The 288,358-nt window shown below is 32.2% G+C and overlaps 22 protein-coding genes and 2 long non-coding RNA genes across 63 annotated transcripts; 12 read left to right on the top strand and 12 right to left on the bottom strand.

Moving 5' to 3' along the window:
• Positions 1-27,052: 27,052 nt before the first annotated feature.
• On the top strand, positions 27,053-41,348 carry Msx (homeobox protein H17). Its single transcript, XM_072895194.1, has 3 exons — positions 27,053-29,516; positions 37,179-37,375; positions 39,730-41,348. The coding sequence occupies exons 1-3, from the start codon at positions 28,487-28,489 to the stop codon at positions 39,973-39,975; spliced, it is 1,473 nt and encodes a 490-aa protein (XP_072751295.1). The 5' UTR covers positions 27,053-28,486; the 3' UTR covers positions 39,976-41,348.
• On the bottom strand, positions 38,788-78,231 carry LOC140667357 (uncharacterized). Of its 2 annotated transcripts, XR_012046988.1 has the most exons (4): positions 77,951-78,231; positions 69,934-70,133; positions 39,717-39,970; positions 38,788-39,613 (listed from the first exon to the last, which is right to left on the bottom strand). It is a non-coding gene; the product is annotated as an uncharacterized lncRNA (long non-coding RNA). The 2 variants fall into 2 exon arrangements; XR_012046987.1 differs by lacking the exons at positions 38,788-39,613; positions 39,717-39,970 and adding an exon at positions 49,466-50,644.
• On the top strand, positions 71,807-100,023 carry Unc-115a (actin binding LIM protein Uncoordinated 115a). 17 transcript variants are annotated; one of them, XM_072895180.1, is made up of 16 exons: positions 76,524-76,685; positions 77,222-77,540; positions 85,202-85,362; positions 85,500-85,665; positions 86,560-86,791; positions 87,107-87,425; positions 88,933-89,004; positions 89,586-89,769; positions 90,083-90,342; positions 90,434-90,704; positions 90,887-90,970; positions 93,837-93,934; positions 94,111-94,180; positions 95,305-95,345; positions 97,198-97,401; positions 97,559-100,023. In XM_072895180.1, exons 2-16 carry the CDS (start codon positions 77,441-77,443, stop codon positions 97,670-97,672), a joined length of 2,376 nt encoding a protein of 791 aa, XP_072751281.1. In that variant the 5' UTR covers positions 76,524-76,685; positions 77,222-77,440; the 3' UTR covers positions 97,673-100,023. The 17 variants fall into 17 exon arrangements, 16 of the variants coding, with proteins under 16 accessions (XP_072751283.1, XP_072751289.1, XP_072751285.1 ...); XM_072895178.1 differs by having other exon boundaries at positions 95,305-95,387; XM_072895179.1 differs by lacking the exon at positions 93,837-93,934 and adding an exon at positions 92,572-92,672 and having other exon boundaries at positions 76,530-76,685.
• Positions 100,024-100,106: 83 nt separating this feature from the next.
• LOC140667228 (26S proteasome non-ATPase regulatory subunit 2) lies at positions 100,107-106,248 on the bottom strand. Its single transcript, XM_072894970.1, has 15 exons — positions 106,213-106,248; positions 106,046-106,102; positions 105,518-105,876; positions 105,126-105,302; positions 104,596-104,782; positions 103,778-104,074; positions 103,373-103,455; positions 102,943-103,178; positions 102,503-102,641; positions 102,266-102,386; positions 101,968-102,176; positions 101,639-101,729; positions 101,038-101,325; positions 100,655-100,849; positions 100,107-100,545 (listed from the first exon to the last, which is right to left on the bottom strand). The coding sequence occupies exons 1-15, from the start codon at positions 106,246-106,248 to the stop codon at positions 100,345-100,347; spliced, it is 2,676 nt and encodes an 891-aa protein (XP_072751071.1). The 3' UTR covers positions 100,107-100,344.
• Positions 106,249-106,784: 536 nt separating this feature from the next.
• On the bottom strand, positions 106,785-124,079 carry LOC140667340 (facilitated trehalose transporter Tret1). The gene is made up of 7 exons (XM_072895192.1): positions 123,994-124,079; positions 121,128-121,588; positions 112,525-112,708; positions 112,171-112,342; positions 111,629-111,901; positions 110,585-110,893; positions 106,785-108,971 (listed from the first exon to the last, which is right to left on the bottom strand). The coding sequence occupies exons 2-7, from the start codon at positions 121,375-121,377 to the stop codon at positions 108,543-108,545; spliced, it is 1,617 nt and encodes a 538-aa protein (XP_072751293.1). The 5' UTR covers positions 121,378-121,588; positions 123,994-124,079; the 3' UTR covers positions 106,785-108,542.
• Positions 124,080-131,748: 7,669 nt separating this feature from the next.
• Positions 131,749-138,547, bottom strand: LOC140667346 (facilitated trehalose transporter Tret1). The gene is made up of 5 exons (XM_072895204.1): positions 138,239-138,547; positions 134,111-134,640; positions 133,611-133,916; positions 133,006-133,208; positions 131,749-132,790 (listed from the first exon to the last, which is right to left on the bottom strand). Exons 1-5 carry the CDS (start codon positions 138,318-138,320, stop codon positions 132,496-132,498), a joined length of 1,416 nt encoding a protein of 471 aa, XP_072751305.1. The 5' UTR covers positions 138,321-138,547; the 3' UTR covers positions 131,749-132,495.
• A 3,686-nt stretch (positions 138,548-142,233) lies between these two features.
• On the bottom strand, positions 142,234-159,023 carry LOC140667350 (protein Star). 4 transcript variants are annotated; one of them, XM_072895211.1, is made up of 6 exons: positions 158,806-159,023; positions 149,650-149,841; positions 148,888-149,101; positions 147,647-147,811; positions 147,366-147,560; positions 142,234-146,972 (listed from the first exon to the last, which is right to left on the bottom strand). In XM_072895211.1, the coding sequence occupies exons 1-6, from the start codon at positions 158,820-158,822 to the stop codon at positions 146,781-146,783; spliced, it is 975 nt and encodes a 324-aa protein (XP_072751312.1). In that variant the 5' UTR covers positions 158,823-159,023; the 3' UTR covers positions 142,234-146,780. The 4 variants fall into 4 exon arrangements, with proteins under 4 accessions (XP_072751312.1, XP_072751313.1, XP_072751311.1 ...); XM_072895212.1 differs by lacking the exon at positions 158,806-159,023 and adding an exon at positions 155,230-155,700; XM_072895210.1 differs by lacking the exon at positions 158,806-159,023 and adding an exon at positions 155,102-155,136.
• On the bottom strand, positions 156,995-187,639 carry Lost (methenyltetrahydrofolate synthase domain-containing protein lost). Of its 3 annotated transcripts, none has more exons than XM_072895198.1 (6): positions 187,226-187,639; positions 186,599-186,984; positions 186,097-186,443; positions 185,786-186,026; positions 185,247-185,538; positions 156,995-157,187 (listed from the first exon to the last, which is right to left on the bottom strand). In XM_072895198.1, the coding sequence occupies exons 1-6, from the start codon at positions 187,239-187,241 to the stop codon at positions 157,030-157,032; spliced, it is 1,440 nt and encodes a 479-aa protein (XP_072751299.1). In that variant the 5' UTR covers positions 187,242-187,639; the 3' UTR covers positions 156,995-157,029. The 3 variants fall into 3 exon arrangements, with proteins under 3 accessions (XP_072751299.1, XP_072751301.1, XP_072751300.1); XM_072895200.1 differs by lacking the exon at positions 156,995-157,187 and adding an exon at positions 171,469-171,592 and having other exon boundaries at positions 187,226-187,637; XM_072895199.1 differs by lacking the exon at positions 156,995-157,187 and having other exon boundaries at positions 183,341-185,538; positions 187,226-187,637.
• On the top strand, positions 159,800-180,390 carry LOC140667345 (serine/threonine-protein kinase 32A). Of its 3 annotated transcripts, none has more exons than XM_072895202.1 (10): positions 159,800-160,146; positions 165,953-166,491; positions 168,208-168,263; positions 169,397-169,565; positions 171,321-171,518; positions 177,140-177,229; positions 177,752-177,918; positions 178,403-178,683; positions 178,922-179,125; positions 179,443-180,390. In XM_072895202.1, the coding sequence occupies exons 2-10, from the start codon at positions 166,443-166,445 to the stop codon at positions 179,612-179,614; spliced, it is 1,386 nt and encodes a 461-aa protein (XP_072751303.1). In that variant the 5' UTR covers positions 159,800-160,146; positions 165,953-166,442; the 3' UTR covers positions 179,615-180,390. The 3 variants fall into 3 exon arrangements, with proteins under 3 accessions (XP_072751303.1, XP_072751302.1, XP_072751304.1); XM_072895201.1 differs by having other exon boundaries at positions 165,953-166,542; XM_072895203.1 differs by lacking the exon at positions 165,953-166,491.
• Positions 187,640-188,147: 508 nt separating the features above from the next.
• Positions 188,148-191,051, top strand: Idh3b (isocitrate dehydrogenase [NAD] subunit beta, mitochondrial). The gene is made up of 6 exons (XM_072894657.1): positions 188,148-188,275; positions 189,059-189,118; positions 189,181-189,390; positions 189,549-189,940; positions 190,053-190,242; positions 190,385-191,051. The coding sequence occupies exons 1-6, from the start codon at positions 188,234-188,236 to the stop codon at positions 190,613-190,615; spliced, it is 1,125 nt and encodes a 374-aa protein (XP_072750758.1). The 5' UTR covers positions 188,148-188,233; the 3' UTR covers positions 190,616-191,051.
• A 630-nt stretch (positions 191,052-191,681) lies between these two features.
• On the top strand, positions 191,682-193,304 carry Sec20 (vesicle transport protein Sec20). Its single transcript, XM_072894788.1, has 3 exons — positions 191,682-191,999; positions 192,188-192,602; positions 192,689-193,304. Exons 1-3 carry the CDS (start codon positions 191,919-191,921, stop codon positions 192,874-192,876), a joined length of 684 nt encoding a protein of 227 aa, XP_072750889.1. The 5' UTR covers positions 191,682-191,918; the 3' UTR covers positions 192,877-193,304.
• On the bottom strand, positions 192,190-195,221 carry LOC140667100 (uncharacterized). The gene is made up of 3 exons (XR_012046938.1): positions 194,873-195,221; positions 193,722-193,815; positions 192,190-192,307 (listed from the first exon to the last, which is right to left on the bottom strand). It is a non-coding gene; the product is annotated as an uncharacterized lncRNA (long non-coding RNA).
• Positions 195,222-195,687: 466 nt separating this feature from the next.
• LOC140666798 (uncharacterized) lies at positions 195,688-201,745 on the bottom strand. 4 transcript variants are annotated; one of them, XR_012046865.1, is made up of 5 exons: positions 201,348-201,687; positions 200,235-200,630; positions 199,970-200,053; positions 196,718-199,293; positions 195,688-196,631 (listed from the first exon to the last, which is right to left on the bottom strand). XR_012046865.1 is itself a non-coding variant. In XM_072894340.1 (5 exons), exons 2-5 carry the CDS (start codon positions 201,363-201,365, stop codon positions 197,269-197,271), a joined length of 2,523 nt encoding a protein of 840 aa, XP_072750441.1. In that variant the 5' UTR covers positions 201,366-201,575; positions 201,651-201,745; the 3' UTR covers positions 195,688-197,268. The 4 variants fall into 4 exon arrangements, 2 of the variants coding, with proteins under 2 accessions (XP_072750441.1, XP_072750440.1); XR_012046867.1 differs by having other exon boundaries at positions 195,688-196,858; positions 197,112-199,293; XM_072894340.1 differs by having other exon boundaries at positions 195,688-199,293; positions 201,348-201,575; positions 201,651-201,745.
• A 2,126-nt stretch (positions 201,746-203,871) lies between these two features.
• Positions 203,872-211,915, bottom strand: LOC140666640 (maternal B9.15 protein). 3 transcript variants are annotated; one of them, XM_072894023.1, is made up of 3 exons: positions 211,794-211,915; positions 210,200-210,898; positions 203,872-209,820 (listed from the first exon to the last, which is right to left on the bottom strand). In XM_072894023.1, exons 2-3 carry the CDS (start codon positions 210,650-210,652, stop codon positions 209,467-209,469), a joined length of 807 nt encoding a protein of 268 aa, XP_072750124.1. In that variant the 5' UTR covers positions 210,653-210,898; positions 211,794-211,915; the 3' UTR covers positions 203,872-209,466. The 3 variants fall into 3 exon arrangements, with proteins under 3 accessions (XP_072750124.1, XP_072750125.1, XP_072750126.1); XM_072894024.1 differs by having other exon boundaries at positions 211,877-211,907; XM_072894025.1 differs by lacking the exon at positions 211,794-211,915 and adding an exon at positions 211,197-211,597.
• A 145-nt stretch (positions 211,916-212,060) lies between these two features.
• On the top strand, positions 212,061-213,192 carry Ak6 (adenylate kinase isoenzyme 6). Its single transcript, XM_072893588.1, has 3 exons — positions 212,061-212,481; positions 212,550-212,701; positions 212,851-213,192. The coding sequence occupies exons 1-3, from the start codon at positions 212,439-212,441 to the stop codon at positions 213,190-213,192; spliced, it is 537 nt and encodes a 178-aa protein (XP_072749689.1). The 5' UTR covers positions 212,061-212,438.
• Positions 213,193-213,331: 139 nt separating this feature from the next.
• Hsc20 (iron-sulfur cluster co-chaperone protein HscB-like protein, mitochondrial) lies at positions 213,332-214,377 on the bottom strand. The gene is made up of 3 exons (XM_072893590.1): positions 214,021-214,377; positions 213,654-213,910; positions 213,332-213,564 (listed from the first exon to the last, which is right to left on the bottom strand). Exons 1-3 carry the CDS (start codon positions 214,375-214,377, stop codon positions 213,435-213,437), a joined length of 744 nt encoding a protein of 247 aa, XP_072749691.1. The 3' UTR covers positions 213,332-213,434.
• Positions 214,378-214,778: 401 nt separating this feature from the next.
• Positions 214,779-218,283, top strand: Hook (hook microtubule tethering protein). 2 transcript variants are annotated; one of them, XR_012046752.1, is made up of 2 exons: positions 214,779-216,966; positions 217,206-218,283. XR_012046752.1 is itself a non-coding variant. In XM_072893583.1 (1 exon), the coding sequence occupies exon 1, from the start codon at positions 214,779-214,781 to the stop codon at positions 216,897-216,899; it is 2,121 nt and encodes a 706-aa protein (XP_072749684.1). In that variant the 3' UTR covers positions 216,900-218,283. The 2 variants fall into 2 exon arrangements, 1 of the variants encoding a protein (XP_072749684.1); XM_072893583.1 differs by having other exon boundaries at positions 214,779-218,283.
• On the bottom strand, positions 218,043-220,633 carry Dhdds (Dehydrodolichyl diphosphate synthase subunit). Of its 3 annotated transcripts, none has more exons than XM_072893585.1 (6): positions 220,347-220,633; positions 220,048-220,263; positions 219,790-219,951; positions 219,565-219,713; positions 219,227-219,411; positions 218,043-219,134 (listed from the first exon to the last, which is right to left on the bottom strand). In XM_072893585.1, exons 2-6 carry the CDS (start codon positions 220,206-220,208, stop codon positions 218,898-218,900), a joined length of 894 nt encoding a protein of 297 aa, XP_072749686.1. In that variant the 5' UTR covers positions 220,209-220,263; positions 220,347-220,633; the 3' UTR covers positions 218,043-218,897. The 3 variants fall into 3 exon arrangements, with proteins under 3 accessions (XP_072749686.1, XP_072749687.1, XP_072749688.1); XM_072893586.1 differs by having other exon boundaries at positions 220,419-220,633; XM_072893587.1 differs by having other exon boundaries at positions 220,559-220,618.
• A 1,005-nt stretch (positions 220,634-221,638) lies between these two features.
• Positions 221,639-234,265, top strand: Brwd3 (bromodomain and WD repeat-containing protein). 2 transcript variants are annotated; one of them, XM_072893582.1, is made up of 22 exons: positions 221,639-221,831; positions 221,937-221,995; positions 222,072-222,101; positions 222,354-222,413; positions 223,142-223,292; positions 223,407-223,505; positions 223,640-223,977; positions 224,077-224,231; positions 224,351-224,668; positions 224,760-225,177; positions 225,253-225,478; positions 225,686-226,016; positions 226,249-226,444; positions 226,581-226,829; positions 226,901-227,122; positions 227,246-227,624; positions 227,761-228,160; positions 228,277-228,498; positions 228,607-228,787; positions 228,868-229,024; positions 229,319-229,453; positions 229,831-234,265. In XM_072893582.1, the coding sequence occupies exons 1-22, from the start codon at positions 221,789-221,791 to the stop codon at positions 230,841-230,843; spliced, it is 5,382 nt and encodes a 1,793-aa protein (XP_072749683.1). In that variant the 5' UTR covers positions 221,639-221,788; the 3' UTR covers positions 230,844-234,265. The 2 variants fall into 2 exon arrangements, with proteins under 2 accessions (XP_072749683.1, XP_072749681.1); XM_072893580.1 differs by having other exon boundaries at positions 228,868-229,030.
• Epsiloncop (coatomer subunit epsilon) lies at positions 233,722-236,204 on the bottom strand. The gene is made up of 3 exons (XM_072893584.1): positions 236,020-236,204; positions 234,931-235,419; positions 233,722-234,809 (listed from the first exon to the last, which is right to left on the bottom strand). Exons 1-3 carry the CDS (start codon positions 236,119-236,121, stop codon positions 234,501-234,503), a joined length of 900 nt encoding a protein of 299 aa, XP_072749685.1. The 5' UTR covers positions 236,122-236,204; the 3' UTR covers positions 233,722-234,500.
• A 143-nt stretch (positions 236,205-236,347) lies between these two features.
• On the top strand, positions 236,348-239,330 carry LOC140667349 (uncharacterized). Of its 2 annotated transcripts, XM_072895206.1 has the most exons (10): positions 236,348-236,603; positions 236,739-236,767; positions 236,945-237,103; positions 237,186-237,366; positions 237,437-237,543; positions 237,665-237,808; positions 238,090-238,170; positions 238,267-238,497; positions 238,745-238,817; positions 239,190-239,330. In XM_072895206.1, exons 1-10 carry the CDS (start codon positions 236,534-236,536, stop codon positions 239,255-239,257), a joined length of 1,143 nt encoding a protein of 380 aa, XP_072751307.1. In that variant the 5' UTR covers positions 236,348-236,533; the 3' UTR covers positions 239,258-239,330. The 2 variants fall into 2 exon arrangements, with proteins under 2 accessions (XP_072751307.1, XP_072751308.1); XM_072895207.1 differs by lacking the exon at positions 238,745-238,817 and having other exon boundaries at positions 239,190-239,277.
• Vps15 (vacuolar protein sorting 15) lies at positions 239,284-247,376 on the top strand. The gene is made up of 17 exons (XM_072895162.1): positions 239,284-239,424; positions 239,836-240,016; positions 240,082-240,225; positions 240,398-240,552; positions 240,638-240,828; positions 241,084-241,814; positions 242,001-242,309; positions 242,452-242,835; positions 243,323-243,649; positions 243,891-244,217; positions 244,290-244,452; positions 244,558-244,668; positions 244,775-244,967; positions 245,098-245,263; positions 245,347-245,617; positions 245,709-246,039; positions 246,135-247,376. Exons 1-17 carry the CDS (start codon positions 239,333-239,335, stop codon positions 246,349-246,351), a joined length of 4,293 nt encoding a protein of 1,430 aa, XP_072751263.1. The 5' UTR covers positions 239,284-239,332; the 3' UTR covers positions 246,352-247,376.
• A 500-nt stretch (positions 247,377-247,876) lies between these two features.
• Positions 247,877-253,821, top strand: LOC140667352 (hippocalcin-like protein 4). Its single transcript, XM_072895214.1, has 7 exons — positions 247,877-248,016; positions 248,952-249,127; positions 250,829-251,032; positions 251,910-252,260; positions 252,528-252,858; positions 253,110-253,296; positions 253,669-253,821. The coding sequence occupies exons 4-7, from the start codon at positions 252,140-252,142 to the stop codon at positions 253,714-253,716; spliced, it is 687 nt and encodes a 228-aa protein (XP_072751315.1). The 5' UTR covers positions 247,877-248,016; positions 248,952-249,127; positions 250,829-251,032; positions 251,910-252,139; the 3' UTR covers positions 253,717-253,821.
• A 261-nt stretch (positions 253,822-254,082) lies between these two features.
• Positions 254,083-285,311, top strand: Stum (mechanosensory transduction mediator stumble). Of its 6 annotated transcripts, XM_072895168.1 has the most exons (11): positions 254,083-254,369; positions 254,753-254,827; positions 255,826-255,920; positions 267,358-267,419; positions 267,829-268,223; positions 268,585-270,295; positions 282,415-282,666; positions 283,204-283,420; positions 283,776-283,902; positions 284,069-284,263; positions 284,589-285,311. In XM_072895168.1, exons 5-11 carry the CDS (start codon positions 267,845-267,847, stop codon positions 284,714-284,716), a joined length of 3,009 nt encoding a protein of 1,002 aa, XP_072751269.1. In that variant the 5' UTR covers positions 254,083-254,369; positions 254,753-254,827; positions 255,826-255,920; positions 267,358-267,419; positions 267,829-267,844; the 3' UTR covers positions 284,717-285,311. The 6 variants fall into 6 exon arrangements, with proteins under 6 accessions (XP_072751269.1, XP_072751273.1, XP_072751267.1 ...); XM_072895172.1 differs by lacking the exon at positions 267,358-267,419; XM_072895166.1 differs by lacking the exons at positions 254,083-254,369; positions 254,753-254,827; positions 255,826-255,920 and adding an exon at positions 259,939-260,128.
• The last annotated feature ends 3,047 nt before the right edge of the window (positions 285,312-288,358 follow it).

The following is a 288,358-nucleotide window of genomic DNA, read 5'->3' as shown; positions in this document are numbered from 1 at the left end:
TTTCGTTCTCGGACTTCCGGTCTTAAAAACGCCACACTGACAATTTCCTCTCTGCTGTTCTTCGAACACGATTTCGTTACAAAGCGAGATCCATAATGCAAAAGCATCTTTTTATGATCATTGAATAATATAACTACGTTAAGAAATGATACCACAAATGGAATAATAATAATTTTCTAATTTGAGATTAATACATTTATTATAATATTATAATATTATATTTTTGTAGAAAGTATCTTAAAACTCCTAGTGATGTTATATTAATGCGGAATTTCATTCTATTTTTATTCACTTTAATTACGTTTTCTTATCTTTTTTTACCTTAATTATCTAATTTTAATTTATTAAAATCTAATTTAAAAAATCTAAAATTAATGAAGAAAAATATTAATTTACCGTTTTATATTTTAAAAAGACATCTCTAAAAAAAATTAATACTAGAACAGAAAATACCGACACCAGTTGGTAGCGGCACGTGTTCGGTTACATTCGCGGCGCTTCACAAGGCGTGCCGAACAGAAGTTCTCTTGCTCGTCAAGGATAAGTAGCCAGTCTTCATAAGTAGCCGTTCGCACTTGTCGATAATAGCCCTTTTAAGAAGTGCCTCTCGAACGTCACGCCTGTGCGAGATCGCTCCTAGGAGTCATAACGACGGATTATAGGCTCATCAAAGTTTTCACACGAGTCGAGAGCTTTGGGAAATCATTAATATCTCTTGTAAAGTGAGTGCATCCCGCATGCATCCGCTTTAATGGAATCGCGCGAGCGCGTTTTTGCTTCATCGTGCTACCACTTAGCAGTCGCTTCCGCCCGACGTAAAAAGATTACTTTTCGGCGCTTTTCAGGCCAATGTGTCGAAGATTTATCGTGTGTTTAGATTGAATCGCGCCATGCAGGATTAAAATATTCAACAATATAACTGTTGCGATAAAATGCCGAGGAAATTATGCTACTGTCGGGATTGTTTTAATGTTCCAGAAAGTTATATTTATAATTTTCTTTTTCTTAAGTATTATTAGCAAGACGAATAATTTTGGAAGACGTCTTGTATATTCAAGTGATTATCTGTATCCATGCATATATTACTTTTTTTATTAATAGGTTAACTTATTGACCGATTGATAAATAAATGGAAAATTATTTAAATTTTGTTTTTCTAAACGCATTACTGATGAAAAAGTCTAAAGAACTTAGCAAAATGTGATAATTAAAAAAAAATAATGATAAAAATATTAATCACACAAATAATAATAATAGCTGTGTAATAATAAATTGATAATAAGAAAAATAACATATCAAAAATAGTAATTACAATAATATCACTAATTAACACTTGTCAATAAAGAACAGTGCAATTTTTAAGTTTTAATGTAATATACTTCATGTTGCGCATTGACTATAAGTATCAACTTTTATGATAAAAAAAAAAACACAGTAAATACATATATATATCCTAATTTTTTATGTTTTTAAACTTGTATTTGTAGCATACAAGTATGAATACTTTTTTATATATTTGGTTCACTTTTACTTTTTTGAAGAAAGTCTTATACATATATGTATGTATATACGATACAAGAGATACGAAAATTTCACTGGAGAAAGCAGAAAAATTTAAATGAACAAAAGAATTGACGATAAGAGAGATACGTGGAGACAAATTCGATTCGTGATATATATTAATCGTTCGAGCAATTATCCAACATTAATGACCGAGTCGATAAACGTGTTTGCGCAAACGTAATCAAGCTATCGGGTTTCTTGGATTTCATGGCCCGTCATCTCGTAAATTGTGACAACGAGTCGTCGCAATTAGCGCGTAAAAAGGCTCAGTGCGTTACGAAAAGAGACTTGATGAACCACTTTCTCAATTTTGCAGTGACTGCATTCGATATTCAACGCTCGTTCATACGTGTGCGTGAGATCGGTCATGCGTTTCTAGGACTTTGAAAAATGTCTTTTACTTTTTTATTGGTACACAATATTCTCGCGTAGATTGTAAAACGCATCCCCTAGACTCTTCCTGACGACTATGTTTAGCCGGTTTAAACGTTTTCGAGATGAATGTCCGCTGCATATTTCGCGTTCGTATTTTCATTTTTTCATCCGTACTCGCGAGTTATTCTGCATCGAAATTCCTCTTGCCGTTGCACTCCTGATGCAATAAACAAAATTGCACTAATTAGAAATAAGATATGTATGTACATCTTCGCTTTAATTCATAGCAATATAATTGTAAGTAATATAATTGTAGTAAAAACAGATGTCATATATATATATTTATATGATTATGAATATAAATTTTAATAACTGTAAAATAATGTTAACAAGCTGACAAATATCAAGATTTCAAATATAAGAAAATTTTGCGCAAGCTATAAATTGATTTTTATTAGAGCAAAATTATTTTTCCTGAGGGCTGGATAAATTTTTTAATGATAATAAAAATTTTTTTACACATATTTTTCTCATTTTCACACAGTCCAACCAAGACTCGGTTAAAGTAAATGTTAATTTAAAATCGCCACGCCTTCTGCTAATTTTCTCTCGTCACAGACACAAACGGGAAGGTGGAGAAAGGAATGGAAGCAAAAGGGATCCGCATAAACGTGAGTAGTTACGCCGTCATTTAACGACAGGAAGTGTTGCTCGAGAAAAACATGTGTTTCGCGTGCATTCGTAATGATTACACTCGCGTTCGACAAGTTCCTCGTTATTTCCTTCTTAATTATAGACCGGCCGAACTCGAACGTGCTCGCGTGAAACGGTTTTCCTTCGTTCCTTCATCTTCTCTTTTTTTAATTCCACGTCTACATCTTTGTTTCTTTTCAAGAAAGATTCCAATCTTTACATTTACCTATACCTATGCAATAATTTAAAAGAAATGTAGTTTTGTGAAATTTTGCAAACAGATTATGATTGATAATTCTTACGATAATATAATCTATGCAATTATATTTATCTTCTCTTTAAAAGAGGATAGAAAATATTTCTTTCGTAATCGCGTTAGAGTTGTGATTCATTTCATATAAATCAACAATGATGGTTATTGCAATTATAACGTAATATCACAAATCAAAATGAGTTATTAAACCTCGAAATTTAGTCGCATGTACAAAAATGTTTATAGAATAAATAAACGAGACGTGAACACGTCGCAAATTTGGTAATCTCGCGAGGTACTAAATAACTGACTGCGAGCGACACGAATTGATTATGTGTATAAATGGAAACGCACGGGCGGTTAGCCGTGCGTCAGTGCGAATCAACTGTTATCAACCGTTTATCTCGCCCCGCGGCAATAAGTTTCGATATTTTACTGCGTTACGACTTTGTCAGGCAGCGCCACAGCGAAAATTAACTCTGATACCGTAGATATAAACCGTTGCGCGAATAAGGCCCAAAACGATAGTAACATAATCGTCGATATCTTAATGAGCGTGCGATGGCAAAAAATTATGCAGCCGGAGACGCGCGAATGTACAAGGTGAAGGTGGTGCGCGAATAAGCGAACGAGTCGTGAAAAAAAAAAACAATAAAAAAAGAGACACTAGGAAAGGAAAAGGAAAGAGAGGGAGAAAGAGAGCGGAGCTTTCGAAAGGAGGCTTCTGGTTTTCTCGCGAGTCGACCGACGCTCGTTTCGCAATTTAAATTCTGCCAGACACCCTTAACCGTGGACCGAGAACGAAATAAAAAAAAAGCAGGGCGCGGGAATGAAACGAAGAGAGAGAGAGAGAGAGCGACAAATGTGGCGAAAAGAGAGCAATCAGGGCGCAGCCAGCAGCAGCAACAGCAGCGGCGGCGCTGCGACAGGAGCGTTTGTTTTTTGAAGTCTGTATTGCTTACAAATGTCCCGTTGTAAAAAGCGAGCAGCACGGTCCTAATGAGTCTGGTTGTTAAAAGACCTCTCCCCCCCTTTTTTTTACGCCTCGCGCGCTCCTTCCTTCTCTTGTCCCTCGTCGTCCGCCGTCCGTCGTTCTCGCGGAAGATCCATTAAAGTGACGGACACATTGTAGATCGCGGTCTGTCTCACGCAGACTTCGTACGACTTTAAACAGCTTCTAATAATGCGCGAAAAATAATTGTAGGTACATGGAAACTGATTTGTGCATCCTTCATATTTAACACGACGCTATTGAGTAATATTAGCTTATATCCATATTAAGTTTCCGCGTTTACATAGTATTTAAATAATTATTTACGTGAACTATTATATATATTCATATTGATTATAATGTATATATATTTATATTAACATAATTATATATATTCATATATTATTACAAAATAATAGGTACATAATTATGTTAATTAATGAAAACGCGTCGTCACAGAATTTTCTGATACTAGATTACGAACATGAACACTTTATGGTGGAATTTCCGTGAAACCAGCAAACATTGTTGACTCGGTCGGATTTCGGTCGATCTCGAATACATCTCAAGTCGTAATATTCGATAGCGTCTGCGCTTGTAAATGGGCTCCTAGGACACACTTAAACGCCCATTTCCTCAGAAATCCGCCCAAATCGCTTAGACGCAGCAAAGCGTTCCAATTAAGAGGTATGCATCTCGCTTCTGGCATCTCAGCAACGAGAGGATATATTTTTTTTTCCCCTCATCGACCTTTCCTTTTCTTCCCTGCATCTTCCTGCGTTACTGTACTCGCGTCACACTTGTGCGTCAACCGCGTGCTAGCCAGGAGAAGTTAACTGATGAGAATCTTTCGGTCTATTAGCGGCACTGCCACCGACGTGGCGTGCAAGCAAAATTGATATCTTGTTGCGTGTATGCTGCATTGCATCCTGTTGGTTTATTCATTGTGTCCTTTTTATTTTTATAAAAATCATCTCGGTCAAAGTTGCTAATAAAACATTAATTATTTTCGATCAATTTTTATATATAATATTTGTGAAAAGTTAAAGATAGGCATGTTTAGAATGTTGAACATAATTTGTATACATTTGAAAAATATTTATTCTCTATTTTAATTTCAATAATTATATAGATATTTATATATTTTTTTTTTTTCTTGAATTTTATTTTGATTTTTAGTTTACAAACTGTCTTGTATTGTTTTATATAAAGTGAATGGAAATTAACGCAATAATGTTAATTTCATATTTTTTATGTCCAAAGGAGAGGAAAGACTGTTATTTCGATATTTATTATATATATAACTGCTATTTCTTTGTCCGTCTTCTTGGACGATTTTTACTTTACGGTTAAAATTGCGGGGCACCGGCTATACAACAATCCGAAAGAATCGTAAACTTAAGATATAAACGTGCCGCGAAACACTTCCAGGAATCATTGTACGAAACATGTGTTTAAGATTAGAACGACGTTCCACTACGTACCATTCTACCGAATCCATTTAGCGAAATAAAATTCTATAAGTAAAGTCAAAGTCTAGCCAAAGCTAACCGATATTATTGAAGTAATTGAAATTTACATGTCATATACATATATATTAAAAATATACAAATAATACTCAAATTAAAAAAATAGTCAGTTTAACAATCTCTAAAAAATTCATGATTTACATATAAAAATAAATTAAATTTATATTATTACTCATCAAGAAAAAACTTGTATTAAAAAAATTTTGTAATTATTAATATTTTGACACTGAAACAACGTCGTTTCTCTTAATTAATAGTACTTTAGATTGAAAGGCTAAGTCTAGAATACTCTGAATATTAATGAAGATAAAGACGACTAAGTGCTGATCCCAGAAAAAGCGTTAAAGAGACGAAAGAGAGACAAGGAGGAAAAGAAGCAGAGAGAAACACGCGAGAAGACGCGCAGCCAGTACACACATTCCGTGAGCGCGTGCCGCGGTGTCAGTTCGGCGAGAGCGAATGATACGTAATTTATAACGGCATGGGACTAAATACCCGGCATATGAGAGGAGGATACGCGCGAGTTAGGAGCGAGCGAGATCGTCGTCGGAAGCCACGTTGTCGGTCGCGAACAGAGACGACCGGTGTCTAAATATTGAGCGCATGTCGAGAGTGCCGTCGGCTTCTAAACGACAACGAAAATAGAAGCCGCAACGTGGTCCGCTATACGTCATCTTGCTCGAGCCGCGAAGATCCGTGCGTGGGCTATTCGACTGGCCGGCGACATGGTGTTTGGCGTTAGGTGGTATTCCCTCTAAGCGTCTAGTTCATCTTTCTCTCGTCTCGTCTCCCCTTCGCGTGTTTTCCAATTCGTTCTCGTATCGCGACAGGAGGAAACGAGAAAAAAGAACGCCGCTGTCTGTCGTCTTAATTGACTAGGTGGGCTTTTGAGCGTGTGATGACTCTCGATGTAGTCGCTCGAGTCGTTTCGTAGGAACGACCGTGTGTGGAACATGCGACAATAAATGTGGCGCTCGTGCTTGGTCTTGATTCGGTTTCTCGTAGTACGCGATTGTCTACTGGACGTGATGATGATTGCAGGGTATCTACTCCCTGGAAAAAACACGGAAAACTTATCCTTCTTTTTCTCAAAAATGAATCAAAATTTATTCTTAAAATGTTGGTCAAGTAAAACGCATCCGATTCTGGATGAAGATGAAGCGCGAAATAAGAGAAATCAATCTTACTATAAATATATTAAAAATATTCTGCGTCTCTTTATATTTGAATAACTTTTAGAATAAATTTCTATTCGCAAATTATTTTGTTACTTTTATATTACTTTAAAATATATATATTTTATTTTGGAAAAAGATGCAAAAGTTGAAGTTTTATTATGGAATAAATATATAATTAATTTTAGATGTAACTATCACAATTGAAAATTACTGTAGTGATTACGGGTTATTTGTAAATTTATGGAAATAATTAACTGTTCAATTAAAATCCAAGTAAGATGACTGTTATTTGTTACATCTTGTGAACTGTTCGGTTTCAGGGCGGTCAATGTTTCGCTGGAAAATTTTTCGCGTGACTTTTACTGCCGTACAACAGTAGAGTCCAAATTGTTCGATTGTCCGTTTCGAGTGGCTGCACCATTGTCGGGCGGTCGCAGCTGTCCCGTGCCTCTTAAATCGCAATTATGCGAATGCCTAGCTGCGAAAAAGGGGACCACTTTTCTGGCGTTTCGCTCAAAAACTGATCCTGCGAGCGGTCTACAATGGACGCGAAACGAATCGTTTGGGTTACTTTTATTCATCTCTCTTTCTCTCTTGCTCTCTGCCTGCATCTTCTCATTTCGAGATTGCCGTATTGTCGAGGGCGTGAGGTCCTTCCGAAGGCGATTTTCATCCGTAAAGCCATTCAAATACCGAAGAATGCTCAGTCGAGAAATGCACGTCTGGCTTTGTGTATCTATACGCGTGGGAGATACGTGCGCGAATCAAGCTGAAGGCATAAAAGCTTATATGTGCTTTATGGATCATACATACTGATCCAGTAACATCGAGACGGCGAATACGAGAGACGTGTTTCCGATTATCTCTTTCCGGTTCATACTCATTTATTCAAAAGTTCAAACTGTTTCCAATTCAAATAATGTTCAGAATATTATTCTTAAAACAGTTGAGTACATTCAACATATAAAATTAGAATTTTTATTATTTTTAAATATTATAATTATAATATATATATAATTTCTAGAGAAAATATCTTTTTTTAATGTTTTAATTCTTCTGAGATAATCTTGATATTATAAGTTTTTTAGACTTATGCAATCTGTATCTAAATTTAAAATCTCAATGCTCTAGGTTATTAAAGTTTGCGGTTGTAATAGTATGGATGTCTTTGCCCGAGCAAATCGGGAAAATAGATCAGTAGATATACCGATCGCTGGGAAATCGCATTGTACTAGAAGATCCATTTATAAAAAGATGTGACGCGCTATTATGCTCCATATACAACCGTAGAAGCACTCGAAGTTGTTTAAATCGTTGTAAAGGTAGGAGAGGACGCGGCTGAAGTATCGCTTTTCGTTCTCGAGTGGGTTCGATTGTCGACTTTTTGAAAAGAATGAAATTGAGTCCGACACTCCAAACCCACAACCCAGGCAGGTGTCGAAACTCCTCTCGCTTTTCCACTCTTTTTCCAAAAAGGTATCGTAAGATCGTAAAGACCGCAATGGATCACGAACGACGTTAAATGATGCTTCCCGCGTCGCTCACTGTTCGCGAAAAGGATCTCGCGCCCCGCGTCAAATTAATAAGAAACGACTAACTATATAACTAATGACGTTCGTAATAAATCTCGCTTCATGCTACATTTTTTTACGATTGTAAAAGAGATAGATCGCGAAAGAGTGACCGAAGGTATCGAGATCTTGAAGAGCCGCCGTCCATGCTCAACCCAACATCTCCGAAGTGTTCCCCGCGCCTCGATCGTGGATCAGAGATCTCACGATCGTGTATAAACTAATTTATCTCGATAAAAGTGGTCTTAATGAGTCAAATTAAGCCGGCGTATAATATATGTATGTGTATACGTGTATGTATCGCTTGTGCGCGGCGCCGACTCGACTGGTATCGCGCACACTGAAGAGTGATATACAGTTTGGTAATGGTGCAGGAGAATCCGACACCTGGTCCCGTGGCCCCTTTGTCAGCGAGTCTCAAAGACCGAGCGCCCCGCGCTACGAGAAGAGGACCACATAAACTCCCGCGGCATTCAACTAAATGGTTCTAAAGTGCTTTCAAAATACGACGCTGCGCCGAAAACCTCGGCGGATCGGAGCGAGGCACGAAACTCGAGGGGGATACGATATGGGTGGTTTCGGGAATAAAAATGCAGATTAGGATTAATACGCCGCACGGACGATTCCGTGCTTCTGTTGATTTATGCCTTAACCGTTTATTGCCACCGGTGGCTCGCGTCGATATCTATTGCCGACACTAATTTCATGATTTAAAATGACAAAGCCATTCTAAATATGCTACAATATTTTCAATGTTTTATTGAAACACACAAAATCGAGAAAAATTCGATTATTTTAGACATATATTGTCTATAATTTGGATTTAAATTATGACCTTTAGTGGATAATTATAAGTATCCTTAAAGTACATTTTTTTCATTGCGTCTCTTATAAATAAAGTTTACATTGAATGTGTGAAATTAAATTATTTTTAATTGGAAAATTTGGAGGAAACATTTAGTATCTTTTAAGATTTAAATTAAATTTTTGTTATAAAACGTAAAACACATTTTATGTGTTTTACGTATACATTGAAATTAAAACGAATAATCTCTAATTTTTTATCATTTAATTGCACAGCAACAGACTTATTTTTATTTTTAATTTATTGTTATCTTTTATTATCTCTTGAAAATATAAGATTTTTATTTGCAAATAAGACGGAGAGAGACGAGTTCTTCGCGAGAAATATTTTTGATTGCGAAATCAACGACGACAATTCGAACGCGTGCGTGGGTAGAAATATGTGTATCGCATTCACGGCGGTCCATTGATCTCTAGGACCAAAAACGCGTCAGGTACAGCTGCTTTGAAAAATGTACGTCGCCGATGATCGATATGTTCGAGGCATTTAATGCGTGTGATCTTCGTGGATTACTCGACCGTGAACATTCATACAGTATCCGCTCTCATCCCTGTGTCCTACCATCGAAAAATATGATTTCAATCACGCGCATTATATTGTGACAATATAATTCTGACAATAAAGCACCTATTCTCGCATAGAAATAAATTGAGGTAGAAATTATTCGGAATATTATTTATTATCATGAGTTTTTATTAATTACAATTCAATTATAGTACTCAGTATGTGCATGTATTTCAAAACCATAGAGACGAGATACCGAACGAACGATAGTTTCCGTCGTGGCTGTACCGTTTCTTTGCAAGAAGGTGCGACTATGTCTGAATACACTGTTGATTGGGCCATAAATGTGTCTGTTGGGGTACAAACATTTTTTTCCTCCTATTTCGCTTTATCATATTCTCCTTCGGAGAGCCACGAGCCATGCGGCACCACACGCAGGATCGCCGATGACTTTCTGAGTTGTTCGATCGATGCCTCTCAGACTAACTCGCCGTAACTCGATTGAATTCCACTTTGAAACGATTGACGCAAAGAGAGACTTAATTTTGAACGGCTTCGACTCTTTACCTAATTCAACAAGTCGGCAGAAGTTGAAGAGTATTTTATTTAAAATTGAAAGAATGTAGTTTAAATATTTTGATGCAAGTAATTATATAATATAAATTTAAAAATATAAAAAATTGAAACTTTTATAATAATAAGCTATCGAAATGTCTCAATTTCCTGCTTTTAAAAATTATACACGATAAGACAAAAATTTGTATTTTTAGAATAAAAATGTTTTTTTCAGTATATACTCATCGTTAGTATTATATCGATTATTAATTAAAATTTGTTCTCTTTTGATCAATAAAAAAAATCATCTTTTTAGAGAGATTTAAATTTTTGTATAAATATATAATTTTCCGCTTTGCATTTATAATAATACACGACTGATAGAACTGATTCTTCAAATTTAAAGAGAAGGAAGCGAGTAGACAGAAAGATAATGTGGAATCCGGCTGAATAATTGCATCTGGATGCAGTTTGACGTGCCGGCACAAGCGAGAGTCATCCCGCTCGTGCTCGACGTCGGTCATCGAGAGTCTTGCAGCACCGCGTGAATGCTCGTCGAATTCTCGGAACCACCAACAATTCATGGCCAATGGGTGGTCTCTGCAATACGTGAGGTCTAATATGTACCATTTCGCGGTGCACTTTGATATGTACTTTGGTACCGTTACATTTTCGAAGAAAGCTAGCTGAAACATGAAAATTAAAATCTGAATATCCTGAACATTCAAATATAATTGCATCCAATATCTACAAAGATTAACAATTATATCATTTTTATTGTTCTATTATAAATGCATAGAGTTATTTTTATATGCTATGGCATTAAAATTTCACCTGACAATGAGATTACATTAAGGTTCTCTAAAGAGTTTTAGATACTCTTTGGAAATTTAAATCATGGATTTTTTATTATATTGTCGTATACAATTACTGTACATTACATTTATAAAGTTCTTTATACATCTGATGGTCGCTTTGAAATGCTCGTCGCGAAATACGTCAGACATCTCTGCTCCGAGGAACGATCTCGCTCGATAATCGAAGACAGTCAGTGCATTATTTATTTTCCGAGCGCGCGGGCGCGTCTTCGATTCGACGGGCCCAATTAAGCGATATATCCGCGAGCCAAGGTCATTAGCTCATTAGCCATTGATAGGTACATTCGGTGCCCAATCAAAAAGCATTCTTCGGTCCGCGCGTATTCGTGCTGATGTCATCCGACTCGTGGAAAATCGACGTCCACCGGACGGGCGTCTAATGTGAATCGTGTGGAAGGAAGACAAACGCGCGGCTGAGGCGGTCAACGAGCAGGGAGAAGCAGGAGGAACAAAAAAAAAAAAAAAGAAAGAAGAGAGAGGAGATAAAGGTGCGAGAGGAAGGATGAAAAGAGGGAGACGGGCAAAAAGGCGAGAAAGACGGGAGAAGGAATGGTGAACGAGAGAGAAGAGGCTCGTCTCGTCGTCCACGAGACTAGTTAGCACCTTCTCTTAGGCTCGCGAGCTCTCGAATCAAGGCGCGCATTCTGCCTGAGCCGGGCTGGCCTGCCAGCCACAATGCGGCATTGTACTTAAATCAGATTCAATTTGGGCCCCATTGAAAATTACGCTTAATAAATTATTTGGGCAATTCATAAATCCGCCTGGCGCGCGGGTCTCTCGGCTGCCTCCAGTCCGACGAGAAAAGTCTCGCTCGCTCAGTTTCGAAAGGGCGCGCAGTTTTGCCTTCAACGGAGGACCGTCTCTACTAATGGACCCGCCGGAGATACCAGCGACTAAGACAAGTCAGGGACGTACAACTAATCATCTAGATACAGACAAAATTATGCTGGAAACATTTTTTAAAGTAAAGTTTAGAAAGAATAATTAATGCAGATAAAAAACTTTTCACTACAAGATTTCCCTTATCGAAAACGGCGAAAAAAATTTGTTATAATTTATATAAACATATATATATTTCTCTGAAACATGTTTTCTGATATATGTTATGTATCGCGCATTCTAATATAAAATCGCAGAGAACATTTAACAGAAATGGAAATTTTAGATTTTTTAGTAACTTTTATTCTAGCATATATATAAGTTAGAAAAGATATTATAAAAATTAGAAAGGAAAATCTTATAATATAATATCTTCTCGAGAGAAATTGAAAAGTCAGGCGACGTCGGTATATTAGACGATTAAATCCGACCCTGATGATGACTATGATTGGCTACGAGCATCGTCAGGTAAATACGCACGCACTCACATATGCGAGAGGATTCATTCTCTACCTGCGCGTGTACGGCGTTTATGGTACAAATTAGTAGGCAGTTATAAATGACACAGTATCCTTATTTTCGTTTTGACCTTATTTCATTGCCGTGTACGAACCACATTTGAACCATTATTCGGAGAACAAAGGAAAAGAACGTGAAAAATACAGAGATAAAATAATACTTACAGGATCTAATTATATGAATATTATCTATCAAGCGATTCGCAATATTTATAAAAGATAGAATGGTCGAGAAACACGAACGGGAGAATCTATTTTATTTTATTAAAAATCGGCATATTTATCATAAATTTCAAATAACTTGATCGAGATGTGTGATATTCGCTAAAGTGTGTAAAGCACAGGGAACGAGAGAAAATCTAAAAAAGAACGCGGCACGTTTAGAAAGCCGCAAACAAGGGGCTGACACGTTCAAACAATCGTGGACCAGCCGACGAAACCTATAATTAGCGTAGGATCTTTTTGGGAATCCCTTTCGCCATTCGTTTTCTGGAGCGAGACCGAACAGTTAGGACGTGCCGATCCTGTTTCCATTCGGCAGATCGTCATCTCCAAATGTTAGACACGCAGTGTAAAGAACTCCCGATCGTCTTAGAAGTTACCGCGCAAAATTGATCCGGATCTTAAAAAGGATCTTTTGGAATCTTTGTCTTTGATCCTGACTCTAAAATTCAAATATTCGACCACAGAGTTTGATAAATTTTATTAAGTTGCCTAATTCTCTTGTGAATTCAATTTTTTTACATTGCAAATTACTTAAATATCAATCTTCAATCCAATAATAATATATTTATTTTAAAATTAATTTGAATAATTATGAATTGAATATTTTAGAATTATAAGTCGATGAAAAAATTTTTAATGCATATATATATATATATATATATATATATATATATTTAAAATTTTTTTGTCAATTATAATTCTAAAATATTCAATTTATAATTTATTTTTTACATATATATAAATTATTATAAATTAACATTTTTATGATATTTATATAAAAAAAACAAATATACACACATACACATATATAGTAATTAAAGAAATAAAATCGTTTCCAATGAAATATCCAAAGAAATCCATTCTTTAAAAGTTGAAATTCTAATAAGTTCAAGATGTGTAGATATAAATGTAAACGAATTGTTAGCCCTAATTGAATGCGATTATCGATGGACGTGTTTATGAACAGTTATTTCACAATCGAAACATAACGCCTGTGGTCTAATCTTCTAAATCACGCGATCGTGAATTAATGAAAGTATACACGGAACCACTCGAATAAAGTCATCTCTCATTTGTCTGATTTTCTAAATAGCCTTTAATAATACCACTTTCAATATCCGTAAGTGCTTCTGATCTATTTCAAAACTTATCGATTGGGCGAATAAGGCACGGAAATTATAAAATGAACTTCAATCGAGGTTTATCAAAAGTGAATCATCAGTTGTTCAATTTGTCCTATTTAGAAAACTAGCTTAATCTATATTTTTTATATACAATTATGTTATCATTTGCAACAAACATTTAAAAATTTAATGTTTAATAATTTAATAGTTATCATTTAATTAAAAATGGACTTTATTCTTGGGATAAAAAATTTAAAAAAAATTTTCAATTTGCAATAAATTTAATAGATGATTAAAATATTTATACAAATTGTAAATTAATGATTTGTTGATAAAAATCAATTTTTGTTTTATTTTTTTTTTTTCCTGTTTAAATGCTCGTATCTATTTAAAGATTCTAATGTTATATATTTCGTATATTATTGGTTCTACCTATATTTTATGTACATATTTTCATATTTAAGATAAGAAGAATAATCGGATATATATAGGAGAGAGATATCGATAGAATTCAGATAACTATAACATGCGGCGTGTCCTCGCAATCTAATTAACGACAGTTATCGAAGATGTATAGGGGATGCTCTGGTAATTTCTAAGCGTTACACTTTTAATCAACGCTTCACGCAAGATTGACCAAGCGTAGCATCTCGTACAATAGACGGCATGCCGTCGAGAAGGGTATAAAAGTATTGTGCCTTGATTTAAGGTCGCAACGCTGCCGTCTGCGATTCAGATAAAAGTGACGTCGATTTAGGCTCCACTGACGGCGGATTATTCATCAAATATTGTTTAAGCATTCTGCTAATGATATTAAAATCTGCAAATTGATAGGCGAGTAAATGTTGTTTTGCAGTCGATGGTGATTGGAGAAAAAACACACGTGTGAAGTACTATATAATATCACTTGATAGTTTTTATCCTTTATGTGTCTTCGATTGTAGAAAATAGATCAATCTCAAGTCAAATAAATCACAACTATAATATTAAAAGCGTATACACAAATTACAGATTAAAATAAGATATTTTCAAGCATTTTTTAATAACAAATTGATTATCAAATTGATAATAATTTGAAAATATAAATACGAAAAATGAAAGCAGGATAAATAATTCGGTTAATGTGTGCAGCGCGAATGAGTGATCGACAAAAATTCAACGACAGCTCAAGAAAGTATAATTTTAGAAGCGTAAATGCAATAAATCTGTATGATATCAAAGCGCTGTAATTAAGAAAGAATCTCGAACTTTGACCGATGGCTAGCACACATCTTAAAGTTATGCATGAGCGAGAAAGATATAGCCGTAATCGCGACGATTCACCAACACTTTAGATTCGATACAATGAATGCATTCAGATATATATATATATATATATATATAGTTTATCAGGCCGACAACACACATACAGCACACGCCTTCTTAAGACAAATTTATTATGTTAGAGGGCAGGAGACATAATTGGGCAATCTCGTATATAAATACTATGGAGCAAATTAATTCATCATTTTATCACGATCGCGTTATATTACGAATTTATCATTGAGCGGTCAAGCGGGTTATTCGTCTCGTCTTTGTTGATGCTTAAATAAATAATTTTTGTACAAATAATTTTAAAACAAAAGTGCATAAATATATATGTGATAACACATATATAACAATATATATAATCTGCAATAATTTATAATTATAATAAATTTACAATAATATATATAATTAAAATAATAATATAATTTAATTAAAAAAATACAACAATGTAATTTAATTAAAAAAAAAAAATAGGTCTCTAACGTTAAAGCGGGAAAAGTAATAATATATGTTCTAGTGTGGCGGAAAGCGCGTAAGGCACCCACTCTCATTAGTTCTTGATGAGGAATCACCTTTTTCTCGGTTCTGCCACCAATTATCGGGCACCCGTTACCCGACCGAGATGAAACGAGATGCGTTTTGTCCAACGAAACTACAAGTCCGTCGCCAGGGCGTGGCGCCGAAACGGCCTGATGAGGATGGTCGGCGCAAATTTCTTTTTCGTTTTCCAATTCTCCGACGCGGCTGCGTCTGCCCTCTTTCCTTCCGCTAAATTTTCGGAGTCTGGACACCCTTCTTTCCGCAGCGGCTCGATTTTTCATCGTTTTTGTCCCATTTTCTATCTCTCTGTTTGGCTAATTCGATGAGACTTTGAACAGTTGTTCTTGCGAGAATAAGTTCTAATTAATCATCGTGTATCATTGTATCGCAATCTTTCATAAAGTTTCTAATTTTCTGATAAAAAAAATTGATCAATTTATTATTTAAATATAAGAAAAATATGTATATTATTTACAAAAATATTTACGCGAGACGTAAAAACATTAAACAAATAACTTGTTTTTTCACATAATTACAAGTATAGATAAAAGTGTATAGATAAGTTAGAAGTATAGATAAATTAATTTACTGAAAAGTTAAATTTTTTTAGCGCTTTATTTTGTAAAAACTATTAATATTATTTAACAATATATCAAGGCAGTAGATGTTAACGCTGATTTTCAAAGCATCATTATAAATATGTATTTATAAATTTTTCAAAGAATTAAGAGACATATTGGACAGATATATCTAAATTACGTATCGTGTACGTAACTGCTCTTAATGGCAACGCAGAGAGCGAGGATATAACGCTTAGCAAAAGCGACCGAGTGATAACTCGCAGATAACGCCTCGTAATTAGTCACTGCCAATTAACAGCTGCTTAAATGGAAAACAACCGACTGCATTAATGATATTTGAACCGCAGTTTCGCCGGAAACGAGTGCTTACGTCATTCTATATTTCTCTCTTTCTCTCTCTTCCTTTCTCTTGCGACTCAACATCTTTTATAATCTCGTAGAATATATTAATCACGCTAAAAGAAAACTATTCTTTATTATTTAATTGTGAAAAGATCTAGTTATAAGATATTTGCGTTGTATAATTTATTAAGACATTCGGACAATTTTATTTGGAATTTTTTTCTATAAAAATTTAATAGATTCAGTGTATATTAAAACTAATTTGAAAACAAATAAAATGAGAATTGGTTGACTATTGGCACAATATATAATTTTTTTTGTTTTAACTTTTTGTAAAATTTTGTTTTTAAAGAAATAAGCATTTTATTTCTAAGAAAATCACACATTTTTCATGAAAAGAAAATTAAATGCCACCAAATGAGAATGCAAGTTGCAATACAAATAGAAAATCGGTATGATGATGGACGTTTTTTCTCATTTCCCTTCATTTATATATACTTCGCAGTTCGAGATCAGTATAATTAGCAGATAATGTCCGCACCGTCGCAACAAGATAAGTTTTTGCAAATCATTAACGTATAATTTTAATTGAGAGCATCAACGAGACCTGAAATTAATTATCCTGATTGTGAATGAGAAAGAGGGGAGGTGCTGTCGTTCTTATTGCGTTACACACTTTATTCGCACATAAGTAGACCTCATTTTCCCTCGAACGTTTCTGTTGTCGCTTATCTTGTTGCCAATTAATTGCCTGTGGCATAGTTTAGATGAAGATATCTAGAACCGTTTCTTTCTCTGCAATTCTTATTCTGATGCCTGTTTGTTCGGATTGTTTTGAATTGCAATCATAATTTGCAGTATTGTGAATACTTTTTTTAGAACAGCGGGAAAGGAAAATGACAAGATTCAAAAATGTTTTTCTTTAGCTGAAGACATTGCTTTCAATTAATTATTAATTAAAAATTTGACAGATTATAATTATAGTAAAAAAAAATCTTGAAATAAGTCCTTGTGTCAAATATTTTTATTTATAAAATTATATATATATATATATATATATATATATATATATATATATGTATGTATATATATATGTATATATATTGAATTAAATTAAAATTGTTAGTATTAAAATATATCTATAAAAATTTTACAAATTATTAATAAAATATTAGACAGTATATAAATACAAAGAAACATAAATTTTAAAATAATATTATTACTTACACACAAAGAAAATAGATATTCCAAACACGTTTATCTTATTTGTAATATACTATATTTATGGTTTGTTTCTTATCGTGATCCTATGCTATCTACTATATTAATTCTAATATATGTACTGTTGTAAAACAGTTTCTAATATGTTCGATTATTATACATAGAGAGAATAAAAACATATTAATCTTTTTTATTGAAGATTATTATTACAGTCCTTATTATTCAAAAAATTATTAATTACAATATTAAAATTTAAAATTAAAATATTCGAGATTTGTATAATACATACTAATATTATACAAATTACAATTTCGATTTTATTATAATGCGCATAGTGTAAAAACATGCTTATTACACTGCCGCTCTAGTTATGGTCACTCGTGATTATCAGTCAGCGTTTTATTGCACACTTTCACGCGAGTTACTGTTGTGCTGAGCAATTATGTTTCTTTTGCGGGGCACATTATTACTTCCTTTCATCACATACGATAAGAAGTAATCGTAGTCTGCACGAATGCCATTATATACATGTGAATATAGATCTAAAAGTTTTCCAATTTTGTTTTTGTTTGACGAATATAAATTTTTCATAAAATTTTTCTTCGGTTTTATCGATTATTCTTATCAAATTAACATAATTGTTTGCATACAAATTTTAATATTTAATAACGATAGAAAATAACATTACTTCTATACGTTCTAAATTATTTTAATTCTTTATATATATATATATATAAAACATTGTATTTAAATACACATAATAATAAAATAAAATTAATTTATTTTTTTAACATTATATCTAACGGCATAATAAAAATATTTCCTAAAAAATGTGGACCACACATTGATAATCTTGCAATCTGTCATTTCTCGTTCTATGACAAATTTTGACAGTTGGTTTATCCGACTAGATTCACAGAAGATTCATAGAAAGATATAACCTGCTTGTCGCTTTGCTGTTGTCAATAGACTTATAGAAAACTTTCAGTCGGACAAGTTTTCCTATATTTTCTCACGTTGTTTACTTAATCCCTTTTCATTTCTCAATAAAATACAGGTAAAAAAGATTGGATTAGCCTGGATTTTTACTTAAATCCAATTTAAATGTTTCACATTTGAATGTATCGTTTCGTTCTAATCTAATTTGCAAAATCTTTTAACAAGCATTTTTCCTGCAAATGTAAAGAATACGAGAGCATTCAAAAATATTTCCACACAATTCAGCGAATTATTAAAAAAGACAAGGATATATCAAAGAAACGAAAAAATTAGATTACATTTATAGTTTACGTTTGTATTTTATTGTTATTTTAGTTCTTAACATAAGTTAAGAATATAACTGTATTTCTGAAATTTTTTTAAGATATATTATTCACAGACACTAAAAAAATAAATAAATATATACGTAAATTTTCATTAAGATAAAATTCATCAAATAAATACAGTCTTTTTATTAATTGTAAGCATGTATTTCGTTAATTGTTCCGTATCTTAACGCTCAATGTTATATTATAATGTATCAGATAAGCTGTAAATTAACTTGACTTAGCATGAAATTAACTTAAAGAGTCAATCCTTACCCTTTGTAAGTAAATATACCGTCGTACAATCGTCGCTGCTTTCAAATAGTCTCGATAGCGACGCGACAAGACGATAGCTCCGCGAGCGAACGGCACGTAAACCCGCAGAGGCCATCGCATCCTTATTATATCAGGCACTTATCCGGAGCGGCATTCATGTCATGCTTGCGTGTGCGTGCGCGTTTATACGCGAAGGCAACCGAGATGGGGTTGCGGGACGGAGAAGTGAGGGATAGTTACCACGATACGCCATACAGTGATGCGGGAAGAGGGAGAGGCCGCGCCGTACCACCCTCATATCTCTCACGCTTCGCGGGTATTTCTATGGGAGGGAGACGCCCGTCTAATTTCCTGTCCTGAATTTCGAACGAGCGAGAATTTGCACCCTTGAGTTCACATCAACGCGGTGGCAGGAGGGACGGTCGGGGGGAGGAAGGGGGAAGAGGAGGGTGATAGCTTTTGAGAGGTGGAAAATGGGGAGAGAGGTTGAAGGAAGGGGTGAGGGAGGGCACCGGTCGGGAGAGCGACGGCCATAGGTGGAGGGAAAACGCGCAAAATCGTCAGCCACCCTTCTATCACCCCGCGCTTCCACCTCGCCAGAGTTGCGCCATTTTTCGATAGCATTCTCTCTCTCTCTCTCTCTCTCTCTCTCTCTCTCTCTCTCTCTCCCCCCCCCCTCCCTCCCTCATTTTCGCACTGCGAATGAACATGTTTTTTTCCGTGTTCCTCTCTTCCGATTTTTTTTCTCGTTTGCAACGTCAAGCGCGCTTCCGTTCGTGCGAACGCGAACGCACGCCGGCGCCGACGCGACGACGAGCCGTTCTTTCGGATTCTAAAAAGTGCATGGAACTTTTGAGAGTATTTTCCGATATCAAATAATTCCACGTTCTCGTTTTGTTCAGATTGGAATATCTATCATATATACATATGAGATATTGATGTATTTGAAAGATGAATAAAGATCAAATTGAGATAAAAATTGTCGAGTAAACACATAATAAATTTGTTTCTATGGAATAAAGTTGATTTCTAAACAAGAAAATATAACAAATAATAAAAAGAAATCATATTTCTCTTATTACTAGCTAGAATCGTATAACTAAAAATTTTAATTTAAAAATATTTTATATATAATATTTATACATAACATTTATACATAACATTTCTTAAATAATATTAAAAAATTCTTATAATACCTGGCATGTTTTGATAAAAATGTATTATGTATAAAAAAATAAAATCCTTTGAGTTTGTTCGCTGTGACGACAGATAGAGCTTTCGTTCGTTTCATATATACTTTCAAGAAGCCCTAGAGAAACTACTCCAGAAAAAACGTTTACTATATGAGAGACAGCCGAGCGTGACGATATATGCTTACCATAGAGCGGGCCCCTTTTACGCGGGGTTCTATTATGTGATTGTTATGAATTTCCTATTAATAATAAATAAACAAACATAATGGAGAGGCCGTCGCGGTGCGTTAGCCACGACGATGCATCTGGTTCCTTCCTTCGGTCACAAGGGTAATTCAATGCGAACACCCTGTGTATCCTATGGATAACTATCGAGAATCCCGCTCTCTCTCTCTTTCCTTCTCTTTTCTTCTCTCTCTTTTTCGCACTTCTCTGTCGACTGTATCATCATTGGCGTACTTCTGGACGATGAAGCGCGCTATTGGATGCTCCGGGAACAACGACCGGTAACAAATCATCCCCTCATAGTCGATACTCAAGTCCGCGTGACAATCTTTTTTTTCGTGCCTCCTATCCTGACTCTATGAAGGGTAAATTTAATACATTAAATACGCTTTAAATTCGCGGTCTTGTCTACTGCTTTACGATTTCATGTTTAGATATGTGCTGGTATGAATGGAAATTTAGCACGAGGCAAATTGAAATTTATTAGCGATTTTTCCAACTCGTCTCTTCAAGATTGCGATAACTCGTTTTTTTCTCTCACACATGTTTCAGATTTTATCCAAAGACGAGATACTGCTGAACAATATTATTTTCCGAGATAGTTTGGCGCAATATTGTCATCAAAAATATATACTGTATTTTTCTCTTTTTCTAAATTTAAGTATTTTTCTCTTTTAATTTAAATATTACTTATATAACTTACAAAACAACTTATACTACTTATACAACTTTAATATTATCTATATAAAAAGTTATATTTATAAAATTTAGATAAATATTTTGTTATTGTAAATTTGTCGCTGGGAACAATATTGGGATTAAGAATATGTATATATTTTTTTGTTTGTGAAGGAAGAAAGAAGTGATTATTATCATGACAATCTAAAATTCTTGTAAAAGTAAAAGGGCAGCACAGAGCTACGGGTGGTGTTACGATACCTTTGGAATGTTGATACCTATTGCGACCTACTGCGGAGTTTACAGGTGTCTCAAAGAACTATAGAATGAGTCCGAAACGACGATTCGAAATTTGCTCTACACTTAGTAAAGAAAATAATGCGTTCTTTAAAAAGAAGAAAATAAAGCTATTATAAGAGAAATAAAAGTCCTCCAAAACTTTAAAAAACTTATTGTTAGATAAATAGTACCAAAATTATTTGTTTTGCGAGCGCAAATAATGCAATAATTGGATAAAAAGGATAGATAAAGTTCTCGAATAATATCTTTATGTAGATCTAGAAAAATCCTTAAATCATCAAACAAGTTAACAATCGTAGTTTATTATATATCCACAGGTTTAAGACGAGATAAACTATTAATAACCACTGATAGCACAACATATGTCCAATTACTTGAATTTGTAAATTTTATTTTTTTTAAATGTTTGAACTCTTAAATTTCTGATATATCTGACCTACATATTTATACATATTTGAAACAAAAGATTATTTTATTTCATTTTGGGATTTGTTTATTTCGATATTATAAAATCTTATTTTTCTCCGAAAATACTAGACATATAAAATACTCGATTTCATAAAGGCGATGTGAAATATTGGATAAAAATGTACTCGTGGAAGATATCAATAAAACTAACTATGATATTATATAATTATATATATTATATATAATATATATTATATGTAATATTAATGTTAGATGACGATTTCTTGAAAAAAAATTAATGAACCGATTATAATGCAGTTTCACGGGAAAATCAAATTCTTTGACGGCTCTTCGGCACTTTCGCTTTGTAAATTTATTTCCACATCGATTCGTAGATTCACTTCCACATCGTAAAGCAAATATTTTCTTTCAAGACGATTCGGCATTAATGCGAGTATTAAAGGTCGCGAGAGCGAGAAAGCGGCAGAGAGCATTAGTGCCGGCTTATTAGGCCCGCGAAAAATGGTCGAACGTCTTTCCCTCGGCAGGTGATGGCATAATACGGCCGCGGGATCGCCACCTTCGTGGCAGCTAATTCCATATTAACTGCACTCTCTAAATCTCTGTCAACGCGCCGTCTCTAGGGCGGCTTCGACAAAAGCCGAGATTCGACTTTTGCCGGTAGTACACATACGCATACTCACACATATATTCTCTGCGCGCACACGCATTCGGGTCCCTCGGAGTCGATTTCAAAATGACTACTTACTGCTCTCTCAGGAGCACCGAAACGACACGGACCGCAGCGTCAGTAGACGGCGACAGGGGAGTTATTCGACCATGAAACGCCAAACTAAACGGCGCTTTGGGCGCCCAGATACGAAGCTCGAAACCCTACCCTTGAATGAGTTCTGCGTATGTATGCGTTGCATCCGTACGAACGTACACACCGCGCACACGAAACGCGATCGTACCGCCCCTTATTGTTAGAAGCGGAGTAAAATTTAAATGAGATTATAAAAAGTGTACATAATGAGAGATGCTAAGGGATACTTGGAAAGCAGAGAACGTAAAATAATCAGAAGCAGTAATTAATTTTTAATGAAGCAGACTTAATTTTGCAATGATAATATTGCATATTACTGTAAAATTTTGTCTGAAATGTTTGTGCGGGGAAATTATTTAAAAATATTTAAAAAATATGCTAATTCTAAGGAGAGGAAATTATATAATCGCCGTATAATCATAAAGAAATTTAGCATTGAAAATGGATTATTTTATAAATTTAATTTCGTTTAATAACTTATGTTTATATACATGTATTTATATGTATATGTATATAAATTTTATATTAAATTTTCTATATATGTACCTTTAACTTTCTATTTAATTTAAAAAAATACCCAAATTACCTTATTTAATTTTCTGTTATTTATGTCATACTTGCTGTAATTTCAGGTACTGGTACGTATAAGTGCACAGATATGGCGTATTTATACCGGCGTACGTGGAACATCACAAAAAGGACATAATGGAGCCTGTAGTCAGATAGATGTACATAACGAGGCCACAGGAGGGGTAGGGTAAGGCACGAGGAGACAGGGTGGCGCGCGGAGGTTGTCGAGATATAAATGGCGGGGAGGAGAGATCAGAGAGGGTTGTTCCCCCTCATCCAGAACGCATCTGCCCCATTATGCTGCCCCGGGGCACTCTCGAGACCATTAATCCTCACTAAACGACAGCCATTTTGTACCTAAACTGGATTGCCGACTCACTAACTGGTTTTGAGGACGCTTAATAGACTACTCGGTGCTCCTATTATGGCGATCGCGCGCGTCCACGCTGTATTTCGGTGTCGTTTATTCCCCGTTAATGTGCAAATCGCGGGGAACGCTCAGGACAGACACATCCCCTCTTGCGCGCGCAAACGCTCGTGCATTTACTCGTCACGGTACTGATAATTTACAAAAGACGGACATATATATATATATATATATATATATATATATATATTTCATTTTCTCTTATATATATATAAGAGAAAATTAATTTTCCATTTTTAGAATGACTTATTTCTATTTATCATGTAAAGTTTTGTATAAAAATTTAAGCAATTTTGTTTAACATTTACTTATAAATTATTTCACATTAATTTCAATGTTAGCACACATTCACACAGCATATATTTCGAAGAAATATAAGATTTGAAAAATATATTAATTATTTTGTATTATAATATCTTTGATGGTATTATATTTATAATATTGAGAAAACACACATATTTCACTTTTCCAAATAACACACATATTTAACTTTCCGTATAATAATTTTTGGGTTCTAGTAATTTTAATAAAGACACACACACACTTACAACTTTGAATAATTTGAATTTAATATTGTACACTAAATTAAAAATAATTCAAATTATATATAACTTAAGGTATGTATACTCGTCATGTTTATTTATTAATTAAAATTAAAAAATATATTCCCATTTATGTGTTTAGTAGCACGCATTCAAACTTCATACATTAGCTTTGTAATGGTTTACCAAGCTAAATCGCTCGCCGTTTAAACGATCTCGACCGCTCTATCGTCTAATTATCGTCAACGCTTCGGTGCAGCGGTCAACGATGTGTCTTAATTGACTCCGCGATTCTATTTCACATCGTGTTTAAACACTCTCGCGTATGTAACACGCGTAATAAAATTCATCTAGAGTGAGAAGAATCACTGAGAATTATAAAAGTTCGGTGTCATCCGTCATTGTTACTTTCGCTGGCAAAAAGCACCTCGAGAGAGGCAAAGTCGGCGAGTTGCAACGAGATTTTATTTCTAAGAAGATTATAAAGGAATAATTTCTTCTGCCAGTCAATTGTCAGGGACACATCTCTTGGGACACTCCGCTGTCATTTGTGATTATCGTTGTTGCGACTTATCGGATTAGCGTTATCCGATAATAAAGTATCACTGATCCATACTAATCTAGCAGCCACATTGTCGCGATTGTATAGATTGATCGTATTGTACTAGAGTAGTAGTACTAGCTGAGAGTTTGGACAGACGAGGTTTACTATGATTAATCCTGTAGCATCACAGAATTTACTAAGACTAACATATACAATATTCGTGAGAACTCGAGCAATGAAAAATAAAATTTACAAATTTACTTGTTTGAAATTTCCCACCGTTTTCAATTTCACGTCAAGTAATAAGTAACACTAATTATGATGCTATTTTTTTTAAGCTACAGTTGAATATACTACGGTTGAATTCTATCTTTTCGATTATACGTATATGAATATTAATAATTATAATCTCTCTTTTCCAACCATCAGGCACATATTTTTTATTTAGAAATCTCTGTATCACTTTTTTAATACAATTACAGGAAGTTTTGTTTTAATTTTTCTTACGTCAATCTTTAACAAAAAATATGTAAGTAAAATATGTTACACGCCCTAATGTGGACTCGAATAAAAGCATCATAAAGAATATTATAAGAGACAACGAAGACGCGCACGTATACGAGTTGCCCAAGGCCTTCTTAGCCCTATTCTCAACTGACAAACAGCAAAAACCCCTATGCTTGACGGCTCAATTCTCTCTTTCTGCTTTCTCTCCCGCCTTCTGATACACCTCTTTCCTCGCGAAAACCACGCGCGTGTGTTGCAGGCGCTTCCCCACCCTCGCTGTGCTCCCTTCTTTTGAACGGAAGGTTCAATATGCCGGCTCTGTTAACAGAGCGTTAGTAAGGGGTGGATTGTTCGAATACACTTTTTCTATCAATGGAGCATTTTGCAAATATTCCCTTGAAAAAATGCAAATATTTATTTATTTTTTTGTTATTATTTATATAATAATATATGCACAGAATAAAATATAACAAAGACTAAATTAACGCAATAAGATTAGTGGAGGAAAATTATTGCACATTGTAAAATTATTAAAATTATTTTCAAGAAACATGTATTTAACTAAATTTGTATTTAGCTATTCAGAATGTCTAAAAATCTACATATTCTAAATTAAGATCTAAAAAATTAAATATATAATTAAAAATTACATAAGCTATTTATTTTGAAAATAGTTAATTTAGCTGTATATTTTCACAGAATTTGCTTATATCACTTTGAAAATAAATTATTATAAAAAATGTTTATCTTGAGTAGAGGATACATTTTTGGAATAAATTCTTGCTTCTATTGACTAGCTCATTGCATTATAATGACACAAATGGTCAACCGAAGACCAGACTGTCAAAATTAAATTCTGTTGTCACGTGTTTCGGCACGCACGTTAATCCAGCTGATAATTAAATATAATCGACGTCATGCATATCACCGACGTTATCATAAATCCTAGATTAGCCTTCGCTCGTGTTCTCACGAAAGCGAAACGAGAGATATCGCGCGAGAGGAACCGTGTGCGATCCCCGTCGAATAAACGCGAGAGGATTGCCGTTCTCCCAGCATGCGCCCAGCATGCACATAGCCACGTGCACCCGTATTGCCAATCAATTCGCGCATTGCGCGCCCGGGAATTAGACAATTAGGAGTCGTCACGTTCCGCTCGGTCCCGCGCACCGCGTCCCACCAGCACGTTCCACATCGACCGTTCTCGGTTCCCCACCACTTGGAGACTTCCTCGAAGAGAGAGCTCGGGGTAATGTGCAACCAGCTCCATCTGGCGACTGTGGCGAACCGGAAGAAGAAGGGGCACCCCCTCGGCTTCCGATTCATCTCGTTGCCAGCTATTGGTCCGCGTTCAACCAAGAAGAACGCCCACTCGCAAAACACCCGAGATGTGCGTCAGCTCGCACGTATTGGTCGAGACCAGACCACAGTACCGGTTCTGTGAACATTGCGGGGGCGGCGCGCACCCGGTGGCGGCACCGCGACACCTAGAACGAGAAAAGAAAGGGAGAGGGAGAGAGAGAGAGAGAGAGAGAGAGAGAGGGGGGAGAGAGAGAGAGCGAGAGAGAGAGAGAGAGAGAAAGAGGGAGAATGGGTCCCGGCAGGGCTCTCCGCCGCGAGTGCAGCCGAGCTGGTAATCAGTGCCGTTTCCGCGGCAGTGGCGGTCACCACGCGGCAGATTACACAGATTACACCCGATTACATTTGTACTGCACCGCACTGACGGTTACCGGTTCTTTTCCGGGAAGATCACCGGTACTCTCCCGCCTTATCCCCTCCGTCGCGTAACATAAGCTGGAGTACGCACTTGACCGTCCCGATGAACCGTCGCGAGGACCGTGTCGACGTCGTCGGTACATGAAGAGTCCGAGTATTTTTCGACAGAAAGCCAGGAGTGTTGAAGGAGAGATCGCGTACATATCGACGTCAATGTTCAATACTCTGGAACGCGCGGAAGAATACGTTAATGGGAACGACGGCCGATGGATTCTCTATCTGTTAACGTTGAAAATCAACATTTGATTCTTCTTGAGTTACGCTTTGAAAGTTCGTCGATGATTAATAATGACATTATTCGCAAAGAATGACATAATCTAATGGTGGTATAGATAAAGCATCAAGGTGTGTCGTATGTACATATCAGATCATGAAGAAGAATCTCCTGAATTTAGAACAAAAAAAATACAATGTTATAAAATACCTTTTAGAATATTAGGGAGAAATATACACATGAAGGATTAGAATAATCATTGACATTTATACAGTAGAAATATAATATGATAAAAATTATCAAATTATAAAATTAATTTACGCAACGTCATTTTTCATAAAAACTAGTATTGCACAGCGCAGATTTTATCCTATATATTTTATTTAAGTAGTGTGGTTCAAATGTTTTTATACAGCCTTATTAAGCGCTGTCCGAGAAAAGACCATAAAGTATCGTGAAGAAAGTTGCTGTATAAGAATATCGGTTAAAGATCGGTCGGGATGCGAAAGATATAAAAATTAAGAGACAAGAAGAGTTGGGTCATCATGTTGATATCTTAAAAACACTCTTCTGACTTTAATGGGGGAATCCGCTCGTGTCGGCTGGGTCATTCCGCGGCGATGCGGCGGATTCCAAGAATAACGGAGCACAGGACTTGTTGAAGCGACGGACTGTATCTAGAAAGCATCTTCGACTTTACCGAAGAGATTCGTCCAGGAATCGCGATGTAACTGATCGTCGTTTGAAAGTGCCGCGTGACTCGATCGCGTCAATCGTCAGCTGGCACCTTGAGTTGCGACGCTATTTGTTCGGAATTACGTTAGAAGTTTTGGTGGAATGGACTTTACAGCATGGAACTTAGACAGCAATTAAACGATCTTTTCAATTGGATCTTCGAATGACTTCGGAGTGTAGATGCAATAAAATCGCGGATATTCCGCGGTTCGATTTCAAGACTTGCGAGACGTAAAATCTCGAGAAATTGGTGTACGTTAGAATCAGCATGAGCAACAGCGAAGGCGTGGTGACAGGCCCAGGTTCTGGCAACGATCGCTTGTGCGAGGACGTCGATATGGCTACTCCGACGTCAGCGTCCTCAAATCTGAAGCCGCGAAGCGGCAAGATCAGCTTCAGTGTCGACGCTCTGCTGAGCGGCACGAAGAAGAGTGCCATCGGCGGCGGAGCCTTCGCGGCCAGGCGAGACAACGATGACAGAATGGACGCGGAGAAAAATCTCGAGATGGAGACTAGATATCGAGAGCTGTTAATGGAACAGCAGAGGCTTCAGAGCAGAGAATTGCTCGCAAGGCTGAGTCCTCACGGACTCACCGGCTTCGGCAATCATCATCACCATCATCATCATCCAAGCAGACTCGATCAAGATCACCCGCCCGCTCGCCATGAGATACTCACGGTGAAAGATTTCTCCAGGACGAGCCACGATAAGTCATCCTCGCCCATCAGGATAGATCAAGAAATTTCAAAGGATCGCGACGATCATCGACTGACAACCAACTCGCCGAACGCGATTGCTGAGACAATGCTTCAACGAGAACAGGAGCGCATTCAGGAGGATGACGATAGGATCGACAGGATCACGAATCCGAGATCCGTATCACCCGCAAGTAGACGGGAGATCCTAGATGATCGTAGCGACTCCGAGGCGAATCGTTCGCTAGAAGGAGATCGAACGACGGATCATCTGGATCTCGAGGATCATGAAATAAGAAGCGTCGGTCAGTCCGAGGATCTGAACGTGATGGACTCGGATTGCGAGCTGGAGAGGGATCTGGAGGCCAGCCAAGAGAAGGAGGAGAAGTCCAGTCCGGTAGTGCCTCAGCCGATTCATCCCGGAGTGCAAAGGCCTTCGCAGGGGCCACCATATCTCGCCGGAGCACCCGGCGCTCCCGGCTGGAACCCTGCGGGATTTCCACATTCTCTGGCGGGATTCGCGTGGTTACCCCCACCTCCGCATCCTCACAATCCTCATGGACATCTTTACACACCGCATGGCGGGCCCACCAGTCCAAATGGTAAGTCTAATACATCAAAAATCTTATCTTATTTAATATTTAATAATATTAATAATTTAATATCCGCTAATTATCATAATCAAAATGTGTGAATTTTTATGTTACGTTAAAACGAAAAATTTACATTTTAGTATTATATATAATTGACAACGCTCGATAAATTTAATTTAAACAAATCTCTCGCAGAAAATATGTTGAATCGCAATTGCCACGTTAACTTAAATCACCTCTTATTATATTTTAATATCTTAATAATCATCTGCACAAAGAGAAATATTCTTCTAAATAGAAACATAAACTCGTATCTAAAAACTTGGAAAAGTTCAAGAATGCATGCAGTAGTTTTGTTGTTACATTTCTTTTCTTCTGCTTGAGATTGTACGATTACAGTGTTGGTGATTAAATGGAGAACATAAACTCTTATGAGAATACAGACTCATAATGCTTTGTATTAATGTCATGGGTCACGCGAGTAGACGGATATTATCGACCTTATGTACTAAAAAATTCGTATTCTTTTACTTTATCGCACACGCGATTAAAATTTAAATCTGAAAGAAATTTCAGATTTTAAAACTAGCGTTGTTCACAATTGGCATCATATTTTTAAGGATATATTTTATTCATTTATATTATTTGTCATATATATCATATTCTTATCAATATTAATTCAATTTAAAGTTTAATTAAATTACTAATTAAAGTAATTTATTTGTATGTGTTGTTTAACATATAATTTTATATTATATAATCTTCAATTTCGCCTTAACCTTTAATCGATGATTTTTTTTTCAAGCAAAAAGATTTAATAGATTTATGTAAGACTAATAATGATAGATTATTAGAATTCTGACGCGCGTGCGCGCGTAACAATCCAGTATATATTTAATTGAACAACACATTATATTTGAATTTATTATTATTATCATATTTCTAAAGATATATTTTATTATCTTATATTATTTGTCATTATATTATATATCATATTCTTATCAATATTAATTCCATTTAAAGTTTAATTAAATTGCTGATTAAAATAATTTATTTGTATGTGTTGCTTCACATATAATTTTATATTGTATAATCTTTAATCTCTCACATAATAATTATATACCTTTATATAATTTTATATTCTACATCTTTAATTTCTCACATAACAATTATATAATTTTAAAATGGAATTTTTATGCAGAATGCACATTATTAATCCGTGTTATTAATTACAATAAATAATCTATTATAAAACAACGATAATTTTTTAAAACTCTATTGTGCTTTTTTTTAGAAATTTACACATTTTAATAAATTTGGAATTACATTTATTTGTGATTGTTGAATACATAATGCGTATTATAATTTGAAAAATTATTAATTTTAAATTAATGTTACTTAAACGTTTATAATTATTTATTAACTTTTGTAATTATTAATTATTAATAATTACTAATTTAGTAAGTAATAATAATTAATTGTAGTTAATTAATTACAATTATTACGTCGTCCAATTTTTCGTTAGTCAAAATTATTTCATTTTATCTGATATTTTTCTTTCTACTTTCTACAGTCAAGTAAAAATATTGTCAAATACTTTTTAGCATCACTTAACAATGTCTTTGAACATAAAATTGTGGATATGTATTGCCATTGATTCCAAGAACTCTATTAGAGTTTTAACATCATTCACTTATCGAGTATACTTACTCACGCGTGCAGCCATCGAAGTCGCGATTTTCCTTCTACTCCTCGAAGTCAATAGGGTTGCAACTCGGTCATTAAGACTTTACTGACTTTCCTGAGTCTATTCCACAAATGTCACGCGGAACTTGAGTCCCTGCTACGGCTTGCAACCGGCTTCCTGAAACGCGTATGATCAGTGCGGAAAGTTCGATTGCACCGGACTCGATCGTCGTATATCTAGGCTATGAGGACACACGATCTGCGCTCACAAAGTGACAACAAGAAGTGTTTTTCGTCGCCTTTAGTGCGATGCAGAAATGACTGTATAACGACGCAAACGAAAAGTTGACCGCGCAGATAAAACTCGATGTAATTGCCTAATGAGGGAGGAGAAACCGTGAAAGCAACTGCAACGCGATCCTTGAGACAGGTACAAAAGTGATCAGACGTACAGATACAGATCTTGTTTCATGACCGGTGGTGGATATATGGGATTGTAATTGGCTAATAAATCGAAAGAAGGAAAGTCGTAGCCGCGTAGGTTCCAAGTCGTGATAATTAGACGCGTTGTGTTACCTGTAGAAGCACGCTTCATTGATAAATAATTTATGATAATTTCAATGAGAGAATTAGTTGCGATTTATTAATTACCGATTGCGAGATTGCTCACTCTTTCTTATCAATTAGCGATTGCTCGGAGAAGATGATATTGCTATAAGAGCAAAATATATATGAGAAATATATGCACTTATTGTTAGTTCGATTATATTTGTTTAATACGAAATATGACGAGATATATTATTTCATTTGTTTAAAATCTCGAGATGTTTATACATAAAACGTGATATCAAAATTGTAATAACAATTCTTGAATCATAGATTATCACATTCATTTTATTTTATTTCTTAATCGCAATAATTCTCTCAACCATAGTTATTATCGTTTGTCTAAACAAATAGAAGATTCCTTTAATGGAGAAAGACTTTGAAGTGCAAAGACTCGTGTCCTCGTGTAAGTAAAGGACTCATGAACATTACTACATGACAAAATTCATTCCTAATGGACAATTAAAGTAATACCTCATTAAGCTGTAACCGACACCTTCTGAGCAACGAATTGCATCGTGGCTCTCTTCAAGGTACTTCGCCTCGAATACTCGAGTACTCGCGAGACTGCAAAAGGACAAGAGTACTTCTCGTGCCTCGTAGTAGCTTCACTACTCGCGCGTCAACTCTTATGCTTGCCGAGAGAGCTCGTAATGGTTTTAGAGATTTCTTTCTCGGAAACAGCGTAAATTCCTCATTACGCGTGGATATAATCTCACTTGCGGAAACTTCGAGATTCGCAGCGTTATTTACAACTAACGAGGGATATTTAACGAGGATCGTCTTCGAAGAATAAGCCACCGCTCTATTGCAAAAACTGCACAATCTTGGGTAGATATTTTTGAAAAGTGTCTTTTCCTGATGCGATCTTCTGTCGTAAATAAATATCTGCGAAGCTTTCTTCATATTAGAATAATAGAATCAACCGTGTAACAAAAAAAGAAATTATTAAAGAAATTTAGAGAAACTTATGCAAACGGCGTGATATGACGCATTTTTCAGAATAACATAATAATGAATGCACCGAACTTAATATAAGGCAATATAACATCGGTAGCGAAATCGAAAAAGAGAAATCATTAGGATAATATAATGCATATAATTAATATGAACATATAAGAGCAACTATCTGCTGCGTGTATTGCTTTATTTTTTCAAATGACATAATTGAAAGTAACACTCGATATGCCACACGGATGGTAATTAGAGAAGGAAAAAAATAGAAAAATAATTGGGAAAATACGTAATTTTCTTACGTAATTAATAAAAGTATTTAAAATATCTTCATGCTAAATGACTTTCTTATCTTTGGAACGGAATAATTGAATAAATTATTTTCGCATTCTCATCATTTATTGATCGTAACAAAATCCGATTTTTAAATTTGTTTAATGAGAAGATTTTTAAAAAAATTCTTACAAAAATACATAATTGTGAAATTCTGTTTTTTAAAATTGTTTTATAAAAACATGTAAAAGGCATTGCACGCTACTTTTGCACAGAAAGAAAAAAAGAAAAAGAGTAAGAGAGAGAGAGAGAGAGAGAGAGAGAGAGAGAAAGAGAGTGTGTGTCTTATTCTCCAGATGTTAGGTACTGACAGAAAATGGAAAGTTGACGAAGGTGGATCGGCCCGCGCGTCAACCGAGATCGCGAACAGTTCGACATGATAGAGTCATACATAACTCACGACATCCATAATGCATTCAAGAGGCACCGGATAAAAACTGCTCTTGTTAAGGAGCCCTGTTAGGTTTAGTGCAACGCAGTCAGTTTCCTATGCTATGTTGCTCGACGAAGTTTTTTGCGAACGATAACGACAAACCATCCGCTTTTCGGTCTCTTGATCTCGCCTCTATGCGTCCCTCTTACGATTTGTCTTTCTCGTCTTTTTTCTGCGACACCAATTACTGGCACTCAGAACGGAAACCGTAGCAGCCTGATACGCGCCATTATTGTACCACTCGCGATTATTGCAGTTGTGACATTGTTGCTTTTGCTCCGAGATGATTGTTCACTTATAGGGAACTCGGGTAATTATGGCGTCTTTTGTTGGTCTTCGATATATTCAACAAAAAATTTTAAGCAACGCGAATTAGCTTTTAATCGCTGAAATTGATCGTATCAAAGAATGATTGTATAAATATTTCACACAAAATTTAAAACTTTGCAATAATTTTTTGTTATTAATGACGTCTTTGCATGTATCTTTTTTCAAATTATATCTTCAGAGTTGCGCATTTTTCTCGCTCAGGTTTGAAAAATTAAACAGAGTTTATTAGCCAGTTTTTAGTTCTCCACAGCTGACAATGATCAGAGGTGTTATGATACGCGGAGTTCTTGTAGGGTTGATAATACCAGAGCTTGGACGACGGCATTCGAAAATTATATTATAAATACGAACATCATTTATAACGCTCGAATGGCGCTTCTCGCATGCATTTATCCGGATTGCACACGCAAGAATGAATTAACGACGCCCATCCCGCGTCCAATGATGTTCTACAAAGTATTTTGGACGATTCATCATTCCGTGGACGTAATTACGCGCCTCAGTCATTCCAACGATGTTCCTGGCTATGCGGTCTCTAAAAACCCAGTATCCGTTGATGAAAATAATGCATGATGATGTAATTATCATTTGAAATTTTGTATAAATATTTGCGTAAATTGCTCAAACAATGATCCACGAAAATCCGGTATTTTTTATTAATCTTGAAATAAATGTCAAGTTTTAAATTATAGCGTAACATAAACACTATATTATTTTACATTTTATTATATTTTAGCTGAACGTAAAATTTGTAATTCTAATATAGCAATGATTTAGCGCTGAAGGCAGTATACATTTTGATATCTCACACAATTTGAAGCAATCTTTATCGTTATCATTTAGTTATCCAAAAAATTTGCAACAGAGACCAATTTATACAGAGTCGAAAGAGGATGAATCGTATATCCATTAACGCCAATGGTCGTTATGACGATGTACTTATTCGTGTGCATGTTTCAGCGATCGGGTAATTAACAGAAATTAATTAGCAGTCAAGAAGAACATATTGATCGTTTACGTGCGCGGCATGGCTAACTTTGGCGAGCGACATGAAATCGCTATGTTACCGCGTGAATGGAAAGGACATAACGACAGATTGTCTCGCTGTGCGCGGATTTGTAGTATTTTCTTACGTACTTTTTTTTTTTAAGTTAAACATACATTAAGGATACTTTACGAAAATGCTTGGACGTAAATCAGACGGGTTACCATATTAGTAAATTTTAAATATTTTTAAAGTATTTTCGTGTTTTTATAAAAGAACAAATTTATATATATTTAAAGATTTTTATATGTCACAGTGTTTTCTATAAAATATTATTTACTGAAATACTGAAATACAATATAAATTATACATTAATTTATAATGCATTTTATATACATATTATATGTATTTCTACTATTTCGATTATTATTCCATATATATTTGATGTTAACAAAAAAAAAAATCTCTTTCTCATAAAGCGGATAAACTATTATATAATTAGACTATTAATTATACTATTGCATTAATAATTAGTTCTTAAAGCTGCAATTTCTGACATCGTTACATTAAAATGAAAATGATGTGTCACTATAAAAGGTAATAAAATGCCACTAGTAAAATGTTTAGTAAAAGACAGTAACGTGTGTGATGTTATCACGATGTCCTTAAAGGAAGTAAACGGTGTGAGAGCAGATCCTGCTACCTTTGATCCGTCTGAATAAGTATTTAATTAGCAGAAATTAATTAGCCTCCAGGGAGAACATATTGATCGGTTACGTGCGTAAACTCGCCTGCCTCCCCCGAGGTAACACACGTGAAACGAGCGGTGCAAACGAGAATGGAAGACGTAATACCGGTGTCGACTGATCCGGTCGACAATGCCGGCGGCCCGTGCCTTTTTTGTACACGACCGATCGTTAATTAGCGCACGGAATCCACGCGTGTCCTCCTCGCCGTCGCGAAATCGTCATCATTCCGCCGAGCTGGATGTCGAAAAGACTTTTTCACGGTGCCAACATGCAGTCGTACAAAATCAAGCGATGTAACCGCGCATCTGACTGACATAGGTTTCTGCTTCTACGAGATATCAATTACTCTTATAATATGAGTTGCTTATTTTGAATGCGTCGCAGAATAGAATTATGGGGAAATAATAATTCTATACGTGCGCGTTAGAAAGGTTTACCGGCAACTGTATTCTTAACATACGTCAATACTTCGTTTAGTCAATTGTGCGGTTTTTAAAATGTATATGTGTCATATTGGATATTAATCATTGTAGTCTCACATAAAATAAATATTGATAGCGCAACAATATATTGTAAGCCTTTGTTATATTCACTTTATATATATATGATAATAATACATTATATTTTTTTCACGATACTTTATTAAATAAATCTCAGATGATGGACATGGCTTAAAATAAATTTATAAATGTAACGAAAGAAAATGCAAACTACTGTCGATATATAACAATTACATTAAAAAAGTGACAAGATTTCATGCAGTATCAGCTAATTACACACGTGTCATAAACAACAACGGTCGATGATAATCATGCATGCCGGATACACGAGACCGAGATGATAGGTCGATGATAATTAGGCGCCGTTCACTCTAAACATTCGCAATCGATTTCTTATAATTTAATTTTTACCCTCGTCGTGACTGCGAGACCGTAATCGCTTTATCACGTAAAACCTATGAAAATGCATTTTGCCTAGTCGTCGTACACTCGTAAATTAAAAACTAACGTTGCACATTCAACGTTCATTATCACTCGATGAGCGCACGAAGATGGTGGACTGACGTTTTAATAGCAAATGAATATCTGCGGATGTCGTTATTACTATCTTTCTCTCTCTCTCTCTCTCTCTCTCTCTCTCTCTCTCTCTCTTTCTCCCTAATGATAGCAGAAATAAAGAAATAATGCAGAGTAATGTTTTAATTTATCTCTTTTTACATGTTTTCACACCGGTTCAAATCAACTCAAAACGGACGAGATTCGAATCATGATATTGAGTGATTTTCTCATAAAAATTTTACATTTTGCATCGGAGTTATATCACGATTAAATAAACGTAATAATATCCACTTTAATATATTGCATTTTTATAAAATAGATTAAAGTTTACTCTCGTTTAATTGAGAAATATTTTATTTTACACTCTTAAACATAGATTTACTTTATCGTAAGATAAATTTTTATTAAACTTTTATATTTGAATGTCTAATATTTTCTACGCATCTTTTTCTATTTAATGACATCATAAGTAAATTACCTGTATAAAGATAGTAAACCTATTCCTATTTAAACACATCTCTTTTTTTTTGTTTTCAGGGGACTTAAGATTACCGGGACCTGGACCAGGCCCAGTCAGATGCACTCTCAGAAAGCACAAGCCAAACCGAAAGCCCAGAACGCCGTTCACGACGCAGCAGCTGTTATCGCTCGAGAAAAAGTTTCGCGAGAAACAGTACCTGACGATAGCTGAAAGAGCAGAATTCTCGTCGTCTCTCCACCTTACGGAAACACAGGTGAGACATGAAAGCAATTAATTTTTTTAGACTTGAAAAAATTTTATTTTATTACGCATAATTATAGAATAATTCAGAGAAGTATGTTTAGGTTGTGTGCTAAGAAAAAGATTAGCAATTTTGACTTTTATGGGAGTTTATTTAAAATTAAACGTGCCGCGAGTAAATTAGCTTAGCATAGTTAATTACATATAACATAAAACATACGAAAAAATATGAATATAAACATTACAAATATATTTACTTATGCATCCGATATATATTATAATATAAATCGAGTAAAAAAACAAATATATATATATATATATATATATATATATTGACACATTTTAAATTGATGTTAATTCGAATGCGGAATTCTTTGATCAATGAGCGCACAATTAATAAAAAATCGTTGCAATTTATTACATATGATTTTATTATATATTATACAGTTTAATGATGTTGGTTTTCCTTTCAAAGTAAAGAAATGCTTTTTTTTCTTTGACAATTAATATTTATATATTTTTATACATTCGAGAAGAAATAATTACAGATTATTTTAGTGATAGCTCGTCTATATTTTTATAGAAATTGTTTTACCTATTATTTCCTGTATTTTATAAACTATCGTCCTTCTTTGTTATATGCGTAATAGACTGTGTTATTTTCGCGCTGTTAGCGTGCTAAGATACACTTTGCGCATTCATTACAATGCATCAGTCGAAATGAAGCTACATCGCATTCATTTGCTTAGATAAGCTACGATTACCTCGCCATCTCCTCGTGTCGTTTAAGTCGCTAAACCGTTCCTTCGACCGTGCTCTCTCTATTCTCATTATTCACCTCAGACAAAGAGGTATGTCTACAATTCAAATCGTGATATTCGCGGCGACATTTATCTCCATGGTCTTATGAAATAATTTATCACTTCGTGCGTGGTTGTGTGATTTTTATGAACAGAGCGATTTTTATGAAGAAAGAAGCATGGACGGTTGATACATTTCTTATAGCATTTATGGTAGACTTAGCTTTTAAATCAAATTATTTTAAATCAAGTTATTATTTTGAATGAATATAATTTTTCTTAATACTAACTATTTTTGATTCCTAAGCTTAATTTGTACGAAATATTTAATCTCCGATAGATCACAACTTACAAAATCTTGATAATACAAAATTGATTTAATTGAGCATGCATTGTGCTGCAATAAGCAATTTAAAAGCATCTTAAAAATTTTTTCTAAAAACGTATTAGCAATATTTTTTTAAAATTTCTAATTGTATTAATTATAATATTAATTAATTATAATATATTCTGAATGTATTAATTATATATCAGACCATTTATACATATTATCGAAAATGTACACTTGTTAACAGTTTCATCAACGCAAAATAATTTTATAATTCGAATACTGAAACATCTCGTCTATATCTATATTTTTATAGCAAAGGTCTGTAAATTAGCCATCGATTCAAAGTGGCAGTTGCGCAAACGTCAGAATTCGCAAACAGCTGTACAAATAACAATTAAACGCAATTTAACGTTAATTCGATTCGGTTATGCGAACTCTAATGTTATAACGCGTGTCTTACGACATCGAGGATTTCTCGATACTTCGATAATTTTTTACTAGAGATTAATTTTTTCTGCTGACTATTTTGTATCTAATGAAACGCTAAATGTTAACATATTTTTTGCGCAGGAATTTTTATTTGTCGACTATCGTGTTAATATTCTCGTTACTCAGCAAAGCGTTAATTATTAGATTATTTATTTTATTAATTGCGTTCACGTATAGGTAGCTAGCTCTGTTTGCCGATATTAAATCTCGTTAGTGTTAAATGTTGACTAATGTAAGCAGCACTTATATAACGTTCGCAAAGTATGTCGGTACAACGGAGCACATAATAAGATCTATGAATTCTCATATTATTGAATATTTTTCGAGGTGATATTTTCTCAGTGACTTAAATGACACAGAAGAAGTTATTCAGAAATGGCTTTAATTTTCGAGTAACTTTCCACGTAAAAAATAATTTTTACATAATTATTTATACATATATGTATATGAAATGTTTGAAAGTTGTGATAACTGTCGTAATAAATTACAAAATTAAAAAAATTTGTTATTAAGCAGAAAATTTAATTTGTTATTAAAGCGGATAAATTAACTTTTATTCAATTTTAAAATATTATCTGTGTGGCATACATGATGCTCTAAAAGTATTTTATATTTTTTCTTGGTATCATTGCTAAAAATAAAATTTATGTTATCACAGTTAAACTGAAAAAGCGATAAATTGTTCATATTATAGTATTGACTTTATTCGTTATCATCACTCTAATTATAAATACCGTTATGTTTCAGGTGAAGATCTGGTTTCAAAATCGAAGAGCCAAAGCGAAGAGACTTCAGGAGGCGGAAATAGAGAAACTAAGACTATCCGCGAGACCCCTTCTGCATCCCAGTTTCGGATCAGGACTTATGTTCTCTGGGGTGGGCCCGCCTGGTACCCCTGGAGTGCCGCCCTTCATTGCAGCTGCCATGGCTAGGCATACTCATGCCGCGGCGGCGGCGGCCATGTTCATGGGACCGCCTGGGCATCGACCTTAATAATAATACGTCAATATTATACACGTGCGATTCAAAATCATTTTTGAATGGTGATCGCCTAAAAATTTGACAACTTATTTATAAAAAGAATCTGATGGTGTAAAATCTACGAAAGAATACAAGAAGCTCCAAAGATTAAGGATTTACAAGAGACAAAAATGTTTACTAATTCATGAACGTGAAATCCAAAATCTAGTAACTTAAAAATCTGCAAAACTAACCACAGCTTTGCGAATTAAGAAATGGGGGGTAAACAAGGAAGTAAAGTTAGTAATCGAAGAACTTAATTAAAATCTAAAGTATGAAGAAGTTACAAATATGGAAATTAAAGATTGACAAAAAAACATGATTTAATAATTTAAAAATTAAAGATTACACAAGAACTCCAAAGATTCCAATCACTTAGCGTTGAAAGTCGAAATTGCAATAGCGTCAATTCAAATGTCTTGTCTCTCCAGAAATATATATTTAATTTCAAGAACATTCAACCAAAATATTTGAAAATTTCTACTTAAAAAGACTTTATAAAAACATCATACTTTAAAAAACTTCATATTTTTTTCCTGAACGACGGAATATATTAGCACCTCGAAAGGTGTTTTTCAAGCTTTGATCTCAAAAAAAAATATGAGTGTATATAGTGTAAATAGATACGCGTTCGTACGGTAATTATATGGGTGTACGTATGTATATACACACGTGTACAGAACGCTTCGATTAACTTCTAAAAGGAAGAATCGCGAGGAGCGAGCATTCGAGAGTTAGTTTAACGATTTGGACCGCGCTGGATTTAGCAAATATTCGTTTCAGGATTTGTTTTAAATGTGGACCGACCGAAAGTGCAGTGACGTGAACATACGAGGTATGTTATAATTACGAGTCTGAGAGCATTAATAAAAGAAGCTACCTATTAAAACCAAAACTTTTTCCCTAAAAGTAATTTCATATTTTTGCAAATTTCTCTGAACATTAAAAACATTCCTTTAAAACATTAAGTTGCAATGTTTCAAACATATTTTTATAAGTTATAATTAGGGATATCAGCGCGATGTAGTTTTTTTGTAGTTATTATTATAAAGGACCAAGCATTGATTTTTCATCAGCAAATACATCTTGTAATCCTGATGTCTTTCAGACTTGTTAAATTTTTTCAATGTGAGAAAATGATACAAACATACGTAAATTACGTATCAGCTTACACTGGTTGTGTGAATCGAAGAAGAGATGGAATCGTTCGTAGACAGTAAATACTGAAGTTACGAATGTGACACGGTTCTAGACGTACCTATATGCGCCTTGTATAAATGTAAGATGATAATTTATCCATGGAGGTATATTATAGCGAAATAAAAATGATTTCAGTATTTACGTTCCGCCGATTTTTCAACCCTCGATGCAACATACACAAACTAAACTAAAATATACAAACTGTAATTTTTTTATTATATAGATATCCAATTTATTTATTTAAATTACATTTTATATATTAAAAAAAAGAATAGATAAAAAGTAATTTTTTTGAAAATTTGAGTCGAAAGAATCAACGTACCATAGTTACTCAGCAATTTATCGATATCGCAATTAACCAATTTGCAAATAATATAATGACCTAATTGACGGAGCGCAACTTCCGCTCGAATAAGGCGTCCGTCATATTGAGGCAAAGCAAAGAGAAAAAAAAAAGAAACGTGCTGGATATGCCGTGATCGAATATATCGCACAGTCATCGCCAAGTCGGCTTCATATATGGCAAGTAGTCGATCCAATGGTATAAGACGGCCGAAAGTGTCCGCCAGATAATTAGAAATATGTTAATCCACCGTGGTTGCTAATTGGTTTTTGACTAAATTTTTAATTAAGTCTTAAGCCTGGGCGGCGTGCTGATTTATCGAAGAGAGGACCCGCGGCTAATTATAAAATATATATAGAGAAGGGGCACCAACACACATACGCACATGCACACATACACACGCATATCTACGGCGGCCCCTCATTTGTCGTTATCATATTTGTGCGTGTCTTGGCTGTGTGCACCTGTCTCGCTTTATAGTGTGTGGCCATATATATATATAGGCGCCTGCAGCTTGGTTTTTTTTTGTCGGCGACGTGCAACTTTCCAAGAAAGAAGCTGCACCATCCCAATAATTGCCGTGTCATTTTCGCATTTTATGCGAACTCGCAACATTTGAAGGCGTCATCGACTCGCGATGCAGAGTTTACCAAATTACGAGATATTTAAGTGATTTACATAAGCTTTTACAAGCTTAGCTTGAAATTATTTTTGCTGGCTTCTTTGGCATTGGAAATGAGAAAATTTAATAAGAACATGAATAAATGGGTCTAATTATTTTAAATTTTATCGCAATTTATAATCATTGACAATAATTTTTTAGCATATTGAGTAGATGAATAAAATTAGAACACAAATCTCGAGATGACTAAAAATATGAGTAATGAATATTTGTATCGGTAAATCTTTACATCTTTTAATCTCCAAATTTTGAGATCATTAAATTATTATTTAATTATCTAACTGAATCTTTCTTAATTTTTCTATCATTAAATCGAAGATTGAATATGCAAACACATCAAGAATCAATTATGTCACGGGACAAGTGGTAAAGCGCAAAGAGATCCTTTAAGAGCGACGATTCACCGTTAAAGGCTTTACAAACAGGCGCCAGATATTCACTACCCATGTAAATCGGAAGCTGTTTGGGGATCCTTCGTTCTCTCCTCCTTCCTTGTGTTCTCCAAAGCCAACCAACCGCCTCCGCTTCTCGGCACGACCTCAGAAAGTCGGCGCTCCCATATAGATGAAATTTATGTACCGAGCCGGCCAATTCTACGCATACGGCCACATTGAGCGCTGACAATTAATTAAAGAATAATTTCTTGTCTTCGCGATACGCGGAGGAGCGTCGCCGGCTGGCGTCCAATTATGCCTTCGGACCGGAGCGGAATACCAAGCAGGTCCGTCGACGACACCGGACTTCTCCGGGAGCTATATCCTTGTAACCCTTCTAGTTACGCCGGTGACCAGTACGATTCATAAAACGCGTAAGAATAATAACGTCTGCGTCTTAATTACAGGAAACGACAGATTAATCTTTTTTTTTTTACTTCTACTTTAAAGCATCGATTTCAAATCAATATTAAAGCTCTTTAATACAAGACAAAATAAAATTGTCATACTGTTTGATTTTTTAATATTTTACAGAATTATAACACGTGTTAATTGCACCAAACTCTTAATTTTAATTTTTGTATGACATATGTTTCGACAATTAAAAATAGCACAGATACATATGAATGTTAAAAATTGTGAATATGTAAAAGAGGAGCAGAAAAAATAGTGCGTTGAAGAATTTAATTTCGACATTCAATTTCTGATACATACACATACACATACGTGATCTGTCTTTGTTTACATTTGATGATGATAATTTCTTAATCTTCGCTGGCACTAAAGAGTTGATCAGATATACCTGTCAAATAGATTAAAACAGAACAGGAACGTATGTAATAAACCAAAAGGGACGGGAGCGAGAAAAAGAGAAAGGAATATTCACGGTTAACGCGTGCATCGAAAGCAGAGTTCTCTCTGCGCTCATTCAGTTTATCCAAATTAATTGGTCGTAAATTAAACAGCTCTGACGAGTGAGGGAGCGATCACGATGAAGAAACGGGATGGTGCCGAGTGAAGAGGCGCAAGAGGAAAGATCAAATATGCGCATAGTGGAAGAGAGATAAATGAGGGAAGAAAGTCAGACGAAGAAGAATAGATGCCGAGAAATGAGAGAGAGAGAGAGAGAGAGAGACAGAGAGACAGAGAGAATAAGAGGATACTGGTGCGGATAAAAAGAGCAAAGATTTAAAAAGGATAGGTTAAAGGAGGCACTGTCCGGAGACAGTAGCATCGACACGCAATTATGTGGCGTCTGGGACTAATTTATACAACAGAAAGACGAAGACATTACTGAAAATCAAGTCGCGCGGCCGAAACAGAAAAGGTCTTGGTGGCATTATATTTAAGGGAAGGAGCCTTATCCTAATTGGAAGCCCGCCACTGTTTCAACGGGTATATCGGTGCTCGGATTCGTGTCTTACAGATAATCAGAGAAACGAAGATTACCCTGAGAATTAAACTAGATTATTTTTATAATTTTGATCTGAGATTTGAAGGTAGTATAGGGGTGGGGGAGGAATTTCTCATCGAAAGACTACAGCAGTGCAATTATTATCTAAATTTTATTCTTATTTCTTTCTATTCATATTTTTAGTCTTCTCTTTCCGGTAATGAATTTAACTTTATTGAAGATTCATATAATTTTCCTGCATTAATTTTAAAGATTATTTATATTTTTGTTATATTAAAATATCGCATACATACGTACGCAACTTGCACGCTTTTCAGGGGATGAGCTTCGGAAACATGTTTCGATAAAACGTCGTATAGAAATAAAATGATCGCGTCGAAACACCATAAATCGGACGCATTGGTAAGCGAGAGCGCAGATCATGTGTTGTTGCCGGTAATTGCCGGCAAGATGAATCGAGACGAAATCTCGTTTCCGACTTCGTAGGAAATTTACGAAGCGGCATCGAAGCATTTACGGCGAGAAAGTTATCCGTTACGGTCGCAAGAAAGTCGCGGCCGATGCAAACGCGTCTTGGCGGACGCTTCAAAAGTACCGAGGAACCGAGTTCCTAATTAGGAACAAGCTTGATAGCCGTTCTTACACGTATTAAGCGATAAAACGAACAGGAAAGGCGAAGCAGGGTAATAAGTAAAATTCATAAGTAATATCATTTGCTTCATCGTACTCGATCCAACATTTTTTTGTTCGTGAAATTATTTATCTTAACATTCATATATAAAATATAAATTTTCGAATTTTTACAAGCGTAAATTCCTGTTCCAAATTGACAATTTAGTAATTTGTAATATTCTTCATCAAAGAAAATTGAAAAAAAAAAAATTGCATTAAGTAGAAAAATCATATAAAATATCCAACAATAATTTGAATAACTTTTAATTAATATATATATAGAGAAAGAATCTCTGCATGTGTCATTATCCAATGATCCCATCGCGCGCCAGGACGAGTCTGCTCGCGAGATAAAAAGTGGCATCGTGATATAAAAAGAGATAATAACTATATAATTTAATCACCGGCACTTTTCCGGGCGCGAAAGCACGAGGCGTTTTACGCGCGAGACGATTGTCGTGTGGAATGCTAGTTTAAGTAGATGTTCCACCGCGACTCTCGGTGGATTCCAGGAGCAATTAGCGCGGCGACGCGACGCGAGGAAAAAGGCGCGGTGCGGGGGCGGGTGGACGGAAATCGCTTTAATATCTTCTACCTCGACAGTCGTTGGCGCGACGACCGGTTTGTAAATAGGATGAAATGATGCCGCATTATGAATTGTTGACGTTCACGCTCGTTTTTTCTTTCAAACGAGGCGATTACGCGGACGAACGCAGACGCAGGCGCGATGAAAAAAAGAAGAGATTATTTCAAGTAATTATTTCAAGAGATTCTCAGCTCCGCCGCATCGCGTAGAGTGCTGTTACTATTAATTGCCGAACGGGATTCGTTTCCTGATGAATATAGATGAAGACAGAGAGAGGAAATATTTTTTTCGATTTCTCGTTGATCACTCGGAGGAATCTAGTTATGTTAAAATTTATATCGTCCTAATCTTCAAATTTAAATTCGTTGAAAGGCAATTTGTCATCGAATATTGATTTAACTTATTTATTCAACACGTTTATTTAATAAATCTATACATTTATACATATTTATGTTATAAAAAAGTATGTTAAGATTTTTATATTTTGTTGATGATTTTAAATTCTTTAAATCTCCCAAATTTATAAAAAATCGATTAACTAAATTTTTGAAAAATTTATATTTAATGTTTTTCAGTATTTTAAAAGCATATTCTCCATATTTGTCATCACTGTTTAATTTATTATCGGTAATTGAACTTTTGTTTTGATAAATTTAAAAACTTTTATTTTATTGATCTCTATTAGGAGTAATACATCTATCATTATATACATTTGATACATAAAAATTATTCAGCATCTTTACGTGGAAGAATATACATTGTTTCATAAAAAAAAAAAAAAAAAAAACGCGACAATATCTCGATCGAAAATTTCGGAAATGTTCAAGTGGCAGATCACGTCCGCGGTCGAGCTGACAAAAACGATGGCAGAATCCTGGTGCAATTAGTCGATATTTTAATACGCAAAAAGTCGACCCCTCGTTAGATCCTCTCGCAGCGAAGGACCGAACACTCGCCACTTTCCAAAGAGCCATCGAGAAAAACGGACTCGAACGCTGGACCGATGCGGCACCTTGTTAGCGCAAGGATTCTCGGGTTGACAGCTTCGAGCAAAAATAACGTGGACGTTAACCCGTTTCCACGGTTAAGGGATATCGACGCACGAATCGACCAGTCGTTTCGATCCTTGCCGAGACACTCCAGTTTATCGTGAATTTGTCAGTAAAATAAGGTTCCATAAACATGCAATTTTAATATGCGCTTTTAATATATTTGAATTCATAATTTATTTAATTAATTAATCGAACGAAGAAATATATGTATACTGAAATATTAATTATTTTGTTTTTACATCGTATTCTTAACTTAAAGAAATCGTTAAGTAATAAATTTGCTAAATAATATAAATTAACGTTTTTATTAAATTAATTTGCACACTAATTATTGAAAAGAATATATCGTATTTTCTTTATTACAACAATATAATTTGCTTAATTATATATTATTGCGATTTCATTTAAGTTGCTTGTGAAAAATTGCTTATAATAAATTACCTTAGTTTGTGTCTAATTTTGAAACAATCCGTACTTAGCTATTTAGATACATCAATGGGAAAAGGTTTGGGGAAGGGTGAGCACGTATGTGGGAAGCCTGTGCGCTTATCGGATTCCAATTAAGTATGCGATCCTCCCGGTAGCGGTAGTTACGCCTATAGTTCGACCTATACTTGGACGCGCGGAAATGATCGCGCGGAGAGCAAGAAATAATTAGAGCTTTCGAGCGAGAGAGCAAAGGGGGGGCACCCAGTCCCAGAGTACTTCCTTAATTGACCTCTGTTTACGTGTTACACCCGCGTGTGCTCGCTTATATACCCGTTGTTTATCCGATTAAGCACGAATCGCGAACTGAGAGTGCGAAATTCGCGTCACGCCAAACACCGACGCTCGTGTTTCCGAAACGATATAAGTGTCATCATAAAATTTGATTACCTCCCCACAAATTTATTCACGAAATCCTCAAGATGCAAAAGCCCGTCATTCGACGGTACTCTTTCGATTTTGGTTTCCATGCGCTGTCAATTTATTTTTATCATCAATATTTCTTTTTGAGCTTTTTTGAGGAGGGTGATGTATTATACTATTTTCTATAAATATTTTATATTTGATGTTCGAAAAAAGAAAAGAGAAAACTATAAAAAGGAATAGCAGCATTTACGATATACGAGGAATAGGAATTCAGATTTATACTACAATCGCCTCTTGTTGTCTTATCCGGCTCAGTTCTCCGGACGCGGCTGCCCTTCGTTCCCAATTCCGATCCAATTTGATGCACGGTAGCTTCGAGATACCGCGTAAGGGGCTACGGGAGTAAATGGTAAATAACTGAGCCGTCCCTATACACGATCCGGCCACGGGCGGAGAGAGAGCCTAATTAAACGATGTACAATTTATAACACCAGCCAGAAGGTCTAATGGCTCGCGTTCCTGGAAACCCGTTGGTTCCACCGTAGGACCACACCTAGCCGGTCCTGCGGAGAGATTGTCATCGGCTCTAAGGAATGATGCCGCCGTCTCGTTCACGATTCATGTATAGCGCGCCATGGCTTCTGATATGGTGTGGAAGCCTTCGCGTGACACTCGCACGCATCGTCGAAATTAATTATTTGTCTTAATTGTTATCAAACCTTTTCTCGTAGGCTACACGGCTTATGTGTTACGCGTTGAAAATTTAATCGAAATTCTCGATCGGTGATCTTGAATCTGATTATACAAGAAAGACACATAAAGATCGGATCAATAAAAACTCGGAGTAACCATTTATTTCCCTCTATGTCTTTGTAAATTAAAATTTTTTTATACAAATTAAACATTTTAATCATTTATTCTCTCTCTCTACTTCTTGTATATAGATATTGTATCGTTTTCTGAAATTAAATAAAATCACAAACGTTAACTCAAGCTACCAAAAGAGCGATGTCAATTGGCATCGCAAAGCTCGCTCGTTTAAGTTTGTCGCGGACGAAAGATACGCGTTAATGTATCGATTTATTCTTAATCGAGAATACTATTCGTATAAAACTGTGTAAGTAATATCCAAACAGGCTTCTCCTTTCACGGACCCTTCATTGCGACAAACCGATCTCTCTCTCTCTTGTATCAAGACGTACCGTCACTTTATTATTATCGCGCTGTGGAATGGAATCCGGCGAGATGATATCCTTTAATTTTACATTATTGACGAGCGTGTCGATTAAACGGGACCGCTTATTGGTCATTCGTAAGCGCATCTAACGATTCGCGTCGGAATGCCGGACGAGTCTTAAGGACGAAAATTAAGAACTCGGCGATGCAAGGCGGCTTATATTGATAAAAATGCCGGCCTTATCTCGATCGGTGAAACCGAAATTAGTAGCTGGCGAGCGCCCGCACTCCATGAAGACGCAGATAAGTAAACTAAATAAAACGCGAAACTTATACGCACAATTAGAGAGATATCTCTCTTTCCTCTATCCGACACTCTCCTCGGCCCTTCCTTCCCTCCCCCCCCCCCCCGCCCGTTCATCCCTGATCCTCGATGAGCACGTTCATGTGGCAGACAGTAAAATAATCAGATTTAATACGCGCAATTATTTTCGTTACGCAAATGCATAAATTAGCCCGCATCGCTTTTGTAACATCTCTGCAGGTTGTTAAAATAGAACTCGAGATAATTGCGCTCGTAAACCGTGCAAAATCGAAGGAAATCGCCTTCGCACTGAACCCTACATGATTATTATGGGGAAGATAAGTTTTACGGAGAAATATTTTTTTTATTTGCATTTCTGTATATTTTTATTGACTCATGCTGTACATTATCATTTATTTTCAGCTACGAGTTTCATAGAATGACTACACGGTGTCTGCGCGGTGATGTAATAATAATTCTAAAAGACGCTTGTATTGAATGTTAATGACATTTAAATGATCATGATATTCAACTTTGCTTATCATTTCCTTACATATTTTTAATTCTAAAATTCTCAAATTCACGTTATATTACGAATAAAATATGTAGATGAATTATAGAATGTGTTTATAAAAGTGATTTTATATTTTATGTTAAAAAAATTGTATAAATCTTTTCTAATATTGCAAAGAAAAAAAAATTATTAATTTACATTTATGTATGAATATTTTGAGTATAATCAGCACATTATTATGAACTGTCATTATTGTGACAACATTGACGCAGAAAAAAAGCGCTTCGCTTTTGATGAATTATTTAGTGGAATTTATCGCGATCGCGCGATAGCCTATAGTGTCGGAATTATCGCGTCACACGGTGAGATAAATTGAGAACTTCGCGGACCGTGAGTTAGCACCGGCTTTGCTGATCCTCGGCAAAAATTCCAACCTTATCTTCTGATGAAGTCGAAATTAGTAGCCGGCTACTGTACAAGTCCCATATGAGGTTAATGATAATGGTGGCGGAAACGAAGAGACGACGTTCACCGTATTAGTGACTAGTGACCAGTGTCGCAATCATTTCTCTTATAGATAGACACAAACATATTTATATTGTCAAAAATCTCATTACAAGGAAAAAGTTCTAGTACATTACTAGAAATTACCTGATTTATTAGATCTATTATCTATTATCTTATTTATTAACTATTAAAATTCAACGGCAATTCTTGAGGAAAGTACAATTAGTAATAGATTATCGAACAGAATACTCTGATCATAAATAATAAAACAGCAACCGCTCGTAGTATTTTTGATTAAAATAATTAAGAGATAATTAATTTACAAATTTTATCAAATTTAATACTATTAAATTTCTTCTCACAAGCATTTATAGCCTTGTAATTAACATAACTCTATCTAAGTGCGATTAACTTAATTAGCATAATGAGAATTTAATTTTAAAACAATATAATGGTATTGGAGAACAGTAGCGTACATTTCCGTTAATATTATAATAGCAATAGGAGTGATGATAATACTGGTCGCGATTAGCGACAGCGATTGACCGTGGTAGCGATCGTAATGGCGGTAACGATATATTGGTGAATACATACACATATACTAACTTACGCAGGCACATACACACGCATAAGCTTAACGAGGTAACACAGGCCGCCTTGCGGGCCCCAGCGCGAGCTCCGTTGGACATCCGTAAGTGTTGGATTCTCGGCCGTTGTTAAGTAAATTGGGTCCCAACCGGTTTCTTATTTCGTGGCCACTGTCTTACTCTCCGCGGTCGTACTCGGGACACTCACGGAGCAAGAACCGCTCTTCGCGGCGTCTCTGGTCGATCGGTTCCCTTCTTCGGGCTCGTTGCTTGAAAGTTCCAGGGCCGTACACGATTGCGAATCGTGAAACTCGTTGGTCTACAATTAATATATATATATATATATATATATATATATATATATATATATATATATATATTACGTGTTTGCAACTTGCAAGATAAGTGACGAAGAATGATTAATTAATTCCGTAATTAATAATCCGCGGTGATAAGCTCGAATCGCAAAAATATAGCCGTCTTGTTGCCTACATTACAAGTTGAATCTTGAAATTGCGAAAATGCATCACAAAAGCTGAGATTATATAAATTTAATTTAATATTTTCTTTATGAATTATGGATCTATTCAGTTGTAGAGTAGGTACTGTAATTTATTAATTACATTCGAGGCCTGTTAAGTATAAACGAAGCTGTACAAATAAAGCTTTGTTTATGTTTCATATTAGCTTCGTTCATTACACTTTTATAATTAACAAATTGTAAAGAATCTAATTTAAAAAATTAATCTAATTTATTTAATTTTTTCTGAAGAGGTTCAATCACATCATTACCATTATCATATGTAAAAAAAATAGTAAAACACCCTCTCTCTCTCTCTCTCTCTCTCTCTCTCTCTCTCTCTCTCTCTATAAATATGGAAATGATAATCGACACTGGTTAAATAACATTTCAATAAGATTATAAAAGAAACCAGACTTATATTTAAAATATAAGTATGGAATTTAGATATTTTGTTAACTCGTTACGCATGTAAACCGGCATAATATACACTTGCGTGTGTACACGTGTCTATCAAGAAGTGCGCAACGCGAAAAGAATTTCTTCTGCTTTAGTTTGGGCAACGCGAAGAAAGGACTTCCACAGAATGGGTTAGCACGAGAAAGATCTCGGCAGCCGATACAGCCGCTTTTTGTCAATTTATAAGGATTTATACCAGCAGCACGCAGATGCGCTTGTTCTTCCCTGCATCCCGCGTTCGCCTCTGTAACTTTTGCGAAGGGGTGGTCCTTGTGGACTCGGCCGAGGTAACAAGACTTTTTCGAGACACGATTGTCAGATCAAATCTTGATAAATAATGGTTAACTTGTTAACGAAACACGGTGTCGGCATCTAATCGAATTATTTGTAATATAGAAAGTACAAAATTCATTACGAAAAAATAAATCGGTATTATTAGTTAAAACAATTATACACTCTATATATATATATATACATACGATTTATTTTTTTGTAATGATTTATATTTATACATATTATGAATTGCATTCAATTAGATTAAATATATAGATATGCATCCGAGGCTCATTATGCGCAGCATGAAATTATTCGGGGAAAATCGTTCGTGTATGATTAAATAATTAAATAATTATCTTCAACATGATTCCTTTTCACTATGCACTCACTCTTGTTGTCGTGGTCGCCCTCTCCCGCTTTTCTTCCACCCCTTCTCACCGATGGTGATTAACGCCATAAAATGGTCGAAGAAGATGAGCCCCGAGGGCGAAAGTGAGAGAGGGGGCGGGAAGCCAAAAAGAAACGATCGAGGCTCATCCGACAAGATGAGAGGGGCAAGTCCTATCTTAATGATATTGTAGCCGGCGTGCACGCGCGCAGGCTTGCTCTAATTGCACCACTGGGGCGGCCATGTTATCCGTACTTGCGAGTGGGACAAGGAAAGCAGACTCTTCCATCTCGGCGATTTCGGACGTGTGTCCGTGAACACGTGAACGTGCGAGTCTCTCTCCTTCTCTTTCTTATTTCGTTTGTATCTAGAAACAGGAGACATGTACACAAAGAGGCGCATATCGGTGAGACGTCTGTGGTGTCTGCAAGAGGACTGCGTAAAGGACGAAGAAATCCTCAGACTGGAGGAGGACCGCAATAAAGGCAACGAGGGGAACATTCGTGGTGTACTTGTAAATACGTGCCTGCGAGAGAGTCTGTGTGCTCGTCCCGACGAGGAAAAGCAGACGAGGACGGGCAATCGTGAGCGAAGCTTTGTCGGGTCTAAAAAGGTCAGACAAAGATAGAGGGTGAGTGGGAGGGAGGGTAGGCTGGGAGGGTAGGCAGAGAGAAGAAAGAGAGAGAGAGAGAGAAAGAGAGAGAGAGAGAGAGAGAGAGAGAGAGGTTCAGAGAAGGGAGAGTGAGAAAGGCATGGAAGACTGGAAGAGTCGAGAGGGGGAGACGACTGGTAAAAGAGGGGGGACTCGTCGAGGTAAAAACCTGGAAATGCAGCATGGCGGTCGGGAATCGGTAGCAATTATTACGAAAGGACGACAGTTGAATGCGAATACTCCCGGCCGAGGAAGAGGGCGACTCGTAGATCTCGTGGCACCTCGTAGACCACGGGTGGCGAATCGATACGACGATTAAGGGAGAAATTTCGATGAGAATTTATTGACTTTTTATTAGTGCCCAAGCGCCTTGTATAACAGTTTCGGCAATCGCGAATTATCATGATTTGATAACAGCTGTGAGAATAAAAGTTGTGCTTTCTAAATGACGAAATATAAATATTGAAAAAAGATAAATTAATTTTCATGCATTGAAATATCTCCGCATTGTCACCGAATTTAATATCAAATTTTTGCACTTATAATTAACATTAAATGCTGAACAGAAGTGAGAGAATATAGGTTTCATCGATAATCCTTAGCAAATTAAATATACTTATATTATTTTCCTTTTCTGTATTTTTTCTCAAACTTTATTTGAACTATAATATATGCAGAAAAAATTAATTAATTGATTAATGCAAAATAAATATTTCATGTCCAATCGGCTCGTGGTAATTGTTAATAGAGACAAACATGTCACTTCGACGATGCACATCTCCGCTTGCAGTGCAGTTATCAACGTTAGCTCGTATTGCTGAACTTTCTCGAGATCCGGTATGACTTGGTCGAGCTTGCAACTCGCCGAGATAACCGAATTGTTTAAACGTAATGCCACGTCGACATACTGACACATTGTCGCATAATTGCGACGTCGAAGACATTATCATTTATGACTCACTGAAATCGACAAACTTACGGCTCAATTAGCTGCAAATTTTAATTGAATCTTGTTTACCCATTTAAATCTTTCGTAGTTCAAACTGTGAAAATCTTACATGATAGGTAAAAAAAAAAAAAAAAATTAAAATTCCTATATATAAAAGTATCTCACTTAATAAACAAATTTAAATAGAAATACATGGAAGGACAAACGATAATATATAATATTACAGCAAATAAATTAAAATTTTTTCACAACTGTGATAAGAAATGCTAAATAATAAGCTACATGACAGAAGAGTCTCAAAAATATAGAAGCGTCTTATAGAAGTTGAACAAGATTTAATTTGACGGAAGCGGGAATAGAGAGGTGTTATGTAGCGTAAGCCAGCGTACGCTCATATCTGAAACCGCATTGCAATATCTATTTTTCTTTTTTTTTTTTTTCATTAAATGCAATACGTGCCGCACAATTATTACATTAGCTGCTCATAAAGCCGGGAGCGGAGGGCTTAGCAACGACTACAACATTGGCGCGGCGGAGGTTGCGGCGGGTGTGAGTTAAAATGGGAGGGTTGTTCAGGGCAAACAGCCACTTTGGCGCAGGCGTAACCGCTGCTAGTCAATATTAACCAACGAGTCGGATTCGAGACATCGATGTCACCGGCGTGTAAAGAGCCGCATGGCGAGCGAAAACTCCTTGCAGCAAAACAGAAGTCGAATCTTCGACTGTCTCGAACACGACCTAAGTTTTAGTATTGAAATTGTTCTGCAACAAAATTACATTTATTTATATAGTTTAAAAGGTCTCAAAATTCCAGTATTATTTTATATAATCGAAATACTTTAAATCGAATTAAATTTTTATATACTCTCATGATTGATCGCAAGTTGCTATATCTAACGTAAAGCAATGAACTTTTATATATATTATTAATTTCTCAAGAATATACATTTAGAGATCTGACAATATTTCCTCTATTTTGTCGATCAATTTGTAAGATATATTTTATGATTTATAGATTTTATTACACAAATTCTTTATCTCTTATAACTTTTTTAATTTTAAAATTTGTATTGTTTTTTTAATAAATACTATTTAAAAAAAGAAAATAATGACAAGAGTACGATCATCTATTGCAAATATCTAACGATGAAATAATATAACTATATATATATGTTTTTATTAGTTGTTAGATTAGCAGAAGCAGGCTTATAAAACTCTTCCCAAGTTAATTCAAAGGGATAATCTGTTCTGTAGTATTATTTCTCCGAGAAGGAGAGAGAGATCGATTTCTTCCCATTGCCATTACTGGCGCGTCGCCGTAAATATATCGCTGCTTTCTAATTTCCGAAAACCGGCAGGCTGGATGCACAAAACATTTCCCGACCATTATCGGCGGCGTGTAACCGCGTTCAACGCCATCCCTCCCTTCTCTCTCCTTCTCTCTCTCTCTCTCTCTCTCTCCTCAACCCACGCATTAGCCTCGCGCCGCTGACAACTTCTCATTGTCCGCGATTCAGCCTGACGTCGCGGCGACGTGCTCATTGTTAATTAAACTACGCGTCGCCGCGCCATTGCCGCATTCACAGAAGTCCACCGCTTTTGCCGATAAGTGACGGTGTTGGTTAGACGATGATGGTAGTGGTGGTACCTTAGACGGCACGGTTACACGTACATTTTCCGCAACGCGGCCTTTTCCGACACGGCCAAAGCCAGCTCCACGCCAATACGCGAGAAAATCCGCGGATTGTGTTGCAGTCCGAGCACGTTTCATCGAGCTGCCGGCAATAACGCGGCAGTTTAATTACCACGGCGAATTAATGCGGCGGCAGCCAGTAGAACAGGAGAGCCGATGTTTGCGCGCCTTTAACCGAGAAAACTGAGAAGGGACGACGCGACGAGAGAGAGAAAAAAATAGCTGTCCGACTAAAAAAAAAATAATAGCGACTCTGGTTTTTAAATTTTTAATTTCATCTATTTTTTTTTTTTTTTAATTTATATACGCGAAAGAAAATACGAAAAGGTACGGATCTCTTCTAGTTGAATATTTTAAGTGTCAATCATGCTTGTTATTATTAATGACGTAAATGATTATGCTGGATCAACTTGATAAACCGTTCATCAATGTTCTACATATTGGCGTGAAGGGCTAAATGCGCGATCGATATCCGTGTCGTTCCTTTGTGTATTATTACGGCGAGAGGTAGAAATTGCGGTTGCCGTCCTAATTCTCACAAATTCGATATAGCACGTCGGGTTGTGCGCGAATGCTCCTTAAGCAGCCCATAAAACGCAGGAAATTACCGAGTAGGAGCATCACGACGCTCCTCTCGATAACGGCCTTATCGTATATAAGTGCTACCGCCAAGAAGTCGTCAGATTCTGCCGTAGCTACCCGTAGAAACGGCAAAGCACGAGATACACTATCGCGCGATTTCGCCTGGCGTCTCGCGCGAATACTTTTTGCATTTTCGTATCTAGCACACATTTCAACCCTAGAATGTGCATTTATATAGTATCATTTTTTATTAGGTTATTTATAGCGCAATATGTGTAGCATAGTTGCTTTTTTCACGATACCCATGATTATGGAAAGAAATATTTGAATATTTATATTAATAAAACTCTATGCTTACGTATAATCCAAGGAGAAAGATTACGTTTGACATTTTACTTTTTATAGTGAGAATTTTTGTACAATGCTTGTATAATAATTTTATATAAAAAAATAAAACAATTAAAAAAGATATTCCGGTGTGAAAAACGCGCACGATATAATTTAACATGCGATATAAAATTAATAACTTATCGATTTATCATGATTTTACAATAACTCGATTTTATCATTTTCGATAATCGTTACATTTTCCAGTTTAGGTCCAACAGCTTGAACGAATCCATTCGAGCTTAACACGTTAGATACAGATATATAATATTGTATCTTTTAAGTCCACCTCGGTACGTCTCTTCGAAACGATAACCCGAAATTCGCGGCCGAAGAATTCCAGTAGAAAGAGAGTAATACAAGCGCGAGAAGAGTACGTATTGCAGCACGTTGCATAGTAGTGGATGGTCTCCACCATCCTCCCTTCTCGTATCCGCATTCGCGGACGATAGGAGTGGTAGGTAGGTAGGTATAGTAGCAGCTCTCGGGAGCTCCCAACAATACCCAGGAAATTACATAACTGTTGGAAATATCAACCAATACCAGTGCTCTGGCATTCGCGAGCCGGCGGCAGCGGCGGCGGTGGCGGTGGCGGTGGCGGTGCCAACCCCTCCGTGCCATTATTATAACTGGGTAGGTGGCGTATTATACGCGGCCGTCGGGGGAACTCAGGCGGGCGAACGAGATAGGACCGTGCCTGGAGAATGAAACGAGAAATTGAGTTGTGCTGAAACGGAGGGTAAGGGGGTGCCGAACCACCGTTCACTGGCGGCGTGATGGCTGCGAACGAGCAAACGGTACGAATCAGGGTTTCAGTCGAGAAAATATATAAGTTTAATTTAATTTTTATTCGTCCCACTCGTAAATGCATCTTCTTTATATACATTTTCAAATAAATATATTAAAACGAAATATATATGCATTATAAAACAGTAATAATAAAAATGAACTAATATTAGATGAATCAGTAAAAATAAAGAATCGACATACAAATAAATACTAATCATATATGAGCTTTTAGGGATGACTGTGGATTTGTTTTTTTATAGATAAAATTATAGAGAATAATAATAATATATATAAAATTATAAAGAATAAAAAAAAATGTTCAATAAATAAATAAATATGTTTGTGTTAGTAATTGTTTTAATAGGTTTAAAAATCTAGAGCTTCGGAATTATAATGATTAATTGTAATAATTCAATCATCTGGATATCATCTCAGTGCACAGATAAATCAATTTTTTAGGTAGTTTGAAAACAGAAAATGATTAATTACCAACGATATTCTTTTCGCCTCTGTTATTCGCCATCGATCGTTTCTGATTAACATCATAATCATTAATAATCGATAATGCTTCGTATCGTAACTGTATTCCAATGTTTTATCACGCACTATAAGCTATTAATATTTTTGTCTGTAATTAAATTACTTTCATAATCATTATTCAATAATAATGAATTTTGAACACATCAAATTTTGCAATATTAACTTTTGAAGGAAGTTAACTATTTCACTATTTCAATTCTAGCTCTACTTGAACAATATAAATTAACTTTAAAGCCATTACTAGTTGCGAGAGACAAGGAAAGATATTGCTCCAGTTGCACGTATACCGGTGGCAGCACGTCGACTGCCGAGTAATTCGCAAAAATTAATTACTAACTTGTTCTACGGTGAGAAAGGATCTCTCATACCGACGGCGAAGCGGAGACAAAGGAAAAAGGATCTGTTTCAGAAATCGTCGCACAATAGAACGAGAACGCGAGACATCTCCGAGAAAACAACTGCCGCGACTACGTCATGTCGGTGTCGCCGTGATCAGTATTGGCTTTTCAATATGTGTTTCTCTTATATAAGTATATAGAAGTTCAAATTTTGCACAGAAATTAAAAAGAAATTAATACCATGCTCATAATAAATTTCTTCTATACATATGTCTATGATATAAATAACATTAGCATACAAATCTTTTCAAGAATCATTTCGTTTGTAATTAACGATGATTTATCCTTTAAAATGTAATTAAAAATATAATTTAACATATTTCTAAATTATTTATAATCGCATTCTCGTTCTAGAAACAAATTATAGAAAATTTCTAAATATTAAAAAAATTGAAAAATCAACAAAGTTTAATTACATATTGTTTGTCTTTTATTCATCCAGTAGAAAAATTTGCTATCGAATCAAGCATTATTCAATTAAATGTTTCCTCATACAGGATAATGATCCTGAAATATTTCAGCCCGAGATATTTTGCGCACGTATCATGGAGGAGGCGAAAACTATCCGGCAATATAAATAAGCGTTTAATGTCGCGCACTCCTAAATTGAATCTCGCCCAGCCGAAGATCCGCGGACAAGATCCTTAGAGAGGGCACCCTCTGGCGAAAATATTGTCCGATCTTGGTCGGTTATTTTTACGACATTGCACGGGCCACCCTCGGACGAATCTTTTCCGACGATTTATGCACCCTCCTGACGCTGTATTACGTACCGAAAGTCAAGCGCCACGATGACGGACCCCATACGCTCTCTGTTTGTCTATTATGTATGGTTTACCGTGGTTTACCAGGGGAAATCTCTGGTAGCATGAGAGGGCGCGGCGCTTCTGAGCTTCCTCTCCCCTTCTCTTTTTTCCCCGAGGACTTATGACCGGTGATTAAGTATGACGTATCGGTGGTGGGATCCGCTGCGAGAAAGAGGGTGCCACGCAGACTTACATTCGCGTTGCAGATATCGCGCTTTTCGTGGAAAAATCGTGCCGCTCCATTGTACTCGTTCCCACTATGAGATGAATTGCCACCAAGCGATATTCCTCATAGCTATCTGAGACGATATTATCGTTTACTTAGACGATACGGATCGACGGTGCTTATGGGGTGCATTGAGATAAGTTGAATCGTAAAGTGAAATTTTTTTTTAAATATCGATACTTTCGAAATAAATCATAGTTGTGTGACACATCTTTATTGGGAAAATAAATATTTTTATAAATAATACTTTTCTAATCAGTATTTCAATAATCTGTAACGTCTTTCTGTATTAAAATGTGAAGCGATAAAATAATAAATTCCATAGGACTCGTAGGAGAGTAGCATTAATATCGGATTCTCTGTCAAGGTATAAAATGACAGAATAATAAAATTCATAAACTTCACGGAAACATCAGCCAGACGCTGCGTCGTTACCGACGACGAGAAAAGCACAGGAATCGATTGTGAAGTGTTAGAAGCGACGGGCACGTTTCGCTTACGAGGCTTTTGAAAATGAGAATCGATTTCACGACGAAGCGGAACAAAGTGATATCGTTTATTGGACAAAGAGCCCCGGCTACACGTGGCCGATCACACGCACGAGCGACTCGCCACGCGTATTTTTATAGCGACGGTCGCGCTGAAAAATAAAAAATAGAAGAGTAAAAAAAAAAAAAGAAAAATGTACATACATACGTCGCGACATTTAAATGATCGCGAGTTAATGAGAAAAATTCGCGACGACTGGCGGAAATGAGGTACACGCTCGGATCGTATTTTTCGATCGGTTTTATTCAACCGGGAACAGTCATACACTCAGTAAAACTCGACAGCTTTCGCTGTAAAAAAAAAACACGGCTAAAAAAGGAGAAGGAAAACAAATAGTGATTGAAAAAAAATTTATTCGCGAGCAACAAAGAGTCCGCCATCGACGGCTTTACCGGAAATCGGGCGGCCAACTTCGTCGACGGTTTTATTGGCGACGGCGCCGCGACCATCATAAAGAGAGAAAGAGACAGACAGAGAGAGAGAGAGAGAGAGAGAGAGAGAGAGAGGAAAGTAACGTCGGTCGGTGATAAAGTGACCGAATGGGAAAGACGGCGCATAATGCGCCATAGAAAGCCGAATATTGTGTCGCGTTGGCAAAGGGGTAATTCCGCAGTAGGAAGTCTTATTGGAAAAGGGTAGATAAGGGCGGGCGCGCGCCTATATAGGGTGACGCGCGTAACTGAGAATCGGTGTGTTCGCGTTATACGTCGTGCGCGAGCGTGTGGCGTCGTCGCTGTGAGAGCGGAAATTAAATATGCCTGACTCGATAAGTCAGAGCACCGCGACTGTGCTCCGTATCAACGGGCGGGAGATGAGCTATTGTGCTATTTTCGTGCGGGATCTGTACGCGAGGCCATCCCCCCGTACTCCGTGTTCTACGTCTCTCCTCCGCAAAACGCGTTTCGTTTATTCCCTCGCTCGCGGAGGCGGATATCGCCGTGACGCGTCCGGCGAACGCTCCTGCGGGCGTGTCCTGCCTACCCTTCGTCCTCGGGTATTTCGTTTTTTTTTTCTCTTTTTTTTTTTGCATTCCATAACGGAGATTGCATCGGGATTGCATTTTTTCGTCCAATGCTAATGGATTTTTTTCGCCCGATGGAATTAATAAACATACGCGAGACATTATGGCGAGATCTCGTTAATTCCTTAAGAATTTTTCTTGCAAATAAATTGTCGAAGGATGTGATTTGTCGTAATGTAAGGAAATTGTATCTATTCTGTAGTATTCTACTGTTAAATAATAAAAAGAAGATGAATGATATTTTATTTCAAGTAAGTAATTTTCATTATCGTCTCATATATTACTTTTACATATATGTATATCTCAATAATAAAAATATTTTACGTTTAAAAACGATGCAAAATTTATTTTATAATAATATTATTATTATTATTATTATTATTTCTTTCGATAGTATAAATTATTGATTTTAATAATTTATATGGTAAATTTTTTTCTATATATGTAAACCAATAATTAGATTGATGACAATATTAACATAATCAATATAGTCAAAATTTTTCTTTTATCTTAACCTACAGAGAGAGAGACAGAGAGAGAGAGAGAATAAAAAATTCTAATACTGTGTAATATCAGAGAAAGAATTAGCCTGATCTGATAATAAAACGCGACGCGAGCGAAATAATTATATTAGATTTATCGAACCGGACGCCAAGCGAACTCCTTAGATAATAAGCTTTTTACGACTCCGTTGCACGAACCGAGCCGCTTGAAAGTTACGATCCTATAACTGTAAAGACCTTTATACGAGACTATTATCAAGGCTGTTACTCATATTTTTACCCCAAACTATTCGAGAGACACTTTGACAACAGTACAATAGATAGACGAGTGCGATAACTTCATTAGATAATTTCTGCATTTTCTGCAAATCAATATACTTATCACCCGACACAACGCGTGCATCAAATGATTGTAAATGTCCTGCAATGACGTCAATTCGTTAACTGATATTAAAATTCGTTAACTGATTAAAATAATTGTATGTATGTATGACCCAAGTTGCGCTTCGTGATTTATAAAATTAATGACTATTTGACGATGTTAATGGCATTCATACTCATTACGTATGATGTCAGTGTGCAAATGAGATCATTATCTCATGTATATTACTTATACATATATATTGTGCAGTTATTTAATATAATTATTTAAATGGATAAAAAGGGAAGATCACAATGAAAATGTAATGCCATGGAATAATAATATTTGACAGATAAGAGAGAAAGAAAAATAATTAGCCAGTAAAATTAACATTATTGAAAAATTATTGAACAATGAAAAAATAGCAATAGAATAAAAGATACAATGAATCATTATTATTAATAAAATTTACTGTGAAACCTTAATGTAAAATTTAGGAGAAATAATTTTTTAATTATGGCCTCATTTATTTAAAATTTTATTATTATACAATAATAAATCACATTTTTGTTACCGGATGGAGGGAATAAAATTGGTTTTAAATTCATCATAGAATTGATAACTGGAGGATAATTTGATAAACCTAGAACAAAATCTCTCCATTTTTTATAATCGCGGTCAAATATCTCGATAGCAATCGCAAATTCAGTCCAGCGAGCAACGGTATCCAGAAGAAGAAGACGGAGACGAGAAACGGAGGGGGTTGTGCTCACGCAGACTTTTCTACCGAATAAAACACCTGAGGAGGAGGATTCGTGATATTGCCGAAACGTCGACAAAGAAACCGCGCCGTAAGTCATAGGCGCAGACGGCTGCCGCTTCATTTGTCATCGGGCCCGGGATACAATTGTTCGCCGACACTGGCCGCCATCTTGCCAGCCACCCCCGCCGATACCTAATAGACCACCCCGCGCATTCAGCGACCTCGGTGATAAATTGCGAAATAATCTCGTTCGGGGCGCATTATGTCGGAGGTTTATAGACGGCCGAGCGTGCGCGCGCGGCCACCACGTCCTGCTCACTCAGCTGTAACTTATTCGAGTTTTGTTGAGAATTCGAAACCTGTGCGTCTTACACCCTCACACTGCCGACGTGTCTCAGTCCCTGAAATTCCCCATAGAAGAGCCGAAGTTGGTTGGTCACATTTTTTATTTATTATTATATTTACTATTAATGTCATTTTTTAAATCAATTAAATCATACGTTTAAATAATTTACATAGAATACAATTTTACGTCAGAATTATACAATTATACAATTATATTCAATCTCTTCAATATCTTATATACTGACGTACTTGAAGTTTGAAATTAGGAAATTGTCATATCAGAATGAAAAATCTATACTTTATATCTTCATATTTAATATAAGATATAATAATACTTTAAAATCATTTTTGAGAATTAAATTTTTAAGTATGTATGTTACTTGAAATAATATCGTACCATCATAGAATTAATATGATATTATGAAAAAAGATTTCTAGTACATTCACAATTTTTTCATGGCATCGTTTCGAATTTTATATATCTGTGTGTGATTATATGATGTTTTATCCTAAAATCCTTGGAAAATCCTGACAAATTACTGTAGACTTACAAATGCGATTATTGCCAAATAGTATTATTATACACGAAATCATTGATGCAAAAATCCATTTTGCCGACCATTACACGAGCCTCAAAGAATCTGATCTTCGAGTGGCGAAGTACTCTTTCGTGAAAAGTCTAAATCCGCTGCGTCATGCGAAAATACGTACTCCTGGTTTCAAGGATTGAATGAATTTCATCGGAGTCACTTTCGATAAAGAGTTCATTAATGTAAGCCACGACAATGAAGTAGCTCGAGAACCGCCATTGTAAGTGGGAGACGAGTGCAACGCGATCGCGTGAAAGGTTCTGGAAAATCATTCCAGGATGAAGATGTCGGTATCGCTTTGTCCAGGATTTCATGGGACTCCGGGATAGTTCATTCAATATTTCGCCGTCGCTTTGCCCTCGATTTGAAGAGGATCGATTTTGCTTTTCATATGGAGGATGTGGTGTAGAAAATTTATGTCGAGTCTTTCAGACGTGAAACTCTGTCACCAATTTCAGCCAGATTTCATGAATTTTTTTTTTATAGAGTACTCAACAAAAAGTAAATAAAAAAAATCACTTATTATAAAAGTATTCTTTCAGAACTTGCTATTGATTTGATTGCTTATTGATTTTTTTTATATGTTGTATGTATATCCTTTCTCAATTACATTTTTCTACATACATGATATCTAATGACAGAATTAACTTTGAAAGTTAAGAGTTTTAGGAAATTATGCTACGATTATATATATGATGGATATATCAAAATGTTTATCAAAATTCAAGAAATTTTGTCTGTGTGAAATCTGTATCATATTTCATAATTAGAGTTTAATGTTGCCAAAATATTTAATTATTAAGATGCCGTATATGATTCTGATACAATCTATATTACTTCTTATATCACCTTCATGTAACGCAATCATATTCCCCAAGTAATCTTTTATATCCTGCCGAGTTCAAGTACGTGGAATGGTATTAATGATGACTCTAAGCGATCAATAATTTTTCTAGATTAGTTCTAGATTAGCCAGTTAGTTAATACCGATTCGATATGTGATGGTTTCTTTTAGGCTGATCATGATATGCCATGCAATGCGAACAATCGAACGTATTTCCGGCGATTGTCGCATGATTACTGAATCAATTAGATTCTAGACATAATGAAAATAATTGGAATACAATCATTTAACCGTGGGCCGAAGGTCAATGCTTGAACTTCGGGGCAGGCATTGATATTTATGCTTATGCGCGCTAATCGTGGGAAGGATGACGTTGAAGTATTATAATAATTTATATACAATTCGGAACGGAGACAATTTCACTTATTTATTCATTTCAGCTTCATGGTCATATGCGGATTGAAAAATAAACAGCTTATGATTGGTTTCAATTAGCAAAAAATATTCGATATTGCTTCTACGACAAACAAAATATTCTCGTCAAATAACTTGTACATTTATTATATTTAATGAATTTGATTTCTAATTCTAGAGTATTCTAATTTATTTATTTATTATACATTTCTTTGAAAGAAATTATAGAGATTATTAAAATCTGTAGATTATAATAAATAATCGCGCTAATTTTGATTTTTTAAAAACATTATTTTAGAAATTCTATTAATTTTTTCATTTTATTAAAGAATATCGTTTATTCTTCAATTGCTTTCAAATCTGTTATTTAAAACGGATAAATATCCAAAAAGGGAACTAGAATTATTATAATTCGTTGTATGAGAATTTCCATGCAAATTTTTTCGCTCGCGGATCGAAGAACAGCAATGCGATTGTCAAGCTAGATGGATGATCGACACGCAGTATCTCAACCATTCTTTTCCTTCCTTGAAGGGGGTAGGTATCGAGCGAGTAGAAAGGGGGAGGTCTGGACAAGATAGAGCTGAAGAAAGGGAGTGAAAGAGAGGGGGAGACGGTATCGTTTCGAATTCGCTCGAAGCGTCGCGAGTAGCTGCCAACGACTCGAGAAACAGAGACCAGGTGCAAAGTGACTCTGGTAGAGTTCCTTGAAGAGGAAGAGGGAGAACCGGAGCGCGACCGGAGTAGTAAGACAGCGGAAGAAAGACGGTAAGATCCGAAGAAGGAGGACAAACAGAGTTCTCGCTCTCGCTATGTCGGACAGAAGTTTCTTGGAACACAATCGCGCATAATACATATGCAGTAGTCCTGGTTGAGTCCGGTACCAGGTTTAGTCCTGGCGAATGAGTGTCCTCGGCCGAGAACAGGCATCGAAGGTGGACATGGGGGATTGTGCAACATGGCCGATATCAACAAGGCACCGTTTGGCAGCTTTTTTTTTCCTACCTTGTCGAAAATTTTTTCGAATGATTTGCAAAACTGATAATGCAAAGAGATAATTTAGATGGATATTATCATTGGATAATACTTACTTATATAAATGTAATTATGATATCTAATTTTTTAGCTTAAATGTGGATAAGGTCGATAAAGAAGTGTTGGTAACATTTTCTTTTCGCAATATTATAATATCTTTTCGTGCCTTTATTATTTATTCTTTTTTATCTATTGTTTTTGACTTAAAATTTACGTGTGACCAACGCACATAAATCAGAGTTGATTTTCTCGATTTACTCAGCGCAAACTGCAAGTACAAGGATAACGCCCACGCGCGAAATAGCGCCGGAAAGCAAGGGGACATTTTAACGAACACCCCTCGCTCATCGATCAAATCGCGATAATAATGCCGATCTTGTCGCGCACACGGCCGGAGAAGAATCGAACGTCGAGCTGGCGTCGAGGGACATCACGACGCTCACAGCCTGCGCGATTATCTCCCGACTTATCGGATACAATAACGGCGCGGGAAAATGTCCCCGGCGCACGATCATGGCCTGTTAAAGGAGCTTTCTACACCCGCACCCTCTCTATGTCGCCCTATCTACATTTTGCAAGATAACACCAAATTAAATTAAACGATGCAACGAATCAGAGTGCAAAGGATATTCCCTTGTCGAGTCTCCTACTATGATGAATACGCGAGACGCCAGATCTAAAAATGTTTCACCTCTACGTAAGTTTATCACGATATATGTATATTCTGTCATTATTTCGTTAACGTTTCTATTCGAGGTATACATAAAATCATAGCGATCCACGAAACATGAAAGTGCAGGTCTACGACTTTTGATTACAAAGTCAAGGAAGTAAGAACGAAATGTTGTAGTATAAAATTTTGATTGATTATCGAAGTTATTTTATTATGACTTAATAGAGAAATTTCTTTCTCGAGACTTTTGTACGAAATTTTTAGACGATTAGGAACGCAATGTGTGCATCGACGAAGGAATAAACAGACGCAGACGTTACAAAGATAAGTTAGCTCGTTCTAGAAATACAAATTTAACTGCCGGCGGCGTTTTATGACCAAGACATAGTGTACGAGTTGCACATCTGCGACGTTTAAGTTCTCATCATTCGCGTGTCCTATGCGGTGCCACTGGAGCGCAATGTATGTACGCATTTACGGCGTGCAAATTATAGTTGAGTCAAGAGAGACGGGCTAGTGCGTGTAACGCGCACGTGTAAAATTCGCTCAGAAATATCCGAAGTCCGCGACGGGGGGTCTTGTCTTCAAGTCAATCGAGCGAATAAGGAAAGATATCGAGTAAGGAATGTCTTGAACTTTTAACCACAGAAACGCCACATAGCTGCGTACATGATAAACAAAAAGTTGCAAACTAATATTATATGAGTGATATAATATTTTTTTAATAAATCTTTATTTCAGGATTACTTATCTATTCGTATACGATTTATAAATAATAATCCGAATTTTCTTAGCTCTCTTTTAATTTCGTCCAAGCTCGCCGTAGTTGTATCCGCTGATCCTAGTGGAGACCAGTTACAGCACATTAATCGGCGTTAATATAACCGTTCCCTGAAATTTGCGGAGGCAGGAAGATCCCGGGATCCGCGGACCCAAGGGTCCAATTAGCCGAGGCCCGGCTCGGCGTGCTCGCATCGACATCTAATTACCGGCCCGGGTATTGTGCGCGTTAATCAACGTTTTCGGAGGGGGAGGGCGGAAAAAGCGTGAGTGACGTAACGGCGAACTAATAACGCACAAATACGGGCCGGATATATCCGCGAAAGGTGAAGTAAACCTGGGCGCACCGGTGGCGGTGGCTGCGCGGCGGTTAATAGGACCACCCGTAGTCGCTACTCTAATACCGGTGCGATTAAATGCAGACAGGATATTAAACCGCGCGCTCCATACAGGCGCGACTGTAATACATTTTGACAATGCATCGCCGAGGCAATAAAGTAAAATCGTAAACCTCTCTTGCCACGCGCTTATCCGCGCTAGCTCGCACCGCGAGAAACCCGGCGCGGCGGGGAAACAATTTAGAAAACACTTGGCTCTATCGTTGGCGCGTTACGTGGCAGTGAACCGCGATACTTTGTCACCCGTTAAACTATGTAGTCGATTCAATATAAAATTCCAGGGTTCAGCGAGTAAATAATGTTTAACGCGACTCTTTATTTCAGAAGGAATGCGATCAATATTACTTCAAAGATGCTTATGATATTGATAATTTATATATATAATATTTCAATTAACACGTTGTTCATGTTTAAGAATAAAGATGGGCGAATATTTCGATTTCAAATATTTGATATAGTAAACATTTTTATACAGCGATCAAAAATATGACGCTTGATAAAATCTCTATACTCGATAGAAAAATAATAATTTTGCAATGTTGATGTTATGTAATGTGTATGAATATAATTCTATGTCTGGAATAATCTAATAGTAATGAGATATTTTTCCATCTCGACACAGTCAAAGATCGTTTTGTAATTATTTTAATTTCACATTAACCTGAGAACACATTATGTTTCGTATATAATACACAATCGGTGCTGTGTTAATTACGTTTAATTTGTCGCTCCGTCCGCGTGCTTTTCGACAATGAGCGTAAAGTTTGGGGACCTCTCACGGACGGAACAGTGTGGACCCGCTAAAACGTTCGGTTTGCGGCATAACTGAAATTCGAGCCGGCAGATCTAATGGTGCCAGAGGCAAATCATCACGTACGGGCCCCTTTTCGGGCCCTGCCGTCACGAAGAATAAAATCGAAGTCACTAGCACGTGAAAAAACCGTCGTATCGTGTTTCGAGCATTAGTTAACGCGCGTATCATCGCAACGGCAACACTTGAATTTGCGATCGGCTCTTGTGCTGTCTCGGCGGCTTACAATGTTAATTCTTTGCATTCAAATATTTCATTAACTGTTTAATTAATGGGGATCGTAAAAAAAGACTCCTCGAATGTTCAGCAAGTGCGTTGCATTCTAATAAAAAAAAAAAATTATTAATTTGATATTCATAAATATTCATATTATTGTGAACAATTGATCAACTGCTTTCTTTCTTTCTATTTTCAATCAGCTTATTAAATAAGATATATGCAATTAGATAACGTATTTTATGATTAATTTTCAAAGTATGCGCTAAATTTAATTAAGAAATACTAATCTCTTTCGAATATATAATATATATAGTATTTTGATAAAATATGATAAAATACAAATATGTCTACATCTCTAATATTTTATATTTTAATTTATAGCAATGTTTCTCCTAACATGCGCAAGACATCAGCAAATCAAGGAACATTTTTTCGCAAAGTGACAGTACTGTAATTTTGCAAATTTTATATCACTCGACGGCATTTTTGAAAGTTTTAGGTATCGTTTCTTTTTTTCTCGCCTCTGCGATCTTCGCATCAAAGACGCAACGTATTGGGACCACTTACTGAAACTGTGGATGCCTTTTAATTTTATTTCCTCGAGCGACGAGGATTTTTCTGAGAACGCTTAAGCAGAGAGCCGTCTATTTTAGCCTCGGGTAAAGATGTTAAAGCGTTAAACGGTGCGCGCTGACGAACGCCACGTAGAGATACCTTAAGATACGAACGACAGCCTGTGTATGTGTGTGTGATGCGGATGCCCGTGCATCATTAACCGTGAACCGCAAATCGAAGCGGGTTTGCCCTAATGAAGCCGTCGCGAAGCAAGATTCCAAAAGAAAAAAAAAATGACACTCGTCGTCGCGCGTGTCAAATAAACGCCGCCGTTCCCACATTTGCAACCATTGTAACGGTAAATTCAGCCTCTCTCATCTTTAAACGTCAATGCTATTAAAACTCGAAGACTATCATGCTAAATGACTTATGCATATTTCAATCGATACAAGACACAATTAACTTATAATTGGAGATATAAATATTGGAAATATATAATTTGGAACATATAATAGCGTCAAATAATTATGGATCAATAAAAGTTAACGAGACAAGAAAATTAATTTTGAGATTAGTTTTTAATTAAAAAATATAACATTTTTATGCAAGCAAGAGTTTATTCTTTTGAAAACTGTTGACTTTTCACAAATTTATTAATTGTGGAAAAAAGAAAAACACTGAAAAAGATTATTTAGAAAAATTAATAAACATGTATAAAATCATTCCGCGGCGATAATCTCAACAAAATTTAAAAAATTATAAAAATGTAAATTTTTGGGCCAATTTATTTTGTGCAAACGACTAAACAGATAAGAATTTTATTTTTTTTTTCATGTGGATAACGATTGCGCTTTTTTTAACTTCATCACCACGATCATTTTTTTTATCGTTCATAAAGTTTGCTTAATTGTACATTTCAATGAAAAACGCACAGTTGCGTCCCTGACGCTCTCATCTCCCCGGCGCGGCGTCTTAACCCGTGCGCCGGTCTTCGTCGGGATATCGTCTGTAAGATGAGACGCACCAGAGAAGCGCACCCGATACGGTGGACTAATTGGCCGATAAATCAACCGCCGGCTTACCTTCCTTCTCCGGCTCCGCGCTCCTGACCTTCTAGATTCATAGGTAGACCATCCGGACGTGCGGTACACGTAGGCCTGATTTCGAATGCGAATTCATCGAACAAACTGTATCGACCTCGGTGCTGACGTGCTGGATCTCGATTAAATCGTTCGAGCGAATTTTATCCGACGAGCGCTTGCATCGCTTCGATTATTCGTTCCTGGAATATGCAAAATTGTACATAATTGTAAATACCTTTCATATGGAATACATTTATAGTATATCGATAGTCGATATCAAACTAATTTGTATATTGCATTAATATTACTCTGCTCAATTTTCATAATCTTAACAAGGGCTTAGATTATCAATTCATAATCTAACGAGAATATTTTATAATCGTCGAACCCCTTATATAATTTAATAAATTTTTAGCTACATTATAATTATAGATATGCTAATTCATTTTAAATAGATAGTATAATAAAGTCATGATTGTTAATAAAAAAACAGCTACATTTAATTATTGACAGCAGTTGTTTCGTAGCACAGGTAAAATACTTGATAATTAAGATAATTAGATCGCGTCGATAAATCGCTTCGAAGACAAGAAAATTAATGACAGTACGTAAATTGACGTAAATGTATCGAGTACAGCGGGTCCAATTACAACAGCATCAACAAATCGCGCGTCGTATTATTCACCGTTCGTGTCCCGCGTACACGTGCGTCTCCGAGAAAGAACGAAGATCGCCGCGGGCACGTAGCTCCGGTAGCTCCGGTAGCTCCGGTAATTTGTGTCCGCAAGCGACGAGGCGAGGCGAGGCGAGGCGAGGCGAGGCGAGGCGAGGCGAGGCGCGACGCGACGCGACGCGTCCTCGCCGAAGAGAAGCACGTCGCGCCGATGCGATATCTTTCGTGCGAAAGCAGCGAGAATGTGAGAAAGCAGAGTGTCGGAACAGGTTCTCTCCTCGGTTTCCGGGGGCAGATCGGCGGCGGTGCCGGGCAGAGCAGGGGGCGATGGTCAGGCTACATAAACCACCACCACTACGTACGCGCGCTAATCGCATCGGACGAACTTGTCGGAATTAATTGGTCTCACCAATTAACGCGCGCTCTCTCGGGCTGCTGCTGCTGCTGTGTTGAGGAACGAACGGGGACCATCGTCTGGTGTCGATCGAGACGGAACGGCACTCCTACCGCCATCTCTGTCCCGTACGTGTTATTAATATCTGTCAGTTGGTGAAAATACTGAATTATCGAAGGTGAAGGTGGTGTGCTTTTATCAGATGATAAATATTCATCGTACGTATTTGTCCGAATTTGTGGCGCTAGATGGACATACTTGTTACGATCTATGTGTTCCGGTTTTATAGGCATCGTCATGTATTTATTGCCACTTCGGTATTGAAAGTCGATTATCACCAATTATTTGATAGGAGGCTCCTAAGATAAATTGTGAAATACAGCAACGAAATTTATGTTTTAAGAAATTTATCTAACAATAAGGTAAACGAAAACTGTTATATACATATGTGTATATATATATATATATATATATATATATATATATATATACATATATCTATCACAGCACACTTCCATCCTAATTCTCCATCGAATTTAAATCAATTTTTCCATAATGTCACGCTATTTCTTGATGAGAAAACTTTGTTGTTTATAACTCGAGCCTTTTTCAATTAACAAGATATACGGGCTAGAACGTACCTTTTTCTTTTTCAGTGGATTCGAGGGTCCGTGAAAACAAACCGCGAGAATGAAGCAGCGAATTCGACAGCGATCTTTCGGCGATTCGAATCTCGCGTCAGCGCTGCGACGTGCGGCGCGCATGCGCGGGTCGCGCGCTGCGTACGGCTCCGCACGACACCGCAATGTCGGCCGTCGCGCATACCGTGTCAGGAACGTCGCTCGCGTTTTCCGCGATTTTCTAAGTGAAAACGTACATCGCGCGCGCCCGCCACCGCCGTCCAGTGCTGTGCTATGACCGTGTGATCTGCAGGTGACGAGGATCCGCCGCCGTTTCGCCGCAGCTCGTGCCACTCCCGAAGATGGGTGAGTACAAAATCAGCGAACGCCGGCTAACGCTCTCGCCTCGTCTCTTTCACTCTATCTTTCCTCTTTCTTTTCCTTCGTTTCTTTCTCGCTCTCTCTCTCTCTTTTTCTGTCTTTTGTGTCATGTCGACGGACTTCGTAACTTAGGGCTAGGAGACGCAAGAGGAGAACGAGAAAGTAGGAAGGAATGCGGCGTCCGTCTGTCTGTCCGTCCGTCCGTCCGTCCGTCCATCCATCCGTCCGTATATTCGTCCGTCCGTTCGCGTTCCAACTCGCGTGCATAGGAAGGGGGGTACGCCCCTGTGTCGTGTCGTGCAGTTTCCGTCTGATTTTCACGAGCTCGCACTCATCTGAGAGCGGCTAATGTTTTCCGAAAGGCTCGTACCGCGAACTCACTCGGTGGTCTATAAATAGGTGAATCCGTCGGTTTGACGTTTTCTAGGGCGAACGCCTATCCTCCCTCCCTCCATCCCTTTCCTCCCTCGCGTATACGTAAGATGCGTGAGCGAGAATCCCCCTTGCCTCTTTCCTTTCCCCCCTCCTCCCCTCTTCCTGTGGCTCTTTCTCTCTGCCTCCGTTTTCCTTTTCTTGTTTTGCATATCGCATTTTATGCGACGCGTTTGTTCGAAGAATTTCGCATCGTTCGATCCTATGACTGCTTTCCTACTCTTTTCTCTCTCTTTTTTTTTTTTTTTTTTTTTTTTTTTTTTTATTTAGGGACGAGTCCCTCGCTCGTCCCCTTCTGATCTTCTTATGCGCGAGAAAAACGAGCCTTTTCTTCTTCCTTTTTCTATTGGTTTATTTTTGCATTGCATTCTCGATGTGATCAGGTTTTCATGAAAAATCTGGCTTTATTAACTGTCGATTATTAACTGTCTTGTTAGACGTTTTACATAGGTTGTTTCCTTTAATTATATCTATTTTTATTTCTCTATGCTGGAGAATCATATTTAATTTTAGATTGCTATTTAGAGCAATGTAGATCAGAAATGTAACGCAAATCACTTTTAATAAGAAATGTTTACTAAAACGATATATGTATATTGAGTCGAGGATGAGACAGATAAATGGAATAATTAAATAAAATATATATAATTAAAAAATATAATAAGCATTTATATTAATATTATAATCACACGATGGTAATAATATATATATATATATATATATTATTATTCATAAATAGCTATCTTAATATTGTTTTTTTAATAAATGCCAGATAATACTAATTTTTATAAATATCTCTTACCTTATATATATATATATATATATATATAAGGTAAGAGATATTTATAAAAATCAAATCAAAAAACAATATTAAGATAGCTATTTATGAATAATAATAATAAGATAATATTATTGCATAAATAAATTATAAATTATATAACATTATAGCCTAGTTCTTTGTTTTTCTGCAATTCAAGATCTGTATCGTTTCACGTCTAATCGTTCAATTTTGTGCTATAAATAACGTATATGACACATATTCTGCAAGTCGCGATAGTGCAACTTGCGGGCGCGCTTTTGACGTTTCGTCGTGAATGCCGGCACGAGCAAGTACTTGTGAATAGAATTGCTGATGATATTAGATGCTTTCGCGCTCGAGAACTGCAATTTATTACCGCTTTAATATTTCGAGAGTATCGATTATTTTTCTTACCATGAAAATGAAAAACATTGCAACATCGGTATTATCGAGGTACATACACTGTACAAGTACACATTCTCTTTTTTTTTTTTTTTTTTTTTAACCAACCATAAATTATTAAGAAAAGTGAGACAAAGAGGATTTTTTCATAAAAGAAAACAGTATCTTAAACATTCTACTTTATTGTTTAATTGTAATTTTGATAGTTTTTCGACTTTTAATATTCGTGTAACGCGTCGCGAAGCGTATGTACTCTGTCACATGAACGAATCGCGAATCCGCCGATTACTTGCAATCATGTGAATTATTTGCCATCCTAATTACGAGGTTGATTATCTACGTGCCACGTCGGAGGAGCCGGCGATTCCGCCAACGAGACGCCAGTGGTCCCATAATTCGCTCGTTGCAATTTCATCTCCTACTCGTGTGACTGATGCACGCGCGTGCCGGATCCATATTCAGCCGAGGCGTACTCTTCACACAACGAAATGTCACTCTATTGTTAATTATCTTACATGACCCATATAATATAGAATAATTCCATAGTTTCTACATAAATATATGATCAGAGAGATAATTAGTTTGTAGAGAAAACTTTTATACGGAAAGTTATCTTTATGATAATTGCATTACATGACTACAGAGCATTAGATAAACCTAAAATTATTATTGCGTGATAGCCAATTCTCCGGTCAATAAAAAAAAATTTCTAGCATCTTTCTTTCGTTAAAAAAATTAAAAAAAAAAAGTTTTGACAATTTTATTGAAATATACTGGAATTTTATCATTCTCTCTTCGATTAAAAAAAAAGACATATAAATTAAAAATTAAATGCGAGAGAAAAGCTGTTTCTATGTGGTTTCACGTTGTTATATATTAATAGTATTATTTATTAATTAATTCAATTATTTGCGCGTATTTAAAAGTTAAAAACTAGACAGTAATTTCCAAGTAATTTTGGATAAATTTATTTTTCGAATAATTAACAATTTCCCTCGGAATACATGTTACATTTGAGTAGTTACTTACATTGCAGCGCGTGGATTTGGTCATTACATATTTGTCTTCGACATTTGTTTATCGATCATGTTACGACACTGTCGTAACCTCGATCTGCGGTATTACGTGGCTGTCGGTCTTACAATGCACACATACCGTACGTAAACGCGAAGACCTTATACGCAAGGCGGTATAACACGCGGCCATTTCACGCACGACGAGAAACGTTTACATAATAGATCAGTTAACGACAAAGCGCGTTAATTCGGAGCAACGATTGACGTATCGCGGTATTGATCCATTTCTCGGTTTCCCTTGGACGTTGACACATTTACGAGCGCGGGGGCGTACCCCCCTTCTTCTTCAGCTTCTATCCTGGAAAATGCTATTAACGCGTTTCGCTGAAACTGCAAACCCACTGCTGATCGATATCTATTCCCTGTACACGGTGGACGCTGCATTTCTTGAGGGGGAATCCCCTGCTGCGGTGAAGGTCCCTAATTGGTGTCGACGAAAGGTCGAGCACGAAAATGGTTTGCTTTCGGAAATAGCATGAAACTCGTATAATTCTTGTACCAAATTTCTCAAATTTCTGCGAATTATATATAATTATTTTTTAGAGAATTATAATGAGAATTTTTTTGTACAACTATTTCATGATAATTTCGAAATTAATAATTCTCCTTTGGAAAGTTATTAAATGCTTGAAATATTTTTAAGAAAAAAAAGAAATGGCATTATTTTAAAATATTAATCATTTGTAAAAATAGTAATACAAGCATAAGTTTTGAATATTTAATTATAAATTCTTGAAGGAAATATTACATCATCAAGCTGAGAAGGCTCTGTAAGCAAAAGTTGTCTATATCCTAGATCAATATTCCAGGCGCTTATTGGTGCATACGATGCGCAGCGTGCATTGACTGCGCCGGAGGGTCTTTTGACTTATTGTTAGTCTCGAGAACGTAATGCAATTTTAAAATTGTACAATGCAGTAATGTTTATTGACTTTTTAATTATACTTATCTTGTCCTTTTTCGACATAAAAAAATTCATAAAATAATTTAATAGTAACACTAGCATAACATTATTAGTAATTACTAATTTTATTTCTATATTAAGATCTACTTGAGAATAAGAATAATTTGTTTTACTTCGATATTTTTCAAAATAGAATTAAATTATTAAGAAATTTATCATGAGAATGTTTATTATAAAGACAAACTTTTTTTATAAATTAAAAGAGTAATGCAATAACATTTCTTATTCGGTATTAATCATATAATCTTGTTGTGCAAAACCAGTTTAAACTGACGGAATTAGGACACCGCATACATGATGATAAAATTATGACAGACGCCGGATATCTTCTCGGTTCATAACTGGATTATAAAGCCTTATATATATATATATATATATATATATATATATATATATATATATGTAACAACTTTCTATTTATGAATTGCATTTAAATATAGCACTTAAATAATTGCACTTCATATTCCAATCCTATTTGATAAATATCATTAATATTACTGTAAATTACCATCTTAAGAATATAATTTATGCCTACGTAAAAAATATCTTCAAAGAAATCTGTAGAGCCTTGCAAAGTTTGAAACTACTTATCATTGATATCTTAAAATTTAAATTGTCAAAAATTTATTACGCGTCTGCATTTTTACTGCGCGAATTCATAAATAATTCTATCAATTAAAACTTTAATTTTTTTCTATTAATTATAAAACTTTCCAACTTTAGACGACCTCTTTTGCTAATACATGTATTGGACATTCAAATAGATTACTAAAAGTTGAGGAAAAAGGATGAGAAGAAACGATTGCGGCAAAATACAAAGCGTAAAGTCACTTCTGCCGATCTGAGATTAGGCTTTCACAGGGCGTAGTCAACCGTGAAAAGTAAACGTTATCTGCGCCGACTGTACGAGTGACAATCTCGCGGGACTCGGGACTCGACGCACGATTCTCCTCCGCAGGCAGTCGTCGATCGGCAGTCGCAGCGATCATATCGCTCGTGATATCGCAGATGGTTCGCGTTAATTTTTCATATTATTCATAATTGTTTCGAAATTCAGGTTAACTCATCAAAAAAAGTGAATGATCGCGATTAATCGGCTAAAGAAAATTTCTACGTATAAAATTTCGTGTACACTAAACGTATATATATATATATATATATATATATATACTAAACGTATACATATATTTATTTATAGTCGAGTGAAAATGTATACTAGATAAAATCAAGGTTCCTACATTCCGTAAAAATTAGTCACGCTATTATCGATGCACTTCACTCTTGGCAAACAACTTAATTGCCTTCAGCAAAATTGATATCTCTAGCTAATCTTTACCGGTGACGTTATTACTTATTGTTTTACAACAGCATGTACAGGGTGTTGCGAATAAAATAAATTTGGTTAAAAAACGCGAAATATGTGATGTAATCTCGATTTATTAGATTCGTTGCAACTAAATCGATTTTTCTTCTATATTTTTTTGAATAAAATTTTTTAAGCTGATTTATCAAGCTATGTCATTGATTCTCTCGCTGACAAATTTCAGTTGAATATCACACGATTCTATGACAAATCGCTCGGACTTTGAGAATCCGGAATCAAATTTTTGATCGGTGCAAATCGCGCCCATCAGTTCTTCGCTTGACGCTATCTTATCGGTATCTCTTGGCACATCATCGCGCGGGGAAAGTAAAAAGGAAGAAGAGTTGTGCGGGCCGGGCGGCTTGTGACCCTGAAGTTACGCAACACGCAATCAGCAAGCACAATGAAATCGAAGACTAGCGAGAGTCTCATAGCTAGTGAAAGCAAAGCGGGAATCAAGAGAGACGGTGCCGACGAGCACAAGCAAAAACAGTTGAAAAAAGGTAAGGAAACGGAAGCCGCAAAAAACCGACGAATCGTTTCCTCGAAGCAGTTTTTGTTCTACGGCCGCCGTAATGATCCTTTGCTTTACCTCTTCGGCTTGCATCCGTCTGTAATTATATGGTTGATAATGCGACGAGATTGCGATTAGAGCTGCAATAGATTTTCGATGATAAAATTGCTATTATTTTATACAGATTTTATAATGATATTTAAATGAATCATCAGCTATTCAAAACGTTAACTTTTCCTACAGTATCGCTATCTTTCAATTTCGTGTTCGTTCCCCATCACTTCCATCTCATTGTGCTTGTTTGCATAATGGTGATAATAAATAAATGATGATATTATTATAGATAAGAAAAATTTGCGGGTAAAACCAGCATGGCCGATAATGCCGAATAAAGCTTACCTCGAAATATATTTGTTCATCGTATCAATATTCATTAATCGTTAGAATTATCGATTTGCTGAATACATTAATTTTCATTGAAAAAGAAATTAATAACATAAAAAAATAACTTATAAATCTCACTCCTCTTATATTTTTCAATTGACAGAATTGAATCCGTATCTCGTATTAAAATAAAATCTATCTCGATAAAAGGTAGACTTGTAATTAAAATTTACAAGATAATGTTAAATCTATCGCGATAGTATTTTACAGCATGTCGTTCATCCGCGTTTATCAACTCTTGGTTCACAACTGGTTTAAAGTTCCGGCGATGTATCACGGCGACACACGACTCGACACTTAAATTACATGATGCGAAAGTATCTTGTATAATACCATGCGAGTCGCGGTATTCAGAAAAACGGGATATTTGCATATTATACGATACTCATTCCTCTCAGTCATGAATATCTTCGTCACGATTTTCGTTGTTCGTGACAAGGCAAATCCGAGGAACGTGACGTGGCGCACGCCAAAGGCATTTTTACCCATCCCGATATATTGTTCTTCAAAGGAAAAAATATATATTCCGCGGTAAATTAGATAACGATTGTGGTATTTCGTTCGTAACAGCTGAGACAAAAACGCCAAATATATATATATATATATATATTTTTGTTTGCACTATAATATGTTTTCAAATTAATGTATCAAATGCAACGTCGAGTTAAATCTAAATTTAATACGTTTCGAAAGAAAACTAACAACGATTATTTGACAGTGTCAAATATTATTCTAATAAGATATTTAAAAGTGCAAAGTGCTTTTTCTTGTTGAAACAACTTTGGGCAGTAGCTCAGTTAGCAAACAAATGATAATACATTATTCTGCGTGCGAGGAATTCTTTCACATCATGGAATGTATTATTGCGATTACGCTTCGTCCACGCTATCGATGATGAAAGTCGTACGCATACATTGTGTGAAAGTATATATATTTTTTGTAATTTAATTACCCTCTTATTCTTCGTGGGATACTAATTATGCGGCCCATGCATTATTAATAGTTGCCGGGCAATTGTCATACAATAAACACGTGTTGAAAAAATGCGTTTCTGTATGTTACATCATATACATATTAGATTAGATTCTGTAAAATATAACGTAATGATAATTGTACGAACGGTATGCATATAGCCTTGCACCACATTGAATGACTATATGCATTATAGAGCATTTATAATAAGAAATTTTTATTTCTATATGTGTACATTACTGCTTAATGTATAAAGTATCAGTGAATTGGTCGGTGCACATATTATACGAAACAAAAATAACATCAAGGAAACCTGTTATCATGTGCATGGCGATAAAAGTAACCACAAAAACCGCAATTATCATGCAGTTACTGTTACCGTGGGTCAGAATCTTTGGCCGATATATATATATATATATATATATTTTGATTAAGTCGTTCCCGGAAAACGATACATATATTAATAAACAAATATTAATTAATAAAGATTAATAATTATCAAATATAAGATTTTTAGAGATGATAATGAATTATTAATTTCTAATTGCAATCTTTATACCTTACGTCAGTTCGTTATCGCAAGACAATTAAAGTGCAACAGTTTGACGCTTTTTCATTAATTAGAATGAATTTAAGTATGCACGATAATTAAACTTGTTATTTCCTTGGCGAATAATTCTCCGATCATAATTCATACGATGAACACTCTCTTTTGCAAACATTGTTGTTAAAATAAAATAATTATATTAGGAAATTAGTTTAACGTTGTTTTTAAAATACTACTATTTAACTATTATTACTACTTAAAAATTTTCTACTTTTTTAATAATTTTTTTTTTAGAAATATAGCAGTCCAAAAATTGAAACAAAGGACAAAAAATAAAATAAAAATTAAAATAATAAATAGAATAAAAGTCTAAAAAATGTATTTTTGTACATAAGTAAAAAAATAAAATAGAAGCGATATTTATAAATTATCATTACTTCGTGTAATTAATCTTTTATGAAAATTAATATGTCTAGCAAATCGATACTTGTAATGAATATATCAGTTAATATATCCTTTAAATAATTTTAATAGAGAAATAAGTTTTAAAATTTGTTTTTCACTTAGGACAGCAATTCTGCAGATGTTCTTCTGTTGAACGCGTATTTATGCAAGTTTCAGCGAAATTTAAGCAGACACACGTGTTCTTCTGTTATATCACTTTACGCAAGCATTTATTTCGTTATATTCGAATTGCACAAAATATAATGTAATATAAGGTTATGTGTAGCTATATATATATATATATATATATATATATATATATATATATATATATAATAAAAACAGATTATAAGCAGAATTAAGCAAGACTGCATTTGGCTGTTCTTTCGAATTATCGCGGATAATGTTTTTTCGATAAATATTCGTTAGATTTTGTAGAGCTTAATCGTCATTCCTTAACTATATCTATCGATAAAACAATGTCGAATTATTTTTTATTATTTTATTACTTTACATTTTAACCTAATAGTTTTTGCAATAGTATGCATGTGTATAAATTATTTTAGATATGATTTAAAAACATCACCCAAATTACATAGTCTTTTCCTGAAAATGCATATTTTCAGAAACCCAGATTTTATTTCCCATCTTGCAACGAAGTGTACATTATTTTTCTATGTCATTTCTCCATCAATTGTCTCATTAATTATCTCCAGGATATATATGTAATTAAGTTATTTATACAAGTTTGTTAAGATTTAGTGATGCTAATGATTAGTGAAACAACAATGTTAAATAGTTTAATAATAATTATATGATTTTTAATCATACTTATTTATTAATTTTTTTTCTATAAAAGTTTTAAATTTTCTCTTTTATTAACTCTTTAGCATTTTATAATTATCTTTTAATAAATGCATAATTAAAGCATACAATTTATAAAAAGAAAACTAGCAATAAGTTAGTGAAGTGTTTTCTTGATTTATATAGGCTATATATAATAGGAACTGTACATGTATATAGAATAATCGCTTAATGGCAGGAAAATGCAAGGCATAATTACCAGGTATTTATTGCATGATCGATTACTATCGATTTTATAACCCAGAGTGCAAGACGAGAGGGATCAGGGCAATCCAGGGTCGCTACGTTTAACCCCTATTTGCCACATCCTATTTAGACCACTTACGAATCATATTAACATACCGCATTGTCGTATGGCGGTACCTATGTAGAACAGTCATGACAGTCATATTGTTCAATTAATTTCGCGTATTTTGTGTCTTCACACAAATAGAACTCAAGGCTTGATTTCTAAACTATTTAATATTGCAAATATATTTATAATATTTATAAAAAAATTGTTATAAAAAAAATTAACTCATCATAAACTTTGTGTTCAAGATAATAGATTTTTCATCTATCAATTACAGTCATTAACACTTCGTAAATGTGACAAAAGCACTAGTCTTTTATACATCTGAATGACGTAGCCTCATTTTAACGTAACGACAGAATAATATCAATATTGAATTAGTAATTAATAAGATAATTGAAACATTTTCTACATAAAAGATTATTGGTTATTTTATATACAAATCATTGGTTATTTTGTACAAATTGATTTATTTTTTAATTAAATTAAAATTAAAAATTTGATTAATTTAAAATAAAAATATAAATTTATATTAACTCAATTTTTTTTCTTTCTTTTTCTCGTTTGTTATGAGATTTCTCTGTGGAAGGACTCGGGTTAGACGATGCAATTTTATTTTATTTTTTTTTTTTTTAACTGTGCTACACATGCCATCAACGTACTGTTATCACGTCGATGACGACGGCTGACACTTCGCGCGCGAATCGCGAGAACGATAAATTTCGTTATCTGTTCGCCTGTTGGACCTATCGATCAATATTTTTTCTGGCCACAGATTTTTCGTTGCGGTTGAAGCGTGCCGTAAATTAAACGAGATGTAACGCACAGACGAGGGTGTGTCACTTTATGGACGAGTGCCCCCGTTCGATTAAATGCGAGCTCGCATCGTAACGGTGCTGAAGTCGTGACTTTGTATTTTGTTCGCATTCTTCCTGTTGGCTAGATAGAGAAAGCGTCAGCATTATTTTAAACCGGAAATATTAACCGTGCGTATAACCCGTACACGTACACACACGTACAATGTACTTAATTTCAGCTAAAGCATTAAAATTGTGTCGTTACTTTTACTTTCTATTTATTACAATCATTATTTTTTTATATACGGAATATTCGATTACAGATTTAATGAGTGTATTTAAAGTCCATTTTTTTGCTTTTTTTTTTTCTTCCCCAGAAAACTTGACGGTGTCTTTTGTTCCATTTATACATATATATGTGTAATATTATCATAAATATTCGAATTAAAATTTTTATGGATTTAAAACTGAAAATCCAATTATTCTTGAAATAAATTTCTCACTATTCAGATATGTCATTATTCAGAAAGAAAGCGGATGCGTTTAATATTGTCTGCCTACATGCGGAGAAGATTTTTTTCACATTCGTCGACTTTAACTCATATGACGACTCGATGACGTCAGATATACGAGGAGGCTATGATGTCAACGTATATTTTTAAAAATATGCGATATCCGGTCTCCCGCTTTGAAAGTTTATGCAAGTTTTCTTTTTTCAAGTTATTTATAAATATCACTGACATTTGCTTTTCTTTTATTGAGATTTTTGGTAGCATGGAATTCCTGCGAAGTAAAGTCGTTTGTTTGAAGTATATTCTGTGTGTGATTTATACAGGATGTTTTTAAAACTCTTTGCATTTGCTAAATATATCAAGAGAGTTTAAAAAAACTTTCATGTGGCAAAAATGTCAAGAGTTTTGAGAACTTGGAATAAAGTTTTATATATATATATATATATATATATATATATATCGTATTTATTAAATTGTTAGTCTTAATTATTACTAATCAATGCATATTTAATGTTTACTTGGATTTCTATAATTTTTTAAACATCTACTCGATATGTATTAATTTAAAAACAATATTTTATATATACTTTCTGGAATTAAAATCTTTTTATGTTAATTATCCCCGGAAATAATTGTCCATCAAACTCTCAACAGATGAAAAGATCGATTTCATTAAATAAGGTATTCGCGTTTAACAGGTGGTTAGTTCGTTACAGAAAGTCACTCTATATTTACATAATAAAAAGTTCTGTTTTGCATTAACCCGATCGAATCGTAATATAACGCTGTTTCCCGTATATCTTTTTTTCTATGCACACATCGTTAACTCAAAACAAGCACGGTCTTTAGGCGGAACAGTTGGATTCAGTGCAACGAGCAAATGGAGGAAGATTATTAGTTCTGCCTCTTTAAATATTGACCGTATTGTGCGAGGAAACTTAACTCTTCTGACATTCACAATCCAGTTGCGGTATAGATATACTATAATTTTATCGTGGATTGTGACGTTCAAAACAACCGATAATTTAATAAAGGCGCCACATTCATCGCGTCTTGTTGTAGAAAATGGTTGAGTCATCGATTTGAATAACTAAACAGATTGTAAACCCTTTTTTTGATGAGTTTTTTTAATCATTTCTTGCAATTATAATCTGCATTAAGAATCATATTTTTCTTAATTTACTCTCGCGACATAATTTTTAAATATAAATTTAGATATACAAGATGACTCTGGATAACACATTTAACTCGAAATTATATAAGAATTCATATCGAAGAGTATTGCAAAGAAATTATGCTAGTCATGTCGGATTGAGATATTCTTTATTCATTATGTAATTAGAATGTAATGAAGGAGACGTGCTAAGTGCAGATATATGATTGCAAAGTACCGATTTCTATTCGAAATTGAACGGTCCATGAATAATGTATCTGCATTATTCATACTCGTAGTACATGCGTATCTCTATCGTGTCAAAATATTTATAGTATGCTCATGTTTATAGTTATCTCTCGAGCTAACATTCGTTTGATGGTGCGATGTAATTTTAAATTCGCGACACGTATATATCAGATACAATGTGTTACGAATGTAATCCAGACAGTGACACAAACAAGTGATATGTCAGAATCCTTTTAGCTGATTATTATATAAAAAAAAAAGACGAAAAACCACTCTGTATTTAACAATTTAACAGGTGTATTTAACAAGTTTTTAAAAAGATATTGGGAAATTGATTAAAGTTCCTATTCGATTTTCAGAAATTCATATATTTACACAAAGGATGTATAAAGAGAGCAAAAAGAGATTAAAAAAGGGCTATCTTTAACCTGCCATTAAATATTTATGTTTTAAATTTGCAAGCTATATATTTGAAAATGCAAATATATCAGTTCGTGAAAATGGAATGTGATTATTTTGGAACTTATCCAGATCGAATCGATCTGGAAAAGAGTTGTTAGACTCGCGAGACACAGTCTAGTTTTCTTCCTGAAGGCGAGCATTGTAATGCACCCTTTTAGCTGACGACAGGTGCATTATATAACAAGTTGGAAGTTACGTGCTCTTAAACGAGCGCCGATGACCACGCGAGTGCAACGAGCAAGTGGAAGATGCGAGTCGCCATTGTTGCGTAAACATACTCGTAGAAATCTCGAATGATCAGCACGCACGAGCGAGCAGGTGCATGACTCATACAATGTCTCTTTTTGCTCTTATTTGTATTTTCCACATCATGCGCTCTTGCAGGAAAAAAAGTTCATGCTGTTAATAAACACTTATTTCATCAATTCTTAATTTCCTGGTTTTCCTTATTACAAAGTTAAATTAGATAGATCTTAAAATATACAAGGATAAAAGATACAAAGTTAAAAGAATCACAATAGATTAAAAAAAGCTATTTATTTAATTTTGTTAGTTTTTGAAAATGTGCACGACAAATTAGGTCGTTTCAAAAATTTACGATTTTATTATCTTAATTGATAAAAAACAAGATGAAAAAAATACATTATAATTATCATGAATAAAAATTTGTAAATTTTCATTTAAATGTCTGAACGTAAATAAATGTTTACTATAAATTTGTTATTTCAGCTTATACCGCAATATGGAATTTGTTATGCACGAAAGCGCTCGTGAATTAATTACAGTACTCACTAAATCCATTTCAATTTATTATCAGATTTATTATCGGATATTAGATTATATGTGAAATTTGGAAAATTAATGATCTGTGAAGGAGATTCATCTCTCAAATGGCAATTGCTTTGTCGTTTTAGGTAAAACGTTTTGCCAGTCCTGTAAGAAGAAGTGCAGCGGGGAGGTGCTGCGTGTGCAAGACAAATACTTTCACATAGGATGCTTCAAGTGCGCTCAATGCAATGCCAGTTTGGCACTGGGTGGATTTTTCACTCGCGAGGGTTCCTATTACTGCACCAAGGTAAGTTGAATACTTTGTTCGACATAATCTATCTGAAACATCATTTTTTGATGAATTTTTTGTTACGGAAAAAATAAGAGAAAAAATTTTTGATATTATTTAAAATAAAATGTTTGTCTGTTATTTTTTGTTTATAGGATTATCGGGAACGCTGGGGTACACGATGTGCTGGTTGCGGGGAATATGTAGAGGGTGACGTGGTGACAGCCGGCGAGAAGCACGCTTTTCATCCGAATTGTTTCCATTGTCAGAGATGTCGGCAACCGCTACTTGGACAAGGAACAAAAGTATCTCTTGTTCAAGGTACATGTTTAAAAACAATCGATTTTTATCTTATTTAAGGCTAAGTTAATATTTTACCAAGTAGAGTGCATTCGATTTTTATTTAGCGCATATCTTTTTTTAATATAATGTAGTCATTGCACGCAAAATGAGCATGCGCGAAATGGCGTGTAGAAAAGTCGCTAATTTAAATAGTCGGCAGTTTCTATCAATTGTAGATAGCGATGCGTACTGAAATTACGCAGTCAGTGTCACTTTAGTGCACTTTTTACAATTAGCGTGGCAGTCAATCTGTTAAAGTAAATTGCCACTTTGGCATATCGTTGCTCTACTCGTTACAAGGCCACATGTCTGTACTATGTCCTTGTAACGATTACGCGGTCAAAAATAAAAACCTGGTGACGTGCATTAGCTTATAGCGTATATGATCCAACGTATCACAGATTCTCAAGAAAAATTGAGGTCATTATAAATAAATTATGTTGAATCTTGCATTTAATATCTTATATATTGTCAAGAAAATAAAAATAGAAAATAATTCTGTCTTTTCTCACTTAATTCATGAAAGATTCGTTAAGAGGGGGAATATCACTTTTTGCCAATTGTTCTGTGAAAATATATTTCATATTATTTTGAAGCATTGCATAGCACTTGATGTTTGATTGTTGCTATTAATTAAGCAATCATTAATTTAATGTTTTATATACAGCTAATGTAACAGATTTGATTTTGTGTAATATGGATTAACTGCATTCGAATGAAAGAATAAAATTATAGGAACAAATGTAAAATTGGATGATATGTTTCGTTGTAAAAGAGGTGCAAAGGTTGGCATGCAGCGCGAAGGTTAATAATGACGTCTCGAGATCCGTTGCCGGATCTCATTAATCTCCACGAATTGTGTATTATTCGTAGGTCAAGCTTTGTGTCATCGATGTGTTGGTATCCCAGTTCGCGAGGCCTCCACACCGCTTGGTAATAGCACCAGTACTAAAAGTGGCGGACACGCCGACCCTGGGGCCTGCGCTGGTTGCGGAAACCAATTGAGGGAAGGTCAGGCATTGGTCGCGCTCGATCGTCAATGGCACGTTTGGTGTTTCAAGTGTCATAGCTGCGACACTGTACTCCATGGAGAATACATGGGAAAGTGAGTCTTATGCGATTCACAAATCATTTCGCATTTTAATCATCCAGAGACGTATTAATAATGTTGTTTCCAAAATTCTATTTCTCGTAGCAATCGTAACATTAGAATTAGAATTTAAAAATAAAGTTTTTGAGAAAATAGATACATTTTTAAGAAATAGACAGTTAATATCTTGATTAACATAATGAAATTTTTCTATTTGTTTCAACTTCAAATTTTCTCAGTTCTTTCCAAACTGGATGTAAAAATGGATGAAGATGCAAAATAATTAGAAAACTGTAATTTATTAAATTTATTAAATTTTTTCTTCGACAGAGATGGGGTGCCTTACTGCGAGAAAGATTATCAGAAGCAGTTTGGGGTAAAGTGCGCCTACTGCAACCGTTATATCAGTGGCAAGGTTTTACAGGCTGGCGACAACCATCATTTCCATCCGACTTGCGCGCGCTGTACAAAATGTGGCGATCCGTTCGGTGACGGGGAGGAAATGTACCTGCAGGGTGCCGCTATATGGCACCCACGCTGTGGTCCAGGACCTACCACCGGACCTAATGGTATCGTGAATGGACATGATGCTCATACTCCGCAACATCGGGAATCAGAACGGATCTCCAGCAGCGCTTCGGAGATGCAGGTAAGGCCGGTTGCAACGCACAATCGGTAAGATTCGTCATTTAGGTATATTTATTCTGTATATTTGTGTATAATTGATTTAGATTGTTAGAGAAAAAAAGGCTTATTTATTTTTTCATAATTTAACTATACAAGAATTGACGAAGCAATATTGTAGCATTTATATCTAATTGTTTGGATATGTTGTATATAATGGTTGATTGTTAAATTAACATTTTTTTTATATATTGCATTTTGTTTTATTCGTGTGTGCTGTTATTAGAGCTTATTGCGAGTAAAAATAACTACACATATTATATTCTTATATTCAGTATAATGTTCTTATGATTCGTATAAAATATAACAAAACAAAAGCGAGCTTTCGATTTTATAGATTAACGCATGGTATATTCGATGCAATATTATTTGCGTTTAACAGTCATTTAATATGTATATATACACATGCCTATATATAGGCTACTTTTAAGAAATTGTATTTTCTTTTAAACGATAAATGTTCCATAAATAACTAAGAACCATTTTCGAAAAAATATCAAATAGCGAATTAGTTTCAATGAAAATAATATTAACCATTCATGATATACTCTTTAGTACACTCATTCTCAGTGATGTAGATATATTATCGAAGCAGCAACGTACCTCAAACGGTGAATGGAAATATATGGTATCACATTGCATAATCGAACGTGTAACTTTAATTTTCTTTTCATTCAAAGAACGAATTTATGTTTTTTATATAATTTTGATTACTTATTTAGCATCTATTGTTATGAAAACATTTGCTCGATTAGAGTTTTTCATTGTATATTAAAAATTTATAAGATAAAATTCTTTTAAAATCGAGAGTTTAGCTCCATATTAAATACTTTATAAAATTATCATTTTATTTTTGTCGATATTGATAAAGATTATATATGTATTATATGTCAGAAAATAAAGAAATGTGTGTGCATGCTACTATTTATATTTAGCACTTGCATTACTCGACTTAGCCGCATTGTACTATATTGTATTCGTCTGCATAAACGAATTTATTATAATTACGATAACAAAGAAAGCCAAATGTTTCGTTATATTAAAAGACAAAAATTTCCTGCAATTTTTGAAAAATTTATTTAAAAAATAATAAGATAATTTGATGGAATAGTCTCTAAATGAAAAATATTATTTTACGTTCTTTATTGCAAATTTTTCTACGAAACGCTTTGGCACTCTTTGCATCTGTATGTTAATTATATTAATATAACATTCTGTATAGTAGCAATATGTAGAGCAAAACATTTTGTAGATCTAAAAAAAATATTCACTATTTTGTCAGCTTTGTGTATAGCTTGATCTTTGCCTCGAGATCGGCTTTCTCATCGTTTTATGCACATCTCGATATAGGAAACAAGTGAAACACACATATCAGAGAGATTATATTATTATTTTTTAATTTTTTGATTAAGTTTTTTTATTATTGCTTTTTTAATTGTTGTTTACTTTTTCCGCACGGTCATTGTGTATAGTTTTCATTGCGGTCACGCACGCCAAGCCTGAACGGATCGCTGTGCAGCCCTTACAGCAGCCTCAGTCGCAAGGTATGCCATGTGTCACTTAGCACAGCACTCTCTCGACAAGTATTTCTGGTATCACTTCTCGCGCGTTACCTTTTCTTAGCATCGCGTGTTTTCGCTCTGTTAAACACTCGGGATCCGATTTCAATTATATCGATCCGTCGAACGAAAGACGACGATACACGCGACGTAAAATTTAGCAGCGAATTTCTGTAAAATTGAATTGTATTGTCGATAGATTTTCATTAATTTTAGTTATGAATTGCATTATTTTTCAGATAATAAATAATATAAATATAATATAATATAAATCGGGAAAAAAAAAAGAGGATTGATCTTTTGATGACAGAGCGTTACTCGCCTTGTACGATATTTTTCTTCTAAATACAAGGTGCGTCAAAAATCCAAATATAATTAGAATATAATGTTAATTTTTTTTATAAAGAAATAAAAAAAAATAAATAAAAGGAAGTTTTAAAATAGACGAAGAGTTTATTTTCGTTTATTCGATTTTTTATGCATCTTATAAAACTGATATAATGTTTAGATACGTTAAAAGCAAACTATCTTATACATGCGTGATATAAATTCATTAATTGCCTCAGTATTATCCTGCGCGAACTGGAAGTCCCGGTCTGATCTTGAGGGAATACGGACGACCGGTAGAAGATGTATCTAGGATTTACACTTACTCGTATTTAACTGAAACGCCCAGTCAAGGATATCTGAGACGCCCGATACAGCCATACGATAAACCCCCAACTAGCCCGCATTTTCATAGACCTAGCTGTAAGTATTTTTTATTCATATTTAGTTTTAGAATTTGACCATCAAGAAATTATAGCCTACTAAGAATATTAAATTTACTCTATATTAAATTTATAAAATATTTATTTTTATGAATATTGTAAAAAATTAACTTATTAATTTTTGTATTAAAGTATTCGAAAGAACATTGTTTTATTCTAATATTATATTTAGAGTATTATATTTAGAAATTTATGAAGACATCGCACGCATTTAGACTATTAATTTATTTATATTCTCTATATATGTAATTTACTTATAGCTTTATTTGTACTATGATTCATTGTTTCCGTAGCATCTCGTTCGATAAGAAGTAGCGGTGGGCGCAGCAGCAGATCAGGAATGAGAGCCTTGGTCGACGCATTGAGCGACACTAGACCTAAGTCGCCAGCAAGTCAGGTGGATAACGAGGAGCCGATAGAATTAGCTCATTACCCGGATGCTATGAAGCCACCTCCAGGTGCTCAACCGCCAATCGAAAGAGACGATTTTCCTGCTCCGCCGTATCCTTATACTGATCCTGAGAGACGTAGACGATGGTCCGATACATATAAGGTATTATCTCATGATTCCTTTTCCCATTTACTCCTTCAATGATACTGTGTGTTAATGATTAACTAACATTCGACGTTTATTTCTAATTCAGGGAGTACCTGCCTCTGATGATGAGGATGACGTCGTGGATAATAAAACAACAACGTATATCAAAGAGGCGGAGCAAAAACTGAAAAAGGAGCAGGATGAGCTGAGCAAGATCGATACGGGAATAGCTAAAGTATTCTTGCAAGATCGCGAAAAAGATCGAGAAAATTTGAGACACAGAGCTGCGAACGTTGATCCTAGAAATGCCTCAAGGACACCATCTGCCGCCAGAGAACCATCCTATCGATTGCGTTACGAGAGTCCTGTGGGTGCATGTAAGTTAATTAATTTTGTATTTTTAATATAAAGACTTCCGCGATTTAATTTGATCAAATTTATTTAACGTTTTTAGAAAGACACATGATTTTGTTACTAGTCAGACACCCAATATGGACAATATATATATATATAATGCATAAACATTTGTATAGAAAATAATTTCAACATTTTGTTACAGCACCTTCGCGAAATATCGACCATGCACGGCCTTGGGAGGATGACGATGGCTTCAGTTATAGATCCAGTGGTCCTAGCTACAACGGTGAGTTTCCATTTGCCGTTTGTAACGCGCCACTTGTAATGTCTCATTAACATAAGTAACGATCATCTCATACATGTCCACACGTTCGCACATGACACTAACATACCACTCTACCGTTTGAAGTAACATCGATTAGAGAACTGTGAGTCTCGATAAAACGGGGTTTCCCAGGGCGGGAGGTCGTAAATGGTCCAGTTTTACCACTGAAAAAAACGTTTGCTAGTGGAGCAAGACAGAATCGGCGAATACAAACCGTCACGTGTGGGAGGGTTTCTTACTCTAATTAACAAACAATGATAACAGTACGTAACAAGAGCAGGATTTTATTTTAAGTGGGATGTAGCACCAAAAACTACACATTGGACGCCCAATTAATCTAACAGGTGATGTATGCTGCCTATGCATGTTGCATCGTCCCTTAATTCGGTGTGTTTGCCTTATTATTTTTCCGTTCGTCGAGCTGTGTCAGGCAGCGCGTCAACGATATCCTCAAAATAATGGACAGTTAAATTACCATTGCAATCTTTAGCCCTGGAAATCGTTTCCCGAGGTAATTGATTCTGTCCTATATTTTGCATGGCACTTGGGACCACAAAATTCATTATACACGAAAATACACATTGTTCCCAATGCACATCACTCTCATTTTCGTGGCACGTACCTTTAGATAAAACTCGAACTAGATTTTGACAAACATTAACTATTAATTTTCTCTTCTGCTTTAGTAGGATTTGAATAATTATCACAATAATTATTCAGCTTAAGTTTAATTAAAATTAACAATTGATATCAAGATTGATAACAAATTGAAATGAATAAATTATAGAGATATATAATTCCTTACTACTAATTTTATCTCATAAATAATAATAAATATATATAAAGGTAAAAATTCATCTTTTAATAAACCTTTAATTTTGAGAAACGATAAATTGAATTGCTAAAAAATTGTAATATTATTAATGCTTTCTTAGAGACTGTTAATTTTAAATATTTTCCAGTTACACAAGTATCACTTACAATGTTGGAAGATAATTTGGCATAATGAACGTTTTGTTATATTGCTGCCAGCGCATGATGGTTATTTATTTTTTGCACAACTTGCTTTTTCACAGATATATAAATTTTCGCTTTATAATATCTTCCAATATTGGATCGTCAGCTGATTTTAGAACGCTAATATGAAATATTTACCAATATTTACAATCAGTTTAATTTTATTCAATACTAAAAGATAATATAGTTGCAAGAATCAAAGCGGAATAATATTGAAAGAGGCAATCAGATTGCTATCATAAACTGTTATGTACTGTTGGTTGATAATAAATTAGTACTGCCTAATTATCGCAATTTCAGTAACTGTGTTACTGATGTGCTTGCGACGCATTAGAAATTTTTTATTTAACCCTTTCTTCGTCTTCAACAATTAAGGATATCTAATATAAAAAATTAATATAACAAAGTCGCTAATTTCTCAAATTAGCGTTCTAGATTTAATAGAATACGACAATCTATGTTAGTCACGACGCTATTACCTGTCTACTATCATCGTGTCTCTATTTTGTGTTTTTGTGTTTGTGTTGTGTTTGCGTGGGCGGCAGTTGGGAGGTCATCGGCGCGCTCCCCGGCTCCCAGAAACTATCCACCCCTTGGTACTCAGCGCGCCTTCACTCTTCCAAACGCCGCTAGGCACTATCACTCGGTGAGTCCGAAAACTTTCCAATTCACCCGCCGTTGGTCCCAAGTCAAATCACAAATCCGCTTTTGAATATTTAATTAGTTTTTTATTTATCGGTGTTCAGTTTGTTTTCTATTTTTGTGTATCTCTATTTTTTTTAAATTTAATATGTAATATGTATTATATTATCTGATTATTTATTATTTTATACAATTAAGAATTGTAAATAGCACGTGCAATGGTATGTAAAGTATATTTAGCGAAGAATAGATTTATTATTGTTGACATTCACATGACAATCGTTTGAAAGATTTCTGATAATTTTTAAAAGTAGTTTTTTTAATAATTTCTAGATGCATCTCATATTTTGAGACTATAAAATACATACAGCATAATATATAAATATATCACAATTTTTTTTTTAAAGCCATTTATATTTATTTTAATGTTTTTAATAAAAAAAGAAAAATTTTTGACTTGTCATCACACGGCGGGTGCGCTTACAAGAATAATCTATTGTATTTACACAGAGGTGCTGGCTTGTCTTTCTTTTTTTCTTTTTTTTTCTTTTTAGTCGTACATACACTCTATTATATACGAGAGTCACTGCTTTATGCACTCGAAACTGTCGGTTTCCTTCAAGCGCCGTTTGTCGATGGGGATGTGATAATATATGTATATTGGCTACTTTGCAGATATCCTTGCTTACATGTAATGGAATCTAAATTAAGTTCTACAGGATGTGTTCAACAATACGACTTATTCGTACGTTTTACCGCACAATCACTTTTATTAAAAATTATTTTTATTTTCATAATTAGATGTGTGACATAATTACATGTAAAAGATACAAAAACAAAAAAATGAAAAATTAATAATATCGTATGTATGTGTCAATGGATATCTGTCTTTATAAAAATCGATTCTTAGCAAAGAAATATTGGAAAAAATAGAAAATGTCAAATGTATCATATTATTGGGGCGCAAAGAGATAGAGGGAAATCCCTGACAGTGGTTGACTTTAGTGACACAAGGGAGCGACATGGCTCCGGATAAAGTTTAACGGTATCGAAAAAAAAAAAAAATCTGGCAAGCGAACGTTGGGCATTCGTATGGGATTGAGCGAATTGAAATCACCGTTGAGACTAATCAGTAATATCTATGTCGATTGACTGATTTGCAAACTAGTTGTGAGCTCCCTTCGGCACATCCCGAAGCCGGGGTACGGTCTGGCACCGCGAAGTCACACCTTCTCCTCGACCGGCGGTTCCGTGTCTGCTCTCCCTGTAAGTCTCGCACCGCAAGTCACAGTCGACGATGCGACGTGCACCGCCGCGCTAGTGCAAATTATACATACATATATATATATATATATATAGAAAAAAAGAGTATATAGATAAAATCGATCTGTGGCGGCCGAGCGTATCACGCTTTTCTAAGATAACGCTTTTCTGTCGTCTAGGGCGACTATTCGTTCAGCGGGATGGGCGACAAGACTCACAGCACTGATTTCTCATCTGGCAAGTCGGACAGTGAGTAAAACGAGAGGGATCGACTGATGGCGGTCCCCGCTGCATACACGCAATCCTCTCACTTGTTTACAATACGCTTTTCAAATTAGACGCGCTTGCGAATTTTATGGATGCATTAGACAGATGCAGTACCTATGCAGTATTATTGCAAATTGAGAGAAAATTTTTGACGCGCTAATTTTTTTCATTTTTGCCTGAGATATCTTGAAGAGTTTTGTAAAATAAAATTTTACGATCTCAATTTGAAATTTTTATTAATAAAAATTTTATTTGTTGAATCTTTATTTCTAGGATTGAATATCTTAATTATTTAATATAAATCAAATAAAATTTGCCTATAGTCACTTAAATCTTAATTTATCTATTTAAAAAATTACTGTTCTTGATCGTCTTTTCAACAAACGATATTTTACTAATGTTTCAGAGAAAATGCTACTTAATTCGTGATCTATTAAATACATCCATGAAATATAAATATAATCATTGAATATATTCATGTAACATACGAATTATCTTAATTTGTGATAGAACTGCTGGTGATTTTTGCAAGCGCGTCTCTGCTATGATTTTCTTTACATATTTCGTTTCGCCTTGTTCCTGCATGCTTTACTAATATCTCTGCGAGCTATCGCATTATGAAACGTTGTACATCGTTCATTGGCTTATTGTACGTCGTTTCATAACTGTCTACTTAAACATCTGTGAAAATGATATTTATTTGTTTGATTATTCATTACAAGACTATTATTTACGGTGTATCTTTCATCACAGTTCACTTTTTTCAAGCAAATCATCATGCTAAGTTTAAGAAAAGACGCAGTCTCATTGAAATTTTTAGTTTTCTATAATTCTTAAAGAACTTAAACAATTTATTTGTAGAAATTTAATAGCAAATATATCATTAAATTATTATGAAACAATCATGTTCCCACGTTACTTTGTCTACTTTTATTTAAATAATTGTTTGTGCTATTCTGCGCATCTTTTCAGGCATAAGTTGTGAAGTCGACAGGCAGGTAATGAAAGGGAACATTATTGATTAAAAACAGATCGTAGTTAACATAGGAAATGGTTTGTGCAATATGGTTTGATATGGTTTTCTTTCACATTTTCCCCAATTTTAGTATCAACAGGCAGCATCACGGATGTGGATCGACGGGCATTGGTATGTACCACAGCCCCATACTACTCCCGGCGAATTAGCATGGTTTGTAGTTTGTTCTTGCACCTGTATGGAAACATAATTCCGTTTATTAGAACAATTTAATTTATCATATTGCAATTTAATTATGTTCCTTTTTACATTAATTTCAAAATTCTTTTGATGTCGCTTATAAGAAATTTTATATAAATGTAAAATTCTTTAGAAAATTATTTATATTATTAACTTCTTATTATTAAATGAATATATTATGAAATGTGAGGTCAGTAGAGGAAAATTAAATAATTTCTTGCTGGAGCATTAAAAGTAAAAATGGTTTATCGAATATTTTATTGATATTCAAGTTGATTATTCTAATAAATGGAGTTTATAAAAATGTAATTTTATTCAAAGCATTCTAAGCACGTTTCTACATAATTGCAGATGTGTTGCGTTGAAATGCACACATTTATCTAAGAAACAAAGGCAATATAGTTTGTACATTCGAAATTTATTTGATGAATAAAAATATGCCCATTATTTACATATATATATCTGTGTGTAATTATATATAATTTACTACTTGTTCATATTATATGTTCATATTTTACTACTTGTTTATATTACATTGTAATATATTGTACATATAATTCTATGTATAATGAATGCATGCATGCTGTATATTTTGCTATGATTTTCAGTTTCGCATTTTCGATTGTTGTTACTTACTCTCAATTTGCTCAATGTTGCATATTTGATTTATCAGAAGCCTCTTTTATTTTCTAATTAAGTTAAGTTAATTAATTGATTATTTTTTTTAATTAATTTTATCTTGATTATGCTATTTAGGCTTATTAGCCAAAATATGTTTTTTTTATTTTTTGAATTTTAATATTATGTAATGCCTTTTGCATTTAGAAACATTTAATTTTGAGACACGATAATTATTAGAAGTCTCATTATACAACTTTAATCCATTTAATAATTTTGATAACAGAAAACTAAATAAATTATATATTTTTATTATCAAAAATTTGATATGACATTAACATTTGAAACGACATAATTTTTTATAGAAATGGATTATTCAATATTATATAAATGTCATTTCTCGATAGTATTTGTTCAATAAATCATTCACGTATTAAAATATATTCATCGAATACACAAAATATTTTAATTGCAAAAAATGCATGTATGATACATTTTTAGCATCCGAAAAATTATAGTCAGTATGAATAATCATAATTGTAAACAGTAAATAACAGAAATTTTATAAATTTTTGGTAAAAAATATTAAAACGCTCGCATGAAAAATTGCTTCAATTTGTCTTCAAATAAATAAATTTATTATCAATATCTAAGAAATTAAAATGTTTGAAGCCTAAATTTCGCGATATAACATTCTCGGTTAAAGGAAATTGATTAATCACGAAATTAATAGAATCACTATTGTTTATACTGAGGCCACTTATTGAGTCATATGATTTTAATCATTTGTTCGTGCATATAAGACAATCTAATTAATTATATCAATTTATTATGCGATGAACAGTTTTTCAGTGTGAAATAATGTGTTTAATGTTCATGGACGCTGATAAGAATATTTTTAGGAGATACTGACAGAAATTTTTTTCGTAATTTGCATATTAAAGAATCCTATTTTCTTTTATTTTATGAATCTGTTATAAAATTTAAGATCAATATAAAATCAACTTATCCAATTAAATCTTGTATTTTACAATGCAGTTTATTGTATTGCTCAAGTGCAACTCCTATATACTATTCTTCATGAATCGTCCATGTGTTAATATCTTATTATTTTTATCTTTACGCATACTAGTAAAATTTATAATTTTGTGTAATCGTGGTTTAGAATGATGGTGGGATCATCCCATCATCCACCACGTATACAGGTGGCCTAGGTTCGGTTGTTGGAGGCCACGGGGGTCATCACGTAAGAAGATCGCTGCCGGACATGGGTGCTGCACCAACCGAACCACCCAAGCTGTATCCCTATCATTTACTTGTTATTACCAACTACAGGTTGCCAGCTGACGTGGATCGTTGCAATCTCGAGGTGAGTGATTAGTTAATTATATATAATTAAAAATTATCATACACTAATAAATATTTTTTATCATTATATCGAAATTATATAATATATAAATTAATACATGTATTAACTAATTATAATTATTATGATAACAAAAATCCAAAATTTTTTTCTTATTTAGCGACATCTCTCCGATGCAGAGTTCGAGGTCATTCTTCAGTGTTCTCGAGCGGAATTCTACAGAATGCCACAGTGGCGCCGCAACGAAATCAAAAGACGTGTTCGGCTATTTTAACTCATTTTACACATTTTACTTATTATACCCGCATTGTGTCACGATTGTGTTATACTGTGGTACAGACTGTACATTCCTACTGCGTGGGTAGATGCATCGCGGAGAAAAGAAAATGTGTTCGACAACCATTGCAAGCAATCTGCCGGCCGGTGGCGTATGCTTGCAAAATGGAAGTTCTTTAGACAAGCAGATACATCTCTGAATACACACACATACACACATGTAATGACACAGAATCACTGCCACTTATTGTCAACTTTTTCTCGCAGCAACGAATCCAAGCAGCTTTATCTACGATCCCCGATTTGTTTAGCGACATAGTCATTTTCGAATTTTACCATTTGAAATTCTCCTGTGACTTGGTTTCACTTACACACATGTTAACGCGAGTACGCAATGACGGCTGATATTAAAATATAGACGAGAAGATAATCAAATAGAGGAGATTGCGATTAAAACTCTTAATACAATTTGCTATTGTAAATAAGAAGTTAATCGAAAAATCGAAAAGCAGCGTGAGAAAGCAGCTAGAGAAGTTTCATAGTAATTGCATATTCGCTAAACCGCATATATATATTATATATTATAACCTTGTGGAAATTATGACACAAGGGACGCTACAATGATAGGATTTATTATTATTATTAATTTTTAACTATACTATTAATATTATTATTATTATATTTTACTATGTACAACATGAAAAGTTAAAAGTATAAGTAGAGGTGAGCCCAGCTTGCTGAATGGTACGAGTACGCTGATTAATCAAATAATTTGTGTGTGAATTTCACGTTTTAATTTACTCTGTGGCAAGAATTACTTTTAGAATCGCTTACGGTATTTTTTGTGTGAGGAGATATATCAATGTTTTTAATTACCCTTGAATGTAATAACTAAAGTAAACACTCTGCGGTGCAGATTGCGATAGACTTCTACGATTACTCAATCACTCTACATTAGAGTATAAATATTAAAAACCAGGACCAAATTTATAGCCGTGGTGGATTCAATAATCGAACCATCAAAAGACTTTATTAACTCAAAATGTATGTTTTATTACATTTTACTAATATGTAACAATATTCATTTAAATTTATAGCACGTTTCATATTTTAAAAATGGCATAAATCAAATTTTGAAAATATTTGAAATGTCAATTTATATTTATTTATTAAAAATATTCAAACTCTTTAAACGATTGTTAACAATAAAATTATAATGTTTATTCGATCAAAAAATAAATTTACAAAAATTTTTAATGTTTTAAATTTAAAAAATGCGAAATCATTCTTGTCATATCTCAAATTTATTCTATTTCAAAAGGCGTTTTATGCTATTTTCGAAATATAAATTAAGACAATATTCAAATGTTATCGATATTTACTATTGATTAAACTTGATTAAAATAAAATTTTGGAGATATTACAGCAATCATATTCTCCACCCTCATATATAAATTAGGTCCTGCACAGAATTTAAAAAATTTCGAAGAAATAGATCGCGTGCAGCAAGCTGAATATACCGGACGTATGCGCGCTTATTAAATAGAAAATTGATTTATTCAAAGCGAATAAAGTTGAATTTTCATATAATTAAAAACATCTACTATTACGCCAACCATGTATGATTATCATACATGTGTTTATTACGTATTTCAGATACGCATGCGTCCGATAATGTTAATACATTCGTTTAAAACGAAGTCACTGAACTACTATATTGTCGACGCGCATGCGATATTTTATCGAATTAACTGCGTTTTACTATACGTACACACTTCGCCTCCTTACCCTACATCATGTGCCTACTAAGCAAATGTCATTGGACATTTCACGCGAGAGAGGAATCGTTAGTCTTACAGGCGTTCTAAGCACGCTATACATTTATGTAACACTTACAATTCCTACCGAGGCAACACGATCCCGATTAGCCGTCCGGCAATACGTTTCGATTTTTCATTTTATGATAATCTCTTAGACGTTTCTCGAACCATTGTGTTGCTTGGGTAACCGCTTCATTCATAAAGAAAGTCCAACGTGCTCCATGATCGCAAACATGTAATTAATTATTTCATTTCTATATTATTTAAGATTTACATTATTGCAATTTTCTTTCTTTTATGAATGTATTTTGCGTGATTTTTTAATTTTATTTTTATTATAATTTAAATGATTCTCGAGGCCGAGTTTGTTGACTTTTTTTTTTTTCATGTGTTTGGTATTTTTGATCATGGTGCAACGTTATTGTTCCCACTGTGCAATGCGAACCAATGTATGTTTCTGTTGTATAGAGCACATTGCTTCCGCTAGTCCCTAAAGTTAAATAAATGCAAACATATATGAAAAATCTAAGCATCCGTCGCTATTGTTGTTGTCACTTTGTTGATCTTAGATCAACAAATATTCCGCAACGAAGTCTATATGCACGATACTCTTTTCCCTAATTTGTTTTATATAGATCTGTCTATAGAAGAAAATTTAACAAGTGAGTTTGTAAACTATAGTTATTGTAAAGTAGATACGGTCAACGAAATGGAGAAACAATCCAAAGCAGTCACCGCAGAATGTTAAATCTTTTTAGTTTACTATAGTCTACTGTAAAAAATTTACACCACGGATTTAAATCGTACACTGGTAGAAACGACACATTGAGTGCAAGATTAACACACTGGATTATACTTTCTCGCGGAGGATCACGAAACCTTCCAGCACACTGGAAAGCGATTCGTATTGGTCTGACACTAATTCTGCTTTTTCATCCGCACACAGCAACACTGGTGTGGTTTTTACGTGGCCGCCGACAATTGATTTTGGATTACCTGCTTTTCCTACAACATCCACAGTTTGACCGACTCTCACCGATACTGGCAAATTCTGCAAAATATTAGCGTGAAAATCTAGAATATAAATCCTTCTCTTTTTTTTTTTAGAATATTTCTTTTTTATATCAGTTGATTGGCTAATATGGCAAGTTTTTCTTTACCTTCAGACTTTCATCGACGGTAACCAGCCATCTTGGCTCCATTGCTACCGCCAAGCAATACATCAAATAATGAGATTGCGATAGTATAAGGTTTCTACAATCTAGACATGCAACAAGGACGACCATCAATCCAGCCAAGGCGGTGTAATCTAAGACTTTCGAGCCATATCGCAAGGGCGACAAGGATAAAGTACCCTGGATGGAAAAATAATATACTTAAAGATATAATCGAGAATATTTATATTAATTATATTATAAAAGAGTTAGAATTTGTCAGAGAAAGTAATTGCTACTTCGCCTTCGTTTATTCGTTGTTATTATTCATTCATTTACAATTAGTTTAATTGTTTGAGTTTTCTTATTCTTTTTATCGAGATTTCTACCTTGCCCAAGTGCACTAGGCCTTGAGAGATGCGTACGAGGAACAGGTGAGACGGATTTTTCGCGTGATAAGCCGCCAGTTGTCTTAACATCGTCGCTAATCGTGCATTGTTTGTACCGGCGCCTACCAGACCGAGAGCGAAGATCGCATTGAGAGCGACGTCGGCATCGTGATCGTGGCTGTACTTGTTCAATACATCCAGGACTGCCGGGTCGGCATTCGATAGAGAGGACAAAGCCATCGCGAGTGGCATAGCCCGACGTGCTGGTGTTGGACCATATCTTCCGACCTATATTCATTAATATTATTATAGCGAAGACCTATGATAGTGAGAACTATGGGCCACGTTCTCACAATAAATATCAGTTAAAGTCAAATGCATTAAGCGTGTCTCTTTGTAGGTCTGCCTCGAGGAAAGAGAGGGAGAATCCATTAAATCGCAGTATCATAAATGAACTATAAGGCGAACCCATAAATATTAATTAAGATAAATTGAAGTTTGACTATTACTTTATCTCTTTTTGTTCCTAGATATATATAGAAGTGCTCCCATTAATATTCATCAAAGTTCATTCAAGACTTACGAACACGTAACTTCTCACCTGACCAAAGATTCTCGAGTTTTCCTTTCCATCTCCAAGCCCGACTACTCCTACCCCAAGGGATGCTATAGCTTGCGGTGCTTCAATGTCTCTAAGATTAATAAAACAATTAAATTAAATTAATTAATCCTAAATACAGAGAAATACATCTTACAATACAATTTATTTCTTTCTCAAAATGCATTCATCTAAAAATTAAATTATGTTAATTTACTTATGTTAATTTATATAAATTTATATTAATTATATTAATTATAATTTTTATATATTTTCTTTACTTTTATTTTATATATTTATATTTTTATGAAGACTCTGAGAAAAATATTTACTTAGCAGACTCTTCAGTTTGATTGTCAGGCTTTTTATTCTTTTCTAATGTAGCAGAGCTGCTTTGTGATTTTCTTTGATCACAACAGCTCGACATCGAAGTGTTTTTAGATGTGGTTTTCACACTCGTTACTTCCTCATTTACTTCCGAACAGATCCGCAATAATTCTTGCACTATCAAAACATCGCCAGTGCCCGCATATGCGCAAATCTGAGGAAGAAATGTTTGCATTAGATTTGAATTTTAGATATGAAATATTATGAGAAACTTTTCGACAAAATTGCATCGAATAATTTTACTTGTAACATAGTTTGTGAAGCAAAATTATACGGTTTTGGTAGAGCTTCAAGTGCTGCGGATGGTGTTTCTATAGCGTCTCGAGTTCCCATATAAACCATTCCAAGAGCTAACGTCAAAAATCTGATGTAAAAATAATTCTATGTATATTGTGGGGAGATTTATATATATTTAGATTTTATATGTAATTAATATTTATATATTATGTTAATCTATAATATAATACAATTATGCGACACCTGGAATGCGTAATAAGTAGTTCCTTCACAGATAGTCCCAATAATTTTAATAGAAGAGTTGACGATACATCAGAATCTCCCGAACCTACATTCACGAGACCCAAGGAGATGGCAACTAATGATAATACTTGCATATTACCTGGAAAAATATAGAGCGCTACAGTTAATAATTTTTATCTCTCTTTGATTGAAGAATTTTAATTTAAACTGCTTAATATACATTTTTTAAAAATATATCGTCAAAAACTGTGCAATTTAATAAAGTAATAAATTAGTTAAAATTATGTATATTTTTAATTTTTAGCAGATAATTTTCTCCACTTTACGCGTGTACTCATTAATGGAACAAATTTTTTCTTGCTTATTTTCTCTAGTCTTAACTAATTGAAATAAGATTCAAACGCGATTTACACATATAGATAATATTATATCTCTTTTACTTTGCTCGTCGGCTAAAGCTGCAGAAAGAAGTTCGGTAACGTCTTTTCTTCTGGATCCAGCATAAGCTAGACCTAATCCTAAGACAGCTCCGATGCGAAGAATCTGACTGCTCGAGTTCACATATTCGCTGAGAAGCGCCAGAGCCGGATCACATTCATTATGAATTCCACAATTTACCAGTCCGATGGCTAACAAGGCACCAGATTTTATGTAATCTTCGTTTGTATAAAGATATCTATTGGAGAACGAATTATCAATAATCAAAATTAACAATATTAAAAAAATGAATTTTCGATGAAGGATTCTTTTCACAATCACTTTATCAATAATGAATTTCTTCTTCCAGAAAGTAATATTTTTAAAAATTAGAATAAAAGTCTTGGTGTATGTGATTTCTTTTCGTACTTATTATTAGAATTTGTTACTAACTTATCAATGGGAACTAATCCGCCGTCAACGTCCCACATGTGTATCAGGCCCAGAGAAGCAGTAGTTGATAACTTTCCATGGTCCTAAAAAAAAAGAATGACAGAAAGCTGTTACATATATCAATTTACATTAATTTTAAAGCCAGTTTTGTTGACTGATAAATAATCCTATTCAACTAAACGAAAAATATATTTAATAAAAATAATATATAACATATTTAATATATTTAATAAAAATATATATAATATTTCAATTTTTTTATATATTAAAACCAAATAAAAAAATGATTATTTATATATATAATATATATTTTTTTCATTGCAATGTAAAAGTTATATAGTTATTGCTTATATTTAATGGTATATTTTCGAGAGTTAATTAGGATTTCTGGACGAATGATTAAACCTTGTTTTTATACACCCAACAGTCAGACGTATTTGCCATCAATTTATCCTGGCCAAAACCTGCATGTATGAAACCAGAAACAAAGCTCGCAGCCAAATTTCCTCTCGCAGAATCGTGTTCCATTTGCCTGGATCCGCTCACTAACCAGCTTTTGTAGATATCCTCCGGAAGCTTCGGCTCGAGTATGTCGAGTTCTCTCGCAAGGATTTGGAAGTGGGTATTCACGTGACTGTTGCTAAAAATCGCCTCCACATCTTTGGCGTCGTTTCCTTGATACTCTATTCTCAAAGGTTGATCCTATTTAAATAACTGATTATTAAATTTTACTAAATAATTTTTTCATTGTTCTAACAATATTTTATTTCAATTATAATTTATTACGTGAACGGTGAAAGTTAATTTTCGAAATCAAAAATTTTATATAACTAAATTGCTTTCTTTTTTTTATTTATCTATATTAATTTTTAATTTTAACAAAGAAGGATTAAAAAATATATCTCTCACATTAAGAAGTTTAAGGCAGGAAAAAGACGTTCGTAAATTATAAAATTATAATTTTGAAGATTAGATACTCAAACTTAGAAATCAAATTTTATTTTAATTTATATATCCTTATTAAAGAGAAAGAGAAAGAGACATTCTTAATTATTAAAATATTTCAACATATATTTGAAATTAATGAATGATCTGGATGACAGCTCTAAACTCTAAACCGTTATCACTTTCAATTTATATGTTTTATTCTATTTATCGCTATATTGATGAAATACTTAAACGTGATGTGAATATAGATGTATATATATTATGCAGAAAATTACTTGCAGTCGGGCGAGGATGAAGGCTAGTTGATTCCTCATTAAAGAGTCAGGACATGCATTAAAGCACTTGAAAATGAGTTCTGAATTTGCAAGTTGCAGCGCTATCAAAATTGCCCTTGTAAACTCATTAAACTTCAGATATTGCTCCGTGGCGAATTCTAATATTTGTCTTCTCTCTGTGTCCTCACTGAAAGATATATAAATATTGTTGTACGTATGTATACAAAAACTAATCTAGCTAATGGTTTATAATCGAATTATGCCGTGAAATTGTCGTTGAACTTTTTTTATTCTCTCACGTTTTATATTTATACAACTAAATATATATATTGTAAAAATTAAACTGCAACTTAATTAATTAGATTGTTTATATAAATAGATTTATGTTTTAAATTCTATCCGATATTGCAAACCAATTTATTTAACAAATCACCAAGTTTAGTATTAAAAAGTAAAATATATAAGTGTACTTTTTAATTTTGCAGTAAGTAATGTTTTTGAACACTTGCATTTATTGCAGTTGCAGTCACCTGTAAGCTGCGCAGCTAATTAAATAATGACACACTCGCGCAAAGTTCGTGGAATCCAAATGTTCCGTGAGGAAATTCAGCTCATCGATCTCTAAGCACAGGTCGCATGCTTGTATTTCTGCGTTGTGTTTTATGTCGAATGAGACGATGCTTTTAATCAAAGGTGTAAGACGTTTTCTATTACGAGAACAATACGGTTTTACGTTATATATATTATACTTATTACTTCTAGTGAAAGTATATATAGCTCTACATATTGGAGATACATAAATTGATATATTATCTAAATATTTTTTTAAAAAATTGCTATAAAATTATTACTTCTATTATCGAGCGTTATCCTCCTCAGTAATATAATATTTGTATAATATAGTACATGTATTTTTTTCCACCTGATATCATGCTCGTCTTTGATCGGCGCGTTCGTCCATTCGTCAACGATTTCTGCTTCGAGTTGCCTCACGTATTCATGACCCCATTCACCGGGATTATCTACCGCTCCTTTGATGCAAAAATTCAAGCAATCCTTGAATGCTGGAGTGCCTGCAGCTAGAGCGAGTACACTCAGAATTTCTGCAAAACGTATCTGTACTTCTTTTCCTTTGAGCCTTTCGCATGCGTTCTTCAAGTTTGGATAAAATTTCCTCAAATACTTAAGAGGTTTTGGAACGGAAGTCATCGAAGTCGTGGATGTGCGTATTAGCATCCTTAGATGATTCAATGATAACAATATGGCTGTCTCATCTGTACCCTATTGGGAAAATTACACGCGAAAAATATACAAGTTTAAAATTTCTTTTAGAAAGAAAAGATAGGTTTCATTAGAAATAAAAATTGATAAATTTTAATCTTATTTCGATGACTTATTGTTTTTTTTTTTTTGCAGAAGATGAACAACAAAATTGTCAAAATTTATGTACTTTTAATACGTCGACTGCTTGCAGCAGTTCGTCCTGCAATCTCTTATCTTCTTCATTCTGTAATAAAAAACATGAAAAGATAATGAATATGCAATCTAATATGTAATATTTTTTAAATGGCGTCCTTTAATATATCTTGCATTTTTTCAAATTAATGTCATCCGTACCATTTCGCTTTCCTTATCTTGCTTGCATTTATTCATCGTTTTTTAAAGCTTTTCTTGCCATATACGCTAAATATTTTATCAAGTTTCTATAACGCTAAATTGGACGCTTCAACGACTGAAAAGCTTTAATTAATATGCTGTCAAATAAATTTGTTTATCCCAGTTTATCCGTCACACGCAGCGTACGGCTTTTGTTTTGTTATTTTGCGGAGACTGATATGTATATGTGTAGTAACGATTAAAATATCAATCTAGCCAAAATTAACAACAAATTTATGTTGTCAGTTTAAAGAGATTTTGAGATATATAATTTTTACAAAATTTATTTTAATATCTTTATTTTTTATACTTTAGAAATTTTCTAAATAATTGTCAATATGAAATTAATGGAAATGGAGAAGAAAAAAGGCAAAGGAAAGATGTGTATCTTTTATAAAAAGTTACAACAAATCATTGAAATATTCTTATAATTTGTTTATTATTGTAATAACTATGTACAAAAGTTGCAGTAAATATATATTTGTATATTAAAATATATATAATATATACAATATATAAATATATATATGGTCAACATACAGTTAATTCGTATAGAGCACTATCAAACATTATCTGCGTCATTTTTTTAAAAGTGAGTTTGATTTTCGCATAAAATTCGAATGTTTCAATGCAGGAAGGCAAAAAGAATTCCTTACAAGCACTTTCATATTTTACAAAAGATTATTTTAATATTTCTAGTCAATGTATTTGTGTATATCATAAAATGCTTATAAAAAACTTATTTTTTAATCGACATGTGCGACCAGCGCTTATTTGTGTCGAGTAGATTCACTTTTATAATTTTAATTTTATCAAATTTTACACATATTAATCTATCAAATTATATTTTGAAAATAATGCCAGATAAGAATTAAAAAAAGTTTTATTAAATTATATAAATTAAGATACTTATGTCTTCTTTACTATTTTTTTTAGAATATTAACGTAATTTTTAATTAAAAATTTGTCTCATTTCTTTGATCTGAGAATAAAAAATACATACAATGTGTAGTTGAATAGTATTACTATATTAGTTATATATATAAATAACACAGAATATAATATTAAATAAAATATTACTTATTTTAAAATGGAATAATTTAAAACTAACTTAAGAATCAACTAATAATACGATATTCTTAAATATTATTTTTTATTACCTATATTTTATGTTATTATAATGATTTGCATTGTATGCAAGGTATGAAAGTTATGCTTGTTATAATTAAATGCATTTATCATAACTTTGTGGTTATCAGCATTTATTAATAACAACAAAGTTGCTTCATCTTTATATAATAATTACATAAATCATCAATCTATTAAGCAGTTCTAACGATATCTTTTAATTTCAATGATATCGATAATCGATCAATATGTGTAAAATATCTTTTTTAGGCTTTAATATTTCCGCTGTCATTGAATAATTATATTTTTCTATACAGATATATTACGAAATGACTAGTCTCTCACTCGTGAACAAAAAATACGTCGCAAGAGTAATTCTTTTGGTTTTTTGTCTTACTCTCTCTATAATCAGAATATAATACTATAAAATCTCAATAAAAAGAGTCGAATAATTATTATTGATTACTTTATTACGACGTTTTTCAGTCACGGGCTAGACAGGAACTTATTGGAAAATGTTTGCAGAGGCGATTACTAATATATCACATACTTTTTTATACTCGCAAATAAACGGATATTTAAATGTACGGAAGTATCAACGTAATAATATTTACAAATATGTTATGGTATAATTTCTATTATGTACGTATAATTGTAATATTACAACATTTTTTCTCGGAAGACAAGTTTTTTTGGTTCTATAGAAGAATCTACCAATCTCTGGTTAATAAATTTTTTGAATGTTGATCATTTTTAAACCTCTCGTGGTTAATTCTCTTGACTCATCCGACTATGTTTATTTATTAATATTATGTTTATATTTTTTCATAACTCAGCGCTAGTAATGACAGGCTGGACAATAGTCCAGGCTTAAAAATATCTATTCTCATATCATTTATATTTCCATAAATCTGGCAGTAAAACAGTAGACACGCATTAATTCAACCTATTGTGATATTTTTGAGCTCTTTTTAATTTTTTTTCACCCTAAGGAATATGCAAATCTCTTTTATGCGTTATAAAGATATAAAAACCTCATCATGTTATTTTATCAAAAAGATAGTCTTTAATATATAAATAGCGATGTCTAATCTCTCTGTAAAGTGAACTTACCAGGTTTTAATATATTTTCGTCAGGATGATAAATCGCAAATATTTTCTCTTCACTTTTTCGTGCCGTTTTCCATATCTACAGTGGTCGAAGTCACTCCGTTGAGCTCGTCCTGGATTTGTTGCAAGCTCTTACCTTTCGTTTCCGGCAATATTAGTACTGTGAAGAGGACGCTAGCGATACAAAATGCGCCGAACATCCAGAAGGTCGCATAGTTGCCGAACGCAGTCTCCATGTTTTTGGAGAACTTGGTGATCAAGAAGGCCAAGAACCAACAGAAGGAAACCGTTATACCGGAAGCCTTGGCTTTAACATTCGGGGCAAACATCTCGCCCATCACGGCCCACGGAAGCGGGCCCCAACCCACGCAGTAAGTACACATGAAGATGATGAGCGAGACTACCGGCAACCAGGATATCTGCGCCACCACATCATCCGCATGCTGCACTTCTTTCAGATAGAAATACAAGCCCATAGCACCCTGTAATGGAAATACACGATCACATGTGATAAAATAGAAAATCAAAAAATTCGAAAATGGAATATCAAAATTTACGCGATAATAAATTTGATGCTACAAAATATATTTGATATTTAGAAAAATTCTAATCTATGATGATTTTTCATCAGCTAAAGAAATTTTTGAAAGCTTCTGTGACAATTTTTATATCATTAAAATTTCAGTTCTAAACTATTTTTTTTTAGTATTAGCAATAAAATATAAGAACATATATAATTATATACATTTTTTAAATGTAAAAAAATAATTTTCGAAATAAAATTTATTTTTAGGGAACCAGCTGTTTGAATTAAGCCTGTACTGTTTCATCATGAATACACTACATTTTGTCATGAATTCGTATCGTATGTAGTCATGCATACGTAATCGTATAGAAGTCCTCCCGCTGAGTGTGTGCTAAATTGCATCTGATGCAATAATGATCGCCGCATTCCAATGATATGTATATTGGCTTGTATAATGATGCTCGACCTTCCTCAAGTCTCGCGGGTATTGTGCGTTCCGCGGGTTCCGCGATGCACTTGTTGCATATGCATCGGACATTTTCGAGTGTGCCAGACTTTGCGTCGCGTTTATTTTTATTTAATTTACATAAGAGGACGTAATATACAATTATAAGCGTATACAAATCATAAGCAGGGATTTTATAAAATCACATCTCCATCTCTTACACATCAGATAATCACATCAAATCACTCGCTTTATTTTCGAACCCGAGACACGTGATAAAAGTAAGAGTTATTAAATCGCTAACTTTTATAATACAATTATAGCAGTGCAATTATGTATGCCGACCATGAACACACATTGCTGTGGAATGTGTTTAATGATCTGATGCATATAATCTACTAATGTGACATGAAAATGAATGTAGGTGGTAATTTCCACACGAGTCGCATCTCCAAAAATTCCGTCAACGATCCTTAGAATTATTCATGAAAAATATAACTCTTTTACTATAAAATTTTAGACTAAAAACAACAGAAAATTTTAATAATTTTAAAAATTATTATATATTAGCAATTTTAATTCATTTATCCTCAAAATATCACAGTAGTTGTAAAAAAATATTATAGATTGTGGTCTAACTGTTTAATAAAATTAAAATGTTCATAAAAAAGTTAATGACTGTTTAAAATTGATTAAATTAATACTTCAAAAAATAATCGTACAGCTTCTAAAGAAAAGCTTAAATTTTATGTTTTTATATTTCCAGGCTCCTTAAGGCTATTTTAATTTTAATGAGCAGTGATATAGCAGTCTACTCTAACAGATTGTTTAAGTTCATCATTTTCTTGTAAGGCGATTTACAGGTCGTTGCATAAAACAACAAGCAAACTTTACGAGAAACAGCGTTGCGTCTACTCCTTAATTAATACACTAACTTTGAACACAATTTTCAATGCAAATTTTTGAACAGATCTGTTTATCAAGTAAAGAAAAATAATAGTATAAGAACGTAAAAGCTTCAACACCAACAGCAAAATTTTATCGTAAATGTGTGTCTTCGTGGCAAAGAGAAGAGATAAATATGTAGTTTAGGATTAAACTTGAAAATAAGAAAAATTACTTACCAAACTGACAGTAGTTCCAATGCCAGAGAAAACGAGGAGCATCCTTCTGCCTGATCTGTCCACGACAAAAGGCGTTACTGTTGATGCTAATAGTTGCACGACACCAATGATAATCGGTGCTAGTTCCGTTGAGACGGAGCTTCCGGCAGCAATGAAGATATTTTGCATATAAAATAATACGACATTGATACCAGTAAATTGTTGGAAGGAAACCATAGCACAAGTGTAGATAAGGGCCTTTAAATTGGCTTTCACCTTAAATATGTCTGAAATACTGACTTGATTTTTGAAAGCCTCATCGATTGTTATCTGAAAAATCAGAAGCAAAATCAAGCGTGTTTAGACAATGAAAATTAGAACAAGAAAATTAAAATGTAATAATCTACACAAGATATTCTGAAATTATATATACATATATATATATATAATAAAATTTTAAAAAATAAAATTGCCAATAACATTCGATTAGTATTAAAGCAAAAACAAAGTTCTATTATTTATTTATATCTTGAGGTTTAATACTTATTGTACAAGTGTTTGAACGTTATTTTTCTTCATTTAATCTAGCATGTGCGATTAAAAGAACAATCGACAATTTCAGGAGACACTGCATTGCAGAAAAAAATATTGAGTATAAAAAGCCAGTCACAATTATTCTGTCATAGCTATACGATATTATAATATAGGATCAAGGAACGGCCTAGCCGCGACCTTATTTATTTAACGTGATCTGACGAGCAATATATTCACATTAGATACGCGTTCGACAATGATTAAACTACGTACTTATAACTGTATAAATAGCGATTACCTTGTCACTTAAATAGAGAAATCTACTTGTCAAAGTCATAAAACAATCCTTAGTAGAATAATTAAAACTGAATGAAATCGCGAGGCATACAAGTTTCCAAGTCACAGATTTTGATATAATTTGATAAAATAAATTTAATTTTAATTTTTCTAATCGCGGAATTAATTTTTCGTTCTCAAAAATAGTTAGAAATTTTTAAAGCAAATAATTTCATAAAAATTGCTACGATTTACCTGTATTTCATCCGCTTCTTTCTGGACAGCTATTTCGGATTTACTACGGAGCTTTGCCAGAGCCTTGATCGCTTCTTCTCTACGGCCTTTACTGAGAAGAAAATACGGAGACTCCGGCATCATTACAAAGCAGACGAAGAAGAGTACTGGTAGAATAGCACACACAATCCAAAAGACTGTGTAGCTGACGAAAGGCCCAATAGCGTAAGAATACAACAATCCGACCGCGATAAAAAGCTGAAGAAAAGAGCCCAGCGCTCCTCTGATAGAAGTCTGAAAAGACAGACAATATTTGTTACTGTACAATGGCCAATTGCAGGAGGGTTTATACAATAATAACTTTATTCTAGTCAAGTTTTAGACAATTTAAGTTAGATGTAAAATGATCTAAAAATATAAATTTATACAAGAATATTTATTTAGAACTCTATTTTAATCATATCTTTTAAAAATAAAATAAAATAATTAATTATAATAAGTCCAGAGAATCCTATATATAAATAATTATCACTATTACACAAGTATTATGCAAAATAAATTACCTCAGCGATTTCGCCACAATACATAGGTACAATTGTGAAGAAAATACCCACAGAAAGTCCAAATATTAGTCGCGCGACATAAAGCTGAGCAACGTGACTTGCGCTAGCGACTAATGCCCATCCAATTGTAAATGGTACGATGGAAAATAACGCTGTTTGTTTGCGTCCCCATCTGAAAAAAATCAATTGAATAGATCAGTTTCCACATTCATCAAATACTAAATTAACATACATTTCATATTTTCATAAAAAAATAGGAACATCTTTATTTTCAATTTGCTGTCTCAAAAAAAAAGGAGTGCACAGTTAAATCATGAAACTCACATATGTTTAAACTTATTTATACGGTCGTACCTTTCTCCGAGGTATCCTGCTAAGAAACTACCGGGAATTGTACCGATAGCCACTAGAGATCCTATCCACGAACTTTGATCACCGTCGATCGGCGATCCCAAAGGTCCTCCATCTTTTTCCAAGTTAGGGAGGACCGGACTTGTCCATGCGAACATCGCACCAGTCGCCACGATGCCTATATTAGCTATAATTAAATTTCAGAATACATTTCTATGCGTAAATAGACACATACCGCGATAAATTAATTTTATTAAATATTTAGTTTGTGTTTGTTATTGTAATCAATCATTAATCTCTCAAATATTTAACATTCCATTATAATAAAACACGTTATTAATCCACAGCTTTTGTATCTAAAGCCTACGTATATGCTGATTGCTATTTTATCACTCCAATGGGATCTGATAAAATATTCATCAGCCTATCTTTAAATTTAAATTTATATTAAGCCGTAGAGAGAGAGAGAGAGAGAGAGAGAGAGAGAGAGAGAGAGAGAGACAGGGAGAGAGAGAGAAAGAGATAAACTTTGTCAAAAATGATTTATATGTGCTCACTCATATATCAGTGGTTCTCTAACATGCTATATATTTAACATATTTATATTAATATATTTATACATTTAATATGCATTTTTTAATAGAGAATAATATAGAATTTTTTCTGTACTCTCTCTCTCTCTCTCTCTCTCTCTCTCTCTCTCTCTCTCTCATGTGTATTTAATATTAAAATATTTAATTTGTGGTTTTTTATTTAAAGAATTTTTTTATTTTAGCAAGAAGTCAGCGACGTTTTTTTTTATTGTAATACATCTTTCGTAACAATCTTAATCTTTTTTTAATTGTAAATAAAAAAATAAAATTTTACGTTATTTAAACGATTATTATAACTTTTGGTTTCTTAATATAAAAATGCTTTTATTTAAAAGAAAATTTATCTCAACAAATTTCACCAAATGCATGATGTCTTATCACCCTCGAGAAATTGACTTTTCAAAGGTGTTTCTGCGCGCGTCTCGAGATTAGCAATTCAATTATGTCAGTGGTCGGAATATGCTTGCCGGCAATGCTTTGCCGACGAAATGCGAATCAAAGCGCGCTTTGAAGGCTTTTCCGGCGATAGAGCGGTTTTACATAATTGTATTTCAGGCAATGCAATACGGTGAAATTCAAGGTTTGCTGCGCTTCCGGTTTTACGGAGCAGTGCACGTACAAACCTTACAAAGTAGAAATTTAAATCACTGCACACTAGAAGATATCCAACAGTAAACTGTCACGTATAAGCTAAATTTTATATTTATTTAAAAATTTACATAAAATAATTTCCCTACATTTTTTATATTTGCACACATTTTTAGTGTTAAACTTTTTAGTATAAATAACAGAAGAGAAAATATTTTTGAATATAATATATATTTTGTACTACAAGAAAAAACTTAATTAATTATTAAATAATATTCTAATTAATATTCTATGTTATTAAATGATATATTCAAATATTTTTATATTTTATATTGCAAATGTATGTAAGAGAAATAATAGCTTTTGCGTACAAATTCATAAAATGAAATATGCATTTATGTATCAGCTTTGTACAAATAACATACATGGTAACGTGAGAAAAATCAGCGGTTGTTTTAACGCAATAATATACTCTTCGAAATTATCACATTTACGTAATCTACGATGCACTCTCATGCGGTTCACTATCGGCCGTGCGTTGCATTATCAAAGAGACAAGAACGTAAGAGACGGTAACGTGTCGTAAGAAACATGTGATATCAAAAGGATACAATCTCGATATTGTCAGAATATTAAAATTGACATTAATGACGCGAATACGAGGAATTGCATTCTCGCATTCCGGAGAAAAATAATGTCCGATCTTTGCCAATCTTGCTTAACAACCTAAGAATAACAAATCAGATATGTAGAAAACAACTCTATATTTATCGTACAAATTACATTAATGTTGTTGTTACCTGCTTTTAGTTTACGATTTGAAATTGTGTTCACAAATTATATGTAACATTTAATGGACACGCGATTATTCAAACAGCCCTGAAATGTATTGCGTATATATATATATCACAGATAACCAGAACAATATACTGAATTACGGGAAAAATTGCAAAAACAGACAATAAATTGTATTATTGCGAGCAAAATTTGTATCAATGATATAATTTAATTAACTTGTTTCATATATAATCGTGCGCTAAATAATTAATTATCAAGACATTTCTCGTAAATAAAAAATATTATTCTAAATAGAAATTGGAAGTGGTCGAATTATTTTAAATAACCATTAAGTTGATAAAACGTTCCTTAAATAATTTTTGATTGTTAAATTATATCATATAAAACAAGTGCATAATTAATCACTCATGCGTTATAGATAAACGGTGTTTGAAATAAATAAGATAAACAAAATATTTACTCGTGAAGCCTAATCAGCATCATTGTGTAGGCTTATCTTTACGTTTCCTTTCGGCTGTACGATTTAGTATAATGTCGTATTAATTCCGTTACGATTAGCAAATTATTTTCTGACTGACCCCGTGTATGGGTGCTACATGATAGCAATTATCTATCATATTTATTGCGTTGCAATAAATCCATGTCAAGTATCATCACGAATACAAAAATTCATGCAGATCTGCGTTCAGTTTCAGCGTTTTGCAAACGAATATAAAACGAGGTAAAATGAAAAAGAAAGAAAGAGACAAAGAGAAAGAGAAAATCACATTTCATAGAAAGGGTTATATAAGTAACATCTCATCTTTGATCCTACAAAACTGTATGGTAAACATTTTTTTGTACATCTTATTATTCATTTATTACATCATTTCCCAAACGGTTTAACTTTTCTCTTATTGCTTAATTATAATCATGATATTATTTACCCTCTTCGTATAATTTTTATTCTAATTGTGAATATTTAGTTATATTTAGTTACTAATGAGATTTAATAATCTAATTTAAAAAGAGCAGAGAACAAATATTCAACTAAATGTTTAAATAATTAAAATTATTTATTTTTAAAACTTACAGTAAGAAATAGTTTGCCATATAAAATTTTTAATAAGTTATAAAAAATTTTATTTTTCTTTCTCTCTGTACATATATAATAATATTACGTACTATTTCATATATTTATAATTATCATCGATATTAAATGACATTCTAGATTAATATATTTTTTTGTCACGATATTCAGCAATCTTTCGTTACGTTATGCATAACTTTTTTATTCGGAATCTCAAGCAAAGATTCTTGACCTTTATTACACAATTAAGGAAAAACACTGACTATCTTTAAATAAAGTTATCATAATCACGCGAGAGTTCCAAAATAAAAACATTGATATCAAAAGAGGTGCGTCGCGAAAGATGCTACGAGTGATGAGCCTTTGCCCCTAATCAAGATAACATAGTGATGCTGCATTAAATAGTCAAAATCGTAAAATCACGATAACTCGTCATTAAATTATAAGATAATCCGTTTAAATATTCAATTTTATATTATAGCGTTAGCTTATTGAAGCTGCAATCATAACTGCATGCTTTTTTATTGCAAGTTGTATAAGATAATCCGCCCCCTTGTTAACACGCACTACATGACATATGCCACATGATTATACGACAAAAATATATGAACAAGCGACAAAATGGCCCGTGCAAATGATAAACGCGAAATAAAGCACGATATATATATATATATATTTATTTATTTATTTATTTATTTATTTATTTATTTATGTATAATATATTAAAATTTATTTTAATAAAATTAAAATAATACATCATATTATATATTCTAATCTACATTTTTTTTAATACATAAGCTATCTATATAGAAAAGCAAAACTAATAAAATATGTTATATAATCTTAACATCAATAAAGAATGATATTGGAAATTCATCAATCACTTCGGCGAGAAAAGTACAGCCATAAAAACTGTTTTTATCGTTATGATAAGGTAATCTAACTTATAGCCGGCGAAAAGTATAGCTACTTCCATTTTCTGATGTAAAAAGAGCAATTTTTCACTTTTTGAACAATATCGCGATAACAAATCGCGTAATGGGTAATGACAATAACGCGTGGAGGAAATATGATTACGTTCCACAGATTTGCGAGTGATTTTGATGACGTTCGATAGTAATAAAACAGAGCACATTATCTTTTATATTTTTATATCTGATTGTTAAATATTTTTATCTTATTATCGTTATTTTATTGCGCAAAATCGTTTACATTGATATTGTGTTAATTGACAAACATTGACGTCCACGCAACGAAACTGCATCTGACAGCAATCAAAACATGCGTAAAATCGCGAAAAATAAATAAATAACAAACAATCGATGACGAATGCATGGGAGGCGTTACTTCAGATAATGCAATATTCAAAGAAATATCTTGGTAAACTGTAAATAAAACTATCATACATATTATCAACGATAAAATGTAGTTCCAACAACAATATTAATTGTTGCATAGTAGATATTGTAGGTTGTATTATTATATAATCTTGTCATCAAAGATTGATAAAGATACACAATTGAATAATATTTTGCTGTAAAAGATAAGGTCAGAATATAAAAAATTGTAAAAAATTATTTACTATGAAATAAAAATACGCGAATCGATTCTAATAATATTCTTGTGGAAATATAAAATCTCTTCTATAAATACAAAGGTTTTTTTGTGAATATCAAGCTTCCTGTTTTTAGATCAATGTGAGAATGAGGATAGTCAGTTAAATTTATTTATCAATATAGATTAAAATATTTTAATAAATTACATCTGATATCTGTAGATTGATTACCTAGATCAGATAAAATTTTGTTTTCCAATTAACTCCAATTAATTTTTGAGAGTGTATTTTATCAAAAAAGTATTATTTTGTTTAAATTAAATTTACTTGATAAACAAGATTGGAATATTCGACTTTAAAAAAAAACTCAAAAATTATCAATCTAATATTTCGTCCCAAGGCATTCTATATTTTATAATATATTTTTTTATTTTGTGATTAATCTTTTGCAGTACTAGATAAACTTCTGTATATTTAATAGAAATAAAATTTTTGCTTGGAAGCACAAATAGTTTGGAATTTCGGACATAAAAGTAGATGAATCGGTCATCAATATAAAAATTTCTACGCTATAAAGTCTCGCAGAGAAATGAATATATTGAACCGACCAGATACTCACGTTCGCTATATATTTACAGATTATAATAGAATATCAGCGAGCAACATATATATATATTCTATAGCAAATATATTATACGCACAATGACCATGACTTCATTCCGGATTTATCCGGAGTTCCGTAGTAGAAACTTTTTTGTCAGAGGACAAATCAATTATATAAATTATTGTAGTTATGTTTTGTCTTTTTGTAGTTTGTCGTTTCAATTCATTATTTATAAAAAAGAGAAATCTTTCATCTATATCTTAATTCTCATATAAATAAAGAATAAAAACGTTCGTTTTCTCTGCAGTTATAGAACTTTGCTCTCGTTGCTCGTGTATTTTGAACTATTGCATGAGTTGATGTTTGCAAAACCTAATCAGAGCTAATCTGAATTTTTATTTCCAAGCGTGGCGCTATATGCGTGCCGATAACTGCAAAAGTTTTAAGTTTTTATTCTTTTATTTTATTATACTTTTGCTTGCAGTTTCCGGTTTTGGTGAAAAAAAAACATTGCTAAGGAATCGAACCTGATGGGGCGAATTTACGAATTAGATTGATCTATTCCTCGAGGGAGAAGCATTCTAATTCAGACTCTCACTTCGAAATCTCGTACACTCGGCCGTTATGATTGTGCCACTAATGAGGAAGTAATTTAAACCGATTGCAATCTTTGTCGGCTAAGATTGAATTTGGTCGAGCACCGGATGCGAATCGTTTAATATTCCCGTCATCCGAATACTCGAAGGACTCCACGATGGACACGAATCATGGCACGTAGCTCGTTGTCGTCCTCCGCTCTCTTCCTGATACGATGTTCTCGAGTGCATTCTCTATGCTAATACCTCAAGTTCCTGCTAATCTCGATTTGATCGACCGGGAATCACCGAGTCGAATAATCAATCTCGGGTTTTTCTTTTCTTATTACATGACGATTTCATGCTAATTCAATAGCGAATTGCACAGAGTTTTTTTTTACCTACTAAATTAATTCTTGAATTCTATTTGTGATTAGACGTTAAAAGAAAAATACATTTTTAAGAGATGTAATATCTTCGATGGCAAATATCTTCATTATAAGATCTTTATGTAATGTATGTGTTAATACAACGTAAATAATGAATTCATATTTCTTCAAAAGAATTATTTTAAACAAAAAAAGTGACATAACATTTATAAACAGTTTTTGTCAGATTAAATGCATTATCACTTAAACAAATATCTTGTTAAAAAAATAATATCTTTGAGAAATCGAATGTTAATCTACTTTAGAAACTAAGTTTTTTTTAATACAATCGAGTGATTATTATCGTCAAAGAGATTCGATACAGTTAACGAAAAATGTATGACTATATTCTCTATCTCTATAGTTACTGTAATCAATCTTTGATTTGTTGACATTTTGTAAGAAATTATTTCCTCAATGCCAAATATGTTTGTAAACAAGATTAAAGTAACTTAGAATACGTCTCTAAACATATCCAGAAAATCAATGAATTTTTTCATAACTTTTTAACAGTGCAAAATAAAAGAAAATGTTTCAAATAAATGTTATTAATTTTAATGAGAGCTATCCGAATATAAAAAAAATTGTACCCGGTTCCATTTAAAAAATGAGAGATTCTCTTTTTTACTTCCCTAAAAGCCCCATACAATTTTTTTTACACATAAATAGTCAACCCTTGTGTACCATTTAATGTAAAAAAAAATTCAACTTCATATTTTCAATAGTTTTGGAGAAAATAAAAAGTAACAGGTTATTTGACTCGGCTTGTATACTTGAAATGAGAAAAAAATAATTAGCGGAGAAGAAGGTATGTGGCGAAAATATCAGAAGCTTTTGTGTTGTTATGATAATATTTGTATTTGAATGCATCACATGAACTGTTCATGTGTATTTGAATGCATCACTGAATTCACTTGGTTCAATATTTTCATTATTGTTGTTTTGACACACTATTATTTACTGAAGTTTTATAAAGACTGTGTAATACCATTAAATATTATTATACTGCATCAATTATGATTAACATATATAAACATATATAATTAATTGAATATCTTGTTTCGCGGTCAAATGTTTTATTATGTATGTATATTAATAAATTATTAATAAATGATTAATAAATTATATGTATATTAATAAATTAAGATTATTTACTCTTTAAAAGTATATAATTGCGGGCAAATTTTAAATATTCTGAAATGTATTTTATGTAGTATACTATATACGCACATAATATTTACACAAGCTAGGAGAATAATTTCGATTCTCATGGGTTTCAATAATGGCGTCGGAAAAATGGAATTGTATACATATGCAAAATGCATGTGCAGCTGCAGCGTATCGTATGTGATGAGACATATTGTACCCTTTATTTTCTTCAATTAACGTCATTCGGAGGAATCAAAGAAATAAGTGCACTATTAAAAAGCAAATTGTGCGATCTACTCTCCCATTATCCAATCTGTAATTATTATCCAATCTATTCGTTAAAGAGACCCACGCTATACTATGTCGGAGAATACATTGTTTAATTTGTCTGGGAGAAATTTAAAATAATTTTACATAAGAAAACTAAAAGCTAAATGCTCTCTACGTTGTATAAATGTTTAACATACAAAATTTAATATACAAAAATATAATAAAGTGGAAAAAGGAATCTTTCAAAAATTAAGAACTATGTATTTATATTCGAGAAAACCTCAGAATTGTATTCAAAATTATTTAATCTTGATATGTCAAAAATCGTGAAGATGGCACCTCCTTTACGAAGTCTTGTTTCAGTCATAATGGACAGAACTATTTTTAAAATTATCAAGAATTTTGTTTTGTTTTGAATAATTCAAAACTCTTAAATAAAAATATAAATGTATAATATATACTTTAATAATTTTTATCAATTTTAATCAATTTTTTTACAAGGTTACTTCTGGTAGCTAGAAAATAGAGAATGACCAGACAAATTACGAATAAGAAGCCCGTGTGAAGAACACTCTCTAAAGTGTCATATTAATCGATCGAGTGAGTATCAACGCGAGTCGATCGTTATATTAATATATCATTGATAAAAGCAGAAGTTGCACTTTATATTTTTAATTAAAAAAATAATATATCAGGTAGGATATGAGTTGATTGTATAATTATTACTGTCATTATAGTGGAAGCTACGCTTTCACACGAAGAGTGTGAAATATATATAAATATACATGCTTGAATAAATGAATAAATTAATTTATCAGATCTTATTTACAGATGAAATAAGAACATTTTTTATCAGTGTCATTATGTTTTGATGAAATTCGTAAACAAAGTGACTGCCAGGAAAACAATGTTTCGGTACCTAATTAATTAATTTGCTTTTGTTCTCAAGAAATTTTAGCTTTGAAAGTCAGACTTACCTGCCGCAGCGGCCAGAATCTGGACGAGCTTGGAACCTTTTTCCGTCATATCTTCAGGATGAGAATTGTCAACGACGCGGAACGATGTCCTGCACGACTTCTTATCACGTTCTGTACTCAGTTCTACTGATTTTTTGTCGGGGGTGGCTGTATCAAACACCGCCGAAGAGGAACTCACTGGTACAGGGCTGTAAGCATAGTCTTTATACGAGCGCCCCTCTATCTCTTCATTGTCGCGAGTGGGAGTCATTTTCTCGATCTCTCGCTCTCTCTCTTTCTCTCTCTCTCTATCTCTCTCTCGCTTTCGTTCGCTCGCTCGCTCGTTCGACTTCTAATCGTTTCCACGTTTCTCTCCCACTCTCTTCTTTTGACGCTCTTCGTCAGAAGCGAAGATCTCGATCACGGCTCGTTACAACAGTACAGGATGCAACGACCGACACGATGATCTCGAGTCCTAGACCCTGAAACGAAGCGATGTCAAGGTCGCATAGCTACAAAACAATCTCACAATTTCCTCATCGATAGGGATGACTGATAAGAGTTTCAAATTACAAACGAATAAAGAAGAAAGAAAAAAGTACAGAGATTTTTCGAAATTTATTTTAGGCTGTATTAATATTAAATAAAATAAATGTAAATAAACATTTAATAGACATTTAATAATTTGGTAATGTTTATGAAAGGAGGAAAGTACATTTGTATCTTGAAGACGTAGAAAATAGCTTAAAAAAATTGCGTAATTCTACAATAAAAACAAATTAAATTGTAATTAAGCGTAATTAAGTGTAATTAAGTTTGATTTTAATCTAGATTCCATAAAACTTTTATAGAAGAGACCGCAAATATTACATGACAAATGTATCTATTTGAACATCTTTCAACTTGGATCAATATTTTTCAAGTAAATATATATATATATATATATATGTATGTATGTGTGTATATATGGAATTACATTATCTAGAAAAATAATTTGTTTTGAGATTTTTATTTAAAAAATTGTTTACAGATATTTTTTTACGAATATTTTAAGATGTGATTACAAAAACTATTTTATAAATTTTTTATAAAATAGTTTTTATATTAAATAAAGATATTATTGGCTAGTTTGATCGTCCTACTTACATTACCTGCTATTTTATAAAATTCAATGTCTATTTTAGCGCCAGTAAATGGCATTGGCACAAATCTATCCTATAGGATATCACTGCAATCGAAAATGATTTCCCTTTCTTTTACTGGTATTCTCCCTAATATAAACTGAAGGAAAATCGATAATGCGCTGTACCAAACTTGTCGTAATAACGCTAATGCAAGCGAGCGAGCGATCGATTAAACCGCGCGAGAAGTGGAATCAATCGTGATAAGATGCTGGATAGAATACTTTGTCCACGTTTCATTTCGTGCTATTTTATTCCAATTAACGTATCCAAATGTATTTATTAGTCACATGTTAATGCAAATATTATTTGACTAATATCTCGTTAAAATCATCGTTACTTCATTTTTTTTCCTTTATCGTGAGACGGAACTTTATTGCATTTCTATTCTGCTGATTGAAATACACAGTGTGGAATAATTCCAAGAAAAAATTTTCTGCCTAACTCCACCCACTTACGCGTCAGGAGAAAAATCAATAAAATCCAGGACTGATTTACTCGTGTCCTGTGATGTCGACCCGCAACCGATACTGCGTTACGCACATGCGTATCGTCACTAACTCTCGATTATGAATCAACAGAATCTTCGATATAGATATAAACTAACGAAGTTCTTAAACAAAGAGATAAGCAAATAATAAAAATTAAATTTTACAAAGTATATTTGTAAAGTATATATAGATGGCGAAATTACTTTCTACCTTTTAAATGCAATTATGCGTTACACAATTATTTATATAAAATCATGAAAATTGAAGACAACGGATGTTTGTTAAAAATTCTAAACAAAGTTAAATAGAGCTCGTGAAATAGATAATTTACAATGTAGATGTTGGTTTTTGTTAAAATGAAATAAATAAAATACTTGCTGCAACATGGTAAATAAAATATATTTATATTGACTTGATTAATTAATTAAAGATATTTATGAACAAGAATTTTGCGTATAGTATAATAGCCTATATAAATATGGCGTATAAACTCAAATTTTCTCTTATTAATATTTTTTATTATCTTTATTAGACTCATTTTTATTCCAAATATTAAAAAGATTCATTTAGAAACAATTCCACAAGGCTTGAATGAACTGTAATTAAAAGAAATATATTTAGAAATTATTTTGTTAGAATAAGTGTATTTTTTACGTGCACTTGACGCATTGATTATAAAATTATTTTGTTTGGAATAAAGAGGATTCACAGTCTAATGGATCACAAAGTGTCAATTATGATCAAATAAAGTCATATCTAGATTGAATGATTAAATTACAATGTATTAACGTGCACACTTGTTCTAACAAACAAACTTTCGAAATGATTAATTTAATATTTGACGCATATTCGACTTATACTGTCGCATTATCACTTTTATAACCGAAATGAATTAAAACATTTTCAGAACAAGGAATGAAATAAATTGTTTCACGCGCGTGGAATGCTTATTATCGCGTCAACGAAAAATTCCACTTTTTCCACATTCTTAACTTGTTTCTGACGTAACATCTTCAAAGGATCGATAATCGCCCCATTCGTCACACTTTTTTAGAAACGAAAGAAATAAAGTTGCGTACTCATTGTGTATCGATAATCTAATTACAGTGTATTTATCGTTTATCGATAGCAGCCCGATGATCTCGCCCGATTTTGAGAGATTACAGGAAATTCGCGATGGATAATCCCATAAAAAAGAAGAAATAAATCACTTACCGCCGTCGCACATGCACTTGATTAAAATGATCTTTTCATCAAGTAAGAGCTGCATTATAAGCCTTCGATTAATATCTTATGTAATAAATAAGGCGCGATAGATTATCGGAATATATCGTGTGTGTGTCGACCGTTATACCAATCGTTCATATCGTATCTTTGTTACAGTAGTCCTTGATAACGATAAACAGATAAATAGATTAATCTCTATAGCGTCACTTTAACATCGATTACACGTAAATTCATCATAAAATATTGATCCACGATCACGCGGATTCTACTAAATGCCAATCGTTACAAATCACAAACATACATCTTCTTGCTAAAGTGTTTATTCAATCAATTAAGCATGACGTATAATGCCATAATCACAATTTTCTTCCATCCTTTTATTTTTTATCTTTTATAAAATTTATTTTATTACTTTTTTAGTTTTAATATATTTTTGCAACTTTTTCCTTCAGAAGATATATTTAATTTTTTTGCGGCGGTAATGTATAACGTAATGAATGAAAATATAATTAAAGTTGAAAATTACAAAAACTGCGTATTTTTTTATGGACTTTTATGGATAATATAAAAAACAAATTAGATTTATATATTCAACATATTCGATAAAGATATAACGTACAAATCGAATGCAGAATGTCACATGCACAATAATTTTCCAATAACTAAATTTAAAATTATAGGCACGTCAGTATAAATACAAATAAATAAAAAAGGCAAGTATAATATAATAATTTTTTATAAATTTTATCACTCAATCAATTTGAACACTACCTCGTGAGCAATTCATGTGCGATGGTTAAAATATTGTACAATATTTATCGTGTGCCGTTACCGTGTAAAGCAAAACAAGCAAGTGATTTATTTCTCACATTTGCAACCAAGCATTATTTTCAACATTTTAACAAATGCGCATATTTAATTATTCCAAACCAAACATGATTCATGGTGATTAATTTCATCCTATGGCGAGCTTTTATACAATTCAACTCTTAATTAATCATTACATGCGAGAAAGAAGCGAATTAATTGGAATAAACGAATTAATCAACTCAACAGGATATCGATTGCACAAGCTTTCAGCAAAAATTATGTACGAGGTAATTATAGCCAGTTAATATTAATCAAGATTAATAAAAATGCTTATTCATCGTTATTGTAATTAGAATTATGATCTGGAAAAAGAAAAGATATGCACAATATAATATGTGTTGTAAATTAAAAATAATTGAGATATAAGTTATACTCTTGCAAATAAATCAAATTAAGAAATTGAAATTGAATTATTTGCCTCGATTGAAAGTACCGAGTTTCTATTGACACTATTGGCAACTGAGCAAATATAATCACGAGAAATCACGTGTAGTAATATTATAAAAAGACTTTTTAAAAACTATAAAGTAAAAAATATATAAGTGATGAAAACTATAACGAAAATTGGCTTCATACATCAATAATCTACGTGATTGTTTGTCTATGTACTAGTAGCGTCAACAACAGAAACTCTCGGCAAACTCGCGTTTCCAATCGTCTCTAAAAGGGTGGCGAATTGTTCAAACAAGTTCTTAATTCAATTTATTTGCGCATCGTTATATAATTTACACCTCGTAATTTTCCTTTAATTTGTAGTACAGCAGTTTCTCTCCATTATAGTTATCGTGATAGTTTATAGTGTATATGTAAATATTTCATAAGCATATTTTTTTCTATTAAAGAATGTTTTAAAATGTTAAAAAGATTTTTGTGAAAAAGATTGATCTTGTATTCAGAATTCAAATATTGTCAGTTTCAATATCCTATTCTATAAACAAGCATATTGATAGCAAAAAAAATTGAAAGAAAAATGTAAACGCGTCATTACTATCAATTACTCGATGTCAATTCATAAAGTCATAACAAACTTTTTAAGGTCAAAAACAGACAAGTCTCGAGCTGCATCACTTATGCTAATCACGCGATTTCATCATCGATATTTCAGCGTTTTTCACAAAGCCAACATATCGATCGAAAAACTTGAGTTCCGACCAAAACTGTTCATTTCAGAGGGACTCACTTAATTAACCAGTCTTAAGCTTTTCGGGCCTTTGAAATTTGTCAAAAAAATCGCGCTGTGAAGGACCGTGAAGTCTTCTAACAAAGAGTTCATCGACTAAAAAGCTAACGTGACATAGTCGATAATTAATCTTCTGCTGTCTTCTGAATTTTTAAATAATCGCTGTAATACGCAACTACGTAGCCCGTATTATGAGCACAACAAATCATTACTTTTTCTAGTCTGTTACTATAGTTTTTACTGACATGTACACAAAGATTCTCTCTATGACGATTCCTCTCAAATCCCTCTAGTTGGAGACACATCGCGGAATGCTTATTCACTGCATTATCAGTCTGAAATTGCTATGAAAATATCGATATTATTTTTTTCGTTGCAACTGATTGTGAGAGTTTTTTCTACGAAATAATTGAGTTTAGAGAAATATAAATTATTTTTTAAATTAATATAAATTAAGCTTTTAATCTTAATGAATAATAATGTAAAAAGTATTTATTCTGAAAATAATATATTAAATGTATAAATAATTCTGTAGTTATTTAAGTCACAGATTTTAGAGTTTAATTTAAAATTAGATGCATGTTATAAAATTAAAAAAGCATGAAAAAAATAAAGAAAAATTAACAAGGATATATTGCTTTTTGTTAGTAATTTACTTTTTGCTAGTAATTTAGTTTTAGTAAAAGTTAGTTTAGTTTTAGTAAAAGGATTTTGGAATTTTTCTCAAAAGAAAGCTAATTTTGTTCATAGAATCAAAAATTGGCGCAATAAGTATTATGTCGCCGTTATATGGGTGCATTATGTAAAAAGATACAAAAAAATTCCACTGCAAAAAAATGGGAAATCAGTTTTATCACAATGCTATTCCCAGACTGAAATTAACTGTTAATATCGTTAACATAAGCGCGCATAAATACGATGACTAATGCAACAAGAAGTCAGTTAATGCAAGTCAATTTTTAAACGACGTACATACCTCTTCGCGCGTAATTTTCATTGGAACGACCAATGATCTAATACGTAAAAAATGTATGACGCGTATAAAAAAAAAGGAGATTAAATGCCGCGGAGGGAATTAGTGGAAAACGTGAATAAAATGATACGGCGCAGATAGTGTGCCATGCACAAAACGTGATCAAGTTTATTTATCTCGAGTCACTTACGTCCGATGCACCTATAGCGTGTGAAAATGCGCATTACGTTGTCGAAGATTTCACATTAAATCTTTACGTGATAAATCACACAGCAAATTATCCGTTTAAATTTATTTTTTAATTAAAGGATTTTTAGGAATTAAATTAATTAAATACTTTTTTTGTTATTTTATGTAAAGATAAATTAAATAAAAGCTGATCTATATGTGTGTGTGGATAATTTTATAGTACACATTAAACAAAAGAAAATACATTACTTTTATCATAAAATCTTTGAAAAGTTTTGAAACAGAGAGTTTAAGCAGATTTCTTCTAACAAGAATTTAATTTCTGAGATATTTTAAGATTGAAAGGGATAATCCTTCTCATATTCTACAATTTCGACATTTAATAATTCTTTTCTTTTCTCTCTTTCTTATTTTATTATAATTTTTATATTATATTTCTTTGTCTTTAATTTTTTTAATCAACAATTTACATAAACTTAATATAATTCCAAAAGTAATAAGAGTGTAGTATTTATGGCATAATAGAGCCGAATATATATAATGTGAATTAAAAATAAAATTACTAGATAGTTTATTGCTTAGTCAAAAAGTTTATAAATATTACAAACTAAACGCAATAGATAAAGAGAAAAGTCGTGGCGGAATAGTTTAAATCTAAGTTCTAAATAAACGATAATAGTGATTACAGTAAAGGAATTGTTTATATAAAAGACATTTCGGCTTGACTTTTCAAGCCATCTTCAGCGCAGAGAATAAGGGGAGCGATAAAACAATTAGAGTATATATAAAATATTAACACACAAAGTAGTCAGAGGTGTAAAAATTTATAAGTTGAGAATCATAATCCGCCGTCTTGGTCCAACAAAATAGTGAGTGTCTCAAAGTGTAAAACATGTGTTAAATCTCTCTAGTTGGTTAGGAGGAAGACACCGTAATTTAATTGAGTTCTTGTAAACGTCTGAAAGATGTTAAAAGATGGTAGTAAAAAGCTAAGCAATGTACACGATGAAAAGTATCAGAATTAAGCAATCATCGTGTAGGATTAATAGTTTTTAACCTCAATAATTAAAATAATCTTAGTTAACTTACATGAAGAATTTTTTTCTAATTTATAGGTGACAATTGTCGTAGTAAAAAGTTATTTAAGCGAGGGCACTCAACACTGATGGAGGACGGCAAGCTAACGTCGCTGTCCGTTTATTAATAAGAGCGCTATTTATACAACATAACAGCCTAAATTTGCAGACCGATACTGAATGTTACCCGACGTGTATAATAACATTACTGACAAACTCTCTGCTCCGCTACTTTAACAACAATACGTAAAAATAAGCAAAACAAAATATTTCAGTTATTTATAACCGTGAATGATTGTCCACTAGTTTTACAGCCAAGTAGCTATAAACTTAAAATGTATTTTAGTAAAAACAATCATAGCTGACAGGAACATTCATCCAAAAATTATTTTATTAATAAAAAACAATTTTTGTCAACATTAAAAATGTATAATCCGCGTCATTTCGCGTGGAAAAATTTTTTGCTTCGGAAAAATGTTAATCTTCTTTTATATAATTTTTATGAAACTTATTTCACGATACTAATTGATATTCAATCTCTCTTTATTAATTATGCAGCGGTAAATTATACTTGTTAGATACACAAAAGACTTGAAATAAACGCGACAAGCTGTGAGTTGCATATTAATAGATAGATAAATCATCTTATTGTGAATTTAAAATTTTCCATTTTCCAGTTCGTTTCTGGAAAGTTTTACTTGATTTTCCTACGGAGGAATAGCATTACGTCAATGAAATTCCATTGATAATTCCTGTAAAAAACTTATTCTTATCGTTGGGAAGAAATTATAATTGTTTGCAATTGTTTTTCATAACTGTCTCGAGTGCTTTGATAATCTTCCAGGTTTAAAGAAAAAAAATCTTAATAGGATGTCCTAAAATGACCGTACAATCTTTTCAGAACGAATTCTCTGATCAATTTGGAAACAATTTTTCCTAACCAAAAATATAGAAGAAAGTCATCATTTTTGGCAAATATTTGCAAACAATTTTTGCTATCATATATCTTTGTAAATAATTAAGTAAGCTTTAAATTAAAATTTTATTGACGTAAACTCCACCTGAAATTAACTGAAGAATCTTATAATCTTTTACTTTCACAATGTTTAATTTCTATTTAAATTCTGTTTTTCAATCTCTTGAAAATTATTGATGCCTCAATATTTTCGCTAAGGAAAAAAATTATCTCCAAGTTAGCCAGAGAATCTATCCTTAAAAGATTGTATGTGGTAATTTTTTGATGTGGTAATTTTAAACTAGGTATACAATTAATCTTATATATCTATAGAAAAATTATCTTATTGTTGTGGCAACTCTTTTTATTGTTTCAATGAGTAAAAAAGAGTTAATTTATATTTCTTGAGTATTGGTTTTAAATAAATAGTTTTAATTAAATCTAAAAAAAAACATTTATTTTGAATTCAAATTTTTAAATTTATTGTTAGATTCAACAGCTTTTTTAATAAAAGGTTGAATTCTAGTACATACAAAGATAGAAATATTAGTTAATAACTATGAATTACATAACATCTATTTTTTTTGCTACTAAAAATTCTGTTTTAATATATATAATTTTTTTTATTAAACTTAATAGTAAATAATTACTTTTTTAAATTGTTTATATTAATGTCAATTTTATAGTACGTACAAGTCTCAAGAATAAAATGTAAATATAATATCAAAAATAGCAGACAAAATAATATATTATTCTTTTTTAAATAATAACAAAAGCATTTTCAGCTTAGCATTATAAATAATTTTAAAAGATATATCTGTAGATGTTTCCTATTATACAGAATTATTCCTCGAAACTCTATAAATATAATCTTTTACCTTAATAAAAATTTTATAAGAAATCATTATTTTTATAAAAAATCATTATGTCGCCAGCTTTCCAATGCTAAGTGCTTTGAGAATTAAGCTGGCCATTAAACTCATGTTAAAAAGTAAAACTTGCTTTAAACTTACTGGAAAATGAAAGGATTCGTCACTTATTTACATTGTAGAAATTTAATTTATATTTATTTATGTTTTCAACAATAAGTAACTTCTTATAATACGATTTTTTTATTATATATCTCTTACGTAAAATATTTTCTGAATTTTAAAATTGTATTGCAATAATTATTTATAATAATTATTTATATGATTAAAATATGTCTTTTGATATAGTAAATCTCTTCCAAAATTAATTCAATAAAGAATTATCAATAATTATAAATATTGAAAAATATGAAATTTTTCTACCACACAAATTAATGTCAATCACATTTTTTTCTAGTTTCTATTGTTAGTTTTCAGCTATATGATAACTTTGCCCTTTCTATGGTAACCTTAGCGAAATAAGAAATTAAATTGAGAGCTGATTCAAGAATCAATGTTTTATCAATGCGTCTTATTAAAGAAGATACAAAATTGTACGTAATATCACAAGATTATGATTACAATCAAATCTCTCTTTGCGTAAAGTGTATGACGCATGAAATATATGAAAAGTAGTAACTTTCTATTTAAATATTTCAAGTAATAAACAACAAAACGAAGCATTCATTTAAATATTTGTTTCAAAATATATTCAAAATAAATGAATGAATTTTAATTACATATTTTGCAAATTATCAAATGCGAAAAATAAAAGAAACATTTATATCAAAGTTATTATCAAAGAAAATTGTCAAAGCTATTTCCATGTTTACAGACATTGTCTGTCCGTGATAAAGAATTTATTTCAAAAATAAAATGTAATATAAAGAGGACTGTAAAAATGAAAAATCTTAAAAAAATTGTTGCTTCAAATAATTTTAATTAATTTGAAAAGGTAAAAAATATATTTGCTACAGAAAAAATATATTTTTTAATCAAATATATAGCGCATATAACTATTTTTATAACTCTTTTGTAGTCGATGTAGAAATTTTTTAACGGCAAATTAATTAATTAAGATTACATAGTTTTCTGTTCTATGTCAACTTTATATTATTACATTGCTATGAAATTTAAATGTTACAGATAAAGATACGAGTTATAAAAATAAATTTAAATTAAATTTCCATTTGCGCGCGCGCATTAAATTGTTTACAGCTTTAATCTTAACAGTCGTTAAATAGTCATTGATAGCTTCAATCGCAATCTGTGTTATCGCCGTAAGATACTTGAACACGACACCAATGAGAAAAAAATAACGATCGTAAGACGCACCTAGTAGCTAGCAGCATTAAAAATTTTTCCATTCTCGAGAGCAGGATAGAACTCTCGAGATATTTATCGTATTCTAGACTAGATAATAGCGTGCATTATTGCGTATAATTTGCACAGAAAGAATGCGATTAATGGCAATTGCTAATTGCTTTAGAAAATATGTATTTATTCTAGATCCTAGGCTATTTTTATGACTACAAAAAGAATGAATTAAGTAACAAAGGAAATAAAAATGTGAATAAATATTGCAAAAAATATTATTAAATTTATTATTAAAACAAAACATTTTATAATAAATATATAAAACGTTACTTTTATTTATATTAACTTGTGTTATACTATATAAATGCGCGTATATATATCGATATATTTTAGCTAACTAAAATAAAAAACTGTTAAGTAATATTTTGATAACTGTGACCTAAATGCTATACAGATATCATAATATACGACCATCAGCAATATATTTTACTATGATAGATGATCACAATGTAAGTGACAAGTCACAGTCTATGAGGTATATATATATATATATATATATATATAATTTTTTATATAATATATTATACATTTAAATAGCAATTAACGAGAGAACATGTATGCATATAAATGCATGAAATTTTGTATGTTGTATGCATGTCAATAAAGCTACGTGAGCAGAAGTTATATCAAAGATTTATGACAATAATGTATTTAAACATGAATGAAAAGTTTATAAACTTGAAATTTATGTAATCTATGAACAAAGTAGTAAAGAAGATGATAAATTATTCGTAAAGTTAACATTTTCTTCTCAACAACTTTGATATTTATTTTAAATTTTTATTTTTCTTTTTTGTTTGTTTATACGTATCTCCTCACATTGCGCCAAGATCTTCTTATCTTTAAAGTTTAGCTAAACGTCTTAAATTATTATTTACTTTGATAAATTCTTTTATTAACCCGGCAGTCGTAATATACGTCAGTGCGAGAATTTTTGCGTTTAATTAAATAAATTTAATTATTCAAGCATTTGTCGTTTTGAAGCTAGCATTGCCCCGTAGCTCCTCCTGAATCTCTTGAGAAGTTTTCCCCTTAGTTTCCGGTATAATAAAGTATGTAAACCCAGTGGCGGCTACCATAATGCTGGCAAAGATCCAGAAAGTCGCGTCCGCGCCTAATTCATCGTTCATTGCCGGAAAAGTCTTTGTTACCAGAAACACGAGGAACCAATTCAACATCACGGCAATACCGGAAGCGACCGCTTTGGTCTCTGCAGGAAATAATTCACCCATCAGCATCCACGGTATCGGACCCATCCTGCGCATAAAACGTAATGTGGTCATTGATTTATTTTTTATTTTTTATGTTTATTGTAATGTAGACACTTCAGTTATAATTTTTACAATTTCGAGAAAATCTAAATAATCAGTTTATACAATTGTTTTTAAGACATCAAATTAAATATTTATAACATGCAATGAATGTTATAACCAGACCATTTAAAAATGCAAATGCTTCGTTACAAAATTTACCCGATAGAGAAGGAGATCATAAATAACGTCAGAGATGTAAGTGGCAGCCAACCTAGATTACCGACGTCATTTCCGCTTGCCTTAATATTGAAGTACAGACCAAGAGCTACAAGACTGACTGTCATAACACTTGAAGAAAATATAAGCAATGGTTTCCTTCCTGCACGATCCACAATTATAGCTGCTACACCTGACATCACCGTCTACCAGAAACGACATTTCAAGAAAACATCGTCATCCACGAAAATTAAGTAATTAACAATAATTGCAAAAAAAAGGATACACATATATACATCACAGATATATATCACGCTGATTACAATTATCGTGTAGTTAAATCGCAAAAAAACAAATTTTGGAGATAAAAATTGCACAAGAGATTATAAGTACTTATGTACAATTCATAAAAATTCATGTTCGACAAATTGCTGGGAGAGAATAAAATATAAAATAATCCTTTGAAAAAGAATAATTTTAATCAAAAGATTTTGTTTGAGAGAAAAATTGTCTGATATATTCTATGTCTCAAGGTAAAATAAAATGCTTTAAAGACATAATATTTTTCATAGAAGTTTTTTATGCTAAGTAAATATCAATAAGCGTACCTGAACGATTGCTACGACAATAGAGGCAAGTTCCGGCGACATCGAGCTTCCGGATGCCTGAAAAATTGTAACAGTATAAAAGATTACTGCGTTTATGCCGGACATTTGTTGAAAGAACATAGCTCCCAACGAAGCGAGCAAAGCTTTTTTGGCCGCCCGAGTGCGTATAAGATCGAATATGCTCGATTTCCTTAACGCTGCCTGTTCAGCCTCCCGCTGCATCTGTGCGAGTTCCTCAGATGGATCGTAAGAATCTCCCCGGAAGACTGTCATCGCCGATGCGGCTTCCGGTTTTCGCTTTTTGTTCTGCAAAAATTCGAGACATATTCACATTTTTATTCATTGACGAGAAATTTGATCATTTTGATCTATATATTGATTATTACAATTATTTTCTTAGATATTAAATAGACTTGTTTAATATTAAAACGTGAGAAATAAATATATAAAAAAATAATAACAAGGTAAAATTCGAAAGAGAATCCATCGATTCGACCTACCACTAGCCAAACTGGTGATTCTGGCATCCATACAAAGGAAGCAAAGAAACCGATCACAATAAGAGCGCAGATGATAGCGAACGCCGTGTAACTCACGACAGCTCCAAGCACGAAGGCCAACAAAATTCCAACTGTGAGAAATAGCTGGAACATGGCACCGAGAGTGCCTCGGGTGGAAGTCTCCGCAATTTCAGAGATATAAGTCGGTACGAGGACGCAAGCCGCCCCGACGCCGACGCCCACAATAAACCTGGCTACGTAGATCGGCCAGAGCTCGGAGGAAAATATAATGATGACCCAGGATAGAAGAAACGGAGCTGTCAGCAAAAGAAGCGATTTTTTCCGACCAAATTTATCGGCCATTGGTCCGGATAGAACGGCGCCCAACATTGCTCCCAGAGCCAGCAATGAGCTCACCCAGGATCCTTGTTCCTTGGTAATGACCAGCCATGAATCCGGTTCGTATAGCTGGGGCAGAACAGGAGACGTCCAGGCCAGAGCGTTGCCCACGCCGACGGCCATTAAGGCAGCTTAAGAGATTTAAATATAAAGTTAATACCAAGAAGTTAATATCAATCCTTGATGTTAACTTTATATAAAGTTAATATTATGAATTACATTAAAAAGCTTTATTATGGTTATTTAATACTCAAAATTTAATATTCTTAGATTAATAATGTTTGAAAGGATAAATGGATAAAGCGAATAATTTTTATTTACTTTTACCATAAATTTAACAAAATTACAATTTATATTGTTTGTAAAATTACTTTTTAAATGAAGAATGTACAATTATTTTTTAATATTAGACATTTAGAAGTTTTAGGATTAAATATATTTATCTCATTTGTTTGGTGGAGAACTTTATGTTTTCCGGCACCTACACATTTAGGTCAATCTTATCAGTCTATTCATTCAAACCGTTGCACCCATTTGAAACATGAGAATTATCATCTATCTCACAAAAACAGTATATTTTTTTTGATAAGATGTACGAATAGAATTTTATCAATTCTTTAGTTATTAGTATCCATTCTTTCATATAATGTTTTACATAATAAAAGTTTGATTAAAACAATTTAAAATAATGTTACTGTATCACATTATTGCCAAATAACGACAATATTCGCAATAACGAACATTCTTGACAATCTGAATAGTTGTATTATATTTAAAATTTTTTTTCTATGCGATTGATACTCGTAGATAATCGTGGAACATTAGAAATGATTATGTGATGTGCGTGGTAGGACAGACAGCAAGGTTGAATTATTTTATCGCGGTTAACAGCAAAATTTCAATTCAACTTAATAGTAATAGCCACGAAAAAACAGTGATGCATTATATTTTTTATTATAATCTGTCAGAGATGATATGGATCAATTCGTAGAATGTAATCATGTGAAACAGTAAATTCACTGTTCTTTAAGAACTGAAATCTATATGCCTCGTATCAGAAATATATGTGTGTAAATTACATTGCATTGAATTCGGATGGCTCTGACAAGGACATCTTTCATCTCGGGGCAAAACGCGACCCTCATTTCAATAAAATATTACGACCGTCGTTGGGTTTCTGCAGCGAAATAAGAGTTTATTCGGCACGGAATTTTTTATTAATAAAAGGTCCCTGATAAAACCGAGGCTTCACTATAATTTTATAGGAAAGTCATGAAACTGTAAAGGAGAGTCTGCAGACGCGCACATTTATAATATTCTTTTTTTCTCGTAAATTTATCACTTTTATTATACTTGCGGGCGAAATTTAATTAATATAATAAGATACAAGCAGATATCCAAATTGTGAATAATGTAATGAAGTAGCAAAATTTAAATTTACACACATATATAAAATTATCAAACATTTAGTATTTATGCTATTAATGTTTCATTGTTATTCTATGTATAAAACATTTTGTGAAAGTATCAGAAATAATAAGTAACATAATTTTTTAATAGTTTGTACCATACTCTTATGTGTTTTAACTGCTATTAGAATGAAAATGTCCTCATTTACGTAAGGTAAAAAATATGTGTACATAAAACAAGTTGTGTGTAAATTAAAAAATAAGCGTGCAAAAGACGTATTTTTGTAAATAATCAAAAATATAAGATTTTATCTCGTTAATAACGTTATTATCTTTTTTCACAATTAAAAGGTTTGATCGCTTATACATGATAGATAAAAGTATCAAACCTCTTAAGAAGTAAATTTTAAGGCTTTCAAAGATTTTAGGAAAACAATATCAAGATATATTACTAAATCTATCTATTTCTCAACGATCTTATCTCTCTCTCTCTCTATATATATATATATATATATATATATAAGATAAGATTGTTGAGTGATAGATAGATTTAGTGATAGATTTAGTAATATATCTTGATATTGTTTTCTTAAAATCTTTTAAAGCCTTAAAATTTATTTCTTAAGAAGTTTGATACTTGCGGTAGAAATATATATATATATATATATATATATATATATATATATACATTTTATAATAAATAAATTTATAATTTAAACCAATAATTTAATAAACAACAGAAATATGCAATATCTGGACTTTCTACCGCAATTCTATTTCCAAAAAATCTAAAGCTTAAAACTAAGAAGATAACAATTTTCGCGCACAAGTAATTATTAAAGTATTAAAGTTTAAAATGCCAATGTTTCCTACAGTCAAATCAACTAATTGCGCACATGATAACACATTATTAATCGTGATAATAGCATAACGATTATTACGATTAATGATTATCGACTGGATACGCGCATTGCAGTAAACTGATACTATCTAAATAAGCAATTATATCACGAAGTAATAACTTGGTCTCTCTAATCTGATTTTAATATTATTATTTATTAATATTTATTTAATTATTATTTGATTTTAATATATAATTTAAATTAAACATAAAAAAGGTAATCAAGAGCCAACGCGAGTGAAGGGCGTGAAAAAACTTCTTTCTCAATCGTGTTGGATGTAAATCTTCTATATTTTCATATGTTTCGGACTCTGTTTTTGAGCCTTCTTCAGTGACTTTAACAAATAAAGGGACAATAATTACAATTGAAATAGCGACAGTAAAACCTTAGTTATCCTTTTATTTGTTAAAGTCACTACAGAAGGCTTAAAAACAGAGTCCGAAACGTATGAAAATATAGAAGATTTACATTCAACACGATTGAGAAAGAAGTTTTTTTACGCCCTTCACCCGCGTTAACTCTTGATTGCCATTTTTATGTTTAATTTAAATTATATATTAATATTTTAGAGCTTCAAATTGGTAATTTTTTTCGTAGATTATTTTATTCTATTATTTATAAGAACAAATTATATATATGTATATACATAATGTTTAAAATAGAGAAAAACTAATCTTATAAAAAAGATGTCCTATTTTATATTAATTATTTTTTCTTTAAAAAGAGAAAAAGAGAGAGAATGCATTTTTAATAAAGTTAAAACATTATTTTTTAATGAACTTTAAACTTTTGATGTTCAGAAAAGACACAAGCAATTTATACTTTTTATAATCTGTATTAAGATAATTTCTATTTATTTTCATATAAGAACAAGTCTTTTTTTATAAAAGCGTATTGAGATTAAATTATAAGAAACATATTAAAAATAACATTATTAATATTTTAGATATTTGAAACATATGTAAATTAAAAAATGAATTGATTACAGAGATGAAATATTATTAATATATATATATATATATATATATATATATATATATATATATATATATGATTTATAATATGGGTGCACATTTATATATGCCGTTATATACAATTTGATATAATATTCTCTTCGAGCAAGTTAGTTTATAAGTAAATAATGAAAATGGAGTTTAAATATATTTACCGCACGTTCGATAGATTATTTATTAAATATATATGATATGCGTAATTAATGTAATGAAGATAATTTCAAGTACAAGGATTAACATATAAGTGTAAATCATAAACATTTGAATCAGTAAAATTATACATAAATTTTAAATTACTTCTGTTTAATCGCTCAAACTAAATATCGTGCTTCTTCCGATCGATCATTTATCTCTTATATTCTAAAAAAATACGAGGAACATTAATATATACAGTTGTTCAAGTACCGGAAATGGATGCGAGGTACTGCCATAACTTTTTGCCTTCCTGATGCACAGGAGCACCGCTAATCATTCCGGTGCCCTCCATCTTCGTGAATCAGGCTACTCCTTCGAGGGCTTTGAAGCAGAAAGATCAATGTTTGCGACACTCGGCGATAATCTCGTTTCACGATCGCCTTTGACACGTTTTGTTTGCTTTTTACCCTCGATTTTCTCAGTAACACAAAATACACTAACGACGAAGAAAAGTCGCAGGCCACATTTCGGACATCGCAAAGCTGCTCGATGCGAAATGAACAATCTGTTACCAGGGCCATCGTATATCTTGACTCACTATCTAGTCACCGATTATCACTAATCTTTACCGCTTATCTGGCACGATCGAAACAAAAAAAAAATTTAGAAATCACGATAAATAGAGATCGGCAAAATGAATGACGGAGTCGAAAATCCGAACGTACGCGTGGTGCGCTGATACGGGATGAACAGAAACACGAATCTATAAAACATCTCCTTCATAAAATTGGCGTGTCACATCGTCCTTGATATACTTCTCGCGATTTTTGCATAATGAGAAAGAATTCAAATTTTTTTCAGGATATTTTATTCTTATATCTTTCAATCTTTGAGCCTTTCGTGATACTTTGATAAGTAAAAGAAACTGGGTCACTCAATTTAATTCCTATGAAAGAGTGTTCTTTTTCATACAAAATATGTAACATTTTTTATAAAAAGTAATAGAGTAATAATTCTTTTTAAATTTAATTTTAATTTCTTTTTCTTAATATAAAACATCCTATTTATCGAGCTTTTTAATTAAAATAACAAGATATAACTATATAATATAGTAATTTTAATATATTTTTTAAGGTATTTTTTCTAAACAACCTTTACCGTGAAACTTTTATTAATCTTTGAATAAAGTTGAATTTTGTCAGAGATAGCTGGTTTTGCTAAGAAATTCACACTTTGTTACCTTCGTGACAGATTCTTCTATACAAGATGTCTAAAAAAAAGAAATAACTTTTGCTCTCATTTCCATTTTGATGTTTCAAAAACGTTGTGCATTACATTATGATTTTCATTATGTTCTGCACAAAATGAGGTTTGTTGAAATTATTATTATTGTATAAATAATGAGAAAGTAATAAAAAATTCACATGACGCAACTCAGTAAATTAGGAAGTTATACGACAAAGCGTATATCTCTGATTCGTATCAAAAATAATTTATATGTATACAAACTGCGCGCGCACGCATTAATTATTTTATATGCTGTAAAATTTGTTGCATAAATATACAGTATGTTTGGACTTGTGAAATATTATGGAATATTTTAGTCAAATAAATAGCATAATTTCATAAAACTACATGCAATGAAGGCATTCGTTGTAAAATGAAAAGCATTTTGATGCGAAAATATTCGACGATTTTACAAAGAAAATAAAAGCTCTGAAAAATGTGGCCGCTTACCTTTGGCAAAATGTTCTTTTTGCCGCTAGAGTCTCATGTGAAAGACACTTCAATTCAATTTCAATCGTTGACAGAGCGCAATTTTCGATTTTCTCCACCGTCGCATCGAGTTTCACGCTTATTGGTCGCGTAAACTTGATAGATTTTAAATTTAATGTATGAATAAATATTTCACATATATACAAGTTTAAAAACTTGCAATTTTATTATAAAACAAATATCTGTTTTAGAAAACAATTTATTACTAAAGATTTTCTTTAATCGTAAATGGATTTTCTCGTAATTGGAAAAAATCGATAAGAAATTCTCTAGCATAAGACATATGCTTGATAAGAATTGCAATAGAATCACGCCGATAAATCACTTCTATATTTGATTGCGAATCGATATCCGGAATCCGATTATATTTTTTATCTGCTGTCTTCGCGAAAAATCTATGACGCCTGCGTTGCAATACAAATAAGAAATTATCGCGGTTTTCTGAGTGAACAGTAAGTGTATATATACATATACTTCGAGATTAAATCTTTTTCTTCGATGTAATCCAGAACTAATATATCATTTTTTTTCATTATTATCGCATTGCTACTCCAACCGTCTTAAAGGAAAAAGAATAAAAGAAGTTTAAAAAATACGGTTTTATAAATCGAAAAAGTAGAAAATTAAACTGCCTTCTTTAATCGATATCCTTAAAATAATATTAAATGATCGCTAAAATGTACATAATACCTGCATTATATGAAATTAATTAAAATTATTTCTTTTGGAAATTGAAAATTTAATAAGGCATAAAAAAAATGATAATTGATAATACTAAATTAATTTACGCAAACAGTTTCTTGATCAAAATAAAATAAATTTTCTTGTTTGAATAAATGTTTTAGTTTTGCTTAAAGATTTCATTTGCAATAATAATTTTATTTATTAATATAAAATGCAGAATATTCAGCGTTAATTTTTACAATAAAATAATATATAAGATGTTATATAAAATAATTCAGAACGGTAACAAATTAACTATAACACATAATATTTGGACATTCACCTTTACGATGTATAGTATGTATAGTACAATGTATATGTTATTGTGTCACAAGCGCTTATCGTATTTTCATTTCGCACGGTGACATTCGAGCAGTAAAGTAGTGATGCGAAACGCTCCGTCAAATTTCGTTTCTAAACGCGATCGCGAGTTTAAGTATCGGGAAATAATTTGCTATAATTAATATAATTGCCTTATATATATGTTAAATAATAGATAATATATATATATATATATTACGACGACAGATCTCGAAGCGCGTATTTTACGTGATATGTCATAAATAATCAGGTAAGAATCAAAGTGACAGGAATCAAAATTATAAACTCGTCTCGTTGTGATTTTTACGGACAATAATTATTTCTCTAATGAGACTTATTGAGCCAAATATATATTTTATTCAATGTTTTATATCGTTTGATTTTTCAACAATTTCAATATAATTCGGATCAGAAGAACGCGCAGTAAAACAATTCAATCACAGAACCGAATAATTAACATAACGGAAAGCCTTGTTATACATCAATTATTTAAATTTAACAAATTATTAATCTGTATTTTAAAATGCTTGTATATATATATATATATATATAAATACATTATAGAGAAATATTTCGGCAACAAAAGCATGTATTCAGCTCTTTTATCGATAAATACACGCATTTAGCACGTAGTTCTCTCTCACATTACTTATACTATAAAATTTCCGAAATAAATGCGTACATTTATCAATAAAAGCGCGTTCTGAATATCAAAGTATTAGTTTTTGCGATATAAAGCGCGCTAATGTTTACGTGCCGAGGTCCTGTTATCGTGATGCGACATATTCCAATCATATATTGTAAAATTCCTATTGAAAACACGATCACGACTTTATTATTCACGAATTTATTATTTTTTCTGTTATTATCATAAAAATAAAGTTGATTATTTAGATAATTTAAATAAATAGATAAAAACCAATTTTATTTATAAAATTTCATAAAAGTTTAAAAAAAAAAGAAATTTTATTTACATGATTAATTAAAAAAAATTCATTTGAAATAATTGCTAGACAGTAATTTATTCCAGAATTAAATTACACTGTAAGTTTTTTCTCTGTAATTTACAAAAATAAACTTTATAAGAAAATTATAACAAAAGATAAAAAAAACCTTCTTCAAATATCTTACTCAAATTTATTAATAAGTAAAAGATTAATAATTAAAGAAACGCTTTAAAATTATTATATGTAAAAAATTGCAAATTTAAAGAATAATTCTAACTTAATTAAACTATAAAATACTTAATTAAAATATTATCTTTGCAAAAATTTATATCATTGATAAATTCCAGCTCTAAAATATTAAAAACCTGTAAATAATGTAAATAATAATAAATATACAGATTTCTGTGTAAGAGAGTATTTATTAAATTAGAGAATATGTATGTGTGTGTGTGTGTGTATATACATATATAAGATTAAAAGATAAAGGTCAATAAATAATTTGTGATTTCAAAATATAATATTTAAATTTATTGCTTTCGAAAGGAATCGGCTATTTTTCGCAGAACAGAAATGCAAGAAGCCTACCTACGTTATACCTACAAAATATAAATACGATGTAAAAAAAAAGCAAACAAAAAATACAAAATGTTTTACATATATGTATATTAAGTATAAATATTGACGAGAAAACGAAAAATATATTCGAATTAATAGTAACCGTGATTAAAAATAAAGTAGCAAAAAAGTGATTTATTTCTCCAAGTAATATAAGGATTTACAATGAAATTGTAGTTTTGCATAATTTTATTTGTTTAAGTGCATATTCTTGCGAATAAAAATTTGCACTTATAATTTACATAATTTTTTGCTACAAAATTTTTATTTGCCGAGGGTGAAATGAGAATGAGATTGCATTTATCTATGTTCAGATCGTGAATGATTAGATTGCGATTCTTATTAAATATTTTTGTATTTGCTTGAGAATAGTGAAATTCTCAACTCTAGAATCATATTATATTTTTTGAAATATTGAACTTTTATGTTCTATCTATCTATATAGTATACATAGATGAAAATAGTATATATACATGAAAAATTTCACTAGTAACAAAAAAGAAGATAGGAAAATCTATTATTTCAATATTTTTACTTAATTTTATTTTATTGTATTAGTCTTAATTAAGATCATATTTATCATTGTCATAATATTAAATCTATTAATAATATATATTACGTTATGGTGATTTTTACAGAATAAAATTCTATTTATATAAATAATGTACATATACACACACGAGGTAGAAACAAAGAGAGAGAGAGATGGAGACAACAGAGACATTCTACATCAAAAATTATAATTTTGACCCTAGGTATGTGAAGTTTCACTATTTCTCTTAACAAAATTTACGAGTTCTTGATGAAATTTTCAAGGTCTTTCAATACGTGGATCTCTATAAATCCGTGAATTTCAAATTTTCCAGAATTTCAATCAGAAAACTTCGGAATCCAATTTTTCAACATCTGGAAGAAAACTTCTGCTTTATGATACTGTTTTTCGCTTTTCGTGAAAATTCAAAAACCGTGAAAATACAAACACGTTTTATGCGATTAGCAATAGAAATAACGCAATAATCATCGCAACGAAGTGATGCTCGATGCAAAAATGCATTATTATTCAGTATCCATTGTACTAAATACTCTAATGAATCATGCAATCGCAATAGTGCGTCAGTAGATTCTTAAATCAGAAAATCCGCTTTCGTAGCATACATTTAACGCTAATCACACCTAGTTTTCATTCTTGATTATATAATATGCGATTTGATTAAATTACAAATATAAATGAAGAATTATATGCATTATATCATGTTTAGCGTTAAACATGCATTACGAATATAAATAGTTCTCGCACTGTCTAAAGACATCGCGTAACCGAAATTCAAATAACATAAAAATAATATTTTTTATTTAATATTCTTGTTTCAGGTGTCAGTACTTCACATAATGAATCTAAACTTCCATTAAATTCTTTAGAATTAAGTAAGTTCACAGATTGGAGAAAACATATTTACAGAAAATAATAATTTTTCGCGAACCAAGATCAGAAGAATTTTAGGGATTGATATTTAATATTCAAATGGCAAACATTTTCTTCCCGCAAAAATAAGTGAGAAATACGTATTTACACTTTTATATATTATTCTTAAGTGAGGAATACGTATTTAATCTGATTATATAAATAAACAGATTAATAATAAAATATCGATCTAATTTCTTATTTCCCTAAAATTTTTTACTGATGGATCACGAAAGCTTATAATTTATAGAACTAATATTTAAAAGAAAATAATAACTGGAGATATATAACTATTTAATATATACATAGATTCTTATCGCGGATAGAATTTAACAAATGCGAGAACTAATTGCGCGGATTAGTATTACTTTTCAACACTATTATGCATAGAATATTTTAAAAAAATATTATCTTACGCACTAATAAGGCCTGCGTTTTAGATATTTATGTCTTTATTTGTCACATATATAGCACTGAATATAAATGTTCTAAGTTCTAATAACGAGCGGATCAAATTGATCATAAATCATTACTCATCTATTATTTGATTTATGACCAATGTAACACGATGTGACATGTGACATGAAAAACGTGCTCGGTATAAATATAAAGGTGAGATTTGGACGGTCGCTTTTAATTCTGAGCTCGTGGCGCGAATATATGCGGGAGCTTAAAAAATAGCTTAGATTAACTCACTTTACTTATCACTGTGATAACACATTGACGTGTGTGTGTGTCACATTGGCGGCGATTCCTGCACACGCGTGCATGTTCCTTAAAAAATAAAAAAATCGACGCTCCCTTCATAAAACGCATCATTATCAATTACTGTCGCTAACTTACCTTAGATTAAAACGTGCTAGCGTAAAATTGTACAAAAGTAAGGTTTCCTCTTGTTTTTTTATATGGAAGATATTGGATATGGACAGTTGAATTCTTCTGTGACTGAGTAGGATTTATCGGGATTGGATTTTCGAGTAGATTTTCTCGGACCATTAAACGATGGGGTCTTTTGAACCTTTGAATTATCAGATTCACGTGTCATGTCAGTGTCTCGGAGAATCCGTGCTTTGAGGATATACTTTAATTTATAGAACTATGAAATTATAAAGAGCTTTGAAAATATCCGATTCTTATATCGTAAAAATAATATTTTTACGCGCGAATATCTCATACGTTCTTTTTATTACGAAAAAGATTATTACGGAGACAAGATTGAATTGACAAGCTATTATTTAGCTCAGTCGCGAAAGAATTAAATTCTCGCCTTCTACTGCAGTCCTAGTATTTTCTACGTAAAATTAAAATTTAACATTATATTCCACAAAAATTACAAAAACAATCTGTTGTTATTATTTCATTTTCTCGAGATTAAATCAATTTCACGTTATTTCTCATCAAGAAAAATAGAAAAACACGTAGCAAAGAACGAAAATCAAAATTAATTTATATACACAAGGCCAATAATTTTTGCTATCATATTTTACAGATACGTGAATTATAATGAAAATCAGTTTGTAACTAATACAAGTTTTTTAACACAAACTGTTACATGTTTAGTCTATGGAAAAATTAGTATCTATAATCTAGAAATTTCTTTTGTATTTTTATCGTGTAAATATTGAAATAATTATTTAAAAATTAATATCTATTGCTGAATTATATTCATTAATCATTCGCGTGTAAAGATATGTATGAAATGAACTGAACATTATATGTATAATGGTGTCACGTGATTTTGAAGTATTTTATCGCGAAAAAAATGAAATGTCACAAGAGAGTTGAAAAGTGGTTCTGTGTTTTCACACGGAATCTCAGTCTTTGTCGTACGCATCATTTGCACACATAAATATAAAAATTAAAATAGCTCTCTCTTATCAGGCTCGTTGGTAGTTATCGATACATGTAAACTATAACTGAAGAAAAGAAAACGAGAAAAATCGTAGCACGTCTCACGATAAGACATATACAGAGAATCATGTATCTATGAAGCAGATTTAAGGATTCACGTTTCCGTCATAGCAACCGCAAAATATACGCGCGTTTAGAATACGATATCACTATATTTTGTTCGCGTGGGAGAAATCTTTGCATCTCTTATTGACTGTTCGCATTTGATAAGCGTATATCAAGAACGCCGGAGAGTAATCTGAAAAAATTTTCGATTTCTCAAGGCTGTTTACAAAGTTACAAAGTTTCAATTTCCAAATCTAAAATAATTCATCTTCTGGATGAGGGCAATTTATTAGAAGACAATAATATAAGGAGAATTAATTCTTAGACTTTATATAATTTGTAATCCAGGTACATTATAAGATTAAGGTATCATTGAAACTTAAACAATAATTTGAAATTTCATATTCTTGAAAATATAAATCTCTTTCAAAATTTGATTTCCAAATTTTTAAATTTAATTAGGAAAATTGTATATCTATGAGCTTTTGAAAAATCAAAATCTTAATTTTTCAGCTATACTTTTAACTCTCAACTCCATATAGAGCTTAAATTGTTGTTCAAAATATAATCATTAAATCTTCCATTGTAACTTTAATCAAAATCCTTAAACTCGCGAGTCTTTCGAGATTTAATCGATAATTGTTATCAGCATATGCGTTTTAAATTGCTGATTAACATTATCCTATAAAATGCAAGAAAGACAAACTTACCTTTTGTTAAGTGCCGAAAATATTGACATGAGACAACAAATTTGAAAATTCAACAGAAAATTAATTCTACGATTGATTACTTCCGGTGTCCTTAATATCGACGGTGAACTAAATCATCCTTGTGTGAGATCGAACGGGAGATCGCACTTTTGATCGAAAGAAATATTTCTAGGCAGCGATTAAAATATTAAGAACGAATCAAAAGCGCAGTGAGGAGGATTAATGGCGTCTCGAGTTGCTTATATGTTTTATTCAGTGACAGACTTCCTCCTCCCTCAGTCTATCGCATAATCTAACCTGAGTCAAGAATCAAATTTTATGCTACTGTACGAAAAAATCAACTTTCCGTTGTCTGTCGTATATATGTGCTTGTATCTCCGGCTGATCATCTTGTCGACGAAGTTCTTTGTCTCTGTCTCGTTGTAATTGTTGTAATTCCGGCGTATCGACACTATCGATATTCTTATAGTGTCCCAAGGGATGGTGTCGAGTACCTATAGTAATTTTTAATCGCTTTTACAAGCTCTGCGACACTCGTTACCGATTATTTTTATACAATTCCTTGATCGATCACATTTTAAAAAGATACTTTCTAAGCAAAATTATCAATCGAAATGTACATTTAGCATGTTAATATGTACAATTTTAATATTAAATAATATTTCACTTTTGAGATTTGAATCTTGAAAGTGAAATACTATATCTGCTCTATATTTGAATATTAAAACGTGTTAAAAATATGTATGTGCGCGATGAAAAGTAAAAATATATATATGTATGTACTTACATACACATATTAGTTCTATATACCAAACACACAATTGTACACATGAATAAATAAATTTATAAAATTTTTAATAAGAAAATTATATAAAAAAATTATTTACGTGGCCATCGGAAGCATCGGGACTGTCCAAACTTAGATAATCCAAGGTCGTAATGTTATATGCCAACAGTACGCTATAGAGAGGAAAGCACTTTAGTCTAGTGGTAGGAAAGCCGTCGTCCGACGACACGAGGCTGTTAGGGCCGTCGCCCAATTTGGTGACCTGAACCTCCGGTGACTCCTGGTGGTATTTTATCTGTAATATCGTTCGCGCATGTGAAACGCATGTGTTCGATTTGTCATCGCGCTTCAATGCCGAAGGAAATTCGATCTATCTCTTACCTCTTTGGTATCCGTGTCCGTACTAAGACAGGCGTGAAGAACCTTCGATCGCGGATTCCTGGTGCTCCTCTGCGCTTCGAAGAAGCTCTTAGGCTCGGTTAGTATCAGAATGCCACGCCAATTTAGATTGGATTCAAGCCAAGCGGTGCTAGAAATCGCGCTTATCTGAAAAAACAATGACGCTTCATAATAGTCGGTAACAGGATTTATGATCCCGAAAATCGCGATAGGAATCGAGCGATAAACCGAATACACCACCTAATTTTCATCCTTCGTGTCTAATGACGAGAAGACAAATTGGAAAGCGAAGAGATACCGAAACATTTATCTCGTTCACCTATTTTTAACTGATTGCATGCCGATGATAATTTGCATGTTTCGCTAATACCACAGTACATTATACAGTGAATGATAAAGAACTGCAATATTGCAGTATGTATATATGTACATACATCTAATATAGGTATCTAAGACTATTAAAATACTGACCCATTTTAAGGCCAAAACTTGACAAATTGCGAAATAAAATGTACAATAAAATTTTCATTGAGATAAAATTTAATTAGAAACTTTTCAAGAAATATGCTTTGTAAACTTTCATATATGTATATTATACAATATATGAAAAATATTTTGTAAAAATATCTTCTGAAAAATTTACAAAATCGCAATAAATGCTACATGAAGCGCTATTATTTAGAAATTTGTAATCTTTTAAATTTTTACGATGCTTTTGTACATGGAAAAAAGCGCAGAAATTTTCAATTTAAAAAATTCATATTTTCCTAGAAAAAGTTTCTCTGTGATTTTTTAATATTTAATAGTAAAAATATATAATTAAATTTTTATATATTTAAACTTTATTTAAAAAATACTGTAAAAAAAATTCCAGTACTTAATAATATCCCCTAAATTCTTAGGAAAGTTTAATTCATAAAACAACCTTTTATTTTCAATTGTTTAATAATTTGAAAAATGTTGCCAAATATCCTAACTTTTCAATCTATGAATGTTCTCTCTAATTACTTCTGAGTTAATTGAACATTCTGTCAACAATTAAGAATTTTAGAAGACTTTGTACGATATACACACGTCATTTTTCACCGTCCATGAACTGCGAGTTCCGCAAACAAAGAGAGATTACACCGTCATATTGAAAAGATGAGGGGCTTCCAATGTGTACAGCGCGGTGACATGTGAAACATTAATCATGCTTGGGATTAAAATGGAATATTTCTCACCCTGCTGATGTACTCCACGTAAATACCCTCGCGCTTGCCCTGCGTCAAGATGTTCACTATCTTCTCCTCCAATGACTGGTTGGCGTTCAATGGGTCCTGATGGGTCGTGGATTTCAGATGCACCTGTCGTATGTATGCGACCAATTGCGGATTGTCCATCGAAACGCTATCCAGCACGTAGTCCCTGGTCATGTTCGCATCGAACGCCTGTCTCCTGTAACGGAACATTCGCTTTAAGCTACATCAGTGGTGTTCAACCTTGTTTTAATTTGGAATTCAATCATTTAATCCTTTTGTAGAAATAAAAAAATAAAGAATAATGATTTCCATATGAATTCACACCGAAATTCGATCGTTTTTACGGCAAATTGCGTATCGCGCATACGCTTTTTTCAACTGTAAAATGATGCAATTTTATTAGGCGAAATATATGTGAGATATATTTTGAGAGCATTTAAGGCGAAAAATATTTTAGTAACAAAATTTCAAGAAGACAAAGGACAAGAATGGAACGATTACGTCAAGATTCTTATAAAATCTAATATAGAATTTCATATTTTTATTTACATTTTTTTCTTTCAAATAATCACAAGTAATATTTTTTTCTAACATTATGAGACTTGAGATCAAATTTTGTCAAAAGTTAAAAATAAGAAGAGATTTTTATTATCACATAGAATAACAAAAAAATTCTAAGCTTTATTTAAAAAGATGCTTTTAATATATATATATATATATATATATATATAACTCAATGCTAACCTCATAGCTGCCGCTTCGCTCCAGACCAAAAGCACGGCCATGGCAGTGCAAAAGGCGGCAAGAAAGGCCAAGTAGGGGGCCACTTTTCTGCACCAGGCCCTTTTGTAACTGCCAAATGATTTGCCGACCAGGGTAGGCCCTATAAACGGTGGCACATTTCCATTTGGGGAAGGTAACACTGCGGGAGCCATTCTGTAAAAATAGAACGAACGTGTAAACACGCCTTGCACGCAAATCACGGAAATAAGACACCCGGTGAGTTGCAATCTGACAACTATGTGATGTGGCACGTATTTTATTGTATTCTATTCTCGAAGGTGCTTTTAGCTCCAGGATCTTTAGAACAGCAGGTAAATATAAGAATTTTATGATCTTTCAACTGTATTGTATTAGCCTTAAATAGATGACCATAAAATCTTTTACTATTAAACTAAAGCGATTTAGAGAAAAGTAAAGGATAGTTCAAAAAAGTAAAAAAATTGTAGTAAAGAAAATCAGCGAAAATTAGCGGATATTACTGAAATAAGATATTACTCTTAATCTAACAATAAGTAACTTAATTAGTAACCAATAAAACTTTGCTTCGCAATTAACTTATAACGACGAGTATTATACGAAATAGGTTTACAATTAAAATTGATGAAAGTAAATTTGATCTGAAATTTAATCAAGTAAGAAACTTTAAAATAGAATCGATTTTTGTTCAAAAATAAAAAGAAAACATTACGTAGCTGTTTTCTCCACTAAGAAAAAATCGGACGTGATGTTCACTAAAGAAACGGTATTTATAAAAAATGTGAGTGTTCTGAGACACCCTATACACGCGTAGCAAGGCATGCAGGTATATAAGTGTGAGTCACCCTGCACTTTCTAACCATCATTTTTTCAGTCACGTTCAAGTGAATGCACACTTAAGGATTCGAGACAAAGGAAGACCCTCATGGATCAGATTATCACACATTTGTTATCTATCACAAATCGTAATTCCGCCGGTTGAAAATTTTCGCGATTAATTAATTTTATTTTACGCAACATATTTGTGAATTTTATATTATATATTATATATTTTATATTCTCGAAGTTATTATAAAGAGCTATCCATTTATGAATTTTTAAATGTTTATTTTTATCAGAATTTAATAAATTAAAAATATTATAGACTTTTATATATTAAATCATAAAATATGTTAATTATAAAAAAAAAAAAACATTCTAATTCAGAAAATAGAAATATATAGTTGTGAGAATTAGTAAACAAAATTGCACTTATTTTGTAAAAATAATTGCAGATATATACTTTGTAAATTTTGTTTATTTAGAAGTCTGGACTTTTATGAAAATGCTGTCTTATATTTTTAATTTGACGTTTTGATAAAAAGAGACCACAGACTTTTTATAAAATGTCTGAATTTACAAAAAGCCTATAACACATATACGAGACAAGTTTGAGTGCGTTACACCGTACGGAACAATGTTTGCTCCGTTATTTGTCTCACACTATTAAAGCAAGGTGTGCCATGTTAGCGGTACAAACTTTGCATCACTTCGTGCACGGTTCGTCTAACTAATTCACTGCAAACTTCTAGCGAAGATAAAGCAAAGCAGACATTTGCTATAAAATTTATTAGCAATTATTTACTGATCTAAATTAATATCAATATTTTTTATTCTACGGTGTATTTTCATAAAATTCATTCTTATATAATCCTTAATTAATCAATTAATTTAAGATCAACCTCGTCCAGATATTTTTCTTTCTCAATTATAGTTTTCAAATTCTCAAATTATCAAAAACAAAGAGGATATAACCAAAACTTCCTTTATATTTAATTTATATTTAAATTTAATAGACTTGTATGTATTTCGACTACAATAGATTTATAAAAACGGTGATGTATATTTAATGTAGAAAATAAAAAAAGTACGTTGTGTAAAAGTGTTGAATCGAATCGTCATTAACGTAAAACCGGCTCACGATCTGTCAGAAGATTCACAAACGAAGTCTGTTGCAGCATCGCGGCATGATTTTTTGACACATTTTAGCTGCTCACGAATATATCCATCGCTATATTTACTCACTTCACTTTCACCGGTTCCATGATGATTCGTGTTCTGTCTTATCCGTGAAATCGAAGAGATCGGTAAGACTTATGCGAACGGTGTATCATTTATATATCTCTCGTCCGTTTCTGCTCACGTGCGAGTGTTCGGCACATCCCTGAGGACGATGCGCAAACCGATCCGGTTTCGCGACCGGGTCCAAATTACACACTTTTGTACCGATACGTTATCGCACTTTTCGATGATCGAACACACGTGCGAGATGTACCTATGTATATCTCACGTCAAATTGCGAACGTATCGCGACGAGTGTCGCGCGGTCACAATATTTGGTAAACGAATTTAGCTGAACGTTGTGTCACGTGGCTCGACCTTCTCGGCGTGTTGTCGTCTTGTGTTGTGTGTCATAGATCGTTTCCCCGCGCGTCGTGCCCGTTCCGCTTTCCCCGACGTTGCAATGTGAAAATCTCTCGACAAGTGTCGGGGCGGGAGAATGATAAATCGAAACCAAGAAACTCACTTCGCCCCCTCGTTTTCCCTTTGTTTCTCACACTATGTATTTGTTGCAGGTTTATTGTGTAAAAAATTGAATATATTCCATGCAGTCTCGAATTATTTTTCAAGTGTCTTTCTTAAAGTACAGTTTACAGAATGCAAATTTTTATAAATTTCTTCGAAATACTTTTGAATAAATTTCTTTCACACCTTCGAAATGTCAATTCCATCAATTGTATAAATCTAAATTTTTAATGTATAAAAAAATTTAAATCTTTAATATATAAAGTTAATACCTAATAAAAAAGTTTTTATTGTTAGATAATTTGTTTTACGTTATAATTTATTAATTATTTATAAATTTTTATTATTTATTAATTTTTAGCAATTTTTTAAATAAATCTAATTAAACAGTTATTGAATACTCAAGATGTAGTTAAATATCTTTTGATTGTTCCACTTGTATGTACTCTTTAAAAGCTCTTTAAAAATATTGAAAATATATATTAGCTTAAGTGATTCTTATGTCTTTTTACAATTAGATATAGGATCAAACGTTTCAAGTATTCACTACACTCTTTTCTTCGCTCTTTTTCTACATGTTTTTTTTTTATTATACGACTGTCCCCTCGGAGGATTTCGACTCGATGCAGCTGTATTTTTATAGAACCGAGCCCTTGAAGTACTGTTCACTGTTCTCCCTTTTCTAAATTTCGCTCTTATTCTCCCGTGTATTCATTACAACCCCGCTTTAAAGATCTTCCACGTGTTTCTTAGCACGACTGAAATTCTTCACGAGATTGACATTCCTCCAAGATTTCTGCTTTTCTGTCACATCCCGTTAATAGAAATCGATCGCTGCAGCAAAATCGCTTTTACCGAGGTCGATTGAATCAGGGGACCTCACGAGAATGCCTTTCGTTTTTCAATCTTTGTCTTTCACCCGCCGTTCCTCTTCTCTAGGAATGCACTCACGACTTCCCCCGCGAGAATTCCCCGACAGATTCCCGGCGGATAAACGAGGGGAACCCTCGTCGACAGATAACGACTGAATCAAGATCGTCTCGTTCGCTGGAGGGTCGATCCGCTTCGTCTGCCGTCCCTAGGTCGCCGACTTCTTCGTTGTCGACCGACATCGAATCATATACATATATCGATTCGAGAGCGGGACGACAACGACCGTACGCGGTACGCGACGGCCGAGAACAAAGGCGGCGTCGGGAGTCGGGAGTCGGGATCGCGGCTCGATGCGACGCGACAAACGAGCGTGCCGGGACGTTTGTGGCGGCTGTGTCGCGTCGTGCTGAGGAAACGTGTGTCGTGTATTATGGTCGAATGTCGCATTGCAGAGCGGTGGCGGCGGCGGCGGCGACGACGGCGGCGGCACGATGATGCCATGCCCGTCGCTGCCGCCGCCACCGCGTCGTCTGCATCTGTCGCCGTCTGTCTTCGTCGCACCCGCGTAGTCCCCGATCGACTCGGATCTCTCCGACCCCTCGCATTTCTTCGACGGAACTTCTGTTCTGTCAGTGTGTCGATAGACACACGCGGGGGCCTCCTGCACGACAGACGGTGAGCGAAGAGGCTCGCATACAACGACGTGGAGGAAAGAGATTCTCATTATTGTCTACTTTCTCCACAATATATCAGTGATGAAATTGAAAAAAAAAAAAAAAAAAAAAAAAAGAAACTGCAGCCACGTGCGGATTGGAACAATTGTATGAACTCGTTTCACTTCAAGATTGCATTGGAACCGATAATTGTTAATTTTACTGCACGCGCGTTTTGCATCGCTAGCTCAGAATCAAAAATACTGGCAAATAGGATAGCTTGGCTTTTATGGCTTTGGTATTTTATATCTCCCGTAGATTCGATTGCACATTCATCATTGATACGCACGAGTTAACGTAACAATGTACATACATATGCATATAAGAAGTCGACCGTAAATCCGAGCATCGTGTAGCAGAATTTTTGCTGCATTCTAATGATCAAGATATTTGTAAACTGTTTACCAATGTACTTACTTATTTAAATGCCTGGATAAAGTATAAATAAAAATTTTTCGAACCATTTTATGTATGTATCAGCGCATGTATCGGTGCATTCAACCAAATTGTCATATAGCAAATATGTATGTATATATAAACAATGACGTAAATTAAAAATTATTAACAATAAAGACTAAAAGGCTCACAAATTAAAATTATAGGAAAATATAAAAAGCCATCTAGAGCCAAGCGCCAACAATTATTGTGTATGTGAAAATTAGAAAGATAATTTTATTTAACTTATAATATCTACGTTATTTGTTCACTTGAACACAATCGCTTGGCATGCGTGTATATTCGGTATGTTAAAGATAATTTCGTTTTCTAAAGATAAGTATAAAAGTCTTTAGATAAGTGGGATAAAAAAGACGAGGAATGGTATTTTTACTTGAATATATAAAGTTGTTTTGCAATAGATTTTGATAAAATAAATTATATCTCATTAATATTATATTCTTTAAAATGTTTTTTCTCTCGTATTAAGATAATTTCTTTTCTTATCTTTTTATTAGCAACTGATTACAAATATTTATTAAAAAATTATATATTTCTAACAAATCGAAAAACTCTTTTTCCTCTTTCGAAATGATTTTAATTCAATAATCAAAATTCGATTTATATCGAAAATGAATCAACTTATCTTCGCGACAATGCTGAAGAAATGAGATTTTTGTATTAATCACAGCTCGGTAATTCTTACACAGACTTGCGTAATCACACTGCATACGCACTTACGCAATGTTTCACTTCTTTTATACTAAATATGAGATATCTATCAAGAGAGAGATTGTGCGAAAATTCTTGTTAATCTTTGAAACTAAAAAGTATAATAATTCTTCTCTTACCTCGTTCTTCGCACTTCCATTATTTGTCAAGGTACTTAGACTTCTTTATATTATTTTAGAGATTTATAGATAAAACTTAGATAACTAAATCTCTTAGATTCATGCCCATATGCACTCTTTCCGCGTACCTGAACCCGCGGCGACCTATCCTTTCGCGTTTCAGTCAGGAGATTGGAACATCATCCACAAACAGGTTTCCCTCTTGGAGCGGTGTCCGTCCTGTTCGCGCAATTCGTCGCTTTAATATCCCAAAGACAAACGAGCAGAGATCAACTCGATGATTCGACCCACTGACGAACAAGTCACACACTGCGAGCAGTGTTTATGACACTGCGCGGATGATGACACGCGAGAGTACCCACCGAAAGGAAGTTCTCTTTCTCTCTCGCTCCCTTTGTCCTTGTCTCTCTAACTCTTTTCCTTTTCTCGCCTCCCACGCCAGTCTTGCAAAGAGTTACCACGGAACTCGACACAGATAGAGAGAAAGAGAGAGAAGGACCGTCGCGATTCACATTCGCGCGTTCACCACTGATCATGGGATGACACCTGAACAGCCAACTACAGAAAAGGAAGTGCAGGCAACGTACTACCGCTGTGCCCTGACTCGTGGCGAGTAGTCTGCCTCGACTGCCCTCCAGCACCTGGAACCTAGCGCCTGACGCTGGTTCGTTCGCCGAGTACAATGCCTCCTATATCGGGTGTCCTTCTTTAAAACGCCGCCTATCTCCGTTCTCAACTATCCCCTTCAAACCGACGCGCGAGGCTACCTCTCTCTTTCTCTCTCTTTCTTTCTTTCTTTCTTTCTTTCTCTTTCTCGCTTTGACGAGGACATTTTCCGCTCTCCTAGCCAGGTTGTAGTCAGTGATTCTCATCCTGTCCAGGTAAATGATGCCGGTCAGTTCCAGAACTGATTGTGAGAGTATAGTCGCGGGGCCGTTTATCGGAAACTCGAAGAGATTGAGATTTCACGCTCTGTGTGATTTGTGAGATATTAATAACTTTTAACTTTTTTTTAATTAAATTGTTCGTTAACAAATAAAATCAGAAAAAATAGTGTGATGATGTTTGAAGACATATCTTTCTCTTTTATTAATCTTTATGCTTCTTTCGGTTTTTATCTTATTTTCGTATCGTATTACAAATGTCAAAATAATGTTATTTGCGTTTAAGGATTTAATTTATATGTACATTGTATTAATTGTAATAATATAATGCCATAAAAACATAAATATATTGACATGAACTGAATGAGGCATGTTTCAGAAGATGTCGCATATCAACTTTCTTCTAATGAATCTATCGCGATATTGTTTATAAGAATTTTTTATAAGAATCTAGATGAGAAAATTATACAATTCATCAAGCAGAATTGTGCAAATATGCAAAAGGAATCTGAAATTAATTTCTTACCACGCTTTCGAGATACTTAATGCCTCTCGAGATGTATATGTGCAAACACACGATCTGTCATTTTAAAATTAAAAATATATAATACACTCTGGAAATGATAAAAATGCTCTCTGTTTGTACATAATTTAAACATAATTAATTATAATTTTCAATTTGTCGTTTATATTAGTCTTGGTGCTTTTTGAAATTTATATTTTGAAACAAGTATAAAGTTACAAAGATTTTTTTACGAAGTAATAAATTTTAAACACGAAAAAATTTGCATAAATACATATATAATAGCAGTCATGATTTATGTTCAATAAAGTATTTAATTTAAGTTCTTAAATTAGTAACGGAACCAAGAAATGCATTATGACTTTGTACCTCGGAAAGTGAAACGTTCGAGACTTTGTTACATTAAAAGAAAGTACATTAATTGCGCAATGTTTTAGGCACAAAACAATTAACACAGAATAGTATAAAATGCTCCGTTAACTCGAAAGCCGGACATTGCAGTTCAGGCAGTCGGCTGCGTGTTATTGATCCTGCAAGTTGCGCCCTTTGCATAGCGAAACATCGTTGTTGAAGTCGACAAAGGCGGCTGTGGCGTGCGCGGTTCTTTGATCGATGCAGAATGAATTAATTTTAGACCAAAGGAGCTTGCAGATCTCAGTTGCATCTGTGCACATCGTATCTGTACATGTCATGGATCGCAAACTGATTTAACTTTGATAAATTTCAGACTTCGACTTTGCTTTAGAGATACGAAAATGTGTAACATTTAATAGGTATATGTTATACATACCTAAGAATATTATATTCATTAAATATAATTAATTACAGTACATTTATATTTATCATGTGCTACATTCAATCGAAATACGATTCTTAGCTTGGAAATTTAACCGATTAAAATTAGATCGATGAATATTAAAGCTTTATTCGGTGCTGTTCTTTCTATTGTAATGATAAATATTAGATACGACGACCTTGACGATGGGCTTGTATTTGACGTATCGAATTTTTACGAGAGCGGCCGCGAAGCTAGACGTTTATGGATCACGCTTATAATTCAAGAGGCCAGCGGCGGCAGGTCGACGATAGGAGAACGTGGCATTTTTTATTTAGAAGTTCAGTACGGCATAATGAGATCACCTTCCCATGAGAGGTGAAAAGAAAAATCGAGTGAATGACGACGAAGGGCGAAACGAATGAATGCGATAACGAATAGCAAAAAAAGAAAAAGGGTAGCATAACGTCAGCGATATACAAAATCATTTCTTCACGGCAACGTGCGGTTTGAACAGAATAATTTAAGAAAATTCACGAGAAAGAACATGGCTTGAAACAGCCGTGCACCTGCCTTTTTTGAGCCAACATTATATTTTATTACGGAGAAAACGACCGTATGTTCGCGTACGACTATAAATGTCGGATGAAAAAAAGTTCTTTGAAAATAAAATAAATTTTTTATCTTATAATTAGTGGACTAATTAAGCGTAGTAGCGCAATTAAATCACTGATAACATAAAATGCTTTTTATGTTATCAGTGATCTGAATATTGCATATTTTTCTTATTATATATTTTTTTATTCGACAGAGATTTTATATATATATATATATATATATATATATATATATATATATATATATATATATATATAATATATCCTAGTTTAAAATTAATTAAAATTAAATAAAATTATTAAAATTCTAGAAAGGAACTAATATAAAAAGAAAATCTAGTTTGAACTTAAGTTATAAATTACAAGATTTTATTTTTATTTTTCAAAAATAATAATTTTGGAAATAAAAAATTAAATTTTATATTAAAAATTTAATTTAATTCTACAACACAAAAAATTTAAATAACCGTAAAAGACAATTTTCTCGCTATCTTAACTAATTTTATACTCATTAAAATTTCTCGATATATAGAGTTTTGCGTATACAATACGAAACATAAATTTCGCCGTGTAAAATTATAACGTGAGAAGCTTTTGCAAAGATTAATAATTCATTATTGATTAATATTTCATCCATTCGGTACACATTAATAATAGGCAGTGACAACATCACGATTTAAAAAGCAAAGATAATCAGATTTAACGATAATTGAGTTAAACAATTAACTATTCACCAGTTTATTCAATATTATCATTTTCGTTGGACATGATGATTATAAAAAAATATTATAGAAAAATATTTTAGAATTTAAGGGGTTAATATTTTAAATTGCTCTCTTGGGGTAAAAGGTTTTAAGTTAAAAGGATCAGTTATGAAAAATGGACTTTACATTATCTGACATTACCTGACATTGTTTTTCATATTGTGAGCCGCACACACTCCCCAGAGGCAGATGGCACGAATTTAGTCAACATTGAGAAAACAGCTCGATAGCCACGTCACCCTTCGTTTTGAGTCCAGCTGTATCTTGACTTCGAAGGGCTTGGAGTAATATTCTCGGAGAATAAAAGCAAATAGAATTTTTCTTTTTTTATATAACAACATTCCTAGCAATCTTAAAATTATCGAGAAAAATTATTTGAATATGTTGAAAAAGGACCTGAATGTTTATCCTATATCTCTTATCATGCTACTTTATAATATTCTTACATTTTTCTCTCTTTAGTTTTGATCTACTCATATAAAAAAATAAATTATACAAAGGGTTATCATATATTCTGCATATTGATATCCGATTTTTCGTTTTTTTTTTTCTAAGAAATTTTTATATGTATATCCTTCACACGTGATTTGCGAATAAACGTACAGTGTTGCCTATTTTAGATATATTCACGTTTTTATCTCTCATTTTCTTGTGTATCGTGCGTGCTTTCATAATTTACTTTGTAAACATTGTACATATTATACGACGGCTACTCTGAATATTTATATATGTATAACTTGTATTTTACATTTCTCATTTCTCTCGCTTATATCATATTCCGATCCTTGAAGATCACAGAAATTATACAGAACGTCTGTTATTGTCTTATTTCTCGCTCCCTCTACATCGTATCTTCGTTATAAGAGATGATTTAAAATTCTACCTTACATTTCACTTATTTTTTATTTTCTTTTTTTTTTCCATATAATCTCCTCCGGTTCTCAACAACGCAGATTAAAGAGTGCCAACCATTCTATACTTGTACCTCGCGTTTTATTCCCCGTTCCCTTTGCGTCTCATCTGTATACCGATACTTATGCACATGGCACGCGACACCCGTTCAGGCGCAGACGCGCCGACACGAAGCGGCCGTCTTGCGCGATCAGCAGCACACGGCTGTACTGAAACCGGCAGCTGAGGAGCACTCGCGCACTGACCGCGACCGTGGCAGCTCTGATCCTCTCGTCGCTCCGCTCCGGAACGCTCGAAAGCGCGCGCGTGCAGGCTCCACGCCGCGGGCCGATATCACGTTTAGTTTTCCCCGAGTGCTCCGAGTGTAATCAGTATGTTTAGAAGATTTCGAGGACGGTCGTTTCGGATCTGATATCGCTCGATAAAACTCGTTAACTTTCGACACCTTGAAAAATATTTATGTAATGTACGGGAAATGTATATTTTTAGTGTCATAATTATTGACTGATTACAATGATGCATGAGACACGGCCGAAGCTCGTGAAAAAGTTGCTCGATGCTGGAGGAAACGTTAGTATTTCGTTGAGAATCGATGTTTGTGCAACCTTCAAGTAGATCAAAATAATCGATATAGAATTGTTTGATGTTGTAGAAAATATTAATAATCTATTGGTAATATTAATTACGTTTATTATGGTATTATTTTTATTTTATCATTGCAATGTTGTTATTTTTTAAATGGGACCAATTGCTTTGAGATTGCTTTGAAGATATGTTGTAAATGTATATTCTAAAAATATATGTTATTTTTTAATTAGAGAGAAAGAGAGAGAGAGAGAGAGAGAGAGAGAGAGAGAGAAATATAAAATTTCTGAAATTACTATATAAAATTTCTACCTGCATAAAGTTTAATTGCACAAGATGTATGATATGCAAATGGCATTAATATATTTAAAAAATTACTCGTAACTTTGCTGCATAAATTAATGGTGTGTCCAGTATAGTTCAATTATTGTTTCCCCTAAATATACCATAATGTTATATATGTATATATTGTTATACATATATAACACTATAGCATATATTTATATTTATAACATGTTTTGCATATATATATATATATATATATATATATATATATACACATATATATACGTGTAATACATATACATATACATATACAATTATTAATAAAAAATGTAATTAATTTTTCCATTAATAGATTTTTGATAAATTATTTATATTTATTTTTCAAAAACGTTAATGATAAAATAAGCTGATACGAGCTAAACATAATTTATTTTTAATGTACATTAGTGCGTTTTTTTTGTACGAAGCACTATACTTAATATCAAAATATAGAAATAGACTGTTATAAAAAAATTCATTATATATATATTACATGGTTATTATATTTGTAAAATACGTAATTTTATTTATCATACAAGATTTATATCGATAAAACTTATAAGAATTCAGTTGGAAAATTAAATTATACAAAATGAAAATTTAATCTCGCGATATAACAAATTTGTTAATGTAATAATTAATTATTTGCCAAAATTAATTATAGAGATTATGGAAATATTACAAACAGCTGTATGATATATATTGCGATGTTTCCCAACGTTTATTATTTTTTTGTCTAAATCATTTGTTTATGTAATATAATACATATTACATAAACAAATGATTTAGACTCGTTTATGTAATATAATACATATGTCATTTTTAGTAACATTTCTGAGGTAAAATTTACTTTCTATCTTCGAATTCTTCCCCGTACAATTATACTATTGATGCTGCAACACAATTTTTTCTATCATGAAAAAATTAAAATAATCGAAATAATTTATGGCAGTAAGAAAAACAACGCAATATGAGTAAAAGGCTATTATATAATAATGTTATTACGTACGAACTCTTTGATACCATCTCTGACGAACGGACTTTCAAATGCTTGTTTGTAAAGCAACAACATGATTCGATTTTGCTTCGATACAACACTTGTAATTGAGGGAAGCTACTTCGGTGTGGAAGTACGCGTTCTCTTGTTTGCAAGTTACAAATGCCTCTTCCTAACTTTGGTCTCGCAGCTTTCACTATTTATATACCTGTAGTTGTATAAAGGATAAAAGAGCCTGTTCTCGTTTTGCATCAATGTCTCTCGATTGTGCCATTTATAAAATATCGGTTCAAACTTCAAATAACTTGAAACAAGACAACAAAGCAAAGAGATATACGTAGAAGTATATACGAGTAAAAGATATTTGAAAATTAGGACATCTTTAGATACGTACATTTTCAATGCTTGCAGCTAATTATAAATCAATTTCAAGAAAATTTCTTTTTAGAATTGTAATTTCTTGTTTCTAAATCAAATGAATATATAAAACTCTTATAAAAAACCAACATGACATTAATTCTATAAAAGGTAATATTAAAAAAGTAACGCATTAATTCTACTTGTGTAACATTTTGTTAATATATTGTAATATATATATATATATATATATATATATATATTTTTTTTTATCTATATCACATATTAAAGAAGAGATTCGAAATGAAACATCTGTGTTTCATATCTTTGATAATACTTTTGTTAATACAATGGTAAATATTTACACATCGTACAGCTGTGTTTAAGCTTTAAAAGATCATCTTTCTCTTTCTATTGTGATCGCATGTCAGAAAGTATTTTTTTTTCTTTTCCTTTAAATATTAGAAGCGCTTTTAGTCTAAAGTTTAGAACATTTCCAAATAATTTTGCGAATATGTAATATTTTAATTTTGCGGATATGTTAAACTTATATATATAAAATTCGTAAAGGTGGTACGTAGTTAATTGAATCTTGTATAATAATTTTAAGATATTCTAATGATCTTCATACAACGAAGTTCTTCTCTATGTATAAAACATTTAAAAAAATACATATTCAATCTTTCGCTCAAATTTGTTTAATTTTATCGCGAACTTGTTTCATTGAAATGTAGTGTTCTTCCATTATAATGTACTTTGTAATCAAATTCAGTAACCGCTCGTTCACACCGTCAAGACAACTTTGTCAAATCCACATGAACGTGAAATAGGATTTACATCAGTGGTTTAAGTAACTGCGAAACTTTATTAAGGCGTTTATGTTCGGTCTAGTGCTATTGAATAAGTAAATTTTCCGCTCTGTGAATTTTTCTTTATTCTGTCTGTATAGTTACATGATAATAATATGCGTGCTTTTATATACGGTACTTTTTTACCTACGCCTGCTTCTACCTTTGAGAATTCCTATGCGCGAACAAATAGGTCGGAAGTCATTTGTACAGAGAGAATTCAAAGATCATACGTTTCTTTTTTTTTAAGAAAATTTTATTCAATTTTTAATGCAATTGAAATCCGTCGCAAGTTCATTTACGATACGCCATCATTCGTTGAAATATACATTCCAAATAAAAAAAAATGTATTAAGTTTAACACAAAAATTTTTAACAATTTTTGTCGCATGTTACAAATAATATTATAATGTTATTAAAATTAAACAATTATAGGAAAATTACAAAGTGTAAAAACTGACACTACAAAATTAATAAATTAAAATGTAATAGTAATAATTCATAAAATTTAAAAATAATAATTCAAAAACTTTGAGCATAATATAACGATAAATAATATTTTCGTAAGAATAATATTTATCAACTTCCGTATATCTTTCCTCTCCTGTTACTTCTCTCTCTCTCTCTCTCTCTCTCTCTCTCTCTCTTCTTTTTTCTTTCTCAAAGTTTCACTGCAAAATAGCTAGCGTTCTTTAATATTATCTCTTATTTATTTTGTATATTATTTTCTTTATTTATTTTGTATTTTAAATAATTGTAAAAATCTTTGTTGTATTTGATATTACATCGAGCCCTATTATGTTTTTTTAAAACATGCAACAATGTTCCTTTTATTGATAAAATGCCCTGGGAAAGCAAACATGATGGATGAATAGGTGATGTATGTCTCGACAAATGTGTATTCCGAACTAACAACACGAACATCAAGATCGAACGAAAATGTCGAAATGTGTACATAAGGAAGATTCATTCGCTTCGTATTTATTCGACAACCTTGATGCTATCGGTGATAAGAAAATTCTGTCATAAACGAAGTTTATTATGAAAAACTTCTTTTCGCGCTTCTTTTCATTTAGATGCTGTGGAAAAACTTTACGAGTTTTCATGGACGTTCTAAATGCTAATGCGTTCTTAAAATAAGAAACTTCTTTTCAGCACCTCTAATCATTGTTGTTACACACAAACTTATTGACCGTGATTTTTCAATATCCAGGTATTAGCTTTATCTCACTTTTTCACAATTTACATTATATTTTTTTGCAGTAAAAATCTCTTGAGTTTCTTCATTACAAATTAAGAGCTTACAAATATAAATTTATAAATAATCCTTTATCGCAGCTCTATTTTCAAATCATCACGTAGCAAAATTTAATTATTATGCTGCTATCATATCACATATTCATTATATCGATATTATATTTATTTAACTCGGACACATTTTCTTTCTCTTCTTCTCTTTTGTCTCTCCTTTCTCTCTCTTTTTCTCGCTTTTTTTTACAAACAAATAAAAAATAAATACGATAATATTTTGTGATATCGAAAAATTATTATTGCGACTCGTTCATCTAGTGATGGGTTGTGATAAGGAGGTTACTTCACATTACAAGACATAGCATATATGAGTGGCCGTGCACGCGGTGAGTAAAATGACACGCGCTGACACCCACACGCGGCGTCGTTCATGACACCTCGAAAAGCGACATGGTGTAGTGATGTGAGACGCATCATGTTTCCCGCATATCCGATATCTCTCTGATGATAAATTCAATATCTTCACACTAAATTTGACATGCTGATTGCAAATACTTGTGTATACATTTTGTCCGTATAAAACCTTGACAAATTTAACTTGTCTTTCGTAGAAATATTTTACTACTTTCTTAATGTGTGCTCGCAAACATGTATAATACAATATATCTAATATTTTCAACAATCCTCTTTATAACAAAAATTTTATTCAGACTTGTCGATTTAAATTAAATTAAATAAAGAATCTATGTTTAAAATACATCCAAATAATACAAATTTATATTACAATTTAAAAAAAAAATCATATTTGGTGAGAATTATATACTAATAATTATTATACTAATAATGTATTATTTTTTCGAAGCTCAATACGAATATATATAAGCTTCTTTAAAATTCCATCGATACAATCGATTTATAATATACAGCACAAAATAATGAAGTTCGCATCTGCGATAAATCACGTTGTTTATTATCGATCAATATTATCAATTAAACTAATCGTTCACTCAACCGAAAGATTAATGAAGCACGTTTCGACGATAATTGAATTAAAAACGAAGATCCATAATCTCGTATATATGTTGTATACTGTAACACGGATATGGACATATGTATGTACGCGCGTCTACTGCACGGAAACCTCCATTCGATCTGCGATTCGAGTGGCAGCAATGCATCAGCCGTCGTGTTTGCTGCGCCCGCACTGACTAATCAATGCCATTAATTGGTGCTGATGCTGCACGCCTTCGCTCAACAGTAATGTAGATCGCGCATAGAATTTCGTCGATTAATACAATGTCACGAGGGAAAGTCCGTTATCTCGTTGATGGAGAGAAACGAGCGATTTGTTCCCGTTTAATCGGATATGTTTGAAAATTTATTCATTTAAATAAAGCTCTCTCTCTTTCTTTCTCTCAATTATTATTCGATGAAGTCAGTTTTAACACTTTATAAAGCAAACCTAAAAAATGTTGCTGCATATCTTTTTTTTATGTTATGTTTCAATTCACACTTTCAATGTTTGTATGTAAAAATGTGCATGTTTTTTTATATCTATTTTTAAAATCCGTGTATAAAAACATATTATTGTTTATACATCAGTTTCAATTTAAGAGCCCAAATAGATAAGAAAATCTTATTTTTTACATATTAATTTTCATTTTTGCACATTAATTATCAATTTACATTTTGCTGTAATAAAATTGTAATCAGGTCTTGTTGCTCTTATAGTAAAATATTTACGTACATAATAAATATATATTAAAAATTAAATATATGTTAAAAATTAAAAATTTATAAAAAGTTTACTTAAATTTTACTTATACGGAAAACTATTTATTTTGCTATATATTCAGTATCAGTTGGCAAAAGTTTTGATTCCCTCAATTTGATACGATACGTCGTATCATTTATCGGATAGGATTGACGTTCATTGTACGTACTTCATTGTTTCACCCAAAATCAATTAACTCGCAACGAAGGAGTAATCACAAGGGACATACGTTTATTACAGAGATCAATCGCGTCGTTCACATGTCATCAAGCCAAAGCCACAGCGATGCGTCGCGAGCAAGTCCGTCGCGTTGCCCTGCGAAGGATCATTAACAATCATCCGTAATTATTCCGCACGTTAGCGTGATCCCTTAATTAAGTCGCTCGAATTAACGGCGGACCGCCGCTAATTAACGCCATCATCCTTCTCGAGAAAAGAGCTTCACATCATCAACCGACGGATTTAATGAGAAGCCATTTGACGCACGTGACGAACATTTCTCTCTCTCTCTCTCTCTCTTTCCCTCAAAAAAAAAGGATGATACTCGTTGTTCGATAAAAAAAGTCGTGCGACGAGGCGTCGCGGCGCCGTGACAATGTGGAAATATGAGACTTTCTACGTCAGCTGTCGGATCTCGGCGTCGTCTTCGTCGTTTTCGTCGATATCGCGCTCGCATCAATGCAGCTTACACCGGTTACCGATGTACAAGTTCGACGTCTATTGAGGAAAAATGGGTGCCAATCAATCGACCCGAAGTGATCCCACCCCCGGAGAAGAAGGTAAACTGCCTATCTGCCTTACAAGAAAAAACGCGCTTCTAAATTTTTTTTGTAAGTCTTGAACGTCACGTTACACATGCCGTAATTAATAAAATTAGTAAAATTGCGACCTGATTGATTCTCGGCTAATTATCGTCGAATTAGTATTTATATTTTAAAGTATTGGAAAGAGAAATAACATCTTGATTTCCAGCACAATCGATAAAGGATGATTGGCTAACTGTTCTTTTAATATTTTAGTAATTTCTCTCATTATTTTCTTTTATGTATCGATATAAAATTCTAATACAATCTAATTGAGCTCTTGCGATATAGTTATCACTTTATATAAATATTATATGTAATTAATAGAACGAGTTTTTTATTTTCAATATTAAAGCTCTAACAATATATCCATTTGATCTAAAATAGTTTATTAAATCAGAAAAAAATTGTGGATTGAAAAGTTTAATAATTTATTATGTAATAAAAAATAGCAAAATAAATCAATAGTTTCAAAAAAGATTTTAAAATTATTATCAAGATATTTATTTCTCAATTATACTGATATTATGAAAATGCAGATATTAATTGTAAACGTATTATATCGCTCCGTTCAATATATTATTGGCATTACTTGAATTTTTGATTAGAATATGACGGATGTGCTCAACAATCTTACATAGTTTCATAAGGATCATCTTATTCAGTCACGTTCATATCTTACTGCAGCTGCAGCTTCCGCTCTATCATACAACGTCATGTAGAACTTTTAGCCTCCGGTTCGATTACAGAATAACAAGTTGTTGCAGGGTTATTAATAAATTGTTTCTATCGGTTTTATCGACAGTCTTATAGACATTCAATCATGCCGAGAAAAATCCAATTCAATTTAATTATAATTGAATTTCTTTGAAAAAGTTTTTCTTCTTTCTCAATTCTTTCTTTGCTCAAATTTCTTTCACTTCTTGCAATTATTAGAAACACAGATTTCAGCTTTGGACAAAGCTTTTTCACAAGTTAGAATAACTTTAAAAAATGTGACTAGATCTTCTTTTTTTATTTAACAATGCAAATTATGAGAGACGTGTATTATTTGTATAAAGAATCGATTTTTTGTCGTTATTATTACGCCCAAAAAAATCAAATATCAAAAAATAAATTACGAAATTACTGAATGACAAAGTCATAATTAACTTTGTCATTGCAAAAAGTAGGATTCGTAAGAGAGTTGAGTTTAAAGAAAATCAAGCTTGATTTCCGTGTTATTGATGCAATTCACCGATTACGTGATTTATTTCAGATGGATCAAAACTGCGTGTAATGTAAACTATGTACAATATATCTTCCACATGATCAAACCTTTACCAGGAGAGATTCGCAATTTATATCAATCATACCTAAATAGAGTTTCAGAGGTCTTTAGTAAAAAACCGGTAAAATGTTATATATTGGTAAAAGAAATAGCTTGATTAATTAAAAGCTACAGCTATATAAAAAAAAAGAAGAAAAACCAATATCGCTTGAAAAAACTGATTTCATTAATTCATGAATACTAGAGAATCTCGATTAACGTCAAATTTGATACGCGCAAGAACAAACATCGAAAAATGTAATATACTTCATCATCCGTACAGTTCATTTTAATCGTACTTTATCAAAGAGAATTAATGCATTATTCATCTACCGTCAATAATGTATGTCATTTCGCCTAATTAAATTACATTTCTGTTGCAGTGAACTTCGATCATTTTCAAATTTTACGCGCTATTGGAAAAGGCAGCTTTGGCAAGGTACGTTGTAAGTTACTTCGCAGTTGAATTATGTATGACAACGATAGGTAAATATTGTTACAAGTCAAGTTATGCATTTTTAATGGTTTCTTGTTTGTATATTCAACGTACGCATAATAGCTGTTTGTGGATTTCAAATTTTTCACTGTGTTTCCAAGAAGTTACCACACCAATCTCCGAATCACAGTTTATTCAATGTTATTTTTATGTTTATATATGAGTAACATATAGTTTCTGACGTTATTGGAAATTCTCACTATTATATGTATGTATTGAACCATGTCGCGATTTGTAATACGCTTGAAATGTTTTTCATCTAAACGAAAAACTAAATTGAATTTCGTGGAAACAACATAAACAAAGGATTTTTATTTACTTAATATTACTTAATATAGTACGTATTATTAACCTTAATATACGATATGATATAAAGAAGGCGCAAATACATAAAGAATGGCACGACATATCGATACAAACGCACCGTTTTATGACGTAGACTATAACGCGAGTTGCATTTATGTTGCTATAAAATCATTACTCTTGGTCGTAAAGATGTGCGTTCGTCGGCGCTTTTAAATTTATGAGTTGCTTTGAAAATTTCAAAACTCGTTTCCCTTACTTTTATAGGAGAAGTAAATATGTGATATCCCCATTCTTCTTAGTTCGAAAAAAAAAACAAATTTTTTGTGAGTCATTTACAGCTTGAAGGCTAACAGTCATTTATTCGAAGAAATGTTTTCAGTTTATATTCCAAGGTTATTTTGAAATTCATTATCAGTACTGGAAATCTATATGTATATAAATTTTCAGTTGGCAATTAATTTCGAAACGCAGCCTAAATTTTTTAAGGAAAATTTATACAAAAAGCATCTTCTTTAATCAAATAAAAACTGATAATTATAGCAATATATATAAAATTAAATAAAGTAAATATCGATTCTTTAGTTTACGTTAAATTGTTCTGAGAAATAAATAAAAACATTTATCCTTTTATATGGCATTCTAGAAGAATTAAATATTTTTTTATATCAAATTTGTGCTGAAAAATTTGAAAACCTATATTGAAGCAGTATTAGTGCGAAAAAAACGATTTTGCACGTGAAATTTAATTTCGACACAATTTTTGCTAACAGGTCTGTATCGTGCAAAAACGTGACACTACCGGCCATATGTACGCCATGAAGTACGTACATAAAAATGAATGCGCAGAACGGGGTGCTTTGAAGAACGTAGCCAGGGAAGTCGAGATCCTGTCGAAGCTAGAACATCCTTGTCTGGTGAATTTATGGTTCAGCTTCCAAGGTAAATTTGCTTTTTAAGATATTAATCACTCAAATTAATATTCTAGATTTTGTAAGAAACGCATAAAATATGCACAGATACAACTAAAGATCTTAAAAAATAATTTTTGTAAATCTTCTTTTAACTCTAGCACACATTCGTAAAAGCCCTAGCGTTCATTCTAGCATTAAAACACTTGCAATATTAATAAATTTTCAAGTACTTGTAAAACAAAAAGATTTTTTGAATTCTTTGACAATTTCTAAACTTATTTTTATTGAATATTGCAGTTTCTCTTACTAATGTTTTATTTTTAAAATTTAATTATTCTCATAATTGCATATTTTATTCTCTCATAATTGCAAATTAAATTTTTGAAATTTATTCGAACTTTCGTTATATTTCATCCACAAAACTCCAAAAATATTTAAAAGTTTAATTTTTCAATTATTTTATTAATATGATTATATTCATTACTATTCTTTTTCTATTTTAATTGTTGTTAAGTGTAGCTATATAATAATTCCAATCAATCTCGTACATCAGTTTTGACAATAAACTTTTTTTAAGAAAAGAGTGTACCTGATATTATAGAAATGCAAAATGCATTATATTCATTATTACAACAAATCAAGAATATAACATCTTTTTTCGGATTTTTTTCAGTCGACAAACGCGCATTAAACGATTACGCTTATCTCACAAAAACACACAAAGTTTTATTGAAAGAAGCCGAGTTCTGTCAACGTCGGAAATATCTATACATATAATATTCATATGAAATTACAATAATATATGGATATATATGCAATATTTATGCGAAAACGTGAGTAATGCGGGAACTTACGATTGCTGCGAATATTTTAATGAGAATGCGTTTTGTTTCAACTGCAGAGTCGAATATTAAATATTTTAGACAAGGCAAAATCGCGACTAAAAACGATGCTACACAACAATATCAGATTTTTTTGTTTTGACGTTGAATATTTTGTCAAAGAATAATTCAGAATGAATGACAAAAAAGTATAACGAAAAATATTATCAGGATTCTTTAAAATCTAAATAACATTTGTATTAATTAAATAAATAGCAGCTCTATTACAACAATTTATTAAAAATATCAAGGGAAAATATTTGTTTTTTATTTTATACGTTTAAAATTTTTTGGACATTACCTCTTGACATTATTTGACAACAATAACTACATTATTCCTCAATAATTAGATGCATAAAAAACCACCGATTTATTAAAATATCTATTATGTATAGATATTAAATGCAGACTTACGCGGATAAGAATAATTAACAGATTGCAATCTATAGTAATATAATGCTTTCCGTTAGTTTCTTGCGCGTAAATAACATAAAATATTTAACAAGAATTAATTATCAGCTATATCAATTAATGTTACGTATATAAACGAGTAGATTAATGATTTAATCTATATTTGTGTATGTACGTTCTATTTTGTACGCTTCGCTTAAACATTTTATAAGTCGCGTACGTCCAATTGTACAGTATGTTTATTTACGAAAAGATAGTTCATATGGTCTGAACTAGAGTGCGGCTGTATTTGATTGTACTATAAGTCAATATTGATCTACCAACCAATTCAATAACGTTTTACAATTTCGCTTTCATCTCTCGAGTATCAACACGAGCACTAACATGCGAAAAATGATCGTCAGTGCCGTGTGTTGCATAAGAGAGAGAAGAGAGAAGAGAAAGAGAGAGAAAGGGAGAGAAATAAGATTACGCGCGTATGTTACATACAGATGAGGAGGATCTCTTCATGGTATCGGATTTACTTTTGGGCGGCGATCTGAGATACCATATCCAGCAGGAAATTGTGTTCAACGAGGAGAGTGTCGTGCTGTTCGTGGCCGAAATCGCGTTGGCGCTCGATTATTTGCAGAGTCACAGGATTATCCATCGGGACATCAAACCGGACAATATACTGCTGGATGAGGAGGGTGAGTCAATCCAAGATTTGTTGATAATCATGGATCATGATCTCCTGAACTCTTACCTTTCGCATGCCAGTCGCCTACACCGCATACAATAGAACAGATAAGGATAATCAATCTTACCCCGAAGAAACTTAAATCCGCAAGTGCGATTTCCTGAAATCTCTTCCTGCTACGTATTTTGAAAAACACGTGATAAAAAACCCATAATATGTATAGCCATTATATATATATATATATATATATATATATATATATATATATGTGTGTGTGTGTGTGTGTGTGTGTGTGTGTATGTGTCTAAACACACGCAGACACAAAATGTGTTAACTCAATATAATTAAATATTTTCTTTTGTAAATTTATATCAATTAGATTTAGAAATTTAATCTCCAAATTGTTTATTTAATTATTTAATTATTTATATATATTAAATAATTAATTTAATTATTTAATATATAAATATTTTCATTTTTATATATACATTTACATTTATATAACTAGAGATTAAATTTCAGAAACTAAAATTTAATTATTGAAATTAATTGTGATTGAATTATAATATCTTATAGTGTCTTAAATCAATATGTTAAGAATTCTATTAAGTTAAAGCTATATATATATATATATATATATATATATATATATATATATATATACATATATGAGTTTCTATAAATTTTGACAATAAAAATAATAGAAATGAATATATGTAAAAAAAAGACATACTTTTCTCGATAAACAATTCAGATATTTTCACTATTATTTCAAGTGATAATTGCATGTGAACAAGGGATGAGAATTGACTACACGTTTAGTGGTAAACATGAATTCAGTACATAAAGCTTTGAATTCGATCATGTTAGTCCTCACGCGCGTATTTGTGTGCGTGTTAATCAAACGAAACAATAGCAACCAAATAGTCGAATAAAGCGTTTCCCCACGAGGAAAGTTAAAAATGTTTCTATAAATCTATATAACGGACGAGATATAAGGCGTATTAAAACTGAAGATAGAATTTCTGAAATATTATTATAAATTTTTAAAAATATTGTTTTTATATTATTACTTAACATATCACACAATCTTAAAGTATTAGGATTAAAAACTATTTTCTTCTTTTAATTACTATTTATGTGATATTTTTATATATTAAATATTATCCAACTAGTACTTTTATATATCCAAGTAGCTTCTAAAAAATTTTTTAGAATTAATCTGTGTTGTAAAAGTTCAGCAGATCGAATGAGTTTACAACCTAAATTGAAACATCTGGCATTTAAGCCACAATCAAGCTCCCACACAAAGTTATACCTTCGTTTGCATATCAAACGCTGATTCTGTCGTTCGATTTCAATATCGGCCCCATCGTGGACAAGCGTATTAATTGCCTGTAATTTAGTTATTCCGAAGTATGAGCGTAAGATTGAAACACTGAATTATCGTTTGACAAGTAAATTTCACGCGATACATGAGTTAGTTGTATATATTGCGAATTCACGAATTCTGCTAGAAACTATCAGCAGATTGTAGTGGAATTAACTCTCTACTGTGTATTTGCGTTATTCATCCGCATCCCTTTCGGTTCGAGTCCCGCAGGATTAATATATTCTACTGAATATGTATTTAGCAAATTATGGAAATACAAGGCGTGATGGTATATATGTATATGTAAGTGCGGAAATTACTTACAAGAATATACATACATACATATATGGTACAACGCATAATGAAATTCATAGTATGCATTATGCATATGGAATTACTAATAATATCTAAAATTTGTTGCTTATAAATCTAGGACATAATTTAATATAACTTAATATCAATTTTATTATCAATAAAAAATTTTTCGTTGTAAAATATAGTAAGTTTTTACTGTAAATATAAAGTAATATTTTTGAAAAATATAATCAGAGAAGACCAACATTTTGAAGCAGTTATTAATCATAATTGATGCAGTGTAAATATAGTTTTACCTTCAATAATATCCTTCATTAAAAGCTATTTTCAAAGATACGTCCAAATTTATATTATATTACATAATAGAATTTTCAAAACCTTAACACGGTTTTTAACCAAGTTACTCATTTCGTAGAATTTTATAAAGAATAATGGAACAATAAAAGTTCTCTTATTATATATTTATACCAGATTTTCTCTCTCTCTCTCTCTCTCTCTCTTTCTCTTTCTTTCAACATTTTGGCATATTGCCGATATTTTGCCTGTTTCTCCGAAAGTCTGTTACTTCGAAGTAAAATATAGTGTCTGTTTTTCGCTTGTCAGTGCAGAGAATGTTGTTCTTATTCTCCACGATTCTTGATCTAGAAATTATCGGATGCTTTATTTCCCTGATAATAAATTGATTTATTGTCGCAATATTAAAAATTGCACTATAGATTTTGCTGAAGGAAAAAAATGGACGAATCTAAAAGCGTGATGTTAAATAATGCATATGCATGCAGGGCTTCGGAGATGTTCGACCTTTTAAATTTGCATAAAATATGGTTGCATTTGTCAAACGAGCAAAATCAAGTCTAATGCAAACAAACAAACAAAATCAATGACAAGACGGATATTATTGTGATTAATCGTTTTCCTACAAATTAGACGTTTTCTAGATTTGTAAAAAATCTATTAGTATAAATATTAGGAAATAATATTATTTAATTGCGTTTTCGTAACATTGATTTATTGATTTTCCGAAACGATAATGTCGAACAAAATATGTGAATGCGATACCTTTAACATAACGAAATGATACGAGAATAGAAGGGAGATAAAGATAACCATAAGGATGACAAAATGAAAGGGTTGTGCGTGTTCATGCCTAAGACCTCGCTCCTTTCGAAGGTCGGATCCGCTTTAATAGAAAGATACGAGGTGATGAGAGGGAGTATTTCGTAGGGAGCGTCTCGAGGACGCGGAAAGCAGGTACGTATATTTACGATCCTGAGGGAAATGGGGTAAGCGAGGCAGGGAAGGAGGCTATCCTAATTTCCTCTTGCACCTGGCCGACGGCTGTTTGAATCCCGAGATTGCCTCTGCATCATTTAAAATTACGCACCGGAGTCCCTCTCTTATCATTTTGCTTTCGTTCCTATCTAGCGTGAAATAAGACCTGTTTTGTCGAGATATTATGAAAAGGAGTTGATGGAACTAGATGTTTCTTTATAAATTCAAGCTAAATATACATACTATTATCGACTGGTGTGCGTTTTAATGCGTTAGAATGAGTCTCAATCATTCGACTTATTCGGTGCAGGAAGAGAAGTTAATTTTAAAAAATCGATTAAAAATTTTTCTGTAAAGATTAAAGTTGCTTACTTTTTCTAAAAATAGAGTCTCAGCAGACCATCGATGAAGTGATTTATTGTGTAACGTCTGAAAGGAATATTTTCTTTCAATAATCCTTTAATAATCATTTTTCTAGTAACTCTTTTTTGTAATTTTTAATACCCAAAAATGTCTTATCTTATGTTTTTTTTCAATTGTATTTACAAAGAATAATTATTTTAATAATAATTTTTAATGTCTTTTTTAATTACTTTTTAACACATAGCTTATTGCTCTATTATCATGATATCATTAAAAAAATCGTTATAATTCTCGATAATTGTAAAGCCAAAAAAAATTAATATAAAGAAGAAATTTAATATACTATAACAGAGAATAAAGTAGTTAAGAATTTCAGAGACCTGGATCTCGATCTGTAGTCTAATAACTTGTGCGGAAAGAACTTATGCGGGAGAACTTCAACACACTTCCGGGGAAAACCGCTTAGAACTACTTTCATTAAAGTTTAAAGCGTGACTACAATGGGGAACGGCGTAAAATCGCAGTACGATACTACTATTTGTTCCTTCCGGTAATATCACATTCCAGATCCGCATTGTGGTCGTTGAAATTTATTTCGTTAATTTTATCTGCACGCGGCTTCGCGCATTCGAGATTACGAGACATTAATATGAGGAAATAATTTAGCAGACTGAAGCCATCGAATATTTGGCGAGTAAAATGAAATTGAAGATTTTTCAAAAGAGTACCTAATCTATTTTTAAGAGTCTACAAACTATAAAGTTTTGTGAAATGTAACGAGAGATGTCTCCTACATTATTTTTGGAAATGATGTACGTGTGCATGTATATTATAATAAATAATGTAGAAATAAGATCGGCTGTAGAAATAAAAGAGAAATCTCTCAATATGACTTGTGTGAGAGATTTCTTTTTTATTTCTACTGTCGATACCCAGACCTGATTCTAGTGAACTAATAATTTTCGATTACTTTCATTCAATAGGAAATTGTTGTCGTCAAGAGCTGTTTTTAAAAGCGACTTTGAAATGAACATTTAATCTCTTAAGAGAGAGAGAGTATATATATTCCTCTTTTTTTTATAAAGTTTTATATAAAATATACTTTCTAGAACAAAAACTTCTTTTGTTTCTTATAGATATCTATATATATCTTTAAATCGAACTGAAAATTAAAATAAAATCTAGGCATATCTTATTTTTTTAAATAGACGAGCAATAATTAATTGTAAGTGATAAATGACACTTTTGATAGAAGCAAGCGAATTCGGTCGAATTTCCGCATCGATGTCGATTTTTATTTTGCTTCGTATATAAAAGATGGGAAACTATTTTTCTTGATATGTGCAAACTCCACGTGCCTGCTGCTTGGTATTAAAGCACAAAACCTGACTGAATACAATGGAGGAATTGTGTGATATTGCGTCAACGTAATATGCAGCGGTGTATGTTGGTGTTCATTCTCTTTAGTTTACATCACAGCTCGAGCCACATTATGGTCGCTGTGATGTTTAGAAAATGGCAATGGATAAATATTGCGAGAATATCGTGGCACACGCGAAAGAACTCGACCATGTCGCGTCGGAAAACCAATATCGCGTTTCTCTTTGCGTGTGTGGCATATATATATAATATACGTGAATGTGTGTGTGTGTGTGTGTGTGTGTGTATTTGCGTGTATATGCATGAGTATACTCGCTTCTTAATAGTTCTTTGATGACCCATAGGTACAACTGTGTAATGTAGTTAAGGTTCATTAGGCGTTTATCCCATAAGCCATAAGAGAAGTCTAAAGATCGCGAACACATGTGTATTCGCACACGTGGTATTAATTTCCATTATTATCTGTATCTTTTTATAATCCCCCTAACGAAGGAAGGCTATTCCGTAGAAAATATACTTTATTCAAGTGCTGCTTCTCTATAATTTTTAAAATAATAAATCTCTCAGATTGCAGTAAATATATGCACACAACATTTACAATTAATTAAATTAAATTTTACGAATATTTTATCTTAACATACACGTGCAATATAATCCCGCATTGCATAAAAAATTGTAATTAATATACATACATATGTATGTCTTTTTATTATATATGCTATTTATATTAATAAATTCATATTATGAATCCGATTTTATGCATAATATTTGTTACAATCTAATATTAATTAGCGTAGTCATTATATGTAATTGCTGCCACGTGCTTTCGAGAGATATTCTCGGAGCAAGTAAATAATTTACTTGTTTAGTCATTAACTTAATGACTTCTGAGATGATGGACTGTAGGAGATAATTTATTTGTCGTTTAGGTCACGCCCATGTAACAGACTTTAATATCGCAACTGTACTTGAAGATGGACAACTGGCGACTTCGATGTCCGGAACAAAGCCGTATATAGGTATGTGTTAACGAGTAGTCTTACATATCTGTGACTCTCTCTCTCTCTCTCTCTCTCTCTCTCTTTCTTCTGTATTAATCATTTTAATTGTTTTAATTATAATATTTAAATCGTTACATTTTTTTATCTCCATACAAATTTATACTGAACTTGTAGTTTATTATTGTATATGTATATATAATCAATTTATATCTTTTTACTTTTATTACACATTAATTATTTCTGTAAAATTAATTTTGTATTCATTATAAAGGTCAAAAAATTTTATTTTATAAATCAAAGAAAAAAGGACTCACAGTAAAGAAGTCTATGTGTAATTAATTTTGCCATTTTTTATACAATGCGTGTAAATACACCTTTATCACAGTGAAATATCATACAACGATATAGTGAAATTTGTTATCGAAAAAATGTATCAAGGAACGCGCGATATCTATTAACTCATTATTATGCATCGATCGAAACGCGATCAACACATTTTTCTTTCCCGGATTTCTTCTTTTTAACGTTGATTTGCATCAGCCCCGGAAATTTACATGAGCTCATGCGAGGAATATGGTGTCCTCGGTTATGGATTCGCTGTGGATTGGTGGAGTTTGGGAATCCTCGCTTGGGAAACCCTAGCCATGGAAAGACCGTATCCAATTCACTCCACGACGTCTAACAGGGAGGCTTTGAGACTCTTACAGGTGAGAGAATCGCGCAAGAGCAATGAAAAAAATGTTTAAATCACAAAAGAAACGAGGTAGGAATATAATAAAAGAAATAATTGTGGACATCCCTGCGAAGAAATAATGAAAGTGAATATTTCAAAGGAAAAATGTACGTGATTCTTGTATTCTCATTTTTATATTTTTAGAACTATACAAAATATTCGAACTCTATCGAATTTCTGAAGTAACATGTGGACATTAATTAAGAACGCGTCATGTGCCGACTGTCCCGTTAATTACGAGAACTTGTTATAAATATAGTATTGGCACGACACACATATTACGATGTTACAGTGCTTGTTAGTTCTACAAAGTCCTTGATATTTGTTCGCGTAATATCAGTTTATGACAGTTTACAATTTTCTTACTTCAACTTTTATTTCCTCAAAAATCGATTTCGTTTATTCTATTCGTGCTTAGACTACCGATACGCGCGTGACAAATACCCTCCCTTTTTCAGGAAGAAAGGCCGACACCTTCGCACTGGAACCCGTCGACATGCGATCTCTTGGACCGTTTATTAACTCTGGCCCCGAATGCCCGAGTGTCGAGTTTAAAGGAACTGAAGCAGGTGAGCGCAATGAGAGAGTTGGACTTTGACAAAGTGCTGAATAAGCAGATAAAACCACCCTTTACCCCGCCGAAGGATCACTTAAATTGCGATCCTACTTTCGAGCTTGAGGAAATGATAATCGAGACGAAGCCCTTACATAAGAAAAAAAAACGTCTGGCTAAACAAAGGTAGGTTGCCTTCACGCAAATATTCCTTAAAAACAAATACACAAAATTCTTTTTAAGATACTACAGAATCATGTCAAGTGAAATTATCATCGCGTTGTTAATTATACAGTAAGATTCTGTTGACTGTTGACAACTGTTACGACAGAACATTCTGATGCGAGATTCACGCATCCCTTGCCGCATATTCCTGAGATAATTAATATGCCCATTACCAAAGCATCTCGACATCCCGTTACAGATCGTTAAGGGTCGAGTACTCGGGAGAGGATGCTGGCGGCTTCGCCGAGGGTGCTGGATCAAGCTTAGACAGATTAGCTTACATTCCAGAATATCGGGTTTATAATCGCGAACGCGAAATAGAGAGACTGGAGAGAGAAAAGAAGGAGAGACAATGGGAAGAGGAACTGAACACTGCCATGAAAGGTGCCGAAGAAAGACTCAAGTATGTTTGAATAAATATCCTCGAGATTATCGCAATATCAGTGATCCGTCTCATCGATATTTTTTTTATATATATCTTTCATCAACGAAGCATCGATTATTGAGTAATTTTTTATTTTATTTTTTATCGTGGTGGAAAATTATAAAAATTTTCAATATTCTCCTGACGTTTCATAGGATTATCTTTCATATTCCGTACGGATTTTCTCATCATCTTGTAGCAATTCCCAATAGATTCTAAATGTCACCCTATACATTAATTTCCGAGTCTTTCTTAACGCTTGCGCGATATCTATGTCGTAAAACCCTTGATTACAGAACAAAGCAGCAACATCTGCCGGCCCAGCGAACCGGAAATCGACTGAGCGTCTCGACGACGAACGTCAAAGCGCGCATAAGCGCCTCCCCAAGGCAAGGACGCCGAGGGAGCGCTACGACATCCTCGGACATCGACTTCATCGACGCGAGTCCGGAGCCTAGCACATCTTAGATAACACTGAGAACTCTGTACCTACGATAGCCTATATGATGACTAGTGTCTCTTTAAACCCTACGAATGCGTATTAAAATTTAAGAGACACCAATATTTATCTAGTTTAATAACTTGCTATATAATAATATTTAATTATTTCTTACTCTGTGACACACACATATATCTAAGAGATTAAGAAATAACAAAATTTGCTGAGTGATTATTTTATTTAACATACGTCGAAAGATCCCATTTATAAGTAAAAGAAAAGTTTTTATACTCTCCCTAAAAAATATATGACTATATAATATATTCCTCTTACTTTTTTATCTATTGATCAAATATAAGATAATTTATCGCCCTTTTATCACACTTTCTATATTAGATCTTCTTTCATAAGCGTAAAGTGTTTTTATTTTAAAACAGCATTTTTACAATTTTTTATAGGAGATTTAAATATCGATGTTGTTTAATACAATCATATTTCGAACAATTTCGAAAAAAATTTCGAAAAAATCTAACACAATTTTAAGGCTTTTGTATCTTTTTTGCCACATAATTCTGCTCATCCACGATAAACTTAGTTTAATTTCAGATAGAATTTTATAAACAGATTCATAATGATTGTAAGTCTGCTTATGTTAATTGGCTTCATTTACTCCTGAAAAAATATAGATAACAGCCGGAGAATCGCACGTCCTGCAAACTCTATCAGAATTTACCAATACGCATTTAATTATTGTACTAAGAAAATTATACATATTTATCAAATTAAATAAAGAAATTTAATCATTTGTATGGTTTCACGCATTTCGACTAAATTTATTTTTTAAAATAGTGAATGATTGGTGGAACATATTAACTTTATTTGAATAGCAGCAAATTTTGCTCTGTTTAAAAATCAAGATTTGCAAAACTTTATTAGAATTAGACAACCTCGATGAATAATACAAATTAGTCCTTTCAGTACAAATCTGTATACCGCGTACATTTATCTTAAAGCTTTTGGAAAAAAAAATATTTTCATCTCGCTTTCTCTCTAAAAGTCAATATGTAATATTTATATCGCGCATTCACATTATATAGAGAAAATATGCAAAATTCTGCAATGTTAAATAGAATTATAAAACGATAAATATTTAAGATTAGATGAAAAAATTATAGATAATAAAAGAATAAAAAAAATTTTAATATTTGAAAAGAGTTAAATGAGAATTAAAATAAATGGTAAATTTGTTAACATTTCAATATCTAATATAGTACTGAAAGGGTTAAAAGACACACACTATATTAATATAATTTTCTTTAGTTTATGGAACTGGGAACAATCATTATATATACACATACATATATATGTTTTATTCAATAAAAATATATATGTTGTTTAGAAACGAGCTATGTACGAATTGAAATATAAAATAAAAAATATCTTTGACATGTTGCTACGGCATTTTAATTTATTCCCTTAAATTCGCAGTGCATATGTTATGAAAATATTTTATTCATAAAATTTAATTCGTAATTCAATAAAATTTCTTTTCAGACAAAAAAAAATTATTTAATCGTTGTAGATTTAAAGTAATATTGCATAATAAATTTTATAAATAATATTTACAAGATTAAATCGTTTAAAAACTAATATGAAAAGTCGACGATGTCTCGTGAAAAGAGTTATTAACATATGATTCGCATGTTGCCATAAGAATTGCAAACGCGAATTTGGCATTAACTAAGCGTCAAAGGAGTGCTGGATAATCGATAATACTGGCGCCGTTTTGCGAGGGTGAAAAGAGAGTAAAAGGGGTCACTACATCGCTTCACCTTATTCGATATAATGTAAATCCTAGTCATACAATAGATATCTCTAAAGCGATGTAACAAAGTACAAAGACATAATCGCGGGATTTTTAAAAAGTTTGCTTTAAATCAAAAACTTTATAGATAAAAAAAATGTCTTTTACATATTATTCTCTCGACGGAACACTGTTCAAACAAATTGGCGATTGTTCCCATTGCAGACAATTGGCGCAATTTATGTAACAATTGCATAAACGAGATATCGTTGAATCACATCCTTTTTAGAAAGAAGATGAATAAATTCCGACATAATTGCATTTGTAAAATCTACTGTAAACCGGTATGAATCAATTACCGTGCAATTATTGAATCCACGTTGCAAATAGTGAATAATGATTAAATTATTAGCTTGTACTTTTAAAGCTTTTATGCAAAAACCAATTGTACGTGTTTAATAAAAATCATTTTTTTTCTTTGCTCTTTTAATTAATCATAACAAAAATCAGTTCATGAGAAAAAAAATTACGTTTTTGGTGATAAAAAATTCTTATATATAATGTGTGAAGAGAATTTTCTTCTATTAAACGTAAAAGTTAAAAATTTGTATATTTTTTAATATTTTGAAGAATCTAAAAAAATTCAGTCAAATATATTATTCTATTGTAGGAGTCGATATTCTATTGTAAGAATATCGACTCCTACATACACAAATACGTATAAATGTAGAGTATATATATATATATATATATATATATATATATATATATATATATATATATATATATGTTAGATTCTTTTTCTGTACATCTACTTATTTATTGAAACAAATTCGAAGAATATAGATATTAAATTTTATTTAAAAAATTAGGTATTAGTGTTCCACTCTTTGGAACATACGTTTGTGCTATCTATTGCGAAAGGAATAACTTTTCGCTGAATAATGCTGAGAAAATGTCTATACAAATAGATGTGGTTCTTAGAGAACGGAGAAGGGTAACGAACGGTAGAAAACGGTAGAGAACGGTAATCGTCGGCCTCGCTGTCTTCGATGGAAAAATCCAATAGAAGATAATGCAGTTTATTTTCTAGAGGTCGATGTGAAAGCCTTAGCAGTCTTTTGCGCAATAAAGACACAGTTAAATAAGAAAATTCAACCTAATAAACTTCCGCTTTTAATTACCTTTACGCAAATTAATCCTTTTGCAGAGAATGAGAGCCGTCTCTTCGCTAGAACTAGGAGAGACCTAAAAAATGTAATTGAGAGAGATGTTTCTTCCCTAGAGAACTAGAGAAGAGACTTAAAAATTATAATTAAGAGTCTCTTTCTAATGTCTTTGCAAAAAAAGTTTACACTCATTTTTTTGAAAAAATATTCCACAAGATGAAACAGGTTCTCATATATTTTGATTACATGCATGGCAAATGGTTAAAATTTTACTTTGTCGAGTTAAATGAGAAAAGTTATGATCTATAAATGGTAAATTCTTGCGAAATGTTTATGGGAAAATTCAATCGAGACTAATGTAATTTCAATCGCGAACTCGATAGAAAACGAGAAGCGTTTCGTGACGACCGTCTTAATTCTCTCATTTCTCGCTCCTCTCGATAAAAAAGAAAACAAGCCGCGTTTCTTCAAGGAAAGTAATTATTGCCACTCGTTAATTACATCTTCCAACATAGAAAATAATCGCAAACAAAAGATTGAGATCTCGATGAAAAAGTTACTTATGTTTGAGTTGCTTTAGCTTACTTTCGCTAGCTTTAAGATGAAACTGTTGCGCTTTGCCACGGAACTTCATTTATATTTATAAAGGAAGACAAGCATACAGTAAAAGAGAAAGAGAGAGTAAAAATATTTGCATCCTGTTTTTGGGAATTATCGGGAGATATTATGGATATGGCTATTTGAAGGATATAGTAGAATATAACCATCATCACAAAGCAAAATTGCTAAAAAAAATTTCTTTTATATATGCAAGATTTATGTACATTTTATATATTGTATGGCTAAAAGTAATCATTATTAGCATGATCATCACATCACTATTAGAAGTATATTTAGGAATAATAAATCATATTTGTTAATATCACAAAGTATTGCCGTTTCTTCGCTTTTCGGCCGATACGCAAGCACCACTAGTATTTCCCTGTTCAAATAATGACAATACATGGAAGACCGCAACACGCCTATAAAGCGGTTCTAGAACATGTGAAAATATGTTTGTATCTATTTTCTTCATGAGAATATGTGTTCAGAAAAATACTTTTTCTTTCTGTGTACACGAAGAAATGTTGATTTGCTTCGAATATCGCTTACAAATAATACTTAAAGCTGTTTTCTCCAACGTCTCAATTAATTTTAACCTCGGTTTAAATGATATCTTTGTTCTTTTTTTATTCAGATAAGTTCTGAATAAGAGGCAAAGATTTAGTTTAAACTGAAATTAAAATTAAGCGGACATTGGAGAAACCAGCTCTAAAACTATTGTCATCAGTCTATGTTCTAATGTTAATGATTGCTATCAAATATTATCGTAGATATGCATTCTACTTACATCGATTAATTTCAACTTATATTTTTGCAAAGAATTAAAAAATTTATCCAGCAACAATTATTAATTTTTGCTATTCTTTGAAGAAATATAACAGTTGATATATCTATCTATGGCATGAAACTTTTTATAAGTCACATCATGAATCTAATATATCCTAATTTAAAAATCAATTAAAAAATATATATCTTCGATATTTTATTAATGTAATTCTGGACTAGAAAAGATTAATCGTTAAAAAAATAAAAAAATGTTTTGTGTTTTTAGATTGCATTAATGCATGTACCGATTTAAGTCTCAAAATATTTTTATCTGTTTATCTCTTGATCTATTTAAGTTTGATCTATTTAAGTTTTGTATTTGCTATGTTTCTCCACAGACAAACTATCTTATACTCCTAGATATCTTTGATCACAGATTATTTTATGCGCAGTAAAATTTGTTGAAAAGTTACTCGATATTTTCTCGCACATTAAATGTCTTAATATGAAAATAGTATAAATAAAATCATTAGCCAAAAATATATGCAATTATCTGTGTTAATCATAATAACTATTAATATTCGCACTGCACCTGGTATATATATCACATCTCGGTTTGTCCGAACTCGTCATTATCGACAGGCTATCTCAGTGTAATATAATATTTGCAAAACTACTCCCAGTATATAAAAGCAAAGTAACAATAACATAATGTAAAATATTGTTAAGAAGATATGTTTATAACGTAAATATATCATTTGTAACTCAAAGCATTTAAGTTAATATATGTAAAAAAATTATGTCCCAGAAATCGCACAATTTCTTTCAGCTATGACTTTTTAATAAATTAAAAAAACTGATTCTCGTGAAAATTGAAATTAACATTATATTATTTATTATATATTCACATATATATTTAATTATAGTTTACTTTTTTGTTTAATTTATTAATAAATTTTAAACCAAAAATAAGATAAAAAAGATTTAAAAATACCAATTTACAAATTACAATTAAATATTTGCGCTCTTACAAATAGAACTCCTTAGAATCTATAACCGATGAGAAATGCGCATTATCTGGAGACACTACATGTATATATGAAATTATTAAAAAAAAATTAACTTAGGGAAGGTATACATATATATATATATATTCGACATCGAATGATGTAAACGTCCAAAAACGATGTAAACTACGTAATTATATGTAGTTCCCAATAAATGACATTTAAACAGTCGTCACATCAGTAATCTCGATTCTGGAAATCGGTTTCGCGGGTTCTACATGTATAAAACCTTCCTCGTTATTCATAAACTCACCGATTCGAAGCTGCTGTAAATTTGCCACAATTGAGTCTACCTGAACTGGCTGATCTGGTAAAGCAGTCTCACTCCTGAGTTTGCTAAAGTGAAGATAGCAAATGCCGCGATAGCCTTGCCAAGTTATTTCACTTGGCTTAATGCCACGTTTCAACAGAGCATTTTTCAAATCTCGAACTCTCACCCCGGACGAGATGTTCGACAGCTTTAAAGAGAAGTCGATATGCGCTTTCGTTCTAGCACGGAGATTCTTTCGTCGTCGAGGGGCACTCTTCACGTTTTCCATTTTCGTCTGTAACACACATAAGTAAGACTTATTTGTAAAAACTCTGTCTAAGAAGTATTATAGATGAAGTATGAATAAATAAATGATAAAACATTATTTTTTATTAATTTCACGTGTGATTTATTTTCACACAGAGCAGATTTTAACGTAAAAACATTTATTTTATCAGAGAAATTCAACTTTAATTCGAAGAATCTATCATTAACAGAAAAGATAGCAATTTTGTAAAATTTTTATACATCAAAGTATTTACTTCGGCATTAGAAAAATTATTCTCTTCTTCAGCTTTTGTTTTCTTATAAGTACGTTTTCGTGGGAAACGTGGCTTAAGAATTTTATCTTTGGCACCTTCCACAGTAGAATTTTCCAGATTAGATGCATCTTTTTTTATATTAAGATGTTTCTTGTTTTTGGGATGTTTAACACGATTTTTTATATATCGATACGTCTCGATATCGGAATCAACTTCCTTCAGAATTACCATCTTGCCATCTCTGCAGAAGAATAATCATGTATTTATGCGAAATAGTTCATTTATCATGATTCAGGCAACTTAATGCATACTTTTCATCCATCTCTTTGAGCTGCTGTAATACCTGCATGGTTTTGAGTTTTCTTTCACTGAGCATATGCCACAGTATGCCAGATGGTTTCTTTAATCTCGGCTTCACGAATATAGTCTGTGTTGGTGTAACAATTATATCTACTGGCACATCATATTCTTTAAATAATTGTGGCGGTAAATAATCTACGATTTGACAATCGTGTACTGTCGTGATAACGACTGTGTTTTCTGTTATCGTACCCATTCTCATCATCATCGCAAATTCGAGATCCGCGAAACCTTCTCCTTTGCCAAGTCTGTATCCATCTTGACTGACACATACAGATCCCAACACAATAAGGTCTACCTGAAGAAATAGCACATATTCAGATAATTGTATTATAATGAAATGTTTGAGAATAATTTATTATTGTATTTTTAACAATTATATATGTGATGTTTATCAATTAAATTATTTTTTATAATTAAACACATTAAATTATAAGACCTAATAATAATTACCTTAATATTAGAATCCAGTCCAAGTGGTTTACCTGCTTGCTCTAGGCCACGCATAGAAGCCAGTGTTTTTAGTTGTTCTTTTGTTGCACCACCAATTGATGTAACATGCAAAAATAAGCCAGATCTTAATCTGGGAATAGGTACAATAATTTCCTTGTTAGCCTCCAAAGCTAAAAATCGCACTGGTTCTTGTGGTTTGTCCGGATTTATTTTTATAGTTTTTGCTTTCTTAAATTCATCCAATTCAGTTAATCGCTGCGCTGCTTCCGCAGCACCCTTGAAGTTAGGGATACGTTTGTATATGTTAACAGGAAAATTTACTAATTCATTTTTTGCCATAAAATCCCACACCTTTCGACGAAAACTTGATTTTGTTATCTCCTCAGCTATAAGAAATTATTAACATAGTGAATAGAACAAGACCAATCTTTAAATACATGTATATATATATATATATTTATATCCTCATTTAACAGCTTATAAAATAATTTCAAAACAATGGAATAAGATATATATACCTACATTTCTGAAATTCAAACAAGAATACAAAGATACGAGATTTTTCTTTTGACAGTTAGATCTAATTTGGATAAAAAAACATCTCTCGCGTTAATCGCAACTACTCACGTAATTTTTCCGTCATTCTGGTCGATCCACCGATGAAATCTTACAGAACAATAAAGATTCAGGAAAGATCCAGACGGTAGGATAACTGTATGATATCCCTTATAAAAATAGATCACACGATTTATCCCATTTATGCGCGGCTCTTTTTCGTCGTGTCTATTTCTACACGGCTACATGCTCGCAAACTCTAGAAGTCGTAATCCTCTAGGGATTAGGCTTTTCTTTATCGATACGAAATATATTGTTTGAAAAATGATTTCTTGTGCAAAATTGTCTCACTATCATGCAACAAAAAGTAGTTCCAATGTCTCATTGTATATGTCATTCATAAAAATGACATTGGTGATCAATGGACAATGAGAGTAAGTAAAATGAATCAGCTGATCCGTACTAGAGAGAGGTTTCTCTCTGTCCCCATATTCATGTGTAAACTAGGGAGTTAACAAATCGCCAACGCCAATCACGTGACTATTGGACAGTGACGGATGCCGCGTAATTGTCAAAAATTAGAATTATTCTTTCTTTTTCTATCTCCCTCTCTCTCTCTCTCTCTCTCTGTGAAAATTTTTAAATTGATATATTGTAGCCTCTTAAGAATATAAATATTTTTATAACATTAATTATACTTTTAAATATTTATATCATAATTGAATTTTTCATTTAGCGAATATTTGCTAATATGATTTAATTCTTGCTTATCAAATATTTATCTCATTCACTTATATATTAAAATATTATATAAAAAAATATATTATCTTTCTTTTCCTATACAGCAAATATTAGAATTTGTTATTACTTTTAAATATAATTTAAATTTACTTTTTTACTCATATGGACAAATCTTCTGACATTTTGATTATAAATAATTTATTGTAATAATTATTTTATAAATAAATTCAATATATGTTAAATCGACATGGCAACTCTAGGCGTGATTACACTCCTGTATGCGCGAGTGCGAATGAAATAAATCGTTTGGCGTTCAGCAGTTCAGCTCCGTCATAAAAAATGGCTTTACTCGCGAGAAACATCTGCAAAATATTTTCTCAGGTAATATAATATTCTTTCATGTTTTCAGAATTTCGTCTCACTTGTATTTGTGAAATATGGAAAAAATATACAACGGCAGTAGAGATGTTGACTACATTGTGTAAAAATAACGTGACATTTTTTGGCGAATAGACCGAAGAACTGCAAGGACATTGCATATTCAAGTATTTTTATTCGAAATACATTGATTTTCAACTTTCCATGTCAAAAATACGCTTATTTCGATATATTGCAAAAGCACTCTGTGAACACCTAAATGTGAATTTATACATATCAATCTGATGAACGAGTAACCAGTTCCAAGCTCGCTTATTGTGTTATTTAATCAAGACAATTATGTTATTCATTGAAAAAGAGCAATAAATTTGACGTAGTTTATTTTTTAAAAAGAAATTAATTATGAAAATTGAAAAATACAATTATATGTAATACAAAAATATATTCATATTTGATATTGAAATAAAATACTGATTAATATTAGTTGTATCATTAATTTAAAGATTATTTTAACAGACCTTAAAATTGAAATATTTAAAGAAATATTTATATATTCAAGAAACAGATATGTAACATACTAATTTAAATTTTTCAATATATAATTACATTTATATATTCATTATGTATATAAATTCTACCTGACACACATATTTGTATATTTAAAGACTACATCATATTTATAATTTGTTAGTTTATATATGCATATAAATTTTATTATATATAAACAATATTGTTCATATTGTTGTCATAATCATATAAAAAATATAATTCATTTTGTGTGCACAGGCTGCTCAGAAGAACAATATTAGGACTCTACATGTAGGAGTGATACGACAGCAAGAATTAGTAAGTATTGCTATTCTCTAATTGACAATTAGATACTTGTATCTATTGATAATTTCTTTCAGACAGTTGAACAAGAAGGAAAGTTGAAATGTACCTTGATACCGGGAGATGGTGTTGGACCAGAACTTGTAGTTGCAGTTCAGAAAGTGTTTACAGCCGCAGATGTTCCTGTTGAATTTGAACCCTATTTCTTGTCTGAAGTGAATCCAACTCTGAGCGCTCCTTTGGATCAAGTCTCTAATAGTATCGCTAGAAATCGAGTTTGTTTAAAGGTCTGATTACACACATCTTATAATCTAATGATATTATTTTATATGTCTACAGAGTTTATAAAATATTAAATATATTATATTTCAAAATTTAGTTAAAGAATGTGTATAGAAAAAAACTAAAAGATAATAATTTTGTAACATTATTTTTTATATTACAGGGTATTCTAGCAACTCCAGATCATTCTATGACAGGAGAGTTGCAAACCTTGAATATGAAACTACGAAAGAGCTTGGATCTATATTCGAATGTAGTACATGTAAAATCTCTACCAGGTATCAAATCACGTCATCAGAATGTAGATTGTGTTATCATCAGAGAACAAACAGAGGGAGAATATTCTGCATTGGAGCATGAATCTGTTAGAGGAGTAGTAGAATGCTTGAAGATTGTAACTGCTACTAAGAGTCAACGAATTGCAAAATTTGCCTTTGATTATGCTGTAAAGAATAATCGCAAGAAAGTTACATGTGTTCACAAAGCTAACATAATGAAACTCGGTGATGGACTTTTCCTTAGGTCATGTCAAGAGATTGCCAAAATGTATCCTAGGTATAGCTAATAATTTTTAAATTTTTTCATTACCTATTGTCTGACTGTCTGAAATATTTGTTATAAAAAATTATTGCAAAATTTTTTATATTTCTATTTCTTAATGAAACAGGATTACATTTGAAACGATGATTGTCGACAACTGCACTATGCAAATGGTCTCCAATCCACATCAGTTTGACGTTATGGTAATGCCGAATCTGTATGGAAATATTGTGGATAATCTTGCATCTGGCTTAGTCGGTGGTGCTGGAGTCGTCGCTGGTGCGAGTTATAGCGCCGAGTGTGTCGTTTTTGAACCGGTAATCATACATATTTGGCTTTATTTGTGCAATATAAAATTTATATTTGATACAATTATTATGAGAAAAGAAGATAACTTTTTATTTTCGTTAATTTCAAAGTCCACAAAATTATATTACTAAACTGCATTCTCTTTAATAGGGTGCAAGGCACACGTATTCTGAGGCGGTCGGTAAGAATGTTGCTAATCCAACAGCGATGTTGCTGTGTGCGGTAAAACTGTTGAATCATTCAAATCTTAAACGCTACGGCGAACAAATCCGGGAAGCATTGAACCGCGTGTTGAATGACGGAAAAGTGCTTACAAAGGATCTGGGCGGGCAAAGCTCGTCGTCGCAATTTACCACCGCTGTAATAAACAATTTGCGTTAACGATACTTGTGTAATATAGTACAAGGACATATAAAGTCTCCACTGCAAACTCATTTTCTTGAAATTATCTAGAATATCTGGAATGACTGTGTAAAGTGTAGTGCACCCATTATAGGGTATAGCTATATATATAACTTATGCAACATATGTATATATATACATATAACATACTATATATATAACTTATAGAAATATGAAATTTTTGTAAAATTGTGTAATTGTATAGGAATATATATATAATGATGTATATATTCCTATCTGCAATAGAAATATATTGTACGTTCTGTGAACAAAAAGAATTTAAAGTTCATTGCACATTGCTGGTTATTCATACATAGAAGTTCAACTGTGACGTGCGAATGCATAATTAATTTTATAATAGTATGATACATGAATTGTATTTATATCTATATGTATTAAATTATGTTACCTTATACGTCCTGTAAAATTACAATCAGTATCCATTAATTCAATTAAATAATATAAATATATAAACATGTATAAATTTTCAATTGTATAGTCTATTCTATATAGTCCTATTTAAATAAATTTAAAATTATATTGAAATGAATATATGCATATAATTGTTGCATTTTTCATCAATTTTCATAATTAATTTCTTTTTAAAAAATAAACTAACTTGCTCTTTTTCTATAGATAATTGTCTTGATTAAATAGCTCAATAAATGAGGAGCTGATCACTTGTTTTAATTAATATGTATAAATTCACATTTAGGTGTTTACAGAATGCCTTCACAATATATCAAAATAAGCACGTTTCTGACATGGATAGTCGATAATCATTTCTACTGCCGTTATATATTTTTTCATAATTCACGAATACAAGTGAGGTGGAATTCTGAAAGCATAAAAGAACTAATGAACTACATATATATTATGCTACACATATTTTGTTTATTAATTTATTTTTCTTTATATATACTATATTATATTTAATTATATATTTATCTTTTAACAATAAAATACCTAATTATAAAAATTTTTATAGAATTACGAATATATCCCCCCCCCTCTCTCTTATTCAATAATTATTTCTTTCCTCGTTTATAATCCCTTTTGGTATTCTGTCACCGATCAAGTATCTTTGTCGGTTTTGTTTACTGATAATAAATCATATTTGAATAAAAGTATATGAACATATAGGGAACCCGTTGCAGGATTCTGCATTTATCATCTGCATCAACAGCTGATCGAAGCTTACGTCTATTCATGCTTCAAAAATCATATGTATCTATACACATTACATATACGAAAAGTGATATAAAACAAATAATTTACGTCAATGGATCCCGATAATTATTCGGTGGATTTAATATGCCAGGACATTGTTAAATATCATCTTCAAATTAATGCTTTAATACAAGTATATATCAGTAATAGTATATGAGATATAACCTATATAATTTTAGCATTGTATTAACTTATTGCAAAATAATTATATTGATAATAATATAAGAAATATATTACGAATTATATATATATATATATATATATATATATAAATTAATAATTTACATCTCAATTAATAATTTACATATTTATATTATACAGGATATACAACAATGCAGTGGGCCATTAGAGATCCTCGATGAGCTCAATGCAGAGGGCAGAACCAAAATAGCAGTTTTGAAATCTTCCATTGAACGATTAGCGTCTATTGCTGAAACCGAACTAAATGAGAAGGAAAAAACTGAATTGTTACTTGCAGTAGATAACTATAAGGAGCAGCTAAACACTTCTCTAGCAGCCTTCCGCAAGGCCAATGTTGTTAGTGCATGTGTTATAGACAAACTAGCAAGAGAAAACTTATTCTCCATGTCAGAAGAACAACAGAATGCTCTTCGTAAACGACACAACAAACAGAGCTTGACTCATGCGACTAGTCAAGTAACAGATAACTTATTGAGTATTTCGAGACACCTAGCTGAAACAACTCAGAGAAGTGCTGATACCTTGGACACATTATGTATGTATCTTGTTATATTACTTGAAGATAAATATCATTAATTCTAAATGATAAATATATGATTCTATAAATTATCATTGTTTCAGTAATATCTTCAGACAAAGTTGGTAGCACCAAGGATGAGTTAGAACATCAACAACAGGCAATAGTACAATCGGGTAAACTCTTAGGAAAATATGGAAGACGGGAAGTCACTGATAAAGTTTTGCTCGCATTGGCATTTGCCTTTTTTCTTGCCTGTGTATTTTACATTCTACAAAAAAGACTATTCTGAATATATATTAAATATTTAGAATAATATGATGTAACTATCTCTATATAGTATATAAATTCTATAATGTAATACATATAATGTGATAAAAAAGAATCGTGAATGAGTAACACATCCATATATATATATATATTGAACATTATGAGAGTTTTACATCAAAGTCTATTTGTATATATTTCAAGAATGAACCAGAAGCATTATATATATATAATATATTATTATATACCGTGCAGAGAGAGAGAGAGAAAGAGAGAGTTATATAGTGTGTAAAAAGTATGTGTGGACGAAAATGAATTTTATTTCATTACATGGTATAGCAGAGAGGACATATAGTTTATGTATATAATTATTGATCACAAGAAATTGTCTGAATTTTATTAGAAATTTTCTACATTGATTTTATAGATAAAAATAAAATCTGTAAAATTTGTTCATAGTACTTAGATAAGAATAAACTTTCTATTGAACAATGGATAAAAATATTTAATACAAGATTGACTATATTAACGAATAAATAAAGAAATTAATGTAAATAATATGTATCACATATATTTGTGTATTATATGTTTTATAATATATTAAAAGATTTCTTTCTATATTTTTTATTCAAACTTCAATAAAGAAAAAGAATTAGAAACTATAGTTTTTTTTTGCAACAATGAATGGTATCTTATTAGATTTATATTTATTATTTTTATATAAAGATAGGATTCCCCTATAATTTTTAAAATGCTATATTATAATGTTTACTATCTGATAATCAAATTGGAAATTCACATATAATAGATTTGATGCAAAGAAAAGCTAGCATATACAAAATTAAAAAGAAATCGATATAAATAACTTACCTACATAATAAATTGACATGACAATGAATGCTGACAATGAACTTGATATTTGTGTAGAGATCTCCAAGTCAATAGTGCTCTCAATGACGGTCACCTGTACATACATACATTGAAATTAGTTTTTATATTAAAAATTATTTCTTTCAAAAAATTCAATTTTTGTATCATTTTGTAGCATTTTATTGGGTTTGATAATATATACAATAATTGTACAGTAAGTTGAGGGAAGATTGAAATAATTTTACATATGTTTTGCTCACAACAGAAAATTATTTAGATTCCATACTTAAAGTTTACAAAAAAAAATATTAAAAATATATAGAAAAAAAAAGAAAAAGCTTTACCAAGTATTATTTTTATTAAGAACTATATTTGACTAGAACTATATTGATATATTCTTTTATTCTATATTTATCTTAATAATATATATCAAAGTAGGATCCACGCAATTTAAAAAAAAATAAATATCTATTAAATCAAAAGTTTATAAAACTTTTAATAAAAATAAAATTTTCACTATAATAATAATGGAATTCATATTTCATGTTATTTTAAAACAATCAATTATTAGATGTGAAAAAAATTACTTGATCCTTATCTTTAAAATTCTGATCTATTATATATGTATATCATGTGCCATAAATATATATTAAATAATTTATTCAAACATGAAACATACTATTGCGTTTATTCGCAATCTTTCGCAATTATTATTATTCGCGTCTATTTGGCTCGATTAGCTTTTTGCCGGATTATTTGTACGAATATTATCGGAATCTGGAATTTGCTTCTTTATGATATAACGGTCCCATAGAAAAAAGAAACATGCTACACAAGCGCGCGTAACAAGTGGAATGCATATTGATTCTGAAACAGAATTTATAAGGAAAATTTTGAAGACACGTAGACATTAGACATAATCAAAAAATCTATATAAATTCGATTCTAAATGTGCACTTTAAAGATCGATAGGAAAAAAGGATCTAATGGCCCCCGATTATCTCAATCAAAAAAATCGCTCGATTTTTGCAATCTGAAATTCCGATCTAATACGTAATAGAATTACTAAATAATCTTCCAATTTATTCAGAAGATGATATTATTGCGAATAATCGCGTCAATTTGGCTCGATTGTCTCTTTGTCGGCTTACCTTTACGGATATTATCGGAACCCGGTATCTCTACTTCTTTACGGCAAGATGCTCACGCCTCCCGCGCGAAAGAGGAACATAACGCCAGAAGTTTCGGCGCCTTTTTTCTGATTGGTTATATATTACGCGCGCTTTTTTACAGCGATTCTTACATTTATTTTTCGCGCGAGATTTTAATTTTATTATTAGATTAGAATTTCAAATGGCAAAACTCGAGTGATTTTTTTCGGTGGAGAGTAATTAGACCATTAAATTCTTTTCTTAAATAAACAAAGTATTTTTAATGTCAAATAAAGTATAATCGATTCCTTCGTAAAATATTAATAAAAACGACACTTAGCATAATGTATATTCAATTATAAATATACAAATAAACATACAATAATACAAATGTAATAATAAATTCGTTTCTAAATTTACAAATAGTCGAAAAATCGATAATACACACATATATATATAGATAATTTTTATCTCTGAAATTCTAGTATCATACGCTATATAACTATTAAATAATTTCAAAAAACAATGCCAATAATTGCTAATAATCTATTTTTATAAACTCTATGATTTTTTATATATGATCTTTAATATATCATTATTTTTTCGTTAAATAAAAAGAATAGGCAAACTACTACTAACAAAAATTTATTTAATGAAATAGAATAGATATACTGAAAGAAAATTTTTCTTTTTTATGTAAAATTTTATAATTAAAAATTTCACTCTTTTCTATATTATAAATCATAGATCTTAATAAAAGAAATAAATTACAATTGCTTAATTCAGATGATCAATATAAGTCAATGATGCAAATGTTAAATCAAATAAATATTTTTATTGAACTGTCACAAAAATTTTTGTGGAGTGTATAATGTATTGATAAGGATACAATGATTGAGATTGCTAAAGTGGAAGCGACTCTGTACAATAGATAATTTGATTAATTTTAATTTACATAAAATAGCAAATCTCTTAATTTTTTGAATCCAGAATATCATTTTATAAAGATACAACATAATTATTCTCTTCATATAATAATTTTTATGTAAACTGAATACAATTTCCCTATATGGCAAGTAAAACATAGTGCGTGCCATAGATTTATGAAATTACATTATCATTATTACACAATAAATAATTAAATTATGTTTACTCATGGCATCATTAAGTGGGCTAAAAGAATTGACCGTTATTTAATCCTTTGCATTCTTATATCATGCAACAGCGCAAGAGATTTTACTGTAATATTACATAAAAGCTGACAGAAGTTAGTTGCTTAAATATTAATATTTGCATATATTTGCATTGCAAGATTCAAATAATTCAACTTGATCAATTGCTACTGTCATAACCAGAATAATTCCTAATGCAAAGGATTAAAACATTCTTATCCAAGTGACCTAGCTTTGGTATGATATATGTGGATATACTTAATATATGAAATTAACCATCATTGATGAACTTTATAAAATAATGTTTGATAGAACAATATCTTCTGAGTATTTCATAAGTTAATTATAATATTGTCATTTTTATATTTTTAATCGTGTGTGTATTTTCACATTGCAAGACAGAACAAAATATATTATATGTAGATATTATCTATTCATTCTCTCATCAGAATATAATTAAAATTAAATATAACTAAATATCTCCACTGACCATTCATTGACTGCAATTTCATATAAATAGAATATGTATTTAATATCCAGTAGTTTTGCTGCGACACGACACGCTTCAATATTTGCTATAATAATTGCTAAAATATTTTATTAATTACAATTTTTGAGATTAAATAAATTAATAAGTTAATTTTTTTAAATAAAATTAACAAAAATTACTTACATTATGAGACCAATTAATTAATCAATATATCCTACAGATACATGGAGAAAATTTCACAGCCGACTAAATGCACTGATTCACAAAACAATATTGAGATTCCTGTTTTTCAAATTTATTTTTGAATCTATCTATTTGAAATAGCTGCAAAAAAAATATTAATTTATAACATTGAATTATTGATAAAAACCATACAATCATATCTAAAAATGAGTTTTTATCTGACAGCGCGTGTCGGTGTCCCAAAGTTCTTCAATTATTAATTACGCAATTTACAATCAGACCATGTTGTTTAATTTTGCTTTCAAACTTTGCTTCTTAAATTTATATTTTGCATAGATTTCAAGCTTAAAATCTCAACTTATCTCGCTCACGAAAGCAAATAAAATCAATTTACCTGCTGTGTCGTGTAGGATGTTTTTTCTCTTAAGCAATTCGTCTCTTTTGGTACAGCCTTACTTTAATATAGTTACAAAAAATAACGCTCTGTTATATCTTTAAAGGAACTCCCTGCTTGATATAGTCAATTTTGTCTTTGAATGAATAATTCGAGATTAAGCTTTTGAGCCTGTCTTATCTTGAAATCTTTGCAAGTGAAGCCTCTTATAATCTTTTCTATATTTCTCGATCGTCAATTCGGCATCACTTGTATTCGACAGGCTCAATGCTACCGGATCCAAGCTCGCCGCCAGCTTTAAATACGTCTCCTCCATCTCTTTTGTAATTTTTACCTCATAATCTAAATTTTTCTTGTGACATTCCTTCGACGATTGCTCGTCCAACACATCGAAAGTTATGAGATTTTCACTGTTATCCTGTTCTACATGTTTTGACAAGCTATTAATATTATTGGATTTGTTTTCTATAAGCCTTTCGCTACAACTTTCGACATTTATCAAAGATTTTTTCGACGCGTCTCGAATTTTACAAGCCAAGATTCCATCTTGCTTCGAAGAATTGCACTTTTTCAAAGAATTGTTCAGATAGATATCGCTCGCGGTGTTTTCTTCGCATTTAGTCTTATTGCTATCGTGTGATGCGTTATTTTCTATACATGTGGACTGACGACTGACATCAATGGACGACTGAACCCACTCGGCCACTCGTTGCAATTGATTGTCCTGCAGCAGCACTGGTGGTGAAGTATCCTCACTATTGGTAGATGTCGAGTGCTCGGAACCAGCCCGAGATGCTTTTTTTGTGTGTACCAGAGCAGTACTAGTCTTGCCGCCACCATTGCTATACAACACAGTCTTGAAATGACCGGCATTGTCCAGTAAAATGTTTTTAGAACCAGGTGTAACGCGCACCAGGCAATTCCGCGGTCCTATCACGCGACTCGAGTTAGACTTGGTGCTCGAATTGAAGGCGCCGCCGGTCAACGATTGCGCGACATCACTGCAACTACTAGATGGATCAGAACTGGAAATGACCATACTGTCACTGCTGAAGCTAGGGCTGGTCGCTATTTCTATCTGACTACCATCATTGTGATTAGCCGCACTATTATCCGGACTTTTAACCTCGATCAAAGTGAATTGCGCAAGTGTGTTCCGCGTCTCTGTCGATTTATCATTCTTCCAATCACGATCGTTGATAATATCAAGCTCGGTATTGCGACTCTTACATGTATTCTCCATCGTGGTATTCACTTCAGAGGCTTTCAGCTTTGTCCACTCGTTCTTCCACAGCCTGTCATTGATGATGTCAATGTGCGTCTGTTCTTTATCAGAGAACCGATTGTTGGTATGTGTCGATCCAGAGTTGAGAAGAAGATCAAAAGAGTTTCCCTCATCCTTATTCCAACACTTCGCGATGGATCTAGTATCGATCAGGGAATCACATTTTCTGTTGTTGCCTCTGAGTGGTTTGGATGTTTTCTCGATGTTTATTCTATTGAGATCGTTTGACGAATATTTATTTTCATGACTCTGAGACGAGTTCTTCTTGTTTGAGTTTATTTTTGTCATGGCATAATTTTCCTCCGTCATGCAATCTTGCATGGTTTTGCTGATAAACTTCTCTTTAATACTCGGAGTTTGAGAGACTAATATAGTGTAATCGCCGCGATGGTAAATGTTATTACTGTTATTATTCTGATTGATCTCATAGAAGACTGCATGCGACCCGAGGGTCGATTGAATTTTACTTTTGTTTTGATGCTTCTCACCATTCGCCGTACCTTCTGATGCTTGCTTTTCGATGCTGCGCGTGTGTCCGTCAGAAAAAGAATACATATCAGGCACGCATGTTTGTGTCTCAGCATCCACCATAAGAATGCTTCTGTGACACGTGCATGTGTTACAGTGTTTGGCGAAAATTCTCTCCTTTTCGCGTTCTTCCAACACTTTCGCCATAATGGTTGCAGATACGATATCCACTGGCGGCTTGATTTCGTCACTATCATCATCACTGTGCTTTTCTACTGCAGGCTTCGTGATATTATACACCATAGCTGTCGGCGGAAATGTGGATATTGGCACAGTGATGCTCTTCACATCCGGTTGCGTTACATCTTGCGTGGAACATCGTTTTTGTGCGACGTATGTTCGTACTTTAGCCTGCACCTCGGAAGGCAGCTGCAATAATAAAAAAAACGATAAAGTTAAAATTTGCTATCTACATTTCCACTGTCAATAACAAACGCATATTTTTTATCTTTATGCTACTTAGGAAGTGTTCGAGTGCTAATTTACCTCAAAATAAGAAAAATATTTTTAAGCATAATCCAAAATAAATATACACTTTCTTAAATAAATGTACAGATTATATGCATGTTATATATTTTTTCTGTTTTTCTATCTTCCAAGAATATTAATAATATACTATAATTATTATTATTAAAAAAATCACTTTGTATCTTTATAAGTGTCTTTGTCTCTATAACTCACTTCACTTGTAAAAGACTGTGTAAATATAAATGAAATACATAAGAGTCTGAAATAAGATTTGTGCGCGCGCACGTAACATTGTTGATAATAAAAACGAGATGTTATATAGATACGGATAAAATGTCATTATATTTAATACATTAACATTTAAATTTAGACTAAAGATAAAATATAGGAAAACTAAAATTTTAAATATTTGATAGATGATAAATAAATATTGATACAAAATTGTAATATAACTTATTGCTATTATTCATATAACTTGTTACCGTGATATAATTTTTTAAATAAATAAAAGCATTAAATTTATTTTACATATAATGATCTCCTAAAATCTATATAAATGATCTATAAAATCTCTTACCGAATCATACTTCTGACCCACAAAATTGGAAGGTTTACATTGTAGTAATTGAATTGCCAAATTAACGTCGTTTCTATATTTTTCCTGTAAAAAAAGAAGAATGTCTGTTATATAAAAAATATATAAATATAAATTAATATTGCATATGACTGTAGTACAACTTTTCTCCAATTTATATTTATACAATAAAGCTTTACAAGTGATATAAAATATTAAGAAATATATTGTAACTTCTAAATACACTATACACAAATATAATACTTACATTATCTTGAGTTAATTGATGAATTGTATAATTTGCATCAGCTAATCTATGAGACAGAGTTGCTATGTCCTTTGTGAAGGCACTTTTCTCCGTCTCACATTTGTCCACGATCCGCAGCAATTTATCCTCCAAATTTTGATTGACTTTTTGAACTCTTTTGTGCGCTTCATACAGGCGTGCATACTTTTCTTGCCATATTAATAATTCCTCTTTCATGGAAGCCAGTTCTCCATTTGGAAATTTATCAGCCTCGTTTAAAAATTGTGTCTCCATTGTTACAATATGGTTATCTCTCTCAAGTAAACGCTGGCGCAAATTCTCTATCTCTGCATGCAAGTGCATGTCACAGTGTTGTTGATTATCTTGGCTGCAAGTGCCACACTTACAGCCACATTCCTGTATAATATTATTAGATGAGTCCACAAGTATATAAAATTAAGTATCTTGTTTTATACTAATTTTGTTGATAAATGTAATAAATATAACATATAGATAGACAGTAAAAGATTTGATTTATTTAATATTTCTATTAAAAAAAAATATATATATATATATATATATATATATATACATACATATACAATATATATATATATATTGTATATGTATATATACAATATTTAATAAGAATGCAACATACATATTAAATAGTTGCAAATATCAATTGCAAAAGAGACAATTGTATTACAAATTAAATTCAGATTACATTATAATGTAAGTTAAACTATTATAAATTGGTATATTATAAGTAACCATTATAATAATATGTTTATATAATCTTATATAACTTTCAGTATCCTTTCTTTTTAATTAAATAATGCAAAGAAAAAGAAACAGATAAATAGTAACATAAAAAGTAACAGAATAAAAAGTCAAGTACAATCACATTCTGCTGAAAATAAAAAAAAATGTTATTGTAATGGAAAATTAACATAACATAGAATCATAAAAAATTAATAAAAAAGCACACAATACGAGAAAGGTCTTATTTTTTATGGAAAAAAATATCTACAGCATCAAGCTGTCTATCATATCAGCTGTCTATCGCCACGTTGGCAATGTTTCCGCGTTAATTATTGGTATGGAATTTCTCTGGTTAAATTGCTCACATACCTTGCACTTTTCCGCCATAATGGCCCACTCCACTGGAAATATCGGAAATAATGCAAAAATATCGTCTAACAGTTCGACTATTGCGATGTCGTGGGAGCCTCATAACCCTTTCCTTCTTCGGCGTCTCTGACGTGACTGCAGGATGTATGTATGTATGTACAGGTACAGATCTGTCAAGTGCTCAACGTCGCGATTAATCACGTGCGCAAGTGGGACTCACTTCGTAAACTACAAACAGTACAAACATACACTGTACATTTTTAATGCGACAACTGACAACTCGTGAAAAGGCCCGTTCATCACCTGTCGTTTCTTCGTTCTTCGTCGTGTCGTCGTCTGCCACCGTGCCATCTCGAGTCAGCACGAATGTCTTGAAACAGTACCGTACCTATCGAATCTCGGAGCCTCCGCATCAAAATCTAGCGATCCAAAATATTTTACACTAATACACACACGCACGTATTAATATAATATACAATAAATAAAATATTAAGACACACACACATACACATATATATATATATATATATTGTATATTATAAAGAACGTATTGTGTACTATATATTAATAGTTTAATATATTTATAATACTGGAAAAAATAAATTATATATTGATAATCTGATCTTGAAATATTGATGTTAAAGATGAGAAGAAAATATTTTGCAAGATTTTTATATTATCGATGTTAATTAGCGTTGTGTATAAACACATTTTTGTTATAAATCTTTATAAATAAATATTTTTTTATCTACATGGGATGGATCAAATTGAAATAAGGATATTGCAGGAAAGAAGATTGATTTGCAAAAGTATTTATTAAATGTGTGTTACATCCCCATACATTATTTATGTAATTATAAATCGTTAATGGCGTTAATACAATCATAATAACGTTAAATGTTCACGATATTGTGTCAAATAGAATACTTGGAAAATCGTCGAATCAGAGTGTTTATATGTGTATGCGTGTGTGAGTGTACATGTATATACGTATCTCTCTTTTTTGCATGCTTTTTAATTTTAGGAAAAATCGCTACATTTTGAAGTCAAGACCATAAGTACATCGGTCACAGTTTATAACGCAGTTGAAGTTAAATTTTGTCTAAATGTACAGGATATTTGATGAAAAGCTAAAACTTTGCTGTACTTTGTTATATTGAACATCAACGTTGACCAATGTTGCTTTTTCCAATTCCAGAAATACACACAAAATGTTCAGAAAAAGTGCAGCACATAATTATGAATATTTTAAAAATAAATTAACATCTTTTACTTAAGTGAATATTCTTGAAATTAAAATACATATTATTCTATTTCTTTTGCAAATAGAGGAAAAGATGTATATGTTTTCAAGTATATTTATTTTTAAAATTTAAAATGGAAAATTAACATTGATCATTATAAAATTGTAAGCTATTTATTTTAATAAAGTCAAGAGTATGCGATAAGGTCAAAGTTTTTATATGAGTTATTTAATTTTAATAAAATCAAGAATTGTGTAATAAGGTCAAATTTTAAAATAATAAGTTTAAATAAGTCCAATATGTGTTGTATGTGTCACGAAATTCTCGGTTCAATAGTCAAATAATTAAAACAAGAATCAAGTTTCCGTAAATGAAAACGGAAATTGAAAAGTCATCAAAATTTTAATAAGTTGAATAAATGGAAAATTGAATGTATATAATTTATATATGTGAATTAATTACTCGTATAAACACTTTTTTCGCGAACAATTCTGTGTATACGTGTGTATTATATGTAACATGTAATATTCATCTAATATTAATGTATATTTACAGAATGCGACAATGGTCAAACGCCTGTTCTGATCAAAGACAATAGTCACTACCAACAACAATCTTAAAATTCTGTTGCAGACTGCAAAAACAAAGGCACCACAAACATTGCCTTAAAACAATACATATATGTAGCTTTTTCTTTATATAAATTAGATTATTTTGTTCGCTATATAAAATTTTTGTAATGTATAAACAAATATACTTATATATATATATATATTTTTTTTACATATTCGTGAGAGATCTTAAAATAAAAAAATAATAAGTATTCAATGATCATTATAGACTATGATAATGTAGTTAGATTATGATTAATGCCATACTACGATGTTTTTCAATGATAAAATGAACAAGTTATAATAAAACTAATAACAACGCTTAAAAATGATAACTTTTAAACGTATTATTTTAGTCATATTTTCATGATAACTATTAAATAAATCGTTATCGATCTTTTTAATAATAACTTTTAAAGTGCTTATTAAATTCTACGTTGGAAAATATCGCAGTATTCATATATAATCTTGAAAAAGAAATTCTGAAATTTCTTTTTCTAATTGCGACGAAATTCGATCATAGTTTGTAACGCCTTTAATTTCACAGACCGCATTTGTAGTTTACACTACATCATAATACTACACACAACAGAAAAAATCTCTTATTTAATTTGCTATGCAAGTATCGAGTGCAGTCGAAGTCTTACGCGACTTCGTCAATATTCATCATTTCGTGATTTACATCGAATTAAAGCGTCGGCCCTAATCGAAAAATTCTAAAGCGCTACCTTTTTATCTAGCCACGTGAACGAACGCGTTCGAGGATAAAATTTGTTTGATAAGCACGATGAAACCGTATATTCTTGTTTAGTTTCGATTGCACTACGCAAAGTGCAAAAGTATAGTATTATCGATGATCTGAAAATATGTGTCATTCTAACATGTATGACAATTTTATTAATAGATAACATGAAACAAAGTATCGAAAAAAACAGAGCTATATTATGTTTGAACTTGTCGAAAATGCAAAGAGAAATTACTAATCATACAGAACGTATAAAGTAACGGTTTCTTCCTTCTTTCAATAATATCAGTAGTTATTATATATCATGTATTTTTTAATCGTCTTATTATATAAAAAACTTAATGGTTAAACAAATTATCTTATAGATATAATTAGAATTTTATTTAAGTGATATAAATAAATATACATTTTTTACTTGTCCATATTTAATAAAATTATATAATTATGTGATTTTTTAAAATTCATTATATACAAATTTAACAGTTAACACTTAATAGAATTTCTTTTGTATTTTTAATCAAATTTTTGTAGATTATAGTGAATCTTCTTTTCTCTAAATTAAAATAGTAAATAATCAAAAATCTTGTCTACAGTTGATAGTTTATCATAAAATTTATATCTCAGAAGGAAATAAAACCGTTTTTTTTATCATTCATCCAGAATAACATGGCATTACACAATTATGCACAAGAAGAAATATATATCCGTACAACATATGATTCACAAATAGTAAGATATATGTATATACGTTTATATAATGCTTATTATACTCTACAATCGAAATGATCCAAACATTAATACGTTCTTCAATATGCGGTAATTCGAAAATTATCGATCATTTTGTTATATCTCATTATAGGAGAATTCGACGTATCATGGAAAATGTGAAATACGATCTCGCATTCGTGAAAGAACGCTCAACAATATCGTGATAGAAATCAACGAGTATATATCGGTTGGACGAAGGAAAGGCACCAATATTCACGTTTCCATAATGTAATGCGATTTAACACTTTGAATCCACTGGTCTAATGGTAATATATTTTTTAATTTGTATTTTGTGACTTATATCATTCATTTTACTGACTTTCTTTTCATTTTTTTCTCTTTAATATCGTACATTATATGTACTCCATAGTTTTATTTAGATACATAATTTTTAATAAAGTTTAGTTCAAAATATAAAATATGATAAGATGATATCATAATCGGATTCAAAGTGCTAAAACATTGTTCTAATGAAATGGGATAAGTACAAAATGTTTTGTGCTGACCGCAAGCCATTATTAGCTTATTGTATTAGTATTCGTTCTGGTCGCCTCGCGCATATCGCATTCCAAATTTTCTATAAAAGTATTGTTTCGTTCCTTTGACTTCTTGTTCGCTGCATTTTACGTTGATTATACAAGTCGATTACACAACATATATGCTCTGCCATATGGTTTTCGTATAAAGTAATTGACTAACTACTTATTATTAAGAAAAGGTACGTTGTCATCGCATTCAATTTTTCAATTGTCTACATTTGAACACAGTTACAAAGTTTGGAACATTTCAAATGTTGAGCGTTTCTCTCTTTCTCTCTTTATATTATATACACATATATGTATATATATATATATATATATATATATATATATAAATATATTTTACACATGTGTATATAGATACATATATAAACATATAATTTCTTATGCATACATATGTATGCATATACGTATATGCATATATATATGTATATATGTTATTATATATGTATATGTTATGTAAGAATATTAATAAAAGAATATGTCCGAATGCAATATTGCTTAATTCTACATATATATACTGTTTTATATATATATATATATATATATATATATATATATATATGCGTGTGTGTTTATACATATATGTATATATATATATATATATATAATATTTATAAACTTTTTATATTCCTATATAACAACAACATAACTCCTTTGAATAAAATTTAACAAATTGAACACAAAGTTCCTATACACTAGAGCAGATTATATACGTTTAGTGAACGATGCTAATCGTAAGATGTGAAAGTTGTAGAATTACGCTATATTAATCTATTCACATCAATTCTTTCATCATAATGGAGGTACAACAATCTCGTTTCGCTGTAAATTGTTATTAATTTTATGACAATAGAAATTAAATTTTCTCGAGGTTGAATAAATACATCATTTACATTAAAAACATAGTTCGAATGTTTATTTCAATTTTTTATTTAATTTTTTAATGCTGTTATTTAAATAAAGAAAAAAAAAACAATAGTTATATTATAATCTATTTATCAAAAAAATATACATATATATATAATGTTTTATGTTTTGCTAAATCAATAGTCAGTCTTAAAATGCAAGCATATAATATTTGTCGAAACGAAGTTGTAGCATCTCGAAATTATTGCGCGAAATAAAGCTACAAAAAGATATAATATATAATATCATATTATACTCTTGAAAAATCGTCATCTAGTACAATTCAAGGATTTTTTTTTATAATAAACATCTAGATTATATTCCTACTCATTCATGTATAAAGATTGTGTGTGTATGTATGAATCCAGCAACAGTAATATATATCAAACCACGTACAAAATGCAGCTACAATAATCCTACTATGCGATATTGAAAATGTATTATAATATACTTTCCGATTCTATCATATTATATCATATTATATAGAAATGATTGTTTAAAAAAGTTTGTTTATGCTATCTGCGATTAATATAAAAATGCATCTGATGCTTTTTGTTAAAATTTTGTTGGAATTACACATAGTCGCAATATTATGTGTTCACGTAACAAGAATTGTTCCTTCGAAAAAAGTTATAATCTATTAATTGCACAAATTGCACAATATTAAATCAATTGCACAGTTTAGACTGTCAATCCGATATCTATTCGCTTTTTAGCATTTTAGATAGAATACCAAAATCGAAAAAATAACGTTCTTAATAGTAAGGCTATTTGAAAGATAATTTACAGATTATATAATACTTGTAAGAAAATTTGTTTGCTATTTTAATTGTTATTCTATATTATATGAGAAATTAAGTTTATTAATTTCAAAACTTATTTGGATTAAATTACTTTTCCGTTAAATTCAACTTTTTTCCAATATGTATGATATAGAAATATATGTATAAAAATAGTTAAAAATATAAGTTGCATAGTTATACTATTAGCTGTACTAATTATAATTTGAAATATATTTCAAATATAACTATCCTTTTATTTTGCTGTATAAAAATATTTTAAAAATAGAAGTATTAAAAATCGATCTAAGCTAGCAAACGTAAGATATTAAGAATGTTTAATTGAAAATTAAAATATATAATATTGCGGATAAAAATACCTCGAAGGAACAATTGATCTTACAGAGTGAATCACAAATAAGAATTGCACTTTCGACTCTAATTCATTACATATTTACGCACAGCGTATATTATATATGTATGTGTGTATATGTGTATATGTGTACATATATATATGTGTGTGTATATATATATATATATATATATATATATTATATATATATTATATATATATTATATATATACACAAATATATATACATATAAAGAAATAATACCACAAAACAAGAAATACGAACGCTTATTATCGATAAAGCCAACATGTATAAATAAGTATATATATTATTGATGTCTCATAAACTCTCTATAATATACATATAAGGCCAAATGTACATTGACATGACATTAGTATTACCATTGCGTTAACGTTTTGTTTGAACGTGTTAACTTTATAAGAAATTGATACGCGAGCAATGTGAGTAATCTGAGTTAAAAATAGTGTATAATTTGTAAAAATAAATTCGGCACACTCATTTTCGCATCGAATATGACGAAAATAACATGTTTAACTGCACGTGGCAGCGCAATTAATTTTGTAGTCAGTTTGTTAATCTAATAACAAACATTGATCATTGATAAAATCTCAATGACGGCAGTATCTTTAAATAACGTATTGTGGATGTCCGTTTTCTTTTCAAGTATGAAAAAATTAGTAGAATGCATTCGCGTTGCTACCTCCGGTAAATGGAAAAGTAGAACGAATTTGTTCTTATACTTTGTTAGATATAATAACATATATATATATAACATCGGATTAATAAATCAGAATGTCAAGATTTTACCAAAATCACATTTATCACTAATAACAATTATTTGTAATATATATATATATACACGAAATATAAGGTAACTTAACATTTCCCGCATTCTTTACCATAACGTGATTTATATGTAAATAAAATCCATCATATAGCAAATATTAATCATATCAGAACAAAAATGATTATTTATAGTCCAATTCAAATTAGACTATAACGGGATGAATAACAGAATTAATTTCAATAATTTTGAAACTTGGTACAGACATTTTTTAGATGAAAAATAAAGCTCTATAATCAACCTACGTTCGACATGCATTAAAAAACTGATTTTTCCATGTAAAATAAAATATACTTTAATTAATCACACATGTACGATTTTTATATATTCACAACGTTATATACTCATAACATTGTTCTTGTCTGATCTTATCAGGCATGAGCCTTTGAAAAGCCCTCATATCATTTATTTATATACAAAGTGCTATATAAATAAAGTATATTTTATTTTGCACTCTCCTTCTTCTTAAGAAAATGACGTCTATACCAAGTTTCAAAATTTCTGAAATTATTTTCGTTATCGTTTCCCTATTATTACTATTAACACACAAAAAGAAATAATTGTCAACTTGATTATACACTTTCAAGAATTCACTAAATTGACAACATACATAACTAGAAAAATTTAAATTTGTGTAACTAGAAAAATGTATAATTTATCGATTTATAACAATTAGAGAAGTCAAGTAGATTCTCTCAATTCCTTGATATATTGTATATTTTCCGAAATGTTATTGACCGAAGAAATAACCGTCATGTGATATGACATCTATTTCTATTTCACGCATTTCGCTAACGCGTCCATTCATATGTTATTTGAATTGCCACTAGTCTACCTTACAAGCAACCTTGCATCCGGAGTTATAAACATCTATTACTCCAATTTATCATTGTATATACGTAACATGTAATAATGCAATATCTCTCGTCATAAAAAATCGTAAGCCTTAGTCATACTTCGAACAAGGTCATTTATAATTACAGGATGGATAATTTTCGTCACTGTAAAACGCGTTAACAAACCTGTTTTCAAATATATAAAAATTTATATTTATAATTCATATATTTACTTTCTACACACACATATATTCTACCTGGATACGTATACCGCGAATATATATTTTAACTAAAATTCTTTTAATCGTGAACGTAAATCACAGCATCTTATTATTTCAAGATGTAACAATAATAAGCATTTTCCACAAAATTAGCACTCTGTTATACTTTTTCTTTTAACTTTTTTTTCTAAGAAGAAACAGGTTTCCTAACTGTTTTTTTTTTTTTTTTTTTTTCTGAAAGAGATTTTCTTTATACCTTAAGAGTAGCTTTGGGAGACCAGTGATGGAAACGAGCGGGTCCTGCGGGATAAGAGGACGGGTGTACCCATTTATTCCCTCGGTGTCCCATAAAGGGCGGTGGAGAGGGGCCACCGAGGAAATGCGGAGGCATGATATTGTACCAAGGCTGGTTGATTGGATGAGGACCGTAACCCATATTGAAGGAGTGACCGAACCACGAACGATTTCTGTTCAGATGCAGTCTAGGACTATTCAAATTACGTCTCCTACCTGTACCGTTATTGCTATGCTGTTGATTTTGATTAGCAGTGCTTAGTAATTTTGATTTCGGCTGTTGTTCTGTACTAGCGGTTAAAAGGGATTTCTGCAATAAAAACATATAAAATTGATTCTCAAGTTATCATGTAATTGCAATTAGATAGAAATATAAAGAAAAGACTGCATGTAAGTAAGATATCGATAGAATACATATGGAAGTTAGCAATAGTTCTTTATAATAATACATATTCAATATCTAATTGATTTAGAATGATAATGTAATGGATAATGTAAATTGCTTATTATGCAAATGTTTTGCATGATCATATGTAATACAAAAAACAAACAAACTTATAAATTGAGAAATTTAACTTATTGTTTATACTTATATTACTCTAAGAAGATTGATTTATTTTAATTTATATTAATTCTAATCAATGTAAGGCGTTAATTTAATTAAAAATAATCACAATAGAAACACTTGCCTGTATCTTGATAGGCCCCATGTTGACTTCTTTATTCTCTTTTTCTGTGTTTTTTTTGTATTCGCTTTGAAAAATGGGTACAGTGTTCTCCTTGTCCTCAAATGATGCTAATGTGCAGTACGATCCCTTACTCTCACCGAATCGACAGCAGACCTCATTGGGATCAACCCATAAAGTTAACTCCACCGGTAGGGCTAGGTCCTCGTATTTGACTCCAGCAGCACTCGCAGCACTCTCCAAGGTCGCATCTCGGCGATTGTGGCCGTTGACGCGAATACAACGATATCCCTGACCCTTAAACGGCTTGTCGGGAAACCAGTGATTTTTAAAGCGTTCCGTCAGCAGTTCGACCAAGTGCCGCTTGAAGCATTCTAATTGATCAGGACTAAATTTTTCGCTTTTTTCGATCAGCTTTACTAAGAACAGTACCGCCGCCCTGATCTCGTTGAGCATCTTGTCGCTGTCGTATGTCCAAATTACAGATTGATCGGGTGCACCTCTCGCGATACCACAACAGTAAGCTCTTGGAAACTAAAGTACCATTTGCCCAAGTCACGGTGGAGCACATAGAGCCCTTCTGCACCGTCGCAACGCTTGAATTTTTCAAGATCTATGTTTCTGGCGTGTGTTGCTGGCGTCTTGCTTGCCAATCTTGGTTGTGATTGTATAATTTGTGTGTTTCACTAATGCTGCTACAATCTATATATAAACAGAAAAAAATATTCCATTATTATCAATTATTATTTTTCGCTTCGAGATTCCGAGCAGTTTAGATTTCGGGCTGAAAAGTAGAATCGAATGAAAACCATAAAACAGTGTTAGATGGAGAGAGGAAAAAAAAAAAAAGAAAAAAAAAAACAATTACACATACAAGTAAACTTGTATGACAAATGGACTCCTGTCTTCTGCAAATCCAAATTCTCGATGATAGTAAACATAAACGCGTGAGGTTTTAATGAAAAATCTAATTCATATCTCAAACTTAGCACTACGGTACCTCTTTGCATACGTTTGGGAAAAAAAAAATTAGAATGCAAAGTGCGTTCCACTTTTCGTCGAGCTGACACACGACTGCTCGCAAACACTGTGCCCTATACAAAACACACACAGCGTTTGTTTGTTTTTTCCTCGGGGCTAAACGAAACCACGTGTCTCGCGCGACCCACATTCAGCGTGGCCGATGTCGCGCGATCGAGATATTATCCGCGGGCTCGACGCGACCGATCGCGCGACGAATCCCAGTACAATATGTTATGCAGCTTAATAATAGCAGGCAGGTTAGGTGAGGGAATCTCGCGTATCCGAGCGCGAAAACAGCTCGCATCGTTCACGCTACCAAAATATAATCGAGTGACATTCGATTTTCGACAACGCTCGCGTGCATCGCGTCACGATATTCACTTCCATTCGCGATGACGATTTATGCCAGCTCATTGCCGCCGTCCCGCGCACTGCCAAACCGTGTCCCGATTTTCCACGACCACGATGCGTGTCGCGGACGCGTCTAATATCGGTCGTTTAACGCGACCGATGCGAGCCCGTCCGCGGCGCGAGCTCAATATATCGCGCGATAATAACATGGGATCAATCTTACAAGTCAGTGATGAAAATTCCGTGTTTCTCTAGTAAGCAAAGCTCTTCCTACACTACGTCTTCTTTCTCTTTAAATAAACGTACCCGAGAGACCCAACACGTGTTACGTTGCAATCGTGATCATGGAGTATGATGTACGATGTAGATGGACGTACCTCGCGACTTTTCCTATAATTGGACTAAAAGTGGCTTAGCCAATCAGCGTATATATTGTAATGCTGCCTTGAGAATTCGCATTATCGACAGGTTCGTTTTGTTTAGGAAAAGCATAACTCGTATCAAAAACGGTGTGGCCTCTCTCAGGTTTCTCTTTGGTTGAACAGAGAAAAAGTGAGAAAGCGAAGAGAACCGAGTATAGAAAGTATACAAGCAAAACAAAGATTTAATATTACGAGAGTGAGAGATTGATATTACATTCGCATATGTTAAAAAGGTTGTCGAATGTATCGATCGATTATCGGATAAAGAATGATAAAGAATTTTTAGTTTCTAGCAGTAATCTAAACATTTTCAATACGTCTTGTGGGTTTTTTTTATGTTCAAAATTTACGTCGTAGCTCTCAGCTGATGAAGCTGCACGAAGCGTACATATATACGCACGTGGTTGGAATTTGACTTAACACTTGCATATGTGTATTTTTGGGAAATGTTAAACATGCATAGAAATGCGCCTAACATTCTAATAACAGGTATATAATAGCATGTGTAATTGCGGTACGTGTCATTTAGCAAATTCAAAATAATTCATATTTTCTAGGCACACCTGGTGTCGGCAAGAGCCTAATGTCACGTATGTTATCGGAGAAAACTGGATTAAAATGGCTTGATGTTAGTAAACTAGCTATAGAGAATGAATGTCTAAATGAATATGACGAGGTGTACCAATGCAGTGTGTTAGATGAGGAAAAGGTAATAATTTTTTCTGTTATATATCTTGTCATAATAAAATTTTTAAGGTCTGTAGAATATTATTTGTCATAAATTCTGTATTATTTGATTTTCTTAATGTTATATGTATAATTTTATATTCAAATTTTTGCGCAATATTTTTTGTCTAGTTACTGGATGGAATGGAGAGTCTTATGAACGAAGGAGGGAAGATTGTAGATTATCATGGTGCCGAGTTCTTTCCCGAGAGATGGTTTGACATTGTATTTGTACTCAGAACAGACAATACTATCTTGTACGATCGTCTGAAGGAAAGGGGATATTGTGGAAAGAAACTAGAGGATAACATAGATTGCGAAATTTTTCAAACTATTCTTGAAGAGGCAAGGTCATCCTACAGGAAAGAAATAGTACATGAACTGATGAGCAATACTTTAGATCAGTTGACAGATAATGTAAATAGAATATGTCAGTGGCTGGAGCAATGGAAAATAGATAATCAACAAACTTGAAAATATGTAAATTTAATTAATTTCCTCTCAATCTGACACTCTTGTTTTATTATCTAAATTAGATTATTGCATTATATAGCTTAAATAACTTGTTGCAAATAAATGCATTTACAAAATGCATTTGCAAAAGTTACACATAAACAATTATATATAGAAACATATTTTTTTTATATTTTACATAGTTTTATGCACTAAAGATAAGTAATATAAAACAGAAATTTTTTACAAAAGTTGCAATATATTTATTCTACTATACCTAAGTCATGCTTCAGTCTCTTTAATCTATTATCTATACTATCATAATATTTCATTTTTATCAAGATCTTTGTTGCTGTTTCAATATCTTCCTTATTGAATGCTTCTGCCACTTTTCTGAAGAAAAATTGAGAAAAATGTCATGAGATATTTTAAAAATGATTTTAAGGTAATATAAATTTAAAGCTAAGGAAATTAAAGATTACTTTGACAATGTATCGAGAACTTTTTTGGATTCTTTGGCCAATTTTAAGATTTTGTCTTTGTCTCCCATTGCATTTTCTATTTCTTCATTATGCTCCATAATCTCCATAAGAAATTCTGGATTCAAGTTGGTGGTTCCTTCTGGTATCGATATACCTTTTAATTGTAACATATACAATCCTCTTTTTAATGGATGTATCAATGTACTATAAGCCTTATTTATTAGAGAGGATAAATTCTCAGAGATTTGTCTTTCTTTCTATCGACAGTTAAAACAGATTTTACTTACAAATATAAAAAGGACATTTCGATAATCATAAATTAAAAGGCTTGTGATAGGAATTTGTGTGCCTAGAAATGAATACTTGCCTCAGATTTATTACCAAATTTATCAGGATGTAACATCTTTTGTAACTCTCTATATTTTTTATGTACTTCTTCATTCACTACATTATAATTCTTTTTAATTCCTATAATGTCAAAGTAGTTGAGATTTTGTGGTAGTTCCTGCAACACTTTGCATTTCGAACAGAACAGCTCGGATTTGTAAATATAATTGCAATTCCAACATTTAAGTGGACTATCGCTGCAGAAACGTAAAGTTCCCACTAATGAGATCGCAGGATGAGTTGTATGTTTTGATGCCTGATACGAATACACCTTACATTGCTGTTGGATCGGGCTTACTGCCATTGTGGACTTTTTAATGATTCTCGTCAAAAACATTTTTCCAACGTAATCTCGTCATATAATTTGTGTCAATGTTGTACGATACAATTATTGCGCATCACACGGGACGTTGTCCAAGGTAATAAATGAATTTCACGATGACTTCCACCTCTCTACGATAAAACGCTATCAGACCGTGTCGAACGCGATAACAATAGCTACTTTAGGTTAGATCGAGTGTCTGCAGCAGAACAGATGGTTCAGTATAGTAATTCATAATTTCATATCTGATTTATAATACTGTATCTCGATTCAAGGAAAGACAAGTAAGATTATGAATTCAATCAAAAGTCGCGGTCGCGAGAACAACACGTGTCACAGAATTTGACGAAAGTTAGAATCGTGCGAGTGTCCCGAGCTTTCTCAAAGTTCCTTAATCTCCAGGAAAACCCAGCGAAATGGGAGACCATCGACAACAGTTGAACAATTTAATCAAATGGTTGGGTACATTCGATCTTCAAGCGCCGCATAATTCTGCAGAGGATATAAGCGATGGAGTTGCCCTGGCGGAAGCCTTGGCTCAGATTGCACCAGAGTGGTTCACGGCGGTATGGAAGGCAAAGATTAAGATCGACGTGGGTAGCAATTGGCGCCTTAGGGTAAGCAACATGAAGAAAATTGTGGAGGCTGTGATGGAATATTACATGGAGTGTTTGAACCAACAATTGTCGGGCTACGTCAAGCCGGACGCGATAAAAATTGGTGAGCATTGTGACAGCGATGAGCTGCGTCGTTTGTTACAGCTGATTCTTGGCTGCGCTGTCAATTGCGATCAGAAGCAGCAGTACATCACTAAAATAATGGGTATGGAGGAGACTGTGCAGCAGGCAATAATGCAGAGTATCCAGGAGCTTGAGAGCAGCGTGCATGGACCCAGACTAAGCCTAGGCACCAGCTTGAACTTTGAATCCTTGGACGTGGCCGATGGTGCTCAACAGAGACTCTATGCTGAGCTCCAGGCAACAGTGGATATGAAGGATCAATTAGCACAAAAATGTCACGAGCTTGATCAACAGCTTTCTCTGTTGCAGGAGGAAAAGGTTGCATTGATTGCGGAGAATAAAAAATTCCAGGAGCGGCTGGACGAATTTGAGAATCCGGAGGAGTCTGGTTCTATATTGAAATATTCTGGATTGCGGAAACAAGTAGAAGAATTAAAGGATGAATTGTTTAAGGTGGAAACGTCCAGGGATGATTACAGATTAAAGGCAGAATTATTGGAAAAGGAAGTATTGGAGTTACAGTCGAGACAAGAGGATTTGCAAAAAGCAGCTGACGAAGCAAATCATCTGAAAGACGAAGTCGATGCCTTGAGAGAAACTGTAGATAAAGTAGCAAAGTATGAAATCATGATAGAATCATACAAGAAAAAAATGGAGGATTTGAGCGATCTTAAGAGACAGCTGAAGATATCGGAAGATAAGAACGTCGAATATTTACAAATCAAATTGGACTACGAAGAAGAAGTAAAGCGCACGATGATGTTACGTAATCATTTGGAGGCTTGCAAACAGCAGCTCACAGAAGTTCATCATAGGCTGGATGAGCAGAGCAATAAATACGATCGATTGGAATTCGAGGGCAAGAAGATGGAAGCCAAATTGGGTGCTTTGCAAAGAGAAAAAGACCGATTGATCATCGAAAGGGACGCCCTAAAGGAAACGAATGAGGAATTGAAGTGCACACAATTGCAAACCGCCGAAAACATGGCAAAACCTAGTACTGATAGTACCAGCGTTGCCGGGACGGAGATGGTTCCACTTGAGATTAAAGAGAAATTACTCTGCTTACAGTTGGAGAACAAGATGTTGAAGATGAAGCAGACAGGTAGCGAGGATAAGCTACCAAGTGTGCAAGCGTTGCTGGAGGATTCCGAGGACCGTTTAAACACATTGCGAGGGCAAAATCGCAAGGCAAATCAAAGGATAATGGAATTGGAAACCAAATTAGAGGAGGCCATGGGTACTCAAGTCAGCGATGACAACAAAAATGACAACGTTGGTTTGAATCAGAAGATGCTACAGCTGCAGGACGAAATGCGAAAAATGCAATCCGAAAGGGAACGGTTGACATTGCAACTCGAAGAACGCGAGAGTGCTCTACAAGCACAAAAGCAGAAAGCTTTCGCTATTCAAGAGAAACTGACGCGGAAGGAGTATGAAAACGCCGCTCTCGAAGAACGCTATAAGAAATATATTGAAAAAGCCAAGAGCGTTATAAAAAGCCTGGATCCGAAACAGAATAATTCTTCACCGAGTGAGGTCGTTGTGCTGCGCAATCAATTGCTAGAACAGCGCAAGATGATCGAGGACATGGAACGCTCCATGAAAGAGTCTAGATTGTTGCGAGAGATGGAAGAGAAACTAATGGTGACTGCTTTTCATAGATTAGGGCTGAATTGCCACAGAGAGGTGATAGATCAACGGCTCGCAGCGCTTAGTTCAGGACAGGGTCAATCCTTTTTAGCGAGACAAAGGCAACCTTCAGCAAGACGCCATCCACCTTATAACTCGAAATGAGAAAAACGAATCGACTTCATACTTAAGTATTACAAAAAAGTAATAAAGTGGTATTTAATTATTTGAGGTAATTAATTATAATTATTGTCAATAATAATAGTGTGATAAATGTGATACTACATACACATTGTATTGTATTTTAACCTATGAACAGTCAAATTATTAAATAATGATGATTTGTAGATTTAACATTTAGCATGATTAATATTTATTATCATAATATTGAAATCACATTTATTTCTCTATATATCTTATAATAATTATCACAATTATTACAATTTCTATTTCAATTCTATTCTGATATAGATGCAGTTGAATAATTCAAAACAAAGGCAAAAAAGACTTACTTTAATAAAAAAAAAAGAATTTATATAAAGAGAGAGAATCTACAATATATAAACAACATCTTAAACAAACAAGACTTAGTTCCACAATTTATTGAAATTATTCATAAATGTGTATTCATCCATTTATCTGTCTTCCTGTAAAATTATTAAACATAGATATTTCTAATTTCAATACTTGATCCCATAATTCTGATTTTCAGCCAAATATTTGACAATTTTCTGGCTATTAGAGATGTGCCAATGTATATGTTCCTGTATCTTTATTAAGTATGTAAGTAAAAAAGTAATTGCACAAATATCTCCTTCAGCTAGAAAAACGAATTAAATCTACATATTTCAATATGTTTCATATTTTATTGTATCACAATCTATATCGGAAATGTTTATCATTATACTTATCTTATTTTAATGGAGCTCACAAAACAAAAAAAAAATATATAAAATAAATTGTAAATAAGATGACTCTATATATATATATGTATGTATATTATATATATAAAATGTATATGCAATATACATTGCTCCGCAATACACTAATAATAGATATATGCAATACATTGAATATTCTACATGATCAAATTTTATCCCATATAGTAATATTTTAATTTACTGACGATGAATAATTATTGATTTGAAAATATTGTATATATTTGCGTGGTGATGCTTATTTTGATAGAGTATGATTGATGCTAAGTGTATATTCATGAAAAATGTTCTTTGCCTTGTTCAATAATATGTGACGAGACATTATTGTAAATAATGTATATGGCAATATATACACATATTTCTTATAATTTTAGGAAAACAAATATATTATATAAATATTACACAACTTATACATTTTTATAGTCGCGCGTTAATGTTACAACTAACATTATTTATTTGATACATGATTTATGTTATTGCTATTATATATACTTGTTTTACAATTCTCTTTCATAATCGCTCAATGCACATGGTAGAGACAAACAATTGGAAAACTGATGTATGGAATGTGTATATATAAAGATGAATAAATATATAAATGCGCTATATAATATATGATGTATACTAGAAACAACTTTTATCAATATCTATGTATATAGTTACATTTGTGAAACTTTCAAAGAAAAAACAAATATTTTATTCTAACAATGTTTATCAAAATCATTACAACTTCTTATCGGCAAGATTGATAATTACTTAGTTTATACATTTTAAAAAAAAGCTCCTTTATTTATCTTAATTTTACTTATCTATTTATAAGAATAGATTTATAGCATATGTTATATTTATATAAGAGATATATGAGAAAGAAACTGCAAAAGTAAAAACGTAATTGATGTTTGTATGTTTTAATCTCGAATCTCATTCAAATATTTTGGATTTGTTTATTTTTGTTTTTTTTTTTACATTTACACTTTTTTTTTCCTAAAATATCTTGTATAACTGGAAGAATTATTTGTAGTTATCTCCCTGAGTTTTGTATACATTTTTAAATATTATAGTTTTAACAGTTATTTATATCTAATCACCCTTGAAGAGTTTACATTTATACTCTATCCTAGAAAACTTTGATTTGAAACAAAATATATGTGGCAGATTTTCAGCATACTTGATTGACATTTATATTTACTGGAATATAAGCGCCCATTGCATATTTATTTAATATCTATGATTGAACTGTTGATAGATACATACTTTCAATCATAAGTTGGCGTTCATGATGCAACTTATTAATATACATAGATATTCTATCATTATGCACAATCGGCTCCAAATTTTGTACTTTTGTGACTTTCTGTAAGTCAGAATAACACCTCTGATAATAGAAAACAGCGCTAAGTAAATTCCATAAATTGAATTCAGGCCACAACACATTAGTAAAATAGACACAGGTATTGGAGATCTAAAAAACGATTTAAGATCATTTTAGTTGTGGATCTGTGCTTTAGTAAATTATTAAAAAAACGTTTATCAAAATAAACTATATCTTCTTACTTGCCACAAGAGGAAGTCACTAAATCTAACTTCTCCAGAAGTACGAATTAATAAATCTGGATTTAAAGATTTGTAAGTATACAAACACTGAGAAATCAGATTTTCATTAATATCTTCTGGTAAAATATCAGCATGTTTTATACCTCCTGCTATATCCTTAATTGCATGAGTAATTTCATCTCTTGCTGAAAAGATATTAAAGTACTATTAAAATATTGCTAAAAAAATTATATAATATTACTTGACTAAATTAATTTAAATTTTTATTCGTATTTGATAGAAAGTACAACAATGTGTGTGTTTATGTGTAGTTATAGGTATGATTATAATTATCTTACATGTATAAGCAAAAGCAAGATTTAAAATTGCTTTATTATTGTTTTCAGTGCTAATCATAGCTTCGGCAAATAATTTACGCATATCTTCTGGAAGTAAGGACAAATTGCCTATCACACGAATACATATTCCTTCTTCCACCAATTTATTCCTGAAAATATTGCATTTTGTAAGATCCAGATTCAGATTAGGTTGTAATACATGTTAATTTAAAATTTTATACATACTTCTCTTCTAGGAGACGTAAAAACTTGCATCTGGCAAGTTCCATAAGCATATCAACTTCTTCTTGACTGCGATTAAAATTCTCTATACTAAAAGCGTATACTGTGACTTCTGTAATACCTAGATCCCTACACCAAGTCATTGTCTCTGCCATTTTATCAAATCTGTTCATAAGTAAAACATAAGGTACATATATATGATATAAAAGAATATAATAGATTAATATATACTTATAAATGTGTCTTCTCAAAGATACATACCCTTTTAAATGTCCATCTGTTTTAGCCATATTTTGTTTGTTCGCAAAACGTCGATTACCATCCATTATAAATGCCACATGTTTAGGTACATGGCCAGTCTTTATAATCTTTAAGGCCAATAATTGAAACCAGTTCAAATTACTCTCCCTTATCCACGACATTGTATCTTAGACAAGTCCACGTGTAAAAATATACTATTTACGGTCCTATCTACAACTGTCAAACACACTTTTGTTAAATTTTCTCACTAATTGTAAGCAAGTAACGATTAAGATTTATTGACGAACATAAACGCGTACAATATATGCAGGATTTTTTAAAACAGTGACGACTGACGAACGATGTTAATCAGTTGTTAGTTATCGCCTAACCTTCATATCAAAGCTTATTAAGTTATTCTTAACGTAACGTTACTTTCACAGACGTTTTCGTATTATCACTCTTATCTCTGGTATATTATGTATTATTTAGATATATTCGGGAACCATTGATACATTAGATTATCATTAACCTGAATTCCTTCCACGCGCGATTTTTGCTAAGTCGGTTATTCATTACACATATGTATGTACAATGTGTACATATATATATATATATATATATATATATATATATGTATGTATCTTTCATACACGTGTGTTCGTGTTCAATCAATTCCTGCAAATGTGTGTACGCAATGATACATTTGTCATTATTTCCTTTCTACTTTTTATATTTATTAATGAATGAAACGAATGAAATAACTATCTCAAAATTTGTACAATTTCAGGCACGTGTCAATCGTTTGGTAATAACGACACGATCGTCTTCTACGATTACAAAGAATTATTACAATCTTCCGTCGAACAATATACATTTTGTGGTCGAGGCAAATGTAAACGCAATCTTTCGATCTGCATTGCAAATATTAATTAGTTATGTGGTGACAATTGTACATATTATAAGACGTGTGTTAGCATAAACGACGAGTAAAAATGGGCTTCTGTCAGATGTAACTTTAATACATAATTTTTCGACCACTTTTGCATCTAGTTCTTATAGAGATCATCGCGCGAATACATATGTGTATGTGTTATCGAAGATTTCTTTTTTATTAAACTTTAATCTGCTGTCATGCAACAAGAAAATATTAGAATATTACTAATAAATTATATACAGTTTGCATATTTATTCACATATTACATTTCCATCGCCATCTGCTTGTAAAATTAACTGTAAAATAATATAATTTTCTTCTTCATGGATCCGCAAATTGAACTATGATCGCGAGACGCTTTCAAGTGTGGCGCGTTCAATGGCGGATTCATCTCTTCGCCGATAGGTTCCCGGATGTTGCAATCCGGACGATTCTGTGACGATCTGGCCGAATGCAAAATTTGTCGCGGAATTTTACGACAACTTCGATTTGGTTGAAATTACGATTATCGCAATGATTTTCTTTCGCGCGAAAGATTTCACACTCTGTGGGATTGAAAAATTGTGGATGATCCTGAACGAGAAGGAACGGGCACCGGGCACCTCGCAATGCCATCTACGTAACTGCTCGCAGGCGCTTCGCTCCGTCATTGGGGGACTACTTTGCGTCGGTTTAGGCGAGCGTGTGCGTGCGCGTTGCGGTCGCACAGCCAAGCTTCGGGGAAAGAAAATGAACTCCGCGGTGGTTATCGCGGCGCTATGAACCATAAATCCAAATGTTTTGTCGTCGCTCGTGAGTGAATAGAAATCGATTGGATCGGTCGGGATGGAGGTCAGCGCGTCCAGGAACGAGTCCGGGATTGCATCAGGTAACGTAGAATGCCGTATACGAGCGAGCGAAATTGCTGTATGTGCCTTCATGCCGCCGTGCGTGCCGCCGTGTCTAAAAGCCCCCGTGTGTTCTCCCTTCATAGAGCTGTACTTCCTGATCGCGAAATTCTTGGCGGCGGGACCCTGCGCGGAAGCTGCGGCGGTAAGTGATCGAGGGCTGGGATGCCGAATGAACGGCGTCGTAACTCACGGAAAGGTTCTAACGCACTTTGTTTCAGGTGCTGAAGCGGGAATTAGAGCATGCCAAGGTAAGCCGATCGGCGGATCTGACACTGTACACAACTAGTCTCGCGGGCCACATGGCTCGCGCACGTGGTTTCAGCTTGTCAAAACATTAGAATCTCAAGGTCGCTGACCTTGATGAGGAATCGCGACCGCTCGCGATACGCGATCGGCCCTTTACCGATCGTTATCGATCGGTTTACCGATCGGATCGATTTTTCCTTCCATCTCGTTAATCATTCCCCCGTATAGATTTTAGATCGTTTTTCTGTTCGCAGACATTGCCGTCGCGACTCGACTGGGAAGGACAAGTGCACAACCAAACGTTTGAGGAGTTGGTAAGTATGGATATACATGGTGACATGGCGATCGGCATAAGGCGGACATGATTCGATTCGTCTCGCTACGGAAGAGACGGCCGTCCCACCGTTGCGCCATATCGCAAGGTGGTTCGATGAAATAATGCGCCGGGCGCATCCTATGTCGTGGACCGCGGGGGGGTGCTCTACCCTCCATTTAATCCCCCCGTAACCGCCCTCCGCCGCAATTCCTCTTGCGTTGCTCGTTTTCTCTCTCTCTCTCTCGCATAGAACATTCGCCCTGGCCTCTCCCCCACTACCTTCATTCGTTAGCCAATCGTAGCGCGCTTCCGGCCATTTCGCGTGAGCTGATCAATGAATATATGTAGAGGTTCACGGCTTATTTATAGAAAGTGCTCGCGCGCGTGACGATGGCTTACGCCGATTGGTCGGCCGCGGGAACTACTTGACCGTTCAAATTATGCGCGGGAATAAACGCGATATTTTAGTTTCACAACGCTGATCAGTTTTTCAACGTTTATTGTTAGCACAATTAGGAAATATTAATTCTCAACTCTCTGACTTGAAGATTTAGTTCTATATAATGTCTAAAAGAAAATACACAATCTATTGCAGATATTAATATTTATATAGCTTTTTTTAAATATTACATAATTCTAAAACTTTATGTAAAAGAGTTCTTTTTAAATGCTTGCAATTTTATCTGTAGATTATTTTCAGTAGTTTATTATTGTAATTTTTTTTAGGAAAAGAAATATTCTCACATTGGGTCAAATCATTTATTGCAAATATGTGCCAGAATTGGACCAGTGTTAGAGAAAGAAGTGCCGCCATGTATCCCTGGAGTGATATCGCTTTTGGGTGCAGGCAAACAATCTTTGCTACGTACCCGCGAAGGTGAAATAATATAAATCTATTAATTACATTCTTTATTGCAAAAATAGAATTTTATCTTTTAATAGATATACAAGTATGTGAATTGTATATGATGTATAAACTTTATTTTTACAGACATTGCACGTTATGTATACAACATTGTCGATTTTTCCATAAGATTCGGTGGAAAACCTGTTTTGGAATTATCTGGTAGCTTATCAGTGCCTAATATAGGTAAGAAGTTGAGAGTTGACAACTAAATGCAAAATGTACTTGCTATATATGTATTTTACTAGCACTTTTCTGATACTTTTTGTATGTCAAACATCAACATATAATTTTGCTATGTGTATGTTTTTGCCCACTAGTACGTGTACTTCAGGGACGTGAAAACTCTGGTCCTCTAAGTCGAAGACAGGCAATACCGACAAAGTTCTACAACAAGATGAATTTATATCGACGTACACTGGGTCATTTATCAGCAGTGTATTGTGTATTGTTTGATCGCACTGGTAAATATATTATAACTGGAGCGGATGACTTACTCGTCAAGGTTTGGAGTTCTGTCGATGGACGTTTACTCGCTACTTTTCGAGGTCCGTCCGCTGAAATTATGGACATTGCCGTGAATTTTGATAATACTTTATTAGCAGCGGGAAGTTTAGATCGAGTATTACGAGTCTGGTGTTTCCAAACAATGTCACCTGTAAGTGAAACGAAGATATATATACCAAACGAGAATTATTTTCATTTTTATATACGATAAATTATATTTTACTTTTAATTTTCACATCTCTTTTTCAAGGTGGCAGTTTTAATGGGACATACAGGCATGATTACATCGGTGAATTTTTGTCCGATTGAATGTAATGGTGTCTATTATTTGGTCTCTACTAGTACTGATGGATCGGTGGCTTTTTGGTCTCACACCAAGAAATTAAACGAAAGAGCGGTATTTCAGTAAGTTTAATTTAGAAATAATTCTTTATAAAGATTTTTCTGTTTGCAACATTACTTTTAATATCTTGAATAAATATTTTTACATAGAATGATTGTGTGCGATATGTAATTTGTTGCAGGACAAAACCCATTCAATATCACGAGAAAATGAGACCTGGTCAAGCGCAAATGATTTGTGCCTCCTTCAGTCCTGGAGGTGCATTTATGGCAGCTGGATCTGCGGATCATCATGTTAGAGTTTATACAATGTTAGGAGACGAAGGACCACGCAGAGTTCTTGAAGTGGAGTCGCATTCCGATACTGTAGATAGTATTCAGTGGGCACACAGTGGTTTAAAATTCATTTCCGGTTCTAAAGATGGTACTGCAAATGTATGGCATTTTGAGCAACAGCAATGGGTACATAAACAGTTACTCATGACGACAAAGCTTCCTGGGTATGGTCTCAACAAATTTTATTTTATATAGATTTTATACTCGTTAGTATAAAACAGCACGTTGAAATTATTTTTTTTGTTTCTTTTATAGAGAACCAGAAACAGACGATGACACAAATAAAAAAGCAAAAGTAACTATGGTTTGTTGGGATGTGAGCGATGAATATGTTATAACAGCAGTGAACGATTACTCATTGAAAGTGTGGAATGCTAAATCTGGTGAACTGATGAAAGTTTTGCGTGGACATAAGGATGAGGTGTTTGTATTGGAATCTCATCCGATAGATTCTCGCTTGATACTCAGTGCTGGGCATGATGGGCAACTTATAATTTGGGACGTGTTAAACATGGAATCGATAGCGTGTTTCCAAAATTTTGTGGAGGGTCAAGGAAATTGCGCTATCTTTGATGCAAAATGGTCGCCTGATGGTACAATGCTTGCTGCAACAGATTCTAATGGACATCTTTTGATGTACGGATTTGGATCTGGTGCTGAGAAACTAAAAATTGTAAGTTGTCTTGCAATTTCATTTATATATATTTTGTTTTGTTTTACGGAAATAAAAATTTCCTGTTATTTTCAGATACCAACGGAATTATTCTTTCATACGGATTACCGGCCCTTGATAAGGGATGCTAATAATTATGTTCTTGATGAACAAACGCAAACTGCGCCACATTTAATGCCACCACCGTTTTTAGTCGATGTGGATGGAAATCCTTATCCACCGGCACTACAGAGATTGGTACCAGGAAGAGAAAACTGTAGGGGTGAACAATTGGTACCAAATATTGCGGTTGGTGCTGGTGGTAAGATTTATATATTTTATACAAAATAATATATCTAAAAATGTCGCAATAATTGAGAAAAAAAATATGGAATAGAATATAATATAATAGCACGATAATGTCATACTTTGTTTCTTTGTAATTTTGTATTTTTTCAAATTATATTCAAGATTCTTTATATAAGTTTTATTTTTTTATTGAAAGAATATATCAATTTGTATTAAACAGGGATGCAAGAAGTTATAGAAGGTCTTCCAGAGCAAGAGCCAAGATCGAACATTGATCGATTGATTGAGGCCCTTGCTCAGAGACAAAATATCAATGCGGACGGGGAAGTCATTGGCGCTGGTGATGATAGGGAGAATAATATCGCGGAACAACCTATTCGTCAAATAGCGAGTCCTCGTGGTAGTAGAGCTGGTTTGAGGAGAGAGGGCAACGTCGAAGGTGTCCGACAAAGTAGCGGTAATTGGCAGAGGGATAATACTACGCCATGGAACAAACCTATTCTCGCGCGTCCTATGAAACCAGCCATTAGAGAGACTCAAATTAAAGCAGTGTAATTATATTGCAGTTCTTTGATATTATAAGAATAAATAATATAATTATACAGCAATTAGAATCTCACAGGAAACAATCTTAAATAAATTTATTAATAATTTATTTATGATATACAGATCAACATTAATGTGATTACATGTTAAATAAACTGATATTAAACAAACTAATATTAATGTTAAAAGAAAGATATTGATCTTAAATTAATTCACATTTGTATATTATCTGTAAAGTCACTCAATGGCAGATATGGAGTTAGAAAACTGGCGACGCGAAATGCGACGGCGACCGCAGCCTATATCAAACACTGCCATTAATCAAGGCAATATAGGAAGTAGACTCGTAAACCGCAAACGTAATAGAACTACTAGACACGGTTATAGAACCAGAGCAACACGTGATGAAGAACAAGAGGAGGAAGAATATGAGGTACCTCATAGAAGCGATATTTAATACTGATAAGTATTAACTCGTAGACAATCCTATTTGCTATTGTGTAATAATAAATAGGAAACTTTAGAATTTTACAGTTGGTTAAGCGTCGTAATATTGTGCATTTTTACAGAATCCTGATAATACTGGCACATCAGCGAGTTCAGCCAGCACCAATAGCAATGATTCTACTGCTCATGAGGAAGATTTGTGTTCCGATAGCACTACTACAGATTCAAGTACCGAATATTCAGATTGGATGGCGGATCATGGACTGAATTTAGAACCACCTAAACGTAGCAAACGCAAACCTGTAAAAAAGAGGTCTATTACACCACCAAGCGATACAGATAGAAGACGTAGTAAACGTCCTAAGAAAAAGGTAAGTTCATAACTTTTATGTCATTTTAATTCTACAATGAATTTTATCTAAATTATTTTATCATTCAATAGGGAGTACAAATAGCTAACGGCATTTGTGAAGTTCCTGACATGTACCGTCCTTCGGAATGGCTTACCGAAGTAATACCGAGGAAAGCTCCTTATTATCCGCAGATGGGCGATGAAATAGTATATTTCAGACAAGGTCAAAAATTCTATTTAGATGCAGTTAGGAATAAAAAGATTTATGAGCTTAGTCCACGATGCGAGCCATGGACCAAGATGAATATTAGAGTATGTTTACTTTATATATTTCTAGGGGATGAAAAAAGAGGTTTTTAATCATATAGGATGAAACGTTAAAAAAATCTTGAATAGGGATGTATATGTATTAATTAGAAAATATTTATATTGCAGGCACAGGAGTTTGTAAAAGTAGTAGGTATTAAGTATGAAATTAAACCGCCTCGTTTATGTTGTTTGAAATTAGCGTTGATGGACGAAGACGGTCGACTTACCGGGCAGAATTTCACTATCAAATACCACGATATGGCCGATGTGTTAGATTTCTTGGTGTTACGTCAAACTTTCGATACAGCATTGGCGCGAAGTTGGTCTGAAGGCGATAAATTTCGTTGTATGATCGACGACGGTTGGTGGATGGGACAGATTGTTGGAATGGAACCGCTAGATGAAGAATTTCCGGAATCGTTTTTTATGTGCTTTCGTGTCAGATGGGATAATGGCGAATATGAACGGATGAGTCCTTGGGATCTCGAGCCTGTTGATGAAGATAGTAAGTTTGTCATTTAATTAAATATTTATTTCGATAATCAAAAAAGACAGTATAAAGATAATACTATTGATCTCACTTTTTTCTCTAGATTCTTTAATTTTGTACTATATGTACTGCATTAATTATATTTGTTTAGGAATTCCCGTAGAAGTCGGTGGTGCTGTGCCAGTCTTACCAGAGGAAAGACAAGCGATACTTTACCAACCTCATGCGGAAGAGTGGCCCATGGGTGATAGAGAAGCGACTTGTCGTCGAATCATACGAGGCCTGGATCAGGTGATGAGCCTTGCAATCGCAGAGCCATTTGTGGTGCCGGTGGATCTCAGTCTTTATCCAACTTACGCGTACATTGTTGAATATCCAATTGATTTATCAACTATAAAAGCTCGTTTTGAGAATCATTTCTACAGAAGAATCACGTCGGCGCAATTTGATGTCAGATATTTGGCAACGAATGCTGAACAATTCAATGAACCTCACAGTCATATAGTGAAAAAAGCGAGAATAGTTACTGACTTATGTTTGCGCATAATAAAGTAAGCAAATACATATTTTCTTCATTTTCTTCTTTTTTGCAAACGTTAAGCATTTATACAATACCTTTACAGTCTATACTAGTTGATGTTATATAAATAATGTTTTTCTTATGCAGAGAACCTACTGATTTAGATGTGCCAGCAGTATATCATCAATTGAATGATACATACTGTTCTTCTGAGTCAGAGACAGAGATAGAAAACAAGCCTTCAACGAGTAAACAAAAATCTACATCGAGTAGAAATTTACGTTCACAACAGATCTCACAAGACTGGAAATTAGCATGTCGTCAATTATTAGAGAGTTTATGGCAATGTGCAGATTCAGTTCCTTTTAGGTAAGATATAATGAAAACTTAAACTTATAGTTTTCTCTTTTTTATCTTTGGAAATAAATAACTATATTGATATATGAAAATATATTTATATGGAGAATCGTTTCGCAGAGAACCGGTTGATAGATTAGAACATCCAGAATATTATCAGATAATAGACACACCGATGGACTTACGTACTGTCAAAGAGGATTTATTAGGTGGCAATTACGAAACACCATTGGAATTTGCCAAAGATATGAAATTAATATTTACAAATAGTAGAAATTTTAATACGAATAAACGTTCGAAGGTAAATTAATACAATTTTTGCTGTATATATTGCATCGTTCTCTGTGACACATTTTGTTAAATATTTTATTATTCATTTAGATATATTCGATGACAGTAAGATTATCGGCCATGTTCGAAGAGCATATGCGTAGGATACTTTCGAATTGGAAATCTGCGCGTAGACGTACCGATGATGTAAAAACAAAAGTGAAAAGTAAAGGAAAAGGAAAGCAGAAGAAACGGAAACACAATTTAAGTAATGGTACAAGTAAACGTTTGTACATCTTATTGCTTTTATGAGCGCAACATAATTAAATACTAACTGAATACAAAAATAAGATTAGAAATGTTTATTTGCGTTTCTTTTTTTTTCTTTTTTTTTTTTTTTTTTTTTTTTTTAAGTTTATAAAATCTTTTCTCTTTTACTACTTTTATATAATGATTAAAATATTTTTCGCGCATTTAATTTTTAAATATTTATTAATAATTATTTTGTTTGCCTTGCTTCTTGAGTCCTTTTATATTTAGTTAAATGGTGTTTCATTCGCAGGATCTAAATCAAAAGCTGTTTCAAGCGATGATGATGATGATGATGAGGATGATGACGATGACGATGATGATGTAAATAGCGACAAGGAATCGAGTAAAGAACAGAAAAAGAAAAATTTTGACGTATCTGCACCTGGTATGTGCATGTACCTTTTTAAATTATTACTCTATACATGTATCATGAAAGAAATTTGTTAGGCTTTGTATTTGAATATTTTCAGTCAAAACATACTTAATACATAAGAATAAGTAATATTTCGAATTCGGAATGGGAGGGACGGTCTACGACTGTATAATACTTTAATAAGATCAGAGAAATTAAAAAACGAGTGATATTAATTTATCTTCAGCTTTTTCTTTTTTATTAATATATATATATATATATATATGTATATATATATAAATATATTTTCTTGTATATTAATATACATATATACATATTTTTATTTTTATTTTTATTCAAGCTATTTTATATTAAATTATTAATTTTGATTTGATTTTAATTTCTTTCAGGACCATCACGGATGACAAACGGTCATACAAAAAGATCTGGCTCGTCTCGACCGACGTTAAAACTGCGAATCTGCCGATCGACCGTAACGAAAAAGTCAAAGAACAGTGATAGTGACGTTAGTGAATCAGAGGCAACGACAGATACTGATAGTAGTGACAGTGCTCCTGTCCGACGAACTAGAGCAAGGACGGCGATGCCCAGTGTTAGTGTCGATTCCGATTCCGGGGACGATTATACGCTCAACGGACGTGGTAGGCAGGTTCGCAAAAATCGCGGCAAGAATATTAAGAATGGCAAACAGTCTAAATCCAAAGTGAAATCGAACGTTATTGTGGACGATGACGATGATGAGGATGATGACGATGACGATGAATACGTTACGAAGAACAAGGCAAACGACAACGAAGAAAATAAGGAAGACGATGAGCAGCAATTTGTCGCGCCGGACTCCACGGAAGAGGAAGAAAGCGAAGAAGAAAAATTTGTTAGAAGAGATACTAGATCGCGAAAATTAGTAGTTGAAAGCAAAGAGAACCAAAAATATGTTGTTAACAATGGAAAGAATGAAAATAGCGAAAGCGAGAGCGAAGAAGAGGATGATGAAGAAGAACAGGATGAGGACGAAGAAGAAGAAGAGGAAGAGGAGGAAGAGAAACAGTTACAACACCAGATCAATAATCAAGATTCTGAGGATAGTGATTATTCATATAAAGTACAATTTAGATCGTCGCGTTCCAGTCGTCGGAAGCAGCGCGGCTCCGTAGACTCAGAGGATACGAGGCAGCAGTATAGCAGCACCAGGCGAGCGGGTCGTAAGCGTCCTCATTATAAGGAGGAAAGTGATGATAGTAACGGGGCACCAATAAGAAATCGGCGCAAGATTAAGCGCCGTTCTTACGCTGAGGAAAGCGACGAAGACAGCATACAGGAGCCTGGCATTAGTATAAGTAGTAGAGGCCGTATACGTAAAATGACGCCGCGCGCCCGTGCTTATCTTTTAGAATCACCCTAACGACATCTATTATGTTAGTAGAAGTCGTATGTATATTAAGAAATCTGTTTCATAGAAATCCTGATGAAGATCGCATCCTCTCGCGTATTCTCAAATCAATATGTCACATCACAATTTAAAAAAAACTAAAAAATACATTCTATTTGTAGCATGTAAAATACTTCGAAATGTTGGATTAACCAATTAGGAAAAAAATTTTTTGTAGTTTTTCTCCTGATTCATTACGAAGTGTTTTTCATATTCACAAAGATATAAGTACAGTGGACCTGGAAGATTTTATGAATAGAATTTTCAGTCTGTCTATCTCCATCTTTATATTTGTTTTCTTCATTGTTACAGTAAATTGTTCATGGTAGTAACTGCAATACAAATTTCCGACGTTGCTAGTACAGCTTTCGGAAATAACATGGAAAGAGTTTTGAACATCTTGTTCGAAAGTAACTATCTTAGTTACTTTCGACGCACTCTTATTTGGCTTACTTATATAAAAAAATGGAGATTATCGTGCTATAGTCGTATTGGATGCTACGAAGAACTTCTATTTTTACAAAGTAGTTCTTTAAAGTAGATGTTCTTTTCTTTTTATATTTGTCTATATCTTCGAATGCGATATATATACTAGTATAATGGTACAAGCGGAAATAGTTTTGTAAACAGACGCGATATTTTCGGTATCTTGATAGTCATCCTATGTATGACATGTTCAATCGTATTCATATTAGACATATTACTGTATATAAAGTTTTTCTCGCTCTAAAGAAAATTATATAGAGAATTCTATATAATCGCGTTATTGTACAGATACAGTGATTATCTTGTTACTTGTAAATGTGAAAAGACGAGCGGCTTGCTCGCGCAAAGACACGAGTTTTCATTTGGTTGTGGCAATTGCTTCCATGATTTCAAAGGTTTTAAGATTCATATAAATACAATTTTTATGTTATGACAATAAAAAGAGAATATAATAAAATTATTTTGTTTTATAAAATAGTTTTCAGTAAAAATAATAAGCAAGTTAAACAATGCACTTGTGACATTTATCATTTTTACAGGTCTTCGCAATATTATTGTGACAATTGTTCGTTGAGAGTTTATCTATAGAAACACTTTAAGCGGTTTTCTACATATTCTGTTTGAGTTATTAAAAACATATGTGTGAATCAGTATTTTATTTTATCTATGAAAAATTCTCGACAGGAAATTGTAATACTAATTAGATATAATTTAATTGAATACTAATTCAATTTGTAATACTAATTAGATATAACACTTTCCATATATTGCTGAAGTAAAATTTATGCGGTTTGTTACACATAATAATTACTTCCTTGGACACCAGACTTATAATTAGTGTTTTTTAAAGTTGTATTAAACGACGTGACATTTGCAATAGCAATAGCAGTTTGTTGTTAGCATACAAAGAATTAAATTTTATTTTACTGAATGTGATGAAAAATATCAGAGAGAGAGTACAAGAAAATATTCTTATTTTCTTCTCTTCTTTTTTCCTTTTCTTCCTTCTTTTTTTCTAATTCCGAAAGTTTGCCACTGTTTTTGCTTCTCACGACTTTATTTAAGTTTAAGGTATATCTTGTGTAAAAAAACGCGAGTCTGCTTCTCCGTATGTAAATATATAAATTTATATTAACTCGCGTACCATTCTTTTTTCTTTTAATATTCTACGTTACATAAAAGATAACATAAATTTTATATATGACCCATACTGCTGCGTGTGAAATAACGATTTTTTATATAGTTTGTAAATCTGTTACGGATCTATATAATAAAAGGAGCCCCGCATAGTCACACAATTTTAGAATTTTTCACGAAGGCAGATGTTTTCCAGATTTATATGACGCGAACGTGAATCGATTATGCATATATATAATTGTGTAAATGATTATTAGACAATTATTGCCACCAGCAGCTAACATCGTTGATCAAGACAAATGCACAAAAGATCAAAAGTCTTGACTGTCTCGAGCCATTGTGATATTAGTTTAAGAATATCAAATATATAAAATATAAATTGATAATGTAAATTATCAATATAATTAGAATTGTAATCGATATTTTTTTAATGACTTAAATAAGAGAGTCATATCACATATAGACTCGATGATGTATCCAGCCTTTGATTAATATTAATTTAACGATGTTAACTTTGGTCTCACTCTATTAATCATTATATAATAATTGATATACTTCGCACGATAATGATTCAGAAATAATATAATTTTATGTATATAAACTCTGCCGAGAACACACATAGGACTTAATACGAAGTTACATTTTATGTACAGTTTGACTTATTCTGTTGTGGAATCTCAGCGTGCTTTGTTACATATAATATGGTTCTTTGAAACCCACCGTCACACCAATAAAAAAAATTAAATTGTTTTATATATGTCTACCTGTGTATTATTATTCATTAATTTTGAAAGTTTCATAAATAAAACGTCAATTTTTCTCAATTTTTATTGAAAATCTTACACATAACATGTAAAATTTTTTAACTTTCGTGCAAATTTTGTTTCAAAACTCTCGACTCGTATAATTTTCAAAATTAATCACTTATTTAAGTAATTAATTAACTACTCGATTTGATTGTATAAAGTATTTTATAAGTTTTATATTAAGTTTTCCAAGATTTCTTAATTGTGCATGTATACATACATGCATAAATTTATAAATAAATATTTCCCAATACATATATATATAAGTATATTTACAGATTTATTAATAGATTGATTAATAAATTAAGTTTTACAGAAATGTACAATTAACGAGAAAACCTTATTTCTAATAGTTTTGAGGATATTTACAAGAATCAAGGAACAATTCCAAAAGTAAAAAAAGATATTTTTTACCTTATATGTATTTATGTATGAAATATTTTATTTTAACTCATTTATCTGTACACCTTGAAATGGATAATACGAATATTATATGAAGAGACAATTCCATGTGAAGCTAGTTAATAGATTATTTAATTTCGATAATAATTTATAATTTTATAAAATGGCAGCCATATTTGTTATGATTATATATGATAGTATAATACTAGGATTAAATGGATAAGAAAGGTCGTAATTTCTTCAGTCATGTACGTCCCGTTCTTGCACTTTAAAATCTACATTATTTCCATACAATTTTTTCATACACCTACTTTTCGTTAACATACTTCTTTTAATATAAAAACGGAATATTTCAATATTGAAAAACAACATATACATCTATAAAAGAGAGATGTTTCTATTTATAGAACGTTCGCATATTATTTTCTGTTCTGCGAGAAATTGTTTGAATGTTTGTGGAATCCTAGTATATGCATATCATTATGAAAACTTTTCATAAACTCTTTTAAGAGTCAATATCGCGTGATCACACTTCCTCCTATTCTTGACATAAATAAAACAATATATAACAAAAAAGTATACTTTAGTAATTAAGGTGTGCTATCCTTGAAATGTATTGCATAATTATATCAGAATCTATCTATTTCAATATTCCAACTTTTTTTTTATTTAAATAGAACAAACTTTACTCATTGGAGGCCTTCAATGGAGTCACTTCTTTAATCTATGCTTGGATTCATTTATAATCAGTATTCAATCAAGTCTATCCCACAGAGTGCCATAATCTGCTGAGTGGAACTCAGGCGGAAGATGAATATTGTTCCTTAAGCCTATGGAATTCTATCTCTTTTTGCAAATACTCTTTGACAAAAGGATGCTCCAAATGAGAATCTTTTAACTGACTTAAATAACGATTCGCTACTTCTGGTGGTTTGCCCATATGCTGAGAGAGAACAATCATATTGATCAATGTATCTGGATTATTACTATCTTTATCAAGAGACTCTTGCAAAGCCGTCTCTGCTTCCTCGTATTTAGCTTGTCCAATAAAACAAGTAGCTTGTCCATTCAATAACATGCTTGTACTGGAATGCTTGTCAATCATCTCCTGAAAGTTTATAATTATATTAATGATATATTAATACACTTTTAATAAAACAAATTAAAATATCAACATAAAAAATACCTGTTTTATACAAAATAAACAAGATAATTTAATCCTTTCTCACCTGAAAGATGTAATAAGCATCTTGCAGTTTGTCACCACCACTAGTAATGTTAACCCATGCTTGAGCGAGTTGAGTTAAAGTAGCATCGTCATCCTTTTCTTGCATTGCTTTGAGCTCCTTACGAGCCAGATCTGGACGATCCATTTTGAGATATATCTGCAATGTCAGTGCCATACATTCTAAATGGTCCACGTCATGTAATATTCGAAGAGCGGCCTCGAGATTCTTCTCATGATAATAAATGGTCGCGGCTACAATCAGGAAATTATGATTATCGAAATTTGGATGACTGGCTTCCTTATCTAGTTCAGCTACTATGGCCTCGCGACGATGTGGATTGGCGAAATAGTCGGCTAAGATCTTCAGTGGCTGTAATTCCGGTGGGGACAAATTGTTGATTTCGTCTAATACTACACGGAACTTTCTTTGTGCTATGTAGGCGCGATAGAGGAGTACGTCACGCTCCATAGCCACTTCTGGAGATGATGGCTGTAGGAAAAAAAGAAATTAAGTAAAACTACTTGCATTTATAACTCAAAAACAGAATTCACAATGTGTCAAACAATACATTAGTAAATTATTAAAATAATGTATATGTGTATAGTATATTCCAGAATTATTATACTTTTCTTATATATACATTTATATCAGACAGTAATTTTTTATCAAGCAAAAACTAATGATGAATCTTCTTTTTGTTAACTTGTCTATTTAAAGTTTTGATGCTAATTTTACTTGATTATTACACTATATTAAATTTCTGCTAAGATTATTGAACATTTGTTTAAAAATCTTCAAGAGAATTTTTAAATCTGGAAGAGTGGCACTATGTATACAGAATTTAAGTCCAAATATTTCAATAAATCTCCAATATTCAATTTTAAATTTTGTATTAAAAATAAAACTTTGTAAATATGCTGCACATAATTAACTTTAAAAATAAAAATAATTACAGAGAAAGAGATTAGTGAGCGATAAAGCGTCTGCTAAGAGGAATAGTATAGTTGTCATTCATGTAAAAAATCTAAACGCAAAAGTAACCTATAATATACGCGTTTATGAGAGGAATGTAATTAGAAAGAGCTTTGCCTTGATTTTTTGCGCCTCGTTGATGCATTGCTGGTAATTTCCGATGTAAAAATGATTTCTAACGTCAAAAATCTCATCAACGTCCTGCTGCTGACGTGCCATCTTGTCACTTATGGAAATAGGCGTTTTTCGATGCTTTTCATACCCTATACAGTAGCGCCATTATATCCGTTTTTAGGAATTAAAAACACATATCCACTTTTCGATATTGCCACTTGGTGCGTGTCCGTCATAGACATCTAGCTATAATATAGATGTCTGTAGTGTCCGTGGTCCGTGCTATATCCGTTCATAGAAGATAAAATGATAGAAAGGAAACTCTCATATTTATCGAAATGCAACGACATCGAACGCGCGCGCGAGACACGCTAAATTCATGGTTATTTTCAATTTTTAAAACTACTAATATATTTGCATCTTCAAGTTATAATACTAATGTTTTTATTCAAGCAAGCGCGTTTAATAATTAATCGAGAAAATGTTTTTAATTAAAAATTTAAAATTGTGAGAAAGCATGGATTTTATTGAATCAAAAGATCAGTTACATCATGGACGCAGATATCCTAATAAATATAATAATGAAGGTTTTATCTTTTTTTAATTAATTATCTTTTTTATTTTTTTCAATTGTATAATTTGTAATCAATTTTCATGTCAGTTTATTATTTCTTTGTATTAAAATATTTGATTATGTATATTCTATTTTAATTTGATCAAAGAGGGTCACAAAAATGAAGAAAAGGAAAAGGTGAGAATTCTATACAATTGTATGTAAATATCTATTAATGATTAAATCTTTTAAATAAAATTTACTGTTGATCTAATAACTGCATTATTTATCATAATTATGAAATTGTGAAACAAGGTTATTTAAACATGAATTATTTTCACATTTTTTTATTAAAGCATCTTTTTTTACAAACAGGATGTGGACATATCACAGGATGTGGACATATCACAGGATATGGAGTTGCAAAAACGACATGAAGTACGCTTTGCTGAGAATTTACAAGGTCTCTATACCGCACAGTTTTCTGAAACTGGTGAATTTATAGCAACAGGCTTTGGAAGTGGTGCTATTCAGGTGATGATTGTTTAATAATATACATAGAGCATAATTAAATTAAAAATGACATTTTTATTTATTATGTTATAATATTTTATAGATTCGGAATGGTAAGACTGGTGAATTAACAACTTCGCTTAAATCTGGTCTGGAAGTTTCAATGCCAGTTATGTGCTGCAGATTTAATCCAGTACATAAAGAAATCTTCTATGCTTCTAGTGCCTGTGGAAATATTTTTATATGCAACATACATACTAAAGAGTGTTCTAGATTTATTTTTGGTAGGTGAATTGCATTCATAATTACATTACATATAGAGCATTATTTTTCAATTTGAATACATTTACACAGAACTTAAAAATGAAGTGAATACGATAGATGTCAGTATCACAGGAGATTTCTTGGTCTCTGGTGGTAAAGATGCAACTGTTCGCCTTTATGATGCGCGAAACACTAAAGTTAATATTCAAATTTATTGTCAGTTTAATTGTTGATAAATCAAATAATATATATAATTTTTATTAAAATATAAATTACATAAAAACAGTATTTATATGTCACTATAAATATAAACTTTAGTTGATATTAGAGTATAAAAGAGATGAAGAAGATTTGATAGAAAGTAAAGGGACAAATTTTCATCGAATGAGAATATTTGCTTCAAAGTTTCACAATGAATATCCTGATCTAATTATTACTGGTGGATGGGATGATACTGTTAGAGTAAGTTCTTATAAAATTAATAATACATATATATATACACATATATAATTATAAATATATAATTTTATACATATATAATTATATAAATATATAATTAATATATAATTTTATACATATATAAAAGTATTTTTTTAAACTTTAATATTAAGAAATATTTTGTTAGAATGTTTCTTTATTTAAATAATAAATAAATTACAAACAGGTTTTTACAAAGATTTTTAAATTAAATTAAAAGATTGTTTTAAATAATAAAACAAATTAAAAGAAGATTTTACTTGCAGATTTGGGATATCAGAGTCTCAACTGGTTCGATAAGAGTTATCAAGGGCCCTCATATATGTGGTGATGCTATCGACATATTTGTAAGAGTTTTTGTTGTAATTTATTGATAAATTGATATCTACCAAGGAAAGCTTTATATTATATAATTGCACTTTTTCATATATCTCATTTATTAGGAAACGCGCATCCTTACAGGCTCTTGGGTAGTACGTGATAGCATACAAATATGGGATCTGATGAGCGCGAAAGTTATTGAAACGATAAATCCGCAAAACAGATTGTCGACTTTGAACGGTGAATTTCTTTACGCAGTGCAATATTTCGATGGAGATCCTTGTGGTGATCTTATTTTGGCTGGAGGTTCTGGTACTGGTGCACTTGAAGTGATTAGTTTAAGAGAAAAGAAGGTTTGTGCGATTTATCATTCATGATTATATTAGATAGATTATATTAGATTGTTGTAACAGGCAAAAAGAAAAGACAGTTATTTGTATATTATTATGTTATTATATTATATACAATACTATATATTATATTATATATATATATATATATATATATATATATATATATATATAAAATAAATATCTTTAATTAATATTTTAAAAAGATGTCAATAATGATTTTTCACTTCATTGATCGTTTTTAATGTAGGTGATGGGAAGTATCAGTGTAAGCAAGCCGATTTTCGCCATAGACAGTCACCAGACTGCAATAATATTTGGTGGTATAGAATCTGTGTTAAGGCTTGGAGATTATTATTAATTTAATATCGTATTGACCAAGCTATTAAATAATATAATTTGAAATATATTCTCTCTCTCTCTCTCTCTCTCTCTCTCTCTCTCTCTCTCTCTCTCTCTCTCTCTCTCTCTCTCTCTCTCTCTCTCTCTCTCTCTCTCTCTCTCTCTATTATTTCTTTGTAATTACAATGTTATGAAAATTTGACACTTAACTCCTATTTGTATAAACATTATTTGAGACATTGTTTTTTGAAACTAAATAATTCTAAAATTATATAAATTTTGCAAAACTTGTGCACGGAATTATTACATGGGACTGTTTCTCTTATTTGAATTTCCCGCTTTTTTTGCTATAGACTACATTTTAGTGATAAAAGTACTAGATTCTCAACTCGGATTGGGATTGGCTATATTGCATCTGTAGATGTAAATCGGGGGAAAAATGGATGCCGAGAGTGAATACATTAGTTTTGTCTAAACTTTATCTTATAACAGCAAAATGGGTAATCAATTAGTGGGCATTGCGCCCAGCCAAATATTTCCAGTAGAACACTATTTGACGGATCATAGCGATTTATTGTTCGACGTAAAGTAAGTTTGATCAAATCATTTCATTTTATATATATATCTATTTTGCTAGTAAAGTAGACTGTGATTATTATCAAATCGTTGATTCATATTGAAGTATTTTGTCTTATAATAAAGGCCGCTCATTACTTTACAATAATTACGTACAAATAATTCATGTTGTTACTGATAATAATATTACAAATAATATTATCAAACATGCGTGATAGTCTACTATCTGTTGACAATCCTTCATTGTATTTTACATGGTTCTTTACTTGCATGATTTAAACTATGTACAATATTATTAATAATGTATCAAGATGAATATGTAGAAAAATTTTAAGGAAATACTATTTACAAGATAAAATTATGAGACATTATTAATATAACCTCTAGCTGTATTAATTTACAAAAATTTCTTATCAATTATAGCTTAGGAAGTACTAGATTTTTCAAAGTAGCTCGAGCTCGCAGCCAAGAAGGCCTGATAGTTGTAAAAGTATTTGCAATTCATGATCCAACATTGCCATTATCTACCTATAAGGACAAGCTAGAGGAGATTAGATCAAAGCTGGCCTCAGCTGTCAACTGCCTACCATTTCAACGAATGATTGTAAGCATAACAATAAATATGTATAGCTTCTGTAGGAATTAAAATTAATTGTTTATTTGAATTAGCTTACAGAAAAAGCAGGCTCAATAATGCGGGAATATGTTAAATATTCTCTTTATGACAGAATCAGTACTAGACCATTTTTAACGAGCATTGAAAAAAAATGGATTACTTTCCAAGTATTGTATGCTCTTCATCAAGCTCATAAGGTACAATTAAGCATATAAAAGAAGCTAATTATTCAAAATAGTATATAAAGAATTAAGAAAATTTTTAAAATTATTTATTGTTTTGTTCTTATCTGAGTTGCTTATTTATTTTAATAAAAAATCTTTTAATTATAATTTAAAAAAAAATTAAATTTTTTTCTCATATATATAGTTTGGAGTTTGTCATGGTGATATAAAACTGGAGAACATTATGATAACCAGTTGGAACTGGGTATTACTCACAGATTTTGCCAGTTTTAAACCAACATATTTACCAGAAGATAATCCTGCAGATTTTTCATACTTCTTTGATACTTCCAGGAGAAGGTAAATTTTTCTTTAAAGCTTTTATTAAGGTTTCTGTTTTTATTTAAATTGTAAATAATATAATTCTATTTATTGATATTTACAGGACTTGTTATATAGCACCTGAACGATTTGTGAAAACATTATCTTCAGAATTAAGCAATACATTGTTATTGCCAGAACAAGAAGTAAAAACAGGCGATCTGCACCCTATGATGGATATCTTTTCTGCAGGTTGTGCTTTAACAGAATTGTATAATGAAGGACATCCACCATTTGATTTTTCACAGCTCTTAGGTATATATTGTTTAATTGCTATTGATAGGACTGGTTTTGAAATACTATTTTACTTTAATATTAAAATTGTAAACATTTTATCTTTCTTGATATCTACATAAATTAAAAATATTCGTATATTTTACTACTTTTTAATTTTTTCTTCTCAAATTATGAAAAAATAATTATGAAATATATAGAATGTAACAAAAAACCAGTCTTGCATAATAAGTATAAAAAATTTCACTAATTATTAAAGATGTATTGAAATTCAAGCATACAGGAACAATGAATATTCAGTTAATAAACACTTGGACAGTATAGACGATCCAGGAATACGAGAATTGCTTGGCTCAATGCTCGAGAGAAATCCGGTAAACAGAAAAAGTGCTGAAATTTATTTGGCTCAAGCTCGCGGTATCATTTTTCCGGAATATTTTTATTCCTTTCTGCAGTCTTATATGCTCATTTTTTCCGCCGCTCCGATTTTATCACCAGACGAAAAAATAACTAGATTAAAGAAGGATATTGGCAATATTATAAGTATATTAAGGGCCGAAGAAAATGAACGAATGAGAATGAAATCTGCAGAAACAAAATCTGGCCAATGTGAAAGTAATATGGACTCGATTAAGGACGATTCTGGTCATAGTGAGGAAAACACTATGGTAGAAGTTGACAGCGATCAAAGCTCCGATAAGACCGATTTAAATCAACTTGACATGAAGAGTACAACTCAAGATGTTAGTATTGAAAGTCAAGTAGAAGTAGAATCGGAACTTAAAACATCTGTGGATTGTAAACAAACGTGCGACGAAGAATCCCAAAAACCAGTTTTGGCCTCTACTGATATTCTAGAAGGACTCGTTATTGTAACTCAACTTGTTACATCTTGCATAAGAGGACTGCATCACTCGCAATCTAAATTATATAGCTTAGAAATATTATTGGAGCTAGCTGAAAATGTTTCCGATGAGACAATTCTTGATAGAATATTACCTTACATTGTAAGTATCCATGTATCAATGTATTTTGGAATTTGTCGAATCAAAGTATATTAAAATAAATATTAAAATAAGTATTGTTTGCTAATTTATATTTATTAAATTAACTAGGGACTGTTTGGCTATTAGATGAATTAATTATTGTAAGTAAATTGTTAATTGATATATAATTTTTATAATCTTATACAGTTCCATCTGGTTCACGATCCGGCACCACGAGTAAGAGTATCGGCGATACATACTCTAACAAAATGTTTACATCTTGTGAAATCGATACCATCTTCGGATGTGAACATATTTCCCGAATACATTCTACCAGGCTTAGCGCACATAACTAATGATGAAGCAGTTATCGTTAGGGCAGCTTATGCGGAAAATATTGCACACTTGGCGCATATCGCTTTACGTTATCTAGAGAACGCTCATCTATCCAACTTGAACAACAAAGAGGGACCAAAGCCCAGTTATGACAGTGAACTGCAAACTTTGCACGAAATGGTACAAATAATATTTTTCATATTTCATAAATAGAGTAAAATAACTTAATTTATAAAATTTTTATTGTTTGGATCAATTGAAATACATGTTGTGAATTATCTTGGTTTATCTTAATTTTTCTCATTTTTTCTTTTTTACTTAGGTCCAACAATCAGTTTCAATGTTGTTAACAGATCCCCAAAATTTAGTCAAACAGACTTTGATGGAAAATGGAATAAATAAATTGTGTGTATTCTTTGGCAAACAAAAGGCAAACGATATTTTACTCAGTCACGTTATTACATTCTTAAACGATAAGGAAGATAAGGAATTGAGAGGTTCCTTCTTTGAATGTATAGTAGGTGTGGCTGCATATGTTGGGTGGCATAGTAGCCCTATATTAATGCCACTGCTGCAGCAAGGCCTATCTGATCCTGAAGAATTTGTAACTACAAAGGCCATAAATGCTATGGCGACGCTTACAGAATTAGGTCTGCTACATAAATCTGCTCTCTATCAACTATTATCAGAAACTATGGTCTTTCTGGTATGTTTTATTAATTATGATTAGTATTTGATAAATTTTTTATGTGATTCTGATTATACTTTTTTCTAGTAAGATCATTTTCTTTCTTCCAATAGATTTTTTTACAAAGGATTCTTATTAGAATTATTTTTCTCTTCAATCAAACCAACAAATTTATGTTATGATTATTTAAAGATAAAGAATATTTAAGTAGCAAAAAATTTGATAAGTTTTAGGCTTTATTTTAAGCAAATTTTTCTTTGACAAATTTATAATTTGCAGTTTAAAAAATTATTAAAATATTTGATGTTAAAAATACATTAAACATCATGTTTGTGGTAGAAACAGTAGATTTCTTTAATTTTGGTTAAATAAATTTTAAATATAGATTTGTAAAAGAATTTGTGATGAAAAAAAAATTTTGGTTTAAAACACTTTGCGTTATTATATTAATATATTTATTATATTATATTGATACAATTAATATAAATTTACATATGCAATTTAGGTTCACCCAAATTTATGGATACGTCATGCAACAGTCGGTTTTATATCTGCGGCAGCGAGGACTTTGAACGTGGTAGACGTTCAGTGTAAGGTTCAGACGATGCTTCAACCATATTTAAAGCACTCCTTAATTCAGATAGAAAAAGAGATTTTACTACTAGAAGCTCTTGTTCCTCCTATATCCAGAATAGTATACGATTCTATAGTAAAGTATAACGATGTAGAAGAGTTATTTCAAGTACTCGAACAAAGACAAGCAGCCAGAGCAAAAGCTGTGATGGGTGTTGTGCCACCGCAATATAATGATATGAGTACCTCTTTACGAAATGTAAGTAATGTTGATTATATTAGTGTACGTCTCAATATTATTAAAAACTCTATTATTATATAATATAGCTTTTTAACTATTATTATATAATAAAACTAAATATAAAAAAAGATGTAAAAAGATATGTATTTATCATGTATGCATATAAAGAAATTTGAATAAAGTTATAAATTATTTTTTGATAGCACTTATTATCGTCTAAAAAATTGTATAAAAAAATTCATAACTCTGTTTTTTTCAGCTTTTTAGGCGACTAAGTTCGGAATCGATGACAGAGGCAGTTGAGGATCAATTACTGATCATGAAACCACACTTGATGAAGATTAACAAATATCGTTCCGCTGACACGAAACAAAATGTTGTAAAACCTGTGGACGGCAAGCTAGAGCTAAGCCCAGTGAAGGATAGGATAAGACATCATGTCGTTGTATTGTACGCCGATACGAAGGGAGATTTGACCTTGCCACCTTTCAAGAGATTAGATCGAAGAACATCGGAAACTGTTGGCACATATGCAACGATGAATCAAGAATGGCGTACAATGTTTGCAGCTCAAGACAATTCTCAGGTAATGAAGTAATATTGATATATTTTTCTATGCTAATGCACATTAATTATTATCATTTTATTGTACGTACAGCATGCTATTGTTAAAATGTCAGACATGACTGGAAGTGGTAGTCCTAATCAGAGCATACATAGTGGAGATATTCATTTATCTCCTCACCACTGCCTATCAGATATGACCAGCATTAACTCTCTGATGAACGACCATTCGCTCCACGAACGGTCTTATATACAATGTAAGTGAAATTGAAGAAAATATTGAGATGAATAAAATATTGATTTAAAGATGTTTTTATAAGAATTCTATAGAAAAATATCGAACAAAATTGATAATCTTGCAGATAGATGCGCACCATGCCGATTGGAAGTACGACAATTAACGTGTCGAAAGCAGGAGCAACATACAGCAATATTAAGGGCGAAGCGTTGGGCTAATAACGTCTGCGAAGCCGGTAAATAAAATATATAGTTTGCATAAGTTATATATCATATGTATCAATAATATTATTATGATGTGTTTTAATATTATTATGATTTGTTATCGATATTGACTAAAAGGCTCAACGTCAATGCCAAAGGATTGGAGGCCTCGGGGAGTTCCGGTCGCGCATCTTCACGAACATCGAGCTGCAGTGAATAGACTAGTTCCGATACCAGATACCTGCTTATTCGCAAGTAATTCTTCTGACGGATGCATTAAAATTTGGGACGCCAGTAAAATGGAAGGACGAAATATCGCTAATCGTTCTAGGTATACATTTTTTTCACAGTTACATATTAAAAAAATATCTGCGTTTTTTTCACATTTAGTAATTATATTATTAAATCTCGAGTTATTTTAATAATAGTATTTACTTTCTAATGGCGTACGTTTTAAATAGGCAAACCTACATGCACAGAGGAGGCCCACTGGTTGGCTTAACCGTGTGCGACCAAGGACAATCTTTAGCTAGTTCGGCGAGCACGTCCGGAACGGTATTCGTACTTCGGATTGAGCCAAATTCTAGTAAAATGAGTCTAATTGGCACTCGTCAATTGGATCTTCAGGTGAGATGATATTTTTATATAATACTATATACATTCGATAGGAGTATTTTATAGAGAAATATTGCTTGTGATTTATTTAATAGGAAGAAGGATGTGCTGTTGATCTTCAGTATCTAGATTGCGGCTCTCAATCGGTTCTCGTATATGCTTCGTTATATGGATCGTTAGTAGGCTGGGACTTGCGGTGTCCTGGGACAACATGGCGTTTAGAGAATGATTTGAAACATGGAGTCATCACATCATTCTGTGTTAATAGTCATCAACAATGGTTAACTCTTGGCACGAGCTCAGGTATTCATACCTGTTGGGATTTGAGATTTCAACTGCCAATAACGAGTATCAAACATCCGACAGGTAGATTATCACCGATTATTTCCATTGTGTACAAGTAATATGGTAATTTAGTATCTTATCATTGTTTCTAATATTATCATCTTTCCTTTAGGCGCCAGAGTGCGAAAGGTTATTACGCATCCAACGGAACATTCGTGGATAATTTCGGCAGTACAAGGTAATAACGAGATTTCTATGTGGAATCTAGAGACTGACCATCGACAAATGGTTCTGTGGGCGTCGAGCGCTCCGCCGTTGAGTCGTACCCAAGCTGGTCATAGTGTGTGTGCCATGTATGCTGGATGCATCGACTGTTCGGGCTTCCTCCTGGCCGGTGGTACTGATATGCGATTACGTTTCTGGGATTTTAATAGGCCCACCGCGTCTTACGTGGCTCTGCCTGCTGCCAACGATGTCCTCACGCCGAATTCATTAGCATATGAGTCAGTGATCAATCAGATATAAAATTTTCTTATATACATATATACATCATATTACTGCGCGATGATGTATCATGATTTTGCTTTTCTGTTTATAGTTTACGTTTAATAGACGGGACGAACGTTGTGCAAGAAGTATTGGTAGACGATGATTCTAATCCGTCATCCGGAAGTGACGCGAGAGGAAGAAACATAGAAGAGAGCGGTCCTGAGACTCCACCTTCAGGTCAACATGATACGATATCTGCCGTAGCTATGTCGAATATGTGCATTCTTACTGGGAGCACAGACGGCCTAATACAAGTTTGGAAATGATTGTTTTTCATGCTCCCAAACTCGATTCCAAAGTTCCTCGCTCAGACGACAAAAGGTTTTTTTTTAACAGTGCAATGTGTTTCTCTCTTATAATAACGAAGTCATTGTGATTCAAATAAGGAATAAGTTATTCTTTAGAATAATCCAATAAGTAAATTGTCCAGCAATGTGTCCGGATAATTACCATAGTATAATTTATTTAAAGACAGTTGGAGGAATCGTGATAAAACAGCATGGATCTACTACAATATCTCATGTTAGCAAAAATTAGTAGTTATATTTTTTTATAATTTTATAATTATTGTTGACATTAGAACTTTTTGCAGATTATAGTGATGTATTTATTGTGTTCAAATTAATTCTATAAATTATAAATCTATTTGGATTTATATAATTTTATCTTTTTTTTTAGAGATAATACAATTTTTAACTATAATTTTATAAGTAAACTACATACAAGCAAGAAAAACAATTTTCAATTATATTTCAATTTAAATTATAATTTATATTGCCTAATTTATTTTGAACAGGTTGGTTCTTATTGTTTCCTTAAATCATAAATATGATGTAGGTATGATGCTGCCGTGCTGTACTAATTCTGTGATCCTCTCTCTGGACTGTATATAAAATGTGTAATATATATGATATTTAAGATTACCTGTGATTATAATTGCGCTGCAGAAGTATGCATTTTTTAAGAAAATCAAACATAAACTCACATTATACTGTATAATAATGTACATAATTTATTTTTGTACGTAAAACACAGAAAAGAAAGAGATAGCTTGGAATATTACTGATATATTAGATAGATATAATGAGTTTAGAATGTCTATATTACACGAATTGATACAAAAGTCTTCGGAACAGCTGTGTCTAAATTAGAAGATATATGATTCAGTATGTATATTTTACATTTAATACTGAAAAAGATTGTGCTGACACGAATTGATTCTGCAATATAGTAGAACGCTCTTTTATTATAAAACGTCGAAAACATTAATCCATAAACTAAGTTTTCATTATTTATATTGTTCAATTTTTTTACCCTGATGTTTGTAGATGTTTATATCCCCCCCTTTTTTAAATCCAACACAAGTTTGAATATGGACCAAGAAACAAGGCTGAAATGATAAGATTCGTACACGAAGATGCGATATATAGACAATTATTTTTTTTACACTTTACATGCTGAACGCGCTACAGTAAGTAACTATGTGTAATTGCGCGAATATTTATGTATACTACTTTGTTAACATTATTACATATATAGACACACACACACACACACACACACACGCAAAATACACGTAACATACCGACTGAAATACTCATAATCAGTGGATGTATATTGTCCGAAATTATAGATTGTTACAATAAATTCATATTTTTAACGCATGATACAAGTTCTCTGTTTGCATTTGGCACAATAAATATGAGTTTTGACCGAAAGTTTCTTTTACCAGGGACAAACAGGTGCGGCAGGATAAGGTACGCGTCCTGGGAATGCATACGAATCAGGATTTATCGTTCTGCAAATCTGCTTCCAACGTTCTTTACCGCCTCTGCCCTGACGATGTTGATACGGACTAGCTTGTCCATTCTCATATTCAGTATTTCCATTGTCATATGAGGATTGTCGGGGAAACCATAAATTGAGCCAAGGTACGCAAAAAGAAGAACTGACCAATAATAGTAGTAGAAAGATTAACTTCATTTTAATTGCATTTCCTGGAAATTTTGCTCGTTATAATAATATTTCCGTGATGATCTGAAAGGGGAAAAAAGATTATTTTCCCTATTCTTATGAGTATTTTAAACTCGAAAATAATTCTTATATATGTGCACGAGTTCATATATACATATTTTATTAAAATTTAATTATTCTATTTATGTGTTTAGTATTATATTTTTTCTTATTTCTTACAGTAAAGTTTTTTAAATAAGACCTAAAAGGATGGATTCTCTCAGCTCTTTCTCTTTATTTACATAAAAATGTAATATTTATTCAAATAATCTATTCAAATATAACATCTATTCAAATAATTTAAAATATATTTTTATTAAAAAACGAAGTTAAAATTATATAAAAAAATAAGATTTTATTATTAATTTATAGTTTCTTAATTTTTGATTGTTAATAAGATTATTTTTTTCAGAATTATTTTAATCCTTGATATCTCTATAATACTACAGAGCTTGTGATACTAATAAATGCTCTGCAATTAAAGAATGAAAATTTTGTTAATTGCAATTAATACCTGCTAATTTTTTTATTTCTAACAAGCGGCACATGTAGATAGTAATGTCCGGAAGTAAGCGAAATAGAAACAACATATTTACGCACCGAAAAACCATATAATGAGATGCGTTGCGTCACTAATTCGACGCGTTTTCTTTTACTGTGACTTTCAAATTTCACACTTTCTGAATCATAACACACGATGTGACATTTTTCTTAGACACTCCAATATTCTCAATTTAGTGGATTGTAATAATGTTTCTATAATTCTTTCTTTTGCGTGCGATTTAAAAAATGATGAAGGAGTATAATTGTACTAAATGCGTCTGTGAATGTAATAATCTCTTCTTCTCTTTAGTTAATCGCGAACAGTTATAACAAGTGTACTACCGCAGTGAAGAGATGCTGGATGCTTACTGCTGTTTTTATATACATCAGCCTACCGCCCTACCGCTCAGAAAAACCGCTTTGGCTAGTAATAAATTCGCGTCGCCTTTTGATCAAGAATCCCCGCACACATCTTTGCTCACTAAGGTAGAATTAATAGTCCACGATTATATATTTTGTGAATATTTAAATTTCATTAACTTTTTAAACATGTCGGATGTCGTGCTAGAAAACAGAAGATACAAAGTTATTTGTATCTTGTGCTTTCTTAAATCTTTCATTCTATATGAAGTGCATGATCTCAGATCTTTGTAGCTATAAATTTATAATATACTATTGTAAATCCTTTGTCTAGAGTTTATCTAAAAAATCTCTGTCTTTATATATACATATATGCACACACACACACACACACACACATATATATATATATATACTTTATAATCGATATTTAATTTTGCATAATCGCATGTTAATTTTCTTCAAAGAAATTTTTATTATTTTGTAGATATTTTGTGTGTGTGTGTGTGTGTGTGTGTGTGTGTGTGTGTGTGTGTGTGTGTGTGTTTGATATCTTAGAATTATCTATTTCTATAATATTTTTTACGACTTGTAAGTTTCATTTACGAAATAGATTCTAAATCTTTCATCTTTTTCTGTGATTTTGAATCAAATAACGATGAGAGATTTCAGAAATCTAGCAAATTCTATCTTCATAATTCCTTGATTTAGGATTCTGCACGTGATGACACGAAATGACGCACGTGTTTGCGCGTTTTTGAACTTGGGGAAGGTCCCTTTCTATTGTCTATACTGATTTACATGCAACATGCGTAGCACTTATTTATTCTCTCATTTGCATATTCTGCGCACATAAGAATATCGTTCGCGGAAAACGCAAAGGGAGATAAATGTGTAAAGATGCTGATTCAACATATATAATTATTTATTTATCAGTCATGCCGCTGCACCTTATTATATAATGGCATTTTCATGTGACTGCTTGTCAAAAAAAACTTATACTTAGTAATTTGTTTGCAAGTAGACGCGTCTGTATTGTAATCGCGATTAGATTGGCTCGCGTATGATTCCTTGATTAGCATACGCCTTGTTTAATTCATAAATCGCATTTTTTCGGCTTGAATTTGTGTATGCGTGTATATACATTTGCAAATCCAATTCCATGAAATAATTTTTTATACATAACGTTACCGATACGTTGTTGCATATCGTCATATGTGCATTCGATCATAAAATGCATTCACAGTGTATGCGTTTCCTCAATAAGATTGCGAAAGAAAAAGATTGCGTGACCTACATATATTAAAAGATATACATATGCTATTCTCAAGATGTAATTCTTGCGAGATGTACAATTTCCGTCGTTACGTCTGTCTCTTCCGCGCGTTGACTTGATTGGAAATTGCTCTACATTCGAATATTATGTCAAGGACATTACTTATGAAGATATTAATGGATTATCTTGCCGGCAAACTTGACATACTTCTTGAACCGTGAAACCAATCGCACAAATTAATGTGGCACAAGTTGCTTTTTAACTCTTTATATTCTCTGATATGTACATATTTTTTTAAAATATTTGTTCGGATAAGGTGCTTATCAGCTGAAATTTATGCCTTATTTTTATATTCATTTTTATTGGCATTGTTTAAATTATACTTAATTGTTTGGCAATAAAACTTAAATATTTGAACACACACACACATACACATACACACAAAGAAAAGATTTTTTAGTTTTTAAATTAAATTTATAGAAGTTTGAAATAATGGTTATTAACATTATATTAATTGCTACAATAATCTTTTTCTAATATTTTTTTTCCAGTTCGTAATCCTGTTTAGAAAGGAAGAAATTTTATCTCCCTCAATATATTATTTAAATTAATCCATATCGATGCAAATAAGCTCATAAAATCCTGGAACAATCATTGAACATTTTTCGTTGATTATTCATCATTTTGTGTGGATTCTTCCGATCCCCCCACATTTATTACGGGCAATCTTATAAAAAACTGGCTACAAGATACTGGTAATCAATTTTAATTACATAATACTGGCTTGTATACATCGTGAAAAAAGGCTGATTTAAATATAAATAAATAACTTATATCTTTATTATCTTGATAAATATCATTCGAAACTAATAAACTTTTCGTTATCGAGATTTCTAAATTGCAAACAAAGTTAATTTTACTTTAAAGCACTTTATATTCGACGGATTGTAAATATTTTCCGGAAGTTCCTGGATCACGCACCGTAAATTATCAGTTCGATTTGTTTTGCGATTTCCTATTGTTGTAATAGCCAGTTTCCAATTCACTATATAACTATTAATAGCATTTGGCTAGGAAAATCCATCTATCACAGTTTTACATGAAGAAACTCGTAATAGACAATTTTTTAGGTTTAGTCTAGTCTTCGAAATTTTATAATTTATAGTTTATCTACAATTGTTACAATTATGTAATTTCTATTTATAAATATATTCTATATATAAATATATTCTTATAAATTCGAAGAATATATTTGATTGAATCATTTTGCGCACGCAAATTTTTATATTTCTCTTGTTCTATTCTGGCAAACTCTAGAGAAACATATTTTTTAAGAATTAAGAAATAAGAATTTGTTTATAAAACCATCATTCTTTGTTTTTCTATTTTAAGAATTAATCTTGAATTCGATAACATTGAAATTTGGATCGGGTTTTTTGGTTTTACTTTTTATAATTGTAGTGATAAGAGACGATTTTATGAGATTGATATTAAGATCTGTATACAGCAAATTTAAGTATTTGAGTATAAAATATCCAAAAATTATTTCGCTCAACAATTCGAACTGTTAATAATTATAATGATAATATATTAGAATTCCATTTTAAAGGAATTAATCTGTTTCTTTATTAGAATCCATCAAAAAATGCTGTCGAAAATGTGGATGATATTCGGTGCGCTTGAGATTGTCCGGACGCCGCTTCTCGATTTGCAGACATGCCAAGTTAAATCGTCTAAATATTTTGGCTACTGCAAAATTGCTCCGTACAGCTGGCTGCAACACATGCGTCAGTTCCGCTTCACTCGTGAAAAGCGTTGATCTCTATCAAGCTGCCCTGTCGTATCTCTTCGAGTTTTTTCGAATGTCAAATTTCAACAGCGTCGACGACAAAGATAGCTGTGAATCTCTTTGCCGATCAAGCTTCTCGATAAAGATGCAACGTAGTCTAAGGAAAATGAGAAAAAGCATTCAAAAAATTACTGGTACGTTATAATATTATAATATTTGATTTAATATAATATAATTTTATTATTATTTGCTGTATCTACAGAACTTGAGTATTATCAATATAAAAAATTTAATGAAAAGTATATCTATTAAATCTACTATGATTAAAAAAAAAATTTTAATATTATCAGTTTGATATTTTTACGCAAATAAAAATTATTTTAATAACTGTATTGCTCACAATCAACTTGTTTTAATGATTTTAAATACTATTATTACTACATTTGATTATATTTTCATAGACAGTATTCAGGAAGAGGATAAGCATTTGATGTACATCTTCCCCGAGCAACTATCACTTTTAACTTTGCGCACTGGCTTCTCCAAAAATGAGATTCGCAGATTGTATCGCGCCTTCAAGCAGTTGTGTCCAAGGGGATGTGCGATGACTGATGATTTAAAACCTGCATACACCAAGTTATTTCCGCTAGGCGATCCGGCCAGGTACGCGCAGATCGTATTCAACAGTTTCGACAGGGATGGCGATGGTATTGTTAACTTTAGCGATCTTCTCGGAGCTATGACATTGATCATCAACGGTAACGTGGATCAAAAACTCTCTTGGATATTCAGGTAAGAATTTATCTTTTTCTTTCTTATAATTTGGCATTAATAACGAGTTCTTATACAATTGTGAGAAAAATACATTATGTCTATTTCATAATATATTTGTTACAAATCAGGAGAGAATTAATTAATTTTATTATCAAATTCTATGACCGATCTAGAGTCAATTTTTTTTCAACTAAAGAAAATAATCTTTTAAACTGAAGTCTCGAAAGTAATGATGGATGCAACGTGACTCTCTTTTACTGTTTTATCAGGTTGTACGATCTGAATGGGGATGGTTGCATCACAAGACGAGAGATGTTGATAATAATATCTGCGATTTACGAGATGGTGCAGGACGCGCAGATTATCCAGCCTGTAGTAGACAGATTCTTCGAGAAGATGGATGCGGATAGAGATGGTGTGGTTTCCAGAGAAGAATTCATAAGCGGTTGTAAAAATGTACGAGCATATCCTATGTCGTAAGAATGACGTAATTTGGATTTAACACTAGAAGGACTTTATTCAGTAGACAAGACTTTTAAATGAAAGCCTGAGTGTATTTTTTATTAATTATATTAATTATATTATATTCAGATTTTTCTTTCTTCAATAAAAATAGATGTACATATATATTTTATTAATTATATTATTAATATTAATCTAGATATTAATCAAAAATATGTAAAAGATATAATTTACACAATTGTTTTTCTATTAGTCCTCTTGGTGTTAAAGCTCAGAATCAGCACAAATGAGCAGGTTATACTTTAATAATAGCGAACATGGAAATATATGTGTACAGAGATATTTCATAAATCTTTATTTTTACAGGATACTATCATATACAACCAGTTATTTTTATTTAATAAAATTTGGTGAATAAAAACGATTTTAAAAGATCTTAAAAGATTAATGAATAATTTATTAAAGTGATTAAAATATGTAAAAAAAATATGTAAAAAAATAAGTGATTAAAATATTTATGAAAAAGTTAATCTGCCCATTCTGTCTTTTAAATAATATGTATATAATTTAAATAATATATATATAATTTATTATTCGTCAATTTTTTAATCTCTTTCTTTCTTGATGGTGTCGTTTATGTGAAAGTATGAAATAATATACTAATGGCATATTATATCGGAATTTAGGAAAAAAATAAAAATCAAGCGATTTTTTCAATCGAGATATTTGTTCATTAGAACTTTTTATTTTATCTTATCTTTCGTGTGCTTTTAAAATTGAATTTCTTCCTAAATTTATAATTTATCATGCATGCACATTTATTACATTTAAATGCTATTTTGTTATTGAAATTTAAAAAATCGCGCTTGAATAGATTGCGCCTTCCACTTGACGCTACAAATACTTTATTTGATTGACCAATTAGGACGCAGAAAGTTGTGGCGCATTTATTCTGATTGGTTAAACATGCTACGCGCACTTCTGCACCGACTTCGTGTTTCTCTTTTACGCGGGATCGTCGTATCGTAAAGATGCAGGATCCGCAGGCTCCGATAATATCTGCACAGGTAAGCCGACAAAGACATAATCGAGTCAAATTGACGCGATTATTCGCAACAATATCATCTTTTGAATAAATTCTGATATTATTTAGTAATTTTATAGCATATTAGATCGAAATTTCAAGATATAAAAATCGAGAAATTTTTCGGTGCAGAGATAATCGAGCAGTCGTTAGATCCTTTTCTCCTATCGATCTTTCAAATGCTAAATACATTTAGAATCAAGTTTATATATAAATTTATATTCGATATACGAGAATTTACTGCGTCTAATATCTACATGCCATTTTTATCGAAAAATTTTACTTAAAATTCCGCTCAAGAATCGACTGCGCTCCTTTACGTTACATGTACGTTACTTTTACAGCAACTTCATGTTTCTCTTTTAGGCAGGATCGCCATGGCGTAAAGAAGAAGAAATTCCGAGCTCCGATAATAATTCGCACAAATAAGCCGACAAAGAGGTAACCGAGCCAAAAAGTTTTGAATAAATTGTGAGATTATTTTATAATTTTATGGCATATTAGACCGGAGTTTCAAGTGGCAAAAATACAACGATTTTTCAGTGAAAATAATCGAGCCGTTAGATTTTCGGCACATTAATTTTTTATATCTTATCGATCTTTCAAAAATACATAAATCAACAAAGAGATAATTGAGCCAAAGAAACGCGATTATTTATAATATAATGTGTAATAATATCATTTATGTAAATTATAAGAGTAAATTATAAGATTATTGTATTTAATATCATTTATAGTATATATCATTTATCGGTGCTATATGTACCATACATACGTGGCAATGATGATTCTCAGCGCTCGCGCTGCTTGTGGCGGGTATAAGTACTAAGATAAGCGTCTTGCATTTATAAACGGTAGTTCGAAATAACGTGTCGCAAGTGTGTACGCAGATCGGAAATAAATACAGAAAATTAGGACTAAAAACAAGTTGTGCAAGATTGATAAATTACTTTTGTGGGTATTTTTGTCTAAATTTTATTTGCGAAATGTCAGAGGAAGTCAAATTTTCTCATAAATTTTAAGATAAGTCGAAAGAATAAAACACAATTACACGGTGCATTAAAACAACAAACAATGATTACACTCTATCTAGAATTATAAATACTTCAAAGCGTTTAATTAACTGATCACAAGAAAAAAAATCTTCGTCTTTTTTGTCACGATTGATCAATCGAAAATTATAATTTTAAGTAACATTTATGATAACTGTTATTCTAACTCATGCGATGTAGACAGATTATTACATATTGATATAATAATTCTTTTAAGATTTTTATGAGATTAGATTTTCATGTTACTGTTAGTTTAAGTAATTTATTAAATACATACATATATTTTGAAATTGACACGTATATGTAATGATATTTTTAAATTTCTGCATGAATTCTTACTTTGATTTTTATATTGTAATTTAAATTATAATTTCTTTTTTCTTGTAGGTACTAGTTGATATTTGAACCCTTAATGACTGTCTCTGAAATTCAACGAAATTCGCAGAGATTTTTGATGAGGTTTGCAGAAATTCGCGGCGTCGGTGAGTAATAAATATTTTCATTAATATTTTCAACATTTTGTTATTTTGTGCTCTAAAAAGCTGCAATAGTTTATTTATAAATTAGTTACAGCTGTTGTATATATTTATGCTTTTTTTAAGGGACGAGAAAATAGAAAATAAAGCTATTTGTTATTTTTATAAACATTTAAAATAATTTAATATAAATTATAGCAATTTTAAAACATATCATAATATTCCTATTCAATATGTGAATAAATTAATTTATTTTCATTATTCTAGTGTATTGATTTTTATTCTAATTATGCTTATTTATTTTATATTTGATATAAGTTGATTAAATCAGTATACAAAAAATAGATTTTATATTGGTATAATAAAAGAATATATACAAATTGTATTATTTATAAATTTTATATACATATTTTTATATATTAAATATATAAATATTTAAGTAACAAATTTAACGCCAAATATCAATTTGCCAAAATATATAACATTATCTATTAGTATTTTTCTTTTTTTTTAATGGTATTCTATTCACATTTTTCTATCTCATAGTATAGCATCTGATAAACATATATTTAACATTGTGATGCAAGTAAGATTAATATAAACATTTTTTTTAGAAAAAGACACAAAATAATTTAAGATAAATTAAATTAAAGTAAAATATTTGTAAAAATTTTATATTGCAATTTTTGAGAAAAGGTTTTATTTAATATATATTTAATTTTTTTTAAATAGAACTTTTTTCTTTTTGAGAAAACTCTTAAATTTGTATCTACAAGATCTTGCATTCGATAAATGAAAACTCAATAATTTTTATTTCAAAAATACAGAATATTTAAAATAAAAAAAAATGTAATTTTCTTATAAAATATATTTATAAGAATTGCTTTTAAATTTTCTTATTGTGTATATATTTAGAGTTTATTCTTTCTTCAAATAATTTAAAGTTTTTTTAAATACAATTTAGATAATGAAAATCTGTCGCAATATTACCGACAATAAGTAAATAAAATTGATAAATTCATAAAATATTATTGTGATTTTCTTTTCGTGATTTAAGGAAGGTACATCATAAAGTATGTATATCTTTGCAATATATTATAGAGTTTTCAGGACCAATAGAATATGTAACTTCTAACTAAGCGTAATTCATTGGAACAATTAAATATTCATTTTGTCAATATTTGTCAATATTTGTCATTTTATCAATTGTTACATAGCGTTACGAATTAATAACATTAAATTTATTACATATAATTTATTTATTAATTGCATATTTAATTGTAACATATATTAGATATTAAACGTTTTCTCAAAACTGCTTTTATACTTGTATTTTTCTGTTACACTTTTAAAAGTTTTATTTCTTAGGCTGATAAAAAACTTTTAGTTATTACAATTGTAATTTACTATAACTGTCTGAATATTGAGTCTTTAGAGGTTTAGATTTGTAAGTACAGGATTAACAATTCCAAGGTATTTGAATTATATCTGAATAGCCGGGCAATAATTTTTCAACTATATATATAATATACGCATATACAAAATATATTTAAAATAATGTGTCGTCTGTGTGTTATAAATTATATTAATATTTAATACATGTCAAATTTTTATCTCTGACATTTTTTCTCTGCTCCTTAGTTTTCAAATTTCATAATTTTAAAGTCATATATTAAAGTATTATTTATATTTTTGCATGTATATTCCAATTAAGTAGATAGTTAGACACTTTCATATCACTAATTTCATATCAGTTTCTGAGTACTATCAAGTTCAAAATACTATTTTTTAAAAGGGAATATATTTTTACGAAATTACAGAATATTATTTCTTTTACATTTTTTAAAAGTTTTATATATATATGTATATGTATATACTTTATTATCCAAAGTTTAGGGGAAAGTGGTCATGAAAGGACCATGTTTTGAAAGAGACACTTTCATTTTTTTGGAAATTTCTGAACGGATTTCAAAGATGTTTTATTTTTTATATAGCAACACTAGATGGCTGTCATCCACAAAAATTTGACATTTCTTTGAAACGCGTTCCGAAACTTCAAAAAAATTGAAAGTGTCTCTTTCAAAACATGACTCTTTCATGCCCACTTTCTCCTATATTTTAGAGAATTGATTGTTTTTGAATGCTAATAAAACACTTTAAGAATAAATTTTAGAACATTTTTAGTTATTAAATATTTGATTTCGGCATTAGTCGGCGTGTAAGAATACACAGCCGGGTTTGAGATATTCGTTCGTCGATGATGACATAGGAAAAGCAATACAGATCCCGTGTATTATAGGCCGTGCCCAGTTTCGTTCAATCAAGCTAATGTTCCAATAATTCGGAGCTGGCTGTTTAATAAATGAACAGCCTCGCCTGAGAGGTTCGATTATACATAGATGCGACGGCTTACGTACTAGACTGCGTACTCTCGCGTTATTTGGTCGCCTCTTGACGAGGTCTGCGCAGTTCTCAGGAGGGTGAAGATGGAAGGGTGAAGAACACGTGGGTGGATGTAGGTGTTGCGTGCGAAACTCGCGACTCTTTTTTTTTCTTCACTTTTTTTTTAAAAGATATAATAATTTGGATATAAAATTGATAAAATTATATAAAGCTGGATTTTCTCGACAAAATTTTAGAGGTTCTTAAATATTTTGAAAAGTATTCCAGCGATTAAGTGTAAAAATAGAGATCTGAAAATGTATATATTTGAAAATTAATAATAATTTTTCTGTTTCAAAATTGATTTATTAATCATTAATCATAGAATCGTTCAATAAAATCTGAAATGTTGTTTAGAAATGCCTAAGAAATGTTAAATTTTAATATTCTATTTGCTAATTATTAAAACGTCTTTTTTTGGAGAAAAGTCAGAACTGTTATCGATTATATCGTAATTTTTGAAATTGAGCGTTACTTTCATATAAGTTTCTCTCTCTCGTAACTCATCACTTGCGAAATTATAAATCGATTTTTAATCTTGACCGAAACCGATTGTATTTGATATGATAAATTATTGGAATTATAAAAATAATTCCACAAAAAGTATTATTTTTCCGTAAAATTTGCGTATTATAAACATACATTTTGTTCACTTTTGCAAAACTTATCCAAAGGTAAATATGGAATAAATAAAAACAAGTTATGTATAATCCATGAGATATCTTTTCGTCTTTAAAAAAATTATATGACTATTATTATTTCACAGTACAGCATTATTAATATTATATATAAATAAAATTATATTTAATATACAATGTCTCTGTAGATTTGAAAAAATATTTACAGATTATTATTTATTCATAATTGATGATACCTATATAATTAGTTACATTTAGATTAAAAAATTATAATATACATATAATTATCTTAAACCTACTTTGATAAGAGATCACGTGAAAAATTAAATGTACGTTATAGTGTTGGCTACAAAGTGCTACAAAGAGTTGTCAAAAAAGTATGAATAGTATTATTTTTTATGAAATTTAAAATTGATTCTTGTTAATGCTATTTATTACTGATCACGTAATGATAATACTTGGTAATGCATCGAGAGAAATTCATAAATTATATAAATAATAAAAATAGATAAATTAAGTTGTAATGGTAAAGAAAGAAATTAATGTAATAAAATATTATTTATTCAATTGGATATTAATTCTAGCAAAAAATTTTAATTTCAAATTTTATTAAAATATTAAATGATGAGATTCCAAAAAATTTACAAAAAAGGATAATCTTCTATAAATACATGTTCTCTAAATAAAAAATCGATTTATAAGTTCGCGAGTGATGAGAGGCTGCGTGTTTTCGCTTGCTCATTCTTCGATTCCCCGCAGAGAAACGGATGAGTCAAGGTGTTCAAATGACAAACGCAATTTTTCACATTTGCAGCGAAGAGAATGCGCGTGTTGTTAGTGGTCAACGCGCCCGCGCTTCTCCGAGTGACCACCTTCGGCGCGTATCCCGCGGACGGGCGCTATAAGTCGCGGCAAGCGACCCCGCGTCAGTGAGAACGCGTTCGTGTTCGCGTAAGGACGCGCAAAGCCGGGATCGAGGAGGTCGAGAGAGACGACGACGGCCGAGGACGCGATCTGCGCGCGCGCGCGCTTCCCTCGGGCTCTGCAACCCTCGTGCATGCGTGTTTCGCTCGGGGGGGTAAGTTGCCGCCGTAAATGGTGCCGACACCACATCCGCGTCCACCTGCGAGATAGGTAAGACGATGGTGGAACGCGATGACCACCTTCGTATCCGTAAAGCCAGTAAGTTGAGTGACAACTCACCTCTGTCACCGTTGTCTTTTGCAATGAAAAAGAAAAATGAATAAATTGTCATTCGACTTATTCCCTTATTTTCTTTGGACAAACTTGGCTGATGTAAACAGTTATAGATTTTATGTTGGATATTCTCTAATATTTGTGACAGAAATTTAGAATGATAATTTTGAGGAAATAAATCTTTCTCTAATAAGTCAAGTTAAATTTCTCGTGTAAGATGTGCTTAGGAGTAATTGTTGTGTCGGATCTGGAGAACGACTTTGTCGATCGATTGCTCGTGATGCGTGCTTTGACTTACAATGTGGAAAGAAAATGATTTTTTAAGTTTTCTATAAACTCGCAGATTTTTATTTAAATAAATAAAGTGCAAGTTGAATTGAAATAAAAAGAATATGCGTGATTTGCAAATAATGATGTATATATCTAATGATATATGTTAATTAATAGTGATTAAAACACGAAAACAGTTGCATGCAAACTGATAAAAAAACAAACAAGAATAGGTATATTTTCTTTTTAATTACACTGCCATAATGTAAGATTTAAAATTTTACTTGTGTAATGCTATAATGTTTTTTTATGTATGTATATACACGTATTTATTATATGCTATTTGGATTTTTAATAATTTTATTTTGTTTTATGACTTGTGTGATTAATGTTATTTAATTATTAGACTGACCAGATTTCAATTATAATTTACTTATTTATTTAAACACTATGCTAATTTAACGAGATTTTAGACATGTTAGTTTAACGAGATTCAAATTACAGAGAAATAATTTATAATAATTTATATACAGTATTTATTAAAAATATCTCGTATATATATATATATATATATATATAAGTATGCAATTTGTCATTTAAAGTTTATATTAATGATTTCTTAATTTAATTGTGTCTATTCGCGTTTCTCTAAACGATTAACGTACTACTCTAATTTTAATACATTACATGTAATTATTGGCCTTCGATAAAGTTTAATCACATGTGTGAATTAATTAGTCTTGAATGATTGAGATCGGCACACTTTCCCAGAGACGGAACAATTATATCACTAAGAACTCACTGAATCAGATTAAAAAAAAAATTACGTGAATTACTTCGTTCATTCAGTCGGGAAAAGTTTTACACGTCTGACCGCTCGCTCGCGCGGTCTACGTACTTGAATTTGAATCAGATCGATATAAGAGGCGGCGCCTCGTGCGAACGAAAAATCTTCTTAAGTATCGATCCTCTTAAAATGCCGGGGCTATTTTATACTTTAATGACAATTAATTTTTTGCACTCGCTACATTGTCCATCAGAACCTTTGTTTACTTGTCGCGATGCAATTTAAGGCACAGTTTAATTCTAACAAAAAATTCAATAAATAATTCAGTAAATAACACAGAATAAAAAGTGTTTTTATAAGAAGCAAATATTTACGTGCTAATTGATGCTAAATATAATTAAGGATCATAAGAAGTACTTAATACGTGATGGCAAAATAAAGTTTGTTCCTTGAAATTGCAAAAGTTTATAGTTTAATAAATCTAAATATAAATTAAAGGGTCGAGATTATAGGGCATATTTTAAAATTGCACTGTAAGGCCATGTTTATCGATGACCATGTGGCCTTGAATATTCTTCAACAATCATCTTTGAAGTATATAAGTTGTGAAAATGACTTGCACGCGAGAAGTTTGATGCGCCTGTCCATGCGGCGCGTGAGAATTTATATTTTATGATCTTTGGATTAAAGCGAAGAGTACATTCAGACACAGTATGAAAAGGCATTTTTTATCTTGCGCATTGCAATGCATTCTAATTCGCGCCAGTTTCTTCGAGCGAAACTCAATTTCTTTCGTAGCGGTAGAATTGAAGCTAGAATTGAATGGAATTTTATGAACTATGTTCTTATTCTTTCAATTCTTTCAATATATTTTTAAAATAGGAGAAAAATATATTTAAAATTTTAATATTTTTTAGGTCTTAATACATTAAAAAAAAAAAGAAAATGTAATGGTTAAGTTTATCTTTATATTAATAAAATGTAAGATATATTTTCATACTGTAAGATTGGAATACACGACATGATATAATGTTGTGAATATATATTTAAATATATTTACATATAATATTATACATACATATATTATAGATATATTTGAATATATGTATAAGAGAAAGAGTATATCCTATTTTATATCATCCTTTTATAATAAAAAGATTTTCTACTCGAAAACAAAGTTCAGGTTTGAAATATAAATTATTTTATTGATGTAATATTGAGAAAAGATATTATTATGTATATATATTCTTGGTACTTTCTTGTTTTAATTTCTACTACTTGATATGCTTACCAGATCATAACTCATAATACTCGAGATTGTCTGATTTAACGAATTTATAAACGATGAGCGGCTCTTTCGAAAATCACATAGACATGGATTTGCGAAACTTAAGTTTCCTAGTTATTTAATATACACATACACACGCATATTATTGAGGCTTCCATGTGAGAAATCGCTTCTGTGGTAGACAGTTAGCGGTCAGAAACCGGTATGTCTGAATTTATAGAGCGAGGAAGTTCCAGACGGTGTAACATTCGCGTAATACTCGATCATTTTGCACAAAACGTCGGTGTAGTCTTATATTAATTGTTGCATAGCAGACGTACGTTTCCCGGTGCAAACGATGCGTGAACCGCTGCATGCCGCATCAGGAAGAGTTTTCCGACTGGAAGTTTCGTTATTACACTTTCAAAAGGTTACGTGTATTGCCGTTACGATATTACGAATTTATTAGAATTAAAAACACTTAGAATTAGTATCTTTTTTCACAAGATACATATCGAGTCTTACTTCTTGCAGAAATAAAATATAAACTTTCAAAGTAGTATTATACATAAAATTGAAATAATAGTATACAATTGAAGAATTTTATAAAAAAATACTTAAACTTTATTTAAAGAATAGTTCACGAAGTATAAACATTAATGCAATGGAATATATTTCGGAAATTACTAGATTATTGGATTACGGAATAGAGAATACGTATATAATCTTTCTCTCTCATCTAAATTTCCAATTAAAATTATTATTCTTCTCGAAATACTGGACAGAGAAAAACTTTTATTATAAGGTCAATTTACGTCCCAGTCAATAACGCAAAAACTTAAAAATTCTAATTCTAAAAAAAAATCCTTAAAAAAATACGTACAATCTTAAAAATGAAAGAAGCCAAAGATTGATTGAATTTTTCTTGAAGATCCAAAAACAAAATCTAAAATTTTATTTTTTCTAATAATAAAAATACTTTTTTTAAAAAATAAATTGAAGAATTTTTTTAAGGCCTGTATTTGATGATTAAAAAAAGAACTGCTATACTTTTGTGCCCGAATCAGTCACCAAAGCAATCAAAGCGTTTTAAGAGAAAGAATCTACGGTTACGCAAATGTTCCGCCGCCCGGTCGCTAAATGCAGGTGTAAAAGCGGGTCGTTGACCCCGAGATATATGCCGCGATCTATGTTTTCCGTTCTCCTTCAAGACGCGAGACGAGATTTATAGTTTGCTACGCGATCCACGCGATATGTGCAATTGCGACAGGACCCATTATTGCGTCGCGGAAGAAGAAGCCGCGGTGAATTCGCGGCTGTTGTGTGTGGAAAGCGAGGCAACACGATTGATGTACGCGACTTAATTAAATATTATACAATGGATGTTAATTAAGGAGCTTTGCGCGTTTCTTCCTCGATTTTGTCGTAGCGAATCAGCAACAATTGCACGCGGTTTCATCATTCGCAAAATTATTCGCGGTTTATCGGTCACAAGGACGTGAGATGAAAAGTTCTTTGTATGCCTGTGTTCGAGGCAAATTGTGAAGAATATTTAGCGTATTGTAATATTGTTTTGTTAAACTGAACAAAGATATTCGATTACACGAGTAACAATATTTTTGTAATTTTTAAAGTTGGGCAAGATTTATAAAAACGGTGCTATATTTAAGATTCTTCGAATATTAAGAAAACATTTTAAGTTTTAGATAAAAAAAACAAACAATCTGTTCTAAAATGTTATAAATTGTCCAAATTATTTGAGAAAGTTGATTTTTTTTATTAATTGATTATAAAGTTATTTAAAATGTTTGAAATCTTGATTCATCTTGAAAATCAAGTTTAGTTTTGTCTAATATTTTCAAATAACTATAATCTCGGAAGTTTTATTGCATCTGCCATCATAATTGATTGGCAAATATTCAGTATAATTTACTTTACATGCTTTCGTAATTTATATTTGAGACCATAGTAGCAATCACGTCTGCATGCGCGATGTTCTTATTTAAATTTAAACGTCGGGCTCGTGATCGATTACCGTATTCAAACAATAACTAAAGGTCAAATCTGCGCGTTATGTAGAAGTGCAGTATTCAAACAATGACTCTATAAGCTGGTTATATATTTTACATATTAAAGGCGCGCTATTCAAACAGTTAGTCAAAAAGTTTAACAAATGTTATATATGATAAGCGTCATATATGATATAAGCGAAATTGAGAATAAGCAAGTGTCATAAATAGTGCATATTACAGAATTGTGTTACGATATAACATTTTGCATATGAAAGATAGATACCACTTGGAAAGTCCAAAATTCTAAAGCAATATAAAATATTATCAACAAATTTTCAAGACCTTAATTAAAGTTTTTATAGTATACTTATTGTTAGATATTGAAATGATATATACATTAGGTATTGAGAAAAATAATGTTTCATCATGTATTTTTTAATATAGTTATTATATTTTATATTTATTATGATATCAATTATAATATATCCCAGGAAAATGTAGATAAAAATAATAAAGCACTGTATTTAATTAATGACGATAAAAATGAATATGACATTATAAACAAATTTCTATATTTTTCGCATTCTTCAAATTATTAAATTTCTATTCATTAAATGTAGCGTAGTCGAATAATGATGGAAATTTCAAGTTTCAATGATAATAAAGTTTGTAATGATAATGACAGAGAGCATCTCATCAATTTTATTAAATGAGGTAATTTAAAAGCTGTCATAACAGGTGAAAGTATGTATTCAAAGATCTGTGTTACTTCAGATCCTGTATACTTTATATCTTCTTTACAATGTAATTGTTCACAGTGCAATTATTGATATAGGATGGTAATTACATAGAGTGCACGGTGTATCAGTATACATAAGCGAATGCGGAGAATTATGGAAATCACACGAATTTATTGTCCAACCGCAAAATTTATACCAACGTAAACTAACGACTAATTAGTTTTTACATGCATGTGAAAAATCCGCAAAAATAGATAAAATATTTTTGAGTTTTAAATAAAATATTGAAAAAATTTTGACAATTTAAACAAATAAGATTTATAAATTACAAATAAAATTAAATAAAAACACTAAAGTATTAGCTTAGTACTTTAGACAGGAAATAAGTATATTAGCGACTTTATAAAACCGATTCTCCTACGAATTTCGAATCTGCTGTCCTTTGATATTTTACACTCACTGATTTGCTATGCTATATACTTATGCATGTTTCCTATTTAGGATTTAAAGGAAATAATCGCGCTGAAGATCGTTTTGTGTACGCGTGCTTTGAATCCATCTCATGGTTTTACAATTTACAATGTATTTATGCTTGTACTTGCTTGTACATTGATTCGTAGCAAAAGACATTTATAAATCACTCCGTTGTTCTTGTAACAAGCAGTTGCGCCATAAATTACGCTACGAACATTTCCCACATTTGTCCTGATCTAAATCTTAATTGCAAAACTTTATCATGATCGAATAAGATGCATTTCTCTCGTTGTTTAAGTACTCCTTCGTATTTTTTTGTATGTTCATTCTTTCTAATTTCCATAATATTTTATATATTTTAAATAAAAGAAAAGAGAGCATGTCTCTTTTTTTCTTTCTACAACATCCTTTCGTTCAAGTAAACATTTAAAGTTTTTAAATGTATAATTGTGTATAATTTCTCATAGCATTATAAATTTTAAGTGTAGCACGATGAATTAATTTTATTCAGTGACGATATCGGGACGAAAACAGCAAATTTTGCAAAAAAAATTATCAACAGGTTATCGTTATCACGCGATGAGCCGTTTTACTTGAATGTTTTTCGATGACTATTGAAAGTAGTCTGAGTTTCAACTTTGTCGGATTTGGAAAGTACGTTAGCGCATTGAACTTCTTTTTCTTCTTTATTAGAGAGATGTAATGTTGCACGATGCGTCGACCGCATCAAGAATGTAGTTCAGCAGCGTTTCGGTAAGCGCGATAAATTCACTCACATCAGACAGATCGTCTACGAGAGCGTGAATAACGCGTGTTTCACGTATCCGCTGTAGATACTATTATTGTCGGGACGCTTGTTAAGCCGCTCAGAACGAATAATTACACGCGCGTTCGTTAATTGTTGGCTGCATCGAGTCAGGGCTTCCCTCGTCCATAAAGAGGAAAGAAAAACATGTATTAACATCTAAAAAAAACCCGTCTGCAATCAAGAATTCAATAAACTTTTCAAATAGTAAATTGTGCGAAGAACTGCCATCAATATAACAATAATAAAATAGGTATAAAATCTGAGCATTATATTATTAATTTATTTTTCAAATTTAATTTTGACTCAAATAGTTTGTCAATAAATCAAATATTATAATATTAAATATTAAATTATTAAATATTAAATATTAATTATTAAATATTATAATATTAAAATATTATATATAATATTAAATAATTATAATATTAAATATTAAATAATTGTAAATATTAAATATAATATTTGATTCATTGGCGCGAAAGCGCTTATCGCAATCGATATTGAAATAATGATTGATGGATTTGTTTTTATATCGACAATAAGTACATATAGAGAAAATGTGAAATCTGTAATTTAAATTTTTGTTAATGCAGTTATCGTACGCGAGCTATCGATCGTCTAAAATGGTTGAGCGATTCTTTTTATTTCTGCAATTGTGTTTTCCATCCGCATGCGCCATTGCGCGGAACCGCAATCTTGGATTATACCTCAACTATCATCAAAATAAAAATTTCTCCGTTTATCCTCAAAATGGTTATGCACTCTCTCCGTAAAGATCTCTCTCAGTAAAGATTTCTACTTTTTACAGGTGAGAGTAACGGCAGAACTTGGCGTCTCTCTCACTTCGGCGATCTGCATGAACGGCACCAGGTACAAACGCTTAGGTTTAAATAAAAATAAAGATGAGAAAAAATAATCAAGACATAAAATTGTTGTTTTTAGATACAAATCAAATAAAGAAACACAAAAAAACAAATAATATCTTTAGGAAAAGTATTGATATTTTTTAAAAATTAAATTTTTATATATAATATTAAACATAGAAATTTAGATGTACGTAAAACTGAATTTATAACAAATTATGCAGTAGACATATTATCTGATAATGAGTTGCAGTTATTTCGCGCAACAAAAAAATATAATATTTTTTTATCATTGTCTCGATTTTAGATTACACAGGCTTCCTGTTATTCATATTCTAATAATTAAATAAATTTGGGCATTAGCAGAAATGATTCTGACAGCTCAATGTCATTTATGTTATGATTTTCCAATTAAGATAGGGCCTCGTAAGAATGAGGCGAACCGATCATGACGGTCATGTCGCGCGGCAAGGCCAGCCGTCTTTCCGGGTGTTGGCTGTCCCCGACATCGCTTATCTATCGCCAACGACTCCCGAGAGAGCACCGCCGCCGCCGCGCGCGCCCGAGCCTTACAAGATCACTCCGTCGTCGACGTCCTTCGGCAGGGCACATCGTCGTTCCAGTTTCGTGATACTTGCCGAGTCCACGCCGGCGAGCCCAGATCCTGACAATGCATCACCCAACTTGCCCACAGGAAGAGTCTCACCTTTTCGTGGACGTGGTTTCAAGGGACCACCTCCTCGCTCAATGTCGAGACCGCAGTCGCCGGAAGTCGCCGGGGATGGACGTCGACGTAAAGTCGAACGAAGAGGTAGGTTGAACAATTCATAAAGTTTTCAGCAAACTTTAAAAATTTTGATATTTTGAGTATTTAAAATGTAACAGTATTTTTGAAGCTATCTTGATAAACTATTTTTGACACTAGAAATATCTAAAAAAAATATATTAAAGGTGTTAAAATACTGTACTTTTTTAGATCACGTGCGTGGATATTTTTCGAAGTTTTATATTGTTACAAAAAAACTTTATTTAACAATTATTTATCAATGTACATATTTAATGCACAAAATTAAAATTTAATAATAAGAGTTGCTTTGACAAGAGTTTTATGTGCTTTATTTGAAATTAGTGATCTGATCTTGTTATTGTCAAATCACGTTTATCTCTTGCAGTTTCTCTATCGCAACAAAACAGTCCTAGAAGAAGCCTGATACCACAGCCTACTTATCGTCAACGATCCACTTCCTTGACGAAAGCCAATGAACGTTCGCCATCGCCAAAGATTGGTCGCCGAGTTGATTCAAAAACACGATTGAACATCTCGAATTCGCAAAATCGATTAGACGACTCGAAAACACGGCTGAACGACTCTAGAACGCGTCTAAATAAATCCGATTCCAAGAGTCGTACGAATTTAGCCGAGTCTAAAATCCGTTTTATTTCTAATTCTACCAGTAATCTCAGCAACAACTCAACGCGTCGACAAGCGACGACAAAAGCGTCGACGCGGCTTTCGCCGATCCAAGGCACTCCGACGAAACCGGAAAAGGCGACTTCTCAATCGAACATACAAAATAAGAACTCTTCGAGGCAATTTCCTACGAAGACATCGAAAATATCACCGCAGAAAAGCAATGTCGCTACTCGAAGAGACAATCAGAACAAAAACTCCAGCAAGGATCGCGTTCTTTCGCCATCGAAGATTCCTATGAAGACGAATAACCCGTCAAATACTAGCAGGTTTATTTCAATGCCCGAACAAAGCTCGGACAGATTTGTAAAAATAAATAAAACGGGCAAAGTTGTGGCGGAAGGCAAAAGTGACAAACAGACAACGAGTCAATCTCTTCAAAATGGTCAATCGCTTCAACCAAATTCGAAAGAAAACGAGGCAGATGAGAATTCCTCGGGTAATAAAGACGAAGTGGATCTCATAAATCTGCTGAAGCAAACGTCGCAAACGATCGGTACATCTAGTGAACGTCTGGTTAACACCACGACGACCACGGCAGTACAGCCGTTACACATCGACGCGAACACGCTTCTTGTGGAGCCGAATCAGCAAAAAGAACGGTCTGAAGGAATGTCCAGATCTGTCTCTCCCGCATCCAAGGGGGAATCGCCGGTGCCCATTTCGACACAAAATCAATCGGTCAAGACAAATCCAGCGAGTAATAATTCGGAGAGCGATAATAAAGATAATAAAGACTCTTCCGTCGCCGCGGAGAGCAACACCGTAGGGCATATGAAGAGCGGCAGCATTGGCCAATCTACGAAGATTGTTAGGAACAATGGTGAAGGTTCGGCTCATCAACGTTCCAATCAATCTTCTGCCAATCAGCATTCTGGTAAAAACAATCAGAACGCTCGCGGATCTAAGCAAAATGACGGGAAGACTCCGGAAGAATCGGAAACGATAGAGGTGAAAAGCGGCTCCGCGAGCAGCAAGATAGCAGCCAGTAGCGAGATTCCGAACGATAAGATGCCAACCGTGATGGAGAATGACTCAAAGACTGCCGGGACGATCGAAGCAGCAGAGACGGTGATGAATAACGCGACAACGGTAAACAATACGATGAACAACAAGGCGAGCAACAACGTGAATTCTGCGATGGGTGCAGTGAATGCAAGTGTAAACAATAGTGCCGTGATGCGAACGAGGAACGAGAACCGCGGTAGCAATGCGTCCCTGAAGTCGTCCACCGGTGCATCCACGGGCTCCATCGAAAGCGTGAGGTCGACGGATACAGGAGTGAGTGTGAATACGGTCAGAGGAGTGTCCTCGCCGAGAGAGAAGACAGGCGTGCACGTGGTGAAACGTCCGCAGGAGATCGAGACACTCAGTGGTAACATCGTCCACATCGAACAGAACGGAGAGCCAACGTAAGTCAATTTTATTTTATATATTTAATTATATTAGATATAATATTACACGAATAAATATACTTGTATTTTTTAATCATATGTATGTTGAAGTATCATAATTGATCACAAGTCTATACTCTTTCTCTCTTTTTAATTACATTCGTTCTACACTTGTTTTTTTCTTCTTTCTGTTTTTATAATATTGATGTATGTCCTATTTAAACTATAATTAAGTATAATCAATGTCAGAAAGAGTAATAACGTGAAGCTGGAAAATAATTCTAATGCATAGTTGATTAATGACGTTAATGTGTTATGCAATAATTATACGTTGTCGACCGATAGTAATTAATAGAACACACAGAAACATAACTATGTAAATCTATATTTTGATAAAAAAGAAGATTTCTGTTTATTGAATTTATAAATCTTTCTGTTTTACAAATTGCGTGATGCGCTGATTAAAGTTACACGCATGATTTTGTTACTTCATATCGTTATCAAGCATGTGATCAATAATGAATTAAAGCTATTTGCTACGAATGTAATGCCTGATATATAAAGCATTTCGAATAATCGTGATAGATGAGAAGATGAAATTTCGGCAAGACACGGCATTAAAACATCATTCTCAATTAGATAAACCACTTTCATGACACGATGTTGCGCCGAAAAGAATAGCGATGACCGCCGGAATCTCTCGAAGCTCTCTAACTCTGACACGCAACTACTTTAATATAATATCCGATTTTACTTGATTTCTTTGAAATCTTTGAAACTTTCGAAAAGAATAGAGAGAATTTTTGTTTTAAAATAAATGTTTAAATTATTTTTAAATTTCGATTTTGCAAATGGATTTAGAAACAGATTATATATAACTAGAAGTTATATATAAGTAGCTATTAAAATAAGCGGGATGAGATTATCATGTTTACAGCCTTCAAATTATGTTCATTTTTTATTCGCTTTGCCATTGTTGGAACAAAATTTCTTTCGATGTAAACTTGAGATTGTTTTAAGGAGCAGTTGTACGACATGAAATGATTAGTCGCCATATTTTATCGCACTATAATAACACTCTAAAAACTTGGTCTCTCTCACAAAGTACTCATTTGCAATATTACATACACCTTTGGCCAAAAGCAAATAAAATACTTGTATTAAATTGTAATAAATCCGATTGTGTTTAGCACTCACGCGAATTAAACATTATGATAAATTTTTTTAACAATATTTTATCACATTTCAATATTCTTTTTTCAATATTCTATTCTCAAGGAACAATTTAATGCAAAAGTAAGATAAGTCTATAGCCTATATTAAATGCAAAGTCTAATGGAGTCGAATTGAGTTCACACGCATATAGATTATAAAATCAGCTTATTCTTGAAACTGAACTTACAATTCGCTATAATTCTACATAAAAATTTATTGCATTCTCTGAAACTACATAGCCGAGTAGTTCAGTTTATTACAATTTACTAAGAATGTTTTATATTTTGGCCAAATCTGTATATCCCATTACGGTGATTGCATATCGAGTCACTAATGAACGTACACGGTAAATCGCGTCATTCGTTATATCGTGTAATTTTGCAGTAATTTTATGAGATATCTCAAAGCAAATCGCAGAGCCATTGCATTACTGCGCAGTTATTTATTCATCATTCTATGCTTTCAAGTTTGATCCGAGTTTCGTAGTACCTTTTCGTATGTGTACCTCTCAAGACTAGATTCACTGCTAAACTTAATTATGTTCGCGTGATTTAGGCGATATTCCAAGATTCTTGACGAGATAATTAATTTTGGCAATTAGCCTGTTGGTTAATTCATTACGCGTAACCGTGTAATTAATTTCGCGCGGTAGACGTTTATGCGTTGTTGCAGTTAATTAATTCTTTTTTTAAGAAAGCAAAATAAGGATATAAAGGAAAATTCCAAGTGTTTCCGTAACAATTAAAAATATAAAGAAACATTGAAAATTATATAGACTATTTTCTTCCTGCGCATGAGAACGCTTGATAAGTGCTTCCTATTTTTGTGTTACTTGTGTAGTCGTTATTTAAATATTACAACAATTTCTCAACATATATAGCGCTGCAACGAGTAAAACAGTATGAGTTATTTGTTTGAATGACAAAGAAAGAATTTCTCCATTTTTCTTTTTGTTCTGCTTTAAAACTTTCTTTTTCGCAGTTTAGATTTGTATCATATTCTCGCTCCATCGTATAAATAGTGCAAATTTCACGGTTGCTGAACCTTTTTTATAAATTGCGTTGACTCAAAGGTGTATTTCAAATTGACTTGCAAAAGATAAGATTCTGGAAAATGTAGATATATTAAAAAAAAGTACAATGTTTTGTACCCATCTTTCAGAAATTCGAGAAATACGAGAATTATTCATTCCGGAACCTGTTTGACAATCGTTCACAGTTAGAAAACTGACATGACGCGATTTTATTATCGTAAGATATACGAGCGATGCTCGCGAAAAGCCGTACGTGCTTTCGCGGAAAGTTTTCGCTTCGCCAACCAAGATACGAGCACGCCAGAGAAGTTCTTCGACTTATCTATAGTTTCGCGCGAGATTCAAGAGTTCCTTCACCCCGGTTAGTTATAAACCTCTCCACCTTCGGTCGAAGCGGCCGAGGTGTGTCTATCGATCGTGCTGGAATTTACATCGACAAGCCACCACGGGTTAGCTCAACGAGGGATGATAAATTAAAATCCCCAAATTATCCTCAAACCTTTCTTGCCTCTATAATGGCTCCCGTTCTGATATGAGTTTTGATGCTTTTACAAAAATATTGCTACAACGGTTTCTTCAAGATATTATAAAATCAACTCTTTGATGCTTTGGTTATCTTGTTTTTGAGATAATTGAGTAAATATTTGCGCGATTTTTCTAGAAAGTTGCATAAACTGAACTGTTATTTGATAAGCTTTGTGTACAAAGATAATTTGAAACGAAGATTTCACACTTTAAATGTAGTATGATTATAACATCGTTAATATATTTATCTAGATATTTGAAAGTCGTTAAATGATTTAATAAAATATTTCGCAAAAAAATACAAAATGCAAAAAGAAATCAAAAAATATTTTAAATCTTTAAAAATCGATTTTGTTTGCAAATCATTAGCCTTCTTGGACTAATAAATTTTATTATTCAAATTTATTTATCGTATGTTAAATTAATTCTATGATTGCAAGATTTGTAAAATTTTATTTAATCATTATACTATATAAATAATAAGCTCATTTAAGTTCTTTCCTTTAATTTTCAAAGTTAGATTTTAATGAATAATTAATAAAAACGCTAGATCCAGGGTACGTTGCACCTCATTCATTATTTATTAAATCCGCACATTACATCTGCGTGCGTCGATCAATTAGGACATCAGCGATGATCAGTTCTTCAATGTCTTGATGTTGAATCGCGTCTCGTGTTGTTCGACCATCGAACGATTATTATTTTCATAATTGCAAGGAGATTAAATTCTTTCTACGCGAGAGATTCTTGCATCGTAATCTTGTGTGATATTATTACTGACCGTTACGTTCCAGTGACTCACAAGACTGCAATAGCGTGACGCTGTTATAAGCTCTTTCGCTAACTAATGCCATATTATGAACATACTTTACTCTCGTTAGATAAATTCCGGAAATCTTTCGAAAAAACGCACGCATATCGACTTTTAACTCTTGAGCATACTAATCAGGTCTGTTAATTAAAATGTGCATCATTTTTTAAACGGTAACGAGTTATAACTCGGGAGTAATTTAGATATCCCCACTACAAATTCTGATAGATAAAAAAAATTCTAAGTTATGCTAACCCTTATGTGATGAAAAATAGAATAGCTGAAATAGTCGTCAATAGTTGTCAAATGTTAAAATTTTATTGATTTACGATATGTTTGAAACGTGATAACTTTAGAAACAAAACAAGAAATCACAAGATGTATCATATAACTAAAATGCTAAGGCATTCTATAAGAATTTCGAATTTACGAGATAATCACGAGCTAACGATTAACTTTTCATTACATTTCTTTTAATTCCTTTATGTACAATAATACACTAACAATAAGAATATAGAATATATATCCATTACAATCCTTGCGTGCACATTGTGGAGGAATATGTCACTTCGACGCGAAAGAAACATCTTAATTCGATAAGAGGATAGTTCTACAAAAATTGTAAATTACTCGGGATCTATTGTACTTAATCACGCAGTGCAAGCAGGGAAGCATAAAAATCGATATACCTATATTTGTGGCTATTAAAACATTTTACATTATTTTCCTAATTACATATATAAGATACACTTCAATATAAGTTTTTTCATTGTTATTTCTCAATATATTATTTTATTATTGCTAATCAATATAATCAATTAAATAAATAAGTATATATATTCTGTGTTACTAACAATCTTTAAAATTCGATTGATATTTAAATAGAAATTTGACAAAAATAATTAAAATAATACGTTTTTTTTTACATAAATTTATCTTTTAATCATGCTAAGCTACGTTAGAAAAAATATATGTGAGAAATAATTTTCAACAAGCTATTATTAAAACAATGAAAAATATAATACAAAAAGATCAATGTATCTTTGGTTAACGTATTGTTATTTTAAGAAATCAGTATTTTTTTGAAGAAAAGTAATTTTGTGCAACAAATTTATTTGATAAAAAAATCAAAGGTACGAAACCATCCTTATATCTGACGATTGATCTCGCACGCGAGCCAACTCGTCCACGATCTCTCGTTGACTTTTGTGGAACGTTAAAACTTTTTTTGCTGCAAAGATATGTCGCGGCTAGGAAAATGCAATGTGTGTGGGCGATCGTACACAGCAAAAAATACGGCGTTCTACTTCTTTTATGAACGATTTCCTTACCGTATATCTCTTTGATGACGTAAGAAAATAGAAAGATTTCTCGGATAAAAGGATAATATATATCTGTGTTCGATATTATCTGAACTTCTTCCCTCTTATCGTTATAAAGCTAGTTAAAATACTCATTTTTGTTATTTTCTTTTTGCCGCTACTTTGTTTTATAGTGTTTACATTACTTTAAAAGTTACAATTGATTAGTGTATTAGTCCTCTTGTAAATGAATTTTTTTAGATGTGACTATGTAAAACATTAATAGCTTTTTGCAAACGATATGTTGTATAATAAATACCTATATTACTTTTGTAAGTAACAATCGATTAGATCATTCCTTCTACAATTAACAATTATAAAACTATCTTCAGTTTATGTATATAAAAAAAACTATTTTAACGAAACTAGATTACCTAAATAAAAAAAATGGAATTAATTTGAGACAGTAAAAATTAAAATAGATTCTCGTTATCGGAGAGTGATTCGTCTAATTGAATTGCAGGGCAAACTGCTAACCACAAATTTGCACACTAATGGCGTAATAGCTAGCTGTAAGATACTAAATCTCACTAGTAATATCTGGTTAAATTATTAGTAATACTTATAGTAATTTTTATAGTAATTTTTACATGCTTTTTCTGCTGTACATTGATATATAAGTTAACTTCAGAAAAGATTTTTTTTTTAATTAAGAATTTTAACAAAATCAGAAAAGAGGTATTAATATTATTTAACTATAAATTTTAATACAGTTAATATTTCTATCAAATAATATTTTTCAACTGTTATTGACATGTCAACTTTACATAAGTTTGACATCAGAATGCTTGAGATTTTATCTGTTTTATAGATATCTTTATATAATAAAGTTTTTATTTCTATATATAAATTTTTTGAGGATAATAATATAATAGTATTATTTAAAAAATAAATTAATATATCAGATATCTCTTTATTTGTACAAGATATTAATATGTTTATTATATTCTTTTTTGATTGATATATAAAAGATCAGTAAATCTATTAGACAGCTTCTATTTATTAGGAAATACAAAAAAAAAACTGTCTCGAGCGTTCTGGCGTCAGCTATTGTATATCAATATCGATCAAACGTATCCATACTATCATAAATTGGATAACGCGCTTTAAGACTAACGAGCTTTAGGGAGCTTGCGCACGGATTTTTGCTTTACGAGCAACAATCGGTGAATTAGAAGAAGTGCCCTCGGGGGTAGGTTTGGGATGTCGAGCAGCTATAAAGAGAAACGAGAACACACAGGCCGAGCGAGTGAAATACGGGTGGTGGCGCGAATCGACCTTGGCCGCACGCGACGAGCCGCGCCGCGACGCCTCGCCGGTCATTTCATATTGCCACGTTACGTCAATTTTCGGTCGCGACGTCTACCTCGCCTTCCTTTCACCTAGCACATGCCATTTATCTGATCCCTCATTGTGTCGATTTATTGGCCGAGGTTATTCGTCAGGAGATGATCGGTGAGCTTCCGATCGAGGCATTGATTGATCACTACTCATTATTTTTTCGATTGCTTTACAAACGTAATGTATATGTATCGAGGGAATAACGTCCATTTCTCGTAAAAAAGAATCTTTCAGACTGATGATGTTAAATTATTAAACAAGAGAGACTCGTTAATGAATTCGAAAGAATATGGCAAAAGAGAGCACGTGTTCTCGTATCACGCGATAATCCGATTTATTATTAGTTAGTTGCTCTGCATCCGTTGAGTCATACGCGGTGTTAGAATCAGGTATACAAATACAATACAAATACTTTCTTATACATAAATAGTGGTATATTATAAAGATATTTTGTGACCTAAAATGACAAAAAGATATAATATTAAATTAATTTATTTTAATATTATGTTTTAATTTAAATTCAATTTTTTATGCTGAGATGTATTATTTTACTTGAAAACTTTTGTTTTTTTCCTTTAGATATTTACCAATTTATTTTAAAAATTTACTTTGTATTACAACATAACGTAGTTACAACATGAGGTATGAATATTTGATATTTCAAGTATGTCAATTTCTTAATTTTAATTGAAAGAATAAACATAATTTCAAAATAATTTTTTTAATTACTAATCTTATTTATCACTAACAGTACATTTTTCATAATTACAAAATTTTTTTATAATTATAAAATATATTAATGGTATTGGTTATATTTTAACATTGAAACTTTCTAAAAAATAATTTAGAGAAACACAAAAAGACAAATTATTCATTAAATTATAATTATTCATACTAACTGTCTTAATGTCATCACATTGATATATAAATATTAATATGAACATATAAATGCTATTATATACGTCGTGCTTAAATAAGCTGTTATATGTAATTTTATTACGATTACACACATACTTTTCCTTTACTTTATTAAAAAAACTTTTGTTTTTTATGTTAACTAGCAACCCATTTCCCACAATTCGACGTAATTGAACCGCTAATCTTTGATAGCGTGCGGAAAACGTTACGGTGTACACCGTGCAACGCGAAAATATTAAATGCAAAAATACGTTATTAAAGATTGAGCGAAACAAATTTTAATGTAATTTGCATAGCATTATACATTCAACTTCTTTGAATTCAGTTCTTTCATTCCTTTCGAGCTATTCCTTTAATCACTCTTTCAGATTAGGCTAATTGCATTCTGCATCCTCGTGACTAACAATAGAGCATGTTAGATATGTCAATTTGCAATGTTAATAAAAATATGAAAACAGTCTCTAATTCTTTATAATATAAGGAAAATGGGTTTATTTGCATTTAAAATTTGACAATCGAGCATGAGACGATTAATATATGTATTAGAGATAAATGTATTATCTATAAGTATATTAAGTGTACATAGTATTTGAATGCTCATACGCTGAAAGTATCATTCCATCTTTCTATCTTTGTTGTTTCTCATTTTACGTCGAAAAAATATTCTATATAAATATCGCTAACAATATTCACGCATTCTTATGCGATAGGAGTGAATACTTCAATTTCAATTGGTTTCTTGTGGCCTTCTGTTGTGTTATATTGTTCTTAAATATTAATTCGTCGACTTATACGTTGATTTATTAGTTAATAGAAAACCTATTTTTAATTCATAGATAGGATCGTACGGGGCTATAAATAAACGATGTTTGAACGTGTTTTTATTTGCATGCTGCAGCAATTAGAAGCACGAAATTGTAAGAGGTATTCGTTTGCATTAAATAATTGAACTCAAGAATTTAATCGGAAAGAAAATAAATAGACAAATAAATAAATAAATATGCCTTTACATGTTATATTATAGACTTGAGCTAAATTATCCTACTTTCTTTGTATACATTATTCTTAAACTTAGAAATTTATATTTTCTGATACAATTGTTAAATAAAGACTCCGGATAATAATGTGCTAGAAAAAAATCAACTTTTATGATAAAATAACAAGTACCTCTGTGGAGGACTTATCGAATGTATCTGTAAGATAAAATCTTCAAATATTAATTGTAAAAAAATTCTTGGGCAAAGATTGGCATACTTAGATTATTGTCGAAATGCTAATATTAGGGTGTCATAATCGCGAGTCAATCACCAATCTTTTGCGCCTTTTTGTAAATTTTGTATTATACGCGTAGAGAAATTTTAAGAGGGTTGTTCTCATTACATTTTTGCGGCACGATACAAGCGTCGGCATTTTACAAGGCAACGTGACGGACTATAGTTTTCTTAGCACGATAGTTATTAAAATTTGTGCGAATGATAATGCCGTTCGCGCGACACGTAACAATTCCGCTGCCGTAAATCTCAAATATGGCATGCATTTCATTGCGTCCGAGTTTACCTTTCAGAAAGAGCCGTTTTGCATGCAACCTGGCTACAATCACATCCTTAAACCATTTTCGTATTTTTCATATTTTATTGATTTCTGGATGTCTCATATTTTATCGATCTTTTATTAATACTTTGAGAATTTAGTTTGTATGTGTGATCTAATATTTAATTTCACAGTTAAAAAATTGTATATATTCTTTCCTTTTCTAAAAAATAATTTGTAGAGAACATTAGCTTTACAAATTTATATAATTAAATATTTTAACACTGGATCAATTTTATACATGCGTTAGATTTAAATATAAAAGTTAGATAAATATTTTTAGTAAGTTCAGTAATGAAGACAAAAAAACCACAATAGCGGAAATTAGTACGCGTTATTTTCGACATAACGTATGCATTGTTGCAGTGATGTGCGCGAGATTGTGCGATTTGAGAAAATAATTAAATTAATTACGCCTGTTGCAAGCAATGCGAGTTGCATCTTACAATGCGCATGCAGAAGTCAACCGGAAGTCATTTTAATTCCCAGAACAATCTGTACGCGGATTTTCCCTGCTCTCATTAACGACGCAATTATGGGGGAAAGTGTTCGGTAAAATTATCTAATTGTAAGCCGAAGTAGACCACGATATTTGCGTTTTAATGACACCGTATTTTGCGCGAACTTTCAGCCGTGTATCCTTGCTTTTCCTCTCTTGCTTTAAGCATTCGCGCAAATGGTAGATACGAACTTTTAATGGTTTTGTCTAGCGTGTCATGAATCGTGATGCAGTTGTGTAATCGCCCGGCTAACGTGTCTTTAGTATGCCATTAGGGTTAATCCTTTTCAAAACAAATTGATTTTAACATTTCTCTTTAGAAAAATACAATAAATTTATTTTCGAATAATTTTTTGGATGATTGGGATAAACAAAAATGTGGGTGATAAAAATGCCACTTTTCAAATTTGAATTAAAATTTCTTTGTTGAAGAATGTAAATTAAAAATGGATTTAAAAGATAAAGTGCTTGAATTATTTCTTTTGAATAAACATTTTGTAATTGTGTCAAGCTAGAAAACTTTTTCCATGTAGTAAAATTTTTTTTTTGTAAAGATGCATTACGTTGAGTGTGAATGCCGTACGCAGGACGCATAATTTTCGTCGTATAATTTTTTCATCGCATAACAATATCACGAGTTTATGCTAGAATTAATTTTATTAACCAGTTTATCAGTTTATATGATTGGGACTTGTAAAAGTAACAATAGTGTTAGCTGGAAGGAATTATACATTCTTCGTGAAAGAATTAACTTTTTTTCAGATTTAAAATTTATATTGGACATTTTACTACACGTTAACACTTATGATAAAATAAAATTAATTTAAGATAACAGATAAAATGACGATAAAAGTTAATTAAAAGTACATTAAATAATAAAATAATTTTTCTTAAAAACCTAAGTAAGAATTAAAAATTGTATGATTATTATATATATTATGTACGTATATATATGTACATATATGTGTGTGATATCAAATTTAAAAAACTTGCAATTATATATTAACATGATGTATCAAAAATAATCACGAGATTAAGCTTTCGTTGAAAGCATTTTCCTCTTTATATCTTCAAGGTCAGCTTTTGTTACATTGGTGAACATACATTTAGAATATTTCTCGTCTATTCCTCATTACGATTAGAATACAAATATCATTATCATTCAGAAAACTTGGAATAATATTTAATCTTAAAATAAACTCGTAAAAACTCCGATAGTAATCGGCCTTCTTTTGATCAGCGAAAGTGCTCGCTCTCGTTTAAGGGTTAAGGTGACGACGAATTACAAGCGCAACTTTAAAGCTCCGTAGTGTATAATATAGTCACCGGCCGACACGCGCGTCGCGACACACACGCGTCGGGGGGGGGGGGGAGGGAGTTGAAATCGGCCGCGGCCGCGGCGGGACCGCCTTGAAAACCGACCGGTTAAGGTAAAGAACTTCGTGTCGCGCGTATCGATTTCGTGGTCAGCCAGCTAACTAGCTCCGAGGGCCGAAGGGCGCGAAGGGGGCTGAAAATCTTTGCGTGACCGGTCGCGCGGGACCAGCCGACTTACCCTCTACCCTCGCTTGCCACCCTTCGGGGCCACGTCTTGCCGCGACTGCGGCAACCGCAATCACTGACCGAAGTCACCTGAGGCCGGCCGCTAGTGAGGGCCACTCGTTGACTTACGGACGTCGCGATCCTCGTTTTCCTCTTCGTCGTTCGCTTTCGCGAATCAGTTATCGTTGCAATCTTTGATTTCTCTGGTTACTTGCATTGTTATTCTATCGCCGATGTTTTTTCTCCTTCCTTCACGAATTTATCGGACGCGTGTCTGTCGCAATTTCGAGCTTCGCGATCGCGTCGTCGACGTCTACCGATCATCTACCGAGTTTCTGGAAATTGGTTCTCTATCCTGCGAAGGAGTTGTGTTTAGGTAAGAGCTTTTCCACAGATTGCATGCGCGGACAGAGGGATGAGACCTGCGCGGTTCTGAGGTGCATGCGGTTTTTGTGGTGTGATTAAGTTTGCTATGGATCTTGCGTTTTTCGCCTACCGCAGCTTGATCCATGGATCGAGTCACGAAACATATACCTTACATAGCAACAATAAATATGCCTATGATTTTAAATGCGCATTTAGTGGTTTACAATTCGTGTCTATTCATTTAACTTTGGGATATTTGAGAGGGGGGGGGGGGATATATATAAAGTGAATCAAATTTAATACTATACTCTATAATAAGTACGAATTAATATTCCGATAAAATTTACATTATTTTTTTCGACGTATGTTTTTAATTCAATTCAAATATTATGTCCCATGAATAATCTAGACTTCTTCATCTACAGGTAAATGTAATCAATACTTTCTGATATTATATACATAGGCTGTACATTTTACACATGACTCATACGTGTATACAGATGCTAATAGCTATGCAGCTAATGCAAAATCGATAATAATCTTTCGGGATTAAATAGTTGAACATTTATGCTGCATAAAGGGAATTAAATAAAATATATATAAATTATTGGTCTCTTATTTTTATCTCTCTTATTTTATTTTTATGAAATAATGTAAATATGTATTATTCAACATAGAAAGAGTTATTAATATAATAATTATGTATATTTCTTATATATATTAATATAAAAAAATAATTATTTGTTGGATATTTTACAGAAAAATTAAATATGTAAATATATTATTGTATAAACACATATGTATGAATTAAGTTATTTATAAAATTAGATATATGCACACTTTATAAGTTTTTTTCTGCAAAATATGATAATATTTATATGGTAATACTTAATATTGGTGACATGTCTTGATGTCAATGTCATATTTTTATCACAGTGTCCTGGCCTCCTGCAACGAGAAGGAACAAGGTAGCGAAAAGCTTTTGGCACGTTGGAGAAGATCTTTGAGTCGGTATTCCAAGTGCTGTTCTGGCATGAGGTGTCTGGCCTGCCGCAGAGACCCCAAGGGTCTGTTATGGACCAGAAATCAAAAGAGAGCGATGGTGATGAATGATACTCCGCCACCGCTTACACCACCACCTGAGACAAATGCGTTATCCTGCTGGTCGAAATTGAAGTCACGATGCAGGTGAAGAACCATACCGTTCAACGATAAGAATTTTACGATCAAATCGCATGCGCTCATTTTATCAGATTATTATATGCATATTGCATTAATATCATGGAAAATTTGAGGGCACAAAATGACGCAATACGAATAGGAAAATTTCGAAAAAAATATTTCCTGCGAATATTTTTCGATCATTTTGTAAGTTATTGTCACATTCGTTTAATCATGAGCTTATTTCTAGCATTTCTTAAGCTTGATTTCTTGTAATCTTGCTTTACTATCTCTGCTGCTCTATTTTGCTATTATATCGATTTTAAATTTTCAGACTCGCAATTTATCCTTTGATATTTCGATTTCAATTCCAGAATTCTCTACCACATTTTCGCATTTTAAATAATGCTGATTTAATTAATAATTATCGAGACATCTTAATCTTCTAGAAACTTTTCGGCGACTTTTGACGTTGTTATTTTAGTTATTAAGAGAGTTTTTTTTATTGTCGAATCTTAGGATGAAAATGAAAATTGCATCGTGCGATATATTTTTTTCTAATAGATGCACTGGATTACGAGAGCTCAAGTGTTGTACAAAGAAATCCAGGGTCACTCCTGCCGAGGCTACTGTTTGCTGCCCGCCGGAGAGAAGATGCGGTGCGATTTGCCGTCGCGTGTTCGGCTGTTGTAGTTGCAAACGCGCAGACACGCAACAACGCACAAAAAATACACGTGCCAAGCACAGTCTTACAAGTGTAGCACCACCACCCTTATCGGAGGTATGTGGATATTAAGGAATCGAAACCCTGTCGAACAAAACAAACTACCATTTTGTATCTTATTGTTATTGGCGTGTAACAAAATTGCAAAATTATTCTTTTAATTAATTAATAAATAAATTTAATTAATAAATTTTTAATTAATTCTAATATTTTTAAAAACATAACACATTTAAATAAAATAAATAAATATGTAACTCTGACTGAGAGAAGGGATAAACTGTTATTTACGAATAAGAACAGGAACATAAAGTACAATGAAACAGATTAACTTGTAATATCTTAAATATCTATCTCATAATGCATCTAGTGTATGTTTTTTATTTATGAGAACTTGATATACAATATGTCGCAGGAACCGAAGGCCAAATTACCAGACGTTTTAGTGGAGCACAATTCTGTTATGCGTGGCGCCATTCCTTGCCTTCCGGTTCCTCTCGCCTGGTTCTGCCTAGTGTGGAATGTTTTATTACCAGGCACTGGTACGAATTTAAACACTAATATTACTTCCTCATATAAATAAAATACTCTTTTGAGTATTTTTTTGAGAAATTAATTTCTAATTTTGCAAATTTTCAAATAATTTTTTTCTTTAATATCAAATTCTTTATACATGTATATATAATCGAGTCTTTTCTTTTCGTTTAGGAACTGTTTGGAGTGGTTTGTTCGATTTATGTACCGGACAGCCGCGATTTTCTCCCGTCGCTGGACTAAAATCACGACTGGGTGCATTTATTGTCAATCTTGTCGTAGGTGTTGGTCAATTGTTTACTGTTTTATTCTGTCTCGTTGGATGGGGCTGGAGTATTTGGTGGGGCATCACCATGGTCCGCTTAGCTAGTAAGCATCTTTTGATTACATATCGAAGTAAAGTTATCGCCTAATTGCCAAGTTATATATACAAAATATTAAAGATCAATTACGAATTATCTGTAATAGACGCACAATATTATTTAAGTTTGATATTAAATTTAATATAAGTTTATATATAACAATTTTTCTAGAGAACAGCTCTTTAATATAGAAAGTATTATTAATTATTATTAACATATTGTAACAATTTTTGAAAATAATCGCAAATTATTTTTAAAAAAAATTATTGATTGACTCATGCTTTTTACAATTCTAAAAGTGTCAAATTCTTTGAATTGATATGACATTGTAGGAAAGTACAAACGATTCAAGGCTTCGGAAGCTGCCAGCAACGATCCTGAAGCCACAGGAGGCGACTCGGGCCCCCTGCCTCCTGGCGTGCCGAGTCAAGCTTTACGAGAGATGGAAAGGGCACGATGATGCATTCTTAATAAAAAAAAGAGCATGATCATTCTCCAATTGTCTAAAAAAGTTTTATATCTTCGACAAATTTTCGTGCTTTGTTTGATATAAATCATCATGATGAAAAATATTGTCCGCACGAATAAAATAATATTGCTGGCGCAGTTTGTAATAACAATTATATATTTGCGAAGATGATATTAAGAGAGATATTTCAGTCGATGAAGATTTTTCTCTGCAGTTGAGTTACGACGAAAGGTGAAAATTTAAAAAATTTTGAAACAACATATTAAGCTATACGATATAAGTTTGACAAATAGGCAATCGAAAGAAAGGTCACAAATTATTAAGATGATCAAATATTCTTACCTTTTTACTTGCTTCATTCATTTCTCGCTATTTTTAACGAGAAAAAAGATTTTTTAAATTGATATTATTATTACACACTAGAATTAATAAATATAAGAATCTCGCGTACGAAGACTTTCTCTCGTATAGTTTAACATGTTATTATGTCAAAATCTTCAATTTTAACAAAAAATTCTTAAAAAAAAAGATACCACCAAAATATTAATAAAATTTTTTTTTAAGTCAGGATTATTATACTTATACTCTACAGCATATATAAGTATAAATATATACTGTACAGTATATATTTATACTTATACTCTACAATATATATATATAGAATACGGTATAAGTATAAATATATACTTTACTAAATTATTTTAAATAGCCACGGCATCTTCCATTTTATAAAAAATAAATTTCTTGACTTTGATATAAATATCTTATAATCATTGAAATAATAATTGAGCTTTTTTTTAAATAATATTATTAATTTACGTAAATATTTTTTTAGGGAAGTTAAATAGAGAAGAGATTAGAATTCTTTTATCAAGTTAATAGAGTTAAAAATCTCGAATTATTCAAGAATTTCGTCGCAGTTGCCGAGTTCAATAATTTTTTGACGAGAATCTCCTTCTTGCAAAATTAAGAAAGAATTAAAATTAAGATGCCTATGTAAAATAAACAGAGATTTTGCGAACACTCTGTATTTTTCTACGTAGTGGAAACTTTCGTCGACGAAAAGTTCAATTTTTGTAAAGACGGCGTTTGTGCGCGAAAAGTTCGTGGCCTATTAAAAAATCCAAAGAAGTCCTTGAAGATTAATCGCTTTCAGTGAAAGCATTTTAGACGTTCTTTCAAAATGTACTCGTTGCATCAATGAGAATGATTTACGAAAAGCGGATCATTAGTGACGATGGTAACGATAATGAATTGAAGTTTCTTCGGTGAGTAGACATTAGATTTATATACATTGATTAAAATCGATCTTCGGAGATAGATTACTACAATTTTCGAAGACGTGGCCTTAAAACGATATCGATGGGATAATCATATTTTGAAGGAAACGCGCTTTATATTTTTACAAGCGCAACATATACACAGATATTCAATTACTCGATTATACTTACATTTGCGATTGTTGTAAATATGAAAATATATTACTTACATCAATTTTTAATGTAATGTCTGTATTTAAAAATTCTTATACTTTCCCTTCTTTTTCCCATCCATAATCGCAACTGCTTTTCATACAAACTTTAAATACGTATTTATATCTTTTTTGTTAATATATCTAATATATTTTATTTAAATTATAAAAGTTTTTATTAATAGCTACGATAATTTTGTATATGCTTGTTATAAAGTTTTATATACTATATAGTAGTAATGTATATATTTTTATTTAAATTATTTTTATATATTATAAGAAAAAGAGAGGTGTTAAAATAATGAAACCAACATGTAATTCTTTCAGTTTTTGCGTGTGTAAAATGATCATTATTAGAAGATAATTGTATGTTGTGATAAGATGAAGGGCAGTAAACTGAACACTGAATTTCTACATTGCGATAGAAGCTAACGATTGTTTATTTTCATGTCTTTCAGAAATTCTGATGTGGATTGGACCAATACATGCAGAAATACAAATGTCTTATATTCTTACCGTGCGATTTTTTACAATTTAAAAAACACAAATGTTCAGAGGTCTTGAAGTTATATAGGATTCTTTAGAGTTTCCTGGATCTTCTATCGCTTGAGGTAAATTTTTTTGGTTATTTTAAAATTGACATTTTTTCTAAATGAAAAATTTAAAATAAAATAAATAACAGTGAAATAATATATTTGATATAAGGCAATCATGGAATAATGCTATGGTATATTGTAGTATTATATAACTTGTTAGACAAGGATTATAAAAACTCACAATAGGGTGAGATAATCTGTAGAAATTATCTGTGCAAGAAAAAGATTTATTTAAATTAAAGAAGAATTATTATTTGTGTTTTTTTTTTAATTATCATTTAGTATATCACGACGGAATATTGTAAGATTAAATTGAGAAACGTGCGCATGCTCGTGAAAAATATAAAGAATCTAGCAAAACTACTACCTTTAAGCATGCAAATCGATCGCATGCCTAAGCAGCTCTATTTCAAGCAGTTATTATCAAGATCTTTTGTTATTTTTGTTTTTGTCGAAGGCCTCACAAGTTAGCGGTGTTTACCGCTTGCGCGTTTAATTATGCGTATGTAAAGATGTTGTCCATGTGGTTCCGTGTGATCTGTGTGGTCAATCAGCTGTTTTGACCAATCTGCAAGTATAAGTATGTTGATTTATCTCCAAAATGTGCTAACTGAATTTCTTTTAACAGATATTTTAACTGTTTCATTAATTCGAAATTCATTTTACCCTACAAACTGATGATATTTATATCATAATGTGTATTTTGAAAAAAATGCTACTGCACATTTTTCGGGAATGTAATATTATAAGGGACAAAGCAAAAGTTTAAAAGGAAAGAGATAAAAAAGAAAAAAAGTGTTAAAAAAGAGAAAAAACGTAAGATAGATCATATTACATCAAATAATGTTATTTTATCTTTTTCATAACTATCATTTTCACAGACATTGTGTAAAAATCTCTTCATTTTTAAATATAAAATTCTCTACTATATCTCTCTGATATTTTATACGCAGATCAATTTTCAATCTGACAAAGCCCTCCATTTGTTTTATATCTTTTGAGTACGTTAAATAATTTTTTTTAAGCGACGCGTGATTTTTATTGTTATCAACGGTGTTCAGTAGCCGTCAAGATATCGCTCGATCTATAATTTACGCATACAAGCAATTATGCAAAATGTACAAGTGCATACGAGAATATATGCACGAATTTACAGCAAATTCGTGTTGGTGGTAAACCGTTTATTTGTTTGTGAAAATTGTAGAGGCGAGTGCGTGTTTGTTCGAGATATGCAACGCGCAGTCATATATGCGCGTTCTTATCGATCGCAATTTATCGCATGTTGAAATAAACTTTCACGCTTATTTTATGCATTCTTGTGGAGAAGCGCGACGGTACCGAGGATACGCGTTGTTGGATTTTAATTGCACAGGCTCTTCTATTATTTCGCAAAATAAAAATGTAACCGCGCGATCGACTAGACCGATTAATCCGCCACGGGAATCCGTGTTATTGAAAAAAAGTCACTTCGGTTATATAGATATGATGCAGAATGTGTATCTGAATTATATCGTGGAAGAACGTATAGACGCGTTTGTTTTATGAATATTTATGAAATACGCTACG

This window comes from Anoplolepis gracilipes, chromosome 6, assembly GCF_047496725.1.
Source record: "Anoplolepis gracilipes chromosome 6, ASM4749672v1, whole genome shotgun sequence".
NCBI lineage: Eukaryota > Metazoa > Arthropoda > Insecta > Hymenoptera > Formicidae > Anoplolepis > Anoplolepis gracilipes.
The sequence above is the reverse complement of the archived record's forward strand: the minus strand, read 5'-3'. Positions and strand labels throughout refer to the sequence as shown.

Excerpts from the sequence above, each read along its gene's own strand:
- Msx (XM_072895194.1), top strand. The coding sequence starts at position 28,487 with ATGAGCAACAGCGAAGGCGTGGTGACAGGCCCAGGTTCTGGCAACGAT. Across the intron at positions 29,517-37,178 it reads CGGGCCCACCAGTCCAAATG|GGGACTTAAGATTACCGGGA; the intron begins GTAAGTCTAATA and ends TTTTGTTTTCAG. Across the intron at positions 37,376-39,729 it reads TCCACCTTACGGAAACACAG|GTGAAGATCTGGTTTCAAAA; the intron begins GTGAGACATGAA and ends GTTATGTTTCAG.
- Unc-115a (XM_072895189.1), top strand. The coding sequence starts at position 77,441 with ATGAAATCGAAGACTAGCGAGAGTCTCATAGCTAGTGAAAGCAAAGCG. Across the intron at positions 90,705-90,886 it reads CGAGAGTCCTGTGGGTGCAT|CACCTTCGCGAAATATCGAC; the intron begins GTAAGTTAATTA and ends ATTTTGTTACAG. Across the intron at positions 90,971-92,571 it reads CAGTGGTCCTAGCTACAACG|TTGGGAGGTCATCGGCGCGC; the intron begins GTGAGTTTCCAT and ends CGTGGGCGGCAG.
- LOC140667228 (XM_072894970.1), bottom strand. The coding sequence starts at position 106,248 with ATGAATAAATGCAAGCAAGATAAGGAAAGCGAAATG. Across the intron at positions 104,075-104,595 it reads TCATCCTCGCCCGACTGCAA|GATCAACCTTTGAGAATAGA; the intron begins GTAATTTTCTGC and ends TTATTTAAATAG. Across the intron at positions 100,546-100,654 it reads CCGTCGATGAAAGTCTGAAG|AATTTGCCAGTATCGGTGAG; the intron begins GTAAAGAAAAAC and ends AATATTTTGCAG.
- LOC140667340 (XM_072895192.1), bottom strand. The coding sequence starts at position 121,377 with ATGACTCCCACTCGCGACAATGAAGAGATAGAGGGGCGCTCGTATAAA. Across the intron at positions 111,902-112,170 it reads ATTGTGGCGAAATCGCTGAG|ACTTCTATCAGAGGAGCGCT; the intron begins GTAATTTATTTT and ends CTGTCTTTTCAG. Across the intron at positions 108,972-110,584 it reads TTGGAACTACTGTCAGTTTG|GGTGCTATGGGCTTGTATTT; the intron begins GTAAGTAATTTT and ends TTTCCATTACAG.
- LOC140667346 (XM_072895204.1), bottom strand. The coding sequence starts at position 138,320 with ATGGAGGGCACCGGAATGATTAGCGGTGCTCCTGTGCATCAGGAAGGC. Across the intron at positions 134,641-138,238 it reads GTACCTCGCATCCATTTCCG|CTGCCTTAATGGCCGTCGGC; the intron begins GTACTTGAACAA and ends AAATCTCTTAAG. Across the intron at positions 133,209-133,610 it reads TTGTCGTAGCAATCGTTCAG|ACGGTGATGTCAGGTGTAGC; the intron begins GTACGCTTATTG and ends CGTTTCTGGTAG.
- LOC140667350 (XM_072895210.1), bottom strand. The coding sequence starts at position 155,121 with ATGGAAGTGCGAAGAACGAG. Across the intron at positions 149,102-149,649 it reads AGCGAAGCGGCAGCTATGAG|GAGACAGGCGTTCGATGCGA; the intron begins GTTAGCATTGAG and ends GTTCCGTTACAG. Across the intron at positions 147,812-148,887 it reads ACGTGGAGTACATCAGCAGG|ATAAGCGCGATTTCTAGCAC; the intron begins GTGAGAAATATT and ends TTGTTTTTTCAG.
- LOC140667345 (XM_072895201.1), top strand. The coding sequence starts at position 166,443 with ATGGGTGCCAATCAATCGACCCGAAGTGATCCCACCCCCGGAGAAGAA. Across the intron at positions 177,919-178,402 it reads AGGCTTTGAGACTCTTACAG|GAAGAAAGGCCGACACCTTC; the intron begins GTGAGAGAATCG and ends TCCCTTTTTCAG. Across the intron at positions 179,126-179,442 it reads GGTGCCGAAGAAAGACTCAA|AACAAAGCAGCAACATCTGC; the intron begins GTATGTTTGAAT and ends CCTTGATTACAG.
- Lost (XM_072895198.1), bottom strand. Across the intron at positions 186,027-186,096 it reads CTCAAAGAGATGGATGAAAA|AGATGGCAAGATGGTAATTC; the intron begins GTATGCATTAAG and ends ATTCTTCTGCAG. Across the intron at positions 157,188-185,246 it reads TTTACAGCAGCTTCGAATCG|ATACGATGTGCACAGATGCA; the intron begins GTGAGTTTATGA and ends TGACATGTACAG.
- Idh3b (XM_072894657.1), top strand. The coding sequence starts at position 188,234 with ATGGCTTTACTCGCGAGAAACATCTGCAAAATATTTTCTCAG. Across the intron at positions 188,276-189,058 it reads TCTGCAAAATATTTTCTCAG|GCTGCTCAGAAGAACAATAT; the intron begins GTAATATAATAT and ends TTGTGTGCACAG. Across the intron at positions 190,243-190,384 it reads AGTGTGTCGTTTTTGAACCG|GGTGCAAGGCACACGTATTC; the intron begins GTAATCATACAT and ends TCTCTTTAATAG.
- Sec20 (XM_072894788.1), top strand. The coding sequence starts at position 191,919 with ATGGATCCCGATAATTATTCGGTGGATTTAATATGCCAGGACATTGTT. Across the intron at positions 192,000-192,187 it reads AAATTAATGCTTTAATACAA|GATATACAACAATGCAGTGG; the intron begins GTATATATCAGT and ends TATATTATACAG. Across the intron at positions 192,603-192,688 it reads TGATACCTTGGACACATTAT|TAATATCTTCAGACAAAGTT; the intron begins GTATGTATCTTG and ends TCATTGTTTCAG.
- LOC140666798 (XM_072894340.1), bottom strand. Across the intron at positions 200,054-200,234 it reads ATCAATTAACTCAAGATAAT|GAAAAATATAGAAACGACGT; the intron begins GTAAGTATTATA and ends CTTTTTTTACAG. Across the intron at positions 199,294-199,969 it reads TGGGTCAGAAGTATGATTCG|CTGCCTTCCGAGGTGCAGGC; the intron begins GTAAGAGATTTT and ends TTATTATTGCAG.
- LOC140666640 (XM_072894023.1), bottom strand. The coding sequence starts at position 210,652 with ATGCTCAACGAGATCAGGGCGGCGGTACTGTTCTTAGTAAAGCTGATC. Across the intron at positions 209,821-210,199 it reads TGGGGCCTATCAAGATACAG|AAATCCCTTTTAACCGCTAG; the intron begins GCAAGTGTTTCT and ends TTTTTATTGCAG.
- Ak6 (XM_072893588.1), top strand. The coding sequence starts at position 212,439 with ATGTTAAACATGCATAGAAATGCGCCTAACATTCTAATAACAG. Across the intron at positions 212,482-212,549 it reads GCCTAACATTCTAATAACAG|GCACACCTGGTGTCGGCAAG; the intron begins GTATATAATAGC and ends CATATTTTCTAG. Across the intron at positions 212,702-212,850 it reads GTGTGTTAGATGAGGAAAAG|TTACTGGATGGAATGGAGAG; the intron begins GTAATAATTTTT and ends TTTTTTGTCTAG.
- Hsc20 (XM_072893590.1), bottom strand. The coding sequence starts at position 214,377 with ATGTTTTTGACGAGAATCATTAAAAAGTCCACAATGGCAGTAAGCCCG. Across the intron at positions 213,911-214,020 it reads AATTTGGTAATAAATCTGAG|AAAGAAAGACAAATCTCTGA; the intron begins GCAAGTATTCAT and ends AACTGTCGATAG. Across the intron at positions 213,565-213,653 it reads GTTCTCGATACATTGTCAAA|AAAAGTGGCAGAAGCATTCA; the intron begins GTAATCTTTAAT and ends ATTTTTCTTCAG.
- Hook (XM_072893583.1), top strand. The coding sequence starts at position 214,779 with ATGGGAGACCATCGACAACAGTTGAACAATTTAATCAAATGGTTGGGT.
- Dhdds (XM_072893585.1), bottom strand. The coding sequence starts at position 220,208 with ATGTCGTGGATAAGGGAGAGTAATTTGAACTGGTTTCAATTATTGGCC. Across the intron at positions 219,952-220,047 it reads ACAGATGGACATTTAAAAGG|ATTTGATAAAATGGCAGAGA; the intron begins GTATGTATCTTT and ends ACTTATGAACAG. Across the intron at positions 219,412-219,564 it reads TCTTGCTTTTGCTTATACAT|CAAGAGATGAAATTACTCAT; the intron begins GTAAGATAATTA and ends ATATCTTTTCAG.
- Brwd3 (XM_072893580.1), top strand. The coding sequence starts at position 221,789 with ATGGAGGTCAGCGCGTCCAGGAACGAGTCCGGGATTGCATCAG. Across the intron at positions 223,978-224,076 it reads GTTTCCAAACAATGTCACCT|GTGGCAGTTTTAATGGGACA; the intron begins GTAAGTGAAACG and ends CTCTTTTTCAAG. Across the intron at positions 228,161-228,276 it reads TTATGTTTGCGCATAATAAA|AGAACCTACTGATTTAGATG; the intron begins GTAAGCAAATAC and ends TTTCTTATGCAG.
- Epsiloncop (XM_072893584.1), bottom strand. The coding sequence starts at position 236,121 with ATGGCACGTCAGCAGCAGGACGTTGATGAGATTTTTGACGTTAGAAAT. Across the intron at positions 235,420-236,019 it reads ACGAGGCGCAAAAAATCAAG|CCATCATCTCCAGAAGTGGC; the intron begins GCAAAGCTCTTT and ends TTTTTCCTACAG. Across the intron at positions 234,810-234,930 it reads ATGCTTATTACATCTTTCAG|GAGATGATTGACAAGCATTC; the intron begins GTGAGAAAGGAT and ends ATAAACTTTCAG.
- LOC140667349 (XM_072895206.1), top strand. The coding sequence starts at position 236,534 with ATGGATTTTATTGAATCAAAAGATCAGTTACATCATGGACGCAGATAT. Across the intron at positions 237,104-237,185 it reads TTGGAAGTGGTGCTATTCAG|ATTCGGAATGGTAAGACTGG; the intron begins GTGATGATTGTT and ends AATATTTTATAG. Across the intron at positions 238,498-238,744 it reads TTAGTTTAAGAGAAAAGAAG|GTGATGGGAAGTATCAGTGT; the intron begins GTTTGTGCGATT and ends TTTTTAATGTAG.
- Vps15 (XM_072895162.1), top strand. The coding sequence starts at position 239,333 with ATGGGTAATCAATTAGTGGGCATTGCGCCCAGCCAAATATTTCCAGTA. Across the intron at positions 240,553-240,637 it reads TTTGATACTTCCAGGAGAAG|GACTTGTTATATAGCACCTG; the intron begins GTAAATTTTTCT and ends TGATATTTACAG. Across the intron at positions 242,836-243,322 it reads CAGAAACTATGGTCTTTCTG|GTTCACCCAAATTTATGGAT; the intron begins GTATGTTTTATT and ends TATGCAATTTAG.
- LOC140667352 (XM_072895214.1), top strand. The coding sequence starts at position 252,140 with ATGTCAAATTTCAACAGCGTCGACGACAAAGATAGCTGTGAATCTCTT. Across the intron at positions 252,261-252,527 it reads AAGCATTCAAAAAATTACTG|ACAGTATTCAGGAAGAGGAT; the intron begins GTACGTTATAAT and ends ATATTTTCATAG. Across the intron at positions 253,297-253,668 it reads TCATAAGCGGTTGTAAAAAT|GATACTATCATATACAACCA; the intron begins GTACGAGCATAT and ends TTATTTTTACAG.
- Stum (XM_072895172.1), top strand. The coding sequence starts at position 267,845 with ATGAGGCGAACCGATCATGACGGTCATGTCGCGCGGCAAGGCCAGCCG. Across the intron at positions 268,224-268,584 it reads ACGTAAAGTCGAACGAAGAG|TTTCTCTATCGCAACAAAAC; the intron begins GTAGGTTGAACA and ends TATCTCTTGCAG. Across the intron at positions 284,264-284,588 it reads CACCATGGTCCGCTTAGCTA|GAAAGTACAAACGATTCAAG; the intron begins GTAAGCATCTTT and ends ATGACATTGTAG.